At 37.2% G+C, this 288,358-nt stretch overlaps 5 protein-coding genes across 11 annotated transcripts; 2 read left to right on the forward strand and 3 right to left on the reverse strand.

Moving 5' to 3' along the window:
- The first annotated feature begins 62,685 nt into the window (after positions 1 to 62,685).
- Calb1 (calbindin 1) lies at positions 62,686 to 89,261 on the forward strand. The gene is made up of 11 exons (XM_048358437.1): positions 62,686 to 62,928; positions 63,429 to 63,505; positions 67,277 to 67,351; positions 78,533 to 78,616; positions 78,710 to 78,766; positions 81,910 to 81,987; positions 84,963 to 85,018; positions 85,108 to 85,147; positions 85,277 to 85,330; positions 85,967 to 86,038; positions 87,789 to 89,261. Exons 1-11 carry the CDS (start codon positions 62,850 to 62,852, stop codon positions 87,900 to 87,902), a joined length of 786 nt encoding a protein of 261 aa, XP_048214394.1. The 5' UTR covers positions 62,686 to 62,849; the 3' UTR covers positions 87,903 to 89,261.
- Positions 89,262 to 95,152: 5,891 nt separating this feature from the next.
- Decr1 (2,4-dienoyl-CoA reductase 1) lies at positions 95,153 to 122,158 on the reverse strand. The gene is made up of 10 exons (XM_048358761.1): positions 122,061 to 122,158; positions 110,852 to 111,054; positions 110,627 to 110,684; positions 110,416 to 110,502; positions 109,086 to 109,233; positions 100,212 to 100,311; positions 98,571 to 98,643; positions 95,984 to 96,130; positions 95,523 to 95,585; positions 95,153 to 95,428 (listed from the first exon to the last, which is right to left on the reverse strand). The coding sequence occupies exons 1-10, from the start codon at positions 122,127 to 122,129 to the stop codon at positions 95,369 to 95,371; spliced, it is 1,008 nt and encodes a 335-aa protein (XP_048214718.1). The 5' UTR covers positions 122,130 to 122,158; the 3' UTR covers positions 95,153 to 95,368.
- Positions 122,159 to 129,709: 7,551 nt separating this feature from the next.
- On the forward strand, positions 129,710 to 168,269 carry Nbn (nibrin). 2 transcript variants are annotated; one of them, XM_048358405.1, is made up of 15 exons: positions 129,710 to 129,799; positions 132,497 to 132,630; positions 134,054 to 134,202; positions 134,709 to 134,868; positions 138,656 to 138,759; positions 142,374 to 142,491; positions 143,045 to 143,238; positions 146,431 to 146,528; positions 148,464 to 148,590; positions 151,382 to 151,642; positions 152,905 to 153,331; positions 159,296 to 159,451; positions 161,003 to 161,116; positions 165,397 to 165,446; positions 167,145 to 168,269. In XM_048358405.1, the coding sequence occupies exons 1-15, from the start codon at positions 129,763 to 129,765 to the stop codon at positions 167,173 to 167,175; spliced, it is 2,160 nt and encodes a 719-aa protein (XP_048214362.1). In that variant the 5' UTR covers positions 129,710 to 129,762; the 3' UTR covers positions 167,176 to 168,269. The 2 variants fall into 2 exon arrangements, with proteins under 2 accessions (XP_048214362.1, XP_048214363.1); XM_048358406.1 differs by lacking the exon at positions 129,710 to 129,799 and adding an exon at positions 129,827 to 130,133.
- A 9,271-nt stretch (positions 168,270 to 177,540) lies between these two features.
- Osgin2 (oxidative stress induced growth inhibitor family member 2) lies at positions 177,541 to 191,378 on the reverse strand. 4 transcript variants are annotated; one of them, XM_048358407.1, is made up of 6 exons: positions 191,239 to 191,378; positions 189,363 to 189,511; positions 186,605 to 186,741; positions 185,921 to 186,112; positions 181,887 to 181,978; positions 177,541 to 179,442 (listed from the first exon to the last, which is right to left on the reverse strand). In XM_048358407.1, the coding sequence occupies exons 1-6, from the start codon at positions 191,286 to 191,288 to the stop codon at positions 178,410 to 178,412; spliced, it is 1,653 nt and encodes a 550-aa protein (XP_048214364.1). In that variant the 5' UTR covers positions 191,289 to 191,378; the 3' UTR covers positions 177,541 to 178,409. The 4 variants fall into 4 exon arrangements, with proteins under 4 accessions (XP_048214364.1, XP_048214365.1, XP_048214366.1 ...); XM_048358408.1 differs by lacking the exon at positions 191,239 to 191,378 and adding an exon at positions 190,582 to 190,766; XM_048358409.1 differs by lacking the exons at positions 189,363 to 189,511; positions 191,239 to 191,378 and having other exon boundaries at positions 185,921 to 186,030; positions 186,605 to 186,732.
- A 60,297-nt stretch (positions 191,379 to 251,675) lies between these two features.
- Ripk2 (receptor interacting serine/threonine kinase 2) lies at positions 251,676 to 281,184 on the reverse strand. 3 transcript variants are annotated; one of them, XM_048358769.1, is made up of 11 exons: positions 280,758 to 281,184; positions 275,581 to 275,734; positions 272,587 to 272,742; positions 269,238 to 269,395; positions 267,034 to 267,083; positions 266,063 to 266,224; positions 263,378 to 263,463; positions 256,522 to 256,596; positions 255,441 to 255,534; positions 252,929 to 253,090; positions 251,676 to 252,201 (listed from the first exon to the last, which is right to left on the reverse strand). In XM_048358769.1, the coding sequence occupies exons 1-11, from the start codon at positions 280,928 to 280,930 to the stop codon at positions 251,864 to 251,866; spliced, it is 1,608 nt and encodes a 535-aa protein (XP_048214726.1). In that variant the 5' UTR covers positions 280,931 to 281,184; the 3' UTR covers positions 251,676 to 251,863. The 3 variants fall into 3 exon arrangements, with proteins under 3 accessions (XP_048214726.1, XP_048214725.1, XP_048214727.1); XM_048358768.1 differs by having other exon boundaries at positions 252,929 to 253,093; XM_048358770.1 differs by having other exon boundaries at positions 252,929 to 253,093; positions 275,581 to 275,660; positions 280,758 to 280,893.
- Between the last annotated feature and the right edge of the window lie 7,174 nt (positions 281,185 to 288,358).

Here is a 288,358-nt window from a genome sequence, read left to right on the forward strand (position 1 = left end):
TACAGAACTGCATTTCATCCCAGGGCACTGATGAGCTAAGACAGACAGAAAAGAAAAGAAAAGAAAAGAAAAGAGAAAAGAAGACAAAATCAGCATCTTGAAAAGGATAACCAGGCTTCCTTTTACTTAGTGGCTTTCTACAACATAGCACTTCGGCCATCTCAACATAGTAACAGATAAATTAGTCACTATCAACCCCCTTGCCACCTGTCTTGTTCCTCCAAAACACATCTAAGATATTCTACTTAGAAAATGCACATCATAAATAGACACATGAATAATAGTCTTCTATACTGCTAATCAATATACATTTAGAAACTAAACTAAAAATACAGTCAATTACAGAAAGCCAAGAGCCTATTTTGAAGAAATTTCCATCCTTTGTCCTTTCTTTTTGTTCTTTTTAATGTTATTCCTCTTTAGGAGGGCCTCAGAACTGCGGGCTAAACATAATAAAACTCATGAGCAACTCTAGCCACTTACTTGGAGTAAATAATTTAGGTGTTCAAAGGCTAATATTTGAGATATTTTAACTGTCACAGTAAATCAAAATACCTCATAAAATACTTCTAATAACTCTTAACTAGTTTGGGGATTGTAGGCCAAGGAATCTTAAGTCACTAACTAAAAATATTACAATCAATATTTTTATGTTCTATTTTGTATTCTTTTACCTCACTTAGTTAGAATAGCCCATGCATAGATTTAAAATACAACATCTGTATCAACTAGTATTGTCTCTGACTTAGAGACATGAGTGCCCAGAACAAAGTAGTTGCCATATATTAAATAGCTTGAATTTTGCTTATTTAACATCCCTATTACAATACTAAGGGCTAGCAGTAACAATGACAATAAAATACCAATTAATGACCTATCATATTTTGCCTTTTTTCTAAATTCCCCAAATGATTTCTTTTCAGACAAGACAACTTCATCATAGCTGTCTTGGGGAGAGAATGTTTAGAAAAAGAAATAGATTATTCTTTCTCTTTAAAATCTTGAAATCTGGTTGCCTGTCTTTTTTTGTTTCTTAACATGCGTACCTATATTAGTACCAGGACATTTGGTATTTATGATGCTTGGATTCATTACAGAATTAAGGTGGCCCTAGCAACATTAAACCCAAGGTGAATTCTGAAACAACTGTGTCACATTGAAACTAAAGCTCCATTGATTGGTATCTGCCCGCTACAAGGTATGCATTGCACTGAGTGCCTGAGAATGGAGTAGAATGGGCTCTGCTTCCTGGCTCCTATTACCCCTTGGCATTAGCTGAAAAGCATTGCACCTGAGTATGTTTTCCTATATTGGAAATCTGAGTAAACATGAAAGATAAAACCATTGAAAAACCTTATTATTTACTACTAAAGGAGTATAATAATTTTTTTGGCAAAGATCTAATATGGTCTTAGGATGAAGGAACAAGAGAAGCAGAATTCTGTCTTCTCAATTCCAGAAATGTCCCATCTTAAAACTTCATTGTGTATAATGGCAAAGAGGAGGGCTCACTGAAACCTCCAAGACATGTACAAGCAGGAGCTAAACACCAGAGGCTCTGTCTCATCTCAAATAGGTCCCCCTCCTGGAACCACTCAGCAAACAATAGAATATGTCTTTGGGAGGGAGGACTACTTTGCAAGCAGAAATGGAGAGGTAAACATAGTGAGCAAAGGGTGTGAGTGGGATGTGCATTAATTGGTTTTGAAATATTTTTGAAATATCACCTTAGCATTAAATCTGAATTTATTCCCTCTCAGAGTTTGTATCTAGAGAGTTAGAAACTCTTTTTTTTTTTTTTTTTTTTTTTTGGCCAGTCCTGGGCCTTGGACTCAGGGCCTGAGCACCATCCCTGGCTTCTTCCTGCTCAAGGCTAGCACTCTGCCACCTGAGCCACAGTGCCCTCTGGCCGTTTTCCATATATGTGGTGCTGGGGAATCTAACCGAGAGCTTCATGTGTAGGAGGCAAGCGCTCTTGCCACTAGGCCATATTCCCAGCCCCGAGAGTTAGAAACTCTTTCTGGCTGGGTTACTATTGTGTCACTATGAAAAGTAACCTTTCTTCCAAGCTTCAATCTTCCTCACTTATACGAGAATAATAAACTCTACATGTCTCAGATAGATGCAATGAAGAGGATTCCAGTTTAATAATTCATAGGACTTTCTGGGTGAATGATTCTATACAATGTAAGTATGAGTACAGAAGCCAGTAATGAATCAGATGTTATTTGACACCAAATTCAGCATTTGATCCCCAACAATACCATAGTTTAAAAAATATACCTGGAGGCAGGCTCTCAGAGTTCTTTTTTTTGCCTCATCTCACCTATATTCCCTTTCACCTACATCCATCCCACATGACTTTCTATTTCCTTTTTGAATGAGTGAACTTTTCCATTATAAAATAAGAAAAGTGTTATCAACCGTCTTCTTTTTTTTCTTTAAAAAATTTGAGAGACTTTTTCCATTGGATGGTTGTTCACATGCTGTTATAAAATAGCATTTTATATTTCTAAGCAAGTGCAGTATTTTTAGCTTTCAGGCTATATATAACCACAAATAAAATCCAGTTTAGGAGTTTATACTAAGTGAAATAATCTACCCACTTGACAGTAAGAGTTTTAATTTGTTAGTTTGGATTACAGTCTTTTTATTTGCTTACTAGTGTCTGCCATCACGTAAAAAATAGAAGGGAGAAATCATAAATCAAAACTTCTTGGGGCTGGGGATATAGCCTAGCGGCAAGAGTGCCTGCCTCGGATACACGAGGCCCTAGGTTCGATTCCCCAGCACCACATATACAGAAAACGGCCAGAAGCGGCGCTGTGGCTCAAGTGGCAGAGTGCTAGCCTTGAGCGGGAAGAAGCCAGGGACAGTGCTCAGGCCCTGAGTCCAAGGCCCAGGACTGGCAAAAAAAAAAAAAAAAAAAAAAAAAACTTCTTGGTTTATATGTTGTTACATATATATATATATATATATATATATATATATATATATGCTTTTATACTTCCATGTACTTGGAATAATTACTGCTTCCAGGAAATTACTGTTTTCCATTTCTAGAGTCAATATAACTGAAATAGACATCCTCCAAACAGCACAATCTTCATTAATGATATTATATAACAAAGCCACTATACTGATACAAAAGAAGTCATTCTGCTGAGCTGATTAGAATGCATCAGATATACAAGTAACAAAAGAACACCTAACCTAACAACTCTTATCTGGTACCAACATGAAAGAGTCTAGCAGAAAGAATAGGAAGTACCAGCAAGAATACACTGAATAAAAATGTCAAAATAAGAGACAACTACTGAGAGATTTCTGAAAATACCTTCTGCTGGCAGACAACTTTCCCCATCAGAAATCAATAGAATTTCGTCCCATCTGAACAAAGAGTCCTTTCAATAAAACACAGGATAAACAAGTGAGTACTGGGTTGAAACAGATCCTTAAAATAGTACCCATAGCCAGAACTCAGGAATCACCATGGGTACATATTAAAGATGTTAGGCTGGGGTCAGGAGGGTGACTCAAGTTGCTGGAGCACCTGGATAACAAGTTTGAATCTCTGAAGTCAAACCTCAGTATCATCAAAAAACCATGTGAACATTTTTATTGACCTTTTCTGAAACAATCAAGCCTGGATCACAAATGTATTCTTAAAGTCAAACCATGTCCAATTAAAGCAAGTCTCTACATTCTACAGTAAAAATATGGTACATTTATTCAATAAATTTCAAGTCCTCTCATCCTACAAATGCCTAGGCATCATTAAAGCAATCAAGGCATCCTTAGAGAACAATTAAGTATGGACTTGAACTCAGGGCATGAGTGCTATCTCTGAGATTGTTTTTGTCAAGGCTAACATCCTACCACTTAAGAGACAGTCACTTCTGACTCTTTTTAGTAGCTTATTAGAGATAAGCTTTCCTGCCCAGCTGGTTTTGAACCACAATCCTCATTGAAATCTGAGGAGCTCCCGAGTAGCTAGGATTACACGTGTGATTCACTTAACACCTGGCTTAAAACTTTTAAAATAATAACCACTCTTTAATAGCAATAACAAAATAATTTGTATGGTCTGTCATTTTGTGAAAGACAAAAGCTTACTGCAAGCAAAAATCATTTAGACATAAACAGCCAATTTCATTTCTAGCAGCCATTACTGCAACTATCTTGTTATTTGTAGTTAGTCAGTGAATAACATTGCTCATAAACGGAATAGTTTAAAACAACCATTTTTATTGTGTCATTTTTGTCATGAGTTGCATGTGCTTAGACAGGCATTTCTCATATGGTTGTAGTCAGATAGTGTCTGGGGATGAGGAATTAACAGAGCCAGTTGTTTAATATGAGTCTTTCATTCAGATGTTTGCACACCAGGTGATATGTCTGGTCCATCTAAGCCCTGGCCTGACCCAGGCATCTTTCTTGCTATCGCATTCCTTCTCCTCTCCTTTCACCCCATGTTACTTCCTAATTCCTTCCCTGTTTCCTCCTTTTCTTCCTTCTGGTTTTCCTGTGCAAACTTTCCACAAGGCAGTTTGAGAATCCTCACCATTTATTGATTTTGAATAATAGATTTCTTGCATAGTAGATGACTTTCCAAAAGTGTATGTTCCAGGAAAATATTAAAAATGCACATATTTTTCTGACCAGCCTCAGAACGCATGCAGTATCCTTGTTACCACATTATACGGCAAGCTGGAAACAGGAGTGATTCCAAAGGATGTGAGTACTAAGAGGCCTGCTTCATTGGGAGGCTACCTAGAGACAAGTTACCATGGTAACTAAAAGACAACAATACTGACTTTTTGTTTTTGTGAAATGTTTTTCACTTTCCTTATCTGTGATAGTTTTATGAATATTAATCTGTCTCCCCAAAGGGGGTTAAGTATAATAGAAAAAATAATACTGATGTCCAAATTTCCCAGATTTTATATTTTCATAATGTAAAATGAAAATGGTTCATTCTGAAAGCAGTTCTAGGCCAATTTTACTATTGATTTGCAAACTCAATCTCAAATAATTGAAAATTCTTGATTCTTTAATTAGTATCATCACTTAATTTGTTATTAGCTTTATGTACAAAAAATAATACTGACAACACTTCTCAGGGCCAAAAATTTGAGGCTGCAACTTTAAAATCTGCAAGAGAACTTAAAGCTTTCCAGAGTATTTTGGAAGTATTCAATCAAATTATTTGAAGATTATTTTGCCAGTCAAATTTCCATCTCTGTGAAAAAATACTTGAGGAAATCAACTTGTAAGAAAAAAGGTTTGTTCTTGCTCACTGTTTCAGATGGTTTAAATTAAAGTCAGTTGACTCTTTTTGTTTGGGGGCCTACAGTGAAGCAGAACAATTTGATGGGAACATGAGCACAAAGCTGCTCATGAAATGACATGACATCTGGAAAGTAAAGAAAGAGAGAGAAGGGGTCCAAATATAGCTTTCAAGAAGGCATCCCCAGTCACCTAACTTTCTCCATTTAATGTTCTCACTTCTGAAGGTACTACCACCTCCCAGTAGCAGCACAGGCTGGTGACAAAGCCTTCTACACATGGCTTTTGAGAGATACTGAAGATCAAAAACACTGAGCTAATCAAGCCACACTTCTCCTGGACTAAACTTCTGTCACTTGTATGTTCTATAACATGATTTTTCCATATTCACATGCAAATTGGACTGCTAATACTTTAATGTTTATTTCAAGTAACAGTTTTTTACTGAAAAGTTGATTTTTAAAATTTACATCATTAGCATAAATAAAAATTAACATTACTTGCCATAAACAGATGATAAATATCAATCAATATATTCACAAGTGGACACTTCAAAAATAATACATTGTATTTAAACAATGTTTGATTAAGAAATGTTTAAAATCAGTTGCTTTTTAATGTAGCATGCAACGGCACTACTCTAATTCCATGGAGAAATGTTGTCTTTAAATAAATGATGTTGGATTAAGTAGGTACCAAAGGGGTGGGGGTGGGTGAATGAATTTTTTACTACTTCACAGCACATGAAGTTGAGATATTTTTATCCAATCAGACATAAAATATTGGGATTCACAGAACTGTGACATGAGGGGAAGACAGCACAAAACCTAAGTCACAAGATTAACTCAACTTTCTGTCTAAGGATATTTCTAGACCACAGCTCTGGAGAAATGAATTCCAATCAGAACAACAAAAACAACAACATGATCCTGAGGAAAAAGAAATAAAAGTTTGGGATTACTGAAATTACTGAAGATACTAGAGAAAAGAAAATTACATAAAGAAATAACTTTTTTGTCAGTTATAAGGCTTGAACTGGGTACTGAGCTTTTATGCTCAAAGCTAGCACTCTAACATTTTGAGTCCCAGCACCACTTCTGGCTTTCTAGTGGTTAATTGGAGATAAGAGTCTTACCAAAAAAAAAATTTTTTTTAAAGAGTCTTACAGACATTTCTGCCTGGGCTGGCTTTGAACCACTATCCTCAGATCTCAGCCTCCTGAATAGCTAGGATTACAGATGTAAGCCTCTGACATGTGACTGAGAAGCAACTCTTGATATCATTATGGGGACTCTTCAAGTCTTTGATTATTAAGCTGTTAGGGTGCTGCTCTTAGCTATGCTGGAAGGTCTGAAGTCAGTGGAAATCCTGGAAGCCTCCCAGGACTGTTACACAAAGGATTAAAAATAATTTTTTTAAAAAATAGCCCTCCAGGCTCTCGGTGTCCAGGCAGCTTAGAGCCGCAGGCTTCACCGCCAGAACCACAAGAGCGAAAGGAGGGCACCATTTTCACCTTTCTGGTGATGCCTAGAGGCTCAAGCACCTGCCTAGCAAGCACACAAGCTGTGAGTTCAAGTGTCCTAGCACCGCCGAGAGGTTGATCAATAAACAAGTAAAACCGTTAAAAAAAATAATAATAATAATAAAATAAGTATGGCTTAAAGTAGGGTTACACTAATACGTGTAAAAAATGTCTTCATATTGCCTAAATGTTACCTAAAAACAACCCTGAAGAGTAAGGCACAATGGTACATTCCTGTAGTTCCAGCTACCCTGGAGGCTGAAGAAGGAGGATCACATACACCCAAAAATGTTAGGCCATTAAGCAGTAGAGTGAGACCTTGTCTCTTAAAAGGTAAAAGTAAGCTGGGCACCTGTGGCTCAGATCTTTAATCCTACATTCTCAGGAGGCTGAGATCTGAGGATCACAGTTCAAAGCCAGCCCATGAAACATTTATCTCAAATTAACCACTCAAACCAGAAGTGGTGCTGTGTCTCAAGTGGTAGAGCACTAGCCTTGAGCACAAAGAGGCCCAAGGACAGTGCCCAGGCTTTGAGGTCAAGCCCCACAACCAACAACAACAACAGAAAATTAAGAAAAAGTAGGATTAAACAACCCTCAAAAAGATGAGGATGATCAAGTAGTAAAATCATTGTGTGCCAGAATAAGAAACTAATAAATGATGAAACAAAACAATAACAGCCAAAATGAATCTTACACTCTACACAAATCTAATAGTCACTGTATGAATAACATGATAAAAAGAGACTGATATGACAAGGTCAGAAATATTGCACTTGACTTGGAAAAAAAATAATCTATATAAATCAAACTTGAGATGACCCAAATGATTTACTTCTAGATATGAATTTTTAGTTACCTAGAATAAATTCAACCAAGGACTTAAATCAAGAGATGGCCATAAAATGTACAAATGAAAATATCAAAATATGTAAACTCTGGACCTGAAAATTACAGTACATGAAATGACATGGGCACTGGGTGGGCCCAACATCAAATTGGAGACAGAAGAGGAAAAATTCATTAATATTTGGTACAGATCAATCTGGTTACCTAAGGTAAAAAGAAAAAGACACAGAGAAGTGAAAAAAATCCACTGGGCCTCAGCCATCTGTGTGAGACAATAGAAAGTGGGGCAACATCAGGAAATCAAAGCTCTAGAATGATAAAAGACAGGAAGGAAGAAAACTACCTGAAAAAATTAAAGGGTAAAAATGCCCAAACTCTGAAAACAAATTACCTCTCTCTCTTTGTCTCTGTCTCTATTTCTGTCTCTGTCTCTCTCCCTCTCTCCTTCTCTGTCCCTCCCCACCCCACCCCCACCCCTGCCTTATATGTGTACGCATTCATACAAGAAGGTCAGTTGTTTCTTAGGAGGATAAATCCAAATAAAACCATGTCTAGGCCATGCTGTCTCAGGTACTCAAATCTGCTCTCTGTGCCAGTTCCAGGTTGGTTTGATTGTGTTATCTCCTAATTGGAGCACATGTTCCCCTTTACATGACTGATAATTTTTTATTAGAAATCTGACTTTGTGTCTGTGATGTTTTTGTATTTCTATACATATCCTTCAGCTTGTAAATTGAAAGCACTTTGATTGCTTCATATCTTACTTTAGAATTTACTGAGCAAGTTGAAGTTCGATCTGTGGTTTCTTCTTATAAAGTGCTTTCTGTGTCAACTGCCCAGTGATCTGTGCATGAATTGTGACGTTTCAGTTCTGTTGAATGTTATTGGGCATGCCAGAATACTGGGCATTCTACTTCAATTTAGGCAGGCCCTGGGTGAGCCCCTCCTCCCTGAATCATAACCTGAAAAATTCTTCCATGGCAAAAAACTGGACCGATCATAGGCCCTATCTCATTGTCTTAAATCTCATATGGGAAATGAACCTTTATTTTCTTTATTCAAAAGTCCATCTTAGTGGTTTCTTATAATTTGCTCATTTTTGTGTTGTTTCTGGAAGTGAGCTAACTCCAAGTCTCCCTACTTTGTCCAGAGTCATAAATGCTTTATTATGTGAAAAACTAATTACAATTTATGTGAAAAGTATTAGATTACAGATTTTGAAATGGAAAATTAATAAATGTAACTTCAAGATTAAGGGGAATTGACAAATTAATTTGAGGAGAAAGCTAAAGAAAAGATGGCAATAGAGGCAGAGTATGCTTAGTGATTTATAAGTTTTCATTAAATATTCTCTCAAAACAAACCTCTCTCTATCCAAGCATTGCATCTTAGTTTACTCAGCGCCTTATACAGAGATTAGAGAACCATGCCTAGGATGCTTGATATTCATGTTCTTGGCTGAAATAATATGCATATCTTTATCTATATGCAAAGAGATGGGAAAATATTGAGGAACAAATCTTCAATAAGCATTACAATCTTTATCAGAGTATAGAATAAAATCTAGCAACTAAATATAACCTGCATTGTTTGCATGTAGCTTCTCTAACTGTAGCCAGATACTTTGATATAAATTAAAAAAAAAAAAAACTACTGTGGCTTATTGGTAGAGTGCTTGCCAAGCATGCATGAAGCCCTGGGTTCAATTCCTCAGCACCATATAAACAGAAATGGCCAGAAGTGTCACTGTGGCTCAGAGTGGTAGAGTACTAGCCTTGAGCAAAAAGAAGCCAGAGGCAGTGCTCAGGCCCTGAGTTCAAGACCCAGGATTGGAAAAAAAATGACTACATCCCCCAGGAAAGTAGCATAAGATAGGCTGATATGCTCTTGGCGGGAGACGGGAAGGAGGAGGGAAGAGGGGAGGAAATGAGGAAGGAGGTAACAAGTAGAACAAGAAATGTACTCACTGCCTTTCATAAGAACCTGTAACCCCTCTGTATCACACTTTGACAAGAAAGAAAAAAACAGAAATGTTAAAAAAAAAAGATAGGCTGATATGTCATACACTCAAGCCTGTTAGAAATTCAGTTTAAAGTGATCATTTAAAATACTCCTTCAATAACTACTATTGACATTAAAACATAGGTAGATGGGCTCCAATACTAGGTAATGGGTCCTGTGGCCAAGAGAATTTGTCTTAAAAGTGGGTTCAAAAGTAAAGGATAAAGAATCACCTTAGTTTGTCTAAGAGAAGTTTCTCTTTCCAGCCTGAAGTAAGGACCTCAGAAGCAGGTGTGATAGAAATCATTCTGCTTATGGATCACCTTGCTAGTTGGAGTGCTGGGACAATCCCCCATGACAATGACAGTCTGAGATCCTTGTCCATCTTTGTCTAGCAGTAGCAATAGTTCCATGTGTCAAAACATTATACATTGAATTATCAAGTGATTTCCCTTTTTGAAGAGAAATTTGTTATTAGCTAATAGGACAATAACACTGTCACCACTAACACTGTCACCAATTGGTATGTTTATCTGAGATCATATGAAATTCTGACATACTTCCAGATTTTTGTTCCTGAGCAAAACCTGTGGATAGGATACATATAACTCATTATATTATTTAATCACATAATTATGTTTTAGCTCTTTTACATGATCCATAATCCTTACATGTAAATAACAAATATTTATTGGGAAGAAAGTTTGTGCCAAGTTTGTAGATAACTGATATCTCTACTATCTGATACCTTTCATACTCATACCCAGTGTTCAATAACTTTAAGTTCTTAAGGTTCTTTAAATAAGTAATGCTTACTCTGGTATTCAAACACTTGGGAATACTATTGTTTTGACCTGTTCATTATTTTTCCTTGTGGAAAACTTATTACGCATATACATATATATATTATACATATTCATATATATATATATCATTCGTGGTAATATTGTAATACTTGTTAAACTACTTGGATAAGCTATTTTTATTCTAGAATGTGAACTTATTTAATCTTACTTTTCTTTGTATAGTTAGCACTATGATGACTAGTATGTAGTAGATATTCTATAAGTATCTCATGAGCAGTGCCTTTACTTTGAATAGCATAGGAAATTATCTAATATTCCATAGGCAGGAATGAAACTTTTCAATTTAGGCATTGGTAGGCAAGTAAGAAACAAATTTGGTCCATTTGACTATTTCTGTGTTTCTTACATCATCAAGGTAAAAAGATGTACCAATAACTTGTTGCTCATGATAACACCCTTCTAGAGTTCTTTGTCCCAGACACTTTGGCCTTCCTATTTCGCTGTTCCTTACAGATAAACTTGTGGAAGAGGCACTGATGAAAAATATGCTCAAGAAAGCAGAAAGTTGAAAAATGAAACTGTATCCTTTAGAGTACCCCCTACAAAGAAGAAATCAAACCGAATCAAGAGTTATGGGATACTTTTTTTAAATAGCATGCAACTAAAACTACTTTGAAATCTGGAGTTCTGTGCAGCAAAGACGTGTCTGATACACCTGCAAAGCAAAAGTTAAATGGGGCACATGCTTTGATTGGATATGACTTAACTGTGTTTCCCAAAGAACAAAGGAGATTTAAACACTGGTTGCCTTACTGCTGGTATTGGGAGGAACTGTGGAACCTTTAAGGAACATGGCCTAGTAGGGCCCTTGGGTCAATGGAGGCATGTTTTTTGAAGGTAAATCTTAGGCAACCCCATCAGCTATTCTGAGAAGATTGTTAGAAAAAGAACAACCCCTCTAATCATCTCTCTACTCCTGTTTTAGAGATAGGATTACTTGTTTGCTTCTACACAAACCCCACCACTGCTTTCTGCACCACGAGGTGGTACAGCCAAGGAACAGCCCTTGCCTAGCTGTGATGCATCATTTGGATTTTCACCTCTGAAATGATAGGCAAAGTAAATCCTAGAAGTCAGCACTGTCCAGAAGACAGCTAACCCAAACTGCCAGAATAATAATTATGCCAAGAAATAAAAAGTAGTTATTTCTTTAGTACAATCAGGGCAGTTTTTTACTTTAGGAAAATTTGACAGTGTGATCAATTCCATTTATTACAAGACTAGTGTTTAAAGACAGAATTACTCTTGCCCCAACTTTCTACTTAAATGACTAACCCTTATGTATTTGGGAGCCTCCTAGGTTATTCTGACCTGTGAAAGAATGAATGTTTGAAAGGGAATGGTAAATAATAAACTGAAAAAAACCTCATATTTTCCAAACACCTAAAGAATATTGTTGGAAAGTTAATTCATATTTGTAATATTTTTTAACTTTATGACAGGAAGAGGTATTATAATTTTCCTGTTTTTCCATATCGCAAATGCACTCACTGTGGCCCATTTCAGTCTGCTAATCTTATGTCACAGAAAGACTGGTTGAAAATTGGTGGTTGAACCTGGCTATCTCAAGTTAGTACTTGTCAGCATATTTGTGGTAGTGACTTTGACAACAATGAGTGAGGTAGGAAAGATAGGACAATGGATTTTAAGTGACACTGTGCCATTCTTTCTGTCCCAATTTGAAAAGTGATTTTATTTTTAAAAATATGTATTTTATTGTAAAGATGATATACAGAGGGGTTACAGTTACATAAAGAATACAGTACATAGACTCCATTAGATACTTCATTATTGTGATGAAACCTGACTGAAACAATGATGAAAGGGAGACAACAAAAGAAAAATTGAAGCTGGAGACAAAACAAGACTTTTCATTTCATCACGACACTCAACTTTATTGCTGTAAGAACAGAAAAGACATGATGAATTTTAATGGTATCTTAAATATATGGAGAAATACTACTACATTAGTAGTTGCCACTATGGTGGTCTTTCTCTCTCATTGCCTTACTTAAAGTGAAAACTAGTGACATGGTAGAGTTAAAGATTTCTGCTTACTTTAATGGATGAGTACTTATAAGGGGTTTTGCAGAGGTGAAATGAGTTTGCTCTTAGAGGACCCAAATATCATTACTCAAATAAAGCACTTACACAGCACCACTTGTAATCCTGAAGTTGTTAGAGGTGTGTGCCTTGCCTAGGAGAATGCTTCTGCCCTCATTCCTCCTGCAGAGACTGCACTCGAGATATTGCACACCACATCTTCTTACTGTATCAGCGAGATGGAGCAGATCCTGTAACTGGAGCCTTTGCTGATGCTCCTGGTAACTCAGTATCATGTCTTTTCTCTTTGTAATTGGGCAGAGCTATCTTGGAAGCTGCTTGATAGGTTATGTGATAGTGAAATTAAGTCCCTTAGGCAATTCATGTGCATTGTTAGTTTGTTGTGAAGCTGAGTTGAGTATTCCTAAATGTGCAATTGCCAGTAATTCAAATCAAGAAAGAAATCTATTCCTTAAAGAAGTTGCTTTTATTAAAGAAGCATGTTCCTGGCTATCATGAACAAACATTTTATTTCCAGAAATTGATAAAGAGCAAAAGGTCCTTAACACAGGTAATTTTTGTGAGACATTTAAATTTGTATTGCAGCCATATTGTAACTTCATTTTTCCACTCTAATTTTTTATTTAATTCATTAAGATTAAAAATTATTTTCTGTGAGTAGCTGTGAAGATGATCATTATAATATTCTGATGGCTTATCTTTGTATTGCTTCTACTTTTGTGTATAGTTGAAGTTGTGTGTTAATGAAATATTTACAGAAGTACACACTCCAGGTTTTTCAGTGGACTAAGAGTGTTACAAACTCAAATTTCAAATTTGATGTAAGTTCCATGTATTTGTGTTCTGCTGTATTTCCACTTGCCTGAGTACTTGTCAACAATGGAAACTGAACTTCAACATGAGTTTCAGAAAGGGTTGACCATATCACGGCAAAATAAGGATAGATACTTTTACCATTTCAAAGTGAGTAGTGGATCTGGGAATGTGGCTTAGTTGTAGAGTACATACCTAGCATGCATGAAGCCCTGGGTTCAATTCCTCAGCACCACATAAACAGAAAAGACCAAAAGTGGTGCTATGGCTCAAGTGGTAGAGTGCTAGCCTTCAGTAAAAGAAGCTCAGAGACAGTGCCCAGAGTTCAAGCCCCAGAACTGGAAAAAAATGAGTAACATATACCCTAAAGGTACACTAAATCTAAGCAAAGCATACAAGAGGGACATTTCTGAAGTTTAAGACTCCTATCATTTTTACCTCTCTATATTTATTCTTTGATGAGCATATAAGAAACATTTTCCTATGCCCTCAATCTTTATGCTGCCCATCAAGCTTTGTTTTCCTGAACATTTCCTAGTAATATGTTTTCTGGCCCTCAATATCTTCTAGATTTCACACTGTGCTGTAATTGAGATTGTAATGTCCATCAAATATTTATTCTGAAACATTTCCCTACCTCTCTGCACTTACTTAAAGGCACACAATATACGTTCAGCCAAGAAAACAAATACAAAACAGTTTAGGCATGATTCTCCAATCTCTCTCTCTTCTTTATGATATTGCTAATGCCTGTAGAGCCTCAAGTCAACCAGGTGCAAAGTCCTGTCAACCTTCATAACATCATGTGGAAGCGAGAAATAAACTTCCATATGTTAAATCACTAAATCACAAAGTGGTTTTCAACATTACAATTCTACCTATCCTTACGAGGCTTTGTTTACTCTTGAGGCAATCTCTCCACAGATATTTATTAACTAATTACTATGTTACAAGTACTATGCTGGATATTTAGAACACAACAGTGTGTGTGTTTGTGTGTGTGTGTGTGTGTGTATAACTGTACTTGTGGAGTATATAACATAATTAAGAAAATCATAATTATTAATAATAATCATGACTATTCCGTGTATTAAAGTCTAAAAACTGCAAGAAATATCATCATAAAAGTATTAAATGTATTACTATTTGTACAAGAACTTTTTCAAAAGATAAAATTGTATCATTTTTATCTGGGTAAGAATGCATGCCTTATTTACATCTGTCTCAAGTCTCACTTCAAATGACTTGGATTATACAACATCTTAAGAGGAACACCAACAAAGGTACAGATCCTAAGAAAAAGGGAATGAAGAAGTAAGCAGTCATTATGCAGCCAAAGGCCGCTGTCACGACAAATACGGTAATCAGGATGTACCCATCCAGAGAAGTCAGTGGGCATCAGCTTCTTGTCATCATGTTCAAGATATTTAAAGAACTGAGCCAGATTTCTTCATCATTTGCCAAGGCAGAAAACTGAGTCAAGGTTCTCAGACTCAGGTGCCTATGACTCAGGCTGGTAATGGAAGAGTAAGTAAACCACGTTTTGTTTTTTTTAAATCAACTACTGAATGTGTAAACTTATTTATTTATTTGCATGTTTACTTATATACATATTGGCAGTACCGGGGTTGGAACCCCAGGTCTAGTGCTTTCTATGGAGGCATTCTACCACTTGAGCTATATATCAGCTCTGTCATTTTTATTTCTACTAAAGTAGGGCTCAAATAAGTAGTAATGCAAACATATTTTCATTCTGTTTGTTTTGGAGGGTGTTTTTTTAAACTATGAGATGAGGACTCAAATTTGACACCTGACACTTTCATTCACTAGCTAGTGAACTGAGCCATGCCTCCAACACCAATGCAAATATATTTTATAGTTGAAAATATAAATCACATACTAGATATGCACTTTGTTATTGAATATTATTGAATCAAAATCATTATTAATTTTTTCCCATCTCATTGCTCATTGAGGAAAGAAAGTGAACAAGAAAATTTGCCCCCTTTCTCTCACACTCAGATGGCTATAATGAATTGCATATTTTACCTGGGTACATGCAGTATAGAATTTAACCTTAAGTTTTTTACTGGGGAGTTTTATGTCATTTTATTTTGAGAATAAAGTTGCTATTCAGAGATAAATATATCTAGACATGCACAAAATGTTTGCACCATCATTTTCTCCTTAGGAAAACTATTACACAATGATTTTTCTAAAAATTTATCATTCCAGGGATTCTATTCCATTGTCAACCACTTCCTTCTGAAATTAAGGAAATTTTATTTGACCACTCTGTTCTCATGAATTAACTTTATTTGGAGAACCTTTTATTAAAACTAAATATTAACTTACTTTAAAACCAGATAAATCAGAGAATGTTCTCTGATTTTCTCTTAACCTCAAAATTTGGAGAGTATAGTTTAAGCAATAACTACCATTTCTGGAAAACACTTCCAAAAAGAGAATGTAATGCAGTATTTATTTTCCAAGTGAGTTTCAGAAAGATATATTTTTGCTGCAAATGGTGTATTAAATCAGTTCATGTCAACATTTTTCCAACTCTTAAAACATCTTCAGCAAGCCAGGTGCTGGTGGCTCACATCTGTAATCCTAGCTAGTTAGGAGGCTGGGGTGTAAGGATTGTGGTTCAAAGCAAACCTAGGCAGAAGGGTACAAGAGACTCTTGTCCCCAATTGACCACCAAAAAGCCAAAAGTAGTACTGTAGTGCAAGTGGAAGAATGCTTGCTTTGAACAAAAAAGATCACTGAGGCTCTGAATTCAAGCCCCAAGATTGGCACAAATTTGTGTGTGGGATGTGTATGTGTGTGTGTGTATATGTACACACATGCACAAACATATATATTTACACACACTTTTTATTTTAAATTTATTTATTTTCAAAGTGATGTAGAGCAGAGTTATAGTTTCATATATAAGTCAGTGAGCACATTTCTTATCCAACTTGTTACCTCTTCCTTCATTTTTCTCCCACCTTTCCCCCTCCCCATCCCCCCATGAGTTGTACAGTTGGTTTATAGCATATAGTTTTGTAATTATTGCTGCTGCATTGGTTGTCTTTTATCTTTTGTCTCTCCATTTTGATGTTTCCCTTCTCTTCCCTAGTTCCAATACACGTATATGCAATATCCAGGGTACCAAAATCAGTAACAGTGGCGTCAAGGGTAAAACCATGGGGAAGAACATCAAAAGAAAAAGGCATAATTTCACATGGTATGTTGAAAATAACACCATTGATAAAGCACTTGTTTTCATAATTTGGAATTCAGTTCACTTAGTATCATCTTATATGTTTATATGTACAAAACAATTGAGCTATTGTCACACACATTTTTACATACAGACTCAACCAAACTAAGCTTCTACATAGTCCCGCCCATGTGTGCATCAAGTATTGAGTTATCAATAGTGTAAGTCAGGAGTACTTCCCGCTTGCAAATCAAGACAGGCTCCATCATTTAAAATAATTTTCATGTAATTTAATTGCTGGCAAGTGGCAACAAAAATATCCTCCAAATTTTCCACTGGAGATGTTTGTCTCCAAATTTGACATGAACTTTAATTTCAAAACACCTAAATGTTGATAGTTTGTCTTGTAATGTACCTCTAGTGTACATAAGTAATTCCATCTATATTATATTCTTAATTGTAGTACATACAACTATAGCTGACCTGTGGTATTTGTGATATATGCGATATTTGCAATATATTTCAGCAGTAGCCACAGAATTTAATTGAAACATTTCAACTTCCCCTTACAAACTATTAGAAAATTCCCAACTATTCCTTCAATAGTTTGGCTCAAATTTCTAATTGAAATTAAATTTTCCAATTCAAATTCCTATTTGAACGAACATAATAATCTTTACTCTAGGAAAAATATGCTTTCTCATATATACAACTATCTCAGTTAATCATTCGCTTTCCTTTGTTTCATAAAAATACAAGAAATTAATCATCTTCCTCTATACACACATACACTACACACACACACACACACACACACACACACACACACACACATGCAATGATACATTACAGATGAAATTCAGTAACTTTATTTGGACCTGGTGACACCAAATCTTCTAATTTTTCTAATTTCAAATTCAAAACAACTGGGTTATCTGCACAACTGTCCAACTTTCATATATTGATAACTAATTTAAAGTAGGCTTAAAAAATTGTTCAGTCAAAACAAAGCAACCAAGTCAATGCTGCATTTATCCCATAGCTGGTTTGGGAGTGAGTTAAGTTTCATTATCAAATAATTTCAGACCCTGGCTCAATTGTCTTAGCTGTCACTCATATTTGTCCACAGAACCTGACCTTGTAAACTATAAAGCAAAGAAATTATGCATAACCATAATCCATAAAAGTCCACCTGGAATTCAAAGAAATAAGAAAGCAATACATTTCTTCAATAATGTATGCACTATAGCCAGTGACTACTAAAATATTTCAATGTATTAAAAGAATTCTATTAAGGAATATTATTTTAATCATAGATTGTAAAATGTGTTTATAAGTGGATACAATAATAATAAACTTATTATACCTCACTAATATCAATTATTTTTCTAATACACATTGCCAAACACAGGACATCTTCATTTTCAGTCCTATGCAATAGTTCTTTACAAAGCCCGATAAATTCACAAAAAAAATCAACTTTTCCATCTCATGAGAAATCACTACACAGATTTAGCCACCTGAAATTCTTATCAGAACAGAAACATAAACTAATTAATAAATTACTGAGTTATATGACCTACTAAGAAATTCATCAGACTCACCTATAATTTAACATAGAAACATATGAGGCTAGGATAGTTTAGGAAATAAAACATTAAAGGCAAGCTTGGAGAACCAAGAACAAAGAGTGAAAATTAGCCAATAAAATATATTATGTATATATTAATTGTCTCTTAAAGGCCGAGCCTATTAGGTGGTACATTGAAAGAAAAAAAATGCTTAGAAAGCTGTATTTCCTGTTAAATACCAGGATCCAAGAATATCTAGTCTTAAATTCAAAGAGTCCAATGCCAATGCATCATTAAATATTGAGTCTCAAGAAAAAAAATTGATATAATACAAAAAGAACTGATCAATAGTGATAATATTGTTCTCCTATTCCAACAATTTATCTTGTGGTCCACTGACAGATAACATAATCATGAAGCTTCCAAAATTGTATATAAAATTTTGTGTATGTATAATCTTCTCTAAGGACTGAGTTTGTAAATTCCAATTTGCTCAACATTTTTTATGTTCCAGAAGAGGGGAGTCAAAGAAAGATTTTGATTAGTACTTCTGATTAAGCATCTAAAATATCCAAACCTTATTAAAATAACAACATTCAAATAAGTCATTAGTAATTTTCCAGTTTTCCATTAAATATACAGTAAGAATTATGGCTGTTCAATCAATTCATTGAAAAAAGAAATTATTGATTGAGAAACCAGACAGATCCATATTCCATCTGAGTTCTGTTACTAATTAGCTACATGACAAAGAACAAGGTGTTAGACATTCTGAACTTTTATTTCCTCACCTGCCAAAGGCAGCCAACAATTCTTACCTCACAGGGACCTAAACTTTAGAAGGCCATACAAAGTTCAAGAAATCTATCTGTTCCAATAATTAGTGGGAACTCAATAAAACTAAGTTTCTTTTCCCCTTTCTTTTCTATTGAATAAATGTTCCTCCCAATTTCACAAGTATCCATATCACCCCTTAAAAAACTGTGAAAGCCAAAGGTACATCATTTGATAGGGGCCACAAAATAGGTAAACATCTCAACAATATCCACATTTTTACATGCTAATGTTATTTCAACTATGGTACAGCCAACAGGATTCCTTTCATATGACAACTGTAAAAATATTTTAAACAACGATGAAAATCTAACTCACAAGCACAGGGCTTAGCCACAATAGATAAATGGAGAACATTTGGAAGGGAAGTTTAATCTTCCTAATGGCACATGAGTCTGGGGAAGAAAAATCATGGAATGAAGGGAATGTCTTTTCCAACAAAATCAGCTTTGGGAATCAACTGTAGAGACTAAACTGAAAAATTTCCAGAAACACATCCTAACTTCTCAGAAAGAAGGTGGGATAATAGCATTTGTACCCAACATTCCAAAGTGGAACTTTGCCACCAGATGCAACCACATCAACCATTCTTACCATGAGCAAGTGTAAGGTGAAAAAGAGCACAACACTATGCACATATTGGCTCCAGTGCCTATCAGAAGGAAATGCAACAGTTAGCAGAAAAATATCTCATTCTGAAATCGAAGCCTATGAATAAGGACCTGGGAAATTCCTCCAGAAAAAGAATGAACCTAAAGTAATGTGTCAACAGTCATCCTTCTTTGCATGAAAGCGAATGTTTTTCAAGAAAATAATGAATTATTAATAGGTACAAACATGATAAAATATATAACAGTTTTGAACACTAGAACAAGTTAAAATTTCTCCTTACTGTCAGATCTCTCCGTGTGTATATATGTGTGTGTATATATCAATATATATATATGAGTGTGTGTATATGTTATATATATAGAGAGAGAGAGAGAGAGAGACTTTCTCTGCTACAGCCCATGTTTATGACAGATGAAGCATTTCCTAAGTGGGGATTTAATGCCCTCTACCCATGGAGTAGGCTTCAATCAATGACTAACAAGAAGAATCAATAAATTCAGAAGCTCTCACTATCATTGGTCAAGAAAGCTCTTAGGTATATTTTCTCTTGCTTTCAGGAATTTCCCAAAGAGGTTAAAGCTCCAATTGCTCACAGTGATAAGTTGTTCGATAACAAATCCCTCAGTGGCTTTTTTTACTTTCTTTCTCCCAATTTTCTACATATATTTCCTACACATTATTTACCCTGCAGTTGTGGAATGCAACCTAAAATGGAGCTCTTCTCCAAGCAACAAAACAAAGTTTATTTTACAGAAACTATTATCAAGATAGATCACAACTATAACTGGAAATTTTAGCATAGTTTCTGCCAAATCTGATAGACGAAGGAGGTATGACATAGCAAATCAGAGAACTTTCACAAATAGCAAGCTTGATACAATTATTTATATAGAGGAGAATATTATGAAGGCTTCTTTTCCTACATAGTCTCAGACCAATATGGCATCAAGATAAATCCAAAAGTAGATACCATCCATGGTACTTACACCATTGCAGAGAAGATTTCACTGTTAATTTTATGCAGCCTTAATTTTTAAAGCTATCAAAACTCTTATGCTGTAAGGAGGCACCCACCTACATACTAACTATAAAACAATCCCACTTGAGAGAGCAATGAAAAACATTTTTAATTAAACACAAAAAAACTCCAGAATTATAGCACTAGCATATTATAACATGAAGAAGTTGACTTGATTCCAGGATAGATTCAATGAAAGATAAGTCAACTTAAAAAACCCAGCACAGGATTGTATTTCATTTATATTACTAGAATCAACAAATGTAACCATAGGGCTGGGGATATGGCCTAGAGGCAAGAGTGCTTGCCTCTTATACATGAAGCTCTGGGTTCAATTCCCTAGCACCACATATACAGAAAATGGCCAGGAGTGGCACTGTGGCTCAAGTGGCAGAGTGCTAGCTTTGAGCAAAAAAAGAAGTCAGGGACGGTGCTCAGGCCCTGAGTCCAAGCCCCAGGACTGGCCAAAAAATAAAAAATAAATGTAATCATAGGCTTGTTTCTATGCACTATAAACAACCCCTAAGTATAACTTGTCCATCCCTAAAATATGACTACAACTTCCCTAATATAATTCAGATTAACAGAAAAAAAATCGTATCATTTTCAGTGGTAAAAAAAATTCAGAGGAATTTCTATTAAAAGTCAGAGTTAAAAGAATGTTTGCTGTCATTTCCATCATTTGACATTGCTCTGAATTTTATAGTCAATACAACGAATCAAGAAGAAATATCGAAAACTGAGCAAGTACATTACCCTGATTTGCAAATTGTATAATTATCTACCTATAAAAGACAAGAGAACAAAATGAAGAGCTTTGAGAACAATAATGGAGTATAGTAACTAACAATGACACACAAAATTCAGTAAATATAAAACTTCAGAAAAACTTGCTGAGATGTTCGAATAAAATCTTCTACTCCTCAACATACCAAAGTAATGGCTGAGTCAATCCTGGAGATAACCTAACAAAAATTAAGTAAGCCCCCCATGAAGAAAACTGTATGAGTTTACAGAAGGACATAAAAAATACTTCTACATAAAGTGCATGATATGACAGATTCGTTAATGGCAAGACTCAATCAGTGGTAAAGATGTCAATTTTCTCTAGGCTACTTTATAAATGTAATACACTGCTAATTAAATGCCTGGTAAAAATAATGCACAAAACACAATTTGCCAATCTGGTTATGAATTATTTGAAGAAAAACGTATTCATGATGGCAAAAAAATCTTAGAACAAGAACAGAGGAGGGTTGTCTTTACTAGTTAGCAAGATTGATTTTCAAAATAAGCCATGGTATTTATCATTATTTGTCGCTAGCAAAGGAAAAGAGATTAAAAAGACAAGATACAGATTCTTAAATATATATATATAACTTTTGTTTCATAAATATATTTCAAATTTAGTGTAGAAAAAAGTTGAACAATATACCTGATCTGTAGGAAAAACGGCCTTTGTACACACATAAAATCCAGACAACATTCAAACTTTAGCATAAGGGTATCTTGATTTTATTTTTTTATTTTTATTGTCAGCGGTTACAGTTTCATATGTTAGGCATTGGATACATTTATTGTACTGTTTGTTACCTCCTCCCTCATTCCCCCTCCCCCTCCACCTTTTGCTTTCCACCCATGAGTTGTTCAGTAGATTTACAATAAAAAGTTTTGCAAGTATTGCTTTTGTAATCATTTGTCGTTTTACCCTGTGTCTCTACATTTTGGTATTCCCTTTCAGTTTCCTAGTTCTAATACCTGTATACATGGTTTCCAATGTACTCAGATAAGATACAAATATAGTACAGGTACAACCACAGAAAGGTGATACAAGAGGATCATCAACAAAAGAAGCTACAATTTCACATCGCATGTTGAAAGTAATTACAACATGGATCTAACAGTTGTTTCCATAACATGGGGTTCATTTCATTTAGCATCATCTTTTGTGATCATAAGGGTATAGCTACTGGGCTCTTGTGATCCTCTGCTGTGACTAGCCTAAACCTGTGCTAATTATTCCCTATAAGCGAGACCATAGAGTCCATGTTTCTTTGGGTCTGGCTCACTTCACTTAGTATAATTTTTTCCAAGTCCTTCCATTTCCTTACAAATGGGGCAATGTCATTCTTTCTGAGAGAGGCATAAAATTCCATTGTGTATATGGACCACATTTTCCTGATCCATTAGTCTACTGAGGGGCATCTGGGTTGGTTCCAGATTCTACCTATGACAAATACTGCTGCGATGAACATTGTTGTGCTGGTGGCTTTAGTGTGTTCTTGTTTGTGGTCTTTTTGGTAGATGCCCAAAAGTGGGACTGCTGGGTCATAGGGTAGCTCTATGCTTAGCCTTCTGAGGAATCTCCATACCCCTTGCCAGAGTGGTTGAACCAGTATACATTCCCACCAACAATGAAGTAGGGTTCCCTTTTGGCCACATCCCCTCCAACATTTGTCATTGTTAGTTTTCTTGATATAGGACATTCTTACTGGGGTGAGATGGAATCTCAATGTTGTTTTGATTTGCATTTCTTTTATGGCCAGTGATGTAGAGCACTTTTTCATGTCTCTTGGCCATTCTCATTTCCTCATCAGAGAAGTCTCTTTTTAAGTCTCTAGCCCACTTTTTGATGGGGCTATTGGTTCTTTGAGGTTTTGTTTTGGATGAATGTAATTTTTTTAGTTCTGCATATATTTTAGATATGAGGCCTTTGTCTGTTGAATGGACAGTAAAGATCTTCTCCCAATCTGTGGGCTTTCTGTTTATCTTGTGAGCTATGTTTGCCCTGCAGAAGCTCTGCAGTTTGATGCAGTCCCATGTGTCCATCCTTTCTTTGACTTGTCGCCTTTATGGGTCTTTGTCAAGGAAGTTCTGTCCTGTGCCAAGGAGCCCAAGTGTTTCTCCTACTCCTTCCTTTAGTGTTTTCAGGGTGTCTGTTTTGATTTCGAGATCTTTGATCCATTTGGAATTGATTTTGGTGCAGGGTGATATATAAGGATCTAGTTTTAGTTTGTTGCATGTGTTGAGCCAGTTTTGCCAGCACCATTTGTTACAGATGCTATCTTTCTTCCAGACTATAGTTTCAGCTCCTTTATCAAAGATTAAGTAGGCATAGTTCTGTGGGTTCATTTCTGGGTCTTCAATTCTGTTCCATTGGTCTTCAGGCCTGTTCTGGTGCAAATACCAAGCTGTTTTTATAATACAGCTTGAAGTTGGGTATTGTAATTCCTCCACCACTGTTCTTCCTGCTTAGGATTGTTTTTGCTATTCTGGGTCTATTATTGTTCCATATAAATTTCTGGATTGCTTCCTCTATTTTATTAAAGAATTGTGTTGGGATATTAATGGGTATTGCATTGAATTTGTAGATAGCATGCACGTCTTTATTTCATTAACTTCATTAATTTGGTTTTGAATGCTGTCTCAAATCTTTTAGCTGGGTAACTATCTTTACATTTTGAAGTTCATTTATCTTTCTATTTTTGGAGGCCATGAAATTCTCCATTAATTTTTGCTTTGCCTCCTCATGCTCTAGAATAGTTGACTGAAGAGATTCAAACTTTTCATTTATCATGTTTATCAGTAGGCTTTGTAGAGCATTTTGGGGGTTCTCCTCTATGACTTGATTGCCTGCTCTGCTTCCTGCTTGTTTTGAGTGGAAGATGAGACTCCATTGTTTGCCATCTTTCTTGTGTTTCTTCTGCCCATTTGGATTCGGAATGCCAATCTACAAGCACTTGTGAGCACCGTTTAAGACCCAAAGCAGACGTTACCAAGCACTGTTGTGTAAATCTTAGAAGTTCACAATTATATACAGATACCTTGTATACCTGTGTATAAAATTAGAGTTGGTGTTCCTAAAGAATACAATTTTGATATGACAACCAATCCTGAGCCTGTATTCAGTAGTTACTTATTTACTGTTACAATCCTATGAGCAATTTTTGTTCTTATATTAACTTCTTTTTGGACTGGCTGGCTTTGTCTTTGTACCCCTTTGATTCACTCTGATTGAGCAGGGATACCCTCTATCCAATAACCAGGGGTCAATGGAATCTGGAGGTCCTGGAAGTAAGTCAGGAGGGTAAGTTAGAGGTAGTATAGACAATAGAGTAAAGTGTATGGAGTGGGGAGTAATGATGATTTGTGTTAGTTTCAGTGACGTGGAAATGTGGAGAAGAGTAGAATCAGTACAAAGAACAAGGTGAAAATGATAGACAATGGAGTGTTAGCAGAAAAGAGTGGAGGTGTTATTCATAGGAAAGTAAATTTTTGAAGAAAAAGAATGTGAAGAGAGAAATAAAGAAAAAAAATAGACCCCAAGAGGAAGACAGCAGAGGAGCAGCAGAGCCCTAGCTGAGCTACCTCCAACATCGCAGTTTTCCCACCCCAGAGAAACTTTTACCCCTAGATAGACTACCCAAATAAGTTATAACAGTACAGGGATTCCAGCCAGGAAGGAAAAATCGACTTTGCTGGTCTGAAAACACAGATTTGAGCTCCGGGAGGTGTCCCGCTGCCACACCAGTGCCAGCACCAACACAGCGCTGTGCACAACAGAGACCAGGGAGAAATTCTCCAGACAGCTGTGTACAGACACGGATCACAGGCTGAGCAGGGACGGGCTGAAATCGCAGAGACAGCGTGAGTACTCCCACGAAAGACAGTCTCACTCACACCCACAGTGCAGCTCCTTCCCTAACCGCCAGAGCAAAGCGCCATCTTTGACACTGGCAAAGGGTCAGACCAGATTGGAGCTAAAACCCACCTGGGGAAAGCAAGGAGAAAGCGGCCATCTTTGAGAAGGACCAACCAGTGAGAGCCAGCTCCACACAGGAGAACGACCCCTGCCCAGGTGGGGGGCTTGTCCTGGGCCTCGGCACAGCTAGAGGTGCCCGCCCTGCCTGCCGGAATTCCTAAATTATAAGCGAAAGCAGCCAGCAGCTATCGGCAGCACGGAACAGCCACGCGGGAGAACAAACTTCCCAAGACAGATAATCGGGCCCGTTTAGAAGCCCAATTCCCAGCCCGAAACAGAGCTGAATTCCATAGCCAGCTCTGCCCAGAAGGCCACCCCACCCTGGAGGGAGGAAGCTCCCCCAGGCAAGCAACCCTGAGCCTAGTAAACCAGGCCAGAGAGGCCCCGCCCTGCTGAGTCCACAGCCTATTCAAAGCCAGGCGTTAAAGGCAGTGGCCCTACAGCAGACAGGAGAAGCCACGGTTCCCAACACTGTTCATGTCCGCCACCTACAGAGGACACCCAAGTCTTACCAGCAAGCTGTGGAATCCACAGAGCCCAGGATTTCACCAACAGAGGGGGAGGGTCAGAGCAGATCCACGCCCTGCGAACTGAAAGTAAGTAAAACCAGCCAAGCGGCAGAATAGACTGCAGACCATCACAAGGAAACCAGAGACTGTAGAAAGCCCACCCAAACAAAGAAGACTTTTTTGTTTGTTTTGTCTCAAAAGTTTTTTAAGCTTTCATTTTTATTTTTTTTCTTATATTTCCATTTCTGAAACTTCATTGGTTGTTATTGTTTTCCATTTTCACCTGTTGGTTCTATCAAGTTTGTTGTTGTTGTTGTTGTTCATTCTCTTTTTCTTTTCTCTTTTTCTGGTATTTTTTTTCTTTTTATTTTTTTAAATATTTTTTTTTTCTGTTATGTGCATCTGTCTTCCAGTATTCTTTCTTTATTTGTCTCTTTGTATTCTCTTTCTTTAAAAATTACTTTCCTAGGAATAACACCACCGCTTTTTACTGCTAACTCTCTGTTGTCTATTATTTTAACCTTGTTGTTTCTACTGATTCTACTCTCCTCCACATTTCCATGTCACTGAAACTAAACCAAAATCATCACCACCCCCCATACATTTTACTTTTGTTTCTTTACTACCTCTAACTTACCCTCCTGACTTACTTCTAGGTCCTCCAGATCCCATTGACTCCTGGTTATTGGATAGAGGGTATCCCTGCTTAATCCGAGTGAAACAAAGGGGTTCATAGAGAAAGCCACTCCAAAAGGAAATTAATATAAGAACAAGAATTGCTCATAGGGTTGTAACAGTAAATAAGTAACTACTGAATACAGGGCTCAGGATTGGTTGTTATATTAAAATTGTATTCTTTAGGAACACCAACTCTAATTTTATACACAGGTATAAAAGGTATCTGTATATAATTGTGAACTTCTAAGATTTATACAACAGTGCTTGGTAACGTCTGCTTTGAGTCTTAAACGGTGCTCACAGGTGCTTGTAGATTGGCATTCCTAATCCAAAGGGCAGAAGAAACACAAGAAAGATGGCAAACAATGAAGTCTTATCTCCCACTCAAAACAAGCAGGAAGCAGAGCAGTCAATCAAAGACATAGAGGAGAACCCCCAAAATGCTCTACAAAGCCTACTGATAAACATGATAAATGAAAAGTTTGAATCTCTTCAGTCAATTATTCTAGAGCGTGAGGAGGCAAAGCAAAAATTAATGGAGAATTTCATGGCCTCCACAAATAGAAAGATAAATGAACTTCAAGAGTCAAATGAAAAGATAGCTACCCAGCTAAACGACTTGAGAGACAACACTCAAAACCAAATGAATGAAAGGTTATGAAGTAAAGAAGTCCATACAGGACCTAAGAGATGACATGGAAATCATCAGGAAAGACCAGTCAGAAGGAAAAGAGATTCGAAATCAAGTAGGTAGCCTACAGTGCTGACTAACTGAAGCAGATGATCTAATCTCAGGAGCTGAAGATACACTAGAATCTATGGACACAGATAAAAAATGAATACAAAAACCAATCCAATCGACAAAACAGATCGCTCCAAGAGATTCAAGATACAATCAGAAAGCCCAATTTAAGAATAATAGGGGGGGCTGGGAATATAGCCTAGTGGCAAGAATGCTTGTCTCCTACCCATGAAGCTCTGGGTTCAATTCCTCAGCACCACATATATGGAAAATGGCCAGAAGGAGGACATCAAAGGGATCCACAACAGCAAGGAAGAAATAAAGCTATCCCTATTTGCAGACGACATGATCTTATATCTGAAGGACCCAAAAAACTCAGTCCCCAAACTCCTACACCTAATAAACTATTTTGGCAAAGTAGCAGGATACAAAATCAAAACACACACACACAAAAAGATTTAAACCTTCTAAACAGACCCATATCCAGTATTGAAATAGAAAAGGCAATAAGTGATCTCCCAGCCAAGAAAAGCCCAGGTCCAGACGGATTCACAGCAGAATTCTACAAGGCCTTCAAAACAAAACTACCACCAATATTTCCCAAACTCTTCAATGAAATTGAAAGAGAACGTTCACTACCAGACACATTCTATGAAGCCACTATAACCCTCATCCCAAAACCAGGCAGGGACTCATCACGGAAAGAGGACTATAGACCAATTTCCCTGATGAATATAGACCCAAAAATTCTCAACAAAATTTTAGCCAATAGACTTCAACAGGTCATCAAAAAAATCATACATCACAATCAAAGTGGATTCATCCCAGGGATGCAAAGTTGGTTCAATATACGCAAGTCAATTAATGTAATCCACCACATCAACCAGAGCAAGGTAAAGAACCACATGGTTATATCACTCGATGCGGAAAAAAATGTTTGATAAAATCCAGCACCCATTTATGCTAAAAGCCCTGGAAAAACTGGGATTCCAGGGAACATTCCTGATTATAATCAAGGCAGTTTATGACAAACCAACAGCAAGCATAACTCTAAATGCTGAAAAACTAAAGCCATTCCCTTTCAAATCAGGAACAAGACAGGGATGTCCACTCTCTCCCCTTCTCTTGAACATAGTACTAAAATTCCTAGCCAGAGCAATTAAGCAAGAAGAAAATATAACAGGGATCCAAATAGGAAAAGATGAAGTTAAACTTTCTCTATTTGCAGAGGACATGATCCTATACCTAAAGAACCCCATAGACTCTACCCCCAAGCTACTAGAGCTGATCCAAAACTTTGGCAAAGTTGCAGGATATAAATAAACCCTCAAAAGTCAATTGCCTTTCTCTATGCTAACGACTCGAAGACTGAAGCTGAAATCAGGAAAGCAACTCCTTTTGCAATAGCGTCAAAAAAACATAAAATACCTAGGAATAACCTTAACCAAAGAAGTGAAAGACCTCTACGATGAGAACTTTAAAAACATGAAAAATGAAATTAAGGCAGAACTAAGGAAATGGAAAAACCTCCCGTGCTCCTGGATTGGGAAGATTAATATACTCAAAATGGCAATATTGCCAAAGGCGATCTACAAATTCAATGCAATACCCATTAATATCCCTACACCATTTTTTAATGAAATAGAGGAAGCAATCCTGAAATTCATATAGAACAATAAAAGACCTAGAATAGCAAAAACAATCCTAAGCAGAAAGAACAGTGGTAGAGGAATTGCAATACCCAACTTCAAGCTGTATTATAAAGCTATAGTAATAAAAACAGCTTGGTATTGGCACCAGAACAGGCCTGAAGACCAATGGAACAGAATTGAAGACCCAGAAATGAACCCACAGAACTACCCCTACTTAATCTTTGATAAAGGAGCTAAAACTGTAGTTTGGAAGAAAGATAGCCTCTGTAACAAGTGGTGCTGGCAAAACTGGCTCAACACATGCAACAAACTAAAACTAGATCCTTATATATCACCCTGCACCAAAATCAATTCCAAATGGATCAAAGATCTCGAAATCAAAACAGACACCCTGAAAACACTAAAGGAAGGATTAGGAGATATACTGGGCTCCTTGGCACAGGACGGAACTTCCTCAACAAAGACCCAGAAAGGCTACAAATCAAAGAAAGGTTGGACAAATGGGACTACACCAAACTACAGAGCTTCTTCAGGGCAAAGGACATAGCTTGCAAGATGAACAGAAAGCTCACAGATTGGGAGAAGATCTTTATTGGCCATTCAACAGACAAAGGCCTCATATCTAAAATATATGCATATCTAAAAAAATTACATTCATCCAAAACAAAACCTCAAAGAACCAATAGCCCCATCAAAAAGTGGGCTAGAGACTTAAAAAGAGACTTCTCTGATGAGTAAATGAGAATGGCCAAGAGACATGAAAAAGTGCTCTACATCACTGGCCATAAAAGAAATGCAAATCAAAACAACACTGAGATTCCATCTCACCCCAGTAAGAATGTCCTATATCAAGAAAACTAACAATGACAAATGTTGGAGGGGATGTGGCCAAAAGGGAACCCTACTTCATTGTTGGTGGGAATGTAAACTGTTTCAACCACTCTGGCAAGCGGTATGGAAATTCCTCAGAAGGCTAAACATAGAACTCCCCTATGACCCAGCAGTCCCACTTTTGGGTATCTATCCAAAAGACCACAAACAAGAACACACTAAAGCCACCAGCACAACAATGTTCATCGCAGCAGTATTTGTCATAGGTAGAATCTGGAACCAACCCAGATGCCCCTCAGTAGACGAATGGATCAGGAAAATGTGGTCCATATACACAATGGAATTTTATGCCTCTCTCAGAAAGAATGACATTGCCCCATTTGTAAGGAAATGGAAGGACTTGGAAAAAGTTATACTAAGTGAAGTGAGCCAGATCCAAAGAAACATGGACTCTATGGTCTCGCTTATAGGGAATAATTAGCACAGGTTTAGGCAAGTCACAGCAGAGGATCACAGGAGCCCAATAGCTATCCCCTTAAGAACACATAAGATAAAGCTAAGTGAAATGAACTCCATGTTATGGAAATGATTGTTATATCACAGTTGTAACTACTTTCAACGTGCCATATGTAACTGTAGCCTCTATTATTGATGTTATTCCTGTATCACCTTCCTGTGGTTGTACCTACACTATCTCTATATCTTATCTGAGTATATTGGAACCAGGTACACTGGTATTAGAACCAGGAAATTCGAAGGCAATACCAAAATCAAGAGACACAGGGTAAAAATAGACAAACAACTACAAAAGCAATACTTACAAACTGTTTGGTGAAAATGAACTGAACAACTGAACAACTCATGATTGGGGAAAGGGAAGGGAAGGGGGAGGGGGAGGGGGGAATGAGGGACGAGGTAACAAACAGTGCAAGAAATCCAATACCTAATGTATGAAATTGTAACCTCTCTGTAATTCAGTTTGATAATAAATATATATATATAATGAAAAAAAGAGAAAAAGCACTGGAAGACAAATACACAAAACAGAGAAAAGTTATTTAAAAATAAAGAAAAAAAACAGAAAAATGAACTACCAAAAAAAAAAAAAACTTGATAAACAGGTAAAAATGGAAAACAAAAACCCAATGACGTTTCAGAAATGAAATTAAAAAAAAAAAAACACGCTTAAAATGTTTTGAAAAGAAAAAAAACTGGAGTCTTCCTTGTTTGGGTGGGCTTTCTACAGTCTCTGGTTTCCTTGTGATGGTCTGCAGTCCATCTGCTGCTTGGCTGGTTTGACTTGCTTTCAGTTTGAAGGGGGTGGATCTATTCTGACCCTCCTCCCCTGTTAGTGAAATCCTGGGTCTCTGTGGTTCACACAGCTTTCAGGTAGGCCTTGGGCGTCCACTGTATATGGGTATGTGAACAGTCTTGGGAACCGTGGCTCCTCCCATCTGCTGTAGGGCCACTGCCTTTAATGCCTGGCTTTGAATAGGCTGTGGACTCCGCAGGGTAGGGTGCCTCTGGCCTGGTTTACCAGGCTGAGAGAAGCTTGCATGGGGGAGGTTCCTCCCTCCTGGGTGGGGTGGCCTCCTGGGCGGAGCTGACTATGGAATTCAGCTCTGTTTCGGGCTGGGAATTGGGCTTCCTCTGTGAAGGGACCATTTATCTGTCTTGGGAACTCTTTGTTCTCCCATCTGGTTGTTCCGTGCCGCTGGTAGCTGCTAGCCGCTTTTGGTTTTAATTTAGAAATTCCAGCGGGCAGGGCAGGACACCTCTGGTTGAGTTCACCTGAGTGTGTGAGCCCTGGCCCAGGACGAACCTCCCGCCTGGGCAGGAGGCATTTTCCTGGGTGGAGCTGGCTCTCACTGATTGGTCCCTCTTGCCCTTTTCAAAGATGGCTCCTTTGTCCTTGCTTTCCCCAGGCCCACTTTAATTCTAGTCTGGTCTGACCCTATGCCAGTGTCAAAGATAGCGCTTTGCTCTGGCTGTGGGGGTAGGGCTACCTCCCAGAAGCTGCTTTGTGGGTGCGAGTGCGAGTGTCTTTTGTGGGGTACTCACGCTTTCTCTGTGATTTCGGCCGGTCTGTGCTCAGCCTGTGATCTGCATCTGTCTGCTGCCATCTGGAGGATTTCTCCCTGCTCGCTGCTGTGTTCTTTAGGTGCACAGAGTGTGGGGCGCTGTGCTGCCGCCGGCACTGGTGTGGTGGCGGGTCACTGCCCGGAGCTCAAATCTGTGTTTTCGGGCCAGCAAAGTCAATTTTTCGTTTCCTGGCCAGAATCCCTGTACTGTTATAACTTGCTTGGATTGTCTTTCTAGGAGTAAAAGTGTCTCTGTGGTGGGAAAACTGCAATGTCGGAGGGAGCTCAGCTAGGGCTCTGCTGCTCCTCCACCATCTTCCCAGAAGTCTCAGTTATCTTGATTTTAAAAGACTATTATTATCCATTGTTATTGTTTGGGGTGGGGGAATGGACTTGAACTCTGGGCCTGGATGCTGTCCCTGTGTTCTTCAGCTCATCTAGTGCTCTCCATAGCGCCACTTCCAGTTTTCTAGTGGTTAATTGGAGGTAAGACTCTCACAGACTTTCCTACCCAGGCTGGCTTTGAACCGCAATCCTCAGATTTCAGCCTCCTAAGTAGCTAGGATTACAGATGTGAGCCACCAGTGCTCAGCTTAAAAGACTATTTTAATGCTGAAGAAGAAAGACAAAGAATCTTTCTTAGATAAGAAAATCCCATCTTATGAAGTGATGTAACTATATAATAATTTAAAACTTTATATGACACAAATATAATGAAGACATTAAACAAATAAATACCATGATATATGAAATAGGCAAATGATACATAGTACTAACATCTCAGTATTATACTTCTTGGTATTGTACTATATTTAATTATATTAAACAGTATTAAATTATATTAAACAGTATTAAATGTTCCATTGTATTTCAGATTATTAGACTGACAAAGTTCTTTTTTAAAACCTTTTTTTGGTACTGGGGATTGAAAAAGTTCTTTAAACTTTTACGATCCAGAGTACTAGCAAGAATGTAAGAAAATAGACACAGGTATATATTTATGAAAACATACTTTGAAAATTTTTGGAAGAGATATCTCAAACTCTTTCAGACTTAATTGATATTTAATTTGGTCATTTATTTCTAAGAATATCCATGTAAAAATAATAAGACAAAGGTATAGGCACATAGATGTTTAGTAAAATGTAATAGCAAAGAACATCAAGTGGAATGTTCTTTGTTGAAAAATAGAAAATTAGTTGTCAAAAGATCACGCACTCTTTTCATGTGCCCTAAATGCTTTACTTACAGTCATTAATATCATTTGTTGTACAAATTAATATGTGTGTGAAAGAAAGAAAAATGAAAGAAAGGTAGGAAAGACGGAAGGAAGGAAGGAAGGAAGGAAGGAAGGAAGGAAGGAAGGAAGGAAGGAAGGAAGGAAGGAAGGGAGGGAGGGAGGGAGGGAGGGAGGGAGGGAGGGAGGGAGGGAGGGAGGGAGGGAGGGAGGGAGGGAGGAAGGAAGGAAGGAAGGAAGGAAGGAAGGAAGGAAGGAAGGAAAGAAGGAAGGAAGGAAGGAAGGAAGGAAGGAAGGAAGGAAGAAAGGAAAGGAAAAGAAGAAAGAGGAAGATTATCAAATTTTAAATTTGAGGGAGAGTCTTTTTGATTTTATCTCCACTCAATGAAGTCACTGGGTTGAATAAATGTTTGCATCATCTACAAGCAGTTATAAAATAGGATTTTTATTAGAGCTTATGAATATACTTATAACTTGAAGCCAAGTACAAATTTGATAGTGAACCGACAGAATTAGTGGTGTTTTGATGATTTTCAGAAACAATGTCTACTAACAAAACAGTATCTATAGCTGCAAGATACTAGAAACTCTTAGCAACTATGCACACAATGATAATAAAGGCTATTTTTTCTTTCAATTTTGAAGGCTAATGCTGAGCAGAAATCAACAGAAGAGAAAATAAAACTGATAGCTTAATGTCTTGTCCATGAGGAAATGTCCAATTTCGGTCTTGATCATTTTAACTATATAGGACACAACTCATTTGTTCCTTTACATTTATTAGATGCCCAAGAAAGTCATGTGAATTTGCATCAGATTGACCAGAAGATTCTGCCTGTGTTGTTTCTGTTATAGAAATCCAATAGTTTGAATAAAAGGAGCATATTTTATGTCAACCAAATAGATGTTCTTTGTAAGTCTCTTGAAACTAACATCATCAAAATAGTGTTCTATTTTCACTTATATTAAAATTTTACTAAGAGACAAAAAGACACATGGAATTCTTTTTCATCCACAAAGGAGTACCTCTAATATGTGTATATTAGTTTAAATATAATGCATTTCTAAGAAATCAAATAAGCCAGCCAACCAAGTGAATCTTTTAAATTAATGCCTACCAGTCCTATGTCTAGCAGTGTGAAAGCGTTTTTATGTTCCAAAGATATATTTACCCCCTAAAGTACAATAGCTCATGAAAATAGCACTGTCTTCTGTGTAATGTATATAGTCTCTGAAAGTTCATGGTTATATAAGTATCCTTTAAATCTCAGATTCCATCATGATAGACTGACAAAAGATATTTATGTGAAAAAATGGAAGTGTTCACTTTCAATGTCCATAACTGGTTCTCCAAGAGCAGCAATACAGAATAGAATGTTTTTATTTGAAAAATATAGGAGTCTGTGCTTGGATTCATTTTGTATGATAAAAAACTAATGTTTATAAATAAATACTTTTTTGGTGGTTTTCTTCTTTAGTAAACTAATTTGTGGATACAATCCAAATTAATGACCTTTATAAGCAATAATCTTAATATCTAAGCCAATAATAACTTCCATGAATTATCTATTATCTGGATTAAATAATAGACACTGCAGCCAATGTGACATAAATATAGGTTAAAGTTATTTGAATTTAAAAGCAAAGGCAATACATGGCTTGAGTAGAATTTCACTCTCAAATGTCTTTGGCATTCATTAGCTTTCTAATTATTAAAAAATATACAGCTGTTAGTTGGGTTTACTACATTGAAAGGTGCTATGGGCGCGGGGGTAGAAACACCCAATAAAAGTTAAGTTTAGTCATTAAAGGCAAAGAAGATGGGAGAATCAGGAGAATGCCAATGTGAACCATACATGCCTTCTGCCCATCTGACGATGGCTTAGATAAGTTTATAACCCCCATATTGTAAAAAGAGAAAGCAGGAAAAGAGGAAATTAAATTTTTTCCAGTCATTAGAGTAGTATTCAAACATTAAACTCCAAACAAGGCCTTTTTCTCTTTTCGGTGGAGTCTTCACACAGCTCAGACTATCTGTGGAATGTAACTCTTTGAAACAATATATCTCAGACTCAGTTCCCTCAGTAAGAGAGGATGCTAGATTATGAGCATTTTAATTTCTATGTCCATTGTGACTAAGGAGATAAAAGTAAAATTAAACTAAGTTGATATGTGGGAGAAATCATGACATCTTAAATAAAATCTCTCAAGTTTTTTAAGAAATCAGTAGCTCTTATCTTGCTTTCAAGTCACCATAACTGCAGGAGGAAAAAGAGAAAGGTAACTAATATAGCCAGCCAAATTCTTTTCTGGAATTCCAATATTTGTGGGTTGTTTTTTTTTTTTCCTGCACTATAGTTATAGTGCCCTAGTGATATAAGGAAGTTCTCTGTCTTGCTATAAAAAAAAAAAAAAGAGTTTCTACCACTCAGAGCACTTTTGGCACAATGGTTGTATTCGAACTAACCAAACAGAATCATGATAGCTTGTAGCATTCGAGCTTCCCATCAGCTGCAATTCTGTCTAGCGTTCATTAGGTTAGGTAACTCGATCTTTCTCTAGCTATTTGAACTCACAGATGAAGATATTCACAGCGGATTTGCATAAAAAATGAATGCCATTAAAATTATCACATTTTATAGAATGTTTACAAACAGACATGTAAAATCAAAGGTATTGTTCTACTAAACATGTTTTGCTTCATGGTTGTTTGATCTGAATTCTTTCCATAAGTATTCTTCACTCTAACCTGTTCCATGATAGTGAAAAATCATCATAATAATTAGTAATACTTTGAACCATTTAATCTTTTCTAAGCAGTAAGGTGAGACACTTCAGTTTTTCTGAGGAAAAGCAATCAAATCTGAGCATTTCTTTTCTTCAGCAAGCCAAGAACAGGAAGAAAGAGGCTTAAATTCTATTTACAAGGAAAAATTCATTTTAAATGAAGGTCATTACATGCTGGAATAAGGATAAAGGTCAAAAAAGAAAAAAAGAATGAAGATGGGCTTCAAGTAGGGAACTGATTTTCTAGCTCTTGGAAGGATTTAGTTACATCTATTCTTTTAATTCTAAAAATTATTAAACTACATTAAAACATAGCCTGTTCCTACCTCTTCAATTTATATAAGAGTAAAATAAGATATATGGAAATGGAATGATTGCCTAAGACCAGAGCACGAATTTTAGTATCATGTAAATTAGAATTGATAGGCAAGACCTAAATTTTTCTACCTTAGAATTATTTTTCACTATTACAGTTGACAAAACACATACACAATAAAAAAAATCATATTCATAGTTTGGGAAATGTGAGGGAGAGTGAACAAAAACTCAAATCACAATAATATATAACTATACAAAATATTGAACATATATATATTACCCTTGTCTCTTCACATAAATATCACTCCTTTTATTCATGCTAAGAGCCCTCTCTCACATTTTTTTCAGAGGCCTGATGATAACTGAGGTAGATTAATCCTTCCCATTTTAATTCCTATCACATGTCAATCTTCCAGAGCTGTCTTATTAGCATAATAAAATTCCTAGCCAGCATTTACTTCTGGTTTTGCCTGTGTACATTACTAATAAAAATCTTATATAAGATTCACTTTTAAATATAAAGAAATATTGAAAAATCAGATCTTCTACCCAGCAGTAACAAATAAAAACTCTCTACGAATATTAATAGTTCAGCAAATCTTTAAAAGTAAAGGAATGTTTAGGGGCCAGGTGTGGTGGTTCACACCTGTAACTCAGCTATGTGGGAAGTAGATGGGAGGATCATAGTTCTAAGCTAGCCTGGGCAAAAAAGAGTTCATAAGAACCTTCTTAAAACAAGATTAGGCATAGTGTTGTACAGCTGCAATCCCAGCTATGCGGTAGGCAAAAGTGGAAAAATCATAGTCCAGTCCAGGTGAAGCAAAAACTCAAGACCCTACCTGTAAAATAAGCTAAAGCAAAATGCGGTCTGGGATTTCACACAAGTAAGAACCTATTCGAAAATCAGACTGGGCATATTGGTATACAACCTGCAATACCAGCTATGTTCAAGGCAATAGTAGAAGGATCATAGTTCAAGTCAGATCAAGCAAAAGCCTAGAACCCAACCAGAAAAATAACGTAAAATGCGTACAGTGCTCTAACGAATGCCTAGTGATTACCTACTGTACTATGGTAATTGCCTAGCATGTACAAAGCCCTGAGATTAAAATACACAGTATTACCAAAATAAGTAAAGAAATAAATATTTCAATTTCATAATTTCTCTCATATTGCAGTTTATGGAAGCTGAAAATGGAAATTAATTTTTCCTTTGCTGTTTACACTTCACACTCACTAATGTTAATAAAAAACGACACTTGGGAACAAATACCAAATTGGTCTTTAGTGTCGCTGGGAGCCCCCAGTGTGGCTAGTTGAGCATGCACATAGATGTTAACATGGAAAATAATTTTCCTTAAGGTAATTTCACAGTCAAATAACAAGCTTGTACTAGAAAAAATTTAATTATGCTGACCAGCTTCCTTATCACCTCCTGTGGCAATATAGATGCACTTTAAGTTCATAGGGTTGAGGGATGAACTAGTTAACCTTTTCAGGCTGTGTACTTTAGATTCTAGATTTTTCCATATAAAACTTTATGGAGATGCCCATCCTACAATGTATTTCCTTTTAAATCTCATGCAATTGACCTATCTCTATAATAAAAGCATCACAGGGGATTACATAATTCACAATTCCCAGAATTTGTTTCAGGGCTGCTACTACTTACTCAGAAAACTTCTAGGTCCAACATGTTGCTATTTTTTTCAAGAAATAATTAGGAGCTCCCACCTACAGACAAGTGTATAATACAACTGCATTAAATATAGCACTCAAATTTCCTATTTTGTTAAATGTGTAACTCTTCTTAAAATATTCTAAATACTTTGTTATAAGTTAAACAAATATTTTGCTGCTTTTATTTTCTTTTTGTTCTGTTTGGTCTTTTATATGTCTTTGGAAGCGTAAAGGAAGGCATAGAAATGGAGGGCCAAAAGGAAAATAAATACAGCAGTGGTATTCAGTGGACAGTATGCTGAAAATGAACTATAAAACTTGTGGGTGGAGGGTGGGGGGGGGAAATGGGGAGAGAGTGAAGGAAGGGATGACATTGTCCTCCCAAAAATCTAGTATTTACCTGGCTTATGTGAGTATATCCTCTCTGCACTTTAACTTTATAATAATTTAAAATTTTTAAAAATGTTTAAAAGTAGAAGAAAAAAGATAAAATAAATTAACAATTGCACTGATTTTACAGACAAGTAATATTGTCTTTATCCCAAAGAATTTTCCAAGTTATACAAAAATTGTTTAAGTTGTATATTAGGAAATATTTGTGCATAAATGTGTGTGCTATTCAGCATGACATGATATAAATATATTGTCTCAGACTATTTCAAACTACTTAAATATGTATGTTCAATATCTGTGATGGTATGTTTGTTGTCTCTGTTTTGACAGTACTGAGGTTTTGGTGTTTTTTTTTGGCCAGTCCTGGGCCTTGGACTCAGGGCCTGAGCACTGTCCCTGGCTTCTTTTTGCTCAAGGCTAGCACTCTGCCACTTGAGCCACAGCGCCACTTCTGGCCATTTTCTGTATATGTGGTGTTGGGGAATCGAACCCAGGGCCTCATGTATAGGAGGCAAGCACTCTTGCCACTAGGCCATATCCCCAGCCCGACAGTACTGAGTTTTGAACACAGGGCCTCTCACTGTTTAGGCTGATGTTAAGCTATTCTGCTACCTCTATGTCTGTGACGAAGAGTTTCTTAATATCCTCTTCCACCCTCCCATTTTCTCCCTCCCAGTGTTATAGGAAGACATGAATGGAGAAGAAAATACAATGTGATAGAAGGATCATGGGATGCCCATTCAAGATGTAGTGCCTCGATGCCACAATGTTCTTCAGTGGCTTTCTATAACTGTTAGTTTCATAATATCTTAAAACTTTAGAATTGGAACAGTATGGTGGCATACACTTGTAATCCCACACTTGGAGGGCTTAAGTAGGAGAATCATGAATTCAATATCACCTTGTATTATAGTAAGACTCTCTTTCAAAAAATAAAAATAGTAAGATTCCTTAAGTATTGGTAAGTCCAGCTCCCTTTCTGGTATTTGAATTTCACCATAACCAGGCAATAATACAGATACCCAACTTACCAAGATTCCATTCCTGGACATTTCTGATACCTAGCATTTTCCTAACTTTTTTAAATTAAATTCCTTAAATTTTCTACTATTGGCCTTTTAGCTAACTTTTGTCTAAAAACAAAACAGATATGAAGATAGCATAGGATACATTAGGTACTAAGGAAGTCAACAATCTGGAAATAACAGGATAGGGACAGGAGGAGCCATGGCTCTCTAACTAAAAGACTCAAACTTAGAACAGAAACTTTCTTCAAAACTTACTTCTAGTATGAGAGAGAGAGAGAACTATGGTCACCCCCAGTCCTGCCTGCAAAGTCCAGTGAAGAATGTAGACCACTGTCACCAATGTGATGGTGTCAGAAGAGATGCAGCAGGGAGACAAGGCTTTCATCCCTGTGTGAAGCAACCACAGTCCTCATGAAGCCAGTGCACAATATTGGAGAACAGAAAGCTTTCCATCCACTCCTAACTGGGATGGGGTCAGTGTGGCTTAGCTGGAAGATTAGAATTCCACCCAGTTCTAGCAATAAAAATATATTCTACTCCAACTCTAGAGTTTCTGTGGAGGCCGAATGGAGACCTATCCATCATTCACCCTCAATGAAATAGTAATGGGCCTCTATCCTTTGTTCTTTGGTACCATGACAGAAAACTCTTATAAGATTTAAATAAGATCGATAGTTTTGTATTACACTCAAGATCCAATTGTCGAAAATCCACAGATGTTAGTAAGCCCCTTGTTCAGCTCCTAATAACATAAAAATCAGCCAATACTGATGGCCAACTGAAAGTCAGAAGAAGAGGCATAGCTCAAGTACTAGCCATGAACAAAACAGTAAGAGAAAGTATGAAGCCCTGAATTCAAGTTCTGGCACAGTCATACACACGAACTCATAAAAGAATACAAACAGTAATAAATGCTGACAAGAATGTGAGGGGAACTGAGTCCTATAACACCATTGGAAGAGATGTAAACTAATGTGATCATTATCAATAATCAGTATGGAGCTTCCTCAAGACCATATTATCGGGGCTGGGAAAATGGCCTAGTGGCAAGAGTGCTTGACTCATATACATGAAGCCCTAGGTTCGATTTCTCAGCACCACATATATAGAAAATGGTCAGAAGTGGTGCTGTGGCTCAAATGGCAGAGTGCTAGCCTTGAGCAAAAAGAAGCCAGGGACAGTGCTCAGGTAGACCAAGGACTGGCAAAAAAAAAAAAAAAAAAAGACCATATTATCTAGTGGTAGCATTCATCTGCACTTACTCAGAGGAATTTATATCAGGATACAGTAGAGATATTTGCACACCCATATTCATTGTTGCACTGTTCACAATAGCCAAGCTATGGAAATAGCCCAGCTACCCTGTATCTGGTGAATGGATTAAAGAAATTGTGGTGTATATGCACAATGGAGTATAATTCAGCGATAAAAAATAATGAAATTATGTCATGTTAAGCAGTAGAAGTCAAGTTCAGACCTAAACACAAACAGTATCATATGCACATAGAGAATCTGTTTGTAATTGTGGGACTGTTTGTATTGAGTGGGGCAGAAGAGAGGAAAGGGGAAATGCTAAACAGTATAAACAATGCCAAAATAAATTCCATCTGTGAAAGAAGATAACAAAATGAAATTCATTAGAAGCTGTTGAGGTAGAAAGTTGGGGAAAGCAAGAAAAGGTGATAGGGGCCAATCATCAAATTAAATGAATTTAATTTAATTTAATTCAATTCAATATTTGCCTCTTAGTTTTGTTATGTTCTACAGGAATAAAAAATCATTTCCAGTTATATAAGTGGGCAGGCTAGAAAATATGATTTGCTTTATGGAAAAATCAATTTACGTGCAACTTTATTAGTATACATATATTTCATGAAGTGAACGAATGGCTCTAACTAGACAAACTTGTATGATACATATGTACTTAGAGCATATTTCTCTATAGACAAAACTCTATTGAGTTGTGTTCTAATAATTTCTAAACAATGTTCATCCTCATGAACAATATTATTATTGGTGTTGTAGTTAATTTGCATTTCCATGGCACCAACTGCCAGAGTATTGAATGCAGTTCTTCTAAGCACATCGTAATTGCCTCTCATCTAGCTAATGAGGTATTTGTTCAGTTCTCGTCACTGCTTTCCCTGGGCACAAGCCTGAAGTTTAAAGGAAATGAAAATGATAAAAATAGGATTTTCCCAGAGGAATTAAAGGTGTAATATAAAATCTTTCAGCCTGATTCAGCCCTGAGTATACAAAAATTGGATTAAGGCACAAAGTAGAGAAAAGCCCAACTTTCAAATGTCTCCTCATGGCCAGAAAACATCTTTAGATGATTAAATGAATGTAACTGTACCTGCTCTGTACATTACCTTGACAATAAAACTATTTTTTAAACAAAAAGGAAGGTTGATTCTTGTGAGTTGGATTTTCCTGGGGTTTTTTTTATTGTTGTTTCATTACCACCATTTTCCAGAAGACATATTCACAAAGATGATGAAATGAATGTAACTGTACCTGCTCTGTACATTACCTTGACAATAAAACTATTTTTTAAACAAAAAAGGAAAGTTGATTCTTGTGAGTTGGATTTTCCTGGGTTTTTTTATTGTTGTTTCATTACCACCATTTGCTTTTTTTTAATTAACTAGGTTTCTTTTTTATTTTTAATTTATTCATTTATTTATTGTCAAAGTGATGCACAGAGGGGTTACAGTTGCATATATAATGCAGGGAGTACATATCTTATTCAACTTGTTACCACCTCCCTCATTTTTCTCCCACTTTCCATTTTTCTCCACCCCCCCCCCCCCGCCATGAGTTGTACAATTGGTTTACAGTATATACTTTTGTAGGTATTGCTGTTGCATTGGTTCGTCTTTTACCTTTTGTCTCTCCATTTTGATGTTCCCCTTCCTTCCCTGCTTCCAAGACCTAAAAAGAGATTTCTCTGAAGAGGAAATGAGAATGTCCAGAAGACACATGAAGAAGTGTTCAACATCACTGGCCATGAAAGGAATGCAAGTCAAAACAACATTGAGATTCCACCACACCCCAGTAAGAATGTCCATTATCAAGAAAACTAATAATACAGATGCTGGAGGGATATGGCCAAAAAAGAACCCTACTACACTGTTGGTGGGAATGTAAACTTGTTCAACCCTCTGGAAAGCAATGGAGGTTCTTCAAAAGGCTAAGCATAGACCTCCCCTATGACCCAGCAGCCCCACTTTTGGCATCCATCCAAAAGATTGCAAGCAAGACCACACTAAAGCCACCAGCACAACTATGTTCATCACAGCACAATTTGTCATTGCTAAAATATGGAACCAATCCAGATTACCCTCAGTAGATGACTAGCTCAAGAAAATGTAGTACATATACACAGTGGAATTCTATACCTCTATCAGAAAGAATGACATTGCACCATTCTTGAGGAAATGGAAGGTCTTGGAAAAAAAAAATCACATTAAGTGAAGCGAGCCAAACCTAAAGAAACATGGACTCTATGGTTTCCTTCATTGGGAATAATTAGTACATGTCTAGGATAATCCTAGCAGAAGATCATAATAGCTCAATAACTATGTACATATGAACACATAAGATGATGCTAAGCAAAATACACTCTAAGTTATGGAAACAAGTGGTATATCATGGTTGTTGTTATTTTTTACATACTAGGTGAAATTATGCCTTTTTCTTTTGTCTTTCTTCCCAAGGTTTTGCCCCTGATGTCACTATAACTGATTTTGGTACCCTGGGTATTATATGCTCATTGTTTTCTTTTACTTTCATTTTGCCTGGAACCAGGGCAGTGTGTAAATTGTGAAGATGAAGAAGTCTAAGCTAAAATGGACAGCCCTGATATTGGTAATTCCAAAAGCATGTAACATCTAATGAAAAATCAGCCAGAGAGATCTTTGGGGCTGCAAACAGCAAGGACATAGCAACAGGGTTGCCTAAGCCTTTTGGATCTCAGATCACAACACCATAACCCCTTAGATCCAGAATATGGATTTACAATTTGAACTGTTAAGTTTTGGTCTTATTTTTACCTCTCTTATTTTTTTCTTTTTACTTGGAATTTGAACTCAGGCCTTGTGCTCACTCAGCTTACATGATACCTCATGAGCCCTCCTCAAATCCTGCCTTTTTGCTGGCTATTTGGATAGAGCATCTCCTGAACTTTAATGTCTCAGCTGGTTTCAAATCTCCATACTCTAAGTCTCCTGAGTGGCTAGAATTACAGACATGAGCCACCAATTGTGTCCAACTCCAATCCTCTTTTCGATTCCTCCATTTCTCCCTTTTAGAATGGGAATATTTGCTCTGTATCATCATCCATTGGAAGTGTAGACATTCTCTTGTATTTTACAGAGGTTCAAAAGAGACTGAACTTGGTCTTTTTTTTTAACAGTGTTGAAATGTTTAGCACTCTGGGGACTATTAAAGATGAACTCAAAGACACTTTGCATTTTCAGATGTCTATGAACCTCTGAGACACAGGAGCAGATTGTTGCTATTTGGATAATGCTCCCCATAGGGTTGTATATGAAACCCTTGGACCCCAGCCGGTGGCACTATTTGAGGAGGTTGTGAAAACATTGGGAGGTGAGACCTAGCTGGAGAAAGTAAGTCACTGGAGGCATGCCCTTGAGGTGATATGAGGTCTCCAGTCTATCCTCTCTCTGCTTCCCTTGCACTATGATGTGAGCTGTTCCATCACCATTTCCTTGTCATGCTGGATGGAACACTGAAACTATGAGCCCAAATCCATCCTCACTCCCTTACCCTGCTTTTTTCAGGCAGATATTTTAGTCACAGTAATGAGAAAACATCATTAATTCAGTATGTTAGCGTTGGGGAAAAGATGAAAGGAATGTCCTTTTATTTATAGTTCAGTCTCATGTGTCAGAAGTTGTAATTGACTTGATTATTTCAAATTATTGTTAACTGTTGAAACTCAGAATTTACTGTTGTGGCTGCTGAGTGGTCAGGTTTAGGACAGCAAGAGACACATGGTCCTCTCTCTGCTGAATTGTGCCTCAAGTTTCTTGATATGCAGCCAATGAACAGGAAATAAATGTCCTGAAACTTCCCCAGGAAACTGGGACAGACCTTTGAGTTATTTCTTTGTAAAATTTTTTATTAATTTTATTAATTTTATTATCATAAATTAGTTGTTCAAATGGGTTTTATTGTGATATTTACATCCATGAATATAATGTACTTTGATCAACTTACCACTTCTATATTAGTCTTTCTTAGCCCCTCTCTCTCCTCACCTCAACAGTTTTCTCTGGATTTTATTATGCTATTTTCACAATGCATGCATATATCTATGTGTGCACAGAGATAGATAAATACATAGATAGAAAGACAGATAAAGCTGGGTACTGGCGGCTCATGCTTATAATCCTAGCTACTGAGATCTGAGGATCTGAGGATTGTGGTTTGGAAGGCAGCTAAGGGCCGGAGAATTCATGAGACTCTTATCTCAAAAAAACTACTCAGAAAAAGCTAGAAGTAGTGCTGTGGCTTAAGTAGAGGGCTAGACTTGAGCACAGAGAGGCTCAAGGACAGTGCCCCAGGCCCTTAGTTCAAGCCCCATCCAGAACTGTCAAAAGAAAAGATAGATAGGTAGGTAGGTAGATACAATATACTTACTTCATATCTTCATATTGAGGCTACTCTAACCCCGGAATAATAAATTTTAAAATATAAAAAATATTTGATATTTTTCCTTACTAAGAAAGTAGTATCTTTTGCATCTACCATGGGATCATTTTTCCCAGATTTATTGACTTAGAGTTGTGACTGAAAGATGATATCCTCATAGTCACTGAGTCTTCACCCAGCTTAGTAGTCACAGAGTATACTTAGGGGCTACATGAGGATACTTCAGTCAACAGTAGATCACATATGAACAGTGGCCGCACAAGAACCCATTGTCAATGTTGTTATGGCCATTTCAGCTTGAATAAGTATATAATGAGGGACTTGCCCAACAGATCAGTCTCAGATCCTATGTCTATCAAATGATATATAACTGTACCACAAATTTGTTAGTGGCCCTAACATGATCAATAGGCATGGTTTACAGTGTACATGTCACAAGGTCACTCAAAAGATCACCTTTAGTTAATGAATTACGACTTGCAGATGGAAATATCTATCCAATCATCATACACCAGTTAATTTGCCATGAATTCTATTATAAAGCACGTGGGAATAGTTTTCCAAGTTAATTATAATGGATAAAGATTAGTTATATATTGGGTAAGTATCTTAAATCTAAATTGAGTCTTAGCATGCTAACATTCATAGATTCCTATAATTGCATTAATTACTAACTACATAACCTAGCTATGACCTTATCAGGTGGTTTACAAATGTCTGTTTCCTTTATTAATCCTTACAGTTCAAGGAGATAGATAGCATTTCAGATCTGGTAGACAAAGCCTAAGTCCACAAAATTAGGAAGGTATAAAACTAACTTGGGGGAGAAGAGTAGGGAGTAGTAAGCATGAAAAAATGAGGGAGGGCATAATTGTGTCTAAAAAGAAATGTATCCATTACCTTACTTATGTAACCCCTTTTTTTCATCACCTCATTAGAATGTTCATAATTTCAATGCCTCTGCTTTTTTTATTATCCTGAAGTGCATCACATAAATATCTGATATCTTTTAATGTTATCATTAAATCTGTTATCATATTTCAGGATAACACTAATGATACAGAAAATTTGTTTGCAATTCACCAAACACTCAGAAAAAGACAGATCCACTGCTGAAAGTTTTACAAATCCTACTCACAGATTCACCCTTTCTACATATTCTTTGAAAGGAAGGGGAGTTCTCAGTTCATACCTTTTTGTTAGTATATAAACAGAAAGTAAATACATTCATAATCTACTCTTCTATTTCTCTATAAAGCCTTAGCATAAAAAATAATAACATAAACTAAAAATTAATTTTTCTGGATTTTGATCTCTTCACTTTCTTATACATAAGACATATTAGCTATCATACCCTCCTCCTTTATATTTTCATTTGGCTGCTAGAAAACTTACATGTACAAAGTCAAGTAGATTTTATGTTAGCATAATGTGATTTGAAGTTAGCTCTTTCATTTCCTCCTTTTCTTCAATTGTCATCAACAAACAAAATCCTTTTTCTTACAGGGTTTCTTGGAAAATATAAACAAAGACCAGGATTGAATGCCACCAAATATGTAAAATGAACATATTCATAAAACAGCATTCATTGAAAACTTCAAAAATATTTTTATGGGAGAATCTGACTGAAAGAAGATGTTACAGTATATTGCCTTGATTTTTTATTTGAATAGTAAATTCAGTTTCAGAATTATGCAATGGGTATGGTTGAAGCCACAGGAACTTGGTTAGTATTTCTAAAGAAATTATGAAAACAGACCTGAAAAAATTACATTAAGTAAAGTGAGTCAGGCTCCAAGAAACACAAGGCACATATTTTCTCTCATATGTAAAAGTTAGACCTGAATTTTAAACAAATATGAAAACATAGGAGGATAAAATGCATATATACATAAACAAAATGATTAAAGTATGGTAGTCACTGGGAGAACTCAATGGTGTAATTACTGGGAACACTAACTTACAGTGCCACAAAATGAGTATCAGGAAGCTGAGACATATTCTATCAGAGAGGACTGGTATTTAATTGAGGGCTAAGGGAGGAACAGATGAATGCAGAGAAGAAAGGTAAATGAATACAGCCATTATATTCAATGCATATGTGTGAAAATGGAACCAGGTAACTTTAGGACATAAATGGGTTTTAGAGAGATGTGGCAAGAATGATGGAAGAAATGAGAATAATCAAGATATGTTGTAGACATTACTTAACATGTTAAATTGAAACCCCTTTGTTCAATCACTTAAAGACAATATTTTAAGTGAGAAAAAAAAAGAAATTTCTAAAACAAAAGCATAATCTAATCTTCCCTTTCCCTCAAAATCTTAATGGGTGTTTTGGTTCTGCATGTAAGAAATTTAGAAGTTTCCATTCCATTGTAGCAACAAGTAAAGAGCAGATTTGACTGAAAAAGAAAAGACAATCCTTCCTGATCCATAGGATTCACTGGGTAGACCACTGTCTTAAGATTGGAAAAACACAGATGAAGAGAATCTTACAAATGCAAAGAATCATGAGAATTTCTATGGGAACCAATACTGTTGTTGTTGTTGTTGTTTTTCCTAGAGTAAACTTGAATTGTAGCAGACAAATTGCTAGAGGCTCAGTGCAGACAAGTCTGAGTTAAGAACAGAGTACTATCAGAATGATTAACCAGTTGTGACAAGAATGTGGGCAAAGCAAACCCACACTTACTGTTGGTTGGAATGTAAATTAGTAGCAGGAGCAATCACTCTAGAGAAAGAGATAAAAGTATGCAAATTTTCCAGTGTCAAAAATATCCAAATCATAGGGCTGGGGATATAGCCTAGTGGCAAGAGTGCCTGCCTCGGATACACGAGGCCCTAGGTTTGATTCCCCAGCACCACATATACAGAAAACGGCCAGAAGCGGCGCTGTGGCTCAAGTGGCAGAGTGCTAGCCTTGAGCGGGAAGAAGCCAGGGACAGTGCTCAGGCCCTGAGTCCAAGGCCCAGGACTGGCCAAAAAAAAAAAAAAAATCCAAATCATAAAGGAGGAAGTAAAATTATCTTTGTTTACATATAAAACAAATCCTTTAAAAAAAAAAAAAAACCTAAAGGCAATACAAAAAAGGGGGAGGCTTCAGAACTACAAGACACAATTGCAGTACAGTTGCAGAATATAACATCATTATACAAAAGTCAACTGCTTGACTTTACACCAAAAATCGCCAAGCCAAAGAGAAAAAAAATACCACATTTGCAATAGTATCAAAAAAACCCAAAATTCTTAGGAATAAATTAAATCAAGGAAATAAACAATCTATACACTGAGAACTATAAAAACAGTGATGAAAAGCAGACAGAAATAAATGGAAAGATGTCTCCTACTCAAGGAAATTAACATCATGTGTCCATATCATGCTAAGTAATATTCAGATTCACTAAAATCCATATCAAATCCAATGTCCTTTTGCCACAGAAATGTAAAAAAAAAAAAATACTTCAAGGAATCACAGAAAACTCTAGCTAAGGAAAGCAATCTTGTGAAAATAGAAAAGAGTGGAAAGCAGCACTTTTCCTAGTTTCAAATTTTATAACAAAGCTGTGGTCATTAGAATAGTGTGCAACTAGCACAAAATAGATATATAGACCAATGGAACAGAATAGAGAACTCAAACTAAAGTCAAATATGTATGATCAGCCAATTTTAATAAGAAAGAAAATAATGGCACATGCCACAACATGGATGAAACTTACTTTGCAACGTTAGAAAGATGACATAAGTTACATATTTCATTATTAAATTTATACAATATGTACAGAAAAGTGAAATTTGCAGAGACAAAAGCAACTCAGTGGGTTCCTGGGATGAGAAGACTCTAAGGAGAAATTTACAAAAAAAAAAAGGTAGCAAAATTGATTCAGGAAATCAGAAAAAAAAACTTCTAAAACATATTTTGGTGGTGATTTTAGAATACAAACTTATTTTTAAAATGAGTTACATGCTTAACATAAATGAATTTATTATATACTTCAATAAAACTATTTTTTTTTTTTTTGGCCAGTCCTGGGCCTTGGACTCAGGGCCTGAGCACTGTCCCTGGCTTCTTTTTGCTCAAGGCTAGTACTCTGCCACTTGAGCCACAGCACCGCTTCTGGCCGTTTTCTGTATATGTGGTGCTGGGGAATCAAACCTAGGGCCTCGTGTATCCGAGGCAGGCACTCTTGCCACTAGGCTATATCCCCAGCCCTCAATAAAACTATTAAAAACTACTAAATAGTGTTGTTCATCCTAGTTCACATATTTAAATCACCTTAATGAGCATAAAAACATATTCATTTCTGTGGCCTACTCCTTGACATTGTGATTTTATATTCTTAGAATTTGGGCAAAAGCATTTAGGCTTTCTGGGAAACTCCAGTGTGACACTGTAATTGAGACCCACTGCAACAAATAATTGTCCTTCACTAAAGCCCTTGGTGAAGTTCTAATGTCAACATTACAACCCTCTGTTAGTCTATTCAGTAACAGAGTAAATATTCATTATATCTGAGGTATATCATTTGATACTTAAAAGACAAAAACTTGGAAGATCTCATTTCTTTTCTCCATGGACTTAAGAACAGGACTATATAGAAAGAATCTTTTGGAAGGAAGAAATGAGAAAGGGAGGGGGAGGGAGGGAGGCAGGGAGGAAGAAAGGAAGGAAGGAAGGAAGGAAGGAAGGAAGGAAGGAAGGAAGGAAGGAGAAAATTCTGAAGGATTAGGGGGGAAAGAAATGGAGATAAAAAGATATATTGTAAACATCCCAAAGCCAGGGGCTCATGCCTATAATTCTAGTCACTCAGAACAGGAGACCTAGAAGATGATGGCTCAAAACCAACCCAAGTACAATAAAAGTCCATGAGACTTTATGTCCAATTAACTCACCAAAGCTGGGCTGGAGACATTGCTCAAGTAGTAGAGAACCAGCTATGAGCAAAAAAGCCAAGTGATACAAGGCCATGAGTTCAAGTCCTGATACTAGGAAGAAATAAATAAAAGCATGAAACACCTGGGGTAAAAGCAAACAATTCAGTACAGATGAAGTACTGGGGAAAGATAAAAACGAACATTGAAGCTAGGTGAGATCTGAGTGTCACAGGCTCAAAGCCAGTCTCCTCAGGAAAGTCCATGAGACTCATATCCAATTAACCACCCAAAGAAAATATCCAGAAGTAGAGCTGTGGCCCAAGTGGTAGAGCACTAACCTTGAGCAAAAAATGCTCAGAGACAGTGCCTACGCCTTAAGTTCAAGCCCCACGACCAATACAAAAATAAAGGAGAACATCAAGAGAATTAATGAGTCAAAATAAAATTACAGAGAATTTCACATGCATTGAAGTAGGAGCCATTGAATGGAAAGGACATAGTTGCCGGGCTAAGCTCTATACCTCCGTCCGTGTAGAGGTCCTGGGCCTGTCTGCCCCTCTGTGTGGTCGCTTATCGCCCTCAATGCATATCCTCTGGCCAGAAGGAATTAACTGCGGAAGCAAGGTCCACGTGCAGCCTCGGTCAGCATGTGGTTTCAAGAGGCCCTCCCCCTCCCTATACCTGCCAAGGAAGACATGGGGCACGTGGGCTCTCGGAGAAGCTTCAAAGAGCTGTCTGTTTATTCAAGGGAGGGGCTAGTAGTCTTATAGCAGTAATGACACATGAAGGAGAGGGACTGGCCAGGTGCTAACGATAGGCTAATGAGCATGTCCATCACAGTGATGTCACGGAACTTCCCACAGAGGCGGAGACCTCTTGGCTCCGCCTCTTCCGGTTTCGGAACCGGAAGGAGGTGGGACGGGCCAGCGGCCAGCCGCCCCAGGCCTTAAAGGCATAGCCATTCCCTACACACAGTCATCTTTGTTCTTTAACAAGGGTACTGGTAATATTTTAAATAATAAGATTTCTCCTTCTAGCCATGAAGAAAGCATAAGAAAAAATCTTAATGATCTTGCATCAGGCAAAGATTTCTTACATACAATATTAAATGCAAGAAAATTTTGATATAGTGGACTTTATTAAATTTTAAAATTCTTGTTTCTTGCTTTAGATAATTGAAAAGACAAGTTATACACTGATAAAAAATATTCACAAAGCATCTATCCAATAAAGGTCTTTTGCCCAGAATACATGTAATTAAAATCTCATACTCATTTTGAAAAAAAAAAAATTTACATAAGCCTCTAACAAACATTTCATCAAAGAAGAAATGCAGATGGAAAGAAAGCAGAGAAAGCTAGGCTGATGTAGCTCAGTGGTGTAGCTCTTCCCAGTGAGCTGAGCACCACAAAACAAACAAATCTGTCATCAGTAAAAATATAAATTAAAATTATAATATGATGGCAAAATATACATAAGATAATACCTGAATGAAAAAGATTAACTCTACCAAGTGCTAGAAATGATAGGAAGGGACTGAAAATCTTATGCCGTGCTGGTGGAAAAGCAAAATAACATGGCCACTTTGGAAGACAACCTAATAGTTTAAAATTTAAGCAGTCAGCTGAGCACTGGTGGCTTATGCCTGTAATCCTAGCTACTCAGGAGGCTGAGATATGATGATCATGGTTTAAAGCCAGCCTGGGCAGAAAAGTCTGTGAGACTTTTATCTCCAATTAACCAGTAGAAAACCAGACATGGCACTGTGGCTCATGAGGTAAAGCGCTAGCCTTGAGCTGAAGAGCTCAGGGACAGTGCCCAGGCCCCAAGTTGAAACCCTACAAGCAAGTAAAATGATAATAAAAAAACTTAAGCATTCATGATGAGTTCAAAGAAAGATACCTCTAAGGGAGGAACACAAAGGCACAATGCCTGTGTCTCACATCATATACAATAATATTTATTGAAATAAACTCCAGGAAATGGAAACAGGTTTTGTTTTCTTTTCTTTTTGTCTTGTCTGTTTATCTCTCTTTGAGGGGTAGGGACTTTGGGGGGGGTGGGGCATAGAAATGGAATGATATAGGGTGAACAAATGCAGTAGTGTTACTCACTAGATATTAGGTTGAAAATGAATTATACAACTTGTGGACAGGGACAAGTAACTGGGAGAGAGTGAAGGAAGGTGTGACTTGTCCGAAAAGAAAGGTACTCCTTACAGGACTTATGAAGCAGTAACCCCTCTCTCTATCACCTTTATAATAACAATAAAACAATGCTTAAAACTTAAGCATTACCTCCCCTATGATTCTGTCATTCTACACCTCAATGTATGGACAAAAAGTCCTGTTCCTGGATGTCCATAGAAACTGTGTTATTAACAGTGCTGAAAAGAAAATAAACCAAATCATTATCACCAGGTAAATGGATTAATAAAAGTAGTATGCTTTTACAGTGGAATACTACTTGACAATTTGAAAAACATGTGACAACACAAGTAGATCTCAAAACAATTATGCCAAATGAAAGAAGCCCATCAAAAAAAGTGTATATGAGGTGATCTCGTTTCTAAGGAGGCCCAGAAAATCCAAATTAATCTATAGTAACAGTAAGCAGCAGAACTGTAGTAATTGGCTGGAGCTGGATGAGAGGTAGGTCTCCAAAAGAAGTACAAAGTAAGAGATGGACATATAGACACAATAAATTTTGAAGGTGGTTTTTATGTTCATTATCTTGATTATGCTTACATTTTCAAGACAATATCACTTATTAAAACTTATTAAATTGCACTATTTAAATATGTACCATTTGTTTATAAGAATTGTACCTCTAAGTAAGAAAATTTAAAATAAAATAAATGGGGGGGCTATTATAGTCTTGTAACTCACAGGAATGAACTACAGGATGAAGAAGAGAATTTATCATTATTTTCTAAGAATTCAATTGGACATGATATGCAGAAAGGTCCAAAAAGAGTCCTAGGCCTGTGGTTTGACATCTAAGTAACTATTAGCCAATATGTGAAGTACAGAATAGAAGCACACTGGATAAAGAGAAGTTGGAATACAATGAGTTCAGTTTTAGTTGTGGATTTTCTGGTTTTAATATCCTAAGTTATATTCAGCTATGCCTCAATGTGGTCATTTAATTCGTTTTTATATTAGCTTTCAATGAATTAGTATGTATTTTCCCTATGCATATTCCCTCCACCTGTGTCTGTCTTTCAGCTCCATTTGAATTGTTTTTCTTTTTCTTTTTCTTTTTCTCAATCCTGGGGCTTGGAACTCAAGGCCTGAGCACTGTCCCTGGCTTCTTTTTGCTCAAGGCTAGCACTTATAACTTGAGTCACAGCACCACTACTGGCCTTTTCTGTTTATGTGATACTGAGGAATAGAACCCCGGGCTTCATGCATGCTAAGTAATCACTCTACCACTAAGCCATATTCCCAGCCCTTCCATTTGAATTTACATGACAGAAAAAGCCGAGGATAAGTACAGCCTGATGTGGTAGTGCATACCTGTAAACTGAACTACTAATTTGGAAGTTAAGACAAGAGGATTGAGTGTTCAAGGCCAATCTAAGAAAAATTGGTAAGACACTATCTCAAAAACAAGTAAAATCAAAAGGAATGGAGGGATGGTTCAAGTCATAAAGTATTTGTTTAGTATATGGGAAGCAATAAGTTTAATTCCCAATATCATAGGAAAGAAGGATGGAAGGAAGGGGAGGGAGGAAGGGAGGGAGAGAAGGAGGGAGGGAGAGAGGGAGGGAAGGAAAAGAATGTATTGAAAATTCAGACTTTCCATTAAAAGTCCACTAATCTAGCTGCATCATTTCCCTCAATGTAATTAGTCATCACAAAAGTATTAACTGAGGCCTACATAGTGATACATGCATGTAACTCCAACACCTGTGAAACTGAAGCAGGAGGACCACAAGTTAAGGCAAACCTGTGATAAATAGCAAGGTTAACACTAAATAACAAGATCTTGTCTCAAAACATGAGCAAAACTTTTTAATTGACCTTTTGTCATGGTACTTGTAAAATATAAATTTGATTCACAAGAACTTAAACTATAGGGGGAAAAAGAGCTAGTAAGAAATGACAAACATTATGACCTAGATAGCTGCTCTCTTGGTGGTGTTCTAGAACAACACACAAAATAAAAATTAAAGTACTTGATAAAAAAAAAATGATGTTGACTGTAGTCTCAAATGATGACAAGAGTTAGGCCACGTTAGTACCTAAAGAGGGAAGATGATGTACAAAGAGCCTGTAGAAAAAAAGAGAGCCTTAGAAAACTGTACAAGTATAAGTTCAGGGCACAGAGTACCAGCAAGCACTGTCTAGAAAAACGTGAGTCTGAAACAAATACAACATCAGACTTCATTAGACTGAAAACCTTGAATAGTACCTGTTTCTTCCCTTGATTAACTACTTACCCATTTCCAATGCCTACTGCATTTTTACAAGGCCATTTTTTAATCTACTACATGTATTAATCAGGACATTCCATGAGGTATCTGTCTTTCATACTTTTTTTAAAAAATGTCCAACAATCTATTAGACAAAAAGCATAATTATGAGTTCAATTTATTTTTGCCAGTCCTGGAGCTTGGACTCAAGGCCTGTGCACTGTCCCTGGCTTCTTTTTTTCAAGGCTAGCACTCTACTACTTGAGCCACAGCAGCACTTCTGGCTTTTTGTATATATGTGGTGCTGAGGAATGGAACCGAGGGAAGGCTTTATGCATGCTTGGGAAGCACTCTACCACTAAGCCACATTCCCAGCCCCATTTCAAACATTTTTTAAACATGTCATAGCTTTTCCTAGTCAGATATTTATTCAGAATAAAATTTTAAAAGATGTGATAAATTCCTCTGCTGTTATTTGCTGAATGTGGTTCCTAAACATATATTTGGTTTTCCAAACCATTTAATAAAAAACTGCACAGTCCTCAGCAGAGGCCAAGCAGGGAAGACAGAACAAGAAGCTACTCAGAGTTACTCTAAAGACAGAAGTGTTTATCCATTGATGAGAGAACAAGAGAACAGCCAGACAAATCCTGCACTTATGTGAGGCTGGTGGTTGGTAGCACTCCAGCCAAGAAATGAAAAAAGAGGGGTGGGGGAGAGCAAACTTCTCAAACAAAAAGAGTAACATGAGCAAGCCTGTTCTCAAAGCAGTTAGATGGGTTTTCTGGCTGGGATGTTAGGTATGATAGGGATGGTGTTAGGATAAAGCAAACACACATATTGGGATTCTATGCCTAAGAGTTTAAATTCTGCTCTTTGAACAAATGGGCATCCACTCAGATTTTTAAAAGGAATTAACAAATGTCCTCCAGTTTAAAATACAGTGGATTTAAGATATTTGACGATCATATGTCAACTTGATAAGGATAGAACAGTAACTGTAAGGTAGATCATAGTTCAGAAATATTAAAACATGGAAAAAATAGAGTATTGAATTGATGAAAAAGCCATCAATGGTGAAAACCTGATGACCTTACATATCACTATAAAAATAGATTTGATAAAGTCTTCCTCTTCTTTTTATGTCCCTTTCTATTTCTAAACCAAGAGGTTTCAACAAGTGAACATACAGTTAAGGTAAACTAACGTATTCCTACTAGTGTCTGTAATTCAAGAAATTAATGAATTTAATGAAGAATCATCATATCTATCAGTTTCTCAAAGCCACAGTCCATATTGTTCACTAGAAATCTATTTTGTGAATGTACGCTATGAATTAAAAAAAAAAACTACCCAGAATAAACAATCACAAACTTACAGCACTAAGATGATGAAAGTATAACAAAAGCAGGAATATCAAAACACCCCCAATGTAGGTATACCCCCTTCTCTCTGCCAGCCATTCAGCCGTCATTTCTGTTATCTTACCTGCTAAGCAAGGATGCTCTGTTTTGTTCACCATTAAAGCCCCTTGAAAATAAGTTTGTGGTCAACAGTGAGTGAATAGGCATCTTTGTGGGGAAATTTTACCACTGATAAAAAGAATGTCAAACTTTGCAGAAGACTTGCAGAGGTCTGTTTCAACAGCAGGAGAAGACACCTCCGCTACCTTCTGGTAAAAGCTATGTCTGTTTTTAGGTAAATCCTGATGAAACGAGTAGCTTCTCCAAACTTTCCAATTCCATTCCACAACTTTTTACATACTGCTGTTTCCAAGACTTCCTACTCTCTCCACTAAGCTATGTATGATCAATTCTTTTAAAACTAATGGTACTCAGAGACAAATATGTTTCCCATGACACCTGGCAAGCCCAGGAGACAGAATTCTCTTACTAAATCTATGCAGACCTTCAACCCTTGAGGAAATTACATTGAAATGAAAGATGGTAAAAATTACCTTCTTCCAAAACAAAACCGCAAAGAACCAATAGCCCCCTCATCAAGTGGGCTAAAGACTTACAAAGAGACTTCTCTGATGAGGAAATGAGAATGGCCAAGAGACATATGAAAAAGTGCTCTACATCACTGGCCATAAAAGAAATGCAAATCAAAACAACATTGAGATTCCATCTCACCCCAGTAAGAACGTAATATATCAAGAAAACTAACAATAACAATTGTTGGAGGGGATGTGGCCAAAAGGGAACCCTTCTTCATTGTTGGTGGGAATGTAAACTGGTTCAGCCAATCTGGCAAGCAGTATGGAGATTCCTCAGAAAGCTAAATATAGAACTCCCCTATGACCCAGCAGCCCCACTTTTGGGTATCTATCCAAAAGACCACAAACAAAATCACAGTAATGCCACCAGCACAACAATGTTCATCGCAGCACAATTTGTCATAGCTAGACTCTGGAACCAACCCAGATGCCCCTCAGTAGACGAATGGATCAGGAAAATGTGGTCCATATACACAATGGAATTTTATGCCTCTTTTAGAAAGAATGACATTGCCCCATTTGTAAGGAAATGGAAGGACTTGGAAAAAATTATACTAAGTGAAGTGAGCCAGACCCAAAGAAACATGGACTCTATGGTCTCCCTTATTGGGAATAATTAGTACAGGTTTAGGCAAGTCATAGCAGAGAATCACAAGGGCCCAATAGCTATACCCTTATGATCACATAAGATGATGCTAAGTGAAATGAACTCCATGTTATGGAAACGATTGTTATATCACAGTTGTAACTACTTTCAACGTCCCATGTGTATCTGTAGCTTCTATTATTGATGATGTTCTTGTATCACCTTCCTGTGGTTGTACCTACACTAGCTCTGTAATCTTATCTGAGTATATTGGAAATCGTGTATACTGGTATTAGAAGTAGGAAATTGAAAGGGAATACCAAAATTGAGAGACACAGGGTAAAAAAAGACAAACAACTACAAAAGCAATACTTGCAAACCTGTTTGGTGTAAGTGAACTGAACACCTCAGGGGGTGAAGGAAAGGGGGAGAAGGAGGGGGGGAAGGAACAAGGTAACAAACAGTACAAGAAATGTATCCAATGCCTAACGTATGAAACTGTAACCTCTCTGTACATCAGTTTGATAATAAAAATTTGAAAAAAAAAGAAATGAAAGATGGTAGTGGTAAGCAATGTTTCAAATGACACTGGTGGGAAAAGCCATGAATGATCTCCCTTACCCCTTCAGATAGCTTAATTAATCTTAGTTAAGGACATATATGTGATAAACAAGAATGACAAGAAAGAGTATTTGGTTATATTACCATTGCAACTGAACTTATAGTAAAAACTTTTTAAAAGAGTTTTCTTAGAAGTTGCGCTGTGACTCAAGTGGCAGAGTACTAGCCTTGAGCAAAAAGAAGCCAGGGACAGTGCTCAGGCCCTGAGTCCAAGCCCCAGGACTGGCAAAAAAAAAAAAAAAAGAAGAAGAAGAAGAAGAGTTTTCTTTTCTGAATTAAAGCTAAATAAGCATTCATCAAACCTTAGAAATTCTATGTCTTCCAATTTGCATCATGAATTGGAACTGTCAGCTGTAGACTGAATATGAATGGCAATGTAGTAGTTCAGTAACATGTAATGGGAAATACAGTTTAATTATCCTGGTGATTTTTATTTTTTACTTTTATGACAAAATGGGATCATGAACCCAGTCACCTCAATGTTACTAAGGCCTATAAACCAAGTCATAAATGTGCTTTATTTGCACTGCTGTTTTTAGAAACTCCAATCTTATGGAAAAATCTCATTACTAAAAGCACCTGTATTGTTCCCAGAATCCTAGAAACTAAAGAATTCATGGACAACTGGGAAGTAAAGTCTTTCCTAGCTTAGTTAATGAACTGAAGGATTTGGGGAACAAAAAAAGGAGGACATTTCTCAACCTTTGTCAAATCTATGATAGAATCTAAAAGGTACTTCTTTACCAGTATGCTAAGGTAGACTTTAATATTGAAATTTCTGAAATATAAGTCTGAAAAGAGGTCTTATTTGAAGAAACAGTCTAGGATTAATGAGTTTGAAAGGAAAAAACTAATGAAATTACATTTCTACTATAATTAAGGGATAGACATTATATCTTAGAATACAAAGATAAATTTTAATAATTAGTCATGACAATGACTAAGGAAGAGTAACAACTGATTCTTTATCTGTTATATTAAAACAAATCTCAAAAGGAAATAATATTCATAGCTAATGAAGATAAGTTATCCTCATACATTGTGAATTTCAGTATGATTTGCTCCAAACTGGAGGAATAACTATTAATGTCATTAAAATTTGCGATATGCATTGCTTTGAGCCAACAATAGTGACTTCATCATCAGAAAACACATGTGTGAGTTTAAACACATGTATAAAGCTGCTAGTGGCAGCATTATTTGTCACAGTAAAATATTAGAAAAACTGGAATGACTATAATTAGTTATTTAATAAAATATTCAACTATAAAAAGTATGAAATAGATGTTTATATTAATACTGGGGGAGTTATCTTTAATTGATAATAAGTTCAAATCTAAAATAGAGAACATAGTCCCTTTGCTTTAAGAAAAAAGTATCAAAAATTTATACATGTGTATTTTTGTTGGTAAAAACTTGAGGCTTGGGTTGGGCAGTGGTAAAGCACTTGCCTAGTAAGTGCTACATTCTGGGTTCCTTAACCAGTACCAAAAAAGAAAAGATAAACAAAATACTTTTTAAAAATGGGGCTTTTAATCCTGATTGCCTGAGGCTAGTGGCAATACAAAGAACTGCAATCTCCTCAAAAGCACTCCAGGCAAAGAAAATAGAAAGGGTATTCCATTTTCTGGGAAGTCCACAGAACTTGTGCTCCTTTATTCCCATCCCAAGTCATAACCTAACCTTCCTGAAAGTTCTGAGTGTTAGGTTTTTAAAGTAGGTAGCCGGTAAAGGAGAACGCCACGCAGTATTCAGGCAGGAGAGAACGTTTATTACCGAACTGCTGACCTGTGGCCAAGATGATCCATGGCCGGAGAGAAGGGGGAGAGAGAGAGAGAGACCCCCCACCCAGCCCTGCCTTATTTAGGGCAGGGGCAAGGGGTGTGGCCAGGTGGATTAGGAGGTGACCTCAGGGAAAGGGAAGGTAACTGCCTCCAGGTCTGCAGGTTACCCAGGTAACTGGGTAGAGACTTAATGAGGTGGGGGCATCTGCATGTAGCCCTCAGGGAGAGGACCTAACATTCCAGCCTTTTAATAGCAATGAAAAAGGATGAAGACTCTCTCTGGCTGCTTCCTGCTGACAAGGGGTGTTGGCATTAGGGGTAAAAGGCAGAAATGTGGCCTCTCCTGGAGAAGGCGAGCAGCAGGGTCCCTTGGTGGTAGATGCCAGTCCTTGAATGAAGCCTGGAAGAAGTCTCATGAGGCAGGGGCTGGGCAAAAAAAAAAATATTAAGGCAAAAGGAAGGGTTTAGGGCACAAAATTAAAAATTGGATGACTTGGACAGTTCTTATACTCAGGCATGGACATTAGATGGACAAGCTCCTACCTCTTGATCCCCCGGCTCTGATTAATTTTGAAAGGGCGAGACAAAGTGACTCCATTTAGGATGCGATCATTTTCCTCTTACTCCACTCCATGATACTTGTTCCCGGAACTGGCTGAGTCCCAGTGGTCTAGGTGCTTGTTGCTGGGATGGCTTGCCCCTGTTGGCATTCACAGGATTTGAACTCAGGGCCTGGGCACTGTCCTTGAGCACTTCTGCTCGAGGCTAGTACTCTCCCACTTGAGCTCCACTTCCGGCATTTGGCTGGTAAGAGATAAGTCTCTTCAGCCATGCTTCCAGCCTGGCTCTTTGCTGGTTAGTTGGGAGATGGAGTTTGAGAGAGATTTTCTGCCCTGGCCGGCTTTGAACTGCAATCCAAGGGAGTCTTTGCCACAAAAGCCCTTTTTGATTTCCTAACACTGAGGGGAACTGAAATTCTGAAAAGTGCTTTTCATATCACTTTTAAAACCTTTTAACATTGTCTCTTAATTCATGGAATTTAAGATGAAATTCTAAAATTAAAAAAAATATGGAGAGAATTTAAATATTTAAGAATTTTACCACAGCATGTGGGTTTTTTGTTGTTTTCAGGAAGAAAACTTATAAACAAAACAATAGAAAAGCCTGGCACTGTTTGCACATGCCTCTAATCCTAGCTACTCAGGAGGCTAAGATATGAGGATTGAAGATTGAAGCCAGTCCAAACAGTAAACTTCAGTGAAATTCTTATATCTAATTAATCACAAAAAAAAGCTAGAAGTGGTGTTGTGGCTCAAGTGGTAGAGTGCTTGCCTTAAGCTAAAAGATGCTTAGGGACAATCCCCAGGCCAAGAGTTCAAGGCCCAGGCCCAGGAAGAAAACAAATGGAAATGTTAGTTTTCATCAGTTTATGTAGTCAGGTACCCTTTTTGTGTTGAGTTTTTTAATTTTTATTTTGTCATAAAACTGTTCTAAAACCTCTAGACATTGTCAGCTCTGATCAGGATTAGGATCAGAGGATGTCTTCAAAAATTGTTCTATACTCTGCTCTTCTCAATCTCTCTCTCGCTCTCTGTCTCTCTATCTCTTTCTCTCAATTGTATCTTCTATTGACCTCCCAATTCATACACCATATTTATTTATTTATAGATACAGCCCCCAAATATAGTAACAAGCAGGCTCTCTGTATGAATTATTTTCCAAGAATTAGAATAGACTTGAACACGCTGCTGGTCTTTCATTGTCCTGGCCATTTTTTCTTAGAATTTACCAGTGAATAATGTTTTAAATACAGAAATACAAATCAAGTAAGTTAAACTTCACTCTTTCACCTACATAAGAGGTGTATGCATGAAAGGAGCTTAAGCACATTTCCACAATCATCTGTGTTTATGTAACTACATCCTCCCATAAACTCAAGCCTCAAGAAGGTGATTATGTCTTTTATTTAATTATTTCTAGCATTTTGTACAATAGTTGTCAAGAATTGTTCCTTGGCTGAATCAAAGTGTAAACAAGTGGACATTTAAGGAATCCTTTTAAATCAGAGAACATGAAGTTTATTAGCCTCTTGAATTCTACCTTATCTCTCCTGTAATATCAACCTCAGAGACTGTAAGGGAAAAACAAATACAGTGACTAAAGTGAAAATAATTTATGGGCTGCAAAGTACTATGGCAGCAAAGAATGCATTGAGATGATTGAAACAGAGCTGTCTCTGAAAATGATAATCAGATAAAGACTTACAAGCCCACTACTGGAAAATCTACAATCTTGGAAACACTGTTAAAGGTTAACACATTCAATTACACACGGTAAAAAAGTACAGAGCTTAATGAATTCACTTCAAGTTTATACGGGGACGGTTTGAATTTTCTCTTGTTCCTTTTTGTTTTTGTACTACTGTAATCAGAAACGTTAAAATTAAAAACTAAACATCTCATCAGTATGTACATAAGTTGTAAACTGTATAAGTTCAAATTTTATTGTATTGATACATAACAATGCCTGTACTTGTAAGTTCTTTTTAATTCTAGTGACTTCTAGTTTCTGAAAAAGTTCTCTACCAGGGATAGGAAAAAAAAGTGTGTATGTTAAGACTGGTAAATGTGTGGCTGTGACACTAATTAATCTAGGGAGCAGATCTTATGTTTCCTGGGCTTTCATTTACTCTTTCTAAACTTTAAGGCTATAACTAATTGTGTGTCTTGGATCATTTCTTTCTGTGACATCTTAAGGTTTTATAATTCAATTGGAATTACAATTCTACTTCAAGCTTAGGGGAGGACAAATAGAGGGAGCCATATCCTTCTTTCTCATATTGGCAAGTCTAATTTAGAAAAACTACATTAACAAACATTCATTTGATCTTCACAAGCACAAATCGAAGTGATTACTGAAAGCAACTTGTTGAATGGATTAATCGAATTCGTATTTACTGAGCTTTCACCGGATTCTGTTCAAGCTAACACTTGTCTTGGACTATGCCAAGAGAGTCATCATTCCTGTGGTTTTACTCTTTAGCAGCTTTTCCCATCCATCTGAAATTCAAATCCTTTCCAAGATGTCCCTTTTTCTAATACTGTCCTGGCGTGAGATGCGTCCTAGACTAGGAGTCTGTGAGGAGAAATGGGTCTGTTTTCCAAATGCAATTTCTGAGCAAAGGATCTCCCACCACCTGCTGCTTCCCAGACTCCCCAACTCCTGCTCCAGCCAGCTTTCCTGAGAGAAGAGAAGGCTGGGAGTCGGGGGGTGGGGGTTGGCGAGAGCGAGAGGCGGGGAGTGAGAGATGGGAGGCAGGAGGAGGCGTGGCCCGGCCTGGGGCTGTTGGAATAAATGCTGCGAACTGGGTGCGGGGTGCAGAGAGAACTCGGGAGCAACGCCTGAGCCGAGCAGCACCGCGGACAGCGCCCGGCAGCGCCCGCCCAGCTCCTCCTGCGCATCCCAGACACCCACCCCGTGGTTCTTGCACGGACACACTCATTCACTCACTCACACACGCAGACACACCGCCGCTGTACCATGGCAGAATCCCACCTGCAATCATCCCTCATCACAGCCTCACAGTTTTTCGAGATCTGGCTTCACTTCGACGCTGACGGTGACTATCTCCTTTGTAACCGTTCCCAGAACCCCTTTACCTTCCTCACCTTCCTCTGAGCCTCCCCACCCCATTATCTTCCCTTCCCATTTTTATATCCCCCTCTCACCCTTTCCCATTTTATCCCCCTCTGCTTGTCGAACCGGCAAGCCTGAAAGTTTATGTTGCTTGTTTGCAACCTCCGATCCCTAAACTTCGTCTTTCTAGGAACGATCAATAGTGGGCGAGAAAGCGAGGAAAGGGAAGGGGGAGAAAGAGAGACAGGTCCCCAAAAGTTTCTATGGCTGCACTCAGTACCCTAGCTGCTCACTTTGATCCTCGGAGCAGCTAAAGTTTGACACCGTGGGAAGAGAGCGTCGGCTAGCCCCTTTTCTGGTTCATCCATGACCAGGCAAAGCAGAACTTCCCTGGATGCCAGAAAGGTAGCTGAGGTGGAAAGGGGATGGAGAAGAAACTTGGGGTGTGCTCTCTGACACCTGGGCGCCTCTTTGTCTTTGCAGGAAGTGGTTACCTGGAGGGAAAGGAGCTGCAGAACTTGATCCAAGAGCTCCTGCAAGCGCGAAAGAAGGCTGGATTGGTAGGTTCAACACAGGAACGTGGTGAAAGCTAAAGAACACACATTTTTGCTTTTTCTAAAAAGGCATATGCGCCAAGCCAGAGGGGGTGTCAAGGGCTTTCGCGGGGAATGTAGAGAATGTAGAGCCTTGTAGATTGAGAGAGAATAGCTTTCCAAATTGCACAAGGAGAAAAAAAGTGTGGTGGGGTGGGAGATAAGGGCGTGTGTGTGTGTGTGTGTGAGAGAGAGAGAGAGAGAGAGAGAGAGAGAGACAGACAGACAGAGACAGAGAGACAGAGACAGAGAGAGAGTGTGTGTGTGTAGGGGAGAGAAAGAGTGAAAGAGAGACAGGAAAGAGAATGAGATTTCCTAAAGGAGAAGAAAAAAAAACCTTACAATTTCTAATCACACTTTAAAATAAACACATGTTCTACACTTGTCCTTGCTTTAATAGATCTTAAAAGGGAAGTGTGGGTAACCAAGACTCTTAGCACATTGCCACCTCTACTGGGTTGGTTAGGGAAGGTCTAACTTCCCTTTTACTGCTTACAGAAGGGGTAGAAATACACCTCTGCCCCTTGGTGGTCAGGAAACGGATCTGCAGATTATGGATTTCTTCATTCTACTGCCGGTGATGGTTGTGATGTTGATGTAGCTGAGGGGTGAGAAAATATACTGTCTTGACCCTCCTCGCCTGGGAAAGGTGGTCAATGTATAACATCATAATGAGCAAGAATTTTGCAAGAAAATGTCTTCATTTTGTTCAAGGAGAAGCACCCAAAAGTTAGAAAAGTGAAAAAATACAATTTTTAAAAAACAGGAATGAATTGTAGAGAAACAGATGGAAATTCTGATGGAAAGCAACTAATGATGTTCAGGAAATAAGCTACACTTGTGATTTAAGACACTAGTTAATTAAATGGGTGACAATTCATATTAATTATAAATGGCATTCTTTGACAATAAATCAACCTGTCGAGAAAAGATGTCAGCATAAAAAATAAAATAAATACGCCCAGCTTTTAAACCTTTGAAACTGTTATATAGAGGAAAATAGGTTAAGAAATTTACCCAACTAATAATGGGGCTTATGTAAGACTGGCTTTCAGAAGTCAATGTTGGATTTGGGCTAGTTAGATGCTAACGGCTATGAGCCTTTTGCTATGATTAGAAAGAAATTTTTGTATTATGAATGATATACATATACACACACATATATATAGCAGATCACTGTCTCTATTACTGAGTGATATAGATAGATAAAATAGATACAAAATTAAGTAATAGAATTATCTTCTGTTCTATCTAACTTGAAACTTGTACAGTGCACATCTTTACATAACATATTCAAAAGAACCCCAGAGGGTTCTAAATGAACTACAGTGCATTACAGAACTATCAGTGGCTAAAATTAGTGGAAAAATTGATTTTAAGCCAGATCATACACTAGGGATTCCTTCTACCCAGATTTAATGTAATATAAATGTAGAGGTATAATAAAATGAGATCAAATAAAAATATCTTATAGGCTCTACTCTCCTTTCACTTCATGCATTATCACATGAATAAATTCATGGAGTGCAATCATTATAGCTCTATGGACTTTGGGCAAGTAAAACAGAAGCAGTTTTCTTCCCTATTTGAGAATGTGTATTTAAAACTTCTGCTTGGGAAAGTTGTACCTTCTGTAAAATTTAGAATGAAAACCTTGAAAGATGCTTACAGAAGCTAAATGATTTTATTTAAATTTCCCCAGAAGCAACTTCAATATTGAGATTTATTTCCATATCAGAAATATTTATGAACTGCATACCTTTTTAAATTTTCATTTTCCTCATCCTCATCTTTTTGTAAACAACAAAGTGGTTAGAAAGAGATTAGATTTTTTTTCCTATGACATAGGATCCAATTTTGAAATGTATGAAGACTTACTTATTAGAATATAACCCAATAGTACTAAAGTTGAGCACAGGTACAGTGTTACATGAAGTTTCTTAATATTGTGATTCAGAGATACTTTTCTAGATTATGTAAATGGGCACTGGATAATAAAGAAAACTCAATGAAATTCTGGATTGGATTGAGATGTTCCTATTACTAGACACATCTTTCTCTATGCTATCAAGAGTAATCCTCTATGTATTTCTTCTCTGTAAAAAAAAAAAAAAGAAAAGCACAAATATTAGCCATATAAGCCAGATGTTTTTTTTTTTCATTTCTTGCAATATTATCACAGATTTCACTGCACTGGTGGAGATATTTGTTTGTTTACCATACTAATAATAAGAACATTCAAATTGTCACCAAGTGATATAGGACAACCCAATCCATTTCTGAAACTACAACTCTTTTACTCTAAACGTAGTCTAGTCTTTAAATTTCCATTCATTTTTATAAAATTTTAATTGATTACATGTGTTGCACTGTTTAAGAGAAGGCTTAGATGCTTTGGTGTTTGTTTAAAGTATGTATAAAAGCATGAGAACTGATAATCCCACAGTTGCCATGAGCTATATTTTCATGTTTTATGATGGTTCCTGTAACAAAATTAAATAAATGAAAATTGCTGTTTAGCCACATAAAAGAGTCATTTTAAAGATTACAATATAATTAAGTTGCTGTGTTACTGTTACCTTGGTCCCACTAAAGATATTTGCATTGATTTAAAAAAGATTTTGTAAATACTAGTAGTGATATTTAGCCTCAATATATCCTTAAATTATATTAACCTCTCAATGCCTAGAGCAAACTTGTATGGTAGATAACCACCATCCTATTAAGGGACAATGAAAACTGAGACTTTAATATGCTTTCCCAAGAACATAGACCAGGATATAATTAATAAAGGCTGGTCTATTTTAAATGGACTTTAGTTAATGTAATGAGGGTATTTTAAATGGGCTTTGTTTGAGATTGAAGGATAAAAATTAAACTTTGTGATTACTAGCTCTATGCTCAGATCACTAGTTTATAGTTCATATATCTCTAAGCTGTCAATATGTAAAGAGATTGTAATAGTAATAGAACATACTGGGAGGAAAAACAAATGAAGAGCTTTTGCTTGGTCACTCCAAAGCATATCTCAATTTACCAAAATTACAATAAGGCAGCTCAGTAACTCACTCCCTACATTCCAGATAAAGGCAAATGTTATAAGCATAAAATTAATTCCAAAAATAAGGTGGTCATCAAATATCCTGTATCTCTTAGCCAAAGTAAAGTTTGGTCGTGTCATTTTTTCATCTCATATTTTCCCTTAATGTTTTGTTTCATTTATTTAATAAAATAATCACCTGTTTTGTGCTGGAGTCACTTTGCTTTATATAAAGTAACTTAACCTCTCTCATTTTATACTTGGCCAAACTAAAAATGCATGTTAACACTTTCACATGGATAAAACATTACGTTAGAATGGGGAAGTGTTGTAGGATGAATTATTACAGAATATAAAATAATCTCTAGTGGAAAAAAGTGTTTAAATTATATTAACAGCCATTGTATTTAAATCCACTCAAGACTGTCAACTGAATAATTCTGACTATATTTGTGAAGAACAGCTTATGCTCACAATTACGTAAGTTAAATCAAAGTGATTAACTCTAAAATGATCATCATAACTACAGATCTAATACATACTCTGTAGTATTTATGTCATTTTCTTGACAAGTTTCATCAGTGTGAATAATTCTTCATGGCTCCAATTGTCTTTTTTTCTTCCCAATTTATTAACATCAAGGATAGCTGATTGCTTTTTGATTTACAAACTTCTTACCTGCTTTTATATAATTTTAGGAATTATCACCTGAGATGAAAACTTTTGTGGATCAATATGGGCAGAGAGATGATGGAAAAATAGGAATTGTAGAGGTAAGGAACTGATATGTTTTTCCAACTTAAAAATGAAAAATTTAGCTTCATTTTGAAATTGCATCCAAATCAAACATGATATGGTAAAAGAAGCCTACTTAGCCAAAGTAATATATCTCCTGCTCAAAATTATCTAGTCAAAAATACCTAGAAATAAAAGAAACACGAGGGTGTGCCTAATCTAAAGGCTATGCTTAATATATTATGTAACTGAGATTTGGGGAGTGAAAAAACTTGAGTCTGTCATGCAGGTGTTTGCTGGCACTGGTGCCATTAGACAAACAAGTCCCAAATTCTAGATGGGCACCCATACCTTGCACTCCCCTCCCCTGCTCCAAAAACTGTCTACATACTTGATTCATTAATATTTGTTAATGCTTAATAATGTGGACTTTTTGTTAAAATTACAAACTAAGTATTTTCCAGGTGCTGGTGGCTCATCCCTGTAGTTTTAGCTACTCAGGAGGCTGAGTTATGATGATCACAGTTCAAAGCCAGCCTGGGCAAGAAAGTCCATGAAACTCTTATTTCCAATTAACCACCAGAAAAATAGAAGTGTTGTCGTGACTCAAAGTGGTAGAGCGCTATGCCCTGTTTCTGAGTTCAAACCCCATGGCTGAGAAATAAATAAATAAATAAGAATGAAATATAAATATTTGTAGTCCCCATGATGATTTCATATCATAAAGCTACATTCTGGCTTCTGAAATTCTTCTTCAGATTGATACATGGCCTTAGCAAAAACTTAAGAGTTTGATGAAAGTGAGTGAATATTTTATGATCTGTTATAGGCACATATTTCTTTAAGTCCTTCAAGCTCCTCTTTGGAGTCTCTAAAAGTTAAAGCTGTGGTCAAAACTTGTCGTGTGTGTGTGTGTGTGTGTGTGTGTGTGTGTGTGTGTGTGTGTGTGCGCGCGCGCGCGCACGCGCGCGCGCAAGCTCCATTCCTGGGTCTTGAACTCAAGGCCAAGGTGCTGTCCCTAACCTAAACTAGTGCTCTGCCACTTGAGCCATAGCTCCTCTTCTGGCTTTTTGTGTGTATGGTTAATTGGAGATGAGAGTCTCACTGACTTTCGTCCCAGGCAGGCTTCAAATCATCATGCTCAGGTCTCAACCTACTGAGTAGCTAGGACTACAGTGTAAAGCCCTTAATCTATATCTTTTGACAATGACTTTTGACAATGAGAACCATTTGTTTTGTCTGAAAATAAAGAAGCACAGCTTTGATGAAAGATCTCTTTCATATTCTCAGATTTGTGTAAAAGCTCTCTCTTTCCTTATTTCTGCTTTACTAAACTCGGGTGTTTTCTCATCTTCTGTTTTTATTTCTACAGCCTACTAGAGAAATAGAGTGAAATAGTTAGCCATAAAAAATGAATAAGGTCATATTTTACAATATGCCAGATTACAACTATAATTACATTTTTATATCGCATTTCCAGCATATTAACTTGCCAAGTGTTCTGGCTCTCAAAAAAGTTCATTATAATTTACCCTGGATGAAGAAAACTAATCTTGTTCAAATAACTGTTCCTATTCAGAAACTTGGGATGCTGGTATAAAATACACTTACTTTTAAACAGTTACTACAAATAGAGAGGGCATACTTTTATTATCTTTGTAATTGTAATGTTCCCCCCTGGAGTATAAACTTTCTCTTTCACCTATGTGTGAAATAGTATATAAATAGATAATATTATATAAACAGATTGATATAGAAGCTTAACTGGTCAAGATTTGAAATAACCAGAAGTAGCAAAGTAGTTGGGCATGATGGTAATATACATTTGTAATCCCAGAACCAGCGAGGCAAAAGCAAAAGGATCAAGTGTTCAAGACTAGCCTGGATTATGTAGTGAGACTAGGTCAGCCTGAGAGAAGTAGTAAGGATCAATCTTAAATAAAACAAAAATAAAATCAAGTTGTCTTAAAAATAATGAAGTGACTTTAAAATGAAATATAATAAATTTAATTAATTCAAAAATAGTTTGAAAACCTGACATCAGTGAAATTCTTGTTTGTTTCAGAGTTTGGAAGGTTATAATCCTAGTAAGACTATCATTTTATATTTAACACAACTTTTCTTAAATCATACAAGTGGCCACAGCTATTTGTTCTATTTCTTCAATGATGCTGAGTTATGTATTATAAAACATGAGTTCTGTTCACATTGATTGCAGGCTTCTATCAGGACAAAATGGATGAACATATTTTGAATCCAGGTTTTACTGTATATGATATTGTCTAATCGCTTGTGACTTGTTTGAATCTTACTATGAATGAAATCGTAGGGGTCACTTGAGCAGTGCCTTGTCTTAGAGGTTTGTTGAAGGACATTTTCCCACAAGTTTGCAATAAGAAATGAGACATGAAAAGGTTTTCTGTGAAGAAACATAAAGAAATGTAGGTAAGAGATTGAAGAAGGTAATAAAGATGGAAGTAAAGAACTAGGGAATTTTTGTAGCAATAAGAATAAAAAGAATTTACATTTGCACTTACAAAGCATTTGAATTTACAAAGCATTTTCAAGTAAGTTATATCATTCAATCCTCATGATAGTAAATGAAAATCTAGGTAGAAGGGGAGGATGTATTTTATAGCTGAGAAATTAGAAACCTCCTTAGAATTTGCCTAATATCTAAAGGAAGTAAGAAGTGATATGAGATGGTCACTAAAGTAATAGATAATTTAAATTAGTAGATAATCTGCACATTTTCTATACTAACAGAAAATATTTTCAAGCTTCTGTGATAGCAAGATCTTTAAGTTTTGCTGCGTTAAATATGATCACTCAAAGTAGAGATGTTCCTCAACTCTCACTGGGGAGCACATCAATAAACCTTTCATAAGATGAAAACACCATAAGCTTTCTGACTTCACCTACCCTACAAAATTTCACAATTTAGCCACACAGTATACTGTCAAGTACAGTTGCAGACATCCAAGGCTGCATGGCTGACTGGAAACTGTGGTTCACTTTGACAGCCCAGGTCACAAGAGAATATCCTGCCTTATATTGCTACCCCAGAAAAATATCAATATTTGAAGCCCAATTCCTACTAAATGTATACTGCGTTTGCATCATCATGAAGTCAAAGTATTGAAAGTGCAACTATCTGCAGGGCCACATATAGAAAGAAGTCTTTTGGCCAAATGACTTAATGCAAGATTAAGGCAGAACTTTTCAGATCATTTCGAGCCATAAGAGTTTGAAGGGAGAGAAATGAATCATGTAAGGATTGGTGATAGTATTTGGGAACATGGAACTTTTTTTTTTTTTGCTAGATGGGACCCTTGGGGAGAACTATCCCAAATTTCTCATTTTAAACTGTAGAAACTGAAACCCAGAAGGGTTGAACGATGTCTTCAAGATCCCACTGGTAGGGGAGGGATAACTATATACAAAGCTAGATCTGACCTGGTTCCAAAAACTCTTTTCATAACCTGAGTTAGCAGCCAAGAACTATGTGTGGTGAAGGCAAAATTTATTAGAGAAAAAAGAATCATAGAATAAGAAGATAAACAGAATTGCCACTGTGGCTCCTATGCACACATCTTTGCAGTCTAGAGTTTAGTAGGAGTCAAGAAAAGAGAGAGTTCAAAAAAAATCACTGGAAAAAACAAGAATTTCAAGTTATAGGGAGCATATGGGAAATGGAAAAGGGAAAGACAAGTATGGTGGAACTTAATACAAAAATTGTATTAAATGAGGCTTATACTTTCAATATCTAATAAGACATAAGATACTACTTGCCTAGAAATCCTATATGCAATATGGGTCACAAATATCCAAATCCTTGCATGTTAGAAAGTAATATAAAACCCTATGTTGGGGCTGGGAATGTGGCCTAGTGATAGAGTGCTTGCCTCGCATACATGAAGCCTGGGTTCGATTTCTCAGCACCACATAAACTGAAAAAGCCAGAAGTAGTGCTGTGGCTTACGTGGTAGAGTGCTAGCCTTGAGGGAAAAGAAACACCAAACAAACAGAAAACCTATGTTAGCCTAAATTTCTCCTGTCTTCACATCAAGCACACCATATAACTTTGTTGTTTGAAGGGGAAAGATACTGGATGTGTTTATATGTTGTACTCATCCAATAGGTATATTTATGGACTCACCAAAATCTAATCAAAGTAAATTAATATCCATGCAATAGTCTCCTGCCTAGTTAGAACCAGCCAAACTGATTTTTAAATGTTGAGAAATATAGTGAATCATTTTATAAATTCTGACCTGATAAAGTTTCTATCAAGAAGCATGCAAAAATCAGTGTGATATAAACATGGGATTACTCTGATTTAGTAGTTGTTTTGTCTTTACATGTATTTTAAGATTAACCCAAATACTTTAGTAATAACAAGATTATTAACATGAGCTCAACACAGAAGCACTGATATTCTGATGTAATCTAACAAATACTGAGACAGTCAAAATATGTACCAAATTTATTCAGATTAATAGTTTTATTGCAAAAAAGGATGATTAAAATAATTAACTAGGAAGACCGAATGATTTAACAGGGAATAGAATTTTCTTCTCTGAGGTTCACTCTGAAGCACACCTATTGTTCTTAGCTGGAGGTCAAATCTATAACCTTTTCTCTGTCCCTTGGGCAATTGTGGGAATCTACCAACTGCTCCAGTCTTAGTGTTTCTACCCATCCAAATTAGTACATCAACTGAATTTTTTTAAATTTCTAAAAGCTATTCTAATCCTGAAACTCTCATAACCTTCTCTGAAGATTTCCTTTTCATTCACAGTAGGACTTGAGCATGTAAGTTTATCCTGGGTGAATGTAATCTTCATGACAGAATCGTGATCCACTTTAGAATCTAGAGAAATGACAAACAATGAAATTTGACTTTAAAATTCACTAGATAGGAACCAGGTGCTGGCAGCTCATGCCTGTGATCCCAGCTTCTCAGAAGGCTAAAATCTGAGGATTGTGGTTTGAAGCCAACACAGGCAAGAAAAGTTCATGAGACTCTTATCTCCAATTAATGAGCAAGAAGATCAAGTAGAGCTGTGGTTTAAGTATTACCCTTGAGCACAAAAGCTCAGGACCATGCCAAGACCTGAGTTCAAGTCCCAGGACAAACACACGCATGCGTGCACCCATGCACCCACACACTCTCACACACAAAGAGAATTTCACTGGATAGAACTTTTAGTGATTTTTTAGAAAAACTTTTATTGAACATTTTAGTGGGAGGTGATAATGGATTTAAAACTCAAGAAAATCAGACTGTCTGACTTCAAGTCTGACTCAAATTACAATCTAAGTGAGAGCAGACTATTGGCCCTTTCTGAGCCTCTATTTCCTAAGCTGTAACCATGTAAATATGTATGTAATTAATAAGGTTGTTATGAGTATTAGCATCAAGTGAGATTATATATCTAACAAACAGATCAATCCTGGAGGACTCTAAAACTTAATAAATGTATCTGCCATCATCAAATATAAAAACTTACTGAAAAATCTACTTTATTGTTTTGAATGCCAAGACTCTCCTCTGCCAAACTGCTTAAATAACTTGTCTAATCCAAATGACTAAATGCAAATAGTTTTAAATTAATGAGTTTATTTGCCTTTAAATTTTTCTGTATTCACTTCTCATTGGTTAGAAAAAACGTTCTTTGTTCTCAAATGAAAAAAGTGAATGATTGACTAATATATGCTCCGAAAAGTTGACATTTGTTACAATTGTCTTAAAAGGTTAGGAATTGTAACCAGACACTCACTGGCCTGTAATCCTAGCTGCTCAGAAGGCTGCGGGACAAGTCTGGGCAGGAAAGTCTGTGAGACTCTTATTTCCAATAAGCTAGTAAAAAAAAAAAAAAAAAAAGCTGGAAACTGAATTGTGGCTCATGCACTATCCTTGAGCAAAAGAAGCTCAGGTACAGTGCTCAGGCCCTGAAATCAAGCCTCAGGAAAAGCACACACTCCAATAGGGTTAGAAATTGTACTTAGCAGATATTTTTATATATCTACCCTAGTAGATTTTTTTTAGTAGATTATTTGCAGTCTGTAAGGAAATCACCCTTCTCAAAGGTAGTTATTAGATTTAGCAATGTATCCATATTGTGCTTTGAACTTGTCAAGAAAAAATATTGACTCAAAATTCTCTGTTTCACTTTTTTAAGATTCTCATTGGTAGTAACTGCAAATGCTCACCAATCATCAGAGTGGCCCACTGTTGAATAATTAGATGTGCTATCATCAGGGTTTCCAACCTACTCAAAAACATAGGACTAAGAATCCACATTACACTAGGAAAAGAAGAGTTGGTGGAAAAGTTGTTTGTTGTTTTTAATGTTGAGTTGCCAGGAAGAAGATTTGAGTGGAAGAATAGTGTCAAGGAGTAGTATGCTCAGAGAATACTTCCTGTGGAAGATGTGTAAAGAGAACTGCATTTGGGCACAGGGAAATACTGGAGTAGCAGTCCTAACAGAGATTTCAGTTGACCCATCTGGCACTCAGAAGCTGTGACCCTTCAGAGATTTCCCAATTTCTGACCAAAAATGTCCAGCCTTTTTAAACCCATATGGATTAATCATAGGATGTGGCCTCTTTGGGATACAGCTGTCTTCAGCCTAGGCAATCTCTCAAAGGGGCCTAATAACTGGGACCACAGCCACATTCCCTGAACCTAATAGGAGCTCTAGGTAGTAAATCACACTATCTCCTCCAATACTTATCTATTGCTCAGAAATAAATTATTTGAAATGTTTACAATGGAACTTTACCTCCACTTAATTTAAAGCTTATGCGAACTCTAGATAAAGTCAGTTGCATTCATTAATTGCATCAATCAATTCAAATTCAAATTTCTGAAGTTGCTGGACACAGAAACAGAAGGTAAAACAGGGAGAAAGACAAGTGAGAAACAAGTTCTATTCCTCATTTTCAGGCAAGCAACCACTTTCCATAAGTGAAGATCTGTGGAATTCTATTTGTGTTGCAGCTATGTGCCTTGTCCCTTAATACCTTCCACACTCTTCTGCAATCCAGAAAAATGTTTGGAATTCCTGAAAAGGGCAGCAAGTAAGCCAAAGACCAAGAAATCACCATCAATCTTGACATAGGATGTCCTGGGTATGAACAGCCATGATAGCAAATGTAACAAAAATGCAGCTCTATTTAACACCTACAAAAAAACCTTTGATAGGTTTTAGATGTTGTCTTTGATGCCAGAACCAGAGAAATTCCAAACCCAGCTCTGCAATTTCAATACAGATTCCTGAGCATTGGTAGAAGTAACAGTCAGCACAGAGCTACCACACTGTGATCCAGACCATAAAAAGATTGATGTATACTATAGTCTCATCCTAACCACATACATTCTGTGCTTCTTTAATGGCTACTTTGTCTTTAATGATATTTTACTTATTTACGACTTATTGATAATGTTGGTAAAATAGATAGTATTGTTCCTAGCCTAACATTAACAGCTCAATAGCTGGTTGTTATGATGTTCAGTCCAAATCAACAGCCCAATGAAATTTTAAAATAATGGCTGGGAATATGGCCGAGTGGTAGAGTGCTTGCTTCGTACACATGAAGCCCTGGGTTTGATTCCTCAGCACCACATACATAGAAAAAGCCAGAAGTAGCATTGTGGTTCAAGTGGTAGAGTGCTAGCCTTAACCAAAAAAAAAAAAAAAAAAAAAAGTCAGAGACAGTGCTCAGGACCTGAGTTCAAGCCCCAGGACTGGCAAAAAAAATTAAAATGTTGTATATAGATACAACCAATATTTTGTAATAACACTGAGGTTTGAATCCAGGGCCTTGTGCCATCGAGCCAAGTGCTCTCCCATTTAAGCCATGCATCCAGCTTTAATCAGCACTTCTAATTAATCAAATTAAGACAAAAATACAATGGGCAAAGAAAACATTTAAGTTTATACTAGACATAAAAGCAATTTGATTTTCTTTGTAGTTGACATTCTAAAGACCTCTGAACTTTATGCGAATAACATGAACTTTATGAAACAAACATGATTGAATTCCTTTAATCATATGGTTAGTCATTGCTGGTAAAAGTATTATTTATTTATTTTTACGTATTTGGGGGATTTGGAGAAGTTCATTTTCTTAAGAGATTTTTTCCATTTTTGTTCAAAGCTAACTACATTAATTATAAATTTAATGATAAGGAAAATGACGATAGTAAAACAAATATTCACTAAACAGCATGTTAAGGAGATTTTTTTCTAATTTTTTATTGTTATAAAGGTGATATACAGGAGGTTACAGTTACGTAAGTCAGATAAAGACTACATTTCTTTTTGAACAATGTCACCCCTTCCCTCTCTCCAAGTTTTTCCCTCCCATCCCCGCCCACAAGTTGTACAGTTCATTTTCAGCATAGAGTCTTGTGAGTACCACTGCTGCATTTGTTCATCCTTTGTCCCTTCATTCCTGTGCCTCCTCTTACACTCCCAAAGACATATAATGAACAAACAGCACAAAAACAGCAAAAAGAAAAAAAACTTTTTTTTTCATTTCCTAGAATTCATTCTGATAAATAATATTTTGTATAATCAAATGCACAGAGGCATTGAGCCTTGTTGTTCTTCTCCTAAGAGTATCTCCTCCAGTCTCATTGTGTGTGAATGCCTATAGGCCTGTATAATTTATTATGTCCCAGTATTTTAGATCTAACTTCCACATATGAGGAAAAAAACATATGCTGTTTGTCTCTCTGCATTTGAAGGAGATATGTTTTAATGAAATAAAATTATCCATCAAGCATTTATTTGGGCACATACCATGCTATGCCCACACTGCTTACATCTTCTCAGAGATGTAGACAAGAAATATTTTCTAGTTTATTGAAATAGATGGCTTGGAGAAGGTACACCCCAAACTTTGAAAGATATGCCATTAAATAAAGTTATTTAATGGTATTGGTTATCTCCTACTAATAGTACTGTTATTGGCTATTTCCTATTTCTGTTGATCATAACCATTGTTTAATATGACCAGACATCCAATATTATACAGAAACTCCTAAAATGTGCACATACCATCTAATTCTATCAGCCAACTTGTTCCTTAAAATGTCTGCCTCTGACATATTTCTTCCCTCTTTGAGATTATGCTTCTTATTTTACTCTCTTCTCTCCTGTTTCCTCTACTGTTCTTTCTTCTCCCCTCACATTCTTTTAAATCTTAAAGAAATGTGTGGAAGAACCCCTACAAAAAACTGGATTATAGCTGTGTCAAGTTCCACCAAAGGCCTCAAGGACGTGAGTGCTTTCTTATCTGGAGACGTCCATGCTTGGGCCTTCCCCACTGCCATTCTCCTCCCTCTTCTCTTCATCCTTAGATTTAGGTGCAGACCAGCTCTGCACCTGACTTATCCAATATCTGGCCACTTCAATAATCATTATTAGCTACTGTCTACGCTAGTAGCCCACTTACAGACAAAGAGAAAAACTGACTTGATAAGGGAGATGGTTCTGGTTTTCCATAAGAGGAAACATGGCCTAGCAAAGCCAAACTATCTTATCACAAGTAAAAATCACCATCAAATGCATCATTTGCATTCTAAGAGTGAAGGAACTACCCATTCATTCTATCACAGTCCTCAAGAAGCATGCTGCTGGTCTAATTTACTAAGAATCACCTTGAAGTGATTTCCACATTCTGCCAATCACCAAGTCAAGTCATTCAACCTCCCTGGGTCATCTAAAACTTTTGGGATCTGAGTTAGGCTATGTCTAAGGTATTGATTGGATTTTATCATTCAAGAATTCAAAGAAATCAAAGGACACAGAAGAGTCTTGAATTTAGTAAGACCTAGAAAACACATACTTACCATGGTAGAATAAGTTACGTTTCTGGGACAAAATCTGATTTAATTACTGGAAAATCTAGACACGTATTTTCACCTTTAAGATATATTAACAAATTATGTATCTACACTAGTGACCTACACTTCAACATATGATGCTGTCCGACTGATTACTAATAATATTTAATAAGTCCCATTCTAGTAGGACCCTTTCCCTTAGCATCATCTTCACATAATATGAGGTATTAATTCAAAGATCTAAAAACAGGACAATTGAATAAAATGCTTTATGTTAAATTTAGAGTTTGGGGATGAAAGGGGTGAAAGATTATTTAATAGGTACTAAAGTCTTTGTTATCATTTCGTAGAACTTTTAGCACTTATACTGACTTGAATCCTCACTACAATTTCTTGGTCCAAACTCTTAAGGATGAGGGTCCATTTCTGTGCATTGGACAATGCACTTGCTTCTGAAAAATTAGTCAAAATATAGTGTATGGGGGAGTGGCTCATTATGTAGTGGTGAAGATAAAGTAATTCCAATAGAAGGTGTTTTGAACCCAAAACATTTAAGAGACATTGCTTTCTCCTTTACCTCCTTATTTCAGTGATGCAGGTTACCGAGATCAAAAATGGCAAAGGAGTTGCTGGGGACCACAGCTCATTAGCAGCTGAGCCAGAAATAGAACTCACATCTGCAGTGGGGCCATCAATCTAGCTTCCTCCTCTACTCAGAACAGATAGATTATATTCCTCTTAAAATGGTATCTAGTCCTTTTACCCTCAAAAAAAATAAAGGAGAGAGAAGCATTGAGGTTATAAAATGAAGATCTAAGGGGAAAATGTCATGGAGTCACACAGTGAATATCAGAATTTAACTTAAGCCCTGGAGCCAAGCAGGGGATGTCCTTTTAGCAGAAACCAACAATTTTACAATTGATGATTCTTCTTATTGTTCAGTTTCCTACTGTTCCTTATGAGTTGTTTTTCCAGCTCTCTTTCTAATGCTTTACACTGTCTTGAGTCTATCTCCTCTTGTACCTCATAGCAGGCTTCCTTCTCTGACTTGGTGATGCATCCCTGGATGCTTCATGCCCCTGAATGTACCTTGATACATCTTCTCATATGTGTACCAGGCCAAGACTGGTCTTGCTGCAGCCTTGCTCCTGACCCAACACCAAGCAGTCCAGAGCATACATTCTGTGGAAAAATGAGAGCAAAATCCCGAACAGGAAAAGCCAACTGATGTTGTTTTCCCCTAATTTTCTAGGTGATAAAATTGCTCCTAGGGAACATGTTAAAGCAAAGCTAAGCAGTGATAGCAGAGACTTGTTTTCAAGGTCCTTACCAATGTTTCTCACTTAATTTTTTTTTCCAGTTGGCTCATGTGTTACCCACAGAAGAGAATTTCCTGCTGCTCTTCCGATGCCAGCAGCTGAAGTCCTGTGAAGAATTCATGAAGGTACTAGAAAAGTGTCACTTTAAGAAAGCTATTGAAAGTAGAAAAGTAGTTGTCTTTCTAAAGATTTTTTTTCCTTATCCAAATTACTTACAGACTTGGAGAAAATATGATACTGATCACAGTGGCTTCATAGAAACTGAGGAACTTAAGGTAAGGAAATAAAAACATATGCTGAGCTTTTTTCTTCCCCTTGAAATGCAGTTATGAACTCTGGTAAGGGCTTCATTGCTTTAAAAAAAAACTTCCACAAAAGAAACTAGTGTTGAGCAATGGCACATTTTCACCCACTCTTTCACATCATTAATGAAATAGCAGATCGAAAAGAGACTCCAAGTGCTTCTTGAAATTCTGTTCAGCAAAATGAGAAACTAGCATTTTCTGTGGTGTATACAAATTGTTACATAAGATGTAAAATAGAGATAGTGTTAGGCAGACAGGCAGGCAGGCAGACAGACAGATGATAGATGAAATAGATGATAGAAAGATAAATATTAGATGAAACCGATGGATAGACAGATGATAAATGATAGATTGACAGATTGATAGATCTATAGTTTGATAGACTGATAGATCAGTAGATCTATACATACATACATACAAACATACATACATACATACATACATACATACATACATACATACATACATACATGAAAGGTGTAGCAGATAGACCAGGCAGATGTAATGATACAGTGTCAGTAAGCCACCTTTTTTCCATTGAAATTTGAAATCTTATTTTGTACATTAAACACATATTATTTCTCTTTCAAAAGGGAAACAAAACATAGGGATGCATACCAAGTACTTTATCTAAATTATTTTATTTAATCTTTGCATGATCTCCATGAGAGTATTATTACTGCAAGCAACAAAAGCATTAAAAGAAGTAATCTAGTAAAAACTGAACCAAATAGGGTAGGCACAGGGCCTCAGTGTTTAAACCAGACCTACCTGCCTCCAAGGCCCCAAGAACTTCCATAGTCCCTGCTACCATTCAGCAACATCAACAAAATCCTAATAGGATTACATTTTGAAACACCACAGTGTTGAAAATGAATTGATTGATCCACATCTCAGAGGTCCTGAGGAGGAGGTGTGGGATGAGGAGGATATAAAGAAAAAAAACAAACCCTAAAATCAAGTTTTACCTCAGTGCAAATGTCTACATCAGCCTGTCTTATCTTTAAAAGGGAAACAATAGTACTCTCCTCTCAGAGATATGATGAACCTTAAGTAAGACGCTAAACATGAAAGTTTAGTGAAATACAAAGTATGATCAGACCATACATGAACTCAATCCATTAGCTCTTCCAGAAATGTGTGTCTACCTTTAATCTCCATTCCTCAAATAAACTTTAAGATATCTCAATCCTCTAGATTCAGAATATAAAATGACTAAAAGGGGTACAAGTTAGTATTTATTGAGCATCTATCTAAATATTTGAAGTTCTTTGTGTTTTAAGTGGTTTTTTGTTTTTGTTTTTCTTAACAGTACACATCATAGAAAACTCATGAGTCAGTTGCTATCATTCCCAGTTTACAGAGAATGAAGCTCAGGGTGATTGGATACTTTTTTCAAAATTACACAGCTGCCTAAGAAGAGAACCTAGGCTTAGACTAGAATATATGATAAAGTTAAGAAGGATGCCATTTTAGATAAAATTGTGCCTTTGCACAATTGCAAAATTGTAAAACTTTTGCCTGCAGTCTTTGAAAGTGTAAACCTTTTGAATATGAAGTGAACAAGAAAAACATCTCTCACACACATGCAGCTCTGCATACAAAGACTGCAAGGTGACAGTGGCACTATTGTGCTTTTATATTATCAAACAAAAAGAAATTCTTTGAAAATTATTTCAGTTTATAATGAAATCCTTAGCTCATTTCCAACAGTGACCTCAAAATATTCTAAAAGTCTCCTTCTTTGTTCTAAATTTTCTTTTCAGAACGAGATTCTAAATAGAAGTCTTCCCCTCTAGGGAATTTTGAAGATAAGTTGGCATTCTTTTTTAATGGATCTTTCAAGAAAGCTAATTTTAAGATCCATAATAGAGTAAAACATTGCTCACTTGCTCTCAGACATGACTTTGAATCTGAGTGTCCCAAGGTTTTTCCTAGGCTATTTTTGTGACCACCATTTTAGTCTCTGATGAGGCTTTTTAACCCAATTAATCTCTGACAAAAAACTCAGAAGGCTCAAAAATAAAACTCACCCCCCACCAGAGAGCTTTGAATTTTCCATGCTTCACTTTGGATCTGAAGAATATTATTTGAAGTGAAAAACAAATTTATCAAATCAAGAATGTCTCCTTTCTTGAAAAGAGGGATGTCAAATCAGCCAAGCAGAAGTACTCAAAGAAATTCACTCTTTCAGGAGTATGTGGGAACAGAATCTACTCACTTGTCATAATTGCACTAATTTATTTCCTGAGAAAATATAAAGAATTAGAAATGAACCATTCTGGTCAAAATGAAAGACAATGATATACATAAGTCCTTCCATTGTCATTTATATGTTATGCCTTTGCAAAATAAACTTTAATTTGTATCTGCCTAAAAACGTTAAGCTCATTTCAAGCTCCAACTGTCAAGTTCATAATCATCGTTTCTTATCCTTCCCACATTAATCTTGATTTTAATATGATTCATATATCCTTCAAGGATTCAATGCCATCATCTGTGGCCAACTGTTTTAGTTTGTACTGTTCACTGAAGCATTTTAAATGAGGCTATTTAGACTGTGTCAAACCTAAAAGCTAGCCACCTGGCCCTCTGGAGAAATGGGCTTCACACTAGCTATAAACCGATATGTAAATACAGCCCACGGGAACATAAAATGCATTTGAAAGTGGAGGTAGCTCTCCATATGCTTTGCTGATAATTTTTCATACATGTTGCAGAGCCCTTGTGTTTCTTACGTGAGTTCTTTTGGAAATACCATTTAAGTAGAAAGGACTCCATTGAGCTGGCGTGTTTCTAAAGTTTTCATTCAGATCTCAACGCAATACAGGTCCTCCATTCATTGAAATCCTAAAAGCATCTGATAACTCAAATTATGACAGATCCAGTCTCAGTAAAAAGCAGACATTGTACTTGTCACAGGCATTTTATTACTGAAATACCACATTGATCCTATGTTTTAATTTTGCTTCTGTGTTCCTCTCCTCACCTGGCTCTACCCTCAAAAAGGAGCTTTCTTTGCACTCCCGTATATTGTGTTTCAAGACATGTTGAACCAGAAACTGACTGCACACTATTGATGAAATTTATCAAAGTGTTCTTTGTCCTAACAGAACTTTCTAAAGGACCTGCTAGAAAAAGCTAACAAGACTGTTGATGACACCAAACTAGCTGAGTACACAGACCTAATGGTAAGAATGATCTTGAAACAATTTAGGCAAGGGCTCATGAAATTCCACTGTGTTCTTGGTGAAGGCCATACAGGATATAATGTACAAACCATGGTGGCAATGTCACATGCACATACCTATCATTTCATTTAGAGAATGAAATCATGAGTTGTAATTATATCTTGTCACATTGAGTATTACAGCCATTGGCTTTATGGCACAAACATTTGCACATCTCTTTCCCTGTCATGTTACATAATTAAAAAATGTTATCTCTTAAAAGATTACTTTATTTTTCTCACAAAGAGAATGTAATTCTGTCACTAAGTTATATAGTTTATATTAATCATAGACTGTAAGTTACAGAACCCCAAACACAATATACAAGTTCTGAATCCATTTCATCACTGCTTTGGAAGTCACAGGCTTCTTTAGAGTTTAAAGAAAACTTCTATCTACTTTATTCATTCAGTCACTTAAAACGGGCTGCTTTTCTTTTTGTGATTTTTGGGTATTCTATTGGTGTTATGGGTGAAAACTTGAAATGCACGCTAAGCTGGATTATTTGGTAAATGTTACAACAAAAATCTATTATAAACTATAGATAATAGAGCTATGTAAACTTCTTTACAAATAGACTCCTAAGGTTTCAGAAGAAAATGTACAAATAAATTTTAATGAGGCTCTTGATGAAATGAGACAACCCTCATGTCATTACTTTTTCTGACATGGGTAAGGTTTGCTCATTTTAACTCATATGAGATTAGGACTTCTATGAGGTGCATGTTTTTACAAGTGCTATAAATACTCAGGATTTGAATAAATTGTCCAAAAATATAGCTGTTTATTGCCTAATCTGCTGTGCTACAATGGATCGATGAAGAAGTTACTCTGAGAAATCATCCTACCAAGAGCTGGGTTGTGTTTGATGTAGCTATATTTCATCTTCAGCCTCTCAGCCTAACTTAATTCAAGAAAACAAATGCAAAACACTAGCATTTTACTGCCATGTTCACCAAACAGTAATATCTATGATAAAGCAAGGGTTATCTTTTGTTTTCAAACCACCAAAAGGAATTTCCCTAGTCCTCTTTAATTCCACATTATGCCTCCAGATGTAATAGTGCTAACAAATACACAGTAGATTTTGGCGATGTGTCACAATGGATTAATCCAATCTGAATCATTTTCTGGGGATGGGGGTGAACAATAACCTACATTTATCGATTCCATTTTGTCTCAATCTTAAGAGATATCTATTTAAAGTAGTCTCCTTTCCACATACAAATTTGAAGCAACCTTTAAAAACCACTCAAATGGGAGTTTCCCCTGTTGAATTGGCCCAGAAGAGCTGATTAAATGTCATAAACCAGTTCAAATCCAAGAAGCAAATTAACGAAGAACTAATTAAAATTTAAATACATAGGTGAGACCATATTTCCCTATGGACACTGCGTGCTCTAGTTGCCCACTGTATCAGTAGAGAGTATGACCATACTAGACTTTATGGTCAATGGATTACAAAATGCTGTGTCACTGTAGTACATTGGGGAAAAAAATCTTTCACAAAAGAACATTTAGAATATCTCAAGCCATGGAATGTCTTCCATTTCCTCTTCAAAAAGATCTCACTGACCTATATCCCATGACAACTACACCACAGTCTTTTCTTCATAAATAAAAACAATGGTGCATTTTTATATATTTACTATAATTATTTCATATATGCTACTTCTATGGGGATACTTTCTAAATTTATGATTGCCTCACATATGTACGTATGAGTGTGTTTATGTCAATGCATCTCAATATAAGGCATGTGTATAAAAACTGTGGAATGCTAGTTCTCAATGGAAAATAAATTCAAAATTACCCAGCAATCCTTTATTCTCTACAGATTTTGTTGATGTTATTTGCATATTGCTTTTGTTCACATTTTGTGCTTTAAAAATGAAACAAGGACTGGGGATGTGGCCCAGTGGGGGAATGCTAGCCAAGCAGGTGCAAGAGCTTGGAATTTCTGCACTACAAAGGAAAGATATAGAGGTGAAGCACAAGAAAAGAAAGATAGATAAGTGAACAGTAGTTTTCAAATCACTGTTTGAAGAGGTTAAGGAAGTACCATGTACTACCAGGTACCAATCTTCTTATGATCTGATGTACAAACAACAGTACAGTTTGCAAGATAAATAAACCATAATATTCCAAAAGCTCAGTTAAGAACAATATAACATTATATGCCAGGTAATTTTATATTGTGACCAACTTTAGCAATTGACACAAATCGTAGAATTGAAAGTTTACATTGAAAGCTTAAAAATAGAAGGTCTGGGAATATGGCCTAGTGGCAAGAGTGCTTGCCTCATATACATGAAGCTCTGAGTTCGATTCCCAAGCACCACATATATAGAAAATGACCAGAAGTGGCGCTGTGGCTCAAGTAGTAGAGTTCTAGCCTTGAGCAAAAAGAAGCCAGGAACAGTGCTCAGGCCCTGAGTTCAAGGCCCAGGACTTACAAAAAAAAAATAGGGCCAGGTGTGGTGCTCATCCTATAATCCTAGTTATGCAGAATGTAAAGATCAGGAGGCAAAGATTAGGGGAATCCCTAGCAAAAAGTAAATTCGATTTCATTTATCCAGCTGGACATGGTGATATGGGCTTGTGGAGCCAGCTGTGTGATGTTTAGGTAGAAGGATTCTGGTCCAAGGCCAGCCTTGGGTAAAAACATGAACCTCTACCTGAAAAATAACTAAAACAAGAAAAGGACAGGGTCCTAGCCCCTGTGCTCAAGCATTTGTCACAAACTCAAGGGCCTCAGTTCAAACCCCAGTTCCCCTGCACCACACACAAATAAAGTTTAAAAAAATACTAGTTTCTAAAATTTTATTATCTACCTAAGAATTTGATAACTCTCAAGCTGCTTAATTGTATATGTTGTCTCCTCCACTCCATACATTATGAATCAATAGATAAAATAACTGTGTTCTTTCTTTCAGCTAAAACTGTTTGATTCAAATAATGATGGGAAGTTGGAGCTGACTGAGATGGCCAGGTGAGTTTGGGGACTGTGGAAATGTCCTCAGAATAAGATGGATTTCATCCAAAAATCTAACCAATCGACACAATATTCTATTTCTAAAGGTTACTACCAGTGCAAGAGAATTTTCTTCTTAAATTTCAGGTATTTAACTTTTTCTCTATAGTAATAGATAATTTCCTTAAAAAGTTAGAATATAGGAGATTTGTCAATAGAAAAATACTAAAATACAGTAATAGCATTTTAAGTTTTATCTTCTTCTGTGCCACCTAGGGAGTCAAAATGTGTGGAAAAGAGTTCAACAAGGCTTTTGAATTATATGATCAGGTAAACAGTTCTCTTTTCTTTCTTTCTGATTTATTCTCTCTTTAGAGTGATGAAACAGTCCCTTAGTATGAAATCTATGCTCTTAAATTTTTTTAATTAAAATACACTATTGTTAACTCTGGAAATAATGGTGTATAGCAAATCTTTAGATCCTATTTATCATGTATAATTGATAAGTGGGTATAAAATTTCTTCATACTGAGACAACAACCATTCTACTCTGTTTCTATGTGTTTGACTATTTTGGAACCTTCTTGTAAGGAGAAGCATGCGGTTTATATCCTCCTCTGACTAGCTTGTTTCTCTCAATATAATGTCCTCAACGTTTATCAAGGTTAAAATGCACTACAGAGTTTTAGTGTGAAGTAACATTATATATAATACATATTATATATATTATCTATCTATCAATGGACATCTTTGGATGTTGACTTTTATATCCTGTAACTACTTTTGCAAAGTCAAGAGTCACTTGCAAAATATGCAACCATAAAACAGTTATAAACCTGGTGATCTGTTAGACTATCCACGAGTGTTCAACTGGGAGATTTTGTAAGGACTCAACCCTTTCCATTGTACTTGTTCCCCCATTGTGGATGCAGTTAGATGTAGACTGCTTTATTTCTCCCCCTCCAGGATGGCAATGGATACATAGATGAAAATGAACTGGATGCTTTACTGAAAGATCTCTGTGAGAAGAATAAACAGGTAATTTATTATGCCATTCATTTTCTAAGCAGTCTTTATGGGTGATCTATCCCAAAAAAATCAGACGTCCATTTTGGAAATTTACTGTAAAAATTTATAGAGCCACAGATGTAGATTTAGGGTATTTTTTATTTTTTTTTTATTTTTATTTTTTTTTTATTTATTTTTATTTTATAATAAAGATGAGTTACAGTTACCTAAGTCAGGTAATAAGTACATTTCTTTTTCTCAAATTTTTATTATCAAACTGATGTACAGAGAGGTTACAGTTTCATACGTTAGGCATTGGATACATTTCTTGTACTGTTTGTTACCTTGTTCGTCATACCCCCCTACCCCCTCCCCCTTACCCTTCCCCCCCCCCAGGTGTTTAGTTCACTTACACCAAACAGTTTTGTAAGTATTGCTTTTGTAGTTGTTTGTCTTTTTTTACCCTGTGTCTCTCAATTTTGGTATTCCCTTTCAATTTCCTAGTTCCAATACCCGTATACACGGTTTCCAATATACTCAGATAAGATTACAGAGATAGTGTAGGTACAACCACAGGAAGGTGATACAAGAACATCATCAATAATAGAAGCTACAGATACACATGGGACTTTGAAAGTAGATGCCCCTCAGTAGACGAATGGATCAGGAAAATGTGGTACATATACACAATGGAATTTTATGCCTCTATCAGAAAGAATGACATTGTCCCATTTGTAAGGAAATGGAAGGACTTGGAAAAAATTATACTAAGTGAAGTGAGCCAGACCCAAAGAAACATGGACTCTATGGTCTCCCTTATTGGGAATAATTAATACAGGTTCAGGCAAGTCATAGGAGAGCATCACAAGGCCCAATAGCTATACCCTTATGAACACCTAAGATGATGCTTAGTGAAATGAACTCCATGTTATGGAGACAATTGTTATATCACAGTACATTTCTTTTTGAGCAGTGTTACCTCTCCCATTATTTTCTCCCATGTTTTCCCTCATGGCCCTCCCCTACAAGTTGTGTAGTTCATTTTCAATATAGCTTAGTGAGTACTACTGCTATAAGTGTTCACTCCTTGTCCAACCATTTCTGTGCTCCCTGGTATCCTCCCCAACACGTATGAACTTACTAAGTCTTTATAAGATTTTTTTATGTCTTTCCATTTCCTTATGAATGGTACAGTATCATTCTTTCTAACCAAAGCACAGAATTCCATTTTATATATATATATATATATATTTTTTTTTTTTTCTTGATGCATTTTTCCACTGATGGGCATCTGGGTTGATTCCATATGCTGGCTATTGTAAACAGTGCTGCAATGAACATGGCTGTGCTGGTTGTTTTGGTGTGGTGTTGTTTGTATTTTTTTAATCAATGCCCAGGAGTGGAATTGCTGGGTTATAGGGAAGCGCTCTGTTTAGTCTTTTGAAGATCCTGACAATAAACAGATGCTGGTGAGGATGTGGTCAAAAGGCATCGCTACTATACTGTCGGTGATAGTATAAACTTGTTCAACTATTCTGGAAAGCAGTAAAAGTTTCCTTAATAGATTTTGATTTTTCACTGTTTGGTTCTGGCCTAAATCATTATCTATCATAAACATACTTTTAACTCACAATTATTCACATTTGTATAAGAAGTTAATCAAGCTCTTTTCCTAATATATTGATGTAACAAGCAGCATTCATCTCACAAGTTCTCACTGGATACTGGCTGAGGAACTCCATATTTAACTGGATTACAATGCCATTTATACTCTGTACAGGAACTGGATATCAATAATATTACAACCTACAAGAAGAACATAATGGCTTTGTCGGATGGAGGAAAGTTATACCGAACAGACCTGGCTCTTATTCTCTCTGCTGGAGACAACTAGGGTTGGTGACACCAGCCACAAGCTAGTGATACATTTTATCTAAAAAAAATAACTGTGCACTATAAAGGAGTAGGCTGTATTTTCTTTTATATCTGTAAATTTCACTGCATATAGATAATTATCCAGGATGTGTGGCATATTCTTTTCTGCTTGTTTCTATACTGTTTGTAATGTACAGTTTTTGTAACTATATGATTGAAAAGGAGAAAGCCTATGCTTTGACCAGTCAGTATACCCAATTAAAAAATATATATATATACTTGTTTTCATGAATACAGTTGGATGTTGATTTTTCCAAATATTTCATCAGACTTAATATTTAAAACTCTAGCCTCTGATGTATAAATGCATATTTGTCACTGAATAAGAGAATAATTATGATAATCCAAGCATTCTTAGACAATCATCTGACTATTCTATAAAATATTACTAAATTATTGTTCATAGCTATTAGGAGAAATGTACTTTTACATCTAAAATACCTAAGTATCAATATCTCAATAAAGATTCATTTGTGTCTTTCAGAAGTTAGTTGTCTCCCTGGAGATTCAGTTTACTAATCATTTGAATCAAAATCAAGTGATTATGTCAAGTTGATTTGTTAATAAGGGATGGTAGCACGAGATGACTCAAAACTCTGCCTGACTTGACATTGATATTTCCAACATGTCCACTGTCAGAAAGTATGACATTATTCCATTTTCTAAACTATTTCATGTGTTTCAAATTATAATTATTCTAGTAAACTGCTGTCTTGTGTCATGTCTTGTGTGTAACCTCCAATTAAATTTATGATGCTGAGTATCCTAGTGTCTAGTTTGCATACTTCCTGGATTTTCTTTCTATGTAGAACTGTTCATTTCCACCACAGGTATCTGCCACTTCTGAAAATATTTTTTCTAGCTATAACAACTCTATTTTTTACTATATAACTGAATTTTAATGTAAGATTCACAGCATCCTGATGACTGTTCTATTGCCAATACTTTGGTGTATTCTGTGGATTCTCTATTTCATACTGAGATCAGCATTCAAAATAGCTGTTTCTAACTGCAAATAGTTTCAAATGAGTTAACACTAGCATCTGAAGAGAAATGCTAACATAATTATTTGACTAGCCAGAGATTCCCAACCCCCCCCCCTTAACCCACATCTAAGTGACAGTTTCACATATTTATAATTAGAATATCCTATCCTGTTTGTAGTTGACTTGTAATGGCTGGTGGTTTTAGATTCTTTGATTGTGAAGCAAGGAACAATGACAGAAATGTCTGTGAAATTTAGTTACTGCAAAAGAGTTCATGATGATCCTAGGTCAGCTTCAATGTTCCCATTTTACACATTTTTTTTAAGATTTATCAAAAATAAAAAATGTGAGCTATCTCTTTCCCTCAAGAATGAAGAGAAAAGGGATCTGCCAAAAATTAAATTTATCAAATGATGGAATTGGTAGACTGGCTTTGCCTGTAGTGTGTAAATGGAAATACTGGTATTATAATTATAAAGATCAAATAAAGAAGAAAATAATGTTAATCTCTCTTATTTATTCACACTCAAAATACTAACATGTAATCCGTAATCAATCAAGGTAGAAATGTAAGATGGTCAAATTATTTTAGCCTAAGGAATCAGACAAATGAAAACCTAATACAATAAATTATTAGATGACTTTTGGTATTAGAAGTGCCCCTGACATTACTATTGGGCAAGAAATTTCAAAACATCCAAATATTCAGTATATTTGATCATATGAGCTGATAGACAGACAGATATATAGACAGATACACATATAACTATATATACATATGACTAGGAAGAACATAAATATTTTCCTGTATTTTATCTACAGAAAGAAAATCGTTGTTCATCACAAAATATGCATCAAAACTATCCCAGGTTTGGGATTCTTAAAATAACAGCATATAAAAATAAAAGTGCAAAAGAAAATTATATGGTGGTATTTCTGAAGAGACTTCCTCAAGAGCTGATAGTAACAATGGTCACAAACCTAGCACCATTGGAATTGCCATAGTGGAACTAATCTTTCAAACACTATCAGACTCAGAAGAAATTTTCTCTTTCTGTCACTCATCTTTATCCTGTGTCTCTCCTTCTCGGTCACTTTTGGTGGTAATGTTGCTCAGGATTGCTAGAGAGGCATTCTGCCACTTAAGACATCCCTTTTGCCAACATTATCTTTATTGTTTACTTATTTATTTGCTTTAATTATTTTTCAAGTAATGTCTTGTGTTTATTTTTCCAAGAGCTAGCCTCATAATGCTTCCTATATGCCCTCTAATGCAGCTGGGATGAGAATACATGCCACCATGTCTGGCTTGACTTTTTGCCTGAGTTGGCCTCAAACCACAATCCTCCTCGTGAGTAGATTTTTAATTTTATTCATTTTTTTTTCCCAGTCCTGGGGTGTGGACTTAAGATCAGAGCACTGTCCCTGGCTTCTTTTTGCTCAAGACTAGCACTCTACCTCTTGAGGCACAGCGCCATTTCTGTTTTTTTCTGTTTATGTGATGCTGAGGAACTGAACCCAAGGCTTTGTGCATGCTAGGCAAGCACACTACAGCCAACCCACATTCCTAGCCCCTGAGTAGATATTATTACAGATGTGAGCCACTACCTACACCTTTCCCTAAGACCAAGAAGTCCTTATACCTCAGCTAATTAGTAACAATTGTATGAACATTACAGTTCTACTCTGTAGGGCAGAAAGAAACATGAAAAATGGGGGTGCGGGGGAGAGTAAATCTACAAAGGTAAATGAATGATCAGAAATACAACTATACCACACCATAAACAAAATGCATTCTTAGTTGCCAACTAAATAAAAATCGTAGGCAGATGTAGAACTATAATCTAACTTAATATTTCTTAACAAAATAGGAGAAATAGACTGAAAAAATTGTACTCCATTAAAATAAGTGTCCCAAAAGACACTTTTAGGAGTGAAAAATCAGACTCTTGGTGGCTCATCCTGTAATCCTAGCTATGCAGGAGTATCATGGTTTGAGGCCAGCTCAGGCACAGTTAGGGACACCTTATGTAAAAACAAACAGAGCTTGGTGGCTGGTGCCTATAATTTCTGCTCTGCAGGAAGCAGATGTAAGATAGTAACCTGGGTTAGACTCAGACAAAATTATGAGACCTTACCTGAAAAATGGAGTGTGGTTTAAAAAAAAAAAAGAGCTATGGTGTGGTGCAGTGATGCAAGTGGTAGCTTATTTGCCTAGGAATCATGAGTAAATTTAATCCTTAATACCACCAGAGAGGAGGAGAGAAATCAGATCTCAGAATGGGAAAAAGATACTTGTAACAGCTAAAATTGATTTTTTAAATCATCTGTCTAAAATATATAAACATTGCTCCTAAATATCAATTTTGAAAAACAGAACCTATTTGATCAACTTGTAAGAAAGTAGAATTGTCATTTCACAAAAACAGGAAATCTAAATATCTGATGAATTCACAAAAAATCATCAACTTTAACATTTATCAAATGAAATGCAAGTTTTGACAAATGAAATCAGAAAGGACTAAAATAAAGATTTGACTGCTAAGCATAGGTGAAGATGTAGTGTAGTGGATATTCTTACACACTGCTTGGTGGAAAGTTAAATTACACTTTGGAAATCCTTTGGTATTTGAACATATCAACATCCTATAACTTGGTAATTCTACTTCTAGGCGTTATCAGTCAAATAGAGAAAAATGGAGGCTAGGAATATGGCCTAGTGGCAAGAGAACTCGCCTCGTATACATGAAGCCCTAGGTTCGATTCCCCAGCACCACATATATATAAAATGGCCAGAAGTGGCGCTGTGGCTCAAGTGGCAGAGTGCTAGCCTTGAGCAAAGAGAAGCCAGGGACAGTGCTCAGGCCCTGAGTTCAAGGCCCAGGCCCTGAATTCAAGGCCCAGGACTGGCCAAAAAAAAAAATAGAGAAAAATGTGTGTATTTTTATTCAACGATCATCTTCACAGAAGCACTGTCTTTGATAGAGCTGCAAACTAGAAACAACCCAAATGTGCACCAATAGCAGAACTAGCATAGGACAGTATAGTCATATATACCATATATGAAAGGGAAAGTATAGAACAATGAGAATGCATACACAATTGCTACACAGAAAGGCCAGAAACAGGACAGTACCTATTCCATGGTTCTAGTTATATAAATTGAAAGGACTGCTTACTTTGCTGCCAGATGCTATCATGACAATGTTCTCTCTTCATCTGTGTAGATGTTCCATGCATATGTTTGATTTATGATAATCATGACTTCTTTCCTTTTTGAATTACAAAGTAAAAACAATAGGATTTTTCCATTAAAGGTATTTGCAAAAGGTATAGCTCATAAGACTAGCATCTTACAAGTTATGAAAAGAGATATCTGATTAGCACAGGGATGCAAGGTTGACTGTGTTCCCTAGAGTAAAGTTGACACACTACCTTGGGCACTAGACAATTTCTTTAATTTCCCACCCTAAAATTCTGTAATTTAAGGTTACTTGTGTTTATGTTTCTACAAGAACAACAAGAAAACGATGACTGTCATTCTGGACCTGAAATATTTCTTGGAGGTTTCTATAAGTTGATTGTCAGATGACATGGCATGATCCTCACTTTAACTAAGTATTAAGTCCTCCATTAGTACATTAGAAGACAACTTAAGGGAATGACAGCACTAATACTTAAGGATAAGTTAAGAGTGAGGCTGGAGATTAACACTCTGTGGTTACAGCCCAGGGGCAGACTATCAAAGAGGAAGTGATTATCCATCAATAATACTTGTTCCTCTTTCAGACTCGGGAAGCAACTTCTCAGTGGGGAGAGGATTTTTCTATTTGATCTTCTCTACCACAATGACAGTCATTTCATCTCACCCACCACTTGCAAAGACACAGAATAATAAGAAAATGAGATGACTAATAGAAAAGAACAACCGCAAACAAACTCAAATACAAAAATTAATCATGGGTCTGGGAATGTGGTCAAGTGGTTGGGTGTTTGACTAGCATGCATGAAGCCCTTGCTTGATTCCTCAGCACCAGAAAAAGCCAGAAGTAGCATTGTGGCTCAAGTGGTAGAGTGCAAAAAGAAGCTCAGAGACAGTGCACAGGCCCTGAGTTCAAGCCCCAGGACTGGCAAAATAATAATAATAATAATCATGGGGGCTGGGGATATGGCCTAGTGGCAAGAGTGCTTGCCTCGTATACATGAGGCCCTGGGTTCGATTCCCCAGCACCACATATACAGAAAACGGCCAGAAGTGGCGCTGTGGCTCAAGTGGCAGAGTGCTAGCCTTGAGCAAAAAGAAGCCAGGGACAGTGTTCAGGCCCTGAGTCCAAGCCCCAGGACTGGCCAAAAATAAAAAAAAATAATAATAATAATAATAATCATGAACAGGTAAAATTACAAACAAGAATTTCCTAAATGTGTGGCTCAAAGTCCAGTCTTTGAGCAAATAATCCTCAATTGAGTTCAAACCCTGCCTGTTAAACATGTTTATAAAGGAGCTATCATTTGTTCCTTACAAATTTGGTAAATAGGTTTCATTTTTGGCAAATACTTCTGGAAATCACAGTACTTACACTATTTAGGGATTATAAACCCATACAAATTTTTGAAATAAAAAACCTCAGAAATATATTATCAAAGGCAGGTAGAAGCTTTATAATTTTTTATCAGTACACTATTTTTAGGAATCTGTGATAAGAAAAAATCCTGATTATAAAAATTTTATGCACAAAAATGATAGTATAGTTTTATTTATAATATGGAAAAATAAAACTAACCTATGTTGTTGCTATATGTATGGATTCTGAGAAAGTTGAGCCCATAGGCAAAAAAAAAAAAAACTTAAAAAATGTTGCAGTATCACATTCTCACACTTCAATCATTACTACAGAGCTAAAGTAACAAAAATAGCTTGGTAGAAATAGTCCTGAAGAACCATAGGAACAGGTTCAAAGACCCAGAAATAAACCCATAATACCTACAGACATCTGATGTTGACAAGAGAGCCAAATATATTTTGGAAAAAGCCTCTTTAGCAAACAGTGTTGGGAAAACCAGCCATCCATTTGCAGAAAATTGAAACTGGATCCCTGTCTGTTACCTTGTATATCGGTTCAAAATGGATCAAAAACCTCAATTACCCAGCAATACCACTCTTAAGCATGTATGCAGAAGATTACAAGTAAAGATGCTTGTACCCATATCCATTGCTGCATTATTAGCCATAGCCAAGTGATAAAACAGCTCAACAGCCAGGCATTGGTGGCTCACACGTGTATTCTTAGCTACTCAGGAGGCTGAGATCTGAGGCTTATAGAGTTCAAAGCCAGCCTAAGAAGGAAAGTCTGTAAGATGCTTATCTCCAATTATACATCAAAAAAGCCAGAAATGGACTGTGGCTCAAGTAGTAAAGCACTAGCCTCAAGGACAAAAGGTCAGGGACAGCACCCAGGCCCTGAGTTTAAGCTCCAGGACACACACACACACACACACACACACACACACACACACACACACACACACCCCCAACCTAAATGTTATTCAATGAACAAAGCATCAAGAAAATATTTATATACTGGTCCATCAGGAAAAATATCTCCTTTGCTGGGTAGTTGCAGTTGCTGGCCCTGGAAAATTTATGTTATATGAAATAAGTCAGGCTCAGAAAACAAAAGGGCACATACTTTTTCTCACATGAGGAAGTTAGAAATAAACTATAAGCAGAGATGGAAACATATATGTAGTTGTGTGTATACCTAACATATTGATTAAAGAAAGTATGATATGTTTAACAGAAAATTTCAATGGTATAATTTCTTTGAACACTAACTTGTAGTCTAAGAAAATGAATACTAAGAAGCTAAAGCATGTGTTGTCAGGAGTGGAGGACAATAAAGGCAAAGAAGAGCTCTTGTGACTATAACATTCAATGTACATCCATGAAAATGGAACCGGGTAACTTGAGGGGATGAGTGAGTCTGTGATAAATGTAGAACAATGGAAGGAGTGACATTGGTCAAGATGCATTGTACTCATAATAAATTGACATCTTGAATTGAAACTCCTTTATACAACTACTTAAAGGATGATCTTTAGAAGAACAAAAACACATTATTTTGTACAGTTAATGTATGCTACAAAAGATAAAAATTGTAGAGAAATACTGTATTTTTGAACAAACAATTGCTGTCACTGTTGTGACACATAAGAACTAGGTGAATGTTTGCTAATTTTTTATTGGTGCTAAGAATATAGTTCAGTGTTAGAACCCTTAGAATATGTGAAGCCCCTGGTTTAAGCCCAACACCACAAAAATAACCAAAACAAACAAATCAGGCAAACAATTTATTCATCTTACAAGTACTTAAATGATCACAGTTTGTATCACTTCTCCTCTCTCTAACTTTTACAGTATCAAAGATGGAAGCTCATCACATTAGGAGCCTTTTGTCTTCCGAATGAGTCCTTCTATCTTATCCCATTCCTGTTTGGTGACCTGACACAAAAAGACAGCTACAGTTAATGTGGGTTCTTGCTTGTTTCTAAAGCTTAGCACCATAGTCCCCAGTATTATAATGAGATGGCATTACCTTCTGTAGGCTGTTGAATTCGCCTGATAAAAACACTTCCTCCCCACCATCAAATCTAATGACCTTAAAAAAAAAAAGACTGAAACTAATTTCTTGTTAAAAATCCTGAAGAATTATCATTCATGTTCACATCTAAATTGGATTGAATATCTCCTTGGTACATTCAATGAAACCTCTAGATTTTTAAGGATAAAGCTGATGATTAAACCTAAGTTGCATAATTGCTTAGGATCCTCTTCTCAGTAGGATTCAGCTCAATCATAAGGATCATTTCAAAGCCATGTCTATCAGGAGATAGACATACTTATTGAGAAAATTTTAAAGCTAACTATTATATATGATATTTTACATTGTTAACTGAACATTTATGATCCTATAATGTAAATATGTAAATGTAAATATTTATTTACAGCCAGCATTCCCATTTCCTCCAAAAAATCAAAAGACACAAAAGTACTTACTGCTCCATTAATCCAATTAGCATAATCACTACAAAGGAAAATAGCAAGATTTGCAAGTTCTTCCATAGTCCCCAGCCGACCACACGGAATTCGGTTAATTATATCTTGCTCAAATGTTCCAGTTGGATCCAGACGACTAAATGCACCCTTAAAATTAAATTACATTGTGCATCATGTGTACATGTGTTATGTGTTTAAATGCAATCCTTTTCCTACTTAAGCAAACTTGCATAAAATGGAAAGCCACTACTATAGCAGCCTATTCATACCTTAGGCTTTGTAAGGGACAGAATTTTACCCAATTTTTTAACATTCACTCTAGTTCAAAGCCTGTTACCTATATTTAGCCTAAAGTAAGGAAAAAATGAAGGAAGGGAAGGAGGGGAAAAAAGAAGAAAGAAAGAATGAAAGAAGGAAGAAAATGAAACCAAGGAAAAATATGTAATCCTTTATCCTAGGTTCTGCTGTGTACAGTGAAGATATGTACTTCAATTTCACAAACTTGTTGCAAATATCAAATAATCTAATATCTTTGAAAGAACAGTAAAATATGTGAAGGGTGCTGTGTCGTACAGGGAGTGGTAACCTAATCCTTTCATTCGGCAAACACAGAAATTTGACTGTAAGAAGGTTCATTTTCTTATTTTTTCTTCCCAAAGTAATAGACAAGAAATAAAAACACATGTACAAGGATATAAAATTGAAGTAGATCTTAGAGAAAGAACCCTAAGTAAACTGCTCCCCAGTCTGTTTTGTACTGATGAGTGCAGAGACAAGCCAAGGTGAAGTCTAGGTGCACTGACTAATAACAATAGCTGGCTTTTTTTCTCTACTCAAGCCTTGAAACATGGGTGAAGGTTTTCTTCAGCAACACAGTAGGAAACACAACACAGACGCTAAGTGCCTTATGAACCCTTCAGGGTTTTTTTTTTTTTTTTGTGCAAAGAGAAGAGTAGTAACTGGTTTTGATTTTCATTCTGTCAAATCTTATTAGGTAGTTTCTCTACTTCAGGGTTTTTAAAACTAATACACCTAGTCAGTGCTAGTGGCTCATGGCTATAATCCTTAATTACTCAGGAGATTGATATCGGAGGATTGTGGTTCAAAGCCTGGGCAAGTAGGAAAGATCATGAGACTTTTATCTCCAACTAAACCACCAAAAAGCCAGAGAAAGAGCTGTGGCTCCAGTGATAGAGTGCTAGTCTTGAGCAAAAATGCTCAAGGACAGCACCTAGACTCTGAGTTCAAGTCCCAGGATTGTCGTGCATGTGTGTATGAATACACAGGTGCATGCACACACACACACACACACCCAAAACAACAACAGAAAACAGTACACCTATTATTTGAGTATAGTTCTTGTCTATGTTGCTAGAGAGAAGTTCCTAGACAGGAAGAACTTTATCACTTGAGTACTTTTGTTCACAGTGAGCACTCAATAAATACAAGTTAGGTAAGTCTAACTGGTGATCTTTCTTAGATATTGGGGCCTAAGAAAAAGCCTCTGTGACTGCACTTCTTCCCAAATAGTGCTTAGCAGATATATACCCTGAGTCATGTGTTTTAATATATGCCTTTGAGTTATTTTCTCACTAATTTTATTTAACTATTTTTCATGTATTGGATAACATTTTAAATCAAGTTTCTCTTGCTCAAATTATTTTCTTTCCAATCAGCACGCATTAAATTGCCAAATAAACTTATGTGGCCATTCCCATGTTAATATTTCATATTCCACAGCAACCTACCAAATGTTCCATTATACTAATTCTGTCACATTTATGCATTTTGACTGGGTTGGCAGAAATTATAAATTCTTGCTTTTCATGAAAACAAAAAGTGTGATGGCAAAGTTATCTGGGGGTCATCTGAAAGAACAGAAAAAGTGGACATTCTGAGAAACATCTGTAATTGCAGTATTAGTGATAATTATCAGTTGCAATGAGTGTCTATAAGGTTATTAATCATAGATAAAATCATGCCTTCAAAGAGATTTTTCAATCATAAAGATGTAGGAGTGAGATGACACGCATAATTGACAAAGTGAACAAGTGCAGGTATGAGTCAAAGAAAATTCTACCTATAGCAAAGCTGAACCTTCATGATAAATTTCAGGAGCACCATTTAACTAAAAATATAGTTACATTTCCATGACTTAAAAAGGAAGGTTAAATGAATAAGAATCTTGATTATATGATAAAAGTTAAGAAATACAGGACAATAATACTCTATAGTAACAGAAGCAAATCAGAAAAAAGGAAAGAAAGAAAGGTAGAAAGAAAGAAATGAGGGAGGGAGGGAGGGAGGGAGAGAAAGAGGGAGGGAGGGAGAAAGGAACACCTAAGATGGCTGGGAATCCCAGAAGATTAGGAGATTGAAACAGACCTTAACACATCATTACCAAGCTGTTATGTCCCTGACCCCCTCATTACTTTGTATACTAGATAATGGTAAAAGCCTCTTTTGCCTACAACCAAGGATTCAAACCCACACATTCCTTGGAAATTCTTCACACAAAATCAAAATGCACCATCAATTGCTATTCTGTTCTTCAATCATTCAATGTTACAATAAGACTAAGACTTACCTTGGTTTTTATAGGCCCTGGTTGGATTATATTGAAACGCATTCCATATTTACCCCATTCACTAGCAAGTGACCTAAAAATTAAAATAAATACAATGTATTCTAAAATATTGTGCCATATGTAAAAAACATAAATAGCTAAGACTCATTGCATGCTTACTACATGCTAGAGATTATATCCCAAGAGATAAGTGCTATTGATGTTGCCTGAATTGCAAATAAGATAACTGAGAATTAACACAATTTCACCAGGCTATATGGCTAATTTATCAACTTCAAGTTGTCTAGCCTATCTGTGCCTTAATCACTCTGCTATATGACCTCTCATTCATGTTTTTACTATGTTAGTCTCTATGTTACACTACCTGTCTTCTACAGTTAGAAGAAACCCAATGTCACTATAGATTTTTAGAATGGATAATTACAACTCATATGAAAACATGAAAAAATTATAACTTCCTTCACATTTTCTGGAGTTCAATCCTATACTCCCAGTTCATTATATTTTACTTATAAGCCTGTGCATTGTCTGCAGCATCACAAGGACCCTAATTGAATAAGAGATAAATTACATAGATTTAAAATATTAACCATGTCCATGTTTAACGAGACTTTAATATAATTGCCAAACTGAACTTCAAAGGAAATAGGAGCCTAACAAAATCTTACCAAATGTCTTGGAGCAAAATGAAATACTAATAGAAAACATAGACTCAACCTGTTTTAAAAATGTATTTGACAGATGGTCTACCTATTTTTTATTCTAAACTTATTTCTATAAATTTATATTGATAAATATTTGTATGTGTGCATCAACCTAATAACACAAGTTTAAGAAAGGCCACCTAGAAGTATACAAATAATGCAAGTGAATAAGATTCCTTAGAAAGGGAAAGAAAGGCAGAGACAGGGAGGGAAAAAGAGAAAAATAAAGAAGTTAGATGCTACTGGCCCATGCCTGTAATCAATCCTAGCCCTCAGGAGGCTGAGATCAGGATTCAAAGCCAGACTGAACAGGAAAGTTCCCAAGATTCTACCTCCAATTAACCACCATAGAGCCAGGGTGGAGGAGTGGCTCAAATGGTAGAGTATAAGTTGTACACCAAGAGAACTGGAAACTCAAGGTCAAGTCCCAGTACTGGTAATATATATGTGCATGTGTGTTTATTTATGTAAATAAAAGGGCTAAGAATACAGTTAATATCTCAATTAGTAAACAAGAGTTTAGGGCAAGTCTGTTTGGAATGTGATACTTAATTTTGGCTTTTATCAAAGAAGAAAAATAGTTGAGCACTGTGGCTCACACCTGGAATTTTAGCTACTCAGGAGACAAATCTGAGGATCATGTTCAAAGCCAGCTTTGGCAGGAAAGTATGTGAGACTCTTATGACCAATAAATTACCTAAATAAATAAATAAGGCCAAAGTGGAGCTATAGCTTAAGTGGTAGAGTACTAGCCTTGGGCAAAAGTAGTTCAGGGGCAGCACTCAGGTCCTAATTCAAGCCCCAGTAAAGGCTCAAAAACAAAAAAGAAAATTACTCTTTGTTTTACTCTCTCTGAAAGAAGTCCAGAATACAGGAAGTTAGTTCTATGAACTACCAAAGTACTTATCATAAACAGGATTATTATAGCCAATCATACTTGTTCAAGGCTTCCACGCCTGATTTGGAAGAAGAACTTGGTACTACAAAGCCAGACCCAGACTCCGCATAAATGGTTGTAATGGCAAGAAATGCTGCTCCTGAAAGTTTAAAGGATATCATTAACATTATCACTAAACCAACTAACATCAGAAAATAATGACTTACAAGAATGTGATCTGATTCAGTAAGGTATAACAATACATTGAATTAAAAAAAATTCAACAGCCACTAACTAATGAAGAGTATAATCTAAGAAAATTATTGTATCTTGCTACTAATCTTGCTGTCTTTAGAATGGTCTGTATTTACTGGAAATTCCACACCTGGGAAGTCATTACAAAAGCTCAAATCTCAGTGTATACTTCCATAAGACCCTGAATAATCAGATGGACTAAGCACCACTTAAGGAAGAATAAATCAGAATTAAAATTATCAAGGATGTCTGCCTCCTTTCTGCTACAAACACCAAATAAAACTGCATAAGATACATGATAAGGTGACATAATCCAAAAGGAAATGTACTCATACCCTGATTTATAAAACTGTAACCTCTCTGTACATCACCTTTATAATGCAATTTTTTTTTAAAAAAAAGATACATGATACATCTATACAACAGATAGAGGACAATGATTCCTAAGAGAAGGAAAAACAAGAAAAAAATTGATATAATCTAACATTTATCTAGAATTACTTCATAAGACTGTGACAATTAGGAAGAGAAATAGAAGCAGGAAATAGATAGAAAATAGACTTAAGGATATTGAGCAGCCAGATTTGTGAGTAAAAGTTCCTCCAAGGAGGAAAGAATTCATTCATGGAGAGCTCCATTCATCTTTGTAGAGTCTCCTTCCTTAAATGCGGCCAAGTATTAAGCTGTTCAAATTGACATGAAATTCTATGAAGCCAGCAAAAAACAATTTTCATGGGCTATAAGCTAACTATCAGACCTCACACATAGGAGTTCAAGGTAACTTTACAGAATATCCGGCCTTTCTGTTCAGTAGTATTTCCTTCCTCTCTTCCTTTCTATCAGTGTGACCATCACCAGGGACAGTGCCCAGGCCCTGAGTTCAAGACCCAGGACTGGAAAACAAAAACAAAAAATGAATTATGTGGGCTGGGAATATGGCCTAGTGGCAAGAGTGCTTGCCTCGTATACTTGAAACCCTGGGTTCGATTCCCCAGCACCACATAAATAGAAAGCAGCCAGAGGTGGTGCTGTGGCTCAAGTGGTAGAGTGCTAGCCTTGAGCATAAAGAAGCCAGGGCTACAGTGCTCAGGCCCTGAGTCCAAGCCCCAAAAAACTGGGGGGAAAAAATGAATTATGTATACATGAGATCACCTGTGCTGCATGAGAAGACTGTTTTAAAGAAAGAAAAAAGTCTACACACACACACACACACACACACACACACACACATTTATACATATATCCTAATTTTAAAAGATGCTAATTTAAAAAGAATATTACAAATGACATTGTACCTAGCGTAACTCAAAGTATTTGGACATAGTAAGTTTTCAGTGAATGAACTAAACAAATAAAAGATTAAAAGAATGATCTTCAGCTTCTGAGACATCGGTGATTTTTTTAGTCTCTTAGACAAAATAGTAAATAAGAAACACTCTGAGTTTAATATTTACAAAAGGATGAGTATAGATGCATAACCTAAAATATATTTTAAGCAAATCTGAAAGACTACTAGAAAAGTAATTTGAAAAACACTAAGGTAAGTTCTCTCCTACCACATTCAGTTTCTCATTCTCTCAACCTTTTGCAGAATAGAAACAAAACTCAACATGCTCCGGAAAATATGCGGGTGGAAGAGGGGGCAGGAAAACTATTTTAAGGATATGAGAAATAAGAATGGTTACATTAGTGATTCTGGTAACTCTTTTTATATATTAAACTCAACTTTTCAGATCTCTGAAAATTAGTTTGCTTCTAAAATATTACTCTGGGAAAAATGAGGGATGTAGAACATTAGTGGGTTCCAATAGACCATACTGATGAAAGATGGCAGCTGTAAAATTACAGTAAAATTTTAAAAGCTACTTAAATAATGACAACTACCAACACAAAGCAAATGCATTGTCTTACAATTAAGATTAAACAGATCTATGTTTTTCCATGTGTGGGGGGAGAGTTACAACTTCATCATAATTTTGATGCTAAAATGAAAGATACTGCATTTTCTTCTTTTTTGTCCCTATAGGTTTATTTTTTCAGCCTAAACAATCTGAATATTACATATTCAGCTATATTATTCCAATAGACACGAATGCTTCATAGTGGAACAACTACCAGCTGGGCTTCAAAAAATGAGCAATGATGCCAAAGTTCAAGGTGAAGAAATGCCAGATTGCCAGTTTAGTTACAGATAAACTTTAAGAGGCTTGTAAGAGGTAAATTTCTAATAGGCTAGTGCAGAAGACAGAAATACATTTTTTATTTAGTAAAGTAAAAAAATAGACAATGACAAATGAATGAAATAAATACACTTAAAGGACAACACTTAGGCCACCAGTTTCATTCAACAGACTTTATTACAACAGTGCCAAGAATATACAATGGGGATATGAACAGTCAAACTAATAAGCTTCTACACAAGAAAGGAAAAGACAGAGAGAATATATAAGCTGCAAAAACACAGAAAATACAAAGTCTATTCATCAGACAAGGGTTCAAATATGCAGAATACACAAGGGACTCAAAAAGAAAAAACAAACAAAACAAAAAACCCAGGAGCAAAATCCCAAACAATCCCATTTAAGACATAAGACCTAGTAAGCTGACATGTCTCAAGAGGAAATATACACTAGTTAGAAAGTATAAAGAATATATAATATTACTAAATATCAAGGAAATGCAAAGTAAAACCACAATGAATTATCATTCCATCCTTCTTAGAATAGCATTCCATCCTTCTTAGAATATAAAAAAGATGAAAAATTACAGATGCTGATGAAGATACAGAGAAAGGGGAACTCAAACAATGAGGTAGGAATGTAAATTAGTGTATCTACTACAGATGTGGTATAGAAATTCCTTAAGAAACTACAGATAGAACTACAAATAGATCGGGGGCTGGGAATATGGCCTAGCGGCAAGAGTGCTTGCCTCGTATACATGAAACCCTGGGTTCGATTCCTCAGCACCACATATATACAAAAAGGCCAGAAGTGGCTCTATGGCTCAAGTGGTAGAGTGTTAGCCTTGAGCATAAAGAAGCCAGGGACAGTGCTCAGGCACTAAGTTCAAGCCCCAGAACTGGCAAAAAAAAAAAAAAAAAAGAATTACAGATCATCCAACAACTCCACTACTGGATACACAGCCAAAAGAAATGAACCAATATGTACTCCCAGACTCATTACAGCATTGTTCATAATAGCCAAGATATGGAATCAAGCAAAGTTTCTACCAGTGGTTATATGGATAGAGAAATTGTAACTATACTGGAATACCATTCATCCATGAAATGAATCCTATCATTTTCAGCAACATGGATGAACTTGAGAACATTATGTTAAGTGATATAAGCCAAGAACAGAAGACAAACACCACATGTTCTCATTCATATGTGGGAGCTAAAAATGTAGAACTCATAAATTTGTGGGACTGGTTGATATTAGAGGTTAGAAAAGGGTAGGGAGTAGAGGAGATATAGGAAGGTAATACTGGGTACCAAAATACAGTTATAAAGAAGGAATAAATTTGAATGTTCTGTATCACAGCAGTGAACTAGTTTGTTTTTTTGTTTTTTAAAGTCTTCTGTATCTGGAAAAGAGTCTGATTGTCCCAGCTGGATGCAAATGAACATGTCTGTGAGTATAGCTAGTCCACAGGCTCAGGTCAGGAGGAATACAATTTGATGCCAGCTTGGACAAACAAAAACTTCCTGGACCCATTCTTAATAAATAGCTGGTCACAGTGGCACACCTGTCATGCTAGCTATGTGGGAGGTATGGATTGGAAGATTCATGTTTCCAGGTAAAGCCAGGCCAAACAATCCATGAGATTCATCTCATCCAAAAGCAGCTGGGTATGTTGGTACACACCTGTGATCCCAGATATGAGAGAAGGCATGAAATAAAAGGATCAAAGTTCAGGCATGGGAATGGGTGAAAAGCAAGAATTTATCTCAGAATACCAGTATATATGGCTAAGTGTTTTTTCCTGATGTCAGAAGGAAATGTATTTGACTGATTCTTTGGTTTCAGAAGCCAACAAGGCTTCTGGACATTCAACAGTGCACTGGAGATTTTATCTTTGAAGGGAGAGAGTCAGGAAAAGAAGTAAAAAGCATACATGTTGGGAAGAAAGATAGAAAAATTATTTCTTCTCATTGATAACATTATCATGAAGGGCTCTAACAAAAAGTTAACAGTACTACTAAGTGAGTTTAGCAAGCTCCCAGGAAAAAGAGCACTAAAGGATCGACTATGTTTCTAAATATGGAAAGCAAGATATAGAAAACACCACCTGAACTAGCACTCAAGATTTTTTTAAAAACCTAAAAAACTAAAACTTCAGGAGCAAGTTCACAAAACATATGTAAGAATGATATCTTGAAAACAGCAATATATCCCCAATAGAAATTAAGGAAGACCAAAAGACAGAGACATATCCCAATGGATGGATAATCTTGAGATTGTTAAAATAACAACTCTCCTCAATATAAACTTAACACAACCCTAGACAGAAAAGCCCATAGGCTTTTTCATAAATATATCAAGTTAATTCGAAAATTTTCATGGAACTGCAAAAGACATAAAAGAACCCTAACAATTTTTACAAAAAAGTAAAACCGGAGGTCACATGCATCCTTTCAAGTTAATATCAAGTGGGAGGAATCGATATGTAATATATTTTAAAAAATGTTCACATTATAGCTATGTACTCAAAATAATCATACACATCTATATAGTTCAGTGGAAAGAATGGATAGTTCAGAAACTGACTCATATATGTATGATCAAGTAATTTTTCCATCAAAGTTCCAAGGAACAATTAGAAAAGGATAAAGAGCTGTATACAAAAGAAGGAAGGAAGGAAGGAAGGAAGGAAGGAAGGAAGGAAGGAAGGAAGGAAGGAAGGAAGGAAGGAAGGAAGGAAGGAGGAGAGAGAGAAAATCTCAATCATTATCTCATAATTAATGAAAAATATATCACAAGAAGAAACTGGAGGAGTAAAAACTATAAAACTTCCAAACACATTGAAGATGCTTAGGACTTTGGATTAGGCAAAGGGAAAGCTGGAGGGATGTAGCTCAGTGAAAAAGGACTTGCACAGAATTGAGCCATAGCCTGGATTCAGTCCCTAGCACCTCAAAGAAAATAAATACATAAGCAAATCCAAGCCAAACCATAGAGGGAAATAAATATCATATTTGGACAACACCACAATTTAAAAAACAACAACTTTCCTCTTCAGAAAAACATCGTCAAGGACATTTTAATCACAGGCTTGGGAAAAGTATTCAAAACAAATATTTCATAAATGGATAAATAACTTTGGTAAGAAATGAATTTAAAACAATTATTCCAATTTTGTACCAGAAAGACAGAAAGACAATTTTTAAGCAGACAAGAGAAAAGTATAAATCTGACATGGTAGAAGTAGTCTGTAATCCTGCTAATCGAAAGACAGAAGAGGATCATGGTTCAAGTTCAGCCCAAGCAAAAGCTCTTTGAGGGCTGGGGATATAGCCTAGTGGCAAGAGTGCCTGCCTCGGATACACGAGGCCCTAGGTTCGATTCCCCAGCACCACATATACAGAAAACGGCCAGAAGCGGCGCTGTGGCTCAAGTGGCGGAGTGCTAGCCTTGAGCGGGAAGAAGCCAGGGACAGTGCTCAGGCCCGGAGTCCAAGGCCCAGGACTGGCCAAAAAAAAAAAAAAAAGCTCTTTGAAAAGAAAAATAAGGCAAAAAGTGTTGGAGCTCTGGCTCAAATAGCAGAGTGCTTGCCTAGCAAGTGCAAGGCCCTGAGATCTCTAGTATTTCCTCCCCTCACTAAAATAATGTACATAAACTTCATGAATAATATGTTATGTGTGATACATATATAAAAAAGATATGTCTTACCATTTGTCATCAGAAAAATGCTAATTATAAATGAGGAATTGCTACTCAAACCTAGGAGGGCTAAAACTTAAAAAGATTAAGGATACCAACTGTTGGCTAGGATATACAGCTACTACAACTTACAAATTGCTATTGGGAATCCAATATGGAATAGCTAGTTTGGAAAATAGTTGGCAAATTTGTCCAAATTAAAATTTTCTTTCTATTCATCAAAAGACGCTGCTCACACTGGGAGGCAATATTCTAAATATATAATATATGTAGCAAAGTAATCAGTCACATTAAGACTTTCTACACAGCAATAGCAAAAAGACAAAAGAAAATCTCATTAAAAAAAACTGTTCTCTGTAATTGATATTAGTACCCTGGATATTGTATATACATGTATTGGAACTAGGGAAGGGAAAGAGAATACCAAAATCAAGAGACAAAGGATAAAGAGACAAACTAATGCAACAGCAACACTGACAAAACCATATGTTGTAAACCAACTGTACAACTAAATGGGGAGGGGGGAGAGGGAAATGGGGAGGGGGAGGCAGGGGAAAAATGAGGGAGGAGGTAACAAGTTGTATAAGAAATGCACTCATTTCCTTACATATGAAACTATAACCCCTCTGTACTTCACTTTGACAAAAAAAAAAGAAGAAAAAAACTGTTCTCAAGAATTAATGTAAGAAGTGAGAACTGAATGAAGTTAGTAAGAGAGAACTTTTGAGCATGACCAAATACTCTCCATTTATGATCTACACATTGTACTTAGCAAACTGAGCTTTGGTGTTTAAAAGCTTCTAAACTCATAATTGTTCACCATAGCTAATTATCCTTTTAATTAGCTTCTCTGCCTCTAATAAAGACACAATGCTTTGATTCTAGTCATCTGCTGAACCTTTTCAATTTTTACCCTCAGCAAGTGAGCTTCTGTCTTGCAGTTGTTGCTGCCTTCGCCTTTCTGACTGGAATCTTTGATTTCCTATATGCTAGATCACCTAACATGCTTTTGCTCACAGCTACATAGACACACTGCTGTGCCTGACTTCCAGGTTCATCCACTCTGATATACTGAAGTGATCATTAGCACCTGAATCCTTTGACTGTAGATCCAAAATAGATCCTTTCACAGTACTCTTCATGGCCCTGGGGTCCAAGTTCTCCAAACTCTGTCACATTACAGCATCAATAACTGTCAGGAATCGAGTTAGAATGAAAACTGGATTCCATCTTTTAAAAAGTCTTACCTAATATATTTTTAATAAAACCCATAGAATTTTAATCCAATGTGATGAATAAAAATAGATCAAAGTCTATGTTAAAATGAAAGACAATAATGAGAAGAGAGTCAGAGAGAAATCTTAGGGCCACAGAGAAAAAATAAGAGGGCAAGGAAGAAATTGGAGAGATAATGAGGCAGAGAAAGACAAAGTGATGAGTGAGACAGAGATTAAAAAGAAACAGAACCCAAAATGAAGTATTTGCAAAAACAGAGAAAAAAACAGAAGGAAGATGGGGAGAAGAACATTAGAGGCAGAGATGGGGAAAAGATGCAAAAATCAATGACCCAGGTGGTTTGCTCAAACTCCAAATGTGGAGCTGGCTTTGCTTTGTTGTCTTACACTTCAGTTTCAATGACTGCTTGGGAAATGGATGGAAGTTATCACCATTACAAAAGAAAAGCTGAATCTCAGTATCATCCTTCCTTCTTTTTCTATGCCCTCTCTTAAGCTGATTTATGTATTATTCATGGTGCACTAAAGAAGGAACTGAACCTCAAAGGCAGAGGCTCCTAAAGAAGAACCCAGCCGGCTCCAGGCCTTCCTTCTTCCTTTCTCAAACTTCACTACAAGATCATGCCTAAAGGGCATGAGGTACTTCCTCCTTACTTGTTTAGTGCCATCTTCTCTAAGAAAATATCTCATCTCTTAAGTCCTCACCTCAAGCTATAGAGGACTAGAGTCTTGGCTACCTCTGCTTGAATCATGAAGAATAAGACCTGACACAGGAAACCCAGTAGTATTCAAATAAATGGTCCTGTATAATACATGTATATTTACACATAGAAACTCTACTCATATTTATATAAGTATAAACTTTCATTAAGACATTTGCTCACAATATTAACAAAATGGTTCTAATAACTTCCATCTAAACCTACTCTGTCTCCAATGTTTTCAATCTCATTATCCAAACTATTCACCAGAGTAATAACTTTTTTAATCTAATAAATAAGGATTTTAGCGCTTTTGAATGTCAGCTACTTTATCTCCTATGTCATCTACAAAAAGAAGCCAAACAACTTTTCCATCCTCTACTGTGCCAGTTACTTTCTACATCAAATCACTTTCTTCATTAAAACTTTCAATGAAAAGGATTAACATTAAACTCCCTGGTTACACCTCAACCCTCCTTAATTACCAGTCATTTCCTAGTCCCGCTCTCTCTTCTTTTCAATCCACATCAAATTCCTTATAATTCCCTAAACATGTCTGCTTTCCCCTTAATCAGGCCTCTACTCAGGGAAGCTTATATTCCTTTCCCTCTCCTTTCTCCACAGTTAGAGTTTTCAAAATTCAACTATAGTTATATCTCATCCTTCTCTCTGAATGTTCAATGCACTTGAAATACATATTTATTATGAATTATGCCATAGCCTATGGTAATTATTTAGGCATTTGTGCCATTACATTATGAGTTGTATTAAAAAATACTTTTTTAAGTATTCTGGGGCATAGAACAGAATCTAGCCATGAGTGGGGCCCAATAAATGTGGGAATATCTAAACACTTACCTTTTTGTGCTTTAATTAGTTGTTTTCCAATCTCTAGAGTCACATAGGCTGTGCCATTTAAAACAATGTCAGTTATGGTCTTCCAAGCATTAGAAGAGAGTCGTTCCGTCGGAGAAATAAAGTTCCCAGCTGCATTGTTTATCACAATCTAATAAATGAGGAAGGCCAGTAGTATAATTTTTTTAATTAGGAAGAACACTTTTGCTCCAGGACTTTTATCTGTGCAATTTATTAATCCAAGTAATACAATACGGCTGAAGTTCATGTCAACTACAAAATAGTACCATGAGCTATACTTTGGTTCTACATTTTTTCTTTATAAAAATCTCCTGAAATTACCCAATTTCAGAATCCTAACCTTTGTCTTTTAATGAAAGTAGATTCTATAGTCAATGATACAAATACAGATTAAGCATATTCTATTTCAAGGTATCTCAAGAAATGCCTTATAAAAGTCAGGCACAGGTGACTTAAGTTTGTAATCTGCTCCTCAGGAGGCTGAGATCTAAGGATTGTGGTTCCAAAACAGCCCAGATGGAAAAGTCCTAGAGATTATTATTTCAAATTAACTTCCATAAAGCTGTAAGGAGAGCTGTGTCTCAAGTGATAGAGCCCCAGACTTGAGCAAAAACGTTAAATGATAAGGGACAGCACCTGGATCCTGAGTTGAGTTCAAGCACCTGTACAGGAAAAATTAAAAAAAAACTTATAATTTCTAGTGTCAGTTTAATGTACTGAAAGGTTTGATTGGTGACCACTTCACTATCAATAAAGACTCTGCTTAGTCCTATTGCAAATTCCATATAATTAACCTGTCTGAAAATCTTTAACATAGAAAACTGCTCTCTTTGAGATAATTGGAAGAATAGTTTCTCTTTCTAATAAATGAACCAATAACAGCAAAATATTTACGTCTTAAGTCTTACAAGGAGAAATGTGGCATTTCCTGCAGCTTCCCTTGTTTGTATTATTCTCCCCCCACCACAAGAAATAATCAAAAGTTATTAGAAAAAAGATCATCAATCATTTAAACTACATACTGTGCTCGTAGATAACTGCTCTTATAATTTCATAATCTTATTAAATAAAATGAAATCAAGTTTTTCTGCAGTTATAAATGTGCTTTTGAAGTGTTTCTGAAAGGAAATGATGTAGCAGTCCAGCTAATCATTTCTGTGCCTTAAGCAAAGTTGGGATTTTCCTACAGTCAGAAAGTAAGTGCCTTTCAATGCAGCCCTTGCTCACATCAGTAGTTTATTTCTTTTGCATTTTGGTGGGTATTATCAACATCAAAAGCCTTGTGTTTTGGCTTCTTCTCCATTACACTTACATTAGGATGCCCTGCAACTTTGATCAGTTCCAACACAGCATTATGAACCATATCAGGATCTCTTACATCACACTGAATTGCATGAACCTGCAAAAGAACAAAGAAAAGAGAGCCCTACATATTCCAGACTTCCCAAAGCAAAAGCATGAATAAATTATGTAAGTACATTATAATTCCTGAATCTAATTTAGATGACTGTTTCTTGATGTACCTTATTTCCAGTTTGAGAAGAAATTTCTTCTGCAGTAGCTTTCAAAACATCAATCTTCCTAGAAATAAACACATGGAATTTGTGTAAGTTCTATATTATACTTTCATTGAAATTTATAAGTTATGTGATCAAGATGCAAATCAAACAACCCAAAAAAGTTTATTCAATATTGTGATAGAGAACTTTTCTAATAGACCCTCCAGTGACCCACTGATATGGACTTACCGGCTGGCTATCACACACTCAGCACCCAGGCTGGATAGAAACGTCGTCATTGCCTTGCCAAGACCCGTACCTCCTCCAGTAATAAAAGCCACTTTTCCTTGAAAACTATTAGGTGGTAGCATAGGTTTTTGAAGGGGTGGGAAAAATTTAGACTGTGGAGCATCGGTACTTTGATACAGTATTTTTGTTCCGTAACTGAAAGACTAAAGGGGGAGAAAATGAATTGAAACATACACATACATTGTCAAAATTAAGATGAAATTTTAAGATTTATTCAGGAGTCAATATTAATCAAATTATTGGATGAATGCAAACTTAATATAAATATTTATATAAATATATTAAATAAATATATATTAATATTTAATATAAATATTAAATATTATAAACCATATGTCATTATATATTATAAACCAATTATTATTCTTTTTTTCAGTGTTATGTAACATGATTAAGTGGCTTAAAAAGAACAGCCTCAAAGACCAGTGCTGGTGGCTCACGCCTGTAATCCTAGCTACTCAGGAGGCTAACATTTGAGGATCATGGTTTGATTGCCAGTCTGGGCAGGAAAGTCTGTGAGACTGTCTCCAATTAACTACCAGGAAACCAGATGTGGCACAATAGCTGAAGTGGTAGGGTGCTAGCTTGAGCAAAAGAGCCCAAGCTCCAGGCCCCACAATTGACAAAAAAACAAACAAACAAACAAAACAAAACAACAAAAACAGGCTCAGGAGCTAGAAGTCATGAAGGGAGAGATGTTTTCTGACTAGTCTCTAAAGCTATTAATTCTACTCTCTGAAGTGCTAGAATTTCCTCCATACCATATAAACCACCATCAAGTTATTTAACCTCTTTGTGCTCAGTTTTATCATATGTAATTTAAGGACAATAAGAAAACTTTCTTAACAGACTACTTACTGTAAGTAAGTTAATGTAAGTTAAATAACATAGCATACTCTATAAATAAGAGATTTACAGGTGTTTTGCTTAAAGTTTCAAAGGAAAGAATGTATACAAAATACTATTGTCTGTTAAAAGAATATTCCTTTATAAAGTTTATCAAATCAAAGGCTGTCTTGCTTTTCCTTTCTTTTGTACCAGAACTGGGGCTTTAACTCCGAGCCTCTTGCTCTTGCTTAGCTTTTTCACCTCATGGCTAGCACTTCACCACTTGGGCCACAGTACACTTCTGGCTTTCTGCTGGTTAACTGGAGTATAAAGTCTTTTGGATTTATCTGACTGGGATGTCTTCAAATCCCCACCCTTAGATGTCACTCTCCTGAGTAGGATTACAAGTGTGAGCCACAGGTGCCTGATTGATGCCAATAAATTTAGAACCAATGAAACATGTTATATTTAAAATAGAAAGTAAAACCAATTTATTTTAAATAAAATGTATGTATATTATAGTTTTTAGAATGTAATAATTCCATTTGTAAAATTTAAGAGGAATCCAAGTGATTTATACTTAATTTTCCATATCATTCTACTTTTGAACATCACTGATGTTCTTTCCCATCTTAATTATAAAAACAAATTTTAAGTGTTGACCATAAGAAACAATAGGAACTACCATTTGTTAAGAGGCTACAACCGTTAGGATTATCCAGTGACTATATAAAATAGGTATGTTTTGACTTCACTACACAAGGACTCAGTCAAAAACACTGAAAAGGCTGAGGGCCAAGATTCACAGGTTGGCAGACTCCTGGGCTCTCTGATAACTGCCTTGCACATTGCCTATATCTATCTTCTGATCACTTGCTAAGCTTAACGATCACATCACACCGGGGAATTGTATAAGATCTCCTGTTATTTAATTATAGCAAAATCAAAACTCTAGAATTTGTCATTCCCTGGTAGAGTATTTCTGTAAGTTAAATAAGCTACCATCACTTTATCCAGGTTATCTAGAAATCTGCCCTAATAACATAGACAATGATTTAGAATAAATCAACTGGATAGTACCCAAGAAAATGTTCAGAATGTGTGTAATAGCAACAAAATTGTAAAGAAAAAATCTACAGCACGTTTTTCACTACAAATAAGTGATTGGAAAAGACGAGAAGAAAGTAACAGCAAGCAGTAGAATGAATATTACCATATGCCAGTGCCCAGTGGACTTTCCTCACATAAAATTTACTTTTTATAAGGTAAAGTCTATAAAATTTGCTTTCATTCTACAAAGGAAATTGAAGTAGAGAAAAGTCAAATAATACTTTACGAATACTAAATCATAAGGAACTGACAAAGCCACAATTGGTTTAACTTCAGTCTGTTCTTTATGGTTATTATCTCTAAATGATGGTATTACAGACCATTACTTCTTTCCTTCCATTTAGTTGTGTTTTAGTGGTTTTTTTTTAAATTCTTCTCAATAAATATGCCTTTATTTCATAATTTGGAACTAACATTATTAAATGACAAAATTTGCAAATGTACATAAAAATAAGTGGTGAAGATAAATTTGCAAATCTAGTTATAGTCCATGCCAGTTCTATATTTCCCTCAGTTTCATGTTGACAAGGCATTTTTGTCTCCTTTTGCCACAGCATAATCATCTAAGCAACCTACAATAATCTTTTTCTACATAAATGGCAGTTTTACTTAAGGCTGCCACCGCCCCCAGAACTATTAACATAATATGATGATTCAGGAAGTTTTCAAGAATAGGCTGGTAAATTTGTCACTACCTAATAATAATGACAAAAATATATTCAAATTTTCCAAAGACTCTACCACAAATTTTTATTTATTCAGTGTTAATTTTTATAGAAAATCTGATGTGAGGCTTTATGAGAGATAATCCATCAATATATTATGTACAACCTTTAAAAGTTACTTAAATGCATTTTTCTGATCTTCTAACTGCTATAGAAAACATACAATGGTAAATACATCACATTTAATAATAACAACAAGCCGTGTGCCTGTAATGTAACAAGATCATTACCTAAGGCATATATATTTATCTTGTTTTATTCAAGCAATACTGATCTTAGGATTTCACTTCCCTAACAATCCAAAAGTGAACAAAAAAAATCTGACACACTACTTAATCACAACTCATAGCATATACATAAGTATATATTCAGCTATCTTTTGGTCTAAAAGTTGTTTGGTATTAAGACAAAAGTTGTTTAGGCCTTACTGAATTACACTGCACTTGCTTCTCTATTTCTCCAAAAGCCACACTGAAAATCCCACAATTTGATTTAGCCATTTGTTTCTAAATTGTACAAAAATTGATCCCAAATAGGCTTTGAACAATTTTTAAATCTTGCTTGGTGCCTTTTTTTTTTTAAATAATTTGTTTAGAAATACATTGTTGAAAAAGGGAAACAACATCTTTCATATCAAGGCTGATTTCTCTATAAATCTCTGGTGGCAAAAATTTTCAAATTTCCCTTTAAGTCTTTCAGTTTCAACAACCCTTACTTTTAGTGTTAGAATTTGTAAATCTACCTCAGGCAGACTGGCTCTCACCTACCTCCACCTCTGGAACTCATCAGTCCCCACAGCATCTTCCTCCTTCACAAATCCCTAATGTATAATAACAAAACTAGTAAGTGGCCATCATGCTTCCAATTCGCAAATGGAAACATGAAAATCTTGACCCTGTTCCTTCCCTAGAAGATGAAAGTTGTGTATGGTGGAAATTTATACTTAAATGACTTTGGGATTTGGGGTCGTCTAAAATATCCAGAGTAGATCTCTAATTGGATTGGTGATAGGCTAAACTAATTTTATGGGCTTGCCCAACGTTTTGAAAAATCAGAGTCAACATTGGGAAAACTCACATAAAAATCAGAAGTTGTATCAACACTGTGTCCATCTTCCTACATGAGTAGGTAACTATGCTTATCCCTTTGGAACAAGGTATAAGACTTTTCACTGAGGGGCTGGGAATGTGGCTCAGCAGTAGAGTGCTTGCCTAGCATGCATGAAGCCCTGGGTTCGATTCCTCAGCACCACATAAAAAGAAAAAGCTGGAGTTCATTTCACTTGGCATCTTTTTTTTTTATTTTGCTTAGTTTATCGTATTTCTTTTCTTTTTTTAATTAAATTTTATTGATAAGGTGATGTACAGAGAGGGTATAGTTACATAATAAAGTATTGAGTACATTTCTTATCATATTTGTTACACCCTCCTTGATTTTTCTTTCCCTTCCCCAGTTCAGATAAGCATATATACAATATCCAGTGTACCAGAATCATATACAGTGACCACAGGGGGTACGTCAAAGGAAATTCACCTAGTACATTAAACGTAATGACAACAGTAAAATCCTCCTGTTTCCATCTCTTGAAGTTCATTTTGCTTAGCCTCATCTTATATATTCCCTATAAGGGACACCATAGGGCTTATGTTTCTTTGGGTCTGGGTCACTTCACTTAGTATGTTTTTTTCCAATTGATTCCATTTCCTTACGAAAGGGTCAGTGTCATTCCTTCTGATGGAAGCATAAAATTCCATTGTGTATACGTATCATATTTTCCTGATCCACTCATCTACTGAGGGGCATCTAGCTTGGTTCCATGTTTTAGGGATGACAAGTTGTGTTGCGATGAACATAGTTGTGCTGTTGGCTTTAGTATACTACTTTTTTTTTTCTTTTTCCTTGTCAGTTTGTTTGAGTGAATGGTTTGTCTAGTTTTGTTTCTCTTGTAGTCCCTTCCTGTCGCTGTACCCTCACTACCACAGTACTACATCCAAGTACCCTGGATATTGTCCGATATGGGTAATAGAACTGGGGAAAGGGGAGGGAATGCCAAAATCGAGAGACAAAGAACAAAAAGACAAACCATTCAAAAGCAACACTTAGAAAGCATTTGGTGTAAACCAACTGCACAACTCTTGGAGGGAGAAGGAAAGGGAGATGGGGGAAATGAGGGAGGAGGTAACAAGTAGAACAAAAAATGTACTCACTGCCTTTCATATGAATCTGTAACCCCTCTGTATCACATTTTGACAATTTAAAAAATTGAAAGAAAAAAAAAGAAAGAAAAGGCCAGAAGTGGGGCTGTGGCTCTAGTGGTAGAGTGCTAGCCTTGAGTTCAAGCCTAGGATTGGAAAAAAAAAAAAAATAAAAAACTTTTTATTGAGAACCTTTTTTCTTTAAATTTCCTTTTTTTAAAAAAATTTTTAATTTTTATCTTTATCTTTATTAGAAAGGTGATGAGCTAGGGGGAGTTACAGTTACATAAGTAAAGTAATAGTAATATTTGTTTTTAAATAGTGTTACCCCATCTTTCTCCTGCTTACCCCTCCCTATTCCCTCCCTCCACCAAGTTGTAACATTGATTTCCAACTGAGTGTCAAGTGAGTGTCATTGTTGCATTAGTTCCCCCTTTGAAGTGATGTTTCTGTGCTTCCCTTTCCCTTCCCCCAGCTGAATAACACAGATAAGTTTCTGAAGTGTGTAAATCAAATTTTTATAAAAAGAAAGTTTTAATGTGATACCTATATTTTTAAGAAAATAAAGTCTCAAATCTGTTAAATTCCTATTAATATACTCTCATAGACCTTGTGAGGCTGAAGGAATTAATATTTAAATAACCACTAGCTTGCTATTTTACCACCACTATCATCATTGCTATTAAATGAGGCCTCCATTAAAAAAAAAAATCCCATCCCCTTAAAGCACTGATGTCTTCCAGAGTCAATAAGACCAAAAAAATAAAACTATTGAGGAAGGTGCTCAATTGAGTGTACAAGGCCCTTAGTCTATTTCATCACTCCACAGCTTTCCAGATTTACCACAGAAGGTAAGCTCTGTATGTCCTTCAGCACTGCCCAAATCAAAAAGCTCTTTTACCTTCTACCCTTTGCCTTAACATTCCCTTCAGCCAGAAACACATGCTTTAATTATTTAATAAAGCTAGTACAATATTTGTCCATTGGAACTGTAAAATATCATTAAGAAATTAAAGAAGCTGGGCATGGAGGTATACACCTATAATTTCTGTAACTCAAGAGGCAGAGATTGGAAATATTGATTAGAAAATGGCATTTCGGGGGCTAGGAATGTAGCTTAGTGGTACAGTGCTTGCGTAGCATGCCCTCTCCAGTACCACATAAACAAAGAAAATTATATATGTATGTATGTATATATGTATATATACATACATGTATGTATATACATACATATATAATTGCACTTTGTATGGAGGCCAATATTTCCCAAATTGACCTAGAGATTCAATTATATACCTAGGAAAATACTAGTTGGCTTTTCGCCAAAGTTGCTGAGATCTTTTCCTACAGCTTGAGTGTTCAACATGTTCATTAATTAGTATTTCACTAAAATAGTTCACATAAAAGAATCATATATGTAAGGCCACAATACAGAAGAAGTATAGAAGATGTCAAAGTCATGACAAGGAGAAAAAAAATGAAATAGAATAAGTTTCATAAAGACGTGCGCTTTACTTGAAGTATAAGTACTTTATCTTCAACATTTCTGTATATTTATAGACAATGATATACTTCACATTTATTTAGAGATAGATTCTCAGTGTCTGTTGGTTTGGGTCAAATGAAATTTTTTTAGGTCAAAGTGACTACACAATTTTCAGAGTAAAAGCTTCCAGGGGCTAAGCCTTAACTATTATGTCAAATTAATAAACACTGAAAAATTGTATTTTTCTAAGTATAAGTTTGAAAAATGCAAGCTATTGAATTTCCCAAACATCTCATGTATTCTCTATATAGTCCTTATTTGTTAAGCCTTCCATAGCTATTTCATAATTTATTTTGTCCAGATGCTGGACATCACTTCTCAGTGCTATGCATGCATTCTTTTCATGCCCAGACCATAGCCACTTCCACACAGCCGGTGTGGTTCCGAGCAGGAGGCATCCGCACATGCATGGGAAGCTATGTAGTTCTAGTTCTATTGAATGATACACTGAAGAAAAGGACAGCCCTGTATAAAGAACTGTCTCAACCCAAATGCCAATAGTGGCCTTGCAAACCTTAAAGAACTGAAGTGCCCAAACTGTCATACGCATAGCTAAACACAGGCCATGTTAATTAAGCTCATGCACTAGTCTGTAGATTTTCTGACCGTGTCTGTTCCTTAACGTAAAAGAGGGGGCATTGCAGAGGCTGCTGAGATTCTTAGCTTCTGCACAGCACAGATCTCGTTGCCACAGCAACTTGAAGGTAAGGCAGAGCAAATATAAAAGAAAGGGCCTCACTGGACTCCAAGCTAAATGCCTAGTCTGAATCATACAGTTGTTGGTAGCAAGGCCAAAATTACATTTCTGTGTAATGATATACCTTGTAGCAATGAACCAAGGTCCTTGAAAAAGTAGCTTCTCTGTGCTACAGGGTGTGCTTTCAACTTTTATGATAGCTCTTATCTGTCTGCAGTTAAATGTAGACTGAACAGATACTTCCCAATAGTATACAATCTAGGGAGAGAAAGTCATAGAAAAATTCGGAGGAAACTTAAGAAACTGGTCTTCACTTCCAACACCCTTTCGAGTCACTTCTTTTTGACACCCTGTTACCTGAGTCAAAACTTACCTGATTCTTTTTGGAACCAAAAATCAGAACCTCTGCTCATTTTGATTTGGGAATTTACTTTTGTGAGGAGATATTAAAGAAAATTGGATATTATGATTAGGTACAGAGTTCCCTCCTTTATGTATTTCAACTTTTTACTGTGCATATGCTGTTCCCTGAGCACTGTTCCAGGCAATGGTAATATAGCATTGAACAAAACAGATACTACACCCTCAGGAAGATTATATTTGGAAATACAAGGAACAAATAAGGTGAAATTTACAGTATATTAAAAGCTGGTATGTGCCACAAGAGGAAAAAATAAAACATGGAAAATGGAAAAGGATAGAACACTGCTACATTAAATAGGGTAGCCAGAGAAAGCCTTACTGGCAGTAACATTTTCAGCAAAAACCTGAAAGAGGTGAAGGATGAATCATAGTTTCTAGGAAGGGAAGAATATGAACTCAAGGCTTTAAGAAGAAAGCAGGCCTAGTGGAAAAACAGGCAGGAGGCTGGTATGCCAGGAATGAAAAGGAAGGAGAAGGCAATGAATCAAAGAGGAATGGATCCTGAAACCCAAAGTCAGCCATGATGCAGACACATGTACAGTGAGCCACATTTGCAAAGGTTTGAGCAGGAGATCAACATTTTGGCTTGTGTGCTGAGAATGGAGTGTAAGGGGTGGGCTAGAGGCAGGGAGACCACTGTGGCACTTGCAGAGCAGTCCTTAGAGATGATAATGGCTTAATGCATGCTATCATCAGAAGTGGTGGGAAGTTGGCAAATAAGTTACTTGGTCCCAGAAAGGTCCCACAAAATAAGGATATAATGACTTATCACTGGGCAAATGATATTGCCCAGTTCCATATACTTCTTCTCCAGTGAAGCCCCACCTTATTAAACTTTGACCTTTTTCACTAAAAATGAATAAACAGACAGATCTCTGGTGCATTAAAAAGATCAAGACCATAGAAATGACAGATCAGAAAGGAGGCGTTCATCTAAATGACAGCTGGTGTGGGTAGCAGAAATAAAGAGGGGGAAAAGCATATTCTACACACAGTTATCATGTAAATTAGCCTGTACACACATGCTAAGTAGATAGAAGTGGTGAATGAGAGGACAGCTGAAGATGATGCTATAAATGAAATGACTGCTAGACATGAAGCCCATCCTGGAGGATTGCGGGCAAGGAACTCTGTATTCAAAGTGCCTTGCTTAAAATACACAGGTGGAGATAGGTAAGCTTTCTCATTGCCAAAAACCTCAAGTCTGGCCCTTCTCACAGGCCACTCTCCTGCCTAGAGCCTCTTTCCCTTGGTCACTCCTATTCCTTCACATCCTCTGGTCTCAGCTTAAACCTACACCAAAATTATTCCTATAAAACCAAGCAGTCAGTCCAGGGGCAGTGCTTCTTTCTTCCCTAGTCATGATGGGGAGCTCGGTTAAGGAACTCCAACCTTCTTTCTGCCACCTTGTTGCTGCAGAGATGGTTGATCTCACTAAGAAACTCAGTGTTTACCTACTCTCTTTGGGAAGACTAGAGCTTAAACCACTGGCCTCTTGGGAACTAGCTGCTCCCAGAGAATAATGTTCCAACCTCTTCCTGAGAAGCTAAACCTGCCATATTCAGGAAATGTCCAGGTAATAGGCCCAGCTGACTATAAGGACAAGTCCTTACAAAAAAATAATACTTAGGAGCAGGCACTGGTGATACATACACACACACACACACACACACACACACACACACACACACGACCAAGGAAGCCAAGATCTGAGGACTGTGATTAAGAAGCTAGGAGGCTGAGCAAGAAAGTCCATAAGACTCTTGCTGTGGCTTAACTGGTAGAGCATTTGAGCACAAAAAACTCAGGGACAATGTCTAGGCCCAGAGTTCAAGACCCATAACTGGCCAAAAAAAAAAAAAATGATACTTGGGATTCATCTTCACTCTTGTTTTATAGACTAGAAACAACAAGGTGCTTTGTTTTTAAGTCACACACACACAAAATCAAAACACCTATGATGTCATTAGACTAAAAGCAGGAATCAGTTATTTCTTCTCACATACTCATCCTGAGTACATTTTTTTTAGTCTAACTATGGACACATGCTCAAGTTTCTGCCCCCATATATGTCACAGACTCCATAATACCAAATCATTTAAAGGAAGCCAAGCTCTTTAACTTCTACACACAAGCTATCCTTTAGGTCAAGAATACACTTAAGGACCTATAAATTCTAACTTCTGATTCAAAAGTCAGTTCTAGGATCAATTCCAGGAAAACTCCTCCAAAGTCCAGGCAAAGGAGATTTTGATCCCATGCATATTTTAATACACATTTGCATATTTAGTCTATGATGAATGGTGGTCACTCACTAAACTATCATCTTCTTAAATGTAAGTTATAGTCTTAATGCTTTGTATGCCAACAGAGTACATTCATTCAGACATATGTCAGGAATTTCTTACAAAGCATCAGAAATGTGGGAGATACAAAGTTGGAAGCCTAGGTGATAATCTCCACTCTCAGCCTTATCTCTGGGAAAAAGGAGTTTAGAGATTCCCCTCCCTTCCCATTGCCCTAGGGTTTAAAAGTCTAGGCCTTCCACTTGTCAGACTAGCCATGTTTCCAGGCTTTTTTTTTTTTTTTTTTTTTGCTTTATTTTTCAAATAAAGTCTTCCCTTTTGGCCTGGGGCCTACCCTTCGACTAGCCTGAAATACCCAGTTTATGTGTTGAGGTGAGATCTGGCAAATAGTGCCCCTGGAGCTGACCTCAAACAGATTCCCTCCACTCTCATCACCTATAGAGTAGCTAAAACACTAAGTTCACCCTTGGGTTTTGGTTTTGTTCTGTTTTGTTTCACTTTTATGTGGATTTCTTTGTGAAAATTATAAAAATGAAATCATATGGTGTCATAGCCACTGAAATGGTGTTCAGGAGCAGTGAGAAATGCCTGCTGTGAGAACTGTACCACAGAATCAACCCAAAAAAGTACCTGCTCCTCCTGGAACACATTTTTCTTCCCAAACTACAGAACTTCCAGCTTCGACCTTAAGACCAGTTTTTTTACTGTTGCCAATAAGAGACTGCCAGTGGCTGCAAGTTGGCAAAGCGCCAATGAACTTCATTCTAGAATAACTGTGGGGCCATCCAGCCCATGACTTTATGTCTAGGATTAGAATCCTCTTGTTTATTCAGTAGGTCTCTATATTTTTGTCTTAAGTTTTAATTAATGACACTAACACATAGTAGATCTTCACTTAAAAATAAAAATTCAGATACGACCAATGTTCACCTACAAAGCTGTTCTCACAGCCCAACCTTCTGTCCTCAAGGCAGTAGCTGTGACCTGTCCTTCGTTCACTGTCCTTCCACGGATTTACACACAACTTCGAAGCTTGGGGGTGAAAGGGGGTTTAAAGTGAAACTTCTGAAAAACACGTATCTCCTACACACCAAAGATGCCAGCCGGCTTCCTCACTCCCCACTGGTCCTCGCACTGGCACCTCTTCTATCTCTTAGTGCTCGAGCCCCCATCTCTCCCTTTCTGAGGAAGCAGGGCCTCCTGCAGCTAGCTCCCCGCACCCTGGGACTCCAGCTTTTCTCCCCCTGCGCTGTCCGCCCGGCTCCTTGGTCCTGGTACCACGCGCCCAGGCGGGCCCCCAGCCTCTCCAGCCGCCTTACCCGCTGTGGACCAAGACCCCAGGACAGCTGGGACACCCGAGCACAGAGGACCAGGCCGCGCAGCGCCATATCGCCTGCAGTGTGTGCACAGTCCCGGGGGCGGGGGGGGGGGGGGCGGGAGTCCTTGGAGGCGGACGGGGCGGGGAGGCGGACGGGCCCGCCCAGCCACTGCGCCCGGTGTCCCCGAGGGTGCCCTGGGCCCGAGGGCCGGTGGGGGTGGTGGGGAAAGGCGCTTTCCGAGTCCTTGTGAGTGGGCCGTTTCGTGCCTTTTTAAGTTGGCAGATTGCAGGAACTCTGACACACACCGTCCGCCCAGTGTTCGTACTGTTTGCAGCAGTGTGTGTGTGCCTTAAATCGATGTGGTATAGCATCTCCTAGTGCCCGGAGATCTCGCGTTGAAAACATGACTTGGCTTCTCCCGGGAGGGTAGCCGTCTTTTCCTGACCTAGAGATTTGGAAGGACACGACGCCGCCTATTGCTGAGTCGAGGCTCAGACCGTCCACCCTTTGCCTTTCTCTCTGATAAACGAATAGGCGCCTAAAAAGCCAAGGCAGGCTTGTGTACAAGTAACCCTTGAAATCCAGGGATTTGAAATGCATGAGTCCACTTAAAGGATTTTTCTTGAGACCTAAGAGAGGGAAGGGCAGGCCTCAGACCTGCCAAAAGTGTACTCTGGGAATATAGAAAAATGGAAATAAAAGGCGTATCTTGAATGTGAAGAAAGTACATTCATTTAGTACCGGTAAATATATATGCCGATAAAATTATACTCTATAGTCAGGTAGACCACCCTGAACGCTCTGGATCTTGTCTGATTTTGAAAGCTAAGCAACGTTGGGCCTGGTTAGTTACTGAGTGAGATAGTATCTGTCTTTAAAAGTTAAAATTAATCAAAAGTTAGGCTCACAAACAGATCGTCAGCATGCCATTTGCCCTCATGAGAAATGTAAGCAAAGGTTAAGCTGCAGTATTAAAAAATAGCTGCATACAATTAGCTGTAGGGATCTAGATAACTACCAAGCGTTGGTGCTTCAGTAAGCTCAGATGTTCAGTGTCTCTTAAAACAACCTCCTATGGTACCTCTCATTTCTCAGTTCTTTCAGTTCCTACTGTATACTATTCATAATACACAGAGTATGGTAATTGGCTATTTATGTTATCAGTAAAGCTTTAGTTAAATAGTTGGTATTAGTACAATATTTTGGGGAAATGATAGGAAGGCCATCTTCTTAATTTACTATTCTCTTTTCACTGTATCTAGCATAATAGTGAACCCTCAACAAACTTGTGTTCAGAGAATGAATAAACACCAAGGCTGATGCTATTTTCTAAATATGACACCATAAGACTAATTTAGATGCGAACTCATCTCATTGACTGGAGCCACTAAGGACTAAAGAAAAACAAACCAAAAAAAGTCATTCCATAAGCCACAGATTATGCCTTGGGCATTCTGAGAGCATATCTGCAGGGGTGCTGGGACAAACTCCTGGTGGATACTGAAGGTCCACGACATCAATTTTAAGAAGGTGAGGGATGTGATTGTACTTTATAATAGTTGTACTAGGTTTTCAATTTTACATGTTCCCCAAAGGCCTATCTATCAAAAGCTTGATCCTCAGCCTGTAGTTGTACTGGAGGACAAGGCTTGTGAGACTTATGTCACCAAGCGCCAACTGGATATACTGGTATCCTAACACCTTCCTGTCTCTCTTTCTTGCTTCTTTGATACCATGAGGTAAGCAGGCATCTTCTGTCACATTTTCTTTTATTAAGCTCTGTGCTGATTATTAAGTGCAGGCCCAAAGCAACAGGGCAAAAAACAACTACAAGCTGAAAGTTCTGACACTGAGCCAAAATAAAACTTTTGCTCTGATAAGCTAGTTGTCCTGAGTATTTTGTGAAGGTGAAAGAAAGCTGGATAATACTACTTCTCATTGTAAAGTCTCTGTACCTTTGAAATGTGTAAAAATATTTTTCAGGGTAAGTAAGCATCTGCCAGCTTGCAACACAGTATTAAGTCTTTATTAAGGACCGCAAAGCCATCCCTTTAAATATAATCAACAAAGAAGATAGCACTCCATCTCCATTAAGAGTAAGGGCCCAATGTTCCTTGGCTCCAAGTTACAAAGTTACCTCCTCCATAAAGATATGAGGACTTTATTTTTCCTTTGAGTCAAGCCAATTAACTACCACAGATGTCACTCCAATTCCATATGAAATTAAGATGACTCACATATGACAAATATTACTATACATCCTTTTTTAAATCTTTTATTTTTTGAGACAGGGTTTCACTGTGCAGCCCCCAGGCTGACTAGAACCCACAATCTTCTTGCTGCAGCTTCTCAAGTACTGGGATAACAGGCATGCATCACTAGATTGGGTTTAAAGTTTCCTTGAGCTGCTTATCACAAGAACATATAAAAGATGTTTAATCTGCTTCTATACAGAAAACTAAACTTTTTCTATCTTTGCAATTTCTTTAACAGTGTGACATTCTGGCTCAATTCTTATTGAATAATGGAACTGCTGTTTCTTTTCTACCTTTGTGGAAAGGTTTTCTGGAGAAATATGAGATTTTGTACTTAATTATATTTCCTCAATATCACTGAGCTTCAGCAAACACTCTGGTGCCCAGCATTAAGTTGTTCAGTTCTTGTAGTGTGGATAGCTGGGTAATGAAGAACCATGCCTTCCAAAAATGCAATTTTCTTTTCCCTGTGGAGAGAGAATAAGGTAGCCAAGGAAATCTTTAACTAGGAAAACCTGGGAGGAAGCAAGGGAAGGGGTGACACTGTCCAAAAAGAAATGTACTCATTACCTGATTTATGTAAATGTATACCACTATTATAATAACAATTAAAGATACAAATCTGAAGTGAAAAAAGAGAGTTAAGAGTAATGATTTTGATACCTCTGGTTTCTGATCTAGCACTCACGTTCTGAGCTGCACATAACAGGGATTGAACAAGAGTACTGCTTCAAGGATTTCATCAACTCTGGATTGAAGGGAACCATAGACAGTTACCCTGAAAAGCATATAACATCATTTTGCTCTTGTTATGACTCTACTATAAACTGACTTTCTGCTACAAGGCAAATAAATGTTCATTAGCTTCCTTTATAATTAGGGCAATTATATAAATTTTTAAGATTTCTTGTAGTTCTAAAAATATGTGATCAAAAATAGTTTTAAGAAATGTAATAGGCCACCTAATGTGGTACTAAGAGATCATTGTAAAATACTATTAAGATAAAATAACTGATAGACCTGTCTTATAGATCTCTGGTCTTTGAACAGTTCATCTAATTTACACACTTTAGATCATTAGAATGCTTTGGTTTTCAAGATGTTTTGCATTAATTAATTAGGCTTTTAAAATGACTCCTGCATGGAAAGTTTATTCATGATCCCACTACACAAGCTTGTTTGTTCTCAGCCTAAAAAGCCAGTCTATCCCTTGACATTTCACATTATTTTATCTTTCAATTAAAAAATAAATAAAGTAACCAGGTGCTGGTGGCTCATACCTGTAATACTAGCTACTTAGGAGTCTGAGATCTGAGGACCATGATATGAAGCCAGCCTGGGCAGGAAAGTCCCAGTAAGACTTTTATTTCCAATTAACTACTCAAACCCCAGAAATAGAGCTATGGCTCCAAGTAGTAGAACACTGGCCTTGAGTAAAAGAGCTCAGTGACAGCACCTAAGCTCTGAGTTCAAGCCCCACAGCTGACACAATAACAACAACAACAACAACAACAACAGGATTTAAGGAGCTTGGCAGAGGTGTAAAATACTCATCAGTGTTACAAATAATGATTTTGCTCAAAAGTAGGGTAAACATACTGATGGGTTTTGCTTATGGGTTTACATTAGCTTCATATTTTCAAAGTCAGAAATTTCAAAAGGAAGCCTCTACAGAGAAGGTTGTTGTAGGATTCCTAGGATTCATAGACAATTGAGCCATAGCTGAGAGAACTAAAAGATGTGATAATAAAAGCAGTTCTGTGAACTACATTCAGTGTGAAAGAAAAAAAAAACCGTAGTATTTGGCCTGGGTAGAAAGGAAATAGAGACTGATAAACTGGATGACATTTTTCAATTTTTCTCTACTCTAAGTACCATGGAACAGATAGTAGACAACCAAGCAGTATAAAACCAAGCAGTCAGTCCAGGGGCAGTGCTTCTTTCTTCCCTAGTCATGATGGGGAGCTCGGTTAAGGAACTCCAACCTTCTTTCTGCCACCAGAACCTGGGCAGGAACCAGGATAGAAGTTAAACTTTGTCAGAGCTCTGTTAAACCCCATTCATAAGCCTTTACTGTAACCCCTTATATTTAAAAAAAAAAATCCTATAAGTAGGCTGAGATGTTGGGGGTTGGGGTGATTTTACTCCTTCATCGACAGTTTCTACACCCTTCCCTTGGGCCTTTGCTGCCTTGAGCAAGGCAGTATCAGCCAAGCAGCCAGTCTGACTGAACTTGATACTTTGAACAACTCCTTAGACATGTTGAGGAACCTGTATGAAAACCAGTTTATTACTAGCTCCTATTACTAGCTCCTGAAGGTGCTATCTCAGCACCAGCACGAACCAGACTTTCTCCCAGCACAAACCTTTGCAAAACTCTGGATGGCCTTGCAACTCTTTCCACACTGACAGAGGCAGAGTGCTTCCTTAGTGGCCCACCAGAAGGTCTGTGATTGGTAAACACAGACCTTCATTTGCATAAAGAAGTGTCATGACTGGTTGATTGTTGACAATGACTGTGTCACGATTGGCACAAATACAATCCTTCATTTGCAAAAATGGATTTCCATGACTGGGAGGGACACCTTTGTCACACCTGCTCTCAAGCTATTGGAGTATCCATTGAGAGACAGTCTCCTGTGCTGCTTTATGCTCCATGTTTCAAAAGCAGGTCCAATAAAAACCTACAGTAAATAGCTAGCTGGCAGTGACTCGTGCCTAAAATCCTGGCTACTCAGGAGGCTGAAATCTGAGAATCACAGTTCAAAGCCAGGCCAGGAAGAAAAGTCTATGAGACTCTTATCTCCAACGAACCACCAAAAATCAGAAGTAGAACTGTGACACAAATGCCAGAGTATTAGCCTTGAGAAAAAATTAAAAAAAAAAAAAAAAAGCTCAGGGACAGAACACAGGCCCTGAGTTCAAGCCCTGTGACTGGCACAAAAATAAAAAAACCTTTGATCAAACGATCTTCCTTGTCTTCTTATTTTCATCATTAGTAGAGTGGCTGAGGTTGAAATAATAAGAGAAGTACCAATAGTGGAGGAAGGAACAGCAGCAGCCAGTGGACACCATCCCAGCAAGAGCAAGAGAGGTGACAAGCTGTATTAGCAGCAAGAGTCATCAGCAGAAAGAACATCGAAATAGATAGTAGCTGGCCTGGGCTGCAGGCATTAGCATGAGTGTTGACAACCAACTGGGCCTCACATGGTATCAGGAACATCAGGGCCTGATCAAAAGCTGCAGAAGGGCTTGTCTTGGTAGCCAATCCCTGCTGCAGCAGTGGCTGTGACAAAAGAGTATGAAGTAAAAGCAGAAGCAAGAGTGAAAGTGGCATTTATGGAATACAAGAGTTGTAACTCTTGTCCATTCTGTGGGCCATCAAAATGCCTGGGTCTCCAGCACTGTCACATGTGTGAACCAATGCTGCTGCTCCAGATATCTAAACACCTGAGGCCCCAAACTCCAGGGAGTAGGATGGAAGCTACAACACTAAAGGATGAAACCTGTCATTTCTTGCTGCTATCTATCCATTGTTCCTTAATCTTCCAAAAACCCACTAAAGGCTAAGAAAAACTGGGAGAGCTTTTCTTCACCATTCCACAGTTCTATATGGCTAGAGCAGAAGGACTCTAGTCAAATGGTTTGTGACAACACTTGTCTGTTGTTGTCAAGGAATCAATAGAAAGCACAGGATTTCAACTTTTCTTTATTATTCTCCACTGCTCTCTTTCTACCTGGTAACCACAGGGTATACAGAGATAAGTTAAAGTATAACCCAGTTGGGGAGGACTGGGCCTGCTAAAGTAAGGTAGTGAGTTTTCTCCTGATAAAACCATAGCCTCTAGCCAACATGAACTGGCAGGAACAAGGAGGGTACATACAGGATGATAGCCTGGGGATACCAACAAGAGGTGAAAGGAAAATAAATTTGGATGAGGGAGAGTTTAATGAATTGAAAGCATTTCGCAGGGTGAAGATCTAACATCCTGGCAAGGAACTCTGAGAAACATTGCTGTCCTTGTTCTATGATGACTTTAGAAATTAAAGAAAATGTGTCAAAGCCACACTAAAAGAAGTAGAGATGCAAGAATTGCTTCAGCACATGTTAGTTGCAGAGAATGCACAGGTAAATGAGTGTGCTGGAGTGTTCTACCATGTAAAACTGGAAACTCCAAAGTTCTCATTTGGATCCTCCAGAATCTTAAAGTGACAAGAATTCTCAAGTGAGAAGGCAATAGTACCACTGAATAGGAACTTTCCCATAGGTCATAATAGATGATAAAAGAAGTGGGGGTAATAGAATACTGAAGTAACAGAGTTTAAGTAGTTGTGCTTAACCACCAGAAAGGTATAATTATCCTAATGAGTGGCAAGATTTGACTGACAGCCAGAGTTCTGAACCAGAGAAAGCTTTTAAGGCAGTTAATAGGAGATGATAGTCCTAAGTGGAAAAATAAAACACAGTCAATGGGATATACTCCATCTACAGAATGAAAAGGTATCATGGTATTAGGAACATCAGGCAGAAGGAAGCAATCAAAATAAAAAAATCATTATGAGAGGCAGTCAGTGATGTTTTGGTTCTCCTGGATTAAAGGGGACAGGTGCATACTGAAGGAGACTGTTCTGTACCTAACAAATAGGAACCTGATAAAACAGAGAAGTTAGAAGTAGATTCAAATTTGGAAAATAGTTGGCTTTGAAGTGAAATGCTTATCTTCACTGTTAATTATTCTGATTAACTTCATTGTTATGACTAGAAAGGAATAGCCACTATTTAAGTCATAAATTCATGCCACTATATACCTGATCAGATTTCAATGTATTTAATATGAAACTTACAATGCTTTGGAGCTAAATTTCAACTTGCAGTCGCAGTTACAGAAAATTGTTTATGTACTGGGGATTCAAATCAGGGTCTGTACTTGCCAGGCAGGTGCCTTAACATTTGAACCCAGCACTTTTTTGTTTTCTTTTTGTTGTTGTTTAGTTATGCTTCAGGTAGGGTCGGGTCTGGCCTTTTTTGCTCAGAGCCAATCGGACTTCAATCCTCCAGCCTATGGCCTCCAACGTAGCTGGGATTACAACCCCAGAGCACACCCAGTTATAGGAATTGGGGAAAAAGGCTCTCCCTAAATTTTTGCCAGGCTGGCCAGGAACTAAACTCTGCCTACTAAATGGGCGGGATTACAGTCATAGGCCACGGATCGCGGCTGGTAGGAGAATCTCCGTGCGGCCTCCCTAATCCTGTCAGCACCTTACACTGAGCGGCAAGCTGCGCGAGGTCCTTCCCTTCCACCAGGCGGCGCCCCGGCGGCCAGGACGCACGTCCCAGTTTGCGCGGGACTCTCCCGCAATTCGGAGCGCGCACGTCCCGGAGCGAGGCGTGAGGCCGCGCTCGGCGGAAAGACGGGGTTCCGCCGGGACTTAAGGGCGCAGGAACCATGTGGAAGTTGCTCCGGGCCTCGGACCCGGCCTTGGGTAAGGGCGGAAAGGAGACGGGGTGGGGGCCAGATTTCCCGGGGGGGAGAGGGGCGCTGAGATGAGAAAAGTTCTCCGGGTGGTGCTTCCGGTCCGTTCCCGCCGCCTTCCGGCGCCGCCTCGGTTCCCGCCCGGAGAGTGTGGGGAGCGAGCGGGGCGCGGAAACCACCGACTTGGGGTCTGAAAGCCCCGTTATGGCGGGAGGGCGTGTTGGCATGAACCGGGCTGCCCCAGGGTGCATCCCTTTGGCTCCGGCGGTGTCCCCGTGTGGGGTGACGTCCCCGCTAGGTACCGCAGGCCGCCACGCTTTCGTTCCGAGTCCTCGGGCGGTCAGGTGATTTTCACAGCCCAGCCCCGGCAGTCAGGTGACTTCCGGAGCCGATGGCGTGTGGCTGCCGAGAGCCACGCCGCGCAGCTGGCAGCCACACGCTCAGCTTTGCCCCAGACCTTTCCCCTGGTTATCAGAAAAGAGGGAAAAGTTGATTCCCCTCCACCCCGTTTTTCTGGACTTTACCGTTGAAAATGGTTCTCATTTCTCAATTGGATCAGTTGATCAGAGTAAAGTGTGTAATTTTGGATGAGTCTTCCCTTCAGGAGCTTCATGCTGGGGGATGGGGGAAGAGAGCAGCGAAGAGGCCAAACTGAATGTAAGGAAATACAAAGATTAAAAAAAAAAAAAACTATAAAGGTAAAAGGACAAAGGTATCCCTGTGGCTTGAGCACTGCAAACTGAGCGGGCAAGCGCGATTGAGTTAAGGAGGGGGGCGGGGTGAATCTATTCCTGAAGGTATTGCTAGGTGGGCTAAAACCTTGCTGCGTGCTAGTGGCTCACATCTGTAATTTTGGCTACTTGGGACGCTGAGATCTGAAGATCAAAATTTGAAGCCAGCCTGGACAGAAAACTATGAGACTATTTCCAACGAATCAGATCATCTAATAAAAATTATTCAATGTTCTCTTATCTATTAAAGGCATTCTTGGCCTGGTGTGGTGGTGCAAACTTGTAATCTTATTACTTGGGAGGCTAAAGCAGAAAGGTCCAGAGTCCCAGGCCAGCCTACGTTACACAACCAGACCAGTCTCAAACAAAATGATGGGGTTTAAAGGAGAGGAGGGATGCAGTGAGACACACAGAACCTTTAAGACAAGTATAGCATTGTTTTGAAGAAAGGATGTCTCATGAATTGGGCATCACTTTGAACTGGTAGAGGGTCAGAGAGCTCTCCTGATTACCTTGGCCTGACATTATTAATAGAAAGAAAAAGGAAGTCACATACTGAAATAACTTGATTGGTTCTGCTTTAGCATGAGTGCATGAGTTTAAGTCTGAGAAACATAGTGAAACTATGTCTCATAAAACAAACAAACAAAAAAGGAATCTGATTGAACTAATTAGAAAGAGCTCAAGGCACTCTTGGAGTCCTATCCAGCTGGTCAAGTTTATCTGCCCCCATCATTCTGTTCTAGTAATGGTGCCCCATGCTTCTAGAACAAATTGCACAAGTCTTCACATACATGATGCCTCTCCAACAATTCATGATTTACAACTTTAAGAAAAATAGCCAATCCAAGATTTAGAAGCTAACTTTAAATTAAAATTTCCCCAAATATACTCTGGCATCTGATCTGAACTAATCTGTGTTTATTCTTGGTCCACTATCATACCTTTTCTTTTTCCCTTAGGTCAGAGACCAGAACTTGCTCTTTCAGTCATTGGCTAGCACACTACCAACTGAGACATACCTCCAACCCCTGTCATACTTTTTCCTGAAGCTTTATTGAATACTTTGCTATTAGGGCAAGTTCTTGTAATCGTTTGTTTGTTTTTTTTTTTCTTGAATACCTCTTTACAGATTTTCTCCATGATGTCCTCAGACTTGTCTAGGCAAGTGCTATTACTACCGTCATACATGAGCCCTGAGATTCACTGGTTCTTTTTGAGATGTGGTCTTGCTTCCTGTATGGGCACAATCTGTCTACATTAGACTTCTTTTGTGGGTGGGAAAACATACATACTACCATATCTAGCTTTTTGTTGAGAAGAGGCCTCCTGAACTTTTCTGAACAGGCTGGTCTTGTACTTCAATGCTGCTAATTTCTACCCCTGAAGTAGGATTACAGGTGTGACCAACTGGCCCCCCACTTCCAACCAACTTTTGATCCACTAATCATGTTCCAAACATAGTATTGTAGTTTTGTTTGGTAATATATTCAATGTGTAAGATGATTTACGGGAGCACTGACTCCTTTTAGTATTTTTTTTCCCTTAAAAAAACTTATTTTGGGGGGGCTGGGAATATGGCCTACTGGTCGAGTGCTTGCATCGTATACATGCAGTCCTGGGTTCAATTCTTCAGCACTACACATAAGAAAAAGGCAGAAGGGGCGCTCAAGTGATGAGTGCTAGCCTTGAGGAAAAAGAAGCCAGGGACAGTGCTCAGTCCCTGAGTTCAAGTCCCATGACTGGCAAAAAACAGACAAAAAAAACCCCACTAATCTTTTTAATCTTTAATTTTTTGTATACTTCCATGATGCATTAGTAAATGATACATTAATTCATACATAGTTGCTTAATGTTTACCCAGGAAAGTATCTTTGGAAGAAATTGTCATACATATACTGTACATATATATACATGCATATGTGTTTATATGATTTTAATTTGATTTAAATTTTTTTTAATTTGCTTTCTCTTAGGAGAACCATACAGACTTTTGACTGGTGTTGAGTACATTGTTGGAAGGAAAAACTGTGCTATTCTAATTGAAGATGATCAGTCAATCAGTCGCAGTCATGCTGTGTTAACAGCTAACTTCTCTGTAACCAACTTGGTATGTTATTAATTGTACTAGCTTACAGTGAGGGCATTGAAATCAAATGAGTTCATTTTCATATGTGAGAAAGTTCATAGGATCTTTTATTCATAAAGTTGCTTAGTTTCTTTTTTTAATGTTACAAAATTAAATTCTTATATTTGGTACTGGGAGTGTGGCTAAGTGGTAGATCACATGCTTATTATACTTGAAGCTTTGGAAATCCCCAGCACCTAAGAAAAATAAAGCAAAACACAAAAGAGTAACAACAAATTCACATGTAATTGGCAGTTGACTAGTGGTTACTTATTTTAAATTTGAAGTTTCTGTTTCAATATTTTACTCTTAGTGATTTAGAAACTCAGGAAATAGGTGTGTATGTATTTATTTACATAATGAACATTATGTGTTAGATCAGTGCACATGTAATGGACTACCTAAGATAAAGAGCTTAATGGAAGAAAGGTTTATTTTGGTTCCTGACTTCAGTCCATGATGACTTTGCTGCATTGTTTGGTCTGTGGCAGCACAATATATCATAGCAGGAACACTTAAGAGTAGGAGGTTGCTTACCTCAAGGCAGCAAAGAAGAAAACAGAGAAAGGAAGGGACTTAGATCTTGGGATCAAGAGTACAACCTCAATGACCTAACTTCCTTTCCCTACTCCTGACTGCTTGGGTTTCATGTTCTCCTAATAGCACCACAGGCTGACCACTTAACCTTTGACACATGGATATTTGAGGGAAACTTCAAATCCAGGCTACAGTACAATTATTGTGATAGATGGGCATCATTTCATTGTGCCACGTCTGGAAAAGCAGCAATGACTGGACTTACATGACTCCTACTCTAAAGAGTAGCTGTATGTCCAGAAGACGGAAGGAGCATGTGTCATAGTAGACAGGGGTCTGAAGTACACTGGGATTTATAAAGAAACTATATACTTTATTGCATTTTCTTACAAAATATATTTTGGAAAATTGTACACTGTCAATTAAAATGCTATTGTCTAAAAAAAGAAGAATAGCTGTATTGTCATAGGCATTTCGCATACCACACGAGTTTTACAATGAGAATTATTAGGAAAAATGACTCAAACCGTTATCATATGTACTGTATGATATAATAACAGTGATAAAACATGTATTTGTGCTCATGCTTTATACATTGTTAGCTTTCAGAAAAATTATTGAAATTCCTGCCAAAAAACCTAAGATTATTACTGTAACCCTAGCTTTTAATTCCATACTCTGATTGTACCAATTTCCTTAGGGCTATTAATTGTGAGTTGTATGTTCTTTCCCTGAAGGCAACTAAAGCAGTGACAAATGCTGTACTTCTCTTTTGCCTATACAGAATCCTATACTTCTCTTTTGCCTATCCAGAAAGTTGTTCATCATTTGAAATGTTTTCCTCTTTAATTTGTTGATTTTTTTTCAGAGTCAAACAGATGAAATTCCTGTATTAACAATAAAAGATAATTCTAAGTATGGTACATTTGTTAATGAGGAAAAAATGCAGAATGGTCTTTCCCAAATGTTGAAGACAGGAGATAGAGTTACTTTTGGAGTGTTTGAAAGTAAATTCAGGTAAGAAGATTTTTGTGTGTGTATTTTTTTTTTAATGAATGATATTGGGGAGTGAACCCAGGGTTTTGTACTAGCTAGGGTATGAAGTTATTAAATCAGTATCAAAAGACAACTTTATTTCATAGCAGTCAAATTTTCCAGGAAATTTTTATGAACAATGAACCGAAAGCAATATAATTAGTTCCTACTTAGCCCAGGAAGGAAACTTGTGCCCAAATGTACTTAGTACATTTGTAATTTACAATGAAAACAATGAAGTTTGTGTGGTCATTGAAATTTAATGACAGTTCAATTGCTTGAGTCACCATATATGAATGTATAATATTAACTGCTTGTTAGTCATTGGAACTAAAGACTGAAGAATGATATTTCACAGGTTAGAAAGTTTAACACTGCATACAAATTAAGATTCACATGTGCTATGAATGTAATGTTTTAAAGTACTAAAAATTGTCATCTGTATAGCTACAACAATATAACTGTATATAACTTATTTTCATTTACAGAGTAGAATATGAGCCTTTGGTTGTATGTTCTTCTTGCTTAGATATCATTGGGAAGACTGCTTTAAATCAAGCTGTATTGAAACTTGGAGGACTTACTATAAACAACTGGACAGAAGAATGTACTCACCTTGTCATGGTATCAGTTAAAGTTACCATTAAAGTAAGTTGAATGTCTTTTTATGTTGAAAGAAGTTCTGTAAGTTTAAACTTTGCTTGTCTGTTACACAGCTTTGAAAATTGTTATTATGAAACTATGAGAATTATTAGTTATAGATTTACTTACAACAAAAAAATAAAGATTTATTTATATCTATCTATTGCCTTTATTTTAGGCTCAAATGACTTTTCAGATAATCAGTTTATTGTCTGTGACAAGCACAAGCATGTAAAATTAGATTTCAGGTTTTGGTTAGACATTTTCAAAAAAGATGTATTATAGCCTTCTGACCATGAAGTTTATTAAAGTGTATAATTCACATTTCAGTCCAAAAGCAAGGAGACTGCCTATTAGCCTTCAAAGTTAACATCCCATGTCTTTTCTGTCAAATTGTCTTCCTCTGGTTACTGATACTATTTCATGACTCGGTGCTCTCTTATATAAGCCCCCAATCTCAAATACCTTAAAATTCTTACAGTTTAATATTACCTTAAGGGATTTTCACAACCTAGATATGTGTAGGTTTGTCCTATCAAAGATGCTTATTATGGGCTGGGAATATGACTGAGCTATAGAGTGCTTGCCTTGCATGCATGAAGCCCTGGGTTCAATTCCTCAGCACCACATAAACAGAAAAAGCCATAGTGGTGCTGTGGCTCAAGTGGTAAAGTGCTAGCCTTGAGCAAAAAGGAAGCCAGAGACAGTGCTCAGGCCCTGAGCCCAAGCCCCAAGACTAGCAAAAAAAAAATAATAAAGATGCTGATTATGTATTAAAAATGGTGATACAGCCAAGTGCCAGTGACACACCTCTAATCCTAGCTACTCAGGCATCTAAATCCAGAGATGATCAAGGTTTAAAGCCAGCCTGGGCAGAAAAGTCTGCAAAGCTCCATCTCCAATGTCAGCAACAAAAATCCATAATGGTTATATGACTCAAGTGGTAGAATCACCTTTAAGCAAGAGCTAGGCCATGAATCCATTGCTTCTAGCAAAACAACAACATTGAAAACAATGAGTCTATGTTTTGGTGGCATGTTTCATCAACAGTTTGGCTGTAGATAAATGGGAGTGTTTCAGGTTAATGATCAATAGAGATGATTCAAACGTCCTTTAGCATTTAATATCATTAAACTAGAATGCATTATTTTGAGAGGTGTCATAGAGAAAGGCTTACTGCTTAGAGAGAAATGCAATTTAAACTTGTATCACACTGGAATTATCATTAATCAATAATGTTTTCATCTTTGCATGTTTATGATACTGATGATTCTGTATAATTAGCATCCTTGATTCTTGTCCAACTTGCTACCTCCCTCATTTTCCCCCCACCTCCCCCCTTTGCTTTTCCCTCTCCGCCCCATGCATTGTACAGTTAGTTTACACCAAATGGTTTTGTAAGTATTGCTTTTGGAATTGTTTGTCTTTTTATCCTTTGTCTCTTGATTTTGATATTCCCTTTCCCTTCCCTAGTTCTAATACACATATATATAGTATACAGGGTACTCAGATGAGATACAGTGATAGCGGAAGTCCAACCACAGGAAGGGAATATGAGAAAAACAAATAAAAGAAGGCACAGTTTCACATGACATGTTGAAAATATTTACAACAATGATATAATACTTGTTTCCGTAACATGGAGTTCATATCACTTAGCATCATCTTATGTGTTCATAAGGGCATAGCTACTGGGCTATTGTGATCTTCTGCTATGACTAGCCTAAACCTGTACTAATTATTCCCTATGAGGTAAATCAGAGTCCATGTTTCTTTGGATCTGGCTCACTTCACTTAGTATAATTTTTTCCAAATCCTTCCATTTCCTTACTAATGGGGCAATGTCATTCTTTCTGATAGAGATACCTAGTAAATTTACACATCTAAATGTGAAAACCATCAGGATTTTCAGACTTTTCAAAATTTTTTAGTGTTTCTGGCTTTTTCAGTATTTATCAATCATATGCCCAAAAAGGAAGCCTTCTTGTTAAATATTGATTTTTGATAAATTTTCCAAAATTACCAGATAATTTATCATTTTAAAATCTTTGAGGCCAGTGCCAGTGGTTCATGTCTATAATCCTAGCTACTTAGGAGACTGAGATGAGGATCATGGTTTAAAGCCAGCCTGGGCCAGAAAAGTCCCAGGATGAGACTCTTATCTCCAATTAACTACTCAAAAACTGGTGACACTGTTACTCAAGTGGCAGAGCACACAAACAAACTCAGGGAGAACACCCAGGCTCTTAGTTCAAGCTCCACAAACAACAACAACAACAAATCTTTGAATGTTAGAACTTACAGGAACAGAATGAGAAATGGTAGAGTGAGATGATTTTCAGTCACATGTATTCAGGCTGATGCAGTCCACTGTGGAATTGCACGTTACTGCTTTATGCTTGAAATTAAACCTTTCATACCTGCTCTTTAGGTACATCCTAAATCCACTTTCTGCATTTACAGTACCATTGATATTAAAAACTTAAACTCTCTCTGAGTGGATATTTTCAAGAATTACACCAAGTCTTTGTTTTCATTTTTGTTGCATTTTCTAATCTTTTCAGATTTTCTCATTTGAAGCTCATAGATTATTTGAATTATTTATTACTGTTTTTTTCTCCTTCATCTACATTACTCATTTTGAACTTTTTAGAACTAGGAAAGTGAAAGGGAATACCAAAATTGAGAGACAAAGGATAAAAAGACAAATGACTACAAAAGCAATACTTGCAAAACTGTTTGGTGTAAACCAACTGAACAACTCATGGGGGGAGAGGAAAAGGGGAGGGGGGAGGGGGGAAAGAGGGAGGAGGTAACAAACAGTACAGAAATGTACCCAATGCCTAACATATGAAACTGTAACCTCTCTGTACATCACTTTGACAATAAATAAGAAAAAAAATAATAAAAATAAAAATCCAATCCCAATCACTTATTTTTTTTATTTAAATGAAAGAGCTTTATTCCATAGTCAAAATCTTTTTGAAAGACAATTAGACTAAACAGATTTCTTGTGGCTGTTTGTTAATATAATCTTCTCTAAAGCAGATATATTTCACATATGTTCATGATTCTGTTTGGTTTTTGTTGTTGTTGATTGTGGGGCTTGAAGTCAGAGCCTGGACATATCCCTGAGTTTCTTTTGCCCAAGGCTAGTATCACCTGAGCCACAGCACTACTTCCAAAACAAGTTTTGTTTTTGTTTTGTTGTTTTTTTGCTTCTCCTAAGGCTTGAACTCGGACTGGGCACTGTCCCTTTGCTCAAAGTTAGCATTCTACCACTTGAGCCACAGCACCACTTCTGACTTCTATTTATGTGGTACTGAGAATCGAACTCAGGGCTTCATGCATGCTAGGAATTTCCAGCCCCAGATTATGTTCCTCAGTGTTATGATAAAATTTAAATATTTAATGTTGCTATACTAGGAATGTAGTATTAAATCATTTTATATTTTTAGAAATTGATTTATATAATATAAAAAGGAGTTTTTAAGTTGACATCATTATGGTGACTTCTTAAACTTGTTTATATAGTGATCTGTGTTTTATAAATAAGCAGTGCCCCAAGTGTTCACTCTTATCTTATAGATTACACTTAGGGCTATAAAAAAGGGAAAAGATTGTACACTAGCTTTTCTGTAGTTGGTTCTTTGGAGATATTGAAGTTTGTACTTAGCATCTCATTACACAGGCATTCTTAGTCGTGTCCTTAACATTTTTGAGGTTAATAACTTAAAATTTCCTTTAAAGCTTTATAATATATATGGATTAACATATGCTTTCTTCTTTTTAGACAATATGTGCACTTATTTGTGGATGTCCAATTGTGAAGCCAGAATATTTTACTGAATTTATCAAAGCAATTCAGTCCAAGAAACAGCCTCCACAAATTGAAAGGTATATTGTTTCAAGTATGATGTAACAAGAGAAGACATAAAATAAATAGCATTGTTTTATTTATTTATTAATTTTTGCTAGTACTGGGGGGTCTGAACTCAAGGCTACTTTTGCTTAATCCTAATATTCTACCACATGAGCCATAGTGCCACTCCTGGCTTTTTCTGTTTATGTGGTACTGAGGAATCAAACCCAGGGCTTCATACATACTAGGCAAATACTCTACCACTAAGCCACATTCCTAGTCAGATTACCCCTTTAATGGCTCTTTTAAGATGCAACATATGCCATTCTAGTTCATCATGGTCAATGGCAGATTGTGTTAGCATGTAAAGAAAAGATATCCCAAATTCCTTGTGTAGAGTATTTCTTATTTCCATGAAACAAAAGTTAAATAATTAGTGATATTTAATGCAGAACCTTGATGGACAAAAATGACTTTAATATATGGTCAGAATAACACATTGCACTGCCAGATCTCATTCACAGGGAAAATTTTGTGTGTGATAGTTCAGCCCTTTTCAGGAGCCAGGGCTCAACTATTACAGCACTGTTATAGCTTAGGCTATAGAGCTTGTTTCTTCTAAACTTCAGTTACCTCACTTTAAAAATGAGGTTGATATACCTATAATCTTAGCAGTTGGGAAGCTAAGGTATAAGAATCTGGAGCCTGTGTGAAAGTGTCTTAAAGAAATGACTAATGTACTCATTACCCGAGTTATGTAACTGTAACCCCCTGTATATATCACCTTTATAATAGCAATTAAAATTCAAAAAAAAACACAAGACTAATAACTGTCATACTGTATTCAATATAATTTTATATTTATTAATTTTTGTCAGATTGGAAGCTCTACATGTATATTCTGTTGGTAAGACGTTTGCATCAGTATAAAATGGTTGAGGAACAAGATATTTGACTTTCTTTTCAGATTATCTGATGAGGATTCTGAGGGGCTAATGGTGATTACTTTTCATTAACTTAATTACAGAAGAACTTCCTTACTTAAATACATGACAGTGCAAAAAGGAAGAGAAAGGAAAAAAGGAAAAGGAAAAAGATAGATGGCAGTACCATGCATTGGAGGCTCATGTCTGTAATCCTAGTTATTCAGGACCAAAAAACTAGAAGTGAAGTTGTGGTTCAAGTAGTAGAATACTAGCCTTGAACAAACTAGCTCAGGGACAGAGCCCAGGCTCCCAAGTTCAAGCCCCAGGAGTAGCATAAATTAAAAAAAAAGAAGAAAGTATTACAGTATATTATATTTTATATGGTGTAATATCTGGCTTTACAGGACAGTGAGAGGGTTTGAAAAATTAAAATGTTTTGCAAGTAAGGGTTTTATTACTGATTTTAATCTCTTGTTAGCAGACGAAAGCCGTTTTGCTCAGAGTACCAATTTTGTTTTTGGAACTATTTTATAATAGGTGTCTGCATTTAATATTAGTCAAAAGGTAGATTTTTGTCTTTATAATTTTCATGTAGAAGCTTTCTTGTGTTCATTAGCTTAGTCAACAGATAATGGGATATTGTTGGACAGTGATGAAACACTCTGATTTTAAAACACTGACCCTTATAAGATTAGGAAAGCATTGCTGTCTCCCCAGGAAACTTTATTTAAATAGTACAGAATTGCTTTGCATCTCAACAGAATCATTTTTCCCAGAAGCCTATTCATCAGCCTCATTGTAGGTATCCATAAAATCCAGTAAATGACAACCTTGGCTACTGATAAGGAAGGCCTGATACATTTCTAACTACTGGTGATATGTTTTGTGGTCTTGAAGTTTTTTAATTATTTAAGTTTTCAGGTCTATTTATGGAGTCGGGTCTATTTATGGAGTCTGCTTCTGGTTTCTGACTATTAACATACATGACTACCTGAGCCTCCACGTGGCTTATGTCTGTAATTTTAGTTACTCAGGACATGGAGATCTAGAGGATCACAGTTCAAGTCTAGAGACTCGGTCTTGAAATTGGCCAGCAAAAATCAAGAGTGGAGATATGGCTCAAGTGTCAGAGCACCAATTGAACAAGTAAACTAAGGGAGAACATGAGACCCTAAATTTACATACTTGTACTGCCAAAAACACATGACTGGGATGAAACATCTCTAGTAATGTTGAACACTGTTAGCCAGATAAACCTATTTCCTCATCTCATATTTGATGATAGCAATTGATAGACAATTTTCAGCATTATTTTAAGAGCCAGCGTGGTGATGTATCAGTTGGGACACTGAGGGAGGAAGATCACAAGTTGGAGCTTAAAGTGGCACATGTAATCCTAGCAAAGTGGGAGACTGAGAATAGCAGGACTGAGGTTAAATTATGAGGCCACACCTCAGGTGGTAGGAATGGCTTGATATTGTGCCGGCCTAGCATGCATATATCCCTGAGTTCATGCCATTGTAATGCCTTAAAAAATTAACTAGTCATAGGAATGAGTTAAAAACACAAAATAATTTGTAGTGTTGATTACCTAACTACCTCTTCTTTTAGTTATAAACAAGCATATTCACTAGCCCTGGATTTAAATGAGACTAGTATAAACAGCGTCATCCTATTTAGTTCATTTTTGCATTATCACAAAATGGGATAAGAGTTACAGCTGTATAAGCCTGACATGATATGTGATAGCTTACTTTTTATAAACTATCTTAAAAGTGAAGTTATTTTGAGACAACTTCATTTTAAAAGAGTATTGGTCTTATATATTCTTTTTGTTTTGTTTTTTTTTTTGCCAGTCCTGGGCCTTGAACTCAGGGCCTGAGCACTGGCCCTGGCTTCTTTTTGCTCAAGGCTAGTACTCTGCCACTTGAGCCACAGTGCCACTTCTGGCCGTTTTCTATATATGTGGTGCTAGGGAATCGAACCCAGGGCTTCATGTATACGAGGTAAGCGCTCTTGCCACTAGGCCACATTCCCAGCCCCTTATATATTCTTAATAGGGGGGAAGTTTATTGTATAAAATATAAAGAAATGTTCCCTTCTAAAAGAGAGGCAGTTGTTTTTTAGTGTTTACAGCGTTTGCATATTCTGGAGTGGTCTAGTCATTACTTTTTCTAATTTAGCATTAGCATACTTTTTTAATATGAGGGGGTTCCATCGTGATGTTTCCATATATGCTACACAGGCTCACCACCTTGATTATTACAAAAAAGTTTTAGGAAGTTCTCCATAGGTCTCTTACATTCATACACAACTTGAGGAATACAAGGTTCTCAAAACAGGTCATTTCTTCAAGCTGTATTTGCAGGGAGATGTCTTGAAAGGTAAAGTAGGACAAAGAGCAGGCCTATAGCACATAAAGTTTGATAGATTCATAAGAGCAGCACTCCTTATCCTGTTACACAGACCATCGTGTTCTTTATTGTCCTCATGGAACTTGGTTGATAGCAGAACAGCCACAAAGAGCTTCCCAGTCTTAGATTTGATTTTTGTATTGTTGTAAGAAAGATGCATCACCCATTCCTGTATTTCTAGAAAAGGCATTTATATGCTTTGCCTTATCTTGCCTCAAATAAAACTCTTAACTCATAGCCATTCCATTTAAAACTTTAACAGTAAACATACAGAATAATATATAATTTGAATATAATTTATTTTTGCAGTTTTTATCCACCTATTGATGAACCATCTATTGGATGTAAGAATATTGATCTGTCCAGACGAGAGGAAAGAAAACATATCTTCCGAGGGAAAACATTTGTATTTTTAAATGCTAAACAGGTAATGGTATAAGCCTCATTTTCTGGCAGAAAACATTAATAAACTTACATACACTATTAGATTTACCATTACATTTTGCATTTCATCTGGGGAATTTGTGTAGCTAAATCCAGAAGAAGAAAAACATATCCCAGTATCAGAACCTGCCTAATTTTTATGTATATGATTGTACGGTCTTTTCCTAATATTGGTTAGTTGGTTTAGTAATTAAGTTTGTATCAGTACATAATGGGAGGAAAGGAGCTGAAAAAATCTTTAAGTCTGAACTAGTTCAGTATGTAAACCTCTGCCGAATGTCATCTGTGTACCTATGTAGTGATTAGAGTTCATGTAACAGTGGAGAAATCCTGTGGGTTAGCCCATTAGAGGACCTGGATGTGAGGGAAGATGAGAAAGTAGGGACTTTAGAAGTCAAAGTAGAAGCTCAATTGTCCATTCAGAATGTAAAATCTATGTCTTTTGTAATCCCTGTACTGAATTCCTGCATAGTATGCGTGCAGAAAATTCATTATGGCTGTTATATTACTTTTCTAATAATTTCTTCCATCTTTAGCATAAGAAGTTAAGTTCAGCAATTGCTTTTGGTGGTGGAGAAGCAAGGTTGATAACAGAAGAAAATGAAGAAGAAGATAGTTTCTTTTCAGCTTCTGGAACTTGTGTTGTGGATACTGGAGTATCAAATACACAGATCTTAATTCCTGACTCTCAGAAAAAATGGATTCATTCAATTATGGATTTGCTCCAAAGGTACAAAATCACTGTTCCCCAGTAAAATATAACACTAGTAGGTTTTTGTGCTACTTCTTTGGTTGTATTTCAATTAGTGTACAAGATGGATAAAGAATTATAAACGTGCTCTCATGTAGTATACTTATGAACTGATTGTGACTTGGTATGCTAGATAATGGATTTTCTTCAATCTTAACATTTTCTTCATTTTTGTAACTTTAATAGAATTTATTTCCCCAAATTAGTGAATGATATGAAGTTTATCTGCAGAATATGTTGCAGTTGAGGTTAAAATCCAAAACCTAAAACATTTTCTGAGATTGCCTAGAGCTGAAATATTCATTTGTTATTTATTTTTGTTATATATGGTTAATCTTAGCATTGTTAAAGTTAAAATGTGATAGAGAAATACCAGAAGCACTCTTGACTAAATTTCTACTAACTCAGCGAAGAGGACTTGAAGTCTAGAGTATTGTATCTGAAAACCCATAGCCTGTTCAGTATATAAAGGATTTATTTTTTTCCTCTCCCAAGAGTTTAAGAGTTTTTTTTCCTCAGGGATTTCCTCTACCCCATTAAAAAAAAAAAGGTAAAAATTTTGTCTGTCCTCAGTATTTTATTTAATGAAATGTACTAACTAAAAAGTATCTTTGTAGAAAATAATATCACTTTATTACTATAACAAAAATTATTGTGTCATTCCAGAATCTCAGCTCAACTTTAAGGATTTTTGCCATTAAACTTAGTTATTTCTTTATCATTTCCTCTCCTCCCCCTTTTACCACCCTTGTATTGTACCTTGTGGTTTGCAATATACTGCCATCGTTGAATGATGCACATATTTAGTTTACATGTTAATTAGGGTCTTTTTTGTGGTACTAGGATTTGAACTCAAAGCTTTGTGCTTTAAGCAGGTACTATATCACTAGAGCTGTGTCTCCAGGGCTTCTTGCTCTTGCTGTTTTTGAGAGAGGGTCTTGCTTTTGTGTCAGCCAGCCTAGACTCCTAATACGTGTTTCCCTTTAGCATATTTCTAGGAATAGAACAATTATTGGTTATGTGAATGTTCAACTTTAGTAGGCAATATCAGACTGCGTGCTGTTTTACATTCTTGTCAGTGTGCTTGAGCCAAGCAGATGGGTATTATTTTCTTGCTGTGGTCACATATTTTTACATCTGCTGCTTGAGTGAATTTATCATCATATCTCACTGCAATTTTGTATTTCCCCAATCATTAGAGATACTTAACACTTCATCACATGTTTGTTGAACATTCTTCTTTTGTGAAATACTTGCCGTGTTTCTTGCCCAGGTTTCTATTGAGATAATTGTCTCTACCTAAAAAGAAAATTGTAAAGTACTTAGTATCAAACATAGGACTTCATCTTTACTAGGCAAATGCTCTACAGAGTTTTACTTAAACCCCCATGTTCTTATTTTCACAGATTTCCTTGGTCTTCTTTATACCTAATTGTATTTCTATTTCTTATTTTATTTTTCTCAGTTGTTAATGTTTTGGTATTTAGTTCTCTAATTTCCTGCAATTACATAGTCAACATAAAGGCATTGTGCAGGGCTGGGAATATGGCCTAGTGGCAAGAGTGCTTGCCTCCTACACATGAAGCTTTCAGTTCGATTCCCCAGCACCACATATATGGAAAACGGCCAGAAGGGGCGCTGTGGCTCAGGTGGCAGAGTACTAGCCTTGAGCAAAAAGAAGCTAGGGATGGTGCTCAGGCCCTGAGTCCAAGGCCCAGGACTGGCACAAAAAAAATAGGGCATTGTGCAGAGCAGTCATCACCACAAAGATCCTTCATGTTACCCTTTATAACCATATTCATTCCTTTTCCTGCTTCTTTTGTTCTCTATTTTCTGTCCCTAAATCTTAGCCTCCACTAACTTGATCTGTTTCTAAAAATTTGAAGCTTTTTTTCTTTTAATGAATGAAATTATACTGCATATAACCTTTTGGTATTAGCTTTTTTCACTTCACAAAATTCCTCAGAAGTTTACTGTATTGTATGTATCAATAGGTCTATTTTTTTTTCTTGCTAAGTTGTATTAAATGTTGTAAATATACCATAGTTTATTGAGCATTCATCCACTGAAGGACATTGGCCTCTTTTACTTTTTCGGTTAGAAATAAAGTGCTATGAACATTCACTGTACAGTTTATATGTCAACACAAGTTTTCTGTTTCTTTAGGATAAATGCCCAGGGGTAAAATTGCTGGACAGTGCATACTTATCTACTCTTTTTGATTTGTGGTAGCTTTCTGTATTTTCTTGATGTCAATCTATTTTTTTCACTTATGTACATTGCAAAATCTATTAGCACATTATAACTTTTCAGTATGTTAAAAAGCAAAAGCCCTTAATTTTAGTATACTACATATTAATATCCTTGGAATTAATATTATTTATAGTTAGTGCCTTTAGTGTTTTAGAAGCTCTTTCCTAGCCCTTTGCATAATAATATATGCTAAAGAAAATGGATTTCTGAACCACAATGCAAAAAGATATCCACATGTATTTTGTACTTGTTTTTTTTTTACTAATATTTTGATGTTTGAATTTATTTGTAATATGGCTGAAAGTTTATACATGTGTGGCTTGTTTAGCTCATGGTTCCAGAACATTTACAACATTGTCTTAATTACCTTAACTTTTTAAGTCTTCATAGCTGGTAAGATGGCCCTCTTTTTGTCTACCTTAGAAGAATTCTGGGTATTTTTTTTATAACTAATCATCTTTTCAGGAATTTTCTGGGATTTTTTTTATCTAAGAATTCCATTGAATCTGCAAGTCAGCTTGAGGAAAATTAACAGCTTAAATAATTTTAACCCTTTCTATCCATCAATGTGGAATCTGTCCATTTATATAGGTCTATTTTGTTGTCTTATAAGACTATTACTGTTACCTTGTAAAAATTACAGAATGTTAGAACTGGACAAGTCTGTATCTTTAATTTTAGCGAATTATTACACAGATAAAGTTAACTGAGTTACTGAGAGGTGGTGGGCTTGCCTCAGTGTAACATTGCCTTAGTGAGTAATTTGAATTAGCACTATCTGTATTTCAAATTCTGCCCATGTTATAAAATGCATCATTTTATATAATTTTGGAGGCAAAAATTGGTTGGTTCAACTTGGTTATTTTAATACAAGTTGTTTTAGTAGATTACCTTATTTAAACTCTTTCATTCTAATAGGCAGGGTTTAAGACCCATTCCTGAAGCAGAAATTGGATTGGCAGTTATTTTCATGACTACTAAGAGTTACTGTGATCCACGGGGCCAACCCAGTACAGGTAATGAGACATTATTTATATTGATTCTCTGGCAACTTTATTTATTTGCACTGGTGATAAATTGTATGTACATCATTGTTACACTTGCCAGGTCTGACCATAATTATCGACTTTTAAAACTCAGCTGTTAATTCATTCATTTACTCATTAATATTTCTGTAATGTATGGAGCACTATGGTAGGTATTGGAGATTCAGTAATGAGTAAAGAAGATCCTTATTTTTACAAACTTTGTATTCTAAAAGTCAAGATGCTGACAGTAAACAATTAGACAAATACGAAAGTTCATATAGGGCCAAGTACAAAAACAAAGGCTAAACAAGGCAAAGAGCTGGCAACTATAGGTAAATTAAAATGTTCATTGCAGTTCCTAGTACAAATTCTTCCACATACGTATAGGTAAATTATGTGGGTTCCAAGTCATGAAGCTTGGTTCTATGACATAATGTTTTGTGAAAACAGTGAACCTATGTCTCTTTCTCTTCCCTGCCCCTTTCATTGTTCTTTTCATATTCATGCATTCATTTATTGTTATTCAATAAATATTTGTTGAGCATTCATTAAATACTTGTAGTCATGCTAACCAACTAGGAGTAATGAGATGAGCAAATCCAACTGAACTCTTGTGCTCATAGTATTTGTATTAGGAGAACATAGTTGTCAGCAACGGTAGGATCATTGGGTTGATAAATGCTTTTTTCTGTGACTTCATAATGTTATCTTTGCAAACTTCTGTGCTAGCTGAAATGAATTCTAGAGATACTTAAGGAAATACTTTTGAGCCTTTAAGTTAGTTATGTGGGAATGTGGCAAAAGACAAATATCTGAGTTTGAAGTCCGTAATAAACATTTACCGAGGATCTTTTATATCATTATGACGTAATATGATAATTAAGGTATACTTAATAGATATCAGGTTTTAGGATTTTTTTAGCTGAGAGCTTACTCTGGATCTATATCTTTTAATTATTAAATAATGCTCTGTGCACTGGTGATATAGAAACAAGGAAGACTTATTCTCTAGATTCTAACCTACTAAGGAAAGGTAGCAAATAAATGATGTTAACTATCAACACTGGCACAGTGATTACTGCACAACAAGCATTTTTTTCTATTAAAATTACATCAGGTTTTTTTGTCCACAAAATGCCTTTGTGAGGATGGTGTTACAATTGTTCTTACTTTGTATATGGAAAAATTAAGACATAAAGAAGTTAAATAACTCATGCTGTACAAGTAGTGACAAATGAGTCATTAGTCAGATATTGTGCAGCGAGGTGTGAGAGAAGAAACAAGGAGCACCTAATTCAACAGGGACAGCTCAAAAACAAGCATTCCCAACTAGTGGTCTTTGAACTAATAGCTATTTCAGTAAACAAATAGAGAAGACAGGGCTGGGATGTAGCTCAGTGGCAAAGCACTTGCCTAACAAGTGCAATGTCCCATTCCCCAGTACCAAAAAAGGAAAGACAAAAAAATACAGTTAAAAAAAAACCCAAAAATAGAGAAGACATGTCTTTACAGAAGATGTGAAGTGGTATTACAGGTCTTCTAGATAATGGAATAAAAAAAATCTCACATTGGCTCTTTTATGTAGATGTAAGCTAGATATACCTTCCATTTGGAGAATAAATTAATTTTCTGGTCTGACATCCATCATTGTAGTCATAATTTAAGTTGGACTTTTAAAAATTTAAGTTGATAATCTTTCATAGAAAGAATTTTGTATAGCTTTAAAATAATGTGGTTTAGGTTAAATCCATCAAAGATGTCAACAGATTTGTTGATAGAGACAATTTCCTCAGGTATTTCTTGGCTTCACTGGCTAGAAACAACCATCTGCTACAATATCTAATTAAGCACATCACTTTTAGTGATCAAATGTCTATCTTGTATCTCATGGTTATGATTTTTTTTCATTTGTATAATTTACAGAATTAAAGACGACGCCTGGGCCAAGCCTTTCTCAAGGCTTGCCAGCCAGTGAAAATGTAATTTCAAGTGCTTCTGTGAATGGTACAATGATCATGAATGGCTCAGAATCAGAGCAAGTAGATGCCTGGTAAAGCTTCTTGGTTAACAAACTCTTACCTATTTTGTAGCAACAGATATATAATATGTTCAAGAAATAAAGTTGGTATTTTTATAAAGTTGTCTCAGGAGATAAAACATGGGAGGATAGAATCAAGATCAGCATTTTTTTTTCTTATAAAGGATCAGGGGCTGGGAATATGGCCTAGTGGCAAGAGTGCTTGCCTCATACACATGAAGGCCTGGGTTCGATTCCCCAGCACCACATATATAGAAAACAGCCAGAAGTGGCGCTGTGGCTCAAGTGGCAGTGTGCTAGCCTTGAGCAAAAAGAAGCCAGGGCCAGTGCTCAGGCCCTGAGTCCAAGGCCCAGGACTGGCAAAAAAAAAAAAAAAAGTGCTTGCCTCTTATAAAGGATCAGTAAACATCTGGCATCATGAGCATTGGCATCTGTCACAACTACTTTATCATTATAGCATGAAAGTGCCCATGGATAGGTCACATGTAACTCAATGGGTATGATTTGGTTCCAATAAAACTTTATTTGCAAAAACAAATGGACCTGATTTGGCCTGTAGTCTATAGTATCTTGAGTTTTCTCATACCTTGCCAAAGGTACATGGAAACTAAAAAGAATTCTAGTATTTCAATTGTAATTATTGAGATAAAGTTGGAAATATAGTCATACCCACTTATCAATAGCTTTGATTTATGCCAGTTTTAGTTACTTGTAAACCACAGTCCAAAGACACTGAGAGGAAAATTCCTGAAAGAAGCAGTTTCTAAGTTCTAAATTGTGCTGAGTAGTGTGATGAAATCTCTTAATGCCAGCCTAAGATGAAAATCATCTCTTTTTTCTGTGTGTCCACATTAACATGCTAACTGAAACATCATTGGTCTCCATGGAGGAGGATATTAGATGAGTGTATTATAGTGCTTGTGTCCAAGTGACCTTTACATAGCAATCAACATTGCACCATGACGTCTACACTGTTCATCTCATTGCCTATCAGCACATATAGATGCATCTCATTTTATTAAAAAAAGATGAGTACAAGTGAATATTTTGAAAGACTACATTTACATAATTGTACTATAGTCTTTGTGATATTTGATTACTAGCTACTTGCTCATTCTTAACTGCCTAATTTGGAAATTAAACTGTCATAGCTGTGAGCAGTAAGCATGTAGTATAGATAGTGTTCAGTATGTCATTGGCCCTAAACATCCATTGGAGGCATCTTAGAATGTTTCTTCACAGATAAGGGGGAACCATTTTAAAGATATTATATAGTTTTATATATATATATATGTTTATATTATATATGCATTTGAATTTTGGAGAAACTACAGGATAAAGCTAGCTACCTACTTCATATTTATTCATAAAGATAGGTTTTTAGTGATTCTCTGAAGAAGGATTCTGGGTTTTGTTTCTTAATAGAAAAGAGTTAGCTCTTCTGTATTCTGTGGGGTTTTCTTTTCATTTAAAACTTATTTAAGTGTTTAATACAGTGTTCATATTCATATAATTATATCACTATATTAGACTATTTTGTCTATTGCCTACATATTTTATATTGTAATCATATTTAGCTTCTCTCTCTGTGTTTCCATCTCTGTTTGTATGTGTCTCTTTCCTTTCATAGTTCTCATTGTGTAGTCCAGGTTAGCCTCAACCTGGAGATCCTCTTGCCTGCATCATTGTTCTCAGTGCCAGGATTATAGGCATGTGCCATGCCTAGTGTTTAGATTTACTTTTTGGTAATGGTGAGGTTTGAACTCAGGGCCTTCAACTAATGAAGCAAGTATGCTACCACTTGAGCCACACCCCAGACCTATTTTTTCTCCTTTTAGCTATTTTTTTTCCATAGGTGTTTTTTGTCTGTGCTGGTCTGGATCATGATTCTCCTTACATCTCCTGAATAGGTGGGATTACTGTCCTGTGCCAGCACCATACCTAGTTTCTTTGTTAAGATAAAATCTGATTAACTTTTGCACAGGCTGGCTTTTCAGTCTCTGCTTCTTAAAAGTTGAGACATTGTGATTGGACTAGATTTAATTTCTTAAACAGAGATTGTTACAGTAATATTTTAGAAGACAGTAGGACTGTAGCTTTTTGGTTTTGTTTTGTGGAAGAATAGCAACAAAGGAAATGCCTAATTACCTACAGATTATAAAACTGTTATGTGTGCTTAAAATATTTTCTAATATTCTAGAGTTATATACTACAAATTGCTATTTAGGCTGGGTATTATATCAATCAAAGTGATTTAGAGGGACCCCATTGTATGTAATACTGGGATAAAGGGAGCGTATTCTGATTTAACTTTTTTTTTAATTTGACTTTCTGAGACAGGTTCTCACTACATAGCCCAGATTGGCCTGAAACTTGCTATATAGCCTAACCTGGCTTTAAACTTGGAAATCCTAAGTGCTGAAACTCTGACATGTACCACTATACCTGGCCTTGATTTTCCATTTTTATTGTAATATTCATATGGAAATAATGTGAAATTTTAAAGAAAACAAAAATGACATAGAATTATCACCTAGTTTAATCTGTAATTAGATACTAGATTGCTATTTCATGTTCTTAACCAATCTTCATAGTAGAACATACCTGACAGTATGTACTATAAGGCCCTTAAATGACCAAGGAACTACTTGCTTGCCATACCAAAATGTGTTCACTACATTATTATCAGAAGACAATCCAATGTTATTTTCATTATAACTATTTAACAATCTCAGTCTCTAGATGCAAATTGATGAAAATGTGTTTACCTTGGTTCTTTTGTTTGTTTGTTTTTTTGCCACAGTATATATTGGAGTGAAATATCAAGAGAAATAAAAACTTCTAGAATGGGGCAGAAATTCAGAGTGCTTTCACAAGAAACATCTACTGCAAAGGAGCCCTCCCTAAATAATTATAATACAGTATCAAATACCTTAGTTAAAAAATTTCCAAACTGTCAGCTTTCACCAACTAAAGTACCACCAGTAAATAAAAGTAGAAATCGGGCTTCTCAACAGCAGCTGAACTCAATCAAAAACTACTTTCAACCGTCTCCTAAAAAAAGGTATATTTTTAATAACTTTTCTCCTGTCACTGCAAAAAAGTACTTTTAATAACATTAGAGAGTGTTATCTTCCTTTGTTGTCTAGGATAAGTTTCTGTGGAAAGCTGTAGCCCTTTGAGCTATTCTGTCTCAAAAACATCCTGGTCTTTCACAAAAGAATTTCACAGAGCTTCATATTCCTCCACCTGTGCTATAGTTGAACTATTGTTTGCTGACTTCTAAAATCCCCTTCCTCCTATTGTCCTGGTAACTTCTCTGACAATGTTAAGGGAATTGGCCTTATTATAATCTATTTCTCCTCTGCTTTCCTGTTGATCCTTATTTTGTATGTGTGTGTGTGTCTGTCTGTCTGTCTGTCTCTGTGTCTGTGTGCGTGTCTGTGTGTTAAACTCAGTGCCTAGGCACTGTTCCTGAGATTTTGTGTTCAAGGCTAGTGTTCTGCTTGAGTCATAGCTCCACTTCGAGCTTTTGATTCTTAGTTGGAAGTGAATGTCTCAGGTCTTTACTGCCCAGGCTGGGTTCAAACCTGTGTCTTCAGATCTCAGCCTCCTGAGTAGCGAGGCTTACAGGCATGTGCCACTGTCAACTATTTTCATTAAGTTTTAGTCCCTCCCCTGCTGTCTATTTGTATTACCTGATCCCTACTTCAAACTACAACCTCTCTGTTGGGCTTTCTTTCTAGTACTCTGACATTAGTGTTAATAACTTTACTGTTCTAGTTCCGTATAAATCCAGCAAACTTTTAGAGAGCAGAGATCTAAGCCATTGTGTCCTCTGTGGACCTTAATATGTTTTGCTAAAAGAAAGCATTCAGTACTTACTGAATGATATAGTATTGTGTTGAATGCCTTGGTCATATTTTCACATAGTATTTGCAGTGTGTACTTGCTGCCATGTTCTAGATTTAGAATGTGGTTTATTACCTGAAAGCCAGCTCTCAGTTTATCAGGTATATTCTGAGGCTAATAATTCCTTGGCCACTCTGTACTTCATAATTTAGGCTGCTTTATTCTAATGAGAAGTTCTTTGTATTTTTTCCTTTTTCCTCCACATTTATTTATTAACTGTATTTCAGCAGAGAAAATGGAGATCTTCATGTTGCTTTAACTGAAGGTTCTACCAGTCCTAATAGTAGAATTTACATGAATTGTGGACTGTTTTCAAATACTTTTTTATACCCAGTGATATGGAGAGGATGGCAATAATGCCACACTAAAATATTACTGTTAGGTTTAATTTCTGGTTTTTTTTTCTATTCAAAGGGAAAGGGATGAAGAAAATCAAGGACTGTCTTCATCCAAATTGGCAAGAATAGAAATGTCTTGTTCTCTTATAGAACAGACACAACCTGCTACACCCTTACTGTGGAAAAATAAGGAGCAACATTCATCTAAGGATGAGCCCTTGGACAAAGAATCAGATAACTTATTTTCAGATGATGTAGATTTAAAATCTGATATGAAAACTTCTGCTAATAAATATCTTTCTTCAGAAAAAAGAAAAATTGATATTTTGGCCATAGAAGATGAAATATTAGAAAATTTACTCAAGGACACAAAGTCAGAGTTACAAATTAATGTGAAAGTTGAAAAGGAAGATGATGATGCAAATATTAGAAAAAAGCCAAGGATGGATATAGAAACAAACAACTGTAGTGATAAAACAAAGCCGGAAAGGAACAACATATCTGTAAGTGCAGTTTTGTTTTTTTTTCCATTTATTGTCAGGATGATGTATAGAGGGGTTATGGTTACATGCTTAAGGTAGTGAATACATATACATTTCTTGTCATACCTGTTTTCTCTTTCCTTGTTTTTTCCCCTCTTTCCTCCCCCCCAGTTCCTCATCCCACCCCCTTGCTTTTTTTTCAAAAATCAAAATTTAAAAAAAATAGAATTCTCCTCCTTAATGTCAATTGTTACTCTAGTCTACATTGCTTATGTCCTCTATGATTAGTGACTGTAGAACAGTTCCTTCCAGCTCAGGTGATAGATACATATACATCTCTTTTCTTTTGCTTCATGTAATCTGTTCCTTCTTTTCTCTAATTTCCCCCCCACTCCCTGCTGCCCTTGAGTTTTTTTCCTCAGTGTCCATTGCATCTCTTGGGCCCTTTCTACTGTATTTCCCCCCTCTCCCTATTTTCCATTCATTCTGTGTCTTTCTTCCAGCTTCTTTGTGTACCTCTGTACATCTTGTGAGAGGAAAAGGTATAGGGTTCTTTAGTTTCTCTAAGGTTGATTACGAAGAAGTCTTTTGCTTCTTTAGCTTTGGTGTTCTTTACAGCCTGGATATTAAATTATGTACGTATGAATTTATGTACATATAATTTAGTTTGTGTTTCACTTTTGGGTGCCTTTCTCCCAAGGCAGGGAGATCCCCGCCCCCTTTTTTTTTGTCTCCCTGCCTTGGGAGAAAGGCACCCAAAAGTGAAACACAAACTAAATTATATGTACATTATATGTACATATGTACCTTGGGTCCTGCTTTCTTTGTCATGTTTCTGTTTTTTATTTCTAACATCCACATATCAGGGAGACCATGCGCCATTGTTTTATGTGTTCTAGTCTTGTCCTACTTAACATTATTTGTTCCTGACCTGTCCAGTTCCCAGAAAATGCCATTATTTTATCATTTCTAGTTGCTGTATAGAATTCCACTGTGTATAGGTACACATTTTTTTGATCCATTCATCTGTAGTGGGGCATCTGGGTTGTTTCCATATCTTGGCTATTGTGAACTGTGTTTAATACAATGCAATAATCCTTTAAAACATATGGTAATGCCCAAGCTTGATGACTTTGAGTTTAAACTTAAACACACCCATTTTTACATCAGACAGTTTTTAATCTTAAACATGTTCATACTCACACACACACATATTCATGCAAAAGATCTTACAGCACACAAAATATCGGCTGTATATTTTCCAGTGGCAAGAGGTATTTTTGTCAGTCTTTTTTTTATGTATAAAGCTAGCCTTTATTTAGGGCAGAGGGAGGAGAGAGGAATGAGAGATGAACAGGCTACATTACATGAACATGACAAAATGAAACCCCATTGAACAACTAATCAGTAATAACAAAAAGATGGATAAAAGTATCACTCAGTATCCAGAAGGCTCCTCAGGTTTGCTAGAGATCATTAGTATGTCCCAGAATACCATAATATTTTTATCATTATTGTTTTTTGTTAAGGAGTAGTACAAGGAGGTTTCAATTTCACATCAGGTTATGAGTACAATATATTTTGACCAATTTTAACAAATGACTCTAGCATTCTCCAGCCTCATTTACCAGGGCTTGCTTGTGTTAGTGAGGCATTTTGGCACACCAAATACTTTCCTGCTGAAGAAAGCTGGGTGGGGGTCCCCTGGAGAAAGCTGGGTGGGGGTCCCCTGGAGCTAAACTCAGCTCAGTACTTGGCTCTAATCTTAGCCCAATTTTGACTATAGCATTTTAAATTATCAATTGAACTTTTGAATACCTTCAGTTGGAGGAAGAAGGTGGTTACCTGAAGCTGATCCCTTAGCCCACCAGGTGGCCTAACTATATCTTTTGCCAGTTTTATCCAGGAGCACTTTACAATTTTAATTTACTCTGAGACTAAGATTAGCAGATTAGCGAGCTGTTTGGACCAGGTCTTCGGCTGCCTGTACCTTCCCAACTGCCTTCTTGCAGAAGGGGACATAGCAGGCCTATGACCAAGCCTAGCCAGAGGCTGGAATTTTTACTTCCCCAGAGATGTCCAAACAACACAAAACTCAGGAAACAAGGATCCACATTTAAAACTGGTACCAATTCTAAAAACAGGACAAGACAGAACAGAGAAACAGAGTCTTTCTGAAGATTTTTAAGTAACTTTTAAAAAGATCTGTGTGGCATTCCCAGCACCGATGAGCTGGTCACCAGAATGATGGAAAGACCACAGGGCCCTGAAACATCTCAGGGTGATCCTTCCCTGTAGAGATTTCCATCCCCTGGTAGTCAGTCTGGGGAGATCCTTCCCTGTAGAGATTTCCATCCCCTGGTAGTCAGTCTGGGGAGGTCACCCACCAGTGCAGCACTGGGTAGAGTAGAGACAAACTAACCCATAAAAATAGGACAGTAACAGACAACAATACCAGAAGCGGTCATGGGATGTTATTACCAAAAGAGGCCGCAGTATGTTATACAATAAGCTAGGCTGTTGCCACCAGCCAGGCTTAAACCAGATCAGAATTCAGAACCAAAACCAGACTCCAGTCATGCCGGTCTAGGTGGGACTCTAACCCACAATCTAAACGGCCCCGAGCAACAGCTCTCAGGAGACAAAAATCCTGATGTTCTCTTGAGGGGGGTCCCTTGCCCTCCTCAGCCTGGGGAGCAGTGCTGCATTCAGCTTCTCCACCTGTTGGCCTTCCCTTAGTGTGCTTCACCAAAATAAATTCCCTTTTACTTACCTCCGGAGGTCCTTATCCAGCTCTTTGTTAGGCTTTCCTTCTACCCATGTTCAAGGCTTAAGGACTATCCCAGGACAAGCCCCCATTAAGATGTTGTGGGATGCAGAGGGAAACCTGTGAACCCCCGTTGGGTGCGAGCCCTGTCCCCAGATTGACACGAGGTCCAGGAAGGAAAAGAAGCCAAGTCCAGCACACGAACAGAGAATTCAGACTTTATTGCAAGCCCCAAAGCTGACCAGTCAGGGACACAGTGCAGACTTGGGAGCTAACACTGTGACGTGTAAGTAATATGTATAACTTAAAAGGTACCTTACATTTTATATCTAGGAAAAACTATCATCAGTACCTAGTATAAAGCATATGGTTTGGGTGGTCCATAAGGTAAATGTTAAAAATTACAGAAAATTTTCAACTGTGCAAGATAAATTCATACACACACACACACAACACACCTATTGTCATGATGGTTTTACTAGGCTTCCAGGTTAGGCTGTACTGTTATAAAAGTCATTTGGCGAAGATGGTAAGTACAGGTAATTTAGTAAACAGTCACAGAAAGATGAAAGAAGTTAATAAAACAAAGTACTATATCAAAATTCAGGATCAGGCATTATGACATCTCTAGGAATTTTTGTTTACATTTTGTTCATTAATGTTGTTTATGAATTTTGATTCTTTATGTTTCTTATTTTCTCTAAGGAAGTTCTTTATATTATTCCAGTCTTTTGTAAGTGGAATTGGTGACCTCATCTCTCCTTAAAATGTCTACCTCCCCAGCTGCCGCATTTGTAATGATTTAGCACATACTGATCCACAGTTAGGGAACTAGATGGGAGAAAGTCTTTTCTATCTGAACTCCTCCTTTCTAAGGAGCGTTCTTCAGGAAAAAAAAATAATCAAGACCAGGCCTAACTTTTTTATTGGGCAAAATTTACTCATGGATTGCATTATATGCTATCCTTCATCCTAATCTGAAGAAGATTCTGTGAAGTGTTTAAAGTTTGATCCACTGTAAGCCCTAGCAAAACTAGAGAGGAGGGAAGGGAGAGAATAACGTGATCCCATTTTGCTCCCAGAGTGGTAAGGGAGAAGGCCCTTTATTATCAAGAATTTAAGCAGGCACTGATAGCTCATACCTATAAATCCTAACTGTTCAGGAGGATGAGATCTGAGGATTGTGATTTGAAGCCAGTCATGTCAAGCCCATGAGAGACTATCTTCAATTAACCACCCAAAAAGATGGAAGTAGAGCTGTGGCTTGAGTGGTAGAATGCTAGCCTTCAGCAAAAACCTCAGGGACAGTGCCCAGGCCCTGAGTTCAAGCCCTAGGACCAAAATACACAAACACGCACACACACACACACACACACACACACACACACACACACACACCCCAAATTAAGCATTTTTTTTACAGGATAATTTATTGAACTAAACAGTTTGTATATCTTATAACTCTGTAACAGTTTCTGTTATGGCCAGCTGTTAGGATAAATTTAATGTGGAATTCAGTGAAATCCAAGGAATGTTATTTTAATAAACATACATGTATAGTAAATATGCATCTTTTTATAAATCTATATTATTCTTATATTATGGATTTACTTTGCCACTTTATGTCCAGATAGTTCCAGATTCACTACCAGACTATCTAATATAGTAAATGTTTTAGTCTTTAGAAAGTTTGGCCTTTATTTATAATTACATTATTTTGACCACCTCTTTGGAAACTAATTTTCTTAGGGTACTTAACTACACTTATATTTATTTCTAATTATCTTTAATGTTTTCTTTTTTTTCTTGTTCTGTTGCATACCTTAAAAAACATACCTCTCTGTTTGTGTTTCTCTCTCATTCTGTCTGTATCTGTTTCAATCTTTATCTCTTTTACTAGAGTTTTATATCTAATAAAAGCAGACTGTTTAAAAGAAAACCTATGGGCTGGGGATATGGCCTAGTGGCAAGACTGCTTGCCTCGTATACATGAGGCCCTGGGTTCAATTCCCCAGCACCACATACATATACAGAAAATGGCCAGAAGTGTCATTGTGGCTCAAGTGGCAGAGTGCTAGCCTTGAGCAAAAAGAAGCCAGGGACAGTGCTCAGGACCTGAGTCCAAGCCCCAGGATTGGCGAAAAAAAAAAAAAGAAAACCTATGCTATTTCTGCTTAAAAAGCACAATCTGCAATGAACACTCCATTATGTATATATATGCATATATATGTGTGTGTGTGTATATATAAACATATTATGATTGACACTTTTTTTTTTTTTTTCCAGTCCTGGGCCTTAGGCTCAGGGCCTGAGCACTGTCCCTGGCTTCTTTTTGCTCAAGGATAACACTCTGCCACTTGAGCCACAGTGCCACTTCTGGCCGTTTTCTGTATATGTGGTGCTAGGGAATCGAACCCAGGGCTTCATGTATACGAGGCAAGCGCTCTACCACTAGGCCATATTCCCAGCCATGATTGACACTTGCCATGATTGATACTTTTTCAATGGGATTATTTGTATCAGATATGGTAATGAATGTGAAATATTTGTAACTTCCTAAAGAATTGGATATTTTCATTTGAGGTCCTGATTACATTTCATTACCATCCAATAAACCTTTCTTTTGCCTTTTTCTTTTTCTTCTGTTCATATAGCCTAGCAGTTAAGAAAAAATTAAGGTGCGAAGGCTTGAGCTGCTATAAGGTCTGTAGAGAACTATGAAAATAGTAAATGACATAAAGCAAAAATAAAATTCCATTTTGCTCAATGGTTGGTTAATGAGATAATATGGTCAGAATTAATGTGGTCTGATTTCTGAGGGATCAGAATAATAGAAAGGGAAAGCTTAAATAAGGACCTGTAGAGTTTATAATTTAATGTAAAATATTAAAAAGGATCAGAAAATGCTGAAATTTCATATCAACAGAATATTTACAAGAATATTATTGCTCATTAGGATAGTATTTATTAAACTAAGCTACTGAGGTAAAATACTCTGTAGTTTTAATCTTGTACACATGAATGTGTTGTGTTTTCAAAGTTATAGAGCAAAAGAGTAATTTAATTTTCTGATTTAAAATATATATGACTTGATTCCAAATAGAAGTTCAAATAACCCTTCTGGCTATTTTCTTCAGGTATACAAACTTCCTTATAGATTATTACATGACAAGTCATTTTCCTTATTCCTTTTATCTATTCATTTTATCCCATTTAAGGTCAATGATGAACTTCTGGCCAATAGTGAAATGCTTCCAAGAAAGGTATTACTGACTGAATTTAGATCACTAGTGGTTAGTAACACCACTTCCAGAAATCTTTGTGAGGTAAATAATAATTATGGTCAACTCAAGAATTTCAAGAAGTTTAAAAAGGTAGGTAATTTTTAAACTGTACTTTGGAGGGCAGTGTTTGAAGTATTTTTAAAAATACCCTTGGTATTAAGCAGTGATAAAAGCAGATTGTTAAAAAGAAACAAGAAAAAAACCTATGTTATTTCTTCTGCTTCAGTAACACAGTTCTACACTGGACACAATGTTGAAAATGAACTTTGCAACTTGTGGATGGGATTCCCATCCACAACCTCGGACGACCTGGGAGTGAGGGAAGGGGTGACATTGTCCAAAAAGAAATGTACTCATTCCCTGAGTTATGTAACTGTAAAAGTATGAAAAGTAATCTAAAGCACAATTCTAGCTGGGGAATGCTCTCACCTGTAAGCCTAGCTATTTAGAAAGCTGAGATCTGGAGGATTGTGGTTTGAGGCCAGACTGATTGCATATCAACCAACACATGGGCACAGTGGTATACTCGTCTCATTCCAGTTAAAGCTGGAAGTGTAAGAAATAGGATTGTGGTACAGTCCTGAGCCTAGGTAAAAAGCATGACACTGTGTCAAAAACAATGCGTGTGAATAAAGTTCCAAAGGTGGATCTCAGCAGTTGAGCACCTACCTAACAAATATGAGGTACTGACTTCAAATCCCGGTACTGCCCAAAAGAATTCAGACCCACCATATTTTTATTGGGTATCAAAGCAGAAGCAAAAGAGGTCTATTAATAAGAGAAATATATGACTTTAGAGTTGTAAAATGGGTTAGAAAGAGTAAAGCCCTTAATAATGCAGATATCCTTGACTCAAAAAAAATTATTTTCTAACTGGAAAAAATTCAATCTAGAATTTCTATAGAAAGATGTTTAAATAGATTTTTCTCAAAGGAATTTGGGTGCTTAAGTCTCTAGTCTAAATCAATGGCATGTCTCTGTCTTTGCTTTTCAAACACTACTTAATGATGAAAAATAATTTAAAATTTTCTTTCAAGTTCATATATTAAAATTTTAAAATCTTGTCCAGAAATACTAAGGATTTACTGTATGCTCTAAGCAGTATCAGTGTGTTTGATATGAGCCTTTCATAAAATTGTCTTTGTTGTACTTCTTTATTTGTAAACAATGTCAACTTAAAGTATAAATTACCATCTTCAGTATTTTCTGCTAAGGATCTATGAACTGCAAACATTTTTAATGACTTAAGTTTTTATTACTACAAGGGATACAAACATTTAAATATTTAGAACGAAATAAAGTATTTTAAATTTCAGTATATATGTTCCTATATGAGTTGCTTTACTTCCAACATGAGACCAAGGCCATTTTTAAATAAAAACTACAATTTTAAACTCTTAAATTCTTCTTAGTTTATAAGTCCTAGCAGCATGTCTAAATCTCAGTATTGTAATAGCTAAAGAACAGAAGGGTAAAACAAGATGAGTCTAGCACAGAATTGTGTGTCTCACCTTCATTTATATAGGTTCTAAACATCCTTGATACCATGTTAGACATTATTTATATTGTTTGCCTTTAAATATTTTTTAAATATTCATCTTTGTTAATACATATAACCTCCTAACTTTTACTACTTACCAGGTCACATATCCTGGAGCAGGAAAACTTCCACGCATCATTGGAGGATCAGATCTCATAGCTCATCAAGCTGGAAGGAATGCAGAATTAGAAGATTGGCTGAGGCAGGAAATGGAGGTTAGTAGGAAGCTAGACCCTCAGAATTCTTTGTATTACACTTTGTCGCTTGGTTGTGTCATTATATTTTTCTCAAAACAAAAGTTAAGATACTTGATCTTGGGTCAGTAGCTCAGAAAAGGTACTAAATTACAGAGCATCAAGATCAATCTGTACCTTTCCATAACATTTCTTTTTGAAATTCTAGATTTTTGTTAGGTGAGATCTAAAGCTGGGCTCCAGTGTTTCATGCCTGTAATCCTAGCTTTAAGAGGCTGAGATTTAAGGATCACAGTTCAAAGCCAGCTCCAGTAGGAAAATCTGTGAGACTCATCTTAAATTAACTACCAAAAAGCCAGAAATGAAGCTTGGCTCAAGTGGTAAAGTGCTACCCTTGAGCAAAAGCTGCTCAGGAACAGCACCCAGGCTATGAGTTCAAACTCCAGAATTGGCACACACACACACACACACGGGATTTAAACAGATAGGTTAAGTATGTATCCTAATGTAAAGGACAGAGATAAAAACATTTAAAGGAGACTAAAGATAATGAAAAGTTGGCATATAGTTATATGGAGAATATTGCAAATATATATCAGGAATTGTGTTTCACCAGTTCTGAAAACTTCTCATTTTCTTCAATAGTTATGCTTTCCCTGTTTTCTCTATTACCCTTTTCAATACAATTCTGGAACTCCTAGCCAGAACACCAAGGTAAGAGAAATACCTAAAAGGGATTCACATGGGGAGGAAGAAGTCAAATTATCCCTATTTGCAGATGACATTGTCCTGTATCTAAAGGACCCACGAGACTGCACACCCTAGCTCCTAAAGCTGGCCAATAGCTTTGGCAAAGTAGCAGGATACAAAATCAACCCACAAAAATAAGTTTAACAACAGTATACAAAAGAGAAGGATGTCAAGAAACCAATTCCATTTGCAGTAGCCTTTAAAAAAAATAAAATATTTAGGAATAAACCTAACCAAGAACGCAAAAGGCCTCTCCAATGAAAACTAAAAATCTGAAGAAAGAAATCAAAGACAACATCAGGAACTGGAAAGACCTCCCATTTTCATGGATAGGTAGAATTCATATTGTGAAAATAGCCATACTGCTAAAGGTGACTTACAAATTCAACACAATTCCCATCAGAATCTGAATGACCTTCACTAAGATACAGAAAATCCAAAAATTCATATGGAACAACAAAAGACCTCAAATAGCCAAAGCAATATTAAGAAAGAGAAAAAAGCAACTCCAGACCTCAAGCTCTACTATAGAGGTGTAGTAACAAAAACAATTTGGTATTGGCACAAAAATAGGCATGAAGATCAATGGAACAGACTAGAAGACCCAGAAAAAATGCCATCTACCCACAGCTATTTGATAGTTGATAAGTTAGCCAAAAATGAATGGTGAAACAAAGAAAGCCTTTTCAATAAGTAGTATTGGGAAAACTGGGCATCCGTATGTAGAAAACTAAAAGTGGATATCTGTTTGTCACCATGCACCAAATGGATCAAAGGCCTTAACATGAGACCTGACACATTGAAACTATTGCAGGATGGAGTAAGAGACATATTAGAACTTATAGGCATAGACAGAAATTTTTTTAAAAGATTCCCAGGGGCACAGCAAATAGGAGAGAGACTTGATAAATAGGAAGGATTATATTAAAATAAATGGCTGCGTAGAAAAGGACATAGTTAATAAACTAGAAAGACAGCCAATACACTGGGAGATCTTTACCAACAATACATCTGACAAAGACTTATTATCCAAAATATACAGGGAACGCAATAAAACCCCTCCAAAATTAGCAAACCAACCAACAAATGGGCAATGGAGCTTAAGAGAGACTTCTCCAAAGAAGAAGTAAGAGTGGCAAATGAACATATATTCAACAGCCCTGGCCATAAAGAGAGTGCAACTTTTAGAATCTCTCTTATCTCCAGTTACACTGGCCACCATCAAGAATTCAAATAACAAATGCAGGCAGAGATATGGGGGGGAAAGGAACCCTAGTGCACTGCTGGTGGGAATTTAAACTAGTACAACCACCCTGGCAGGCAGTTTGGAGGTTCCTCTAAAAACTAAACATCGAACTTTCCTATGAACTATCCATACTATACTATTAGGCATCTACCCAGGAAGTTACAAACAAGGATACCATAGAAACATTTATATATGCATGTTCGTTGCTGTACAGTAGCAACACAAACAGCCTAGATGCCAGAAAATGAGTGCATCCAGAAAATGTGGTACATATATACACAATGGAATTTAACTTAACTAAATAATAGATTATGTAATTTTCAAGGAAGTGGATGGCCCTAGTGTAAATCATGTTAAGTATGATAAGCTCAAAAAGACAAATGACACATGTATTCCCTCATGTGGAAAACAGATCTAAAATGTAATTGGACATTATAACCTATACACGACTAGTCATTTACACACTAACAGACCAAAGGAGGATACCAGTAGAAGAAGAACCCAAAGGTGGAACTATCCTGAACATGTAAAATGCTATTTATCAACAAATTCCAGGAAACAGAATTGTGAAATGAATGCATTTTTCTTGTGGTTATTGTTAGTGGTAGTAGTGCATATGTGTATTTTTTTTCCTTTTTATGCTTCTTAGGAGGTGTGCAGAAAGGAAGGAGGAGTATGAAGAAATATAGTCACTGTGTTCATTGTACACTGTATGGAAAAGGAACTATGCAATTTGTGGGCAAGACAGGAAGTAGGGGAAAGTGAAGAAAAGGGGGGGCATTGTCCAAAAGAGAAATGTATGCATTACCTGAATTGTGAGATGGTAACCTCTGTATAACAACTTAATAGTAACAATAAAATTGTAGTAAAATATGAAGGAATTACATACTTTTTACTGACATTTTACATATTAATCACACTTGGTGTGATATTTCTACATATGCATACATGATATACCTAATATGTCTAGTCAACATGATTACAAATTAAAGTCAGATTATGAGATGAAATTTGGATGCAATCAAAATTGCTCCTAACCATAGCACTTGCATTTGTGGAACTGTGGTGTATGTTGTACCTGGAAAAGGATACCTACATAAACAGTTGCAACAATGTAGAAGTTGATTAGCATCCTAGAAATTCTGTAGCTAAAAATTTTAGTTTGGGGCTGGGAACATGGCTTAGTGATAGAGTAGCTTGCCTTGCATGCCTGAAGCCCTGGGTTCACTTCCTCAGCACCGTACATAAACAGAAGAAGCTGAAAGTGGCGCTGTGGCTCAAGTGGCAGAGTGTTAGCCTTGAGCCTAAAGAAGGCAGGAACAGTGCTCAGGCCCTGAGTCCAAGCCCCAGGACTGGCCAAAAAAAAAAAAAAAGTTTTAGATAATTCTTCATAGCAGATTTAATATTTTGTTGGTTTTATTTTTTGCCAGTCCTGGGCTCAAACTCAGGGTCTGAGCACTGCCCCTGGCTTGTTTTGTCAAGGCTAGTACTCAACCTCTTGAGCCACAGTGCCACTTCGGGCTTTTTCTGTGTATGTGGTACTGAGGAATCAAACCCAGGGCTTCATGCATGCTAGGCAAGCACTCTACCACTAAGCCATATTCCCAGCTTCACAGCAGATTTAAATGAAAGTGGCCTGAAGCCTTTGTTCTTAAAGAAGTAAAGAAGTGTTCCATGACATAGTACGCAGTAGGTAATTATTGAATGAATGCATATTGAAAGTGGTTAGATATAGAAAATGGGAAGGTAAATTTCTGGGCAGAGATTGAATTGTGAAAAAGCAGAATCATGAGATATTAGAAGCAGGAATCTGATTTTTTGTTTTGTGTTTAACAAAATATAGTATTCATGATCTGTGAAGAGGTGAGAAGTGATTTGAGAAAGTAATATAAAGCTAGATTATATGTATTTCTCTGTTAGTCAAAAATAGAATTAGTTACCACAATGATTACATCCTCCTTTAAGTCTCCTATCACATCATCAGTTGTCTGGCTGACCCCAGATCAGTATTTTGTTTTATTTTATTTAATGAAAGGGTACTTCCAAAAGATATGTTTTACATTCTTATAAGCTGTCAATATGTGTTCACGGGAGAAAGCTTTTCGTTCACAGCACTTTTTACAGTAATCCTAACAGAAAGTGAAAACAGAAAAGTTCTGTTACGTGGGAAATTGTGGAGGCAAAAATCTTAGAGGTTTGGTAACAACCTAACATGGAAATCTTAAAGATGACTGTACAGCCTTATCAGTATTCATTATGTGCTTCTCAAACTTGAGAAAACATTTGAATCTGTTAATTATTACAGGTACAAGAACAACATGCAAAGGAAGAGTCTCTTGCTGATGACCTCTTTAGGTAAGGTTTGATTTCAGCTTTTTCATGTACTTTTAATCTTCTCATACAAAATGAATTATTAGCATGCAGATTAAATAATTATTCTCTCTATATAATATACATTAGTCATCTCATCTAAAGAATGGGTTTTTTTTTCTGTTTTTTGTTTTTCGGGTTTTTACCAGTCCTGGGAATCCACTCAGGGCCTGAGCACTGTCCCTGGCTTCTTTTTGCTCAAGGCTAGCACTCTAGCTCTTAAGCCACAGCGCTACTCTGGCTTTTATCTATATATGTGGTGCTGGGGAATTTTATGCATGCTGGGCAAGCACTCTACCACTAGGCCATATTCCCAGCCCCTAAAGAATGTTTTGTTTTTAATTTATGTATTTCCTTTTATTACGTGACCACCTGTTAATTGGGTTTACTTGACATAGCTTCAAGGTTTGAGGTTGAATTTTACCATAAGGTAACTTTAAATTTGAATGGAGGAACAAAGAGTAAACAAATGCAACAATGGTACTCATTTGACACTGTTAAAAAATGAACTATACAACTTGGGGACTGGAGGAAAAAGCAGAGCTAGAGTGATATTGTCCAAAAAATATATACTCTTTACTTATGTAACTATACCCCTCTGTATATATCACCTTTATAATAACAATTAAAAATAAAAGGCTAGGTGCCAGTGGCTCACACCTGTAATCCTAGTAGCTACTCCGAAGACTAAGATCTGAGGATTGAGGTTTTTAAAGCCAGCCTGGGCAGAAAAGTCCTCATTTGATTCTTATCTCAACCAGTCATAAACAGACCGTGGAGCTGTGACTCAAAGTGGTAGAGTGCTAGCCTTGAGCAAAAGAGCTCAGGGACCCTGAGTTCAAGTCCCACAACCAACGCCCCCCCCCCACAAAAAATGTATAAGGTCATTCAGGTAGAAGGAAGTTCAAAATATGAGTGCTTTTACTTATCTGGTACTGGCTTATAAATTTGTGAGATTTCTTTAGTAGAATTATGAATTATTTGTTTAGTTATAATTGACACATGAATTAAAAACAAAAAAACTAGATTAGAGTTTCAAAGGAGGTTTTTGAGGAGCTAAATGAGTGATTATAATTATGATTGTACACATTTTCAATCTCCTTAAGACTCAACAACCTTATATTTACTTCTCTAATGCTAATAAAATACTATTTTAGAAGTAGATATGAAGAAGAGAACATTTTTCAAAAAGTACTATTATTTGAATCTGTTTTGCAATCAAGCTCATGATTCTCTAATTTTGTAAGTGACATTATGCCAAAAATATTGACAATGCCAGTTTGCTATAAGTAGTCAAGTGACATCTAGCCCAGCTGTATTTGCTTAATTGCTGTAAGAGGTTTTGTAAAGTGATAATTATATTTTAGGTTTACTGTGCTCTTTTGTGCAAAGTATATTCTGTTGGAAGGGATAAGACATACTTGAAGTCATGCTAAGTTTTTAAATTATTTTTATTAATTGTTTTAATGTCTTACATGACTTTTTGTTGATATTTTGTTTTTACCAAATATTCGTCAATCCATTAGAGGGATAAAAGAAAATAAAAATGTATTATCTGAGTACAGCATTGACATTCTTATCCTGCTTGCCAAAGTAGTAGTTTGACAGCCTTTGGAACATTAAAAGTTAAAAATACAGGATCTTTTATCTAAATGTCATTTAACGTCAGTTCTTCCTCTGCAGATATAATCCTAATGTCAAAAGGAGAAGATAACTGGGAACTTCAAATGGAAATTATGAAAACATGTTTCCAGAAGTTACTTCAAACTAACAGATAAATGAATAGACTGTATAAAAAGGTTTAAGTTGCAAATACTTTGTCTTAAGTTTGTTACATAAAATGCATACAACTCTATTTCTTTTGTGTGTGGTAATGAGTATGTTTGTTTTGCTTTCAGGTATTGTTACCTCACCCCAGGATAATTTTTCTGTTTTAAAATAGATTTCCTTATGTTAAAAAATAATAGTCACAGTCCAAAATCCTTCAAGTACTTAAGAGTAGGGTAAAGATTAAAGTCTCTCTTTAGCCACTCTCCTTACTTTTTGGTTCTCCAAGGGAGAAAACCCATAATACTTCTGTGTACATTTAAATTTCTATGAATATCATTTTCAATAATCCCTTACATATATCAAAACATATATAGCATCTTGAATCTCTTTAATAGATTGGCACATTATAGGCACATCAACATAATTTTTATTTAAATTATTTATTTCCTTTATTATATATATATATATTATATCCTTTCCTACTATATCACCTAAGTGAAATAGCATCAGTGGTTACCATGTCAACCATGTATTCTTATACTATAAACAAAACACTATGAAAGTGTTCCATCAAGCTTGTGGGTAGACTTTACCAAGAGAGATTATACCTCTTCTTTGGTGGTCTTACTGAGCTATTGTGCTTCTGCTTTGACCTTAAAAGTCATAGTTTTCTCACCTGTAAAATGGAAATAATGAGAGTGTCTCTTTCCAGTCTTGAACGGAGATGGTAGAAGATGAATTTCAACTCTGTGATGTGTTAGAATCATAGGGAAACCTTATCTTTAAACACAAATGTATTGCATTGTAAAATGTGTAACTTTCATACAAACGAAAAGCTTCCTTGTCATGTAAATTCTACCCCCTACCCCAGTAATCTTATTTAGGTTGTTAATGGAGAACATGGTAAAAGTATAGCATAAATTAATACATTGTTACTAGATCTTCATGGAACATTGTGTGTTTCCCCTAACCCTCATATGTAGTCAAAGTTAGTCACCATTCCTGAGTGTCCTTTTACTTGCCCTCAGAACATATTTTTTTTTCTTAATAATGGAGATAGTTTGTAAATGTTACAGGCCTTTGTGGTGGTGATAGTGGTAGTTTGTTTCATCAGTACTGACTCTATCACTTGATCTTGCCACCAGCCCTGTTTTATTCTCACCCTCCAATATATTTTCAGATCCTTTAGGAAATATTATTAGGCATACAGAAACTTACCTTCCTCTATGGAATGAAGGAACCCAAAGATTAAAGAGTAAAACATTCTCTGTTCCTAGAATTGACAGCCTGTTTGTCAAATTTCCTCTTTGATTTTACTTAGTATAGAAAGTAATTTTAAGTACATGGAAGACATTTCCCTGATGCTTAAATGCTTTCTTAGAGGCTTTTGTTCAATCTTCCTAATGTTCTTAGCTATGACCTGAACAGATTCACTTGAGGTAGGGTATTTTTCTACTACATCTGTTTGTTGGGAACTCTTTTCCTAAGCCTTTACATTTTTGGCAAAGTAGTAACTGTGCCTCTTCTTCTTCAATAGGTGAATGGAAACTGTGCCCCCATTTCTACTGTAGAGCTGTGAGTCAGGTCAGCTAGCTGATGGCATGGAGGAAGTGGCCATCTTACTATTACTTTTAACCAAGCAGACTTTATGGAATGGCGTATCCTCTTTCTTCTCTCAAGTCTCAGAATCCTTATTTTTCAGTAGTATCTCCAAGATTTCTTCCTAACTCTTCAACTGAAGCTTTGTGGTTTAGTATGTAAGTCTGTCTCTATCTGGCTATTGGAATTAGGGTAACAAACTAAATTCCTTCTTAAAAGACTGCAACCCCCAGCACTACTTTTTCTGCCCAGGATTGCTTTAGATGTAATGAGACTTTTTCTTCTTTTAACTGACTCATTTCAAATGCTTGTAAAACATCTCAAGCAAATTTGACTGAGAACATTTATAATAATTGTAGCTTTTAAATCGATTGTTCAGTAATAACAGTAATTCTCAAGATTAAAAAAAATTATAGCACACCTAGTCTGTCACAGTCTCTTGCTAGCAGGAAATTTCCTTGGTAACACTCCTATTCAACCCTGAGTTGAAATGTCCTGAGATGGGAAGCTCACCCACTATCAACCAGACTCAGCTTTTTGAAGGTCTAAATGACCAGAAGTTCCTCCTAAGAGAAAGCTGTGTTTCTTCCCTGTCCCATCCACAAGCCTTGTCCACTTGACAACAGATTCTGAGAACACTGCCCATGTCATAAAGCATGGTACTACAACTGAACATGTCATGTGACTGACATCCCACACCAGAACCAATCTGTTTAATGAAAGTGTTTCTTTTTTTTGTTGCTTGGTTGCTTTTGTTTTTGGCAGTACTGGGGATTGAACTCAGGGTCTGGAAGGTACGTTGTGGCAGGTTAGTCTACCATTTTCTCTACCATGCCTCTAGCCCCTTTTATGTTGGTTATTTTGAGATAGGTCTCATTTTATGCTCACTTTAAGCAGAGAGTAGTGTGTAGATTCACAATCTGACTACTAGATTTCTCTTAAAAAATCAGCATCACTGGAATCTTATACATACTCAGTTCATATTCTGGTCACCCTTTTCTCCAGACAAGAGGCCTAGGCCCTTGACTTTCCAGACTCTCCTAACACATAGTTCCTCCTAACCTCAGGGGTCTCTTCTATCTATTCTTTAGCCTCCTTGGCTACTTCCTTCTAGACTGCATTCTGAGTTTTATGCTTTTCTTTTGTCCCAGGTGCCCCTTCCTCAAGCCAACTTTTTCTAGCCTTTCAACCACCCTAAAATACTTGTGCTTGGAGAAAGTTGGAGACAAATGCACTGGGTGTCACAGCAGAGCAACTATGCAAAGTCACAACTAATGGCTGACACAGAGGGGTGAAAACCTGATTGATGTTTCAGGGCTGACATTGAGGGCAGTTCCCTTATAGAGTTTGTGGGTTTTCCCCCCATCTCCACCCCCCCCTGTGGATATGAGAAAGAATTGTATAATCCAGAGAGACAAACTAGCTAAGATGTTTCACTGTCTTTTTGTCATTTTATAAACCTGACAACAAATACCAAAAAAGAGACTGCTTATTTTCTTTACTGTAGATGAAGGCCAAAATACTAGTGGTGCTAAGGTGAGAGCATCTAAGTATCAGGCACTTATTAGGTGTTAAGAATAAGAGATAAAAGGGGCGTGGCCCACTTGCTTAAAGTGTAGGGCCTATAATACACTTAAGACTTTCAAGTGGTTGACATCTGAATAGAACTAATTAGAGATTCAGAAAGAAAAGTGGCTGGATTAAACTGGTAAGGCCAGTTCAATAATGTTTTCCAGGCGACAGACTTGGAGAAGGATGTTACACATGGTGAATCGCACAGGCAACTGCATGGTAACTGCCACCACTCCTGACGTCACCATGAGGCCCTCTATGGTGACAGCATAACACTGCAGAGGATGTTCAAGAAAATGCAAGTGATTCAAAGGCCAGAGCAGAGCAAGTGGGGGTAATTGGAGATGTCTGAAAAAGACAGACTCGGGTGTTATGAGTCTTGTATAGATCCCAGTAGTCTGGAATCTGAAACTTTGGTTTCCAGAAAGATAACTCCAACAGTATGGTCAGAGGATGGGTCAAAGAGTGGGAGATTTAGTCAAGAATCTCAGTTAAAGGTCTGTACTGGTGAAGATAGAAAGCAAATGTGTGAAGAAGGACCAACAGACTTTTTGTGTGTGTGCTGGTCCTGGGGCTGGCTTGAACTCAGGGCCAGAGCACTGTCCTTGAACTGCTTTAGCTCAAGGATAGTGCTTTACCAATTGAGCCACAGCGCCACTTCTGAATTTTTTCTAAGTAATTTATTGGAGATAAGAGTCTCTCTCGGGTCAGCATCACATATACAGAAAAAGCCGGAAGTGGCGCTGTGGCTCAAGTGGTAGAGTGCTAGCCTTGAGCAAAAAGAAGCCAGGGACAGTGCTCACGCCCTGAGTTCAAGCCCCAGGACTAGTCAAAAAAAAAAAAAAGAAAACTTCCTGAATGACATCAAAACTTTTTCAGACCTATAGGTAGCATACAATATGTACACTTATGCATACACATACATAAACACAAATATTTCTTCCATTGATTAAAAGGTTTTCCAGGAACATCAAGCTATGGCAATGGCAAAAGTATTTTTAGTATAGAAGAGAAGCTTATGGGAAATGGTGACCAATGTGTTTTCAAATCCTTGAGCTCTCAGCTTTTCTACCTGTTTGGTGTTCTACCACTTGAGCCACACCTCCAGTTCTGGCCAATCTGATTTCTATGATGTACCTAGAGTTTTACCCAGCCTTGATCTGTCAGTACTAACTTTGTATCTGAGGTGCATGAATTTTGAATAAAATCAATTCTTCACATTGTTAAAAAAAAAAAAGAGAGACTGCAGCAAGTTAAAACATAAGTAAACAAATCTCAACAATTCTGTGTGTAACTTGATTTTATTTTGTTTTGTTTTTATTTGTCAGTCCTGGGGCTTGAACTCAGGGCCTGAGCACTGTCCCTGGCTTCTTTTTGCTCAAGGCTAGCACTCTACCACTTGAGCCACAGCGCCACTTCTAGCCGTTTTCTATATATGTGGTGCTGAGGAATCGAACCTGGGGCTTCATACATGCTAGGCAAGCACTTACCCCTAAGCCACATTCCCAGCCCCATTAGTTGATTTTTAAGTGCTGGGTTTTTTTTCTCTTGTGGGGTTGTAAGCATGGAATCAGCTGTTTCCCATTTTAAGTTTATGATTTGAAGTGGACAAACTTGGCATTCTAATGCTCTGATTTGTAAACCTCCTTGACTAGGGAAACAGCCACTCTTTAAAATGCAATATCAGGGGCTGGGGATATGGCCTAGTGGCTAGAGTGCCTGCCTCGTATTCATGAGGCCCTGGGTTCAATTCCCTAGCACCACATATACAGAAAATGGCCAGAAGTAGGGCTGTGGCTCAAGTGGCAGAGTGCTAGCCTTGAGCAAAAAGAAGCCAGGGACAGTGCTCAGGCCCTGAGTCCAAGCCCCAGGACTGGCCAAAAAAAAATATATATATATATATATATATATATATAAAATGCAATATCAGATTTGTTAGCGAATTGAAAGCCCTTAAGAATCAGGCCAACACCGCTATTTCTTAGACAATTGGAGTTGATAACCCTGAATGGGAACCTCAAAATCAATGTGTTAATTCTATGTTATGTGAGGAAATGGAGGCCAAACACATTTCTACACAGAATACTAGAAACCACGATAAGTATTTTAAACAGGAAGGGACTGAATATGGGTATTAGAGTTTATGATAGAATGAGGTTCTAGTCTAGTTTGTCAGGAAAAGTGCTCTAAACAACTTAGAACATTCTCTTACCTCTGAGGTCTCAAGGGAGCTGTGTGTTTGAAAATACATCTGTGTACTTGTGATTCAGAGAAAAGGAAGCACTAATAATCATTACAGTAAATTATCTGGAAAATGATAAATGAAATAATACACAGAAACCATTATTTCGATGACTTCTCTTATAAGCCCAAATAGCAAATGGTACAGGATGCTGGATTCTACCCCAATTTCATCTTCCATCTACTTTCTGAAACCTAATCTTTAAAGTTTCCAGGTAGAACTCCAACTGCAAGGGAGTCAAGGAAAAAGAATTTAAGTTTCCTTGGCCGTTGTTGAAAATAGGAATCAGGTGAGACCATCGCATTTCCTACTTCACATCAAAGTTTAAACAGAATGAGCTGTAAAACTAAATTTATGATAATGGAGAGAACTGTCAGGGCTTTTTAATTAAAGAAATTCATTTGAGTCTCTTAATGGCATTACTTTATAATTAGCCAATGAATTTCAGTGAACATATATATTGTTCATTTAACAATACAATGGACAAATATTGGTATCTGCATGCTCACAGGTCTTTTCTAAGAGTGAACTACCTACCCAATTTTATTATTTACCAAAAGGTGTATAATGAATATATGGATTCTGGTAGTCTCTCTCTTTACAACATTGATATTGTTAGCATTCTTCTTATTTTCCTTCATATATCTTAAAATTCAGTAAGTAGCTACATACATTTAGAATAAAGATTTATAATTATTTATCTGATGTTTGCACAGTATGTTCTTTCCATCCTTTAACTTATGAACTATTGGTCTTTTATACTGAAGTCTCGTTAATGTTTTTGAAGCTTGGTATTATGTTCTGTGCCTTTAAATTGTTTAGCCACTTATGTATTTTTATATGATTTGTTCAGAGTTTTATAATCAAACTTGTTTTCTCTTCAACTCATTATTCTATTTCATCCTTAAGGATTTTTTTTTCCCTTTTGCCTTATCAAATAGTTTTTATTGTTATAGTTAGTAACTTAGGAATACAATCAATGTTGACACTGACGGTATATCATCTACTTAAGCTTTTAAATTTTATTTCTCAAAAACTATTGGTACTCTCAAGAGAATAGGGTTGAATAAAAGCAGTAGAGTTTAGTGAGTTGTGACTCCCACACAATACTAATTCATTTGGATGATTCCATCTTCTAATTTTTTTTCTTTTTAAAAGGTTTTTAAGATTGTTATAGAGGTGATGTTCAGAAACGTTACAGTTATGTAAGTCAGATAATTATTTGTTTTTGGACAATGTCACCCCTTCTTTTGCTGAAGATTTTTAGTATTCCATATTACTTCCTCTGATTTTTTTTAGCTACATTTCTCTTAACTGCTGTAAATATACACATTCTTACTGGTTAATCACATAATGCTTCATACACACTGTATTTAGCTTATAAAGTATATTCCACTTGTGTTCCTATTTAATATTTGTGGTTACTTGTAATTATCATTTATTTCTACATATCCTAAATCACGGTTTAAAATTTTTTTTAATTTAAAGAACTTCAATTAAATCTTACCTAATTTAAGGAATGAGAAAAGTTTACCACTTTTGTCAGTCTTTTCCTTCATTTAGATACATGCTGCCTTATATGAACTTCTAATACATACTTCCTGGCATGAAGGTTTCTCAACAGTCACTTATCCTAAAATAGCTTTCACTTCTCTTAGGCTTTTCATTACATTAAAACTTCAATTTGGGAGCAGGCTGGGAATATGGTTTAGCTGTAGAGTGCCTGCCTTGCACGCATGAAGCCCTGGGTTTGATTCCTCAGCAACACATAAACAGAAAAAGCCGGAAGAGGCACTGTGGTTCAAGTGGTAAAGTGTTAGCCTTGAGCAAAAAGAAGCCAAGGACAGTGCTCAGACCGTGAGTCTAAGTCCCAGGACTGACAATAAATAAATTCAGTTCATCAGTTTTACTTCAGTACTTGAATACCTAAGACTGCCTTGACTGAATCTTTCTTGCCACTTGTTTATTCTTATAAGAATTCTGTTAGGTATATTCTTTTTCCTGCCTACTTTCAAAGCTGTGCTTCTCTTTAATATTAATTTGTGATGCACAGGTGAGGTTTCCTGTGTTTATCCTACTTGCAGTTTGAGTATCTTGGACCCGTGGAGTTTTACTTTAAATACTTGATAATTTCCCCAAATATGTATGTTTCTATTCACCCTTTCTCCAATATTCCAGATATATCTTAGATCATGTTATTTTCCCATATGTCATAGTCATTTCTTTTTAGTATTTACTTTAGTTTGGATAGTTTTTAACTTTCCTTCTTCCATTAGTATGCAGTATTCTTTATGAATTTTTCATGACAGAATACACTTTCTAGCTTTAGAATGCCTCATTTTAAAATTATTTTAGGGGGGGGCTGGGAATATGGCCTAGTGGCAAGTGTTTGCCTCATATACATAAAGCCCTGAGTTCGACTCCTCAGCACCACATATATAGAAAACGGCCAGAAGTGGCGCTGTAGCTCAAGTGGCAGAGTGCTAGCCTTGAGCACAAAGAAGCCAGGGACAGTGCTCAGACTGAGTTCAAGCCCCAGGGCTGGCAAAAAAAAAAAAAATATATATATATATATATATATATGCACATATATATTTTAATATTCCACTTGTTCACTTTGCTAGTTTTTTTGTTGTTGTTTTTGCCAGTCCAGAGCACTGTCCCTGGCTTCTTTTTGCTCAAGGCTAGCATTCTACCTCTTGAGCCACAGTACCACTTCCGGCCTTTTCTGTTTATGTGGTGCTGAGGAATGGAGCCCAGGGCTTTGTGCACGTGAGGCAAGCATTCTGCTAAACCTCATTCCCAGCCCTGCCAGTGAGGCTTTTTTTGTTGTTGTTAACTATTTAATACAATTTCTAGTTCAAACATCTTTATCAATTCCAGATTTTCTCCTGGTTGTAACCTTTTGGTTTCAGTTTTCAGAGTTTAGTAGAGGTTTTGCTTGATCCTCTTTTTAAGGCATGGACTTGTATGTCTTAGTTGAAAACATGTCCAGCAAGGTCTGTTTGCACTGGCTGTCTTGAGCTCTGTTGTGTTCCAGAATTATACCTCCAGAATCCTCACTGAGCACTTGATGACTTCTGCCAGGCCTCATGACTTCTCACCCTCTACTCTGTAAGTATTAGGCCAGTTTTAACAAAGCCATCATTTTAATTTCTAGAGCTTCTCTGTGCAGCTTCCTTTTCAGTACCCTGGTTAGAAAACTCTAGCAAGAATCCTGAGTTGTGGTACTTTTTTCTCACACAGACACACTTCACTTCCTACTAGTTTGCAAAGTGCTCTCTCACAATGAGGGTGATTAGAAAGGTTCATAGGGTAATTAAGTTCAACTCCCTAACTCCATCATGACTCTGAAAAGGATGTCATCTTAGAGTTAAAATTTTAGGTTTTTTTTCCCTAAAATTTTCATAAATCTACTAGTAATGTATCTATACATTTTTGCCCTGCTCCTTCCCCAAAGTTCTCAGATAACCTGGGTGGGAGATGATCCAAGGTCTGTTTACTCAACTTTAACATATTCTCTTCAGGTTAGCATTGGTTATCAGCTTCTTCCTCTAGGAACAGAGTTTTTAAGACTAATGATTTGATGTGATCAAAAGGGCATTATGCAACAAGCAGTCCTGTAACCAAGTAAGATTTTAAAATAACATTCAAATTAAGTCTAATTTTACTTCACTCTGAGTTTCTCAATATTTCTGGAGATGAGACTTAACCAAACTTGCTTTTACAGCAGGATTTATTTAGAATTTCTACCATTTGTTATCGGTGAATTCAATTTTTCTTAAAATAATCTGTTAACTAAACCTTGATGCTATGGGAACATAGTACATGACAAAACTTTAGGTTCTATAAAAAGTAAATTTGAATAAGGTTCAAAGCTACAGCTATCATTAGTCATACTTTTATAGTTTTGGGGTTTTAGTTTTTATTTTACCGTATTTTTGGCTCATGTCTGTAATCCTAGCTACTCAGGAGACTGAGAATGGAGGATTGCTGTTCGCAGCCAGCCCTTCTGGTTAATTGCTAGCTCTTATCTCCAGACTCTTATAACCAGTAAAATTAATCTAGAATTGGAGCTATGGCTCAAGTGCTAGAGTTCCAGCCTTGAGAAAAAAAAGCTAAGGGACAGCAATAAGAAAAACATTCAAACCAAGTGCTGGTGGCTCATACTTGTAATCCTAGCTACTCAGAAGGCTGAGACTTGAGGATCATGGTTCAAAGCCATCCTAGGCAGGAGAGTATGCGACTAATCTTCAATAAATTACTAAAACAACAAAAAGCCAGAACTGGAACTGTGGTTCAAGTGGTAAAGTGCTAGCCTTGAGCAAAAAGAAACTTAGAGACATCACTCAGGTCCTGAGTTCAAGCTGCAGGACTGGCAAAAAAAAAAAAAAGAAATAAGAAAAACATTTAATTAAACTCATTGAGAGCTTAAAAGCAGGCAAGTAGAACACTACACAATCAAGTTCAGTCAAAAAACATACCACTTTGAAAAGGTATGAGATTAGTTTCAAGAAAGGGAACAGAAGACTGCAGTTTATAAAATCAAATTAAACAACCAGGTGAAAATGATCAAGCATTCCCCTGAAGCATTAAGTTGTTTAAAAACAAATGTACTCCAATCATATTTAAGATGAATTATGATCCTAAAAAACTAAGCATAATGTTGCAATAACATGTACAGAAAAACCAAGATAATTAAGCAAATAAATCCAGCAACCATGGTATAAGAAGACATGTCATCTCTGATAAACACTATTAGAGATCTCAAAGTAATTATCACTTTGGGAATGGAAAACTTTAATAATCCTGACAATTATCAGTATGATTTATAAGTACTTATGATACTGAAATCTTAGTTTCAATGCTAGAAATAAACTCAATGTTCACATCAAAGATAAGTAATTTCATTCACAATTTATTGAATTGCAAATCAAGTTAGATGTTATGATAGTTACGTAGAGAACAAATCTCTGCAGAGTATTTGGCGAGTTCTTGAATGCTGAAGTGATACCAACATTATTGGAATGTTTAAATTATTAGAAGACTACGAAGTACCTGCCAAGGTTTCAACAATAAAAATATTTTTAAAAGATCATAATATTTGGTAATAAATTAGATTTATACAACTGATAATTTCAAAATAAATAATGCACCTGAGTTGAAAATGCCTCCTGCACCTACCTTACCCCACTATACATATCAAACATACCTTATACACCGTTTATTTAGACCAGTCTCAAAACTTTAAGGAACATATATCTGTTGTGGATCTTGCAAGAATTCTGTTTCTGATTAAGCAGTAAGTTGTGGGACTTGAGAACATACACCTCTAACAAGCCACAGATGAAGCCAATGACAGTGTTACTTGCTCACACTTTGAACAAGAAGGTGACCCAGTTATGAAGAACTATTTCTGTCCTAATAGGACTATATCGCTTTATAGATTCCAGGTATAATGTTTTGAAATCAAACATAAGTAACAAAAACTGGTATGAAAAACAGGTCTTGGAAGTAAAGAATGTTCTAGTCAAATGAAAGCTTAAAGTATAGTATGTTGGCAGTGGTTCTATTTGTCCAACAGAGACACCTTTGATACATTATATAAGTCATGACACTAAGTCCTGGTAACTTTAAAAATGAAGTTATTATAGCTTGAGGCTCTCCTTCATTCAAGTCCAGAAAATTTTAGGCCATACACTGCAAAACCACTATTAAAAATCTTTAATGATAAACTCTCCATTTGAATTACTTGTAAACTCGCTTTAAGCTATCCCATCTCCTCCTCCTCTTTCAACAAACAAATGCTGCTTTTTCTTCTGTCTTACAGCTAAACAGCGGGTAACACCCAATGCCCCTCCCTTCAAAAATCGAACAAAATTATCTCCAACCAAAGGGCCCAATGCAAAAAGGTTGGCTTCTTTAACACATTCATAGGTATACACATCAATTTCCACACGATTACTCTTACATGTGATTGGCTGGCTTGAATTATGTCCTAGGTAACAGCCTTGTTCCTTCAGAAAAGACAGATTAGGATGAGAACCTATCAGTACTACTGCTGCAGAAAGCTTAAATATTTTCTTCAATCCAGAGACACTTTGAAGAATGCATTTCATGTCCGACTTAAAAGAAAGCACATGGTGCTCAGGAAAGCTGGTATAATCAGATAAAAGAGTTGAGTCTGCAGAATATGACTGAGTACACATCATATGATACACTTTATGATACTCAGGATAAAGCTTTTTGGGAAGCTGTTTGAAGATTAAGCTTGGATCAGTTACTCGTCTGCGAAATACATGGATCACAGGGATATTATTGTTATAAGCACAAAGTACTGCATCAGCTGCAGTGAGCCCAGAACCTACAATTAACACTGGATCCACTTTGCCACGCAGTTTTCCTTTGTTTACAGCAGCTCCAAATTCAGGCATTGAATGAAACACAAAAGGAAAATTTTCCCCTTCAATTTCCAGATGGGCAGGAGAATCCAATGTTCCAGTCGCCAGAGCTACATTCTCAGCAAAGAGACAAAAGGGAATGTGAGAACCATCTGCTATTCGCTGGTAACCTCTGATTTCCCAGTTTCTCTTGATCAATTTTGACTTTTCTATCTGTAAATGCTTCTTTGAAATATCGTTGTCTTGGCTGTCATTATCGTCCTGATCTCTGTAAAGTCTTGATACAGAGGTTATATAAGTATTCTCCCTGAAATTCTTCTGAAGACCCATGACTTTTACGTAATGTTTATAGTAGCGAGCTATTTCCTCTGGTATCACTCGATCACCTTTTAGATTCCTAAAAGATGGAAAAGGAAAAATAAGTTTTCATTAGTAGTTTCCCTCCAGTTAGCTTTTATGCCTTTCAGGTCTTCTGAACTGTCTTGGCTCAAAATTATCCTAACATTTTATGAAAAGAAAATTTCTTTTTTTTTTTTTTTAGTTAAAATGTTAATGAATTAATTTAGTCAACAGATAAGTCTCATGAAGGCAGAGACTGTATTTAATGCATCCGTAGTGTTTAGTGTCAGCTCAAAGTAGCTGCCTAATAAAATTTCATTGAAGGGAATGAGAAATATGCATTTGTGAGAATTTGACTATTTTATATCACAAATTACATTCAGTAACTAACAACTGTGTTATTTAGAATATATTATTAGGAAATTACAGGTCAACTATATCTGTGCTTCTCAAAGGGTAGTGACCTGACATGATTTTTGGTAAGTTATTTTCCTATGACAAATTACATCTAAAATCACGAGTTTATTAATTTTGTTCTATATGATTCTCTACTAATAAAGAGATCTAAAAATATAATATTCTGTTTAAAAAGAAAGTACATTGGTGCTTTTTTCATTTTCCACTGAATTTCAAAGCAGTGCTTAGTAATGTCTCTAAACCCCATTCTCAAAGATAGATACTAATAAAAACAAAACCATTTGACATAATTCATTTTAACTTCTAATTAGAAACACATACATGATTATAACATCTAAAAGGTATCAACGTTTACAGGAAACCCATGTAGTAGTAATGATTGTCATCTCCATTATAGACTAAAATTGAAAACTAGTTGGTTTTACTTGCCTAAGGGCCACAACACAAGAAGTTAGCCAGAAGTCAGTTAACCAAAGTAAGACTCCCTACCAATGTCTGAGAACTTGCTAGTCTGCTTTCATCATTACGCAAACACAGTAATAAAACTAGTAATAATCTCAGGTGCATGTTCATGTAATAGTTAACATGCAGAATTTAGAAAAATGCTTCTGACACAAAAATGGTAACATTTCTTTTTATTCTTTTACAAAGGAAAATATATGCTGAATAGTTTTACTTGCTTATGAAAATGAAGAACTTATTCAGCTGGCTTGATTTTGCAACTTTAAATTTCAAAACACATAATTCCCAAAGACATGAACTCATCTCCATTATCCATCAAGATCTATATTTGCCCTCCTGAAATATCCTCAAATGAAAGAAAGCTAGAGATTAAATCCACTAACGTGTAAAAGGCAAGCACTATATCACTGAACTATATCCGAATCCTCAAATGAAGGAAAATTTCTATATAGCATGGCTGCTAGCTAGCAAGAAATTAAGTATTCAAATACTGTTGGGGTCAGCTGTGCCTTTAAGAGGCCACAGCTGGCTTGGCCCGTCCCCTCTTTCGCCTTTACCAGGAAGAGAAGCCCGCTGCTCCTGGGGCGCACCTGTGCAATAGCAGGGAACCCCAGAAACCCAATCCTTGGGGGGCTGGGCCTCCGCCCACAAGGGAAGTCCCCTGACATCACTTGACGGACAGCTCTTGTGGCCAATCTGTTGTCCTGCTCTAGTGCCCGCCCTTCAGGGTATATCTATGCCGCCTCATTTGAATAAAATTAGAATCGTCCCTGAGACTGTCTCTGAGACCCCACACACCCGTGTCTTCCTTGGGCTGGAGGGCAAGGGATTCTCACGACCACACGCAAACCAAGGCACCCGGGACCCGGCTCCCGTGTCTAAACCCTATCGGCCAGGGGACGTGAAAGAGTGAGTATGGATCCCACACGGAAGAGATAGACAAGCCCAGGACCCCTCCCCACGTGGATGGGGAGGAGTAGAGCGAAGCCGGGCAAAATATTACATCTCTTTAAACAAAAGCTATGTAACTTCCAGCTTTTAGCTTGTTTCCATTAATAAAATTATAGTAGATTGTCTGTGTTGATAATTCCTGTTTTATTATTTGCTATCCTTGAAAATTAGAGCTTGTCATATTTCTTTCTTCCCCCACAAAACAAATAAAACCTGTATTATTCCAAGATGAAGTTTCTTCTGTTATTTTTATTTTCATATTTTCAATTTTAAATATTTAATTTCCACATAGCTAACCATGCCCTAGAGTGTAGTTTAGTTTATTGCATCATTCTAAATTATCAAACAATACACCCTCTTTACCATTAAAACATTTTTTTAAGTATACATATATGCTATACATCCACTCGTGTCAAAAATAGTATATGGGTAGATGAGAAATTAAATAGTGATTAACAACACAAATCAATTCATGATTAACAAAGCCAAAGAAAACCAATCTGTAGACAATCTAACTCTGATTATTTTAATCTCTAAATGGAAATAACCTCTTTATATTCACAAGGAAACATGTAAGTATTTCTTACCCAAAACAGGGTTTAAAAAATATTGTGAAACTTCCCACAGTCTTGTTTTATACATCCAAAAATTTTAATACAATTTGATCTTTACCTTCGTTTGCTGGTCACCCAATCTTTAAATTTAAGTCCAGGTAACTCCATCCAATTTCCAAAGCTTATTGTCAACATGGAGCCTTCCATATTCTATTAAACAGAACAGTTAAAAAGTATCATTAAGGGGTGAGAATGTGGCTTAGGGGTAGAGTACCTGCCTAGCATGCATGAAGCTGGGTTCGATTCCTCAGTCCCACATAAACAGAAACAGCCAGAACTGGCACAGTGGCTCAAGTGATAGAGTGCTAGCCTTAAACTTCAAAAGAAGCTCAAGGACAGTGTCCAGACCCTGAGTTCAAACCACAGGATTGGCAAAAAACAAACAAAAAAACCCTAATTAAGCAGCAATGAGTTTTTTTGAAGACAGACCCATCCTATTTATAATACCTATCAAGTGTGGATAAGGTATGCTCAAAGTAGTCTTAACTGTTACATGCTTTATTCCATTAACTTTGTATAAACTTTACTCGTTTGGTACTATGTATCTATATGTCTTTACTCAACTTTATATATTTGCAAAAGAAGTTACTGTATTATCCAGTGCCTACATGAGTTGATACCTTTGGCCTATAAAGCTATATGGTAATTTGGCCTATGAGCAATATGTTAAAGAATAAATAGCAATTTCACTTTTTAAATGAAACAAAAAATTAATTCCCCAAACTTTTTCTATTGTACTATTAACACTTCCTCCTTTTATCAATTATAATTCTGAAGTCTAGGCTGAATTCAGCAGCATCTCTGCCTAAGAATAGAAAAATAAGCAGTGGTTGCCTGAGAAACAGACTTGCTGTTGAGATTTACACTTTCATCACAGAAATGAGCCCTTTAAGATCCACTGACCTACTTTTCCTTTGCTCAAAACAAAGCAAAGAAAGCTGAAGGGGCACAGTACCCATCCCAGTGATCAATGACACTTCCCAACTGGTTCTTTCAAACATTAACTCCTTTTAACTCTTGCACTAATGCCCCAGGCACCAGTGACTCATGCCTGATAACCTTAGCTACTCAGAAGTCTGATATCTGAAAATCACAGTTCAATAAATCAACAAAAAGCCAGAAGTGGAGGTGTGGCTCCTTTGGCAGAATGCCAGAGAGAGAGGCATGTGTTTTAAGGTATGCCAACAGAACAAGGAAAAAAAAAAAAAGAAAGAAAAACAACCTATTAAAGATAGTTAGAAAGTAAACATAAGTTTAAGTACCCTAAGAAAATTAGTTTCCAAAGAGATAAAAAATAATGTAATCACCTTCCTGTGGTTGTACCTACACTATCTCTGTAATCTTATCTGAGTATATTGGTAACCGTGTATACTGGTATTGGAACTAGGAAATTGAAAGGGAATACCAAAATTGAGAGACACAGGGTAAAAAAAGACACACAACTACAAAAGCAATACTTGCAAAACTGTTTGGTGTAAGTGAACTGAACACCTCAGGCGGGGAAAGGGAAAGGGAAAGGGGGGGCGGATGAGGGACAAGGTAACAAACAGTACAAGTAATGTATCCAATGCCTAATGTATGAAACTGTAACCTCTCTGTACATCAGTTTGATAATAAAAATTTGAAAAAAAAAGAAAACAAACAAAAATAATAATGTAATATAAATAAAGGCCTCAGGCGAGGATGTGGCTCAGTGGCAAAGTGCTTGCCTAGAAAATGCAATGTTCTAAGTTCCCAGTACCAAAAAAAAAAAAAAAAAGATTAAGATAAATAAAGGTCTAACTTTCTAAAGACTAAACATATATTAAGTAGTCTGGTAGTGATTCTGGAACTATCTGGAGATAAAGTGGCAAAGTAAATCTATAAGAAGAAGAATATAGCTTTATAAAAAGATGTATATTGGGCTGGGGATATAGCCTAGTGGCAAGAGTGCCTGCCTCGGATACACGAGGCCCTAGGTTCGATTCCCCAGCACCACATATACAGAAAACGGCCAGAAGCGGCGCTGTGGCTCAAGTGGCAGAGTGCTAGCCTTGAGCGGGAAGAAGCCAGGGACAGTGCTCAGGCCCTGAGTCCAAGCCCCAGGACTGGCCAAAAAAAAAAAAAAAAAAGATGTATATTTATTAAAACCAATAATATTCCTTGGATTTCAATGAATTCCACATTAGATTTATCTTGGCCATAACAGAAATTGCTCGAGTTATAAGATATACAAACTACTTAGTTCAATGAATTAGTCTGTAAAAGAAAATGCTTAAAAACTAAACTATCTGTGGGGGGCGGGGGGCAGGTGTGGGTGTGTGTGCTGGTCCTAGAACTTGAACTCAGGGTCTAGGTGCTAAGCTTTTTTGCTCAAGGCTACCAGTTTACCAACTGAGCCATAGCTCTACTTCCAGCTTTTTGAATGTTTATTGGAGATAAGGCTCTCACAGCTTTCCTGCTAAGGCTGGCTTCAATCAGTAATCCTTAGATCTCATCCTCCCAAGTAGCTAGGATTATAGGCATGAGTCACCATTGCCTAGCTGGCCATCCCCTTCCCATTTCCTACTTCCTACTGACTGGTCATTATAAATAATTTATGCTTAAAGTTGATATTTAAAAAGTTAAAAAAAAAAAAAACTAGACACTGGTGGCTCACACCTGTAATACAAGTTACTCTCTCAGCAGACTGAGATCTGAGGACCTCAGCTCAGAAGTTAGCCTAGGCAGGAAAAGTCCATGAGACTCTTACCTCTAGTTAATCACCAAAAAGCAAGAAGTGATAGAGCACTTGCCTTGAAAACAAAAGCTCAGAGACAGTACCTACCCTGAATTCAAGCTCCAATATACTGAAAATGAACTATACAATTTGTGGGTGGGGATGGGAGGGGAAAACTGCAAGAGAATGAGGAAAGGGGTGACATCCAATAAATGTACTCATTACCTTACATAACTCTAACACCTCTTTATAATAACATTTGATAATCTTTATAAAACATAATCTTCATAATAACAATAAAAATAAATAAAACAGTAAAAAAAACAAACTATTAAGCAAAAAGCCACATATTATCGTGACAAAAATAAAGATTTTTATAAAGGGATCAGGTATATATTTAATCTACAAATATCTTCTGACACAATGAAACATTTGATAAATGTTCATTTTAGATGAGTAATACTGCACACAACAGTCAACTGATATCTGTACTAAAAGTGTTGTTTATTTCATGACAGCAAACTAAATTATTTAACCTTTATTTATAAATCATAAGAACAACTGCTACATTGTTACAATGCTTGAAACTATGTAATCTGCTAAGGACAAAAGAATAAAGATGATTATTACTTAGTTAATGGAAAGTACTATATGAATCTTTTAATTTACTAAGTCTCTGGTTTAACCTCTGCTATGGACTAAACTGTGCTCCTTCCTGATTCTTATGCTGAGGTCCTAGGCCTTGATGGGATCTTATCTGGAATTGAGATCTTTGAGAGGTAATTAGTGTTAGACAAGGATGTCAGAGTAGGTCCCTCATAATAGGATTAATGGCTTTATAATTATGAGAGACTGCTCTCTAAAAACTGTGAACACAATGAAAGGTAGCTGACTGAAGGGCAAGAAGAGGGCCTTTCCCAGAATCTATACTGGATGGCACCCTGCTCTTGAGACTACAATTTACAGAACTGTGAGAAATGCCTGTGGCTTAAGCCATACAAGTTATCGTTTTGTTACTGCAGTTTAGACTATTACATCTTTCTCTTATAATATTATTTTTATTTAAAATCTTGAAAATGCAAGGAAATAATGAATATTGGTTTTGAAATACATGATATGTAAACTCTGAAATTAATATATTTTAATTTTTCAATGAGGCAAAAATTTCCTGAAATGTTTTCTATGTCATTCTTACAAAGAATGGCTTATTCAAAGACTGTAGCATTAATGAAACTTGGCTTAACAAGTACAATTAATCTACAGTTAATTAAAAGCAGATAAAATGTAAACATCACATACAATAGTATTATTATAATACTAAGACTCTAGATGATTTCATCAAGAGGACATATAATAATTCATGTAAATGTAAAGGCCTAGATAAATATACTCACATGCCAAGCTCCACCTGGTGGACCTTTACCAAGAACTAAGTGAGGGATATAATGATGTTGTTCTAGTTTCCAGTGCAAAACAGATGGGTAATCGTATCCAAAGTCGGCATCTGGATGAAGAAGTGTGTCAAAAAGTACTGCAACTGGATTGGATGATCGGCCCTCAAGACCCTCAGACAAGTATTCTAAGTCCTTGATGAAAAATAAAAACAAGGTAGGTTAGAGTTGGAAAACAAAGAAACAACTATGGTAATTGTGAAGGACATTATTCTAATCCAGTATTTCCCAGACAGTTTACTATAGAAGGCTGTTGATCTTTGAGATCTTAATAAAGTCTTTCCTTTTAAGTAAATACAAGGAAAAATTTGAATTTTAACAAAGCTAATTACACAGCCTTGTACTGCACAAGTTGAAGATGGCTTTTGTATGTGATGTCTAAACAATAAAAACAAAACCAGTATTTCCCAAACTGGTTTAAGTATAGAATACCTATTAAATCTCCATCCAGGGATTATTTGGGAAATTCTCCTCTAATAAAGTCAAGAAAATAAAATGACACAATTTGAAAAAAAATATTTGGGAATAAAAAAATGATACTGTTATTTAATGCACAAAAATATACATACATGTAAATAATCTTGTTTCAGCATAAAAATATTTTGTATAGTGACACATAAATATTACCTGATCAACGATGGAAAGATGTCTTGCTTCTTCTAATTTACTATGTAGGATTGTATTTGGATGTATTGCTTCAGATGATAAATATGGTCTGTAGCCAGATAACATGTAAGAAAGGCATATTCCTGAGGGTCCATTTCCTATTTTGAAAAAAGTGAAAAGGGTACATTAATATTCCCATTTGGCTTGTTTTATATTGTGAAGTTTGCTTTCCCTCATCTCTTTCTCTTATAAAAACCAGATATTAACCTTTGCCTTTTATTTTCTTTGGGGAATCTCATCAACTCAAAGCTTCAACAACTCTATACTTGTACACAGTATAACATTATTGAATGATAAAAGAAATAAGCCATCAAGCCACAGGCAGACAAGGATAAATGATAAATACACATTAACAGGTGAAAAAAGTGTCAATCTATATGATCTTGTAGTGGTAGATCTATGACATTTTACCTTCAGTAAAATCCACACATCACCGCAGTCAATCTCTAATGTAAATGACAGATCTTACTTAACAGTAACATACCAATATTGATTCATCAATACAACAAATATCCCACACCAACGTAAGATGTTAATCTTCATAACAGAGAACAAAGAAAGCAAGGAGATTAAAAATATGAGAACTCTTCTCTATTTTCTGCTCTTTTTTAATACACTTAAGTGGTTATAATAAAGAAAAGCTTATGAATTTAAGTCAATCAAATCAGTAACCAAACAAGGAGTTAGGATTTGAGCCAAAGAACTAAATTCCTTAAGATTCAACACTAAAAAGACAATAATGAAAGAATAAAAAAATAGTTCATTTAAGAAAAAAATGTTGCAGGTGGGTGCCCCTTGTCCCTGTGCTTAAAAGACACCCTGTGATATACCCTAAAGTACCTTGTGTTAGAGCCAGACTTTTTAAAGGACTGCAGATGGGATAACAGATCCCAAGATGGAGAGAAGCCTGTGTCATCTAAGTGCACCACTCTAATCACATGAGTCCTTAAAAATAGAGAAGCTTTCCCAGCTGTGCAGAAGGAGACATGACTGAAAAAAGGTTAAAAAAAAAAAAGCATTACTGCTTAAAGAAGTCAGAAGCCAATGACTGTAACCAGCCATAGAATGGAAAAGGTAAAACAAAACAAAAGTCTTTTTTTATTTCGGCCAGTCCTGGGCCTTGGTGAGTCTGTCCCTGGCTTCCTTTTGCTCAAGGCTAGCACTCTGCCACTTGAGCCACAGCGCCACTTCTGGCTGTTTTCTGTATATGTGGTGCTGGGGAATCGAACCCAGGGCCTCATGTATACGAGGCAAGCTCTCTTACCACTAGGCCATATCCCCAGCCCCCACAAAAGTCTTTTTTTAGAACTTCCAAAAAGTGAACATAGACCTGCTGACATCTTGATTTTAACCCAGTCAGACCAGTATTGAACTTCTGGTCATGGACAAGAGGACACATCTATGTTGTTTAAAGCAATTATATTTGTAACAATTTCTTATAACTACAACAGAAAAATACATATAGTGAAGAAATTAATTTCTGACCTATACTTAGATTGGTGGCACTACTGTCAACAGTAATGGCCTTATACATTGATTGGGCTGAGCTATATCTTGAGCCATAGAGCGTAAATGGTGATAAATTGTTTGAGGAGGCATAGGAGGGTAGGGACAGATGAAGAGGTAGTTTTTTCTTTTCAGAATTCTTTTTACTCAATTCTTTTACTCAATCTAAGATGGAGAAGCAGAGTTAGACAAAAGAGGGAAAAATAATACAACATTATGATCCCTGAGATCTAGCTTGGATAGAAACTACTGCAAAAACTCATCAATCACCATTTCCAAGAAAGTATAAAACACTCTTTATCCCTTCTCTTCATCCTTCCAGTATGCCAGTCAGTGGATAACTTTAATTACCTTCTCTTCTTACTAATTTTAAAACAAGCTATCAAATGAATTTAAGATGTTGTATGCTACCAACATACATGTTCATGTCCCATTAATTTTCTTTAGACTTTGTTTCATGCTCTATGGAGGACTTCCTGTAGTTTCAATGTTAGATGGAAAATATACATAAAAAAATTCATGCAATTCTAAAAACTGTCGTTCTGTCTGAGTCTATGTGACTTTGGAGAAATAGTTTTGCCCTGTAAGCAGACTCTACTTCCTGACTGCTGGGATTACAGGCATGAACCACCATGTCCAGCTTTGTAATACAGAATTAAGTTTTATTTATATAGTAATTTTAAATATTGAATATGCCTAATGAGATGGTATAGGGAATAAATTTTGTATGGTTAAGACAATTATAAACACGACTACAAAGTACTATAAGGTGGTTATTTTGAATACTGTTTACTAATCTACACATGTCATTCAATTTGAGTTTTTCTCCTTATCTGATGTGTTTTACCATCCGAGGGGATACGGGGTTGAAAGGTTTAATACAGTAATATACACAGAATGGGCCTGTACAGAACTCTAGTAACACTTCATTATCCTCATTACCATGATACTGTCATAGAGTGCTTTTTTTTTTGTAATTTAACTGATACATAATAGTTGTATACATTTGTGGAGTTAAGTCTGGACATTTCAATGCCATATAAATGCAATAATATTGAAATCAGTTCTTTATCTTTATATTACAAAATCCTCTCTACTGCCTATTTTGAAATAAGAGTAATTTTCAATAGAATGCCCTTGGAAGGTGTACTACCTAACAGTAGATATGTAAATGAGGGATAGTAATTTTAAAAAACAAATTTCAATAACTTACCTATTATTACCACAGGCAAAGTCACTGCTGAATCTTCAAGTAATGAAGTTTCTTCAACTAATGGCATCGCTTTTTGCCCCAAATTATCACCAAAATATTGCACTAAGGAGTTAAAAATCTCTCCTTCTGTTTCAGTTTCACTATAGTTTCTTTTAAAATATATATAAAAAAGAGATGCAGTCAATATGGGCTTTATAAAAATCAATCTCTACGCATGCTTTATTAATATCATAAAAAACACTCAGGCTCCAAAATCACAGCTTGGCTATAAGCCAAAGATACATATTCTAAAGGCCAAAAAAATTTAAGTAGCTATTTTATCTCTCACTAGTACTTTGTAAGAAAATTCCCTAAAAAGGCCTAAAGAAAGCAATATTTTGGAAATTTTGTAATTATCTGAGCTCTAGGAATGACTTACTTCTCCTAACATTTTCACTAAAAGGTGAACATATGAACCCCAATTAAAGAACTTTTGGATCCATTTCATGTTTTACTAAAAACAATACATGCAACTGCATTCTGGAACACTGACACAAGTCATCAAATCAGGTCCTGAAACTTTACTAAACTCAACACTTCCTGACCTCACTATGAAAACAGTTTTTAGTGTCTCTACTCTTCCTTTTTTCCTAACTCAAGAGGTGGCCAAACTGTGTTAAGCAGATCTAGGACATGTTCATTGTTAAAATTTTCATCAGTCCTAAAAACTTTCCCCATAATTTGGGAGTAACACTGTCACTTTTTTTTCCTCCTCTTCTTCAAAAACAAAACCATCATGTGCCTTACTCAGATCTTAAGTCAGAACCTACTGTGGCTAGATCGTGGCATAGAAAGCAGTCCCCAACCTCCCTCCAAACCCCTCATTTGTCATTAGATTTTCCTTAATTAAAAGAAAATCCCCCGAGACCTTTCCTGGGACCCTTTCCCTCAAACTTGGTATTTTCGTGAAGTCCCAGCTCGCTCGTAACCAACTCAACACGGGCCCAGCAGCTCACGCGGTCCCGGGACCCATGCGATGTCCGGAGAGGGGCGAGGGGGAACCGCGGGGTAGGGCGCTCCAGCGCGGGGCCGGCCGGGGCGGGGGAGCGGGAACAGAGCGGGGAGTGGCCAAGGGTGGAGGGCCAGGCGATCGCCCTGCACGCCGGCCCAGCCGCGGAGGTCCCGGGGTGCTGCTGCTTCACCCAGCCCGCCTCCCTCGCGTCCCCGGCGGGGAAGTCACCTGAAATGACCGGCCAGGGAGCAGCGGCAGCACCACACCGGCATGGAGCGGGGCGCCAGAGGCGCTCGAGCACGGTCGCGGTCGCCGCTGCCGCTCTCCCCGGCGGGGCTGCCCGAGACCGGCGCCCGCACGCTTGGGGTCGCGGGGTCCGGAAGGCGCCCCCTGCCCGCGCCTCGCCGTGGCTGCGGCTCAGACGCGCCAGCGTCCTCTCCGGGGCAGCGGCTTCCGCTCCGCGCCTGCGGAGAGCCGGGCGCGCCGCCGTGGGTGAACTCGGGGCGCCGCGCAGGGGGGCGGAGCACGGGGCGGGAACGCGGGGTCGGCGGCGGCGGCAGCGGCGCGCGGGCGGGGCGGGCTCTCCCTCGCAGGTGCCCGGCGCCCGTAACGAGCCTCACGATTGGTGGATTCTCGAGAGGGGCGGAGCCTGACGTGGCGGAGCTGCGCGGGCCGGGGAAGCCGGGAGCATGTGGGGGCCTCCGCTCGGATGCGCCTCGCGCCCCCCAGCCTTGGTCTGCGGCCTACGCCAGCAACCTTTTCGCTCCCAGAGCTCAGATCGGAGGAGAGAAAGCTCCTAACCCCATCCAGCGGGTCGGCCCGGGTGGGTTGGAAGGGCCGAGCATCCCGGCGAAAAGCCCGGGCTGGCCATCCCTGAGAACTCACCTTAGCACTTCTTGCTCAGGTCCTGATGTTGCGGGCCCTGGACCTCGCATCACAATCTTTGGGGTGAAACCACTCAGCCTCAGGTGCCCGGGCCCTGTCCCCGAAGGTTCCGCTTGTGGAACTCTTGCTTCCTGCACGGGCTTCTTAAGTAAGTGGCTCCCAGGCTTCCCAGTGTGGGAATTACCTCAGACCTAGCTGGAGGGGGAGGGAGAGGAAGGACCGGAGGGCGGGCTGTCCCTCCTGGTGGCTGTGGTGCAACCCGAGTTAGAGCTACAAACACCGAAAAATCCCCTTCGTGCTTGCCCCTGTTTGCTGTTGGTCAAAAATTCAAAAGAAGAGTGGGACTGCTTGCAAACTCTTCTGCAGAGTTAACTTTCTAACTCTCCCAGCAAAAACACTGATTATTTACGGAGGGGCTGACTATATAAGACATATATGTCTTGTAAACATAGGGTTTTAAAAATATTTTACTGTTATGAAAGTGATGCCCAGTTACATAAATCAGGTCGAGTACATTTCGTTTTTGCACAATACCATTCCTTTCCTTGCTCTCTCCCAGTTTGCCCCTCCCATCCCCACCTGTAAATAAAAGTTTTTAAAAGTTTTCTTTAAGCTTTCTTAATGTTGTCAATAAACAGACTTGCAGTGTGTAGATTTTTTAGATTGAGAACTGTAGGACTCGGCACACTGCCAGGATTGGGTATCCAAGAGTTGCTTACTCTCTTAAAAACTATTTTTTCCCGCCGGATATTGGTGCCCCAAGCCTAGCTACTCTGGAGCCTGAGATCTGAGGATCAAGGCTCAAAGCCAGGTCTAGGCAGAAAAGTTCCCATGAGACTAATCCAATTAGAGGCTGAGATCTGAGAATTGCCCTTTGAAGCCATGCCAGGCCTGAAAGTCCCCAAGTGTCTCTTCAACTAATCACCAAAAAGCCAGAACGGGAGCTGTGGCTCAAGTGGTAGAGCACCAGCCATGAGAAGAAAAAACTAAGGGGCAGTACCCAGATCCTTATTTCTTCCCAAGTATAGACACACACATATACACACGACTTTTTTTTTTCTTTGAACTGCAGACAATCTCATATGTTATTTTACTTTACTGTTGGTTCTGAGGGTGAAACATAGTTTCTCATCCTTTAGTATTTTTGTAGCATGACCCTTTCAAAGTACTTGAATTCCTGACAACTATCACCTAAAGATCTGTGCAAATGTTTTATTTTTCCCCTAGAGCTTTGCTTTCATTTTGAGCTTTATCTCATTATTTTTAGAAAAACAAGGCAGGCCTGTCAAATTTTAGGTTTTATGTGGCCTACAATTAACCCTGTTTTGTTGTTTTAATTTAGTTTTGATAATGGCTTGCAAAGACTAGGCCTCAGTGATTATATAAAAGATATTTCTGTGACCAACAGAGTATATCAGAATGTTCATATTTTTACTTTAAGTTGTAAGTAAAATTTATTTAAATGTAAAACTCAGAGAATATTGGTTATAGTGTAAATTAGTAGGTAATCCGGAACTCCATCCCTTGCATTTAAGGAACTCATTCCTCCTTTCAGTGCCCACAGCAGTTTGTGTTTAGGGTGGAATGTGTCTCACAGTTTATAGTACCTTCAGTGTTATTAGTTTTTAGAATGCTTACCTGATGCTACTCTTTTTTTTTATTTTTAATCTAAAGGTGATGTGCAAACAGGGTTATAGTTGGATGAGTCAGGGAATGAGTACATTCCTTTTGAACAGTGTCATCCCCTCCCTCATTCTCTCCCAATTTTTTCTCTTCCGACTTTCCTCCACACCAAGTTGTACAGTTACCTTCCAACCTAGTGTCTTGTGGGTTTCACTGCTGGTTTGGCTCACCCTTTGTCCCATCTTTTCTGTGATTCCCCTTCCCCTCCCCAAATCAGATAAGCTAGATAAAGGGTATCAGATATGCAAGATAAAGGGTACAGAAACCAAAAACCCAACAGAAGGGAATAAACAAAAGAAAAAAGGAAAGAAGAAGAAGAAAAAGAAACAAACAGTAAAATAAAAATCCTTTTGCTTCCATTTCTTGGAGTTCATTTTGATAGACATCATTTTATATGATCATATACACATAGGTATTGAGCCCTTGTGATCCTCTCATAAGAATATCCTCCTTTGTTCTCACTGTGTGAATGTTTAGACTGCTTTTTAATACTGTTCTTACTGGTAAATAGTATAGTACTATTTTGTACATTATACTAGCAAAGGATTTTTTGTACTGAATCTTTATTGTAATCTTGGGCAAGTTATTTAGCATCTGAAAGTATTACTTCCTTATCTCTAAAATATCACAATGCCGGCTCAAAGTAGTTGCCAGACAATTGTTACTTTTCATTTTCTATCAATAAAAAGCATTTCAACTTTTCCATTAGCACAGTTCTGGGAAGTGCATGGATTCAGTTGTGCTCCCATGTGCTTATATACTGACACTGCCTAATATTTCCCAGTGTGGCTGTATTTGGAGATAAGGCCTCTAAAGAACTTAGTAATTACTGATGCCTTATAACAAGAGAAAGAGGCACTGGTGCTGACTCTCCTAGCACTCTCCTTTGTGTGAGCACACATCATAAACAGACTAGCTGGAAAGAGCCCTCACCAGGCAGCAATCAAATTGGCACTTTCCTCTCTTGCTTCCCCAGCCTCCACAACTGTGAGGAAACAAAGCACTTAACTATTTCTTTTTTATGTTTCAAGCTACCTAACTAATATTTTGTTATAGCAACTGAGCAAATAACAATTATTTTTCATACAGCTTTTGCATTTTCCAGAAACACCAAAAAAATGTATTCAAAATGAACTGATGCATTTCATAAACTATAGACAAATCTGTCAAGTGGGCCTTAGAAGAAAAAGACAATAATTTGATATGCTCCTTATCTGAGAGTTTGAGAAAATATTCTCAAAGAAGTTACTCTTTTATTAGTTCAACATTCTGAGAAGCTTACTTTTCACATTTGTTAGCCTCAGACTCCTTGGTAGTTTTTGATACAATAAACACCTCTGTTTAGAATCAGTTTGAGATTCTCATCAGTCCAGTTCTCTGCCTAGATAGCAAATAGTAGTGATTCTTTGAAGACACAAAAGACATATTATCAGAAGCTGTATTGCATACTTAAGATTTCCTCCTTCAGGGTTGGGAATGTGGCTCCCAGGTAGAGTTCTAGCCTTGAGCAAAAAGAAGCCAGGGACAGTGCTCAGGCCCTGAGTCCAAGCCCCAGAACTGGCAAGAAACAAACAATATTCCATCTTTCAAAGTAAGCTCAGGGGACTAAACAAATTACATAGATATTTACATATATATGCATATGTGTATATATGTACACACATAATATATACGTGTGTATGTATATATACATATATATATATCCAGAAGACTTCCCACTGAAAAGTCTATTTTTGTATTATAGAGTTCTCACTTGCAGATGACCAAAATTCATAGACTTCACTGTAGTTAACTTATGGAAAAAAAAGCATTTTGTAAAGGATATTACGTATTTGAACAATCAGAATTATTCAATCAATACACATGAGTATTATGTATAGACATACACATTTATATCTATACATGTATCTATATCTGTCTCTGTGTGTGTTTGTGTGTGTGTACATACATGTAGGACTCAAAAAAAGTTCTGAAAATGACTGCAAGAAGTGGGTAACCAAAAGAACTTCTTGTTTGTGAATGAAAAGGTACCTGACAAATTAGGAAATTATAGCCAGAGCAGCTGAGTAGAACTCTCCCTGATATACAATGTTTTCATGTCTTTTCTTCTATTTCCTTCTACAACAGAGTCCAAGGGCCACAATTTTGTTTCTTTGTTCACCATTTCAAACTCAACACCTGGAACAGATCTTGGAAGAAACATATCTAGGAAAGAACAGAGAGACAGATAAAACTCACCAATAAACAAAGCAGTGCTAATGCTGTATAATCCTTGAAATCAAAGAAAAAGATACAAAGGAATAATGAGAGTTTCATTCTTTGTCTCATTTCTTCTAGCATCAGTTTGAGCCTCTTTTTCTATTACTGCAAACTAAAGAGGGAATGTTTAGAAAAATAATATATGACAAGTGATGTTCTAAGAATCCAAGGTTTGATCATAAGTTCCAGAAGTGAATATATAAACATGTGATTGAATGCAACATTTATTAAGAAAAAAGTTTTTAAACCAAAGGTAGACATGAGTTCACATGTAAAGACCTACTGAGCACTGAGGAGGAAAGAAAAAAATAGCCAGGCATCAGTGGCTCACTCCTGTAATCCTTACTATTCAAGAAGCTGAGATAGGAAGAACATGGTTCAAAGCCAGCCTTCAAAGGAAAACCCATGAGACTTACCACTGATTAACTAACAAAAACCACATGCGTGTGTGCAAGAGAGAGACACATATATATCAGGTATATCATGAAATTTAAGATTAGCAGAGAATAAAAATTTTTAAAGCCTCCACAGAGAACATTCAGGGTCTTCACAAAGGAATGAGAATGAGGCTGATAATAGACTTATCAACAGGAATGAGTATTAGAGGCAATGTCTTGAAAGTTCCAAAAGGAAATGGCTTTAATTTTTCTTTGGCCCTGAGCAAAATTTTGAGACAATATCTGAAAAAATAGAGCAACACACACACACACACACACACACACACACACACACACACACACAATACTGTGGACCATGGGTATGGCTTAAATGGTAGAGGCCCTGCCTGGCAAATGTAAGGCCCTAAGTCTAAACATTGGTATTTAAGAGAGACAGAGGGCAAGCAAAGAAGGAAGAGCATCATGAGTATTTTATTTACATAAGAGAATAAAAAGCAATGAGATGTGTTTGTCTTTGGGAAAGAAGTTTATGTGGATTTGAGAGTGCTAAATTGGAGCTCTTGCTCCTTGCATTCAATCTACTTGAATCCATGCATATTATGTACATGTACGCCAGATGCACACAAGTTATGTAAACTTTGCTGAAAAGTAGTAGAGATCGGATATTTATTTTCTATCACAATAATACCAAAATTTATCATTGAATATTAGACACTTTGTTCTTGAAATTTGGATATCAAGCGAGTTGTTGCTTGTTTTGTTATATTCTCATTCTCTAACCCAAACTTTTCAATCTTTGATATCCACCCTCCAGTCTTGTGGTTTTTTTTGGGGGGGGAGGGACTCATAAATTGGGCAATAAAGGCAAAAATGTTCTACTCTTGCCCTCCCATAGGGTGGCGGTGGTAGAGGTTCCAGGATTTCTTCAGATAGGATTGGTGGTTTTTGAATACTAGAACAGCAGTGGTGAGCACTCAGAGCAGGGAACTTAGCAGAAATGAGGAATAAGCATTTTCTTATGTATTTCAGAGTAGTGATTCTTAGTCATGGTTGCATACTGGAGTCAGAAGAAGGCTTTAGAAACCATCAATGACTAGGCTCCACCCCCACCCCCACCCTACTTCCTGGCTACCTCTCCCCACTACCAATTAGTTACAACCTCTCAGGGGAAGGGATATCAGGCCCATAATTGAAATCATTATGTATAATCTGACTGCCATTTCTGCATGATTAATTCAACTGACAAAGTAACAAATCTGTTTTTCAAACATCTTCATTTTGATGTTTGTAATATAATTAAAATCTGAGAACCAACTACACATACTTCTTTAACCTTATAACACATAGTTTCAGAATATATAGAAAAAGTACAACCTTTCTTTCATTGATAGTTCAGTGATCAAAAAACCCTATACCCTACCCCAGTTTAATTTTTTTTTAACATAACCAATCTTCTTTCTTAACTCCCTTTTCAATTTTGTAAACAGGCCAAGCAAGCTCTTAGGACTTTGTGTTTCTTGTTAGCTCTCCCTCTACCCTTGACACCATTTCTGAAGACTAGATGTCTGACCTTCTCCACATGCCTGACCTTGTGCAACCATTAAAATGACACTCCCAATTGCACTAACTTTACCAATGTTACCTTCACACCATCTTCACATACTATTTGTCACCTTGCATTTACCCATAAGATTTTTTTTATTTTGTTAATAAATGACCCTTAAGTGCTTAAGACAATATCTAACACTAGTGAGCACTCAATAAATATTTGTTGAACTTCAGTGGCCTCTCAAATAACATTTAGTTCATTGTCTCCACAGAAGATGTGTTTAGCCATGTTCTATAATTAACGTGCTTGGCATGTGCTAGCATTACTCTGTTATATAAAGTCTGTGGAATTCTAAATCTCCCTAGGCAAATATTTTGTTTTCCATGGAAGCCTGATAAATATCTGGTCTGAAAGTCAGAAGATCTGGACTTTAATCCTGTCTGTTAACTAAATACATAATATTGGGTAAGTTATTTTGTCCACAGAACCTTATTTGTATAATCTACACAAAAAAGAGATTACTACAAAAGACTGAGTTCTCTATTACAAAATTGTATTATCATCTATAATATGTGATAACAAATGTTTATTTTGTGTGTTCTATGCTGTTAAAATGTACATATATGTCTACATTTCATGTTGACTTTCTTATGCTAGAGTTTTAGATTGTCTCCATTTTAGTCCTTGCTCTGCTTATTATTTTGAGTGTCAGCAAGAAGCTCTATGTATCTCAGCCTCAGATTCTTTGTCTATAATGAATATAATTTCAGTACCAATTTTCATAAGCATTTCTATATTTATTATGATGATAAAGTAGATAACCGTGCAAAAAATGTGTCAGATGTTAGTAATTATTAATCAGTTTTTCATAAAATGCTAATCTTCACAGTACTTTCTGTTATATGGGTGGTTTTATGGAAAATCAGTCCAGACATTTCACTAAATGTGGAAAAACATTGCAGAGGGGTCCAATGCCTATGCCTTGCATTTGGTAGAGACTCGAGTAGACAGGAGAATTGGAAAGCTACAGATGTGCTCTGATTAGAGGCTGTTGGAATGAGGAAGCTGTAAACAGACTCACAAAGAGAGGATTGGTTACTAGGTTTTTCTACCTTAGTGATAAGGTGGAAGTGGGGAGAAAAATAAATAGGGAACCTATCAGTTACTAAGTCAGGTCCTTACTGACTGATCATTGTTTAGCTTCCTCGATTGTCACTAAAGCTAGCAATCTAGCTTTCTGCAAGTCTGATTTATATCAGTCTGACTTTCTAAACTGTGTATTATAAATAAAGGGGTTAGTTTTCTGGGCAGGTTTTAATCAGATGGTTAATCAAAGTTCTGTTTTTATTTGAGGTCTAGCCATTTGTGGATTCAGCCTCTTGGTTGCCTATGAATGAATTTTCATATCTTTTGTAGAATTAGGCATTTTACTATCTCAGAAGAATATGTAGTTTAATCAGTTCAATTCATTAATTTGCATGGATATGTTCATCTTAGAATTTATAACAAGTTCATTGCAGCACAATTTGTCATAGCTAAAATATGGAACCAACCCAGATGCCCCTCAGTAGATGAATGGATCAGGAAAATGTGGTACATATACACAATGGAATTTTATGCCTCTATCAGAAAGAATGACATTGCCCCATACGTAAGGAAATGGAAGAACTTGGAAAAAATTATACTAAGTGAAGTGAGCCAGACCCAAAGAAACATGGACTCTATGGTTTCCCTCATAGAAAATAATTAGCACAGGTTTAGGCTAGTCACAGCAGAGGATCACAAGAGCCCAATAGCTATGCCCTTATGAATGTGTAAGATGATGCTAAGTGAAATGAACTCCATGTTATGGAAACAATTATTATATCACTGTTGTAATTACTTTCAACATGCCGTGTGAAACCGTAGCTTCTTTTGTTGATGATCCTCTCATATCCCCTTCCTGTGGTTGTCCCCATGCTATCACTGTATCTCATCTGAGTATCCTGGATACTGTATATACTGGTATTAGAACTAGGGAAGTGAAAGGAAATGCCAAAATCGAGAGATAAAGGATAAAAAGACAAATGACTCCAAAAGCAATACTTGCATAACCATTTGGTGTAAACCAACTGAACAACTCATAGGGGAGAGAGGGAATGGGAGAGGGGGGAGGGGGGAATGAAGGAGGAGGTAACAAATAGCACAAGAAATGTACCCGTGGCCTTACATATGAAACTGTAACCCCTCTGTACATCACTTTGAAAATAAATATTATTAAAAAATTTATAACAAGTGCCAATTTAGTGCCATAATAATATCTTATTTAGATGATGATAGTATGTCTTTATTAGCCAAGTTATTGAGTATATGCACTAAAGAAAACGTTGATAGCTTGAGTTTTTTAATTTACATATAGCTACATTGTTTGTTCTATAAAGCCTCTCCAATCAGTGTCCTGCAAAGTACATTACCTTTCCTTGATTCATTTAATCTGCAAAAAATAAGCTTAGAATAAGTGCAATTGCAGACATCTTTTCAATTTAATCTTCCTCAATGCTTATTTGTCCATAATCTAGGGGAAATGTTAAGATGCATGACAAAGAAATTTTGAAAGGAGCCCATTTCTCACATTGTAGTGCAGAAGTTTCAAATTTCAGAATTGGCAGATAAAATCATTACATGAATTCACTGTTTTCCTTTTAAGTGTACTTTAATTCAGTGTTCTTTCCTTAACATTATTTTCTTTTAGGTTCAACACTAATAATCCCAATCAGTAAAAGAATTTTATGGCAGCGGTCTTTTTGTATATATAATATATTTATTCATTGTTACTTTGCTTCTTAGATCTAAGAAGCACTTAGTGAGAGGGAGTGAGCGGGGATATAGCGGAGGGGGTGAATTTCATCTAAGTACACTGTATGGATGTATGGAAATACTGCAATGAAGTTCCTTCATATTACAAATGTAATTCAAAATGAAGATAATAATAAAGTACACAAGGAAGTAATAATGACTTACTTAATGCTCTCCTACTGGACATTCCTGCTGTGTTCCATTGCTTTCCTGTACCAGATGAAGAAAGCCCTGCAATACCAAATACACTAGAGATAATCACTTGGAAAGAAGCTGGAGGTCCCACAGTTATGTAAATTACTCCTAATATGTTTCCATGGTAAAAGAATCATTTACGTGACACTCAAGGCATTTACAAATACTGTTTTATAATAAGGCAACTTGTGTGTATGTAATAGTGTTACCAGCTACAAAGTATTATTAGAATAAAATTTTGCCTTTGTTCTCAATCCAAAAAAAAGATTATCAAAATAAGTCCCAAGCATAGTATCTTTAGTCGTAAGTATAAATAGTTCTTTGCTGTATTTTGTTGTTTGAGATGGAGTCTTGTGAGACAGCTGGCTTCCCATTACACATCCTGCTGCTATAACACCTCTCCAGTGCTGGCCTTACAGCCATGTGCCACCATGTCTGATTATTTCTTCAGTTTCACTTTAGAGTATGTCCTGCTCGTCTTGTCATAGTTAACACACTTACCTAATTATCTGTAGCTCCATTGCTATAACTGTAATGTTTGGTATGGGTATATTTTGCAGAGGTAAAGAACTTTTTTTTCTTCCAATGGGCATTTGGATATTTATAATGAATGTCATTGAAAGCCATATAAAATTATTGATACAGTAAGGCAGGCCTATGATACCCAATAAGAAATATTACATATCTGCCTAGTCATATGCCCAAAGATTTTGTGAGCTTTATACAACCTGAGGGCTGGCCATTCCCCATCCCTGTTAGGATTGTCATGGAATGTGTTTATATGCATTTTATATTAATTTATGAATCATAGTAGAAGTCAATGAAAACTCATACTAAGTACATTAGAAACATAATGTGACAGGGTTGAAGTAATGGATCTGTTGGTAGAGTGCTAGCCATGAGTGAAAGCAGCAAGTATGGGGTTCAAGTTCCAGTCCAAAAAAAAAAAGAAAGAAACATAATGTAGCATTCAAGGAACAAAGTTGAGAGGTTGGGATAAACTTCCAAAAAAGCAAGAAAAGCATATCCAGTTTTCCATGTACTGTTTCATAGGTAAATATTAATACTAGTCTTTCATGTTAAAAAAAACTTGTGTATACAAAACTTAATGTATAGAGTTACATAATACAATACACCTGAGCTTTAGGTAAATTAATAAGGAGATTTGAACCCTATCCACTAAGTTTTGATTCTTGCATGTATTTTTCACTTGCAAAAATTCCACTTGAATCTTTTGCAAATCTTCCCACTCTTATTTAAAATACTTTACTGTTTTTTTCATGATGACATACATTCCTTTCTTATTTATTGCAAAATATCTTCAATAACTATCCCTTTTTTTTTTTAGTCCTTGCATTCTAAATGCTCCTATTTGTTCGGTTTGTTCATGCTTTCTTGCACTGACTCATTTCCTCAAACAGATGATAAACTCTGACTATAAATTCATCACTAGCAGGAGGTTGATGATGTATGCTATGTATTTAGGATTTAAAATCTTAACCAATTTCACATTCGCTTCTGCCCAGACTGAATAGTTTTGCCACATCCAGGGGGCAGTTGTAATGCAAGTATTTCAGTTTAGGATCCTTTGAGCTAAGCAGACAGAATGAAGACTCCATGTTAAGAAATAGAAGGCAACCTTGTTTCCTAGGCAGAGATTTTTCCACTTAGTGGAATAATAAGCCCCCTATTACTCTTGCCCCCTCTTTTCGGATAATGAGGACTTTTGGCTAGGACATTCTCTGTCCACATTTATTTGTATCCAGACCTCCTACTACTAAGCATAATATCTGATTTTAAAAGGCCCAGTAATTAGGAGACTATTATAATTTTTTTTATTGAAGTCAGGGGACTTTAGAAACTGAAAAAGCAACTTACCATTAATTACTCTGAAGTAGCAAGTTCACAGAAGACCCTATGTCAGCTATTTCAACTTTGTTTCTTCCCCATTAATTTGTGGACACTATTTTCTGTTCCTTCTTTATTTCTGTGGCCTAGAAATTGTCCTATCAGTTTCTAGTTTGACAGGAAGGATTTCTCAATATTCCATGGTCATGTGTGTTCCATGTGTTTGTATTTCCAATAAAGGGGGTCTTTCTCATCATCTCTTGCTGATATGTTTATTTAAAATGTGTTCATTTCTTTAATATATGAAAGCCTTTAAGTCATATTTTAATGCTTCTTTAAGTTCTTAAATTGGGCTTGTTAATTATTTCCTTGTCATTATAATTCCATTTGTACCAAATAAAGAATTTTTCATTTCTTTTCACCTTGAGACAATTGACTAAATTTTATCTAATACTATGTGGTTTTTAAGGTTTTATCATTTCTAGACAGTTCCCATGAAGGCAAGTCACAACAATGTAAGATAATTTTTTTCTCTTTGAACATTTATTCACTTCTTCTATGCACAATAGCATTTTATTGTTGCATGGCACCTAATTACAGCTATTAAAACTACTTTGGGGTGCTGGGAATTTGGCCTAGCAGTAGAATGCTTGCCTAGCATGCATGAAGCCCTTGGTTCAGTTCCTCAGCACCACATACACAGAAAAAGCCAGAAGTGGCACTGTGGCTCAAGTGGTAGAGTGATAGCCTTGAGCAAAAAGAAGCCAAGGACAGTGCTCAGGCCCTGAGTTCAAGCCCCAGCACTGGCAAAAAGAAAAGAAAGGGAAAAAAAAACACCCTACTTTGGTAGTAGAACATACAAGTAATTTTTGTTACTCAAAAATCAGGATTCTATTGCGTAAGGTATAGGACTAGCAAAAGTATAGAAAGTTATAGACTGAAATATCCAGAAAACTGACAATGACATTGACACACAGGCTAAAGTATCTGCTTTTAAATCTGACTTAAGTTCTGGTGGGCACTACAGCTTGGGCATGCAATAGAAACCTTTTGCCAGAATTAGAGCACAATGTGGACAAGCTGAACAAATCAGGCAGAATATATGAATTTGCTAAGTTTGTATATACATGTATATATACACACACATATATTACATATATATTACATATATATGTGTGTATATATATGGCACAGCCACAAATTAAGTTATACCATGTGGATTATGAGCTACCAAAAAGGAATTACAACTTACTGGAGCCAATTCATTGCCTTATACCTAGTCTTCCATCCCTTCGTCATTGTTGATTCCTTTATGCAAAGATCCTATCTTTCTGGTGTGGTTGGTTCTCTAGTTGCCTACTTTTGCTGCTACTGGCCAGACAAAACACTGACGACTGCCAAGGAAAAACTTGGTAAGAATAAACAAATATTTTTAAGGTAGCAGTTGGCACTAAGCTTCTATTGTTGTATCATGTCTTCATGGGAACTTTCTGGTGACTGCCCCTCCTCCCTCCTGAGCTTTTTTAGTTCCAAAATTGTTCTGGCAAAGATGTGCTTCTTCCTACTTTGTATTTTACCTAGGCCCTATATAGACCAAAGCATCTTTTTTTTTTTTTTTTGCCAGTCCTGGGGTTTGGACTCAGGGCCTGAGCACTGTCCCTGGCTTCTTTTTTTTTTTTTTTTTTTTTTTTTTTTTTTTTTGCTCAAGGCTAGCACTCAGCCACTCGAGCCACACTGCCACTTCTGGCCATTTTCTGTATATGTGGTGCTGGGGAATTGAACCCAGGGCCTCATGTATATGAGGCAAGCACTCTTGCCACTAGGCCATATCCTCAGCCCCAGACCAAAGCATCTTAATAGGCTTTATTCAATAAGGAATTTTCCTTTTATTAATTGATTTGTTTGTTTATTATTTTACATTAAAGAATAGTTTATAAGGGGCTGGGAATATGGCCTAGTGGCAAGAGTGCTTGCCTTGTATACATGAAGCCCTGTTTGATTCCCCAGCACCACATATATAGAAAATGGCTAGAAGTGGTGCTGTGGCTTACGTGGTAGAGTGCTATCCCTGGGCAAAAAGAAGCCAGGGACAGTGCTCAGGCCCTGAGTTCAAGCCTAGGACTGGCCAAAAAAAAAAAAAAAGTAACTCTAATTTTAATTTCTTTTGTCAGTCCTAGAGCTTGGACTCAGGGCCTGACCACTGTCCCTGGCTCCTTTTTTTCTCAAGGCTACCACTTGAGCCACAGAGCCACTTCTAGCTTTTTCTGTTTGTGTGGTGCCAAGGAATCGAACCCAGGGCTTCATGCATGTAAGGCAAGCACTCTACCTCTAAACCATATTCCCAGCCCCTCAACCTATTTTTTGTCTTGAACCTTTGTGCTAGTCATTCTCCCTGGGATGATTTCCCATTTATGACTGAGTAGAACGCCATTATATGGACGAGTATAGACTATTAACAGTTAGTGGTATAAGAGTTGGGACTACAAGAATAAAAATTCAAAAACAAAACTCTGAATGTACAGGTCTTTGTATAGATATGTTTTATTTCACTTGAGGAAATTGCTAGGCATTGAGGAAATGCCTAGCAACTGATTGTTGAACCATAAGGCAAGAGCAGACTTAGCTTGGTAAGATGCGTTCAATCTCTTTTTTAAAGTGGCGTTGTTGTGTTACATCCCTATATGTGATGCATGAGAGTTTTAGTTGCTCACTGTCCTCACCAAGACTTGGTGTTTTCAGTCTTTTAAATTTTAAACACCTGGTAGCATGAAGTCGCATGTTGTGATTTTATGACTTTTCATGATACTGCTGAACGACATTTTTGTCTACTTGCAATTATGATCTTCTTTAGTTAAGTACTTAAGTCTTTTGCCCATTGCTTTATTGGATTTTCTGCTTTTGTATCATTGAATTATAAGAGTTGTTTCCTTATAGGTTCTGCATATGAAATTTTATCAGAATGGGATTTCCCTATAAAGGTCCATTCAACTCATTCCTCTTATTGGTTACTGATACAAAAAAGATAGATCAAGTTTGTACAGTCATGATACTAGTTATTTAAGCTAACTCTGAGAATCATACCTGTAAATATAACCATCATTAATATTTTTTTTTTGCCAGTCCTGGGCCTTGGACTCAGGGCCTGAGCACTGTCCCTGGCTTCTTTTTGCTCAAGGCTAGCACTCTGCCACTTGAGCCACAACGCCACTTCTGGCCATTTTCTGTATATGTGGTGCTGGGGAATCGAACCCAGGGCTTCAAGTATACAAGGCAAGCGCTCTTGCCACTAGGCCATATCCCCAGCCCCCATCATTAATATTTTTGTGTATTCCTTTCTATAATAAATGTGTTTACCTATATGAATACATATATGAGCATGTTTTTATATTTATACCTTAAAATTCTTCTTTCATTATTCTTTAAAAACAATTTTGTTTCATAGTAGTGCACATGTTTTTGTATTTTAATGTATTTGACTACCTTCTTCTTGAACATTAAGTGTAAAGCATAGGATTTGGTCATTTAAATATTTAAATAAATAAAGTTCCATTCTACACTAGTGCATGTGTGTGTGTGTGTGTGCTCAATCAATTTAGAGATTAAACTACATCCGCAATGAGGTCTTTTTGTATCAAATTCTGTTTTCTGTGGAGAAAGCTAGAGTGTCATGCATGGACTTATTTCTTTGACAGCTCTGTTCTCTCCAAACATGGCCATAGTTTAGCAGAATTTTTTTCAGAAAAAATGTACTGTATTCTAGTATATGCTACACATTCACATTCTAATAGACATGAGGCTGGTTACTGTTGTAAGTAGGGAGTTCATGTAAGTTAATGCCTTCTTACTAGAACAGCAAATTCTTTACCTAGAATTAAGCCATTTGAAATAAGTTAAATAACTTCAGAGTGCAATGTTAGCTTAATTTTTTTTACAGAGGATATGTTAAGAAAAGCTGATCTGAAAATGTAGGTTAGAGAAACACCAGATGGAAAAAAGTGAGAGTGTTAAAGAACCATAAATATGGTCGCTTGCAGGGGTTTCAGAACCAATTCCCCATCACTACATAGGGCCATCCAGGAGATGACGTAGAGAAGTAAAATATTTTTCTCAAGATCACACAGCTCATAAATGATTGAATAGACTCCAACTTGCTCTAAGCTTCTCTACACTACAATCATTGGTTGTAGTCCCACTCACTTTTACTATTAATGCAACTCACAATGTTGACTTTTTTCTGCCTTTTTAGAGTGTACGTTTTATGCTAAGACTGGGAAGATGAGCACTGGGCTGATCATCCCTTCCTGTATGGGCCTGGCTTAAGGTGGATTTATAAGAATAGTGACTGACGTTGGTTTACCACCTGCCCCTCTGCTTTTGTTTTTTTTTTTTTTTTTTAGTTGTTTGAAGTCAGTGCCTGCTATTACATCTTCTCTGGCTATTACATCTCCACTGTTAGGGTCCCTCTTGTGCCACGAATTAAGGCTAAATGATGTGGTAAATTGTGAAAATGAGAAAGGGAGGAGGAGTAGAAGCAATATATCCCCGTAAAAAGTAATGTCACATCAGTAAAGATGCAAACAGTAAAAAAAAAATCACTTTGATTCTTTTAAATGCTTACAGAAAGCTGGGCACTAGTGGCTCACACCTGTAACCCTAGCTACACAGGAGGCTCAGATTTGCACACACACACACACGTCTATTTACAGTATTTACAGTACTAGCATGTTGGAAGTTGGCAGTTTATTCTAAGAGGCTATGTTGAAGTAGAAGATGCAAATACTCATGAAGTATGCAAAGCTAACTACTGTAGAACTGCACCAAGGCAACACAACAAATGAAAAAAGAGAGTTTATAGATTAACTAATATTAAAAGGAGCCAAGTGAGTTGTTAAGCAGAGATTACTGAAACCAAGACACTGGAGCACAGAGAATTGGCAGGCACAATTAAATTGGGAATTGGTAGGCAGGACATGAATGGAAATTCCAGTAAATAATTTATTTTCTGAAATCTGGGCACATGTGTATGACCAGGGGATAGCACAGGGTGTTATCTTTATGTAAAGTGCTCTGATAGCAGTAAAAATCTAATATGAATTAATTTGATAAGTATTTTATCCCATTAGCATAGCACATTTGAACAGACTTTTATTAATCTGTAAGTATGCCTGAAAAGATGATTAGCTCTTGATTTCATGGTAAGTAGAGCCTTAAAACAAAATGTTTGTTATGTCCACTGCTTGTAAAAACTTGTGGCATTTCAACCAAGTTCAATTTTATTATAAGTAAGTAATGATACCACGATCTCAATAAAAATTGAATAAGTAAAAGCTAGCACACTTCCAGTTTTAGTATTGGGTTTTCATTTACAAAAGAGCTAGATTTGAATCATTTCCACCTATCCTTAATTTGAACATCTCCTTGATATTTCTTGTATCAAACTATTTTTAGGAATATTCTTCTGTCACGTTAAAACGTTCACATTTTGTATACGAGACCAGCACTTTACCACTAGTCCATATTCCCAGCCCAAACGTTCACATTTTGATTGAAGTATTTTTAATTTAAGCGGAGAGAGGTGTCACCTGTAATTGTAGCACTCAGGTGGCTGAGGCAGGAAGATTTGAAATTCAAGCTCAACTTGATTACCTAGGGAGTTCCAGACTGGTCTGCACTATTGAAAAATAATTCCATTGAAAAGTTGGAAGTCTTACTGAATGAAATTTGTGTTTATTTGCCTACTGTGTGCTGAAATTTTGCCTTCTTTGATGCCATCATTTTGAACAATTCATCCTACCCTATTGCATATCTGTACATAGTACAGACATATTTCTCTAAAAAAACTGTATTATGACTGATAGAGTATCTGCAAGTTGCTCTTTTAACTCAATGACACTTACCACAGATATCCTTCTACTACTTATATGTTTGCTTCATTATTTTAAAAGTCTGAATTCTGTGCTGTTGAAAGAACATATTATCACTTAATCAGTCCTCAATTATTCATTCCTGAATTTTCTCTAGTTCTTTATGATTTCAAAAATACTATTAAGAATATTCTGAGGCTGGGGATATGGCCTAGTGAAGAGAGAGCTTGCCTCGTATACATGAGGCCCTGGGTTTGATTTCCCAGCACCACATATACAGAAGATGGCCAGAAGTGGCGCTGTGGCTCAAGTGGCAGAGTGCTAGCCTTGAGCAAAAAGGAAGCCAGGGACAGTGCTCAGGCCCTGAGTCCAAGGCCCAGGACTGCTTCCCCCCCCCAAAAAAAAATAATATTCTGAGCAGGAAATTGAGGAGCATACCCTAGCTTCTCAGGAGACCAAAGTAGTAAGGCTACCAGACTGAGACAATGGATTCAATACCCAGAGTCAACCAAGGAAAAACAACCCCCTCCCCCATCCATGCCACCTTCTTCAACATATATGACTTTACCCATTTGGGAAACTATTTGTATTGGAGAGATAGGAAAAAATGGACCTGCTATGTGAAAGGGTATGGAGATTTTTATTTTTTCTTTTAATAGATACTACTTTACCTATCATTAAATGATACTAAGGAAACATTCATTTCTACATTGTGATGTTTTCCTTTCTTTTTTTGTCTGGAATATAAAAGTGACAGTGTTCTTTAAATCTCAGATTCCCATTCACTAATAAGGTTATGCACTTTTAAATATGTGTATTGGCCATAGAAACTTAGGCCATAGAAACGTACATTCTTAGACTTGCTTAGACATACCTGTGACTATGAATGAAGTTGTAAGAAAAAAATGCGAAGTTTTGTTTGCTTGATATTTTTTGTCTGTTTTGCTGGAGATCAAACGTAGGGCCTCAAGCATGCTATGCAATCACTCTACCACTGAGGCATGTATGTCCCCAGATATTACTCTTTGTCTCTGTCTATCATGTTCTCCAGAACTTCCAAGTACAGCTTTCTCTTTTCTGTTGCTGTTATTGTTTTGTTTGTTTGAGAAAAACTTGTTAGGCTAGCCATGATCCTCTGATTTCCACCATGTGTGGTGGGATTACAGGAATGTATCATCATGCCTGGCTATGGCTTCATCTTCATTTGAATCAATTGGCATTGGTCCAAGAGGACCAATTTTAGAAAAACTGAGATGGATTAATTTTCCAGAATAAAAAAAATAACTCTAACTTTGATGTTTTACTTTAGATAACTTTAAAAAAGAATAGTTTAAATATTAAAATAAATAATTGTTTCAATATTAGCATAGTAATGTTCTAATTACTATCACATCAATGAGGTATATTATTTTTAACAAATATTTATTGAATACCTCTTTTGACAAGGTGAAAGGTCTGTGAACATTAACCTTTAAGCAGTTTTTCATAAATGTTAATGTTTTTATAAAATTTTTATTCTGAACTACTCAGTATTTTGCTTCCTTTATTTTTGTTCTTCATGACAGATTTCACTATCTAGTTTAAATTTCAAATTCACAATCCTCCTGCCTTAGCCTTCTGTGTACTGAGATTCAGCTTACTTTTTGTCTTTAAGATATTTCAATTTAATAGAAATTTAATTTTTTAAAAGATTTTAACTGGATACCATTGCACATTGATGGTTTGTATATTGATATAATAATACATTTGAAACGTAATTTAGCAAGCTGGGTACTGGTGGCTTATGGCTAGTCAAGCTGTGATCTAAGGACCATGGTTCAAAGCCAGCCTCATATAGGAAAGTTCATGAGACTCGTATCTCCAATTAACCTGAAGAAGAAAAAAAAAAGCCAGAACTGGAGCTGTTGTAGGTAGTAGAGTGACAGCCTTGAGCAAAAATGAGGTAGTACCTAGAGTTCAAGCCTCAGTACAAGCACAAACAGACTTAGTGAGCTTTTTCAACTAAAAATATCTATACAAGTTACAAAATTTCCACCTCTCATCATAAATACAATTGATGGAAAGATGAAAAGGAGAAAGTCATATAAATGTATTTAATATAGGTTTTATATGGCAATGAAATCTTCATAAAGAAAGGAAGGCACAAAATGCAAATAATCAATTAGTTTTGTACAAAATTGGACAAAGAATATTAAGTTGTGAAGAGGAGCAACTAAATTATGTGCAGAGGTTTAAAAGATATGGGTATTTTTGTGGCATGATTTCAGAATAGAATTTTGGCCTTGACTTCTCCTTGAGGATAAAGATGTTGTGTCTTACACATGAAACTCCTTTTTTTTTTTTTTCCTTTGAAGCAACAACAAGAAGGTCAGAGTGAACTTTTGCACCTGTGGTTTTTCAAGTGCCTTATGCAATAATCAGATTAGTGCATTTTTAGTCTTTCAACCTTAAGATTCAACTTCATTTTATTTGTCACTAAGGAAGAAAGAAAACTTCATTTATTTTGATACAATGATTATTCACTATTTAAAACAATGTTTAATTCTTTTTGGGTTAGTTTAGGTTTTTTACAGATATGAATTTTTATTATTTGTCTTTCCATTGCATGTATGAAAAGCAAAAGATAAACAGACATCTTTATACTGAGAATCCAACTCTGTCACTATTACTTGGAATTATGCCCATCTTTTTTCCTTCCTTCCTTCCTTCCTTCCTTCTTTCCTTCCTTCCTTCCTTCCTTCCTTCCTTCCTTCCTTCCTTCCTTCCTTCCTTCCTTCCTTCCTTCCCTTCCCTTCCCTTCCTTCCTCCCTCCCTCCTTCTCTCTTTCTTTCTTTCTTTCTTTCTTTCTTTCTTTCTTTCTTTCTTTCTTTCTTTCTTTCTTTCTTTCTTTCTTTCTTTCTTTCTTTCTTTCTTTCTTTCTCTTTCCTCTTTCTCTCTTTCTTTCTTTCTCTCTTTCTCTCTCTTCTTTCTTTCTTTCTTTCTTCTTTCTTTCTTTCTTTCTTTCTTTCTTTCTTTCTTTCTTTCTTTCTTTCTTTCTTTCTTTCTTTCTTTCTTCTTTCTTTTTCTTTCTTTCCTTCTCCCTGTAGGTCATGGGGCTTCAGTTCAGGACCTGGGCATGGGTTTCAGAACCATTCTGAGTAGTACAAATTACAGGCACGAGCCACCAGTGAGTGCCTGGCCTACGTTTTTCTAAACAATTCAATTTCTTTTGCTGCATATAAGTGTTATTTTCCTTCCTCGAAAGACAGCTTTAAAGCCATGGTACCTGAATTGAATTTTAAAATGTGAATTTAAAAAAATCACCCCATCGTATGTATGATTATCAGAGCTAGGGAAGGGAAACACCAGAATGGAGAGACAACGGGTAAAGGAGAACCAATGAAACAGCAATACTTACAAGACAATATGCTATAAAGCAACTGTATAACTCGGGGGAGGGCAGGGAGGGAACTGGGGTGTGGGGAAGGTGGGAGAAAAATGAAGGAGGAAGCAACAAGTTTGGTAAGGAATGTACTCACTGCCTTATGTATGAAAGTGCAACCCCTCTGTACATTACTTTGACTAAATAAATAAATAAATAAATAAATAAAAATCATTCCAAAAGGTACAATGGAAGGTTTTCAGAGTGCAATAAAGACTTATTTCTTCATCAAGATGGACTGCAATTTGGAGAACTTCCGCGAGTCCCTTGCTGTCACGAGGTGATCATTGAGTTTTCAAAGGCACAGGCAATAACAATTACTTCTTGGGGGATAGTTGTTTCTGAGTCCATGGATTATATGTCATGGATTGAAGGTTGTGTTCAAATTCCAGAGATTTTAAAATATTTAAAAAAATGTATATTATAGAAAATGAACTATGATTTACAATCATGAGAAATGATGTAAATGACACACACCGTGTGTGTGTGTGTGTGTGTGTCTGTGTCTGTGTGTCTGTGTATGTGTGTGTGTTTGCTGGGCCATTTAACTGAGAGACTGGATGCTGTCTCTTAGCTTCCATTCTCCAGGCTGGTGTTCTACCACTCACAGCACAGCTCCAATTCTGACTTTTTAGTGGTTAATTGGTCATAAAAGTCTTATAGACTTTCCTACCTGGAGTGGCTTTGAACCAGAATTCTCAGATCTCTGCCTCCTAAGTAGCCAGGATTACAGGTCTGAGCCATCAGAGCCTGTTAGCAATAATACAGTTGCCAGAAATCATCCCTGAACAAATAACAATAAGCGTAAAAAATTCCATAAACAGAAATGTTCACAACACTGTTACTTATAATCATAAAAATTAAAATATGATCTACTTCTGTCTGTATTTAAAACATCATAAACTCTCACAAGTTGCAAAACAAGTATAAAGTAGGATTTCAATTATATATAGATAAAAATGGCAAATATGTTTGGACATGTGATAGGAATAAAATGCAAAAATGTACAAAAATGTTATTATTAGTGCTTAGACTGTTTGGGGGTTTAATTTTGCTATTTCCTTTTCAGTAAAGAGTAAAAATAAGTTGAATCTAAATTTTCTTTTTAAAAATTATTTTAGATTTTCTATATGTATGTGTTGCTTTATTGCTGATTCAATATTTTATTGCTTTATTAGTAAAAACTACATGTTGGACAAACTAGTTTTAATTATTCTGTTTTTCCACTGTTACCACATGTTGTGGTCAGTTTAGTGATTTTGAAACCCTGCAGATAGGAAATATTTGTCAGAATGTTAAATATGTCTATTCCATTCCAAGATCTCTAGCTGAATACCAAGAATATAATGTTTCAGGCTTAAAACATCACTGGAAATTAACTCAGCTGCCTTTTTAGTTCGAAGCATTTTTTCCCGTCTCCTGGGTGATCTAGAATTAGTAGGACATGTTATCACTAAAATGCCACCCGCTTACTGCTAGGAATGCATGAAAGATACTGACTTATCAAAATAGATTTTGCCTTTCATTTCCCCCTGGAATTTTCAGTTGTTAAGTTCTAGTCATTTTTCTGGAATCATTAAATTTCCTATATATACTCCAAAATTATATTTTTCAGTTTAAGTGTTTTTTGCTAACAACTCTGATTTTAAAGTTGTTCTTTTATTATAATAAATGTGTTCATTTTATGATTTGGAAGTTTCAAATACCAAAGTCATTCAAAGGGAGAGAGCCTGGCACTGGTGACTCATGCCTACTCAGGAGCTTGAGGTTTGAGAATGGTAGTTCAAAGTCACCCTAGTTAGGAGGTCTGTGAAAATCTTATCTCCAATAACCACCAGAAAACTGGAAGTGGAGCTGTAGCTCAAAGTGGTAAAACCTTGGGCAAAAAAGCTCAGGGACAGAGCCAAGGCCCTGAGATTGAGTTCCACAACTGATGGAAAAAAGGGAAACAAATGGGAAATTTTTGGCTTTAACAAAGTTGTAGTATGCATTTTCAGAATACTAACCCATATCCAAAAGTGGATATCAAAAAGTCCCAAGGCTTAAGAAAATCTTTCTTTTATTTTCACTCCATATTGTATATAGTAATATTGGTCCCATACTCTGGAATAAGTAGACTTTTTCACATATATTCAAGTTAGAGTAAGTGTGATGATGTTTAATGTGGTTATTAAGATACGGAGTCATATGACTGGGTTTACCAATTTGGACAAATTGATTTCAGGGAGGCACTTAAATACTCCCAATGTATGATTTCCTCATTTCTAGAAAGGTCAAAAAGCTGCTTGGTGAAACGTATCTCCATAGTCTTCTCAGTTAATAATCCTTTGTTATTCTACCTCTGACCTAGAAATACAATAGGGTGCAATATTTCTGGTTTGGCAAATGATGACAATGTGCACACAGTGTTACGAAACAAAAACATGCCTTATAAGTAAGACAAAGGCTTCCTGAGTTGTCTTTCAAAGTACTTAGGGGGAGCTTGGTGTGTTTGTTACCTGTGCTTGCAGATCTTGCAAAACACTTGTTGGATGGTGACCAGGGCACTGCCTTGACTTTGAGAGTGGCTGTGGGAAGACTTTCATTATATCCAAGCCCAGCACACTGTGCTGCCTTTAAATGTATATAGAGAGATTATAATCTTCTGGCAAGTAATCTTTTATATTAAGCTTCAAATGTGAAACTTGGGTACACTTGTTGAGCTAGGTCAGTGGAAATGTAACTATTGTCATGTTTCTACTGCCATATAATTGTACTTGTCTATTGTTGTGTTTCCTTTGTAATAGGTGCTATCATTATTCATACTTTTAGACTTCTTTTCATTTGAACTTGTGTTTGCCTTTGATGGGAATATCAGTTTCCCTGAAATGTACCAATGTCAACAGCACATTAAAACAAAAGTAGCTTTAAATAAGTTACTGCTGTATAAATTGTGTTCATGGTCAAAAAGAGCATCTGGAACACTCTCTTATCTCTGTGTACTAGATACCCTACCTGAAAACAATATTTTATAACCTATTTCTTTTCCTAGTAGAAAATATTTTAGGTGGGGGGGGGAAGAGAAAAATATTTGGCTTTGCAGAGTATTTTAATTTTCAAATCTTAGTTTAGTTGTCTACCTATTCTGGCTTCCTGGTTCACATGAATCTTCTTTTATTTCAGTCTCATGAACACAATGGCACCCCCCTACATACACACCCAAAAAAGAAGAGGGAAATGAAATGTGAAGGAATACTGGTCCATTGTGAATAGAGGTTCTGTTTGACTCTCGGAGCTGGCCCTCCAAGTCAGCAGAACGAAGGTCTGGAAACGTTGCTGCCAGGGTTGGCAGCCAGAATGGAGAGGCCTGGACAAACTTCAGACTGATTATACCAAACACAAAGCCTGTTTGGCATCATCAAATCCCTGAGCAAGCAACAAGTGGGCATTCCATTGCAGGGTGGAACTCAGTGACCTCATGAGCCCTTCCTCAACTGTGTGAAAGTTACATTTAGCTCAGCTGTTCGCAAACAAAGAAAGATTTATATTTTGTGTGAAGTGGAGCTTGACAAAGATTCCTTTCTTTTGAGCATTCTGTTGATTGAGAAAAACTAAACATGTTTTAAAGTATGCTTTGTTTGAAATTTCCTATTTCTATATACTCGGTACACTGAAAATAACTCTTTCATTAAACATTTAATGAGGTCTGTTTCTATGTCAGGAGTTTTGTCTGGCATGAAACGTCTAAGACTGGATAAGCCTTGCTGTCCTCAAGAAATGGACCATTTCATGGATGAGCACACACCTATCATAGGTAAGGGACATATTTAGTCTCATCATTTTGGTAATGATGTCTAGATCAGGTATGCTGAGTGATACAGAGGAACTCTGTGGGCTTTAGGGTCACAAAAGCCTGCTGTAAGTAGCAACTGTGATAGTGGATTATGTAAACTTAAGTTATTCTGAGCCCAAGTTTCTCATGTATAAAATAAAGATCCAAATGGAATAGAAATATACAAAAGGTTTACATAGAACTACACATGGGTAAACTTAATCTTGTATTAACATATGTCTTAGAAACCTGGCACCAATTGCTCATGCTTGTAATTTTAGCAACTCGAGGTGCGATCATGGTTGGCAGCTGGCCTGGGCAGGAAAGTCTGTGAGATTCTTTTTTGTTCTTGTTGTTGTTTGTTTTTTGCCAGTCCTGGGGCTTGAACTAAGGGTTGAGCACTGCCCCTGGCTTTTTTATTTTTTTGCTCAAGGCAAGCACTCTACCACTTGAGCCACTTCTGGCTTTTTCTATATATGTGGTGCTGAGGAATTGAACCCAGAGCTTCATGTATCCGAGGCAAGCACTCTACCCACTAGGCCATATTCCCAGCCCCCTCTGTGAGACTCTTATCTCCAATTAAACACCAAAAAGACCGAAGTGGCATTGTGGCTCAAGTGGTAGAATGCTAGCCTTGAGTACAAAAGCTCATGAACAGTGCCCAGGACCTGAGTTCAAACCCCAGGATTGGCACGTGCATGTGCCAAACACACACATGCAACCCTTCCCCCCAAAAAAGCTTACAATAAACATAGCTTAGAACTAATAAAATATGACTCCTACTGTTGGCAAAGTAGATATCTAGAATAAAAATTTCCTTAACACTTGATTAAATGCCTTATTTTTAAAGGATACATTACTTTCTTGATTTAATAAAGGCATAGTATTTCCTGAAAAGATATCAATTCAGACAGCTGTTATAGATCCATAAACAAACCTACTGTCAGTATGAGGCATTAATGGTTAGAGTAGTTGGCCAGGTGTCCTGGCCTTGGTTAAAATTCTGCAGCTAGTGACTAAGAGAAGCTGAGCAAGTCCTGTCATGGGCTATAGTACAGGTGTAAGTTATAAACATCTTTATGGTAGACAGAGCAGTCTCAAACTGCATTCAGCCTAAGTAAAATCAATGGTGTCTAAAGGTCAGTACTCTTGCCTTCTAATCAAATCACCATCTCAGGGCTCCACTCATTGAGACAATCAGCAGTTGCTACTGCCAGAGTATATTATCTTCATTCAAAGTATATTCAAAGTATCTTCTTTTAATGTATATTATCTTCATTTTACTTTTAAATTAACCAGTTGGACTTGTTTTCAGAAGATATACAACTATTCATCAGCCTCTATGTATATAAGCAGCACCCTTTACTCATGGTTCTCACCTTCTGACCTACATGGATATATAATGCTGGAGAGATGCCTGAGAGAGCAGATTCTGGGACCCACTCTAGACCTGCTATCTTAGAATATCTGAGGATGAGGCCTGGCCTCAAGTGATTTTTATACCCACTGAGTTGGAGAAAATTTACTTTATTCCAATGTGTTATGTAGTTATTACTGAGCTATGAGATTACCCGTTGGCCAGAAGATATCTTCAGACCATAAATTTGAAAGTTGTACATAATCTTCCTAAGATTACTTATCATTATTGTTGCATGGTGAGAAAACAGAGAAGCCACATTTTTAGAGGTTCAATTTGGAGCCTTTATTGGAGTGACGGTGGTCTGCAGGTGGACTCCTGTCACAAAGATCTGCAGCCCAGTGAATGCACTTAACACTGTTATAAAATGGAGCCATGAGAGGTGGAGAGGAAAGAGAGAGCAGAAATATGATTCCAGAAAACCAGGTCAACTCCAATGGAGAGCTGAAGTAGGAAGCCATGTTGACTGGGAGGAGCGCAAGGGGACAGGGGGAGATGAACACGGAGACAGGAGGCATAGCAAACCTGCACCAGAGCTGCTCCTGGCCTAAATAGGGGCAAGTCAGGGACGAAGGTTACAGGCAACTTGAGAGTTCAAGACCCAAGACTGGCAGATCCAGTAACCTATTGTCCAAGTTCCTGCCGCTGTCTCTAGGAATTCAGGCACATTCATCACCTGGGAGGTGGGACTTCCCTGCCTCCACCATGAAGACAGGATGGTATTGGCCAGGCTTAACTCCTTACCATCCACTATGTGGCCAAGATGGCACCGACCAGATGCAGCATCCCAACTTCACTATCTGGTAGATAGAGAGCGCCAACAAATTGAGCTCCCTTCATTCAGCAACAAGTTATCTCTTGTAATAGGATGTATGAATAAGAAGGTTTCTTCTGTTTCTTAGTGAGAAATATTATGTCAAAAAATCAACATTCTGGGGTAAGTAGTAGTATTTCTGTTTCCAAGAGGTTGAGAAAAGATTCTAGAAAGTGGTGGATTCTGCAAGGTACTGACTAAGGGAATAGCAGAGGTGAATCTTAGCATCTGGCTGCCATCCCCTGTTTTCAGTCAGAGCCAGAACAGGTTTTCTATGGAAGAAACTAGGAAGGAGTTTCCAGTTGACTTACTCTCTGACAGTTAAACTTCTGGGCAGAAAAGGGATGATCTTGTTGGAACTTAAATTTAGTTCAACAAGTTTATTCAGAAGAAATGTCTCCATTTGTTTAAGCCATGGAGGCAGCACCCAATAAATTGATGTCATAGACATTCAAGGTCCTCTTGGCCATGACAGGACCACAAAATAGAGGTATTTCTTGTTATTTAAGAATGTTATCCATCACAAGAAGTGTACTTATGTGTGGTTCACATAAAATATGAATACGGATAAGAAGGCAGAAGTTTTTCTGAGGCCAGATCTTGTCCCTGTGGTTACTCTGCTGCTGGCACAGCATCATGTCAGATCTTTATCCCTACTTTCCATTTTGGACCACAGAGCCTAAGACATTTTGTAGCTTCAATCAAAGAAGCATTATGTGTTATTTTGACAGTGGCGCCACAGAGCCCAAGGAGTTTATACTTGCCCCCAAATACCCTGAAAAGCACGAGAGGCTAGTTTATTCAATCTCTTTTATTTTGTGGGAAAAATAATGGTGTCAGTTTTATTTGGAGCCCCTGACACACAATGAAATGTGATGAAAATGGCTGTGTGGATTGCCAGTGCTCTGAACTCTTTCAGAATGCAAATTAAATGTCGAGCTCCCTCTAGTGACCATAATATAGATAGATTAAAACACTGCAGTAATATTTGTAATAAATATTTATTGAGAATATATCATTTATTGAAAATTGGTTTGGGCATTGGAAACAGACCGAATGTTATGACATAAGACGTTACCCTTCTCATCGACATTTATAATCTAGAGAGGGAAGACAAATTTAAAATTTGTTATACTATTTGTGAAGTGGTGAATACTGTTCTGTCATTGTTCAATGTCATTGATCAATGTAAAACTTTCCTGAAGCTGGCCCCTGCTGTGAAGTTATGTACTTATATTTACCCAACCTGTTTTGGACTTGTTTTGCTCTGTATGAACCACACCTGTAACCCCACCCCACCCAGGAGAGTTTCATCTTCATCCCATTTTATCACCTGAGGGTCGGATGATTTCCAGTGATGATCAAGAGGCCCTGACTTGTTTATGACTGGTTTCTGGACACTTGAAAGTAACGAGCCACTACAGTTAAGCTACAGGGGAAATTCCTGTGGTTTGGGGGTTTTTAAGCAGCCTGCTAAGATAGTTCGGGGCTGCATCTTGAGATCCCAATCTTGAGTGATTCTACTAGCTCATGCTACCACTAACTGGCAGGATAGAATTTGTTTCCAGAGTATAATGTTCCAGAATAACTGGCTTAAATGCTTTCTGGAGACCAAATACGTTAGGCATTTTGTGTTCACAGATCTACAAGGCTAATGACCTCTCAATAGAGGAAATACAGTTACTGAAGCATGACTTTTGCTTTAGGAGCTCATACTGACTTCAAGTGATCACTGCTTCCCTTTTTCATATTCTTTTTCTGCTTAAGTATTTAAATTCTTTTTAGTGAATTGGGGGTTGAACCCAGGGTCATGTAGATGTTGGACAAATGCTCTGAAATTGTGCTACATCTCTAGTCCCTATATTTTAAAAATCTTACATGGTTTTATTCATGTTTCTTTTTTCTTTCCTTTTTGGTACTAATCTTGGGACTTGAACTCAGGGCCTGGACACTGTCCCTGAGCTTTTGTGTTCAAGGCTAGGACTATACCACAGCTCTACTACCAACTTTTCATGATTAATTGGCAGATAAGAGTCTCATGGACTTTTTTGCCTAGGCTGGCTTTGAAACACTATCCTCAGATCTCAGGTAGCTAGGAATATAGGTGTTTGGCCTCAGCCCCCAGCTATATTTCAATTTTGATAATTTCAGAACTCTCTCTAAGAATCTCTTTATTTGATGTATTGATTTGTATATTTTTCAGGTTTTAGTCTTACCTTTTTTTTGCTTTTGTGTTTCTCCTTTTGTCTTGTGGGCTGTTTAATGCCTTTTGATTGGTCATATTTGTAGACAATATACTAATTTGAATAGTATTAGTGAACAGAGAGTATAAGGACACTTGTTTACAAGGCTATAACTTCAAGTTTGGATTAAATTAACTCAAGCAGTGGTGCAGTAGAGAATGGGTGAACTGCTCTTTTACATAAGTGCATAGTTTGTTTAAAGGATACACAGCTCTTACTTTCTTGTGAAAAGTCCATATTTCTTTGACCTCAATATCTCTTTTGAGTTTCATGTAAAAACTCTCTCCATACAGCTTAGGGTATATCTAAGAGCACCAACGTTTATATGCTGCTATGAAACACAGCTTTGATTTTATTAATTTCCTGGCCTCTGCCCAAGGCTTGCTTCTTCTAACCAGACCCTAATCATTTTGATAATGAGACATTTGCAAATGTCTTTGGAGAAAACTTTTATTTTCCGAGTCTGGATATGTGGGTTACGTATCTCTTATGTTTTAGCATCAATGTATTTTAGAAATACCTTACCATATTCCAATATCCCCTTCTGAGTTTCTAAAACTTGTTTAGAGTTTTGGTTTTACTCTTCTGACATTTCTTCAAGAGGAGGGATGAATGAATTTATTCAATCGGCCAACATTAGTAGGAATCCATGTACCCCTTTCTTATTGTAACCATTATTAAGTTCTACTGGGTATCCTAACAACTTTAAGGTAGGGATGGACAGATAGATGAGTTGGAAATTTACACACCTATGTAAACTTACTTATATACAAATATATGTGTTTAAATTTACACACATATACACACAGCAGATTCAGGAATTAAGACAATTTGTAAGTAAAGATGGAAATCTTTATGAAAGTGAGCATTCCTTCTGTGACCTTCCCTCTTAGATAGTAAGTGAGCTGAAATCTCATGAATAAGGAGACCCAAGAATAGATGGCATTTCTGGTGAATGGGTTCTCTGAGAAGAAATGACCTGATGGTTACAACCATGTTTGTGGCAAGAACAGGTCATTCTAAGTCCCTTTTCTCCATGCTTTGAATAAAACTACCCAAGCAAGGCTCACATTCTTAATGTTTTAGTAACAACAACAAAACAAGCAAGTAACAAAAAAAATCCCCACTAGAACAATGTGCTTCAATAGTAAGTTGTATTTCTCCTTTATTTTGTTTTGTTAAGTCACCATCATTAAGGACAAGTGATCCTTTTGTTTAGTATCTCCAACCTTTAATTGTTTTTCTGAAATCTAAGCTCATATAAACCTCTAATATGCCTTACATTATTCATAGTGGTCTGTCCAGGACCCTAAACTTCTTATTTTTTTTCTTTTCTTTTTTTTGCTAATCATAGGGCTTAAACTCAGGGCCTGGGCGCTTCCGCTGAGCTTCCTTATGCTCAAGGCTGGTGCTCTACCATGTGAGCCACAGTGCTACTTCCCTAAACTTATTCTTGATTGTATTCCTCTGATACTCATTTTTTACCTGTCTTCTGAAAGTCTGAACCCCTAAGTACCTTATTAGTAGTTTGGCTACATTAACATAGAAGGAGGAATTGAAGGATAAAGTAAGGGGTGAATCATTAGTGATAAAATATAGTCTACAAATTCTGAAGAATTTTCTGGTGAAACTTCCCCATGCAACAGCTCCTCCTGCTGAGGTCAAAGCAGACAGTGGTGGTGTTGTAACTCTTCACTTGAGAAGACATGCCTGAGGAGAATGTTCTACTAATTTCTATCACACAGACAGTTTTATTGATCCCAAAACTCCTTCAGATATGCTACTACACTTAAATTGCTTACTCTCTGTCAATATTTTTGGGAAGAGGCAAGGGAGTTAAGTAGCTAGGAGAAGTGAACTGTGTTTTCAGGAATAGAGGAAGCATCTAGGAGAGTCAGAGAGACTTGGGTCATTGGGTGGGAACACAGCAAAAATTCTTTTATTTTTCCATTACATGAAATTGTTCCAGTAGGCAAATCTGTGAGTTATGATGCATAGTGATGTTTACTGGGGACTGAGGGGCAGAAGAATAAACAGCATTTGCTTCATGGATTAAAAATTTGCTTTTTGGGGTGCAGAAGATGATTTTTTTTTTTTTTTTGGCCAGTCCTGGGGCTTGGACTCAGGGCCTGAGCACTGTCCCTGGCTTCTTCCCGCTCAAGGCTAGCACTCTGCCACTTGAGCCACAGCGCCGCTTCTGGCCGTTTTCTATATATGTGGTGCTGGGGAATCGAACCTAGGGCCTCGTGTATCCGAGGCAGGCACTCTTGCCACTAGGCTATATCCCCAGCCCCGCAGAAGATGTTTTGCAACTAAACAAGGATGATGGTTTAATGCAATACTGTGAATATGATAGAAACAGCTGAACTGATCTCTTTATAATAATTAAACAAATGCTTGAAAGTTTTTTTTGTTGTTGAAAATTTTCCTCCTTACTAGAGCCCAAACATTAGAAAAAAAGCATAAAAGAGCAAAGGCATCTCTGCCTCCACATTGTATCTATTTGTGTGTGTGTGTGTGTGTGTGTGTGTGTGTCTTGGCCCTGGTGCTTGAACTCAGAGCCTTGGCACTATTAGCTCAAGGTTAGCACTCTACCACTTGTTCCACAGCTCCACTTCCAGATTTTGGGTAGTTTAGTGGGTAAAAGAATCTCATGGACTTTCCTGCCCAGGCTGGCTCAAACCGCAAACCTCAGATCTCAACCTCTTGAGTAGCTAGGACTATAGGTGTGAGTTACCAGCTTAACTGCTGGCTAGTGTGAGTAACACAGCATTAAGTCTCTTACCTCAAAACAGATTAAATACAATTAGTGCATATATATACACATCTTTTTAAACTTTTTTATTTTAAATTTATATTTTTGTAAGAAGATAATGTTCTAACTAATATGAAACTGAAAGTGGGCCTTCACACTCTAGGCCAAATCCAGACATCTCAATTTAGGTACAGCCACTCACTTTCCTGTGTCAAATGAGGTGACATGGCAAATTTATCACATGGAAGTCATAAGAAGACAATACTTTGATTCATCTTTAGCTGTTTTCCAGAGTACAGATCTTAGGTTAAATAGAAAGAACTGCAGGCAGAGAATGACAAAGATAGGCACAACTGAAACAGTCTCAAGTCAACGGCATGGCTGGTTGACCAAAAGGTGGTTGCCACAGATGTTAAAAAGCAAACCAGCCTCATGTTCACATGACACAATACTTACTAGACATAAAAACAAAAAAAAATTCAATAAGACTTTTTAAAAAAAGTACATATATGTGTATTTTACATATAAATGCTTGTAATAAAAGACAAAGAAATGTTATTGGTAACTATTTTTGTGCTTACCTGTTGTGAGCATATTTTGTGATTATCTAAACCCCTTAACTTTCAAAAGTTGTGCTTTAAACTTCTTAATAATATATATTATATATAATATATATAATATATATACATATATATTACTTGGTAAATATCCAGTTATCCATGATTCTATACGTAACCTTCTTCTTGGTCATAGTCATCACATTCAAACTTTATTGAAGGTATCAGGGCAAAGACTTCCTACTAGCTTTCTTTTTTTTTTTTTTTTTTTGGCCAGTCCTGGGGCTTGAACTCAGGGCCTGAGCACTGTCCCTGGCTTCTTTTTGCTCAAGGCTAGCACTGTGCCACTTGAGCCACAGCGCCCCTTCTGGCTGTTTTCTGTATATGTGGTGCTGGGGAATTGAACCCAGGGCCTCATGTATATGAAGCAAGCACTCTTGCCACTAGGCCATATCCCCAGCCCCTTCTACTAGCTTTCTGGTTACACTTGGGGCACTTGATAGCAATGTGATGTGGATATCTTGGCAACCTGTGTGAGCTCTTGGGGAAAAGAGTAGCAATGTAATAAGGACTCCAGGCCATCCCATCACATTTCTCCCTTCATTTAGCATGTGCTTTTGTTTCTACTTTTGCACAATGAAGCTTTCTCCTTATTCCTGACCCAGGAAATCCAAACTGATGTCTTCATATGAAGGTCCAGACTGGTGTGTTGTGTTCCTTTCTAAAGACTATTTGGTCTTGATATGTTAAAGTTAATACTCCTTAATCTCTAAAGGTAGAAATTTGGGCCATTTCAAAGTAAGAACTTGTGAATTAAAAGAAAAAAATGGTTCATGGTCACATTATTGAACAAAGCCACCTTCTCCGGAATCCAGATTTGAATTCTGGTGTTTATTCTTCTAGGCCACAATGTCATGCATATGAAGCCAAATTCAGGATCAATCTCAATGACATACTCTTGATTTAGTCAGAGAAGAAAACATGACAAAGTACATGCCATTTCTTCTATTTTGATGTACCAATTTCCTCATCTTAAGGCAATTACTAGATGACTCCTTACAATCAGGTTGGATGAATCACAAGATGGCTTACTATGTTTTTACTGGGGATTTTTACAGAAATTTCTACTTTCCTGAAAGCCTCTTATTTCACCATCTTTCTGCTTAAACCCATGTTTAAGTCTCTTCGAAAGAGAGGGAAAGGCTGAAACTTTCTTTAAGGATATTTGGATAGAAGCTAAGCATTCTTAAATTTTATTTTTGTTTTTTATTATTTAAAATTATTTTATTGTCTTTAAATAGTTATACAAAGGAGTTGTATTCCACAAAGTGGTTTATGAATACAATGTGTCTTGATCAATGTCACATTTCATCATTCTCATCCAACCCTCCCAATTCACTCCTTCCCTCACTTTTCTTAATTTTGTAGTACATGCATTGAATTTTTTACTGCAGCCTCCCCTCCTTCTCTTCATTTTTAGTTGTTTATTTTTTTTTAATCTGACATGGGGCTTGAACTCTGGACCTGTGTGCTGTTCTTGAGCACTTGAGCCACTGTCGGGGTTTTCTGGTGGTTGGTTAGAGATAAGAGTTTCAAGGACTTTTCCTGCCCAGGCTGGCTTTGAACCATGATCTTCAGATCTCAGCCTCCTGAGTAACAGGATTACAGGCATGAGCCACCTGTGTTTGACTATTCTCTGGCATTTTAAAATACTGTTAATGTAAATTTTCATAGTAGGTCTTAATTACAAGTATCTTTTAATGTTCACTTTTCCATCATATAAACTAAGCCATTGGGGACTAGTTTGATTTAACTTTTTCAATGACAGCTGTCAGCTCTTCACTTGTGCCCACCTGAATAGGGAAATTCAAAGAAAATCACCCCTTTTAGTGTCTAGTTGGATTTGTCATTACTGTAGTCTGGCTACTTTGAACACTTTACAGATACTTGAGGGAACATTACTCCAGCTGTAAGGAATACTTCAATTTGGCTTCTGAGACCACACATTTCAGCTACAGAAGACTTTGCATCTGTCACAGTCGTTCTACACAATCGACCACCTCCTTGGAAGATAACATCCCAAGCATGGGGGCCTCTATAGGACTCTGCTCATTCTGCAACTATGTATTATCTCTCAGGCTAGGTAGGTAGCACTTCTTCACAGAAAGTTTGCCAGTACTGTAGTGTGAGGTGTCTAGAGTTAGTCCTTTTGCAAGGCCAGTGATTGGTAAAACAAGGAGCTCTGAGGTGATTGATGGGAATTTCAAGCCTACCACAGCCAGGCTATGCACATTTTCTACCTATATAAGCAGCTTTCTTACCACTTTTTGAATTAGCTGTGAAGGTCCCTCTCCCATGCACGACTCTACACACCCCTGTGTTGCAACAATTAGTTCTAAACATAGGCTTTGTCTAAGTAGGGTAGTTTTTTTTTTCCATTCTGGTCTTATTGCACAAAGAATTGGTAAGATATGGGGCTTTTAGCCCTAGAAGCAGTAACCACAGTGACTAAGAATCCTGCAGAGTCCCAGATCATCAGCAGCAACAGTGGCCAAACATTCTTAAGAATCACAGCTTGCTGTGGTCTCCAGTACACAAAACTCAAGAACTTATCATCTAAAAGGTGGCTAAGAGCTCCACAGAGGAGCCACTCAGCTCTAAGTACCCTGCTACTCAAGGATCATGGCTGTAACAACAGGAGACAGAGAGCTAGGGACCCTAACACTGAAGCTCTGGGTTGTAACTCGAAAGGGTGGCTGAAGAGTTCTGGAGACACTCTGAGGTCAAAAGCTACAATGAGATGGTAGATAGAAGAAGTACTTAGAGGACAAGAGGTACTGGAGAAGATAAAGATACAAAAAAAGTGAGAGAGAATGTGAGGAGCAAAAGGCCAGAACCAAGACTATAAGTGCTCTAAGCCATTGGTGGCTCAAAGAGCTCATGAGAGACACTGAAGCTTAAAGTGCCAAGAGACTTGGATACCCAGGACTCAGAAACTGTATGAGTAGCTGCTGGGTGTGGCACTCTGTATCTAGAGAAACAAGTGTCTCCTTTGAGTACTTAGAGCAATAAGCCTTTAAAACCTTGTTGCCATAAGCCTCTAAATCTCAAGGATTAGAGCTACAAGCCTCTTAGTTTGGAAATTTGGCCTGTGGGCCTCGGTTACTTAGGGTGGTCAACCCTTAAGAGAGCTGCCCCTTCCCTGTCCATGATTTTTATCTGGATAAAACCAATAAGAACTCCTAAAGTCAGCCATCTGGAACAATCTTACCAACTTTTAGCACATGAACAGGATATGCTGAAGACAATTGAAGGGATAGCTAAATGGGAAGGTTCACAGTTGATAGGAATCCAGAGGTTATGGAAGTAGGAACCAATGGAACAATTTCTTTAGTGTTAATATTTAGAGAATATTTACAGAATATTTAGAGAATATAAGCAACATCTACTTGATGGCACAGCTGTACTTTCATTTACTTATTTTCCTTAAATATGATATCAGCTACTGATTTTTCTTTACTGGTCCCAGTAAGATTATAAGTAATATAGTTGGCATTTGGTATGATGATGCTCAAAGTACAAACACTAGTTGAACTCTCATTTGAGATAAAAGATAACAGGTACAGATCCAAAGTATGTAAGAAATTTCAGTAAGCCAACTCCAACAGAGAACTGGTTATCCTAATGTAAGAAAATAATTGTATAAACTAGGCTATAAAGAAGTTTGCACATTTTAGAATATGGCAAATGACTGTAAAAATCCAGTGAATTCTACTTAGAATATTCTCATGTTGTTTTGTTGCTAACCATCCAAATAAATTAGGCAAGCCTATCAGAGCAACCAAATGTACTTTGTGAGTAAAGCTATGGCATAGAAACATGAAAAGCCATATGACTAAAAAATTTTGAGGAAATGTTAACTCAAAATGTTATAAACTATGTCATGTGAAAGGAGATTTTCCACCTCATTGTTTGTGTTACTAATGCCTTTTAATTAGAAGCTTCCATGGAGGGGCACTGATTGCTCATGGCCGTAATCCTAGCTATTCAGAAGGCTGAGATCTGAGGTTCCAGTTTGAAGCCAGCCTGGGCAGGAATGTCCATGAGACTCATCTCCAATTAGTTAGCAAAAACCCAGGAGCAGAGGTATGGCTCAAGTGGTAGAGCACTAACATTGAGCAAAAATGCTCAATAATAGCCCCCAGGCCCTCAGTTCCAGCCCCTGAAGTGACAAAAAGAAAGAAAGGAAGGTAGGAAGGAAGGAAGGAAGGAAAGAAGGAAGGAAGGAAGGTAGGAAGGAAGGAAGGTAGGAAGGAAGGAAGGAAGGAAGAAAGGAAGGAAGGAAAAAAAGGGGCTGGGGATATGGCCTAGTGGTAGAGTGCTTGCCTTGCATACATGAAGTCCTGGGTTCAATTCCTCAGCACCACATATATAGAAATAAACCAGAAGTGGCACTGTGGCTCAAGTGGCAGAGTGCTAGCCTTGAGCAAAAAGAAGTCAGGGACAGTGCTCAGGCCCTGGGTTCAAGCCCCAGGACTGGCCAAAAAAAAAAAAAAAGGAAGGAAAGAAAGAAGGAAGGAAACTTCCATGAAAAAAATTTACCATTTCTTTTTAAGAAAGAAAATTCATGATCATAGCAACCTTGTTTAAAAGGTCTTCTATCTATTTTGCATCAGGAAATTTCCTTCTTGATAAAATAATTGTGTTATTATTTTTGTATATATATTTAAGATTACATTTAAAAGGAGGAAAAAGAATGAATAGTATCATGTTCTTGAACTATGAGTCAAGGCAGTTGTTCTTTAAAAACATTAAATTATTTCCTTATTGTACATATGAACCTTTTATTTATTACCTTTCATGCTCAGGGGGTGAGTTTTCACATTTACAAATTGAAAATAGGAATCATCCATCACTTTCCTGCACTGAATTAATAATGACATTCAAAAACAAGACTAACAATAGGTATCAAAAGTAATCAACATTCTTGATGACTAGGAATATAGAAGTTACTGCTTTTCCTTGTTGTGGTCTTGGCTAAAGTTTACTTACCTATAAAAATTATAAGTAAAATACATATTGAGCTTCCAAGGATGGAAAGAACATTTCAAACATGGTATCTTGTATTAATTTAAAAACATCTCTGTAAGAAAAGCATGACCATTCTTATTTGCACTGTTGAATAAAGTCATGCTTAGAAAGGATAGTAAAGTAGTAGAAAGAGGATTTGCATCCTTATCTTAATCCAGACTATTAGCTTTGTCAAAACATCTTCTTCCATTTTCCCCTCCTTCCCAAGTTTTATTTCCTTCCATTTCATATTCAAATTTGCAGACAAATCATTTCTACAAATACATTCACAATTGTTTTCTATGACAGATTGCTTCAACTCTCTGATTTGAAAAGTTCTACAGATCAGCCTTTTGTAATTACTAACGGGTTTTTCTCTTTATTTTTTTGTTGTTCTCAACATAACGTTAGAAACAGAAACTAGTTTCTGGCTTTCTATATCTCTCTCTTCTCTCCTCATTTTTTATTCTGACTGCACAGAAGAAGTGGAAAGACTATCCTTACAGCTTTCAGTATTTTTTAATTTTCTCCATTAAACTGTGATAAAACATAATAAAATGTAGTTACCCATTTTAAGTGCAAAGTGCAGCAGTGTTTACTGTATTCACCTTGTTGTACAATAACTAGAAGTATTTTATATTGCAAAATTGAAGTTCTTTACCCATAAATCAACAACTTGTTGGTTTACCCTTCCTCAAACCACAAGGAAACCACTATTCTGCTTTCAGTTTCCATGATTTTTTTTTGCCAGTCCTGGGGCTTGAACCAGGGCCAGAGCACTGTCCCTGGCATCTTTTTGCTCAAGGTTAGCACTCTACCTCTTGAGCCACAGTGCCACTTCTGGCTTTTTCTGTTTCTGTGGTGCTGAGGAATTGAATCTAGGGATTCATGCATGCTAGGCAAGCACTGTACCACTAAGCCACATTCCCAGCCTAGTTTCTGTGATTTTTGACAACTCTGTTTCATGTATGTAGAATCAAATGAGGTTTGTCCTTTTGTGACTGACTGATTTAGCAAAATATCTTCTAGGTTCATTTTATAGCATGTGACAAGATTGCCTACTATTTTAGAAGACTGAATACTATTCCATCATATGTGTCTGTTACATTCCCCTTATTTATCTTTCAGTGGACCTTTGAGTTGCTTCCTGGCTATTGTGAATAAATCTACAATGAACAATATACATTTATCTCTGTAAGATCTTGCTTGTATTCTTTTCAATACAGAGCTAGAAGTGTGATGCTGAGTCAGTGGGGATCCCATTTTTAGTCTTTGTGGAATCTCCATACTGTTTTTGCAGCTGCAATAATTTTACACTTCTACCAGGATTATACAGGATTCAATTCTACCACATCCTCACATACACTTGTATGTGTAGGTACTTGTATATGCATGTGCATAGTGTTTATACTAATGGATGCAAGGTGATAGCTAATTGTGGTTTTGATTTTCACTTTGTCTAATGATTTGTGAGAATACCCTTTAAACATTCAAAAATACATGCTATATTTTAGGTACTATGCTAAATACTTTTCATGTAATAGTTCATTACATTATTATTTATTTACTTATTTTATCCATCATGGGGATTGAACTCTGAGTTTGGGAACTGCCCTTGAGGTCTTCAGCTCAAGGTTAGTGCTTGTGCACTACAGCCACAGCGCAACTTCTGGTTTTCTGGTGATTAACTGGAGATAAGACTCTCACAGGAGGGAGGAAGATGGCGCCACCACAGTAGGGAGGCACCCCGACTCGCTCCAACTGAATAGCGAGCTCGGAACTCCAGCATCCAACACCCCATCAAGAACCCAGCAAAGGGCTGGGAGTATGGCCTAGTGGCAAGAGTGCTTGCCTCCTACACATGAAGCTCTTGGTTCCATTCCCCAGCACCACATATATGGAAAACGACCAGAAGGGGCGCTGTGGCTCAGGTGGCAGATTGCTAGCCTTGAGCGGGAAGAAGCCAGGGACGGTGCTCAGGCCCTGAGTCCAAGGCCCAGGACTGGCCAAAAAAAGAAAAAAAGAACCCAGCAAAACCAGCAGCCAGAAGCAGTGGAGAAACGCAGGAAACAAAAAGGAGTAAAAAAGAAGAGCCTATAACCTGCACGGAGCCAGAGAACCTCCAGGATACCCTCTCCCCACCAGCCAACCCTGGCCCAAACAGAGCTAGGCTGGGAAAGGGGACCCGGCAACTGCAGACCGACTGCTGAAAACTCACAGCGGGAGCGCAGAGTCCAGACAGCAGGACTCCACGGACCCCAGGGAGAGCACAGACCAAGACACACAGTGACGGCGGCGATGGGAAGTTCGAGTCCACACGGCCGGGAACAGATGTGAAAGGAGGGGAAACCAAGCAGCGCAGAAGGGGAGAGCTGGGGACGCCACCACGACCTTTCACCACACCACAGCACTCCCACCCCCGAAGGACCAACAGTGGCGAGGGACACACACAAAATCCAGGACCAATGAGTCCCCCATTACCCCCTCCCCCAACGGGAGACCAGCTATCAGAGACCCAAACCCTACAAAGAAGCTAGATCACCCTCCCTACCCCTCCCCACCCTGAGAGAACAAAGAACCCCCAAATCAGGCAGGAAGGTCCCATCAGGCCCTGGGAAGACACAGGTGCTAACAGGGGAAGGGCGGAGCAGCGCCAAGGCCGTAGAGCAGCCTGAACTGGCCGCACCGGCCCTGCCCCCTTCCCAACAGGGGCCTGGGGACGGTAGGCAGTGCTAGCCCCACCTGAGGCGCCTGCTCCTTGCGGACTTTTTCAACTAAAGCCACTAAACAACTAAGCAACTAAAGCCACTAAGCAACTAAAGCCAGGTCAGCAATACCAGCCCAGCAGGGACACCTGGGCCTGATCACGTGCCCCACTCGCAGCGGAGGTGCAGTCTGAGGGTGCTAACCCGCACCTGGACAGTTGATCCCACTGGGCCCCACACATACCAACCCCCACAGCAGGCTCGCGGGAGGACACAAGCACAACCCAACAACCCGGGGCTTGCTCGGGTAGGCGTACCCCGCCCAGGTGGGCAGGGCCACAGTGGCAGCGCCCGTTGTAGGGGGCGCACTGTGCACAGGTGGGCGGGGCCACCGGTGACAGTGCACGCTCTGGTAGGTGCGCCTGCACAGGAGGGCAGAGCTCTCCATTGGCCCGTGCCTACTCAGTTTGGTGCATATCGCACAAGCGGGTGGGCCGCCCCTCAACAACACCGGCCACGGAGCGGTCCACACAGGGGGGTGAACCGCCAGAGAGGTGAGCTCCTCTGACCAAGATACAGAGTGGAAAAAAGAACCAAAGAAGACATATGCTTCCACGCCACACTGAATCAGCGACCAGCAAACCCTCACCAGGGGCACACTAGGGTCAGCACAACACAGCAGTAGTACACTGTCCCACAGAGCAAGACACAGAACCTACCAGCCCCTAAGTGCAGGGAGAGTGACCACCTCAGCAACAACCGAGAAGGACACGCTCACCCATTGGGAAGCAAGGTTCAACAGCCAAACCCAAACCCAGAGCCAGGACACCAGGACACAAGGCTCCCACTGACGGACCAGCAGGAACCAGCACAAAGCCAAACCAGGGAAGCTATCCACAGATCTCCAGATGCGCAAATCACAAAGAAATATAACACAGTTCATCAAAGGGCAAGCCAACTCGCCAGCTCCAAAAAGCAGCACGACTGAAGAGGAGATGGAGAATAAAAATACAACTGAGGCCATTTTAACAGAAATGATGGAAAGTGTCAGAAACGAAATCAGAAAACAATTCCAGGAGTTTAGAGTGGAAGTTTTGAAGGACATCCAGGAAGCCAAGAAAGAAATGGAAGCAAAAATGGATACAATGAAAACCTCCTTTAAAGAAGACCTTAACATCATGAGAAGTGAAATACATGAAAAAATAGATTTAAAATGCAACTCTTTAAAGGAAGAAATTTCCACAATCAGAGCTGATCTGGCAACTATAAATAGCTCTCTGACATCCATAAACTCTGCAATTGAATCCATAGCACAAAGAATTGACCATATGGAATCCAGAATCTCTCTCTTGGACGACAATGCAGCTGAGAAGAACCAGAAAATTACCACACTACAAGAAATGGTGAAGCTTCAGGGAAGACTAATCCAGGAGGTCATGGACAAAGACAAGAGATATAATCTGCGCATAATTGGAATAGAAGAAGGAGCTGAAAACCAGAGCAGAGGGCTTCATCATATTTTCAATAAAGTTATTGCAGAAAACTTCCCCAATCTCACAAGGGACCCCATCCAGGTTGTTGGGGTTTTTTCTCTGCCCCGGCTCAGATGCCTATTTCTTTCTCTCCTTTTACCCTCTGTATCGTCCTCTCCCCTAACCCTCGGCCTGCAGGTAAGTTAGAGTGAGACATAGGGGTCACTCCGGCCTGGCGTGCGCGTGACCTACGTGGTAATGTGGCCGCTATCCTTCCCTGGGAGCTAGCGTACATAGACCACGGAGTTGGCTTCTGAGAGCGAACTAACTTTATTGAGAGAAGGTCAAGGGGAGATGATTCCGAAGGAAGGGGGTTGGCCAGGATTCCGATAGGCCAAGAGCTGTCACATGACCTCCAAGGGCTATTGTCACTCTGAGCGCGCCGAACCAGGGCGGGGCTGAGTCGGGGGGCTATTTGCCCAACCGGTTTCTCCGGATTCCAATGTAGAGAGGGTGGAAGGGCCGCATTCCCCAGCGGGGGGAGGTGCATCAAGCCCCTTCCATCCAGGGGGGGAGATGGACCCCAACACAGGTAACCGAAGCCTATAGGACACCTGGCAGGCCAGACCCCAGAAAAGCCACCCCAAGGCACATAATATTCAAGACTTCAGATCTCAAGATTAAAGAGCAAATTTTAAATGCAGCCAAAGCAAAGAAAAAAAATTTACTACAATGGGAAGAGGATCCGAATAACAGCAGACCTCTCCACACAAACCTACCAAGCGCGAAGAGAGTGGAAGAACACCATCCAAGTTCTACAGGCCAACAACATGCAACCTAGGATAAAATATCCAGCAAAGTTGGAGTTCACATTCGAGGGGAAAACCAGATCTTTCCATAGCAAAGAGGATCTAAAGGAGTATGTGAATAAAAAACCAGCCCTACAGCGAATTCTAAGAGGGGAATCCCCCCAACAGAAATCGTACAGGACACACAGACAGAACCAGAAAAAAACTACAGTAGCCAGAGCCCCCCCAAAAGAGCAGCTCACTAAAGACAAGAAAAAAAAAAGAGGAAAAACAGCCCAACAAGAAAATGGAAGGAGAAAAAACACTCTTATCCTTGATCTCTTTGAATATAAATGGTTTAACCTCTCTGATAAAGAGAAGCAGACTGGCAGAATGGATCTGCAAACAAAAAGTTGCCATCTGTTGTCTACAAGAGACCCACCTTATAGCAAGGGACAAAAACAGGCTCCGAATGAAAGGATGCAGCAAGATCTTCCAAGCAAACGCACTGACCAAAATGGCAGGTGTAGCCATCCTGATCTCAGACAAGGTGGACTTTTCATTAAAATCAACTCAAAAAGACAAAGAAGGACACTACATTTTCATACAAGGAAAAATCCAGAATCAAGCCATCACAGTGATAAATGTATACTCACCGAACAAAAAAGGCCCTACATATGTCAAGCAAATTCTCAGAAAACTACAGAACAAGATAGACCCAAACACAATCATAGTGGGAGACTTTAACACCCCACTCTCTCCAAGAGACAGATCCAACACCCAGAGAATCAGCAAGGGAGCTGAAGACCTAAGTAACACCATATCCCAAATGGATCTGACAGATCTATACAGAATCTTCCACCCTACAGAGACCCAATACACCTTCTCAGCAGCCCATGGATCATACATCAAAATAGACCATGTCATAGCCCGCACAAAGAACCTCAGCAAATACAAAAGTATTGACATCATCCCATGTATTATATCTGACCACAGTGGATTAAAGGTAACCTTCAGTAACAATGGTTACCAGAGAGGCTATACACATTCTTGGAGGCTAAACTCCATACTATTAACCAACACTTGGGTCACAGACTAAATTAAAGATGAAATCAACGAATTCATAAGCCACAATGATAAGGAAAATACATCACAAAGAAACCTATGGGACACAGCTAAGGCTGTACTGAGGGGCAAGATCATTGCCCTCAGCACTCACATTAAAAGAATGGAAGCAGAGCAGGTGAATAACCTCACGATGAAACTAAAACAACTGGAGAAACAAGAAATGATCGAACCTAAAATGACTAGGAGGAGAGAGATCACAAAGATTAAAGAAGAGATAAATCTGATTGAAAATAGAAAGACCATTCAACAAATAAATAAGACTAAAAGCTGGTTCTTTGAGAAAATAAATAAAATTGACAGACCCCTCGCAAGACTTACAGAAAAAAAGAAGAGAAGAGACTCATAAACGTAAAATCAGGGACTCCACCGGAAAAATTACAAGTACACACGATATTCAAACAATCATAAGGAGCTATTTCCAGAACCTCTACTCAGTAAAAAACAATAATTTTACAGAAATGGATCAATTCTTAGAGAAGTATAAACTGCCCAAACTGAACCAAGAAGAAATAAATCAACTAAATAAACCAATAACTTACAGGGAGATACAGGGGGTAATCAAGAACCTCCCAAAGAAAAGCCCAGGCCCAGAGGGATTCACCAATGAATTCTCTAAAACCTTTAGTGAGGAGCTAATACCAATACTCCTCAAACTCTTCCATGAAATAGAAACAGAGGGAGAAATCCCAAACTCATTCTATGAAGCTAATATCATACTCATTCCCAAACCAGGCAAAGACCCAACAAAAAAAGAGAATTACAGACCAATATCACTAAAGAACACAGACGCAAAGCTCCTCAATAAAATATTAGCTAACAGGATCCAGAAACTGATCAAGAAAATTATACATCATGACCAAGTAGGCTTCATCCCACAGTCACAAGGATGGTTCAACATCCGTAAATCAATCAATGTAATTCACCACATAAACAGAACTAAAATCAAGAATCACATTATTATATCAGTCGATGCCCAAAAAGCCTTTGACAAAATACAACATCCATACTTATTAAAAGCTCTGGAGAGAACAGGAATAGATGGAACATTCCTCAAAATAATAAAAGCCATATACAACAGACCAACTGCTAACATCATATTAAATGGAGAGAAACTTAAATCATTACCCCTAATCTCAGGAACAAGACAAGGATGCCCACTCTCCCCACTTCTTTTCAACATAGTGCTGGAATCCCTAGCCATAGCAATAAGGCAAGAGGAGGACATCAAAGGGATCCACATTGGCAAGGAAGAAATCAAGTTATCCCTATTTGCAGATGACATGATCTTATATCTGAAGGACCCAAAAAACTCAGTCCCCAAACTCCTACACATAACAAACCATTTTGGCAAAGTAGCAGGATACAAAATCAATCAATCCACAAAAGTCAGCGGCTTTTCTGTAAACCAGCAATGGACAAACAGAAAAGGAAATTATGGAAACAATTCCATTTACAGTAGCCCAAAAAAGAATAAAGTACCTAGGGATCAACTTAATGAAGGACGTGATGGACCTATTTAATGAGAACTATAAAAATCTAATAAGGGAAATCAAAGAAGACACAAGGAGATGGAAAGACCTCCCATGCTCATGGGTAGGCAGAATCAATATAGTGAAAATGGCCATATTGCCCAAATTGTTATACAAATTCAATGCAATCCCTATCAAAATCCCAGTCTCATTCTTCACAGAAATAGAGAAAGCAACCTATAAATTCATATGGAACAGCAAAAGACCTAGAATAGCCAAAGAAATTCTAGGCAAAAAAAGCAGTGCAGGAGGTATTACAATACCAGACTTCAAGCTCTACTACAGGGCCATCATAACAAAAACAGCCTGGTATTGGTATAAGAACAGATCAGAAGACCAATGGATTAGAATTGAAGATCCAGAAATAAAACCGCACTCTTACAGTCAGCTGATATTCGACAAAGGAGCTAAAGACATAAAATGGAATAAACATAGCCTCTTCAACTTCTGGTCCTGGGAGAACTGGGCAGCCATATGCAGAAAACTCAAAGTAGACCCAAGCCTATCACCATGCACCAAGATCAACTCAAAATGGATCAAGGACCTCAATATCTGACCTGAATCATTGAAACTACTGAAGGACAGAGTAGGAAAGACGCTAGAACTTATAGGCACAGGAAGGAACTTCCTGAATAGAGTCCCAGGGGCACAACAAATAGGGGAGAGACTTGACAAATGGGACTACTACAAATTAAAAAGTTTCTGCAGAGCTAAGGACATAGCCACCAAAACAGAAAGACAGCCAATCATATGGGAAAGGATCTTTACCAGCACAGCAACAGACAAAGGCCTAATATCTGTCATCTACAGAGAACTCACAAAACTAAGCCCCTCCAAGTCCAATAAACCAATTAGGAAATGGGCAAAGGAGCTAAAGAGAGACTTCACAAGAGAAGAAATAAAAATGGCAAATAAACATATGAGGAAATGTTCAACATCCTTTGTAGTATAGGAAATGCAAATAAAAACATTCCTGAGATACCACCTCACTCCAGTTAGAATGGCCTATACTCTGAACTCAGGCAACAACAAATGCTGGAGGGGGTGTGGGGAAAGAGGAACCCTTCTCCATTGTTGGTGGGAGTGCAAATTAGTACAACCACTTTGGAAAACAGTATGGTATGGAGGTTTCTCAAAAAGCTCAATATAGACCTAACCTATGACCCAGCCATACCACTCCTAGGCATCTATCTTGAACAGCAGGTCCCAAGATATCAAAAAGACATTTGTACTTCCATGTTTATCGCAGCACAATTCACAATAGCCAAAATATGGAAACAACCCAGATGCCCCTCCACAGATGAATGGATCCAAAAAATATGGTACTTATACACAATGGAATACTACATAGCGATTAGTAATGATAAAATATTGATATTCACAGGGAAATGGTCAGAACTTGAACAAATAATGTTAAGTGAGACAAGCCTAGAACACAGAAAACAAAGGGGCATGATCTCCCTGATATATGACTGTTAAGAATGGGTGACGGAGAGACAGTAGAGACCAGGTCTGTGAAACCAAAAACTGCTTGTCAAATGGTATTTCCCACAGGATTGGGGCAGCGACCCAACAGTATGTAACTAAAACCAAACAATTACTCAACATATAAAGGTCAAAAATTGACCTCTCACTGGAATACAATAGCCCAAAAGCTATGTATGTATGTTCATCTAAGACTACTGTCGACATATTGTCTAATATCGACATTAAATTTAAAGCCCTACGCGAATTTTCTTGGGCTTGGCCACGTGGATACTGTATATGTTGTTGATACATTGTGTATTGTATATATGTCTACCTGACCTAGGGAAGGGAAAGAAAAAACAGGGTGTAAGATATCACAAGAAATGTACACACTGCCCTACTATGTAACTGTACCCTTTTTGCACAACACCTTGTCAACAAATTTGTGTTCAATAAATAAATAAATTAAAATAACAACAACAACAAAAAGACTCTCACACACTTGCCCAGGTTGGCTTTGAACTACAGTCCTCAGATCTCAGCCTCCTGAGTAGCTAGGATTACAGTCACGAGCCACCAGCACCTGGCTATGATTGATTTTTTTTTGAGATACTTTTTTTTGCTATATAGCTCATACTGGCCTTGAGTTATCTTCCACCCCCCCCCCCATCTAAAACTGTATCTACTCAACTCTCATTTACCTGCATGATAATAACTAGGAAACTTCATCTTTTCTACTTTTTGCATCAATCATAAGGAAAAAAATCTCTAGGTAAAAGGGAATAAATACCCTAAGAAACTTACAAGCAATGATGGACATGATCATTGACATAGTATCCACTGAGAACTGCAAACGTTTCAGGGACAAGGATGTGTTTGTATTCAGATGTGCTGCCATCCACAGCCACTTTCACTAAAGCAGCAAATGCTAAACAGCATAGGAGGCTTGATAACATGTTTGTGGCATGCCCTTCACTGTCAAATCTGTGAGCCAGAAACAGCAAGCCATATTTCAGTATTTCTAAATTTTATGGATTGAGAAATGCTGAATTGAAATAAGACTTGAGGTTATTAAATGCTATGCACAGATATATCTGGAGTCACAGCCACATGCCAAAAGTTTCTCACAAATCTTATTTCATCAACCTATTTTAGCAGTTTCCTTCACACTCACTCAATCTTTCTACTTTCCCCCTTTTTAAAGTGATTTGTTAGTCTTTTCTTCATTCTTTTTTAAATGATTTAACTTCTCTTTTGTATTATCTTTATTGTCCAAAGGAGTTTCAATTCAGCATGTCAGTTTGTGAGTACAGTGCATCTTGATAAATACCATCCCTTCTATCATTCTCCTAACCTCTCCCACCCTATTCATCCTCTCAATATACCTGGTTCCATTTTCACATATGCATATTGAGTATTAGGACTGTATTTACCCAGTCTTCCTCTCTCCATTTGCCTATATCCCTCCCCTTACCTTACTCCTCCCTTTAGTCCCCCCTCCCTCACCTTGACAACACCCATTCTAGTTTCCTGGCATTCATTTTGTTTAGTTGTTCATAGCTATTATACCACTGGAATTCTCCTCTGCAAGTTTCTTAGGAAGATTTCATTTCAGTCTTAAGAAAAATGGATTTTGATGATAAGCAATGAATCCATGGCAAGAAAACAGAACGAGAGCCCTAATTTTCCTAAATGATTAACATTTCATTTTTAATTATCTACCCTTAATTCTGAATTATTGTTTAATTATTGTTCAACAGAGATAATGTACAATTATCTAGACTGGCAATACACATAACATGAAAATGGGTTCTAACAGTAACCAAAATCGTGACATATAAAAATTAAGTCTAAATTTTAAAGTGTGTTGCAAAGGAAGTGACAGGTTTTTATTATTAAATGCATTTTTATTAGCTTTAAATAATTGTACGGAGGAGTTTCCATTCTACGTGTCTATGAGTACAATTTATTTTGAACAGTGAAAGTGATAGTTTGGACAGTAAATGATTTCACATGATAGGCTTTCTTTTTTTTTTGGTCTGTTTTAACTTTTATTTTAAGTGGCTCTTTAAATGGGGTTTTAACTCAACAAATCAGATTACAAGTACAATATATCTTGATCATTGTCACTCCTTCCATCACATGGTTGTGTAAATGGGAACATTCCAGTAAAATTCTTAACAGCAAATGAATTCCAAATAAATTATGTGACATAGAATTAATGAGATTCTTTTTGCTTAATAAAGTTAAGGGACATGGCCAAGATTCTACTTTTCATAAGTAACTAAACGTGACTTGGACAAAGACTATTATATTACAGAGTGTTTGTTTGTTTGTTTGGCCAGTCCTGGTACTTGAACTCAGGGCCTGAGCACTGTCCCTGAGCTTCTTGTACTCAAGGATAGCACCCTACCACTTGAATTACAGCACCACCTTTGACTTTATAGTAGATGATTTTCACGAACTTTTCTGCCCATGCTGGCTTTGAATAGTAATCCTCAGATCTCAGCCTTCTGAGTAGCTAAGAATATAAACCCAAAGCCCATTTTTAACCTGACATATTATACAGTAGTCTTCTCCAGAGTTTTTCAAAGTTTCGGTTGCCAGTGGTCTGAAAATATTAAATAAAAAGTTCAGAACTAAAGAATTCCTAAGTTTTAAACTGTACTGTTGCATTCTCTGAGAAGTTTGCCTTCTTTTTTACACACTTTCCTTCTCTCCTTCCCTCCCACATGAAAAAAATTGTCACCCTGAAGTAAAAACAACTGATGTGGTTAAGCCTAATTAAAGCTACAGAAAAGTCACTGAACTTCCTGTTGCCAGCAAGGTATTTTCTGATCCTTCTTGTGAAAAAGGAAGGAACTTTGAGGCACTGACATTGCAACAGGCAGGAGCCCGCATGATATCCCCTGTTTTTGTGTTCACAAATATTCACATTACAGTGAGTCCTTAACTGTATGATACTAAGGCTGCAGAGAGAACTGTGGTTGCTTATCAGCTGACTAGGAAATAATTTGATTACCTAAAGGAGGTGGCAAAAAGGATGGAAAGTGTGAAAGGAATTCTTTCTGCTCTTTCTGGCTTGGAAGCTGGAGGTCTGGGGCTAGATGACAGTCATGCAGGCAGCTTTGACATGTGGGGATCACCCCTCAGCTGGAAGCAGTAGGAAAGAGGGACCTCAAGCCAGGACTGCAAGGAACTGAATCTTGGTAATAACCAAAATGACCAAGAAGGATTCCCCTTTGAATTTCTTGAAGCCCTGGCACACCTGGATTTTAGCTTTGTGGTAGACTGTTGACCTGCAGAAAGGGGAGATGCCAAATATGTGTTGATTGAAGCTCTGTGACACACTGCTAATTTGGTACAGAAGCAAAGAAGCCTCCATCAGTGGGTGCCAGGTCCCCTCACTACAAGTTTCCTGCCAGAGACCTCAATGCAAGCTCCGTTACCCTGAAAGTTCCCAGTCATGTGCTCTCATCAAACCTGCACTGATTTCTTTCAGAAAATACTGTGAGGACTTGGTTTCAATGTGGCTGTGGGCTCTGCGAGTTGTAACAATGAGTCAAGAGATAATTGGGGTTCACAGTGGAATGAACCTTGATTCAACAGCATTAATACTTTATGATATCATAGAGGTAGTTCCCAGTTCTACAGGAGTATAGAAGAGCAGTTTGGATTGCTTCAAGATGTGGGCCCAAGAAATGCTTGTTGGATTTAGTAAAAACCTGAACAATGAATGGGAGAGTTAGCCACAGGCAGTGGGGTAAATGGGTGCAGGCAGCCGACATAGTGTGTGCAAGAGGAATAGGATATCCTTAGCCTCTCCCTGTTCCTCAGACACATAAGGCACATCATTTCTCACTTGACTTTATCCCACGACTTCCATGACACATGGCATGAAAGTCAGTCTCTACTATTTGATTCTGGCCTATACATACTGTTCTAGCTTTTGTTCTTAGATCCTGTGCCCTCACTAACTAATAACAACGGTTTCCTTTGTGCTTGTAAACATAGAGCATTCATTTCCCCTTTAGGTTATTGACTCTTTTTCCAACTGAAGAGCTCCTTTCCCTTTCAGCCTTCAGCTGGCCAAGAAATCTCTTTATAGAAAAGGACCTTTCCCTAACCATTTCATAATCTTGCCTTAAACACTCTGAAGTTCATTATTTCCCTTTAGTTTCTTTGTCACCTGTCTGAGGGGACCTTATCCTCTTAAATATATTCTTCCATTCTTTTCTAGCTTGGGTATTCTTTCTCACAGTAGAATATAAACAGGTGGAAGACAAAAACTGATCTTTTGATTTTATTGTTGTTAAGTCTTTTTCTGTGAAATGGCGTCTGAAATGTGATCAGTTTTCACTAGCAATTTCTAACAAATGGAACAGTACTTTGCTGTAACATACATTGTGAGGCAAGGGGGATAACCCTTCTTAGTTGGCAGGAAGTCATGGCAACTAATAACATAATGTCAACTAAGGAAATTGTGTATACCTGTCTATTTTCCCCCAGAATGATATGAGTGATAGTGCTGCTTTCTCCCTCTGTTATCTCTGTGTGAATTTCTGCAATGTTTTCTAATGAAAAACCCATTATTTCAAAGAATAGCTTGGGTTTTGGGATAGTTGTAAGACATTTGACAACTGAAAGTTTCCCATGAGTCACTATGTTCTAAATATGTTCTAATAAATACATTTTTTAAATTATCTTGCAGTTAGAAGAATATTTAGGGAAACATTTTGTATACTTGTCAATGAATGGAAGTACAATTATGACAAAATGTAAATTCATCTGCCATCAAACATATTAAAGTGTAATCTGAGCCAGACACAGTAGTGTAATGCCAGCTACCTGGGAGGTAGAGTCATAGTTCAGAAGAATCATAGTTCAGGGCCAGCACTTACAAAAAGTTAGCAAGAGGCCATCTTGTTCTGGCATGCACTTGCCTCCTCAGCAATTCTGATCGCATAAATAGGACTGCAGTTTAGGCTAGTCCCAGAAAAGGCACAAAGGCCTAATACAAAAAATAGCAAAGGAAAGACTGAGGGTAAAGCTTAAGAATCCATCTAGCAAGCTTGAGACCCTATGTTCAGAGCTGAGTCTCTGAAAACAACTTTCATTTATTAGAGTCAAGAAGCCCAGACCAGACCAGACCAGATCAGATAAACTCTGTGAGTTACTGTAGCAAACTCAATGAGCAATGGGAGCCAGTTGAAACAGTGAGAGAAATTTCAAAATTTCAGTTATAGAAAAGGTACAGAAAGTGGTATATACCATACTGCACTCTATGAAGATAGAAGACAGCTTAGGCAAAACAGAATTATTAGTGTGAAAAATCCAAAGCATGTTGTTGTTCTACTTATCTTAATAAACTACATAAAAATATGTAAACTCTACAAAATGGAATATTATTTCTGATTGCTAAAGTAGCAGAAAAATTTACTGATTTTACACTCAATCTGTTTATATCTTTACTGAAAAATCAAAATGTCTGTCCATTGAAACCACTTCCTTACTCTTCAACCACATCATAAATAAATAAAGAAATTGTATTTGAAAGGTGATCAAAAGTTTGACAAATACAAATATGTTAGGCATTCAACATGGATTTTAAAGAAAAGCTTTTAGAAATTCTAGAAAGAAAAAGCACACCTTTGTACTTTTCCTCTTTGTGTGAATGTCTGAAGAGTTACTGTACTTTGTAACTAATAGATGCAAATTTCCTTCTGGGGAAATCAGAGTCCTGCCCCATTTAGTTGGAATGGGCCCCGTGCTGACTCATGTGGTAGTCTGGGTTCACAATAGAGTTGTATGAATAGCTGAAGTGGACTTGTGTTCTAAGGTTTGATCCAAGAAAATCACCAGGTCTTCTCCTTATGTTTCATAATATTTTAAAAATGTACAAAAGCATATCTACCTATCTGTCATCAACCATCTATTAGTATTAACAAGATATTTGAAATATTAAAGTTTCCATGAATAAGAAAATATTGGTACACTAGAAAAATATATAACAGTTTCAAAGTAAATCTTATATGTCCTAACAGATAAATGTCAAAGCAGCAAGTTACAGAGCAGCATGCATAATTATTTTATGAGACAACAAAATCTGCAAACCTAATCACAGAGGGTTATCCTTAGAAGGAAGGGAAGTCCATCTGCCTGCCCACCAGTAAGGAGAAATGAAACTGGTCTTGATTCAGTTAATAGTTGTGTGACTTCTCACTTACTAGTCACGAGGTTAATTTGATCATAGCCTCCTACATTTGAAATATTTTATGCTTCAAACTTCATTGTTTTAAACTAGAATTTCCAAAAGTATCACCCAGAGATTCCTTGTGACCTTTTAAGGAGTTCATGAGGTCAAACTTACTTTCATAGCAATTGTTAGCTGTTATTGTATTTCTCATGTTCATCTTTTCATAGTTGATGGGATTTCCCATGAGTTGGTTATATGACATGTGATTTTTTTGGACTGAATGCAAATATGAGAGCACAGCTTTTTTTTCTACTTAATTTCTTCCAAGAGATCTACTAAAATATGAAGCAATGCTGTGATCACCACTCTTCTCATTTGGAAAAATGTGATTGTTTTCCTCTCCTCCACCACTTCTTATCAGCACCAATGCTTGAAGTCAGGGACGGGTGCTCTCATTCAGCTTTTTTTGCTTGTGGCTGCTACTCTACCAATTGAGCCACACTTTCAGTCCAGTATTTTTGGTAGTTAGTTGGAGATACATGGCAGACAAATGTTTTGAAACATCAGAAAAACAATGAATTTCCTTATTTAAGCTTAAAATTGACTTGAAGTAATTCGGCAACCAAAGACCTCACATATGTTGGCTTAACTTTATAGAAAACAGTTGATAAGAAAACAAAACCATTGTAGAAGTATATTAAAAAAAAACACATTTAAAAAATAAAGATGCCTTGCCTCTTCCAAGATTCTCTTGATTTCTTAGAGGTTGGAAATATAAAATCATGTAGACTCAGAATTTTAATCTAAATTTTATAATCATGCAAATTTACTGAACTTTTTAAAGAAGTGCTTAAAATGTTTTTGGCTGATAAACATTGATTTCTTCCTTGAGCCCATGAGATAAACAGGAACAAGATGAAGGCTCAGTGTCTCAGACACCTCCATTTTTAATCTATGTCTTTTGTTCTGAACCCAGTCACTTTGTAGCCCTTCTAGGATTCAGGAAGGAGCCAGCCACCTTCCAGGCATCAAAGACTCTAATTGAAGCAAGGTGCCACCACCAATTCTGAGACAATGAACTGTCTGACTACCACTGATATTATTTCTTACCACTTCAGAACACAACTGTGAGTCAGTACGGTTTTGATTATTTGGACTTTATATACTTCCTGTCCCCAATTCTTCCTATTTAGTCCAAGACAAATGACTGTACCCTGGAAGATGTGTAAAGATGCACTGAAATGACTGAATGCTTTCATCTGTGGCTGCCTTATAATAAACTTCCTTTCTTTGCTCTTCACATAAGGGTCACTTCGAGTGAGGAGCCAGGCCTGACCTTTGGGACATCTGGAGTACAGGCCTGGGGTCTAAACACCTGTTTCACTTGAAGAAAGAAGTACAATGTTATTCTCAAAGAAATAAAGCACTTCAGAAAAATTTTAAGTTCCATAAACAATTTCTCTCTCTCTCTCTCTCTGTGTGTGTGTGTGTGTGTGTTGGGGAAAATTAGAGCTTCAACTAATAGCCCGGGCACTATCCTTGAGCTTTTGTGCTCAAGGCTAGTGCTCTACCACTTGAGCCACAGATTCAGCTCTTTGGTGATTGATTGGAGGTAAGAATATTATAGACTTTCCTGTCCATGTTTGCTTCAAATCTTGATTCTCAGATCTCACTCTCCCAACATGCTGTGATTACAGGTGTGAGCCATGGATGACCTGCTAAAATATTTTTCATAAACTAAATTGTCACAGTTTGGAACATATTTAACATACACACAGAAACTGATGACTTTCAAAATTTTATCATATTTAGTGATAACAGTCTCTTTTTGCCCAAATAAATTCACATAAAACATTTGTGCTTTAAATAAACTCAATATCAGGTTAAAATATTTTAAAGAAAGAAAAAGTAAGTGTTCCTCATGACCATCAAACACTTAACAAATCAAGTTCATCAATACATAAAAAGGTAATATACAGAGGGGATATTAGCTACTGAGGGTAATCCTGGGAACAGAACCAAAATTTAAAAATAAATACACTTGGGCTGGGCATGTGGCTTAGTGGTAGAGTGCTTGCCTGGCATGCATGAAGCCCTGGGTTCAATTCTTCACTAACACATGAACAGAAAAAGCTGGAAGTGTGTGCTATGGCTCAAGTGGTAGATTGCTAGCCTTGAACACTGAGAGGTTCACAGACAGTGACCAGGCCCTGAATTCAAGCCCCAACACTGGCATAAACAAAAACAATAAAAACAAAACAAAAACCTAAATACACTTCATCATGATCATGTTAATAAACAAAAAATTTAGTTGATACAAAAAAATTGCATCAAAGAATTAAATGTAAGTCTTGAAGCTATGAAACTAGTAGAAAACAATAAGGAGAAAAGTAATATATAGTCAGTAAGTATTCTCCTGATTATCATGACACTACTCATAATAGAGATATAGAAATACTGGGAGTATCCAACAAATGCGCTACACACATACCACACAGGCATATAAAAAAAACATAAGAAAAATGAAATTCTGTCATCAGTGGTAAGCTTGATGTAAACCAGGAAACATTGTGTTAAAAGAGATAAGTTAGATTTAGAAAGACCAATAAGACATTTTCTGAAATGTGGAAGTTATTATCATTTTGTAGAAGTTGAGAAGAGGACAGTGTTAACTAAATGCTAAGAGGGGGATCAGATAAGTGATACTACAACACACTTGCATATGAGAATGAATTTCTGAAGTTCTATTGTATGGAAGGGTGGTTGTACACAACAATAATTGATGGGAATCTTCTTTGTTTTCCTAACTCAATATGCTCCCATGGCTAGGTCCCTTCCCCCAGGGGATCTCCAGCCCAGTCTCAATCCCAGAATCTTAATCTAAATAGAAAAGTCTATTCTCCCACCCTCTCAGGTGGTAGGTGCTGAGAGTGGGGGCAGTAGACTTGCTCAAGCAATAGGTTCCCAGGACCAGACCTGCACCATAAACTCTGAACCTTTGAGCTGGGTGATGGTGGTTCACACATGGAATTCTAGCTACTCAAAAGGCTGAAATATGAGAGTGTGGATTAGAAACTTACCCAGGAAGACACATCTGAGAGCCAGAAGTGGAGATGTGGCTCAAATAGTAGAGCATTAGCTTTGCGTAGAAAAGGGCAGGCAAGAACCACGAGGTCCTCAGTTCAAATCCAAATATGGACCAATAAAAAAGAAAACAAAAGAAAAATAAAACAAAACAAAGAAAGAGAAATGGTACATGCTGGAGCAAAGATATATGTTTTTGGATTTGAGCACTCGGTATAGACCTGGATTATAAACATCTAGTATTGTCAGGAAGCATTTGATTTTTATGGCCAGAATAAAGATTTTTGATTTTATTGTCTCATCTACTTAAAAAAAAAATCGGGCAGGGAATGTGGCCTAGTGGTAGAGTGCTTGCCTCCCATATATAAAGCCCTAGGTTCAATTCTTCAGCACCACATATATAGAAAAAGCCAGAAGTGGTGCTGTGGCTCAAGTGGTAGAGTGCTAGCCTTGAGCAAAAAGAAGCTAGGGACAGTGCTCAAGCCCTGAGTCCAAGCCCCAGGACTGGCAAAATAGAAAAAAATTATATAAAAAAATCTTATAAATAAAACCAAGAAACTTAGATAAGAGCAAACCAAAGTTAGCAGGCTGAAAGAAATAAAGGCCAGGGCAGAAGTTAACAAAACAGAGACAAATACAAAACAAAGAACAATACAAAGAATCAATGGAAGAACACCTTGGTTCATGGAAAAGATAAATAACTTAGCTAACTTAACCAAAAGAAAGAAGGAGTACTAAATTAATAAAATTAGGGATGAAGTAGGAAAAGAGTAGGAGGTGGATGGAAATGGAAAGCAGTAAAGATATATGAGGAGGTAGGAACTTGAGGCCAGGGCAGACCTGTTTTAAAATATGGAGGACAGAAAGGACCAAGGAGAACTCAGCCATTAAACATGACCTCTAGGGGAGGGTTGGGGATTTAGCTCAGTGGAAGTACACTTGCCTGGCGAGTACAAGGCCCTGAGTTTAGTTTGCAGCTCTGAGAAAAAAAAAAAAAGGCCTGGAGGGAGTCAGGGGGCTGGTTACCAGGATAAGGAACCCCGGAAGCAGTGGAAACGAGAAATTGTAGAAAAAGGACTGCAAGGAGATTAGATGGGAAATACCCTGCAGGGTGGTAAAGTGATATACTGGTTCCCACTGCCTGTTCCTCACCTACCTCCTCATCCCTGGGACACAGCCCTCTAGGACAAGGAGTGTGTGGGTCAGTAGCACAGGAGGGTCCAAAGCACTGGTGAGAGAGTAGCTTCTTAGGTAGATCAGGTCACTGCTAAAATTCTTGGATGGAAAATTAAATATTGAATGTAAAGAGATAGAGAGATGCTAACAAAGGCTCCCAAACCGTGGCCTGAAACATCTTTGGAAATGCTTGAGGCCACATCCAATCAAGACAGAGACTCTCCCAGATTCTGAATGTATGGATGATCTCAAGAGTCTATAGGAAGGGCTAGCCAAGCCCTAGACACCTTCTGTAAAATAAACCCACAGCTCATCAAGAATGTGTAGAAATTGGACAAAGCCGAGACACTCAAACTACAGAAAGAAGGAATACCAGCAGATGTTGTTGGAAGAAGAACTCGAGGAGCTAAATAAAGCCCATAAGGAAAAGATCACTCCATAAGCAAAGGACTCAGGTACTAGTATCCCAGAAGACTGATGTATACACAGCCCTGGCCCACATGCAACAGGCTGCCACACAGAACTCAGGGGAGCTGCAGGGTTTCTGTCTCCTGCTTGCAATCTTGTCTTTTGTATGTGGCAGGCCCCGAGGTCCCTCCTTTCTGCCATCTGCACCTAGCAGAAGCCTAAACTTGAAAAAGTGGGACTGGCGCTCTGCCCTACTCCACACTTTGTCACCCCATTTATAATCTTTGCCACTCTATCCCTGCCGTTTCTTCCCAGTTCCTCTTTTTTTCCCTACAGTAGCAAGATCTGACCCCTTGTGTAGACTCTATGACATCTTGTCAAGGACTGAAACTTTATTCACTTCTGCTCACGAAGAGCAAGCGTCACATAATTACTGAGCAGATTGTCTCTCTAAACTGGCAGGCGATTCGTGTCCAACTCAGAGACCCCTTGGCCAAGAACAATTGGGTCACATTTTGTTCATGGCCTTTGCACAGATGGGCTCATTGGACAGATGAGTGCTTAGTCTGCCAGTCCTTCCTTTATAGGGAACATGTAGTATTTGTGTCTGGAATGCTGCTGAGGATGACACGCAGAGCAGTCACTTCCCAAACCGGCTTTCATCATCTTTAACCAGGATTAGCTGGAAAGCTTCCTAAGCACTCTGGGCTGTGGGGGTGACTACAGGCTGTACAAGGGCAGAGGCAGTGGAGGCCGTCCTCTCAGGGCTCCCATCCTCTTCCAGGCATCTTAGGGGCAAGAAACTGAGCAGTGTTCTCTCATGGTGTCCAACAGATGGGGTTAACAGAATTTTACACAAGAAAGAAACTGATGGGATTAAAATATGAGACATAACGAAACATTAGACATAAATAAGACAAGGAGTTGGAATAGCAGGGCCAGAGGTAAAGGTTATTTAGAAGAGCAAATTCTTTAAAATGAAACTTTCAATTACCAGCAAAAATCCAGGCTAGAGGTGTGGCTCAAGTAATAGAGTGTCAGCCTTGGTGAAAAAGCCAGGCAAGAGCATGAGGCCCTGAGTTCAAGCTCTAGGGCCAGTGTGTACACACAGCTACATACATACACACGCATGCACACACAGATGATACCTTTCCTTAGATAGCTTAGTGAAAAAAACCAAACGAAAATCTTGAGTGCTCCTTAATGCTGAGTCTGGGTCCAACTTGATTTATTGCTACTGTACTTGTATACATTTTTGGAAGCATAAAGTATCTTTTCTTCTTTGCCAACTTTCCTTTCACTGAATTCTGCACTCCACACCAGACAGTTCTATAAGTGGTCATACAGAATGCAGTGTGTCACCAGTGTTCCTATCAGAAACTAGGGTCATCATGGAAACCAGCCATGGAGATGGTATCAATTCTAGAATGGACGGCAACTCCCTGCAGATCCTTTTATCCCTTGGGATCATCTTTATTTCTTGGAATGTTATTGTTATGCATGGAGAATTTGCAGAACTCTGGCAATGATGGGCCTGGCCTCTTCCCCATTTCTCCTGGACTGAGTGGTAGAACACATGTTGCCATGGACCATGACTCACAGGCTGAGATTGTAAATCCTTGCAGCAAATCCAAGGAGCAGATATGTGCGGAGTTCATTCAATACACATAAATTAAGTCAATATAAAATTTGAGATTATGAATACCCCAAATACTGTTTTCTTCCTTCCTCTCTTCCTCCCTCCCTCCCTTCCTTCATTTCTTTCTTTCTTTCCTTCTTTCTTTTTTTCCCCTTTGGTACGAGGATTGAAACTCAGGGCCTTGTATTTCTCACACAGGTACTCTACCCATAGCCAAGACTCAACCATCTTTACTTTTGCATTAAAAAAATCCTTTCATTTATTCACTCATTTATTCAGTACTGGTCCTTAAACACAGGGCCTAATGTTTCCTCTGCCACTTGAGCCACACCTCTGGTTAGTGTCAGTAGGGTTTCACTTCCTGCCCAGGCATGCACCTAGAATACCATCTTCCTACTTCAGGCTTTCTGTCATAGCTGGGATAACAGGCACATGCTACCATGTTCGGCTTCTTTCATGGAACTCAACTTTGTTCTTTTTTTGCCTGGGCTGGCATGGAACTCAAATCTTTTGATCTCAGCTTTCCAAGCAGACTAAAGTTATTAGCTTCAGGTGCCCATCTAAAGTTTTATATTTCCCCTTTCTTTAGTAGATATTTAACTCATTCATTTAGTTTTTATCATCCCTATCAACTTCTATATTTCTCAAAGGCACAGTAAGAAGTACTGTACTACTTGCGTTTAGATTCAGGGCCTTGTCCTTACTATTCATTTGAACCACACACCAGTCCTTTTCTCCCTTGTTTTTCTGATAGGGTCTTGTGTTGTTTTTTTGCCTGGGGCTGGTCCTCCTATTTAGGCTTCCTATATAGCTGGGATCTCATGTGTGCATTACAAGACACGGCTGTGGTTGAAACGTGATCTTGCTTTTTTTTTTTTTTGCCTAAATTGCTGGACTGCCTTGAATCTTTGCCTCCTTAGTAGCTGGGATTACAGATTTAAGCCTCTGTGCCCTGCTTTTCTATTACTCGATTCATCTTTTTTTTCAGGTTATGAGTCTGGTGCTTCTTGAAAGTTTGTACTTTAAAGTTTATCATATATCTCACTTTTTTCCCCCTGAATTTGCTAACCAGCTTTCAGGAGAAATCCTTATAGATTTATTTAGTAATATAACCTATTAAAACAAATAAGTTTGGGGTGAAATTGGTAGAACAAATTGAGAAAATTAAGCTTAGCCTGGATATTGTGTAGGAGTGAAAAATAATGAGTTAGGGCTGGGCATGGTGGCTCACTCTTACAATTTCAGTACTAAGGAGTTAGAGTTGAGGAAGATAAGTAAAAATCCAGCCATGGATAAAAGTATAATCCCATTTCAACAAACAATCTGAGTCTGGTGGCATACACCTATTATCCTGGCTAAGCAGGAAGCATAGGTAAGAGAACAGCAGTCCAGGACAACCTGGATACAAGGAAGACCTGGATACAAGGAAAGATGAGTTGGGTTTGTATCTGTCCTGGAAAGGTTAAAGGGGTAAAAAGAGTTTAAGAAAAAAACCTAGGCTGCGGATGGAGCTCAGTGACAGAGCACTTGCCTCGACTGCACAAAGCCTTTGATTTAATCTTCAATCCCATAGCCCTGTAAATAAACAACCCAAACCCAAACCAAACCATAATAACAGCAAAAACCAAACTCAATCCAAAACCTCTCAAATCAAGTCAGCACATACTTCAGATACGAGCAGAAAGAGGTGCACAGAGAACTCCTCATCCTCCTGGTATCTTTGCTTAGGTTGGTTGCTGGTGAGAAATGGGATGGCTGAAGTTAAAAATGGAATGACCATCATTGTTAATATTAATTTTTTTCTTTATAGCCTTCATGTTCCTTGAAACAACCTTGTAAGAATGTATAAATAAAATTTAAAAATTCAATCTGAATAATGGAGTTTAAACTAGTAACCCTTTGGAGAAGATTGTAGACTAGGAATACCTACTGGTCCTGACTTGTGGATAAGGGTAAACACTTGATAAAATTAACTTGTTTTAGACAATTAATAAATAATTCATAGAGAAACAGAGTGAAAACGGATTCCATCAGAAACATGATGACACTAGACAGTGTTACATACAAGAAAAATGTAATTATTACACTGAAAAATTTCAGTTAATGAGAGACAAGAAAATTTGAAGTATATATCAAAACACAAACTTTTTACTTCCATTATTTAAAAAAATATTGCAATGCTATGGGAGGAGATTCATTAATCTCCAACCACCCCAAAACTTCAGTAAATCTAATACATTCTTTTGTAAAAAACATTTTGAAGGTAACAGACATATAAATAACCATCTATAAAGCTTCCTCAAAAAAGACTCACTTATAAGCTTTTATTTTGAAGGAAGTTTGAAGATGGTGACTTAGAAACTGCAAGTACTTCTGGGTAAGGCTGAAGACCCATTTGTTTGTTGTCTTTCAACTTCTGAACTATAATTTTGGCAACTTCTTCTCCTTGTATGTCAGTGGTATCCAGTAATTGTCTAACTTTTGATGTCCTTGTGGGTTTGGTACTAATCAGTTCATAGTCCTCCTTCATGATCAAGTCCCTGGCTAGTAAGGCATCCAGTGACTGGTTAAGGCAGGCTTCCGTCATTTGGCTCACAATATCTTCCCGTTTGCTCAAGATCCACTGCTGGGCTACACCAGGCTGTAGGCGCTCTGTGGCAGAGCAGGGATAAATAATGAAAAAGGTGAGGGGAGACCCACAATAACGAAAAAGAAGATAACCTGAAAGCTGGGCTCCAGTGGTTCATGCCTATAATCCTAACTACTTGGGAGACTGCGATCTGAGGATCATAGTTTAAAACTAACCCAAGCAAACAGATCCCTGAGTCTCCAGATATCCAGCAAAAAGTTGGAAGTAGAGATATGGCTCAAGTGGTAGAGCATCAGCCTTGATTGATAAAGCTGAATGAAAAAATAATAGTGTAACACTTAGTTCTTGTAAGACAGTGACAATATGAATACGGTGTTTTTGAGAATGTCCTTAGTTTTCAAGAAACATCCAGAGGTTTGGATTATTGTGTCCCCTTTACTTTCCAGAAAAAGTGTTCTCTTTCTGTATGCAATATGTATCATGAGGCAAACAGTAGGTTTTTTTTTTTTGGTTTGTTTTTCTTTTAGGTTTTCTTTTTTTGTTGTTTCAAATGTAGAAGATATCTGCATATTTGTTAAAATAGGTTTATTCCCCCTTTTTTTTTCCTGAGAGGTTCCTGGGACACTATCTGTGACTATTTAATTATTTACCAGCTCTCTAACTTAAGAGGATAGATTTACCATATCAAGAAACTAATGGTAAAGAAATCCTATTTCATGGTGACTCCACTGGCCCTATAAATGTGAGGCAAGTGTATTGTTTACAGTGTGTCTTATGTCATGTATTTACCTGAACTGCCCACAGACAAGAGAGGGTTTATTATTAATGAAGGGCATAGGAGGGTCTTCTGATCACAGAACGTTGCCCTTTGAGAGGCAGTAATGGTGCTGTCCCAGCTGCGATGCACTGCACAGTGATGCGGCTTTGTGGAAGAACAGTTCTGAGCTTCGCCTACCAAACAAAATGTCCTTGTTAGGAATAGAATATTCCTTATGTATTCCTGTCAGCAAAAATGTCCACATTTTGGTCACAGAGCAGGAAGGCTCCAAGGTCTTCAGTTTTACAGTGCTGTGAAAACTGCTTCAGAAACTTAATTCTACAAATGAATATTTTTCAGGACAAAGGTTCGTACTGAATGTTCTTTATTATGCTTCAGTCTGTACTTGGCTGTCCTATAAGTATAAATCATAGAATTTCAGTTCTCATAACCCTACATTTTATTTGTCACCTTCCCCCTTCTGCATTTGGAATGTGTTCTGTATAGGTCACAGTCTTTTAAGTGTATCAGACCTTGTATGACACATGTGTACACTTTCTCCTCTATTCAATCTCAGGGCCTTAATTATTCATCTCTACCTTTGAATATAATTACATATTTTTGTCATCCCTAAGTATTGTATTACATTTTCAATAGTCCACTGGACATCTCTCTAATAAGTAGGGTTAGTACCTCAAACTAAAAACAAAACAAAGCCAAACAAGAAAAGGGGAAGATATTAATCATCACTTGCTTAGCTGTGAAATCTGTTTCACTTCTTTTCTTCTTTTTGTAAACTATTATTATAAAAGTGATATACAGATGTGTTACAGTTACAGAACTCAGGTAATGAATACATTTCTTTTTTGGACAATGTTATCTCTTCGCTCGCTCCCTCCCAGTTTTTCCCTCCTGTCCCCACTCACATGTTATATAGCTCATTTTCAACATAGTGTCTAGTAAGTACCACTGCTGCATTTGCTCACCCTTTGTCCCTCCATCTGTTTCAACTCTTCGATTTGTTATTGGCACCAGTGTTCTCCCAATGACCAGTCTTAAGAATTTACTCAGCTTTATCTTTTCTTTCTCAACTTCTTCAAGTGAAAAATTAAACAGTCCTCTCAATGTACCTGGTTCTCTACAATATCTCACAACCCTCCTGCTATAGTCAGTCTCCCCTCCTCTAGTCTCCTTTTCCTTTCATAATATCTTTCATATTTAAGCCAGGAATAGATAAGCAAAATCTTATCATGGTACATCGTTGTTCAAAAATTTAAGTTATTCCTTATGCCAGTTAAAAAACAACTCGTTAGCTGGGCTCATGCCTGTAATCTTAGCTACTCAGGAGACTGAGAGCTGAGAATCACTGTTCAAAGTCATCCCCGGGAGGAAAGTCTTTGACTCTTACCTCCAATTAATCACAGAAAAAGCTGAGAGTGGTGCTGTGGATCAAGTGGTAGAATGCTAACCTTGAGCAAAAGGAGGTCAGAGACAGTGCCCAGGATCAGAGTTCAAGCTCCGGAACTGACAAAACAAAAAACAAAAAACAAAACCCAAAACAAAACCAGACAAACAAAAAAATGCCCACAAAAACCCAACTAGTTGACCATTAGAATTCCCCCCCTTCTCTTTTTTGTTTTCTTCAGTATTTAAAACTTTGCATATGTGAGACATGCACTCTATGGCTTGAGCCCTACTTTTTTTTTTTTTTTTGCTTTAGATAGGGTCTCCAGCTTATTATTCCAGTCAGTTCTGTGATTGTAATACTCCCACCTATGCCACCCAAGTGTGTGTGAGAGGAAGGGATGACAGGCATGAACCACCAGGCCTGGCTTTGTTCTGTCTCCCTTACTTTTTGCATCAACTGGTTTTAAAGTACCTTATCTCTACCTTCTGAGTAGTGGAGAATACAGGCATGAGCCACCAAGCCGCCCTGTCAGAATTCTTTATAATATGATTCTGCTTTTATTTCCTTTATCTTCTCCAACACTTAAACCAAACTACTCACTGTTTTCTTGCTTCTGGGCCTCTGTGTTGCTCCCTTAGCCTGCAATGTCTATCCTTATAATTAGAGGTCCAGACTTCAGCCAGGAAAAATGTCTTCATGATGACAACCTCTTGTAGGAGAATGAGATGAACAATACTTATGTAAAGACCTGGCTTTGGTCATGTCTCGGGTTGGCCAGTGAGCAGCTGTGTTATCCATTTCCTCCTTAGTAAGACTGCTAATAGTACTTTGCAAACAAGATGACCATTTTTCTGAACCACAAGACCTCTAGATCTACCTGTCTCCTAAAATATGACACTTTTACATTTCTCCCTTCCATTGTGTCCAATGTAATGCCTTCAGTACTTAAAAGTGTGCTGAGCATGAGTGAACCTGCTGCTGCTATCTTCATATAGACACATCTAGTCATTGTAAAAATGAGTTATGAATGCACTTGAAAGATAGGTTCCACACAAACTATCACCAGTTGCCAAGTATATGATTGTGGAAGAAATCAGAAAACTTGTAAGTCAATACTAATTGGAAAATTAATGTACCACATAAAAAGCTTTTGTCTGGAGGAGCAGAAAGGGACCTCGAATTTCCAGGAGAGCCACCGCACTTGTGGACTGTAGGGGAGCCACACGATTCCTACAGTGAGCAAGGACATAGCACAGCCGTCAGGAAAGCTTTATTCCTAAAGGTTACTAAAAACTCTTAACTTTGATATAACTTCAGTTTTTAAATAGTTCCTTGCTTTTGGGTGAATACAAATGAAGACTCACAACAACTAATAAATTAAAACATCAAAGAAAATCACCAACTAATATATAATTTCCATATCAACTCAAAAGGGGGAGATAGGGCCATTACTTATGTATTAGAAATAATGGTTTGTTTGTTTTTTTTTTACATATCCTCCATGATTTGTCCAGGGGAAATAACAGTGGATGAGAAATCTGAAATCTGTAACTCTGTTTATCTATTGAGAAAGTAGTAAAGAACTTGAATTTACTCCCAGTTCTGCCACTACTGAGCTTCAAGAAACATCAATTGTCTGGTTCTCAGGTTCCTGGCTTGGTACTATTTAAAATGGGCATGCATGGGTTCCAGGATCAAATTAGACAATGTAGATAAAATCAGAAAATGTAGTAAGTAGAAAACCAAGTAGTGAACCTTAGGCATCTTTGGAAGGAATTATTACTTTTCCATATCTATAAACAGGTACACTCTGATAAATATGGTTCATGAAGTAGGTCTGAATGGATGCTACTGCAGAAATTATTCTTGGTGAGCAATAAAAAAATGGGCTTCTTTTATTGCATACTATAAGGAATAAGGGCAAGGTGGCATATATACAGTGGAGGTTATGATCAATAACTTGCCACATACATTACTCATTGTATAAAACAATGACAAAGGCAGAAGTCAATTCCAAAGAAGTAAGGAGGTGATCTGATGGGATAAATACTCAAATGAGAATCAGAAGGGCTACATTTCACATTGGACATTGTCACAGGTACTAAAAACATTCTGAAAACTCCCTGGACTTTAAGAAAGAAGTTAGACTAAATGACTTTTCATATGTTTCTCACATTTCAAGTTGAAATATGTACATATATTTGCATATTTTTTTACCTCCTGTGGACCATTATTTACAGGTATGTTCAGAGACAACTCCAATTTCTTCTTATCACATAAATTTGAAGCACTCTGCAAAGGGAATGAGCATAAATTTTCGCTTTAGTGGAAGTGAGTCAGAAATGATCAAAGTAAACCATAATGACTTGCACTTTATGTACTAAACTAATGGAAACAAAATCTAAACCAATTAAAAATATACAACTTAAAGAGGAAAATGTCTTAGAAAAATGGACTTGAGTCCAGACTCACATTAATAGGTTGCCATAAGAAAATCATAGATCTTAGTCTTAGTACTGCATCATTGACATATGCTTATATGCAGAATTGTTCTAAAGAATGAAATAATAAAGAAAAAATTTCCGTGTTTTTAAAATAGGACACCAATAACTCAGCAAACAAGAGCAAGAATGAATAGATAGAGATAAGATGCCCCTGTGCAACAGAAGAAATAATCACCAGTATGAAGAAACAATGCACAGAAAGGGAGAAAATCTTTATCAGTCATTCAATGGATAAAGGATTAATATCCAGAACATATAAAGAGCTCAAAAAATTAAACATTAGGTGAATAATCCAATTATAAAATAACCAAATTAACTGGATAGTTCTCAGAAAAGGAAATGGCTAATTAATAAATGAATTGTGTGGCTCATGCCTGTAATCCTAGCTACTCAGGGGACTGAGGTCTGAAGATCCTGGTTCAAAGTCACACTGTGCAGGAAAGTTCATGAGATGCTTACAACCAATTGGCCACCATAAAACTGGAAGTGGAACTGTGGCTCAAAGTGACAGAGCATTAGCCTTGAACAAAAAAAGCCCAGGGACAGTGCCCAGGCCCTGACATTAGCCATAAAGGATGTGCAAATCAAAACCACACTAAAATTCTACCTCACTGGTGTGGGAATGGTAATCATCATGAAAACAAGCAAGATTTAGGTAAATAATTCTACCTAATACACCGTTGATGTGATATAAATTGGGGCAACCACAATGGATATCAGTATGAGATTTCCTCAAAAACCTTAAAAATTGACCTTTCTTATGATTTTATCATACAACTCTTGGGCCCATATCCCAAGGACTATAAATCAATATACAAGAAAGATATTCACATAACTATGTTTATTGTAGCTTTGTTCCCAAGAGCCAAACTGTGGAATCAGCCCCACCACTGATGAATGGATAAGGAAAATACAGTATACATATATTTTGTACTGATAGCCATACAGAAAAGTGAAATCATGTCATTTGCAAGAAAATAGATGGAACTGGAGATTATCATGTAGACAGAGCAAGAAAAATTAAACTCAAAAACCCAAATATCATGCTTTCTCATTTGTGGAGTCTAAACCTAGAATGATGATGATGATGACGATGATAATAATGAAGATGGTAGTAATGGTAACAGAACATGAATGTCAAAAGGGAACAGTCTGGGGGGGGACTAGTAAGAGGAAGAAATGGAAAAGGAGTGAATATTGAGAGGTGAAGAGGATTCCAGGATCTTATACGTGCACACATACTAAAAATGAACTCTAAGTCTGCTTCATTCTCCACACCAGTATAATGCTGTTTTCCAAAATTTTAAAATCATCTAACTTCTCCATCCAGTTATGGCTACCTGCTCTACTATGAAGAAAAAGAAACACATTCATCTGAATTATGATGCATCTAGCCAATTATGAAGAAAACAACAGCTCAACAAACATTTGTAAATGCATTGTTTTCTGTGTCTTTTTAAAAGTTCTCTTGGCTATGTCTCTACATAAGGCTTCTCAGTGCTCTGCTGAAAGATTTCTTCTAAACAGTGTTGTTGTTCATAACTACCATGTGTAATCCAAATTGCTTATGAACTAGTGACTTGCTAGGAAGAAATAAAACAGAATATTAAAGAAAATAATTATGCAGTTTTTAATCCTCAAGACACAGGAAGTATTTCCTATAAAAACACAAGTTACAGGGCAAGTTAAAATAGCTACAAAAAAAAACCCCATAGATAATGCAACAAAGCAATTCATTCTATTTTGTCTATAATTTTTGTCTAGAAATTCTGATATAAAACCCTTATTATTTTATTGAGGCACATTCTCATTGTTGTCTCAAAGCCATAATTCTTTTGCCTCTACCTCCAGAGTAGTTGGGACTACAGGTACATATCACCACATTCAACTTATAAATTTGTATTCTACTGTGGGCCACACCATTAGCTAGCTAGATTGGGTGTTATGTAAGAGATTAACTTCTGTATCCTACAATCATCTCATCAAAAGAAATGAGATGGGGCTGGGAATATGGCCTAGTGGCAAGAGTGCTTGCCTCGTATACAGGAGGCCCTGGGTTTGATTCCTCAGCACCACATATACAGAAAATGGCCAGAAGTGGCACTGTGGCTCAAGTGGCAGAGTGCTAGCCTTGAGCAAAAAAGAAGCTCAGGCCCTGAGTTCACGTCCTAGGACTGGCCAAAAAAAAAATAAAGAAATAAAGAAATCAGATGATATTGTTCCCTAGGAAGAATATGATAGAAGAATTTTAAAAGAATTGCTACTAGAAGTTAAAATGTTTAAATAGAAAAGAAACTTGAAAAAAAACTCCACAACACTAATTGGTCTAGGTAAAACCAAACTACCACATAAGAACATGAAATAATACATTAAATTGTATGAAATACATGCTCTACTTTAAAAGCTCTAACTTTTTCTAGTATTAAAAGTTGTTTTGAGACAAAAAAGGAGGGAGAATGGTTCTTTCTCTTTATAATCAAGACAATAGGCCCTTTCATCTAGCTTTGGAAGAGAAGAGAATTAAAGAGAAAGTTGTGAGAAAAAAGGAACTGGAAAGATGAGGCAAAAGGAAATACTTTCAGAAGTCTGTGTCTGTGAGAAGTCAGTTTTCCATTTCTTATTAATCCCCACCCCTATTCCTCAAACTGCATGTATCTCTAGTCTCCAGCTGCATCAGCAGAATGCTGACGGCTGGTCCTGACCACAACTGTGGACTTACGCCCCTAATGATTTTTACAAGGCAAGCACCTTAATGATTTTTAATGTTCACCAGCTGAAGAATATCCCCGCCCCAAATGACCTTTGTTTGTTTTTTGGCCAGTCCTGGGCCTTGGACTCAGGGCCTGAGCACTGTCCCTGGCTTCTTTTTGCTCAAGGCTAGCACTCTGGCACTTGGGCCACAGCGCCACTTCTGGCCATTTTCTGTATATGTGGTGCTGGGGAATCGAACCCAGGGCTTCATGTATACGAGGCAAGCGCTCTTGCCACTAGGCTATATCCCCAGCCCCCCAAATGACCTTTGATGTAGCTTCTTTTCTTTTCTTGGCCAGTCCTGGGGCTTGGACTCAGGGCCTGAGCACTATTCCCTGGCTTCTTTTTCTTAAGGCTAGCACTCTGCCACTTGAGCCATAGCGCCACTTCTGACCGTTTTCTGTATATGTGGTGCTGGGGAATTGAACCCAGGGCCTTATGTATAGGAGGCAAGCACTCTAGCCACTAGGCCATATGCCCAGCCCCTGATGTAGCTTCTGTAAGTCAGCTTGCTTGCTTGCTTGTGAAACCACCACCTGCCTGTGCCTTTTGCCTTTATAGACCTTGTCCCATTGGCGATTGCTGATGTTCTTAGTTCTGAGACACCGTAGCCCAGGACAAGGCAGTTAGTTACTAGCTGGCTAATAAAGATCCCTTTGTCATTTTTGATCATGCCTCGCTGGATTTATGGACTTTGAAATTATTTCATATCTACTAAGTGGAATGTGATATATCTGGAAAAAACTACCCCTTTTCAGAAGCCAGGCTCAGGGACTCAGTGAAAAGCCATTAAAATAACTACAATACACTTCCCTCGAGACCAAGGTAGTTAGTTTGACTAAGTGGTTGTTTCCTTTATGTACTTCCTGTTAAATGGAAGGTTCAACACGACATCAAAAAACCACAAAGGGCCAAGGAAACATCATCCAGTAACAAAGACATTTTAGAATGTGCTTGTTCATAATCCAAATACTTGGTTAACTGGTGTTTTTATCACATATTAAGTGCAGTTTAATGAAACCAATCTAGTGCTACATTATGGTTACTTTGACCTAAAGAACAGTGCCTACTTTAGAAACAGTAAGTCAATTCTCAACAAAATATATACCTGGAAATTGGAACTTGCAAGAGGTGAGGTGGGGCCAAGGGGAGAGGGGTAGAAGAAAGTAGAGGGGGATGAGGAAGAATACAGTTAAGAATTCAGTGTATATAACATAAAATTAAGAAAAATAAAGGAAGAGGTAGGTTGAAATGTTGAAAGGATACTTACAGATGATGATGCATTGTACCCTCTGGCCATAAAGGAAATGCAAATTAAAACATCGAGATTGCACCTCACCCCAGTTAGAATGGCCAATATTAAGAAAAATAACAATAAAAATGCTGGTTTGGATGTGGCAAAAAGGGAACTCTATTACATTGTTGGTGGGAATGTAAACTTATTCAACCACTCTGAACAACAATATGAAACTTTCTTAAAAGACTAAGCACAGCTGGGAATGTGGCTTAGTGGTAAGAGTGCTTGTCTGGTATAAATGAAGCCCTGGGTTTGATTCCTCAGCACCACATATATAGAAAAGGCCAGAAGTGGCGCTGTGGCTCAAGTGGCAGAGTGCTCAGGCCCTGAGTTCAAGCTCCTGGACTGGCAAAAAAAAAAAAAAGACTAAACATAAAGCCACCCTGTGACTCAGAAATTCCATTCCTGGGTATTTTACAATAGAACACAAACAAGGCTTCACTAAAGCTATCACCACAACCATGTTCATTGCAGCGCTAGTTACCATAGGTGAGATACAGAATCAGCCCAGATACTCCTAAGTGGACAAATGCATCAAGAAAATGTGGTGCATACACAATACAATTTTACTCATCTATCAAAAAATGATATTGTACTATTTATAAGGAAATGCAAAGACTTGGAAAAAATATATTAAGCTAAATAAGCCAGATCCAAAAGAAACATAGGTTGCATGGGTTCTCTCATTTGTGGTAGTTAGAATGTGCCTATAAGTCAATAAGTAAACACAATGGATGGCTAAAAAAATACACGGGGACATTATAAATTATACAAGTCTCTAGACATTCACACACAATGAGACCAAAGGAGAATATTCTTAGGAGAGGAACATAAAGGTGTGCAATAGTTATGTGAATCTGTTCATATAAAATATTATTTTTTGATATGAACTCTAAGAAATGGAAACAAGAGGCTTTCATTTTTCCTTTGTTGCCATTTTTGTTTTCTTTCTGTCAGATTTGTTCATTTATCTCTTTTTGGGAGGGTACAGGGGAGTACAGAAATGGTGAGACAAAGGGTGAACAAATGAAACAGTAAAACAATGAACAAATGAACAAATGAAACTTACCAGACACTATGCTGAAAATGTACTATATCACTTGTGTGTAGGGACAGGAGGGAAAATTGGGAAAGAGTGAGGGAAGGGAGTACACTGTTCAAAAAGAAATGTACTCTTACTTATGTAACCCCTCTGTACATCACCTTTATAATAACAATAAAATGCATGGAGAAAAGATGCATAGTGTGCACAAACTGCTTTGCTAAATGGCAAAAAATATTCAATTCATATCTTACAAAATTAAGAAAAGTGAGTAAAAAGATGTGTTGGAGGGTTGGGTGAGAATGTTCAAAGGGGTGACACTGATCAAGAAGCACTGTAGTCATAAAGTGCTTTGTTGAATGGCAACTCCTTTGTATAACTACTTAAAGACAATAAAATACTTTTAAAAAAAGAATGGTACTTGCTTTAAAAGCAATTTTTTGGGCAGGGAGGGGTATGCTGGTCCTGGACTTGAACTCAGGGCCTGGGTGTTATCCCTGTGCTTTATTTTTTCTTTCTCTAGGCTACTACTCTACCATGTGAGCCATAGTTCCACTTCTGCGTGTGTGTGTGTGTGTGTGTGTGTGTGTGTGTTTAAGTGGAGATAAGAGTCTTACAGACTTACTATCCAGACAGGCTTTGAACCTCGATCCTCAGATCTCAGCCTCCTGAGCAGCTAGATTATAGGTGTGAGTGAATGGCACCTGGCCTTTAAAAGCATTAGCAAGTCCTTTCAATTGTTTTCATCTACAAAAGCCAGACTGAATAGATAGTTGTCCTAAGGAATTCATGTTAACTTCTATTGCTAGTGGTGTCTGTTTTTTAAAAAAATAAGAAAATATCAACAAAATATCTAATAAATAAATATAATTTTTTATTTCAATGACCAAATCTCATCTTAACTTGGCATTATAGCTCAAAAGAGCCAAGTCCATTCAATAGAAAGAACAAGCACTCAAACATCCCTGACATACGTATTAAAACTTAACAGAGAGTACATGAGAGAAGGGTTAACATTGTCCCCAAAGAGATGTATTTATTACTTCACTTATATCACTGGAACCCCCTCTGTACATCACCTTTGTAAAACAATAAAAAATAAAAAGAGGTAAATGAAGGCTAAAATGCACACACACACACACACACACACACACACACACACACTTTTGGTGATGTAAGGCATGATACACACTGTACATAGGTGGCTTTCATTCGACAGTCTGAAGTTATACCTTCCACTTTAGGGTTCTGGAAAGGTTAATTCTGAAAGTAGCCATATGAATGACAAGGGAAAATCCTTTGGTAAAGAAAGCAAAGGTGGTATTCATGGACTCTGGTAAACTCTCCTACCCCAATGCTATATAGCCCATGTCTGTGAAAAGTATGCCATAAGTATATAGTTAAACTAAATAAAAAATTCATGAGTAAATAGATAATTGTTGAAAGTTCTAGTTTCTAACATTTCAGTAGGAAGTTTACCTTTTTTCTCTTTAGCTGAATAACAGCTTCCAGAAAAGTTACCTCCTCGAATGTTCTTAGCACTGGTTCAAGTTCTATTAAACATTCTAAGTGAGAAAAAAAATCAAGTAGTGTTAAGTTTAGATTGCTTCTAATCATAATATTGAAATGTTACTACATAACTTTTAAGGTCATAACTCAATCTTTCACTCACTAAATTGATGAGATTCAGTGTGTGAGAATTTTCACTAAAGAACTGGAAGTAAAAAAGAATATGCTCTTAAAATTATGGTCAACTGATTTTTGACAAAAAGGCTAAGCTAATTCAATGAGGAATGGATAACCATTTTAACCAGCTGGCACTAAGATAGTTGGGATTGACACAGAAACATATAATTTAGTCTTATTTCACATCAAACATAAAAATTAACTTGAAAAGGTTCATATACTTTTAACATTAAAAAAGAAGAAAAGCTTTATGACTTTAGCTAAGAAGATTTCTTAGGTATGGCATAAAAACAAGATTTACATAAAACATTAACTAGATTTCAAAAAAATTTTTTTTTCATTTTAGAAAGATACTTCTAAGAAAAAATGATCTGGGGGTGTAACTCAGTGGTAGAACACTTGTCTACCATGTGAGATGCCTTGGGTTCAATTTCCAATCCTGCTAAAAAAATAGAGAAATGAAAAGTCAAGAGATGAGCAAATACATTTGCATGTATGTATCCAGTCAAGTAATCTATATATAAAAAAACAGACAACTCAATAATAACACAATTGAGAACATAATGAACCACATAATTAAGAAATGAGTAAGTCTTGAGTAAACTGTACATGTTTGGCTCTACTTTCTAATTAGTTTTTAAGTACTTTAAAATTATATTTATAAATATACCTTTGTTTTTCATGCCTCCACTAAGATTATATATATATATATATATATATATATATATATAATGTGTTATCAATGATAATGAAAAAAAAATCTATCTGTGTGTGTGTGTGTGTGTGTGTGTGTGTACCAGGAGTTAACCTTAGGCCCTGTACTTGCTAGACAGATACTATTTAGTATATCAACCACATCTCAGCACTTTTTAAAACAAGCTTTAGTTGTTTTTCAGATAGATCCTGTCCTTTTTCCTCAGGGCTGGCTTCAGTGGGGCCTATTGTGTAAATAGTATTACAGGTATAAGCCACTATGCCTGGTTTATCTTGTTGCAATGGCATATTACTGACATTTTGCCTAGGCTTCTTTTCATCTGGGATCCTCTTGAGTAGCCATTTTTTTTTAAGCTAAGGTATTTCTATATTGCCCTGGTTTTTGAAAAGGTTGTATGGCAAATTGATCTTTCCTTTTTATGAAACTGCCAAACCATTTTCCCACTTGGCTGCACCACTGCCCAGTCCTATCAACAGTGACTGAGGTCTTCATATCACAGTTAACACACTGGTATTTTCTGCCTTTTTGATCACAGTTATTTTAGTGGACATGAGGTGGTACCAAATTATCGTGCCAAATTATGAGTTGCATTTTCTAATGCTTTTTAGTTATTTAATTAAAATCTACAATTTTACAACTTTGCCCTTTGCACTGTTATTGACTTGGCTGGAGGAGTTCTTTGTTTCTAGACCTAGGACCTTAAGAAGACATAAGATATGAAAATACATTCTCCGTGTCTGTGCTTGTCTTCTCATGTTTTAGTAGTACATTTCAAAATGCTAAAGTTCTCTATTTTTTTTGCCAGTCTTGGGGCTTATGCTCAGGGCCTGAGCACTGTCCCTGGCTTCTTTTTGCTCAAGGCTAGCACTCTACCACTTGGGCCATAGAACCACTTCTGGCTTTTTCTATATATATGGTGCTGAGGAATCAAACCCAGGGCTTCACATATATGAGGCAAGCACTCTACCACTAGGCCATATTCCAGCCCCAAGTTCTCTATTTTTATAAGTTCAATTACTCTCTTTGCTTCTTCTCTTACCTTCTGGTTAGAGTTTGCTACAGCAACAAGAGCAATTTTTATCTAAACTTAAATTAGGTGACATTGCTTCCCTTAACAACAACAACAACAACAAAACTTCAATGGCTTTCTATTGAATTTGGAGTAAAATTAATTTTTTCTATGTTAAACAGCCTCTTCCCTCAACTGTCTATTTGTACTTCATATTACCTTCTTTGCACACTATATGCCAGCTATGCAGACTTTCTCTTTATTCTTTGTAAATTCTTTCCTTCTAAGCTCAGAATCCTTACTTTGGTTGAGTCAGTTTTAATGATGGACTTTTTACAAGCTTCAGATCTGAGTTCAAATATTTGCTCCTACAAATGACCTTTAGTCACTCCTTTTCCTAGTCTGTTATGTTTATTTCCTCACAGTCTGCATTTTATTTTCTCTCTGCCCTTCTCAACTAGATGATGAGCTCACATAGTCTTTGTTGTACTTCTCTGTTCCAACTGCTCATTCTGGAAAGTTTATAGCACATGCTAGGTGCCAATAAATGAGTGCAACTCTTCCTCTTATCCTAAGACCTCCCCTTGTTGTCAGGGATTCTCAGGTCGGCTGTACATGGGATGAACAGCAAGGGCAAATAATCTCTACAATTTTGAGCAAGCCTCTTAAATGGCATAATTTTTCAAGGAGTACTTTCTTGCCAGCATATTAGGTATTACTGGTGTGTAAAGAGTGCAGGCTATAACAGACTCACTTAAGAAAGAAGGTCTTTCGTCTGGGTTCTGTGCCCATCCACTTTTGATCAGAGAGACCATGAGTGCTCGGTGAGGGATGTCGTGTGGTAAACTTGCTTCCTCTGTGTCAGGGCGATGGCCCTGTGACACACTATACATGATCTGCAAAGGATTGGTGACGTCTGTCAAAGCAAATACATTTCATTAAGAGAAGATATATTATGATCCAGTATATTAAGTACTCAATGCAGATGAAAATAAAAGAAACATAAATTTTAAGGACTAGTTTGTTGCATCCTTTTCTGTTAAGACTCTATCTACCAGCCAGGGTGAGACTCTCTGGAGAGGAGACCACATCCTCCACTTGGTAACTGGCTGCTCCCTATGACCTCATTCGGTCAATGGGATGTCAGAAAAGCAGAGCTAGAAAGAGCTCAGCAGAGCTGAGACCTAGCAGAGCCAGAAAGAGCTCTAGTAGCTAACATCTAATGTTCATGAGAAACAAGGATTTACTTTGTACGCTATTGAGATTTTGAGGAAGTTTCTTACATTGTAAGAGAACTATACAAATGTGAAACAAAAATTTAAACATGTGTGAAAAAGATTTAGTCTTCGATTTTTAGTCTTTATAGAAGGAATACTCATTAAAACTTTCATGTAAAGAGTTTTATTGCTAGATTGAAATTAATAAATCCCATGTGGCAGATGGCAAAAATGAAGGTGGCAGATGGCAAAAATGAAGACTTGTACCTGAAATTTGGTGGCTTGATCAGAGTTAATGATTGTGAAAACATTAAGTTTGCCTAATCCTTAATCCAGTACACTATTTATGTTATGGTGGATTCATAATTGATAAATAATTATGTTTCTTATTACAGTGTTTTATACAGAATGAAGGAGAGGCAGGTCTAAAATAGATGAGCTCTAGAGAGTTGTGAGCATGTCCTAGCAATATGACATTACCTAGAATAAGACAGCCAGAGCTACTTACCTTCAAAAGGTTGTTTTCTGGATAACACTTCCCATGTGATAATTGCATAGCTGTTAAAGAAAAAATATTATTATAGATAAACTTTGTATGATAAACTAAGATAACACTAGTTTTTAAAGTGGAACTTGGAGATACCAGTTTTGAAAGTGATAGGTAGAAAAATTTTGTTAAGGTATCATTATATACAACCAAGAGGGTGAATGTTCTTATACCATTAGAAGAAAACTTAGTAATTATTGTTTTGAAAGAGATATTAGTAATGGCTTAAACATGAGGACAATTTGAACACCAAGCTATGCCTTCTATTTGTCTCTGTTCTTTCTGTTCCTCCCTCCCTCGCTTCCTCCTTCTCTTTCTCCTTCTTTTCATTTATTTCTTTTTGCCAGTACTGGTGTTCAAACTCAGAGCCTTGTTCTTGCTTGGCTCACTTGCTAGCCTGTTTACTCTAGCACTTGAATCACATCACCAGCCCTGCTTTTAGGTGGTTATTCTGTAGATGGGAGTTTCAAGGACTTTTCTGCTCAAATTGACCTCAAATCATAATCCTCTGGATTTTACCCTCCTGAGAAGTTAAGATTCGAGGTGTGAGCCACTGGCATCTAGTTAAAATCTTATTGTTCAATCTTCATTCAAAGGGCTGGGAATATGGCCTAGTGGTAGAGTGCTTGCCTCATATTCATGAAGCCCTGAGTTCGATTCCTCAACACCACACACATAGACCAAGCCAGAAGTGGCACTGTAGCTCAAGTGGTAGAGTGCTAGCCTTGAGCAAAAAAGAACCCAGGGACGGTGCTCAGGCCCTGGCTTTAAGCTTGAAGAGTGGCAAAAAAAAAAAAAAAAAGTAAATGAAGTAAAGAACAATAAAAAAGACTGCCTCATGTGGCTCTATATTCTATTTTCGTGGGGGGAGGGTCTTTGTACTGTCTTTTTTGTAATGAAAATATCTACTTACAATTCTACTTCCGTTGTAAATCATTTGTCTATGCTTCACTGAATATTTATTTGGGATACATGATTAAATAGGATATAGAAAATTTGTCACTACCAAATGCACATTCAAAGGGACACAGAATTAAATAGGTACCAACACACATCTTTCTTTGAAGAACAGTATTACAGAGGAAATTTCACCCAAATCTAGATGACCATATTGAAATAGAATATAAAGACATAATTCACAAAATGAATGGTAGGTACAGTTTTCTTCATCTGTTTTCATAAAATCAGATATTACCATATTTTGTTTCCCTTTGTCATTCAAAGTGAATGGAAGTTATCAGAGAGCATATATATGGGAACATTCATTTATATTTATATTTATTCAATGTAAATGCAAAAGACACATATACTAGGTGTCTACTGAAATGGATTGGCTGTCATTTGGTTTAATTAGAAGTGATAAGAATTGAATTATTTTTAAAAGAGAGATATGATTTAATTACTGATATAATTTTTCTGTAGATCATTCACACTGTGAAGAATATCATCATTTTTACCAAGTCAATTATTTGTAAAAGATATCAAAAGTTATTTGAAAGGGCTATAAAATATGTTCATAATTCATGTTGAAAGTCTTATTTCATATTTAGTAGCATACTGAAAGAGACAAGTGTGAGAATTATGTATGAAGTGAATGCTCCATCCCTAAACTCTACACATTAAAAATTATCATCTTCCTTTTCTATTGTGAAATAGCCAGTACTAACAATGATGCACTATGCTTATTACTTTAAGATTATAATGGCAGCTGAAACATGAAAACCTAATGGCACTAAATACATTGATTCCTAGTATAAAGAATTCACACATATACAAGTAGGAAGGATTTTAAAAATAGAAACATCTTCAGCACATTTGAATTTATTTATCTAAGATAACAGGGAGCAGAGTCTGAAAGGTTGCACAGAGTGAGAATATGGAAGCTGAAACATTGGTAACCGCTGTGTTGCTTTGTCGCGTAAACCATATACAATTAAAAAAATCATATATTATAACCTAATAGAACAAGAGGACATTCTAATTCTTCTCAAAGGTTGTAAAAGTTAAAGAAGTCTTCATTTGAAAAAATACCATGGCTTCTAATTTATTTTTCACTAAAGTTATGACAGAAGAATAAAATTCACACGTTTAATACGGAACTTCACAATTCTGGTTGACTATACATATTCAACAAGGTTCACTCTGATCAAAGCAACATACAATACCTATATATATCGTGCTTCACACTGGCTCTGGACTTTTGTCCAGGCTCGTAGTTTTCAGGTGGCATATAAATAATTGTTCCTCCTTCTGGTGCAGATTTGCTACTTCGAGATTGCGAGAGAGACATCATGCGCCATTTTGATAACCCAAAATCTGCAATCTATAAGAGGAAAGAGTAAATTTAAATATTTTGAAAGAACAAATAGAAAGTTTAACTAAAAAAATTCTCCTAAGAAGTCCATGAAATAATTTTTATTAGCATTTAGAAAAATTTCATAAAAATTACAAGTACTTAGAAAAAATGCATCTTTCAGAAACTTACTATTAGTAAAAGAACAAGTCTTAAGCAAACAACAACAGAACAAACTAAGAAAAAAAGCACGTTTCATGTTGCTAACACATGAGAAACCAAGCTTGGCTGATTTTGAAAGGTAATATACCTATAGTTGAGGACATGGGTTCTAGGGACTAGAATATTTCATTTATATTCCAATTATATCAAGTAAATAAGATATCTGGCCTTGAGGAAGTTGTTTAATTTCTCTGTATTCTAGATTGCTTATCTGTAAACTTGCTGATGCTACTTTATAGGGATGTATTGAGAAAAAGTTTTAAATGAGTCATCCTAAGTAAAGTACTCAGAGCAATATGTGGCACGTAATGTATTATACATGTTATGCATGTTTTGTAGAGAGTAAACATTTATATGTATTGTTATCTCACCACACTCTTTATGTGCATGGATATTTTTTGGAAAGAAATTCATATGGCTGGGGATATAGCCTAGTGGCAAGAGTGCCTGCCTCGGATACACGAGGCCCTAGGTTCGATTCCCCAGCACCACATATGCAGAAAATGGCCAGAAGCGGTGCTGTGGCTCAAGTGGCAGAGTGCTAGCCTTGAGCGGGAAGAAGCCAGGGACAGTGCTCAGGCCCTGAGTCCAAGGCCCAGGACTGGCCAAAAAAAAAAAAAAAAAAAAGAAATTCATAAAGTAAATATCACTCTAATTTTTAAAAAGGAAAAACACTTTGATTTTACAAATCTATATATTAGTAGGATACTATCCTTAAGCTGTGCTTTAAAAGACATTTAGAAGTTTACAAAATGGTATTATATAATCAGAAAATGACAGAATTCATGAGAAAGCAATTTACTATCAGACCAGTGCTCAGTTCAGTTCTCATATGACATTGCTGCTCCACATACATTTACTAAACAAAAGACCCATTTTTTACAGCATTGCTACTGCCAAAGAGGATACAAACATTGTTTATATATTCTAAAATATCTGTATGTACTCGTATAATAATACATTTCTCTATTAAATTAGCAGAGGTACTTAGTATATGCAGAAAATCTGGGAATTTATTCATTTGTTTATACAACACATGACTGTGTAATGATTCTGTATGGCAGGTTCTGGGCATGTGGTAGTTAAGCACACACACTTAAATTTTGTCTTTAGGGAACTTTCTTTTATCTAACTTGAAGATGGTCAAAATCACAATATTTGGTCAATAATCACAATACTAAAAAAATCAGCTCAACTGGTACAAAATACTAAGGAGTAGTTTAGCTCAAGGTTTGAGGAAAGGGAGAGGTAGGGAGAGATAATGGAAGCCACACTGCTGGGGTGTGAGGTAGCAGTCAAGCAAAGGCTTGGCTGCATACTAATAATTACAGTAATAGTCCAAGCCAACACACTGATTATTTTCTATAAGTGCTGATTTTTTAACAAAAAATTGCTATTAACATGGAGGGAGATTTTAAAAAATATTATTTTTAAGTGGTTATACAAAGGAGTTGCCATTCACCAAAGCAGTTTATGAGTACAGTGAATATTGATTGCTGTTGGATGTTCTTAGGGCCATGTTGTGCAATTCTCACTTTAGTTCTCTATTAGTTAATATTTACTAGTTCTATTTCTAAAGATACAAAAAGTAGCTAATTTGAGGATGATATAATGCTTAGAAACTTAAAATCCCTGGGCATCCTATATACCAGTGATGTACGGTAAAAATGATACAGCCACTGTGAGAAAGTTGGCTAGTGTGGTAAAATGTATTGCCATTGATTGGATTAACAAAGTACAATTCTTGGGGTGTCTGTGATGGTGTTTTCAGAGAAAAATCAGATCACACAGACTATGACCAAATGAATGAATCCCTTGATGATAGACTCATAAAAGGACAGTATTATTGGGTAAAGTGGTCAAAGGTGGTGAGAGGTGGTGTTTACTTGGGGGAAGTTGGTCACTGAAGGTGTTTCCTTGGGGGCTGTATCTGGCTCTGGCTCCTTTTTGTTTCCTTTGTTCTCTTTCCTATCTGCCAGGATGTGAGTAATTCTGCTGCTTATAAAAGGAAAAATAGTAAATTGGCTAGGTAGAAGGAATAATGAAAACAATTATTTAAAATTATTGAACTCAAGGATATAGATAATGTTCCTCCAGTATTGGGACTGAATTTTGAACTGGGAGAATTTAGTTTGCTTGGCTAGTGCTCTGTCTCTTAAGTCATACATCCAACGCAGCTCCATCTCCAGCTTTTTTGGGTGCTTAACTGGAGATAAGAGCTTTCTGTTGCTGTATTTGTTGTCTTTTCCTCTTGTCTTGTTTGTTAGTTTGCACAGAAAAGGTAGGACAAAGGTGAATAAATATAGCAGTAGTACTCACTAGACATTATGTGGAAAATTAACTATACAATTTGTGGGTGGGGATGGGAGGGAGAAATTGGGAGAATGCAGAGAGAGGGAGTAACATGGTCCAAAAAGGAATGTACTCAGATCCTGATTTATGTAGCGGTAAGCCCTCTGTATATCACCTTCACAATAATGGTAATATGCATTACATACATGCATATATATACATATATATGATACACACATATATAAATAAAAGAGTCTCATGGGTGGTTTTTTTTGTGGAAGTGTGACAAGGTCACACCCATTTATTCAAGATAAAGCAACTGAGTCTGTGCTTAATTCAAGAATAACAGGCAGGAAAGAAGACAATAATTCAGCCATCATGGCTGGCTGGAGCTCTCTCAAAGGTTCACAAAGGTATGCAGGTCTATACAGAACACTGAATGTTGTGTGCACATCCTCATCAAATTCCAAGGAAAACCACACAATGTATATACTTTTGATTTACACATTCCATTACAAAGGAAAAGGAAAAGAGAGAGAGGAAAAAAAGATACCATTACAACTTGGTAACTGTGTTAACTACAAATAGAAACTCATGGGTGTTTTTATCTGGCTTCGAACCATGATTCTCAGATCTCAGCCTCCTGCGTAGTTACGATTATAGGCGTGAGACATTGGCACCTTGGCATATGACCTTTAAAAAATTACCTTAACATGAAATTCATTATCTAACAAGATATTCTGAGTCTTCAAGTCATGATGAAGTAGAGGAGGATTCATATTGTGTAGGTAATTTACCCCAAGTGCAATTTCATGCAGGATGCGAAATCTCAGTGGCCAAGGCACATCAGGATATTCAATTTTCTTTGGGTATATGGAAAGAAAAAAAATGAAAAGAAGTGTTTAAATTTCACTTCCATTTCATAAAAAAATAGATTATAAACTAAGGTAAAATATGTGCAATTTACGACACATTATTTAACATTGCTTAACATTTCTGCATCTCACTTTCTTCAATTTTTAGAAACCATACAGTAGCTATCACACTGGTATTTCTTTTTAGTTTATGTTGGCCATGCAACTACATGAGATTAGCTCTTTTTGTCTTCAACTGACGAGGATTCAGTTATTTTATATTTCTGTAGATCCAGACACACTCACTGTCATACCCATGGCATGGTTTTATGGCTGATTCAAGTAACTGTGATCAAGAACTAGGGAAGGGAAAGAGAATATCAAAATCGAGAGATAAAGGATAAAAAGACAAATGACTCCAAAAGCAATACTTACAAAACCATTTGGTGTAAAACAACTGAACAACTAACTCATGGGGGGAGAGGGAAAGAGGAAGGGAAGGGGGTAAATGAGGGAGGAAGTAACACATTGTACAAGGAATGTACCCATTACGTATAAAATTGTAACCCCTCTGTACATCACATTGACAATAAATAAGACATTATTTTAAAAAAAGTTAAATAAACTTTAAATTGTTTACCCTACACTAGTTATCAAAATAAATACTTTATTGATACAATTTTAAAAAAGTGCACACAGACCCACACCCAGACACAGAAAACTATACAATTTGTTTTTGATCCATACCAAATTATTCATTCAAAATTTTTAAATTTTCTATTAATATAAAGCCATTTTTATTGTTACTGTATAACAACTTATGTCAGTAAAAGTTATGGCCATATTATTGCTACCTAATGGTAAGGATTAATACCTTTTTTTTTTTTTTTGCCAGTCTTGTGTCTTGGACTCAGGGCCTAAGCACTGTCCCTGGTTTCTTTTTGCTCAAGGCTAGCACTCTGCCACTTGGGCCACAGCACCATTTCTGGCCTTTTCTATATATGTGGTGCTGAGGATTGAACCCAGGGCTTCATGTATACAAGGCAAGCACTCTTGCCACTAGGTCATATTCCCAGCCAAGGATTAATATCTTATTCTTTTAATAATATAGTTTATGTATATTCTCTTTGAAAATTTCACTTTTGAGAGTTTTCTTTTTGTGAATGAGACAAAGACTTATTGCTTCTAAATCTATAGAGTTAGTGTCACATTTAAAAGAAAAATTTCTACATTTCCTAGTAATTGTATGGTAACTTTATAAGCATTCTAAATGTAGTCAGAACATAAAAGTTAATTTTTCTTCCCAGGAATATATATACTCAATTTGAGAAGGTCAACAATGAAGTATTAAGCACCATACCCTTGAATATATTTTCCTGATTGCTATTCAAAAGTCTGCCTCTACTGCTAGCTTAAAAATGTCTTGAGAATTCTTTGTGAAAATAGACATGTTTAAAGTTTAGTGATCAATGTGGCAGAAGAGTAGTTCAAAATACTTGAAGATTACTTCCAGTACGTAACAATTTTTTGTTCTGTGGATATGATAGGATGCTTCAAGGTAAACCCTACCCTCTCCTAAATAATATAAAATAGTAAACCAAAAGAAACACCTAACACTAATGTAGAACCTTACTTCCTCTGATACATACAGGGCCCTATCCTCTGGAATATCAATCTTTTAATTTGACAAAAGGTGACTTTTCCCCCTTGAAAAGCATGTAATAACAAAGTTTCTCTAAAGCATAGTATTATAAGGAGGCATAGGACTAAAGGAGATAAGGGCAGAGGGACACTATATTTTATGCCTTCCAAGAGTTAGCAAAACTCCTGGAGGAGGCTACAGAATTCCCACTGGGTTCCAAATTTGGGTGCCAGAATATCCATGAGGGAGTAGGGGAAGAAAATATCGAGATTTGGTGTATATTCCTTTCTCTAGAAAGGAGAAGTTGTTCTTTATTAACAGATGTTATTTTGATTGTTATGGTGGTTACACAAACCTTACAGACTGACACCAGTTACTTCACTCCATCTTTGTTTCAGATGGTCACAAGTCATGAAAACAATGCGATGTATTCTGAAACAAAGAGGAAGTGACTCCATGAGTATTTCAGAGTGGTACCTATTTCCCATTGGTTGCTTAGAGAGCACTGTGATGCACTGAAATCTAGGAGTGCCAGTAATTGGATGATATTGTGCGTGAATTACATTTAACTAAACCAATAGACAAATTAGTTGATTACTGAAGAGAAAACACAGACTGGAGATTGTAAGAATGTAAGTTCAAGCAAGTAATAATAATGTATCAAATACATGTATTTCAAGAATGAGGAATCACAAATTTCTTTGAGACAAAAAGTAAATGGCATACACTACTGTTTACTATTGGACAAGTTAATGTGTCTGGTATTTGGAGATAATCTATTTGGCCTGCAGTTCAAAACTTTTGAACTAGTGTTAGTAACATTTAATTTGAATCCTAGTCAATAACATAATATGGCATAACAGTGGATTGAGGAAAAGCTTGTTTTTTCTCTGTCCCATTCCTACCTTGTATATAAACACACATGAATACTGGAATTTAGTATGAGTGTTAGGAGAGTAACCTGTGCCAGATAATCTAGGTCTTTTTGACTACAAATCCTTGACTCTATCTATCTATCTATCTATCTATTTATCTATCTAGATATAACCTCAAAAACTGAAACTTTATTACTGCAACCGTCTTTTTAAATTCTTACTCAGATTCTTTTCTATACCCCAAATAATCTGATCCAGTATAAAACTGAAGTATTTTATAGTTTGAAGACAAATGGTAATTATAGTCATTGAAAATTGTACAATACTTACCCTGTGTAAGAGTTCATTTAGTGATCCATTTGGCATGTATTCAGTAACTATTCCCAAAAATTCTGGCTCATTGCAAATTCCTAAAATTGGAAGAATATAACTAAATCTAGCTTTGTGTAGTATTTCAGCTTCTCTTAAGACATCATTTCGTTCACTAAGAAAAAGAAGAAGCACAATTATTTCAGAAAATGGAAAATACAGTTACCATCCCTATAAGATTAAGTGATCCTTGATATTTTCATTAATTATCTATGTGATCTCATGAAAAATTTTCAACTTCCTTGATCTTTGGTTTCATAATATTTAAAGGAGAAATAATTCCTACCCTGAATAATCTACAGATCTATTTACAGACCAAAATAACTTCTATAAACCATTGACAGGTAAAAGTGCTACACACAGGCTATTGTTATTGTACTTTTCCTAGGAAAGGGGAAGAACATGGTGTAAAAAGAAATTCATAAAGCCTATCAGTGTTCGAATGATTGGTGCTGGAAGTAAACTATTAAGTTTGAGTTAGAACAAGTAGATTCGATTAAAATATTATATTAAATTGTATAGTTGCATACTATAATTTTTTCCAAAGTGTCCTGAATTTTTTAAAACACCGAAATGTTGAGATTTAAATGAGGAGATGGTAATGGTTGCATAAAAGTCATTAAAATTTAGGAACAAGAACTGAAACAGGCAAGTGCTCACAACACTGGCATATCACTAGATCCCACTTTCCTTTGCTTATTTATTAAAAAAAAATTTACTTTTAGTATGAATGAAGAATGGTGCTCAGCAGTATGGAGACTATAATACAAAATGATGTATTTGCCTTCAAATTTCCCAGAAATCTTTTAAGAAAAATAAAAGTAAAAGGCAGATTATGAAGAGTATCACTAAACACACACACACACACACACACACACACACACACACACACACAATAAAAACCAGAAAAGACATGGGGGGAAAAAAAGATCATATTATGGAGAAGTAGGAGAAATAAAAGCACATGTTGAACAAAGAATCCCACAGTGTTCAGAGAAGAAGGAATTCACTACATATTACGACTTGATAGTTCATTTCCAACATAGTGTCTAGTGGGTTTCACTGCTGAACTGGTTAATGAACTACACAACTTGGGGGGGTGGTTCAGGAAAAACTGGGAGAGAATGAGGGAGGTGGTGATACTGTTCGAAAGTAAATGTACTCATTACCTGACTTGCTGTAAATGTAACCCCTGTATACATCACCTTTACAATAAAATTTAAAAACAACAACAAAAAAGGGCCAGCATTTTGTCACTGGACTGAGGGTATATAATTTGGCTCGTCTTCATATTTAATTTGAATTTTCTACATGTGTATTTTCAGAATTGAGAATAAATGCTTAGCATATAATAACATGGTAGATGTCAGACAGTTGTGTCAAGTGAATTCAAGGAAGTGGTAGTGAAAGCGAAAGTGAATTATTGAACTACTGACTGTGGGTCAGGTTATGTTAACAGCAGGGAAGGCAAAAAAAAAAAAAAGAAGATAGGCTAGATCACATCACAGTGTCAAAGCCATAATTTTTTTAACTGGGAAATCTGTATTAGCATAAATAACAAAAATAAAGATGCTCTCAGGAGAAGCCAATCAAGTAGATTTATATTGCATTTCATAGTCATTTGTGATTACATGTGTATGAGAGTGTGTGAGAGTGTGTGTGTGTGTGTGTGTGTGTGTGTGTGTGTGTGTATGTCTCCCCTGGAGTTTGAACTCAGGGCCTAGGCGCTGTCCCTGAGCTTCTTTTGCTCAAGGCTAGTGCTCTACCACTTGAGCCACAGCACCACTTCCAGATTTTTCTCAGTAGTTTATTGGAGATCAGAGTCTCAAGGACTTTCCTGCCAGGCTAGCTTCAAATTGCCATCCTCAGATCTCATCCTCCTGAGTAGTTAGGATTATAGGATTATAGGCATGAGCCTTAAGTGCTTGACTTTATTACTGAAGATTTTAAACAGGAAAAATGTACTAGCAGAATCAAATTTTAGGATGATGAACTTGGAAGCAGGATGAAGAGGAAGGGTTAGAAAGTCAGGTGTTAGGTGATTTTAGTACTGGTTAAGAAGTGAAGCAAGGACAGCTTAAAACTCTAAAGGTAGTAGTGGAAATGGAAAGGAGAACACTAGCTTAATAGCTCTGGTGAAAGACTAATTGTGAGGGAGTTTTTTTTTTTAAATGGAAGAGAAGTCAAGATGTCATCAGTGTTTACCATGGACAAGTAGGTGTTGGTAGCAATAACAAGATAGAAATGTTTCAAGGAGCAGCTGATTAGGTAAGTGATAATTAGTTGTTCTTAAGCCACCCAAACTATGGATGAATGGCTGTTACAGTGAGATAGCAACAGACATAACAGGCATTCCTGATGAGACTCTAAAACTTGCTAAAACCCAATCAACCAACTAACGTACTAAGTAACCAACCAACCAACCAATTAGTCAGCCAATTAATCAAACATCCAAACAACAAAAAAGCAGAAAACCTTTGTCATTTATTTTTAAGTAATATAGTTTATATTTTATGATTTGAAATTCAAGAGTTGCAAGAAGACATGAAGTGAAAAGTTCCTCCTCTCTGTCTCTTTACCCCTACATACTCTGTTAGAACACTAATTATATCAATCTGTGAGACCTGTTTAATTAAATGTATGTTCCCTAAGTTCAAATACTTCTGTATTTGCCCCAAGAGACATAGGCCAGTTACTTCTTTGTAGGAAGTCACAGGAACAACATGAAGGTTCCTGGATACCAAGAAAGCATGTTTCGGAAGTCCCAATGACCTGTGGCATTTAACACTTTTCCCTCCTATTCCAATCAGAGGCATTCTTCCTTCTGTCATGATGTTACTATGTGCTAGTCACATGAACTCTCATTCTCATCTCAACCCTCCAAAGTTGGTCCCCTTTCCATTCTCTCCATTTTATATATATAAGAATATTGAGCTTAGATCAGAAAATGAACATTTTTTTTCAATAACCACACCAATTATTAGTGGCAGCAATGGAGTCAGATTCAAACTGAGACTGTGGTACATTAAAACCTACATTCTTTCTAATCCCTTGCTTGATCAGAAAAGCAAGTAAACAGTTTGTGAACATAGAGTAGATCAAGATAGAGTGAGAAAAAAGTTGAGGGTTTAAAGATCAAAAATATAAAAACAGCTTTTTAAATAGCCTTAAAAATAAAAAATGTCTATTGTAGACATATCACTAAAATGATCCTACTCAAAACTTCAGTTGGGGAAAAAAGCAGTTATGCTACCTAGAGAGAACATGGCCAGGCCATAAGGGACATCTCATAAGGGGTGGGAAGACTGTTGAGAAAGTTCATCATTGGGTAGAAATCAGGTTACGGAGAATGACGCTGCAATCACTGAAATAACATGTAAGAACATGCACATTTTTTTTTCACACAGAACAATTTTAGGTATTAACTACACTAGTACTTATGAAGTATATGTTCAGTATTTATCACTTACATTTTATAATGAGAATAAACTGCAGGTAGTCATATGTGCAGAGTACATAAACATGACTAATATTAATAGGTGACAAGTAGAAAAAAGAATAAGATGTGCTAAGGCCAGAATGTTTCTCTGGCTTTATGCTTTCTTGAAGATAGAATTGATTTCCTACCCAGTTTAGCAAAGCATTTTATAGTATGAAAGTTGTTCATGTGTATTTAAGACAATTCTCTTTATTCCATAGCCCGAAATGCTATAAAGTTTAGATAAATTAAAATATTGAAAAGTAGTATTCAAAATGAGAGAATCATTCCCTTTTCAGTGCTACATTCCTATACAATATTTGTAGAGTTAGTTATAAAATATATCCATTCCTTCTAACTGAACACTATTCTTTAAAGTGGACTACATAAACTTGCTCTTCCACCATTTGTTCCACTGAATAAAATACCCTTATATCTAGTACATCACTTGAAGAGGATTGTGGTATACAGAAAGTGGAAACTATCTTCAAAAGTGTTCAAAATCTACAATGTGATATAGTCCACAATGAAAGAAAAGTCACAATCAGAAAAAAGTCAAATCGATTTGGCTAGGCTGAAGCCAAGCAATTTGTCTGGTATTGGCTGGAAAGAGCCTCTGATGTCTTCTTATAGGAAATGGAGAAGAGGATGTTGCAATCGTGGATGTGAATTCACAAAGAACCAAAGGCAAGGCAAGTCTAGTGACTAGCTGCAGTAACACAGAGTCACTTCCATGTCATCTGGCGATTCTTTTCCTGGAAACAGAAACTAATGCTACCTTTTTCTGAATATGGGAACGTTGGATTCTAACTGTTCCAGAATGTGAGAGATTCACAATTTTTGCTCATTTAACAGCTTTGTAAATTGAATATTAGTGTTAGAAAAATAAGAATACACATTTCCTCTGTGGGGACAGTCTCTGCTCTGAGAGAACTTAACTGTGAAATGTAGAGTTTGATACTTAAACTTTCACAACACATAACAAGCCACAAACAAAACAAAACAAAACAACAACAACAAAAACAGCAAAAGTCTCTGACCAAAACAACCCAGACTATCCAGAGCTGCAACTATCCGGTGAGATGATAAACATATGAACCACAGAGATCATTTTGTCAGTGACCATTTTGGTATGCAATCAATATAAAATCCTTAAGATTTTAAAAAAAAAAACGCATTTAGAATCTGGTGTGTATTGGCTGCATATTTCACACTTACTGGGGACTTCAATTTGACCACATTTCAGCTCTGTGGCTAAGAGCTAGCTAGCTACTTAAAGCCCTAAAATCGGACTGTAAAGCCCAAGCCTACTATCAAGTTCAGTCAACACCTTTCGAGTGGGCTGTGATTGCGGATTAAAGTTTAGAGTGGGGAGAGAGGGTAGGTAGCCAGGTAAAGAAGGGAGAGAGAAGTCAGCAGGGGGGAAAGAGATGAGCTCAGGAAAGCGATCGGTGCCCCCCTCCCATCCCCCCCTCCCCCCACGGTGTAGATGCTTCCCAAGGTGTCTGCCCCAGAAGCTTGCTCGACTTCCTAGAGAGGTGGCCAGGGGTGGCGGGCAACGCCAAAGGGCCCCTGCCATTTGGGCTTTAAGGCCAGCTCCTCCGAGGGAGTGTGTTTTGGAGGGGGCGCGGGGTGCAGCAGAGCTCTGGGCTCACCCTACCTGTCGAGCAGCGGCGTGTGGATGTGCAGGTGCTTCACGGCCACCTGGACGCGCCAGTCGGCGTGGCGGGCGGACGACACGGTGCCCGAGGCCCCGCGACTCAGGTAGCGCAAGTCAGCGAGCTTGTGGTAGGGGATGGTGGGCAGGGCGCTGCAGATGGCGTCCCCGTGCATGGCCACCGGCGCTCCGGCCGCCCGCCGGCTCTGGGTGTGCTGAGATCGGCTTGGCGGGAGCTGGGGAGTGGAGAGTGGGACGACGCGAGGCCCTTTGGTGGTGGGATACTAGGTCACCAGGCCGCCCATGCCCCGCGCGCCTTGTGCGCCCAGCGCCGGCACTGCGGGTGACTGGAGACCTGGCAGTGCGGGAGGTGGCGGCCCGGAGGAACTGGCGGCGCCCCGGCCTTTCCTGGGCGCGTCTCGCCGGAGCCGTGGGGGCCCCTCCTCCGCTAACTACGCCGTCAGCGGCGGACATTGCGCCCGGACCGCCCCACTTGCCGCGCGAGTTCCCGCCCCCGCCAGCCCAGTGCGCATGGCCCGGGTGTGCGCGGCCGCTGCTTCCCATTCACCCCCACACCCCAGCACAGGGTCGGTTGCGCGCTGGCATTCGGTGCCCTTCCCACCCCTTGCAACCACACCCAGGTTCGGAAACGTTGTCTTTTGGGGAAAGTCCCCCTTGGAGGCCTGCTGGTGGCTGGGGTCAGAAGAGCCAATTGGTTCTCATGCTGTGCTTGGGGGATTTTAGTCCAGGCCTGGGGGGCGCGGGGGAGGGGGAGGGAGACATGAGAGGTGGTGGAGGAGCCAGGCCCACCCTCTGGTTGGAGTGACTCACTAATCTCGAAAATCACATGTTACGTTACAGACACTTGTTTTTCCTTTCTTTCGAGTTGCCTAACAGACCAGGCACATGTTACCCGCAACAGAGAGCTCGTGAAGCATAGGCACACAATGTTTATTAGATAGAGGGTGGAGGAAGTGGTGGTGGTGATCAGGTGGGGTGCAACCCTGACTCTCCACTTTGGGGGAGCACTGGTGATTTCCAAGGTCGCCATTTCTTAACGACGCAGGTTACCTACACACTCATGCCTCTTTGAAGTGAGGGTTGAGTAACAAACTCTGGGTCGTTAACCCAGGGCTTCATGCATTCTAGGCAAGCACTCTACCGCTTGGCCTCATTCCCAGACAGATTTCTCTCTAATGTTGAAGTAGGTTGACTGAACTAAACAAACAAATGAAAAGATTATGCAAATAATAGGAACGCATCACATCGATAGATAGAATTCATTATTTGGAATTTCTGTAAAATTAAAATTTGTCTGTGTATGGCAAATAAAACTTATTTGTCCCTGTAGTGTTACTTGAAGAAACAACAGTTTTAAAATCTCTCAGTAATAGAAAATAGACAAAAACTAGAAAAAAAAGAAAAGTGGTTCACCTATGAGATCCTAGCTACTCAGGAAGCTAAGGTTTGGCAGATGGCACCTCAAAGCCAGCCCAGGCAGAAAAGTCTGAGACACTCCATCTTCAAAAGTAACCAGCAAAAAGCTGGGCTGGAGACATGGCTCAACTTGGTAGAGCCCCATCTGTGAGCAACCAAGCTGATAGAGAGCAAGAAGCTCGGTGTACCTTTTGCCCCAAATTAGGATGATAATAACGGTTACATTTGATGATATGGAGGCTATTATCATGGAGAATTAGAAAAGTATCCATCTTGCAGTTAATGAGTACCATCATATTTGTCATTTTGCTGTTCTATATTCAGTCCTAAAATCGAACATATTGTTAAATTCCCCTATACCCAGGACAGTTGAGCTCATCCATTTGCTTGCTAGGCTAGCACTCTACTCCTTGAGACACACCTCTACTCTAGCTTTTTGCTGATTATTTTGAAGATGGATTTACTCAGACTTCAATTTTTTTTCTCAAATTTTTATTATCAAACTGATGTACAGAGAGGTTACAGTTTCATACTTTGGGCATTGGATACATTTCTTGTACTGTTTGTTACCTTGTCCCTCATGCCCCCGCTCAGACTTCTCTTATCAGGCTGGCTTCAAAACATGGTCTTTCAGATAACAGCTTCCTAAGTAGCTAGGATAACAGGCCCAAGCCACTGGCATTCACCTTTAAGTGCATTACTAAGAAAATTAAACTAAATTGAGCAAAATGCTTCATATATTCTTTGGTAAAAAGTAAATATTTCTTATATGAGTTATTAATCAAGATTACAATTAATCTTGTCACTTGAAAAATTAAATGTATCACTTTAAGCTACTTTTCAATCTAAAACCACATCATTATTGTTTAACATTCTGAAAGATACCAAATTGTTGTTTTTCTTAATTTCTAAAAAGGTTAATATGTCTTTCTCTGAAAGGATTAAGAAGTTTAAAAAGCAAACACAGAAAAGCAGCCTGGAGACTTTCAGCCAGTACAATCTCCCCTCATACTAGAACACCTAATGGAGCATTCTACAACTTCTTTTGAATGTCTTCCTACAAAAAGGAATCCACTGCATTTTGAGCAAGTCCTTTCTGCTTGCTAAAGAGTATGTATTAGGATGTTCTTCTGATATTGATATTACCTGCTGGTGCTATAAAGTCCAGTCCTTCTTTCAAGACAATTTGAGCTTTGTCATTCATTCATTCATTCCATTAAAAATATGTGTAGTGTGGAAGAATGTTCAGTACCCCAGTACGTTGGTTGATGTTGCACTAGGAAGCCTTAAGATGTTCACATTTGACTTTCTAATAGTTCTTACTGTTCTGATGATCATTTAACTCCTATATGTCTTACATATTTTTCCAGACTCCTAACTTCCCACATATCTGGGGGCATAGTCAATTTACTTAGGGTTTATATCATGTCCTTAGGATGAGCTTTCCATCTTGTGGTGGGGTTAATATTACTTTGCTGATTATGAAACTCATTTCCTGAAACTGGTTAAGTTTGTCTCATAGGCTAAATAAGACAATTATTGGTTTAGCCTTCTCAGACTGATAGAAACAAATAAAACCTTGATTGGCAATGTTAGATAACAATTGAGAATGACCAAGAAAGACACCTGTTGCTTTTGAAGGTATAGTGAATATGTGTACAGACACTCGATCTTAACTACATAGTGTTAGTGTGATGCTATACTATTGGAAAAATAACTTTTTTTTCTGATTTATAAGTTGTATACATAAACATAAGATTTGTAATGTTTCATTTATAAACTGCCTTTGACACATTAAAAAAAGATTTGGGGAAGATTTTAAAATAGATACTTTGAAGAAGGTTGTCCTGTCATCTTAGTCTTTGATATCATCATTAACTGCATCATGATCTATTTCATCCTAATAAAACAGAAAAGTCTGTATGAATTTTGATAGGTAAGAGAGGGGGTAGCCATACCCGGCTGTGATCCAAATCTGTTAATACAATGCAAGGCAATACTTCATTATTTTTCAAGGAAGTTACATTAAACTATTAAGTTGAACCTATGACTTACACTAGGCTTTGGTTTCTTTGCTTGTTTCTTTTTTGTTCTTTTAATATGAGCTATCTTTAAACCAGAGTTTCTCTCTTATAACTATGCAATTGCTTTCAGACCAAGTGTTAAGGATGGAATTGGATATTCCTTTCCAAATGTGGAAATTCTAATTCCTAGTACTTATGAATGTGACCATATTTTGAAGCAAGATATTTGCATTTGATCAAGTTAAGAGCAAGCCTTAATCCAAGATATTTGTGCCCATATGAAAGGGAAAATTTAGTTGGGTTTGATAGTACGTACCTGTAACCCCAGCCTTAGAGAGTCTGTAGGAGGAGGATTGTGAGTTTAAAGCCAGCCTTAAGTATATAGAGAATCTTGTCTCACTTGACATGAGGAAGAAAAAAATGTGAGAGGAGGAGGAGAAGAAAAAGAAAACACCCAGATATCAGGTATGATAGGTGTACACAGGGATAAAATAGTGTGAAGACACAGGCGAGGAATGACTAATACTACCAGATATTGGGAGAGAGCACTGGAACAGAATTTTCATGAGTATCAGAAAGAATCAACTCTGCTCACACTTTGATCAGCTTCCACAAATTTGAGAATAAATTCTATTTAAGCCATCTACTTTGTAGCTTTTTTTTTGTTGTAGTGGTAGATCTAGGAAATGAATTCTCCCAGGTAAAAATTTAAGAAATCTTTTATTTGAGATAATTCAAATCAATAGGAAATTGCAAAGATAATACACAGAGGTTGTATATATACAGCACCTGGCTCTATTCAACAGTTATGTCTTATATATTCATGCATCTATTCAATGAATATATATTATTCTTCATCATTTGGCTGCATAGAAAGGTCCCTGTATCACTGCTTCATCCAGCATTCACCTCCACTATTACAAACATCTCCCTTTTCCATTCCCTTTCCTGTCACACTCACCTGCTTGCCCTTTAAACTCAGTGGTTAGCCAGGTTACCACTGATCAGTTTTCTATCTCTCTAATTTTGTCACTTACAACACGTTATATTGCCAGTTTTTTCACTGCTGTGACAGAATACCTGGGGAAAAAATCAACTTAAAGGAGTAAAAGTTTATTTTGGGTCTTTTTTTTCCATCCATAGTGTGCTAGCTGCCTTGCCTTTGGGCTTAAGGTGAGGCAAGGCACCCAGATGAGTAACCATGTGGTGAGTTGACTGGTGAGCTGAGCTGCTCCCCTCACAACAGCAAGAAAAGACAAATAGAGGAGTAAAAGTGGGAGAGAGGGAAAGAGAGATGAGGGTGTAGAAGACAAAGAGGAAGAAGAAATGGGGGCGCTATAGAGAGAGGGGAAGAAAGAGGGAGCAAGGAGAGAGAAACTCCTTAAAGGCATGCCCCCAGTGCATTACTCCCTTCAACCAGCTCTACTCCTATAAGCTCTCAGTGGATTCACCCTCTGATGAAGTTTTGTCTCCTAATGACCCCATTACTTCTCACCAACACCTCCAGCTGGGGATTAAGCCTTCCACCCAGGAGCCTTTTGGAGAGACATATCCAAACAGTAGCGATTATGTTACTGGAACCATAAATACATGGTATTTTGGGGTTAGCTTCGTTCTCATGGCATAATGTCCTTGAGATGTATTTCAGTTTTTGCTAGTATCATTTTGATTTTTTTTGTCAGTCCTGGGGTTTGAACTCAGGGCCTGAGCACTGTCCCTGGCTTCTTTTTGCTCAAGGCTAGCACTCTACCACTTGAGACACAGTGCAACTTCTGGCTTTTTCTATATATGTGGTGCTGAGGAATCAAACCCAGGGCTTCATGTATACGAGGCAAGCACTCTACTACCAGGCCATATTCCCAGCCCTCCTTTTTATTTTTTAAATTGCTGAATAGCACATTCTTTGGTGTAGTTGCACCATGGTTGTGCCTTACCTGTTGAGCATTTTAGTTGGGTCCATGTGGTAGTTTTAATTAGCTGTTGAGACCAATATTACTTATATGTGCTATTTATAATAAAATAAAAAAATTACATCTAAATGAAATTGTAATTTATTCTATTGATTATATAATTTGTCTATTGTAGTGAAGACATGAAGAAAATAATTTGCTTTAAAATCAGCTTTGATTTATGCTTAAAGAAGAAAGGAAGTAGAAAAGCACTTAGTGCTTACTATCTCATTACTGCATAATTATTTGCCTGTATATGGCCAAGAAACATTTTCTTCTTTTCAGCTAAATATGGTTTTTAATGTGTTCCAAATGAGTATGGTAAATCATTCAAACAATATTGAAAAAAATGAAAATTGAGCCTTCCTGAAAATTGAGATCATCAATCCTATCAACCCCGAGTTAACAAACTTAACAGGCATTTTATGTGCCATTGTACTTAATACTGGAAACACAGAAATAGAGAATACATGCCCCTGCCCTCAAAGTGCTTTGCATGTTGTAAGTGAGATAGACAGTAGAACATACAGTGTGATCCGTGCTCTGATTAGGAAGTACAGGCTACCACTCACAGTACAGGAGAGAAAGTATGCGAGTAATTTAATGCAAGTGGAGTAAGTCAGAGTTCATTAGTTACAAAGACAGGATCTGAAACAAATCTGGATCAGAGTCTATTTTTTTTTCTGGGAATGTGTTCAGTTCAATAATAATACATTTTCAGTTTCACTTTATATAGTGTCAAAGGAAAGAAAGTTAGTGATAAGAGGGAAATTCCCAGCTATAGAAAGTGATGCTGGACAAAGATTGATTATGGAATTTTTCTGGGAAATTCCATGTTCCTTTGAGATTTTATTTGGCAGAGTTCCTGGAAAAGGGGAAAAAACAAAATCAATACCTAGTAGTTCAGTTTGCATCTAAAAAATTCAGCCCCTACATTTAGCAGAATTCTGCTTTTCAGTGTTTGTCATGTTTACCATCTGTTACTCCCAGGTTGTAAGAAAAATGTACTAAGGTATATTAACTATTTAGACAGCATATACATTTATTTTTGCTTCAGGAAGTTACTATGGGAAAGAGGACACAAATGTTTTTGCATCTGGTTTGGGGCAGGCAGGGATGTTGCAGTGGGAAAAGGTGAATAGGCTCAACTAAGCAGCATGCGTAGTTTACTTCATCACAGGGCAGGCTGGAGGTGGAAACTCTGACTCAGTCAGCTGTCCTCCATCAGCTGCTGAACAGATTGCTAGAGAGAATGTGAAGTGTTAAAAGTAATAGAAACGTCTACTCTCTCAGGGCCTTGTTGTGCAACTCCAGGTTGTGTTATTCACCTTGAGGAGGTGTCATTGAGATGAAATAGATTATGAATGAGGCCCCAGGAGTTGTGCAATCTGGAGGCCTATAGCCAACTAATTACAGGGTTGTTCTGTGAGGCTCAATTTACTCAGCGACTATAAAAGGGCTTTATGAATTGTAAAACTGGTAATATATGTAAATCATAACAATCATAGTTGCTATTTTTCCTCTGGAGCTCTGGGCCTTTGAACGCAACTTCCTTACCTAGTTTGAAAAATGAAAAAGCAACCTCTGCTAGGAGCTACCAGTAGTGAGTTAGGTATTCACAATGAAGGTATAGAATACAAGCCTTTCAAAATACACTCACTTCAGACAAACAACATGGAAAGAGTGGAACAAAGCAAAACTAAGAGCTCCATGCTAATGTCTGAATAGAGAAATAATTAAGAGCATGTCCAAACCATGAAAATGCTCTAATAGTCCTGTGTAGCTAATAATACGTGAGTACAGCTTGTTTCCCAGTTATAACATTGTCCCTGCTTCCTATATTTCAGTGTTTAGATTTGAATAATTAAAATTAGAAATTAAAATTAGAGTTACTTTTTTTTTTTTTTGACCAGTCCTGGGCTTGAACTCAGGGCCTGAGCACTGTCCCTGGCTTCTTTTTGCTCAAGGCTAGCACTCTGCCATTTGAGCCACAGCGCCACTTCTGGCCATTTTCTGTATATGTGGTGCTGGGGAATTGAACCCAGGGCCTCATGTATACGAGGCAAGCACTCTTGCCACTAGGCCATATCCCCAGCCCCTAGAGTTACTTTTTTTTTTTTTTTTTTTGGCCAGTCCTGGGCCTTGGACTCAGGGCCTGAGCACTGTCCCTGGCTTCTTCCCGCTCAAGGCTAGC

This window comes from Perognathus longimembris, chromosome 12 (assembly GCF_023159225.1).
Source record: "Perognathus longimembris pacificus isolate PPM17 chromosome 12, ASM2315922v1, whole genome shotgun sequence".
Lineage (NCBI taxonomy): Eukaryota > Metazoa > Chordata > Mammalia > Rodentia > Heteromyidae > Perognathus > Perognathus longimembris.

Coding starts and splice junctions, on each gene's coding strand:
- Calb1 (XM_048358437.1), top strand. CDS start 62,850: ATGGCAGAATCCCACCTGCAATCATCCCTCATCACAGCCTCACAGTTT. Junction 81,988..84,962: donor CTGAGTACACAGACCTAATG/GTAAGAATGATC, acceptor TCTTTCTTTCAG/CTAAAACTGTTTGATTCAAA. Junction 85,148..85,276: donor ATTTTCTTCTTAAATTTCAG/GTATTTAACTTT, acceptor TGTGCCACCTAG/GGAGTCAAAATGTGTGGAAA.
- Decr1 (XM_048358761.1), bottom strand. CDS start 122,129: ATGGCGCTGCGCGGCCTGGTCCTCTGTGCTCGGGTGTCCCAGCTGTCC. Junction 98,644..100,211: donor GGCGTGGAAGCCTTGAACAA/GTATGATTGGCT, acceptor TTTAATTTTTAG/GTCACTTGCTAGTGAATGGG. Junction 96,131..98,570: donor CAGGGCCTATAAAAACCAAG/GTAAGTCTTAGT, acceptor TTTAATTTTAAG/GGTGCATTTAGTCGTCTGGA.
- Nbn (XM_048358405.1), top strand. CDS start 129,763: ATGTGGAAGTTGCTCCGGGCCTCGGACCCGGCCTTGG. Junction 151,643..152,904: donor CAACCGTCTCCTAAAAAAAG/GTATATTTTTAA, acceptor TTCTATTCAAAG/GGAAAGGGATGAAGAAAATC. Junction 165,447..167,144: donor CTTGCTGATGACCTCTTTAG/GTAAGGTTTGAT, acceptor CTTCCTCTGCAG/ATATAATCCTAATGTCAAAA.
- Osgin2 (XM_048358407.1), bottom strand. CDS start 191,288: ATGCGAGGTCCAGGGCCCGCAACATCAGGACCTGAGCAAGAAGTGCTA. Junction 186,742..189,362: donor TTTGCCTGTGGTAATAATAG/GTAAGTTATTGA, acceptor TTTTCAAAATAG/GAAATGGACCCTCAGGAATA. Junction 179,443..181,886: donor TGGGTGACCAGCAAACGAAG/GTAAAGATCAAA, acceptor TCCATCTTTTAG/GAATCTAAAAGGTGATCGAG.
- Ripk2 (XM_048358768.1), bottom strand. CDS start 280,930: ATGCACGGGGACGCCATCTGCAGCGCCCTGCCCACCATCCCCTACCAC. Junction 275,735..280,757: donor CACACGCCGCTGCTCGACAG/GTAGGGTGAGCC, acceptor TCTTTTTCTTAG/TGAACGAAATGATGTCTTAA. Junction 255,535..256,521: donor TAAATAATGGTCCACAGGAG/GTAAAAAAATAT, acceptor TGCTCACTGTAG/GAATCGTGTGGCTCCCCTAC.